At 39.9% G+C, this 252,882-nt stretch overlaps 4 protein-coding genes across 11 annotated transcripts; 2 read left to right on the top strand and 2 right to left on the bottom strand.

The window, feature by feature from the left end:
• Positions 1–40,431: 40,431 nt before the first annotated feature.
• On the top strand, positions 40,432–42,758 carry ccka (cholecystokinin a). The gene is made up of 3 exons (XM_072678784.1): positions 40,432–40,514; positions 41,391–41,639; positions 42,268–42,758. The coding sequence occupies exons 2-3, from the start codon at positions 41,393–41,395 to the stop codon at positions 42,390–42,392; spliced, it is 372 nt and encodes a 123-aa protein (XP_072534885.1). The 5' UTR covers positions 40,432–40,514; positions 41,391–41,392; the 3' UTR covers positions 42,393–42,758.
• Positions 42,759–48,910: 6,152 nt separating this feature from the next.
• Positions 48,911–92,309, bottom strand: trak1a (trafficking protein, kinesin binding 1a). 4 transcript variants are annotated; one of them, XM_072679662.1, is made up of 16 exons: positions 92,100–92,309; positions 79,271–79,465; positions 65,672–65,748; positions 64,813–64,929; positions 64,129–64,229; positions 63,684–63,792; positions 62,858–62,936; positions 62,071–62,201; positions 61,904–61,978; positions 61,594–61,731; positions 61,077–61,153; positions 60,706–60,939; positions 59,728–60,059; positions 57,289–57,624; positions 54,433–54,535; positions 48,911–52,187 (listed from the first exon to the last, which is right to left on the bottom strand). In XM_072679662.1, exons 3-16 carry the CDS (start codon positions 65,720–65,722, stop codon positions 51,416–51,418), a joined length of 2,655 nt encoding a protein of 884 aa, XP_072535763.1. In that variant the 5' UTR covers positions 65,723–65,748; positions 79,271–79,465; positions 92,100–92,309; the 3' UTR covers positions 48,911–51,415. The 4 variants fall into 4 exon arrangements, with proteins under 4 accessions (XP_072535763.1, XP_072535760.1, XP_072535762.1 ...); XM_072679659.1 differs by lacking the exon at positions 92,100–92,309 and adding an exon at positions 84,925–84,985; XM_072679661.1 differs by lacking the exons at positions 79,271–79,465; positions 92,100–92,309 and adding an exon at positions 75,283–75,578.
• A 17,156-nt stretch (positions 92,310–109,465) lies between these two features.
• ulk4 (unc-51 like kinase 4) lies at positions 109,466–201,336 on the top strand. Of its 3 annotated transcripts, none has more exons than XM_072679612.1 (37): positions 109,466–109,594; positions 110,340–110,489; positions 110,609–110,708; positions 110,839–110,978; positions 111,153–111,312; positions 111,566–111,667; positions 112,046–112,129; positions 112,232–112,307; positions 112,394–112,498; positions 113,368–113,465; positions 114,073–114,142; positions 114,338–114,401; positions 114,645–114,752; positions 114,853–114,913; positions 115,048–115,241; positions 116,268–116,314; positions 116,691–116,769; positions 120,000–120,107; positions 124,816–124,899; positions 131,210–131,371; positions 131,527–131,709; positions 135,002–135,129; positions 146,250–146,383; positions 146,915–147,036; positions 149,599–149,655; positions 149,813–149,864; positions 150,047–150,141; positions 152,941–152,992; positions 153,379–153,547; positions 154,078–154,170; positions 161,948–161,996; positions 167,721–167,826; positions 174,491–174,657; positions 177,630–177,719; positions 185,937–186,122; positions 199,123–199,208; positions 200,197–201,336. In XM_072679612.1, exons 2-37 carry the CDS (start codon positions 110,352–110,354, stop codon positions 200,258–200,260), a joined length of 3,813 nt encoding a protein of 1,270 aa, XP_072535713.1. In that variant the 5' UTR covers positions 109,466–109,594; positions 110,340–110,351; the 3' UTR covers positions 200,261–201,336. The 3 variants fall into 3 exon arrangements, with proteins under 3 accessions (XP_072535713.1, XP_072535715.1, XP_072535714.1); XM_072679613.1 differs by lacking the exon at positions 109,466–109,594 and adding an exon at positions 109,765–109,915; XM_072679614.1 differs by lacking the exons at positions 161,948–161,996; positions 167,721–167,826; positions 174,491–174,657; ... (2 more) ...; positions 199,123–199,208; positions 200,197–201,336 and adding an exon at positions 159,315–159,474.
• Positions 200,997–211,860, bottom strand: ctnnb1 (catenin (cadherin-associated protein), beta 1). Of its 3 annotated transcripts, none has more exons than XM_072679615.1 (17): positions 211,682–211,860; positions 207,753–207,803; positions 207,095–207,319; positions 206,580–206,833; positions 206,198–206,436; positions 205,833–206,034; positions 205,566–205,710; positions 205,273–205,376; positions 205,136–205,165; positions 204,440–204,778; positions 204,064–204,222; positions 203,835–203,954; positions 203,441–203,591; positions 202,723–202,844; positions 202,409–202,469; positions 201,944–202,165; positions 200,997–201,751 (listed from the first exon to the last, which is right to left on the bottom strand). In XM_072679615.1, exons 2-16 carry the CDS (start codon positions 207,763–207,765, stop codon positions 201,960–201,962), a joined length of 2,370 nt encoding a protein of 789 aa, XP_072535716.1. In that variant the 5' UTR covers positions 207,766–207,803; positions 211,682–211,860; the 3' UTR covers positions 200,997–201,751; positions 201,944–201,959. The 3 variants fall into 3 exon arrangements, with proteins under 3 accessions (XP_072535716.1, XP_072535718.1, XP_072535719.1); XM_072679617.1 differs by lacking the exon at positions 211,682–211,860 and adding an exon at positions 210,531–210,592; XM_072679618.1 differs by lacking the exon at positions 205,136–205,165.
• Positions 211,861–252,882: the final 41,022 nt, after the last annotated feature.

Raw genomic sequence — 252,882 nt, 5'->3', positions numbered from 1 at the left:
ATTTTTAGAAAAAAAGTTTGCCTGGCCATGGCAGAAATCAGACAGACCAAAAGATTCTAAACTACCAAAAGACCAAACAGATGATTGCTTGGCTTGTTTACTCGCTTTGATAACAGGACGCCTGAAATGCCTCTGGTGGTGCAATAAACACTTCCAGTATAATTAAGGGAAGCTTGCGTTTATTTCTGTTGAGATTTTGTAAGGTAGCAAAATGTGAGGTGGGGATTTGGGTTTTTGGGGGATTTGGGTGGAAAGCTCTGCATGTGAAGTGTATATGTACACTGTATGTATATGTATTAAAAAGAGGTGTTATTCTCCATGAGAAACCAAAAAGCCACCTGATTGCTTCAGTTGATGCTTCCTGGTTGAACAGTTCTTTTCCATGGTAAAATACTTCTTGTAGATGGTTCTTTATTAGACCTTTAAAAATTGTTTTATATAGCTTCAAAAAGGGTTCATGAACCCTTTCCAGTACTGCACTCAGCATACAAGTCTTTACCCTGCAGAAAATAAAGCAACCTGGCCGACTTATGCAGGTGAAGCTGGTTGAGCTGGTTGACCAGCTAAGCTCTTGGTCAGCAGAGAAAATGTATGTTTGTTTTGGGTTTGAGGGTTTAGCTGGTCTAGAAGCATGATCAAATTGACCAAGCAAGACAACAAGAATGACCAATAATGACCAGGCTAGTGGACCAGCATGACCAGCATGGCTGCGGTGTTTCACCAGCATGACCTCCATGACCAAGCTTAATTTAAATCATATGCAGTTTTTCATATGACCAGTATAAACAATCATATGACCAGTTTTAACCACCTTGACCATCAAAGACCAGCTTAGACCATCCAATACCAGCTACCAGTTTACCAATTTCTTTCAGATTCTGTATCATGTTGGCAGATTTGCACACTGTGAATCTCCTCTTCTTCCGCATCCCAAAGGTTTTTGTGCTGGGTAATTTATATACCCTTTAGCAATAAACCAAATACCTCCTATAACTGGAGAATAGTCTTCCTCCTCAACCTGGAGGTGTCATGAATTGATGACCAAATGTTCTCTTGCAGGATTTTCTGGTAGAGAGCAGAATTCTCCTGAAGCAGCAAATTATCCCCACACAACCATCATGATGTTCTTATTGTGGGATGCTGTGTTGGCTTTATACCAGATGTGCCAGGACCCCTGTCTTTCAAAAAGTTCCACTTTTGACCTGTCAGTCCACAGAATGTTATTCCAAAAGGCTTGCAAAGATATTTTTGGCAATTGAGCTGGTTATCAGTATTTTTATTACCTTGTGACTCTTCCATTAGTTCATCCAGAGTTCATTTTTCCTTTCAAGCATGAACTCTGACCTTATCTGAGTTTAGCAAGGCTTACAGTTCCTTGGATGTTCATGTGGAGGACAAACAAAAGAAAACTTTTGTCAGAAACACAAATTTACTTTAATAAACTCTTGTTACATTAAAGCAGCGGTATGCAAGAATTGGTATTCCTTGCACATGGGCTCCCCCTACAGTCAGGACATGTAATTTGTTCTTTAAAGTATCTCTAAAGGACATGCTTTGTACATTCATTTATAGAAAAACAGAAGCAGCATCTGATGTAAAAATAGCATGTGGACTGAGGAGGAAGAGGAATATCACAGGATTTTACACAAATATGTCTGTGTTGCACAGTTCTCACAAGAGGTGTCCTGCCCGCTTTACCAAATTTACATTGCAATTATCAGCGAAGAGCGCCATTCTCAATATTACAAATAAGCGGGGCATCAAAATGGTTCTGAAACTATTTTCAAGGAACACTATGCAGCTTCAAAACATGCTTCAACATGCTGCTAACTGCAATACTGCTGCATAGCCCAATCATATTTGCTTAAAATCTTGTACTGTCTCTTTCAGTGATGATTCTGTATCAGCTGGTCCAGAAAAATGTGTCCTTTAGTGGTGACTCAAAGCCTTAATTAAGAATTACTCTTCCTGTGCAAGAAATACAATTTTCCATAGTGTTGCTTTAATGGAAAATACATACTGTTGCTTTGACTTTCAATTAACTTTGAATGAAGAATGCCTCTTGAGCTCCTGAGAAGTGATTTATTCCAAAGATATTTGTTTTGTTCCACCAGTAACAAAATAATAGTACAGAAGTGGAGTTATTGAGCATAATGTAACAGTCTTCCCTGGCTTGTTATTGTCTGTTTTCCCTCCTTTTTTATTCTGCCCTTTTTTATCATGTCCCTTTGTCCATGTGCTTTTTTATCTCCACTGGTTCAAGTTCCATACCTGGTTCTCAGTGGTAGCTCCACCTTCTTACCTCCCTCTGGCTTAGCCTATTCAATCTCTGTATACATACCCCATGGTTGGCTTTGTTCTTTGCCCTGCGTTTGTAATGTTCCGGTTGTAATACGAACTCCTGGTATTACCTGGTCTCTGTTTGGTTTCATGCTTTTGGTCTTGCTTTAGTCTAGGTTTGTTTTCTAGTTCTCTGTAGATTTGGGATTCTTAGCTTCAGTGTTTGTTAGTTTTCTTTGTTCTTTTCTGTTTATCTCTTATGGAGTCAGTCAAGTCTGCTTAAGATAAACATGGCTCGCACCTGCATCCTACCTTGACTCACTCAATGTTACACAAATATAGAGATGCTATTCTTTACACATATAATGGAGTTATTGTATGTGGGGGTTATGAGTTATTATTGCAGCTCCAATGCCACTTCTGCAGCTGAAGAGGTCAGGTCTAGTGTCATTTTCTGTAGGGTGTAGGTGGAGGACTGTATAGTACAACGTAGAATCTGTTTAAATACACTCAAATCAAATCAAGGCTTAATTTGATGAATACATTAGTACTTCATAGGGTCACTGTGCCACTGTCCTCAGTGACTTCTTGTATGCTTTTAATCCAAGGAAGACTAAGCTTAAATATATCTGACATTCTACATTTCATGAACATATTTTCAATAGCTTTGAGTTTTAAATGTATTTCAATCATTCTCCCCAGATTACATAATGGCAGGCAACTGTCTTACCTAGTTCCCATATTGATGAGGCATGTTTGGGGGGGGTGGGCGGGGGGGGGGCTATGTCTCTACTGCTTGTAATATACAATCAAGGCAATTAGGCTGAACGCTTGTTATTTGTAGACTAGGAAGCCGTAATGGAGTCAATGGGAGGCTTTTATTGGGCTCAGAGGGCACCGAGACAGAGCAGAAACAAATGAGGGCATAGAGCTGAGCCCTGGCCTTTAGCAGAGAGTGTTCTATTAAATACATGGCTGCTTGGAGACGAACACCATCACTCAACTGCCACAGCTACTGTCTGTGTGTAAATCACTGATTGCCTAAAGTGTAGGAGCAGTTGAGTGATTTAATAAATCAGAAAGAGAATGTGGTTCAGTGTTACTGAGTAATTTGATGATAAAGGTCCCTGTCTGTTCGTTATTCTCTGATTAGAAAATAAGAATTGTAGCATTTAAAACATGTATTGAATCTTCTCATAGTTTATTTTCTGCTCCTCAGATGTAATCAGTAGTAGCAACCTGATCTAATGAAACACCTGAAACAATTACAATAACTGAAGGTTGATTTCAGTTAAAAATGTAAGACAGATTTATAAGAAAAGCTACAACCTTTAAAATGGGCTTAGCCCTAACTTTTAAGGGCCCATATAATGAAAAATTGCATTTTTCTAGAGACTGATGTCATGTAAATATTGCGAGTGTAAAAGCACTCCAGTCCACAGTCCATACCATATGGAAATTGTGCTGAGAAAAAAGATTGAAATCATTATTGCTGTGATGTCATAAAGACCTATTAACACATATCTGCAAATTCAGCCCACAGCAGTTTACTTCCTCCATTCATGTTGTAGCTCTAAGCATTTCAGCCTGGATAGGCAAATACAAAACAGAGGTGATTTACATATGCATTATATACATAATAAATCATATTTTGAAATTAAAATAAGTAGTAAGACACAGGATGTTTTGAATTTTTTCACCTATCTACAATACAATCTCTGCAGCACACCAAGAGAGGCTGTTACTGCTTTTATAATATAGCAACTAAATATAACATCATTTATAAATATAAAAACTGTGTAATAAAATAGACAACACAAAAAGTCAAAAAGACATGAGAGAAACACACGGAAAATACACTGCGTCCACAGCAAGATATTAGCATAGAAACATGGTGCCAGAGGTACTCATAAATTAAAAATAGAGCTAAGATCTATGGTTATGCCCATAAATGATTTTTTTAGGAAAGGCTTAGACTGCTGTTTACACACATTTTATTAATAAAATGGTCCAAAATCATTTACATGAAATCTCGTTCTAATACTACAGTAAAGGTTTACACTGAATTTTTTAACTATTTTAAACATCAGTCCAGCTTCTCATCCATATCCTTCTAGTTCACAGGGTGAGTGGTGGGTCCAGAGTTTACATGGAATCATTGGGCTCAAAAAAGAAAACCCCACTGGACAGGTCACTAGCCCATTACAGGGTCTATTTTAAACACAAAAGTGCTTTTCCATTTGACATACATTGCTTGCAATTAGGTCTTGACTTGTTGAAGTTCTTGTTTGACTAATGAATGAGTTTGTCTCAGGATTGACCTCTCTCCTCCTTAAGAAGCCTGGAGTCGTGAGGGGCTCAGCACTGTTTAAGCCTCCTTCAACAGCTCCTCCATTCAGCTGCTTCATTCTCTAGGAAACATTTCAAAGACAATTGATGCGAGCTATAAAGCTGATCATCCATGATGATTCACTGCAGTAATGCCCATGAGTAATGACATGAATTTTATACTGGTCACAGTAAAAAACAAGACCACTTTTTACTGAAATGTCAAGGTGATATTGTCAGTGAGGGTTGAGATATGCCCAATCATCCAAACATACGGAATCAGAGGGGGAAATGTTCTGTTACTGAGATTAGAAATCGAGGTGCTCTGTTCAGAGTTGGTAAATGGTCAGAGGAAGAAAGTAGTCTATTAGGGTTTAAAAAATAAGTAAATAAATAAATAAATTATAAATTAGGTATATATATATATATATATATATATATATATATATATATATATATATTGACCCCAGGCAGGCAACCTGAATAATGCAAGATGCCAGCAACACTCTCTGCAGGAAAGATATACATCCTCTGCATCCGTTTCGGTTGTGCTCTTGTCCCTTGTGACAACCTGACCAGAGTGTCAGAGATGGAAACCCACGTCACTGGTCCCAATTCCCTCTTTTCTTCCCTTGCTCTCTCTCTGATACTCATGCAGTGCTCTGTGTCCCTCTTCACCTCCTCATCTTCCTGATGTCTCACTGATGCTAAACCAGACAACAAGACTCTCAAGAGGGATTATGCTGCCGCTGACCTAGCAATGCTGATATCATCATTAATCATGGATGTAGTTAGTGAACAACCTATTAAGGTTAACAAGCACAGGGCAGTATAAAGTGCTGTAAACATCTCTTAACTTGCTTACCGTGGATGGCTCTGAAAGGAGAAAAAAAACTATTATACAATGCTGTTGTTTATTGATGATCCAAAGTTATGAGTGAGTAAGCAATTTAACAGTCTCACCGGACTTATTACAATAAGTGATACAAGTACCGAATCGACAGGAGCAGTTGTATAAAAAGCCCGGTAGCAGGCTCACAATATGAATTCCACCCACTGGTAATGACACGACATGAATTATGTATGGAGCACTGTCTCATGAATTGTAAAAGGTATGAAAACTCACTCTAGGTGCAATACTCTAAGTATTCAGAAAGGCTGAAGCCACTCACGTGTACACAAACGGAGTCAAGCACTGGTGAAATGTCAGTGTGTGTTGCAGCACCACATACCCCTCTAGACGTTGACAGTGTTTTAGCAGTGTTACAATCGAATCAACCTCATCAATAAACACGCAATTTTGTTTCCCTCTGTGCACTACAATTTGACCTTTGGTCTCTTGTGAATTGCTGCTCATTTGGCCATGCAAGGCAGTGAATCACTCTTGCCTCTTTGCCCTCGCCTCCAGGCCAGCTGATGAGTTTCTTTCTAGCTTGTTGAATGTTAATAAAGACAACCTGCACCTCAGTCTAATCCCAGAATAATTCTGCCATGCTAATAGCCTCATCTTGTCTACTACATAACAAGGCCTAATTCAGGGTAGATGTAGGCTACTGGATAATGGGTAATTACTCTGCCTTCCTCACCATTATCATGGAATAATTTTTGCTATATTTCCCTGACATTTTAATAACAGCTTTTCCACTTTAATTGCTTTCTCATTGGACAGTATTCTCTCATGTCAAATGTCAGAACAGAAGGTGAAGAATAACTTTCTGAACACGTAATCACATGAAGTTTCATATGATTTAGGACTGACTTATATAATAGTCCCCCCCCCCCAACAAAAACAATAATTCCAAAATGATCAAAATAAACTGAATTATTTATGACATTGATCCGTTCAGGACCAGCGTGCTCTACTGGTCCCAGTGCGTCAATATTTACACTGGCTTTCCCAGCTGGAAGGGAAGAGAGCAAGAAGTGGGTGTTAAGAAAGAGCACAGACTCTGTCAATGGGAGGTGAGAAAACAGCCTTTTGTATGATACAGATTTTGCATATTTCTGCCAAGTAGGCTTTAGAAACTGTACTATTGCTTCAAAATCCCTCAAACTTCTTTGTTCAAGTTACAAAACTATTGGGTTATAAACTGTATAAAACTATTGGGTATAAACTGTGAAAAGCAGTAAAGCTAAAACCATCATTACAGAATGTTTCATATTGTGATCCTTTGACTCAAGGAACCAAAGTTCCCCACTAACTCATCACAAATGTTACATCGCTGTTCATCAAGCACTGAATTCTCAGAAAATGATAAGTAGTTTATTTTGTTTTATATTAATAATTATTTATTTAAAGATAAAGAATAGAATACATGTATTTAGTAATTTAGTAGTTTTGTAATGAATAACTAGTAAGTGTATGGCTGATTGGGGTGAAAATGCTCACAAAACCCTGTTATTTTGCCTTAAAATGAATCATGCTGATTTTCCTATGGTGGGCTTTAATTGGCTGATTTACACCACAGTGGCTCACATAGCATAGCATATGGAGGAAAGGTTAGGGCCAGTTAATGACAGGAGCCCTAAATGTATTACTTGAGTAATTTCTTAAGAACTGTTAAGAGTTGTGAGGCCCAGTGTAATATCTTTTCATGGTGCTCAAAATGAATATACTGAATAGCATAGCATTGTTTTTAACATTGTGTGAAGAACATTTGTAATTATTTTTGGTTATTATTCACTAGTCTTACTAGATAGTGTTGCTGTCTGAGCAGTGTGTGTTTAGCTACCTGAAGAGATTGTAGCCAATCTGCTAGGGTTATATTTTAGCCCAGCACAGATACCCACTCATACCCCTGAATTTAGCTTCCTTAAATACCACCTTTGAGTTTCCTTTTTGATGTATGGTTAGGTCTAGTCTGAGGTAGTCCAGTTTGTTTTTGAGGAAGCAAACATTAAAGAAAAGTGATGGCAAAAGCTGGTCTGCCAGGGTTAGCTTTTAACCTAGCATGCATGCCAGATCACTTTCCTGGCTATGGCTTATTCCTCCAGGAAACTACCTGACTGCTGGTGATGTACAACACCATATTCTCACGAAGTGGTCATTGCGTTTTTACTGCCTCACAGCTTTAGATGTTGAAAGGCTTTCGCTAGTGATGGGTGTATGTAAATTTTAGATGCAACAGTTTTGGGGATTTGAAATCCATGCATTTTAACAATGGGTTTTGTGTATGGGGTTTTCTTGTGAAGGAGAACACAGCAATGTTTGAGATTCATGGTTTGTCACTTCCATGTACCAAACACTCATTATTCAACTGTGCCAAGGTAAACACGTTTTCATTCTAGGGCACCTTTAAGCAATTGAAAGAGATTCATTAGAGTAAAGGAACAGTCATTTTGCAAGAAACGATTAAAACCAAAAATGTGAGCACCCTCGGCTCTTCTGGAAGACACACATTCATTTAAATCTCTGTTACTGGTTGACATAATTTTATCTTTACTTTAGCAAAAAGTTGCATTTTCTGCTACCTGTGAAAATACAACAATTCCTTTTGGTGGGAAGAACGCCTGCTGTACAGTGCTAACATGCCTTAGACAGAATTAGTTAAACAGAGCAAATAAAGACTAAAGTTCACAATTGGTCTTCATTTACAAGTTGTATTGTATGTTTTGGTTTGCAGCAAACACAAAATAATTGCAACAGCATAGGTGTTGATTGTGCCTAGAGAAAGGGTGGAATTGCTTTTTGGAAATTAATTTATCCTTGTTCATAGAGGGCAATTCAAGATATAATAGCTAACACTATTGAAGGAAACTGTGTGTTCATCCAAGCTTTGGTTTGTGTGACCCACAGCTAATGTCCCTGCAGTTTTGTCAAGACTGCTCATCTTTATTTTATTTAGAGCAATATGCGTGAATTGATTTCAGAGCATGGGTATTTGTGAAACAAAAAAACCCATAACAGTAGTTTTATGGTGCTGAGCTTTTCCCCCACAGCAACATTATTGCTCATGGTTTGTGGACATGTTTTATTGCAAAGTTCTGTCTTTGCACTATCATTTCCAAGTTCTTTAAATATGTCATCCACTAAATACTCTATTTTAGAGGGAAAACTTGAGATAAGATAAGTTATGCAATTCAGATTAGTCATATATTGAATGATCTTTTTAATCATGTTACAATAAGGCCTGATCAGCCTGTTTTTTTTTTCCAGGACACTGGCTACTCTCTGCGATCTGTAATTCCAGCGTAACAGGACATATTCCCAGTTGGAACCATCAGCAACTTTTTACAGGAATATAATTTTCTGTAGATAAAGGTGAATCATGTATAAATGTAATTCCATAAACAAAAGTCTTGGCAAGCAAGACGTAAAGACCCTGGAACAGTCCAATGTCAGAAGTGTAGCCTTTCCCTCATCCCAGTGGAGCCATTCCTGACATACAGTGGCACTGGATAAGATGAATGCTATTGTGTATGCCCTCATAACCCTATGACAGATGAGCCTCATAAACAAACAGCTTTATTTGCTTTGAATCTGTCATAACCCATAATGAGGTCGGTCATCATCCATGAATCATAAAGTAAATATGTAACTTTAGGTCTTGCAGCAGAGAATCACTCATCTCTGAGAGCTGTTGTTGGAAGCATGTGATGATTGAGACGGCACGGCTCCAAACAGTCCAGGGCTGCAACGATGCAGATCTCAGTTTGACGCCATGCCATAAACTCTAAGGAACAATTTATGTAATTGTACTGAAACAAAATTTATAATGTAGGTGTTAAGGGGGACCTTTGGAGCAATGCCATAGAAGATCCACTTTTGAAACCTTTTAGTAGAAAGTTCAATTTATGTTTTTTCCTAGAACCACATGTCCAACCTATAGTTTTTAGAGTAGACTAATTAAAGTAATTAAAGTGTATATTGCCAATCAGTAGTTCACCGTTATTAATCAATTAATTTATTTAATAATTTAAACTGGAGTGCATTTAGGGTGATCCTCATTTACAATGTAGCCAAGCATTTACAGAAACCAGGGATTTAAAATAGAACTAAAACTAAACAAAACCATATATAATAACAATAATAATAATAATAATAATAATAATATGAAGAAGAAGAAGAAGAAGAAATACAAAGAAAATAAGAATAACTTAAACATATAAATAATAAATAATGATAAATGCAATCATAGTTATTAAAATGTACCAGAGTCAAATAAAAGCTGACTAAGGTAAAATAAAGCAATTGCAAGCTGTGGGTGGTTAGAGACTAAAGGTTTAAAGTAATGATGTGTCACCAGCGAGAAAAGCTTCAGCGATTCCTGTGAATTCCAGCTCACTTGTGCTGCTAAAAGCAAATTTTCACCGTTCAGGTAGAACTCTCTGTACCTGAAGAGTAATCCAATCACTGCAACAAATCTGATGATCATTTTATTTGCATTGAGAATCATGTATGTTGGCATAAAGCCAACATGTTTCTCATGTTACTTATAGCCAGAGATGACCAGCCAACTTTTTTATAGAGTAGGTGGTGGTGGGTGTTACAGGGCTCACCAGCAATGTTTGTGAAAGCAGGGTGGTGAATAAAATTGAATCATTTAAAAGTACATGTATTCCTACACTGATCAGCCATAACATTAAATATTGTGTCTTCTAGGGTATCTGACATCAAGATGTTAGCAGTAGATCCTTTAAGTTCTGTAAGTTGTGAGGTAGGTGCCCATGACCCTGTCACCAGTTCACTGGCTGTCCTTTCTTTAAGCACTTTTGGTAGGTACTGACTGCTGCATACTGGGAAAACCCAATGAGACCTGTCTCATTGTTTTGGAAATGTTCTGACCCAGTCATCTTGCCACCACAGTCTGACCCTTGTTAGAGTAGTTCAGATTCTTACGCTTGTCCATTTTTTCTGCATCCAACACAATATCTGAGAAAAAATGACTGTTCACTTGCTGCCTAGAATGTATTTCCTACCCCTTGACAGGTGTCATTTCACTATGACTGAAAAACTTAATATGAATAATACTATTAATAAGAACTTTATACATCACCTTTCCCATTGTTCTCATTGATGGAAGAACCACCAGAAGAAACCCCATCCTCACCACCTTCAAATATTTGTATGTGGCCTAAAGGGCCTGAGATCTTTTAGCTGTAGTTTAGTTTACAGAGAGTTAAGCTCAGTGTTTTAAGCTGCTCCCTCACTTGTTTGTACATGTGAAACACTTGTATGTGGCAGAATGCTGTCAGTTCTGTTCTGCCTTTCTTTTGGGTGAGTTTGTTTAGAGAGTTAACTGAAGACTCCATGTACATGTACTCTGTCTTTTACAGTCCAATACTTGTACTTTTACTTTCAGTACTGAAGTTGTACATTTTAGAATAAACTACTTGCAATATTTAAGTACAAACAACGTTGAATACTTTAGTTCTTCCATTTAAGTGTGGTGCTTAAAAAACACTTCTACTTCTACTCAAGTCACTTTTTTAATAGAGCACTTGTACTTTTACTTGATAAATTATTTTTTACTGAAGTCTGGGTCTCTAGTACGTCTGCATAGCTGTGGTGATGGCAGCCAAAATCAGACAAGCAAAGCAAGCGCTTTCTCATTCCTAATACTGGACCCCAGGTGTTCCTGTCTCAGGGAAGCCTCAGAAGATCTGTTTGACACTGTCAACTTTATTAGGCTATTTAACATCAAATTCGTATGCCTGTCTAGGGAAGGTGAGCATGTGTAAGCATACAGAAGCATATTGACCTGAGCAGATTCACACGTGGGTGTAAATCCACCTTGGCCTATATGCCTCTGCCGGCTTTCACTCTTATTAACCAAGGGTTAACCACTCTGCATCACATCCACATTAGCCACATAGACTCTTTCTCTGTAGGAAGGGCCACTTAGGCATTCTCACTGCTACCCACTGGACAACAATTACAATTTATGGCATCTTTTTCAGTATATTTTTTCATTTTAGTATCGTAATTACATTAAATAATGGGTTGAAAAATAGAGTATGTCATTGTTATTAACATTGAGTGACCTGTATTCATTTAACTCCATTTTGCTCCTTGATGTTAATCCAGGCACTTGCATTTGTAATCCTGAACATCAAAGTCTACACACACATCTCCCTGTGCTTTGCGATACACCATGGGCATTTTAATTGGCTTTGCAGTGCAGCCACATTTGATTCTTCCCATTCACTTAAGATAGTACTTTGAGGTTTCTGAATAAAGCCTCTAATGAAAAAAAACATGAAATCTATAGTCTGGTAGAAGAGCTACATTTAACAAAGGGTTCTTCAAAGGCATGGGTTCTATACGAAATTATGACAATATTGACTGCTTTGTTTATTTTATTTTTTTATGCCTCAATAGAGGCTTCTTCGGATTGGTGGGAAATCTTTTTAACAGGGTTCTATCTGTCATTTTTTCTATATAGAAAAGGTTCACTACTGGTGTAAGTATATATAGTTCAGTGACAGTAGAAAATGTGGATGCTGTGGTTCTGTTCCCGTCTCTTCTATAGAAATGAAGCCAACACTGTCTACTTTATCAAATTTTCAACCAGCCTGTGTAGTAGAGAACAGAGGCAGAACCAGACTCTCCTACTCATTTGGTAGGCCAAGTTTGTCTCAGACCACGTTAATTGAGCTTGCAACACTGAAGCACAGTGGATTTTTTCCCCTGAATACCCAGTTTTTCTGGTGCGCTTAATGTTTCAACAGAGGACAAGTCTCTTTCAGCCAAGTGTAACCCCACAGTCTTACAATATAGCAAAATAGGATTTTAAAAACTGATCTCTGGGAGAAAATAGTAGCACAGGGAAAACTTACTGATGGAATTGGACACTGGAGATGGAAAGACAGTTTAGAGGAGGAACATGAGATGGAAAATGGGCTGTTTTGTCATTAAAACATACGGGGATGGGAGCTACACATCACAACCAGCCAGCAGAGGCGATCAAGGTTATTTTTTTTGTGCTGTGCTTAGGTGCAAATGTCTTTTCTCATAGTTTGCTAATTAAGGAAATTTCACCTTACAAAATATGGTTGTCCTCCTTTTAACCCTGTAACGCAGCAGGGAGGTCTGTACAAACTGGTGGGGCTATTCTTTGATATTAGAAGTTTGTTATAACCCTTTCTTTTTTAACCTTTTTAAGGTGTATAAAACTGGATATTAGGAGGACAGCATTGTAACTGTACATGGTATAAGAACCAGTTCACTGGTTAAGATATGAGAACTTTGAACTAAGAAATATTATGGAAAGTGGCATCCTTCAATAAAAGAGCTTACTTGTTAGTATATTCAAAGCTCAGTAAAAGTCAGAATGCTTTAACTCTGATGAGAGACTGTGAGTCTGATGAGAGTGAGTGTGAGTGATCACTTACTGCTAGTGCTTTCCATAAAAAGTAATGTGATGCTTCCAATATAAATAAACAAATCCCTAAATAAATGAATTTATAAAAAATCCTCAAACATCTATTAGATGTGTCAATAAGAATGTACTCCATTAAAGGTTTTGAACATCTAATTCATTTAATTTATTAGGCTCTGGGCCAGCATAACCTGAAACTGACATGAAAATTGTAGACACAGGTGTAGCAGTAACTGTGGGCCATGTGCATGCACTACATGTAGGAGTAGGTAAATTCTGACACATCAGAGAAATGACGTCAACTGCCTCTCTCTCTGCCTTCTCACTCTCTCTGTCCCTCACTAGCCCTCTCTACTTTAAAAAAAGTCCCATCTTCATGTTCACCCTCTCTGATCATTGATGTCATCAGCAGTGACCTGTGGACTAATCTTGTGGTCTAGCATCATCTGGCTGAGTGATTCAGCCAGTTATTTACGTCTCTTCACCGTTCTGCTCCTTTCCAATAAACATCTCCATTATGCCTAAAAATTCCATTAACTAAACAACTTGTTTTGTATATGGTTAGTTAATATATAAAAACACTAAAATACTGAGAGCAGGACAACCAAGACTGGGAGAACATATTTGATTTGGGCTACTGCCTAGACAAAGACAGTCAAGCTGGCATACGCTTTAATTCTTCACCTTCATAACTGCATATCACTCTCATAATTAACATCTGTTTTATAGACCCTTAAAGCTAAACTGTAACCAAGTTTTTGCATTAGTAACAGAATTATTAAACAGAATAATAATCTCTGTAAAAATTCCTAATGTTTTAGATTTGAACACTTGGTTCCGGGGGAAAGATTTTGTAGAATCTGTAGAAACCATTCTGAAGAGGGTTTTTACACTTTAAACACTTTCACAATCACAAAGTGTCTGTATAGACGTTCTTCTGCAGAATCAGTCTAACCCTTTGTGGCATTGTTTCTAAGAGTGTATGCCTTGTGGCAAGAACAAAAATGTCATCAAGTGCACTATTGTAAGGCAGGACCCGAGAGGACAGGGACTCGAAACGCTAGAGATACCTCCTTTACCAGCGGAATCAAGGGCATCTGTGATAGCCCGCCTCCAGACACCATATGGAGAAGCAGAACTGTTCATAGGTAATGTGGTGCAAAAGCTGCTAACTGTATCCCTCCATACTTAAGCTGAGCATTTTTACTGCTCTGTTCTCAGATGTCGATTTCATATTGCTATGTGTCCTGGACTTAGCCGGTAAAGGTAGAATGTCTCTTGAGTTTAGAGTCCCTGTCCTTTCGTGTTTCCCCACTGACCTCAGGCACTTTAACAAAATAAATTAAAGAAAAGATCAACAAAAGAGAAAGTGACATTTGACCACCACATCTGTAATTCCTCTTTTTGACATTTTTTACACCTTTTCCATTGTTTCCTTCCCCCCTGCTATTCTGAGCCAAGCAGCATTTCCTCTGGCAGACCTTTTTGTTCTCTGTTCATCTGCCTCTACAGGTGGAACACTAATAGTGCATTTGCCTGCCACCTTGCTATTCAACGGTTTGACCCCTGTTCAGTCCTTCTCTTATTCTTAACACATTCAAGGAGGCCTGGGTTGGATTGGACATTACATCTATCAAACAAGAAAATGATTCACACTGTCTTTCCAATTCACATCTGACTTTGAATGAAAAGCAGATAGAGACAGTAATCCATATGGAATACATATTTAAAAAAAACCCTAAAGTTACTCTGGTGACTGATGGCTCTGTGCCAACTTTGTGTGTGTATGTATGTGTGTGTATGTGTTGCAGGCTTTTCTGCTGTGGCAATTGTTAAGCTGTAGGTGAGGCATAGGGAGAGTTACACTGGAGGGAGCTAAGCAGTTTGTTTCACTTCACAGCCAATCAGACTCACTCTTGTCATCCTCAGCCCCATTAAGGTGACAAAGTGCTCTTACAACCAATATATCAGGAAGAACTGGTGTATATGAAGCCAATTTGCTCAATTTATGCAAATCCTAGACTGTGAGGCAAAAAGCAATTTTTTGTTTGTCCACACCACTGGAGAATCTGTCTAAATGTGCTAAAGCCACACAAAACAATTTGCATCCGGGATAAAGCAGGGTAAACTGATGTTAAGCTGAACAAAATCTTTACATGAACAACTGAACACCGTTCTCTAAACCAAATCTCAGAAGTAATTGTTTGGTCTTATTTATTGTGAACACAGCCTTTATAGCTAATCAAACTTAAACCAGTATTTTTAACATATTCTAATGCACATTTACTTCTTTTATGTCTTTTATGACATAATAAAGTAATATCTTATCTTAAAAGGTTGTGCACCTTACAGAGTCAGGACTTACAGAAATAACAGTTCGTAAATGTTTTCTGTTCTTGTAGTTGGAATTGTTTTTCCACACTTCTTTTCAGAAGGCCTCTAGTTCTGCGATATTCTTTTTTAAGGTCCACACATTTTCTATGATATTTAGGTCAGGGTATTGTGAGGGCCATTTCAAAGGTTTGTGTGTCATCAGCTTGTGGTGGATTTTGAACTATGTTTCAGATCATTATCATGTTGTGGAAGACACCCTCTTTTCAGCTTCAGCCTTTAACAGATGGTTTAACGTTTAAATCCAAGACTTGCTGTTTTTTTATTTTTGTGGAATCCGTTCTTCTCTCCACCTTTGCAGTATTCCCAAAGCCACTGGTAGCAACAATCCCCAAGCATGAGAGATCCACTCATATGATTTACAGTGGACAAGTTGTATTCTTTTCATTAAATGCCATTCCTTTTTTACTCCAAACTTGATGATTAAGTTCATAGTTCTTGTTTCCAAAACATGTCACCTGGCTTTTCAAGATGTCCTGTGGCATATTTCAAATGACAGGAGTTTTGTAATGAGGTCATGCGTAAGGTTTCCTTCTTATGACTCTTCAATGAACATTACATGTTTGCAAGCAATGCAGCACAGTTTAATGATGCACCACATTCTTTACTCTACCAAATGTCAAGGCAGGGTCTTGTCAGTCGTATGGGCATTTTGACATAATGTTCTGCACTGTAGAAACCACAAGCTGAAAATACACTCCTTTCTTTGATTCTAAACCAGCTTTGAAAGGCACACTTATATCCGAGGAGGAGGCTAATGCACAAACACTAAGTGATTTGAATGCAGAGTTTAAAAAGTTGCTACCAAATAGTAAATAAGTTTTGAATTTTGTCTAATTATTGAAGCTGTTAACTACAATAGTGTTTTTACTGGTGTTTACTATTGTGTATTAAGACATCTTACCTAAGTTGTGGGGCTGTATTATTTATAGAAACACAAAGATTGGATTGGTATCGGCCGTTAGTCAGCATTTTTAGAAATTTAGATTGGATTGGGGTTAAAACACATTGTAACATCCAAACAGTGTACATTTTTTATTTGGTTCTAACTACCATTATGTAAAGCCTTTATTAACATGAACAACCTAAAGTATACAAAAAATAAAAAATACTAAATAAATTCACATATCACATTTATAACTGCATTACTTGAAGCTGTGCCATATCTGACTACGGGAGCTTTTACTTGGGTTATCATCTTCCAGCTCTGAGTTGAGCTCTACCACTGCAAGGTGCAGCCTGATTACACAACCCGGCTCCTCTCGCAGCACTACACAGACCTACCTCTGCTCCCTCGCAGAGGAGCACCTGGCTAAGACCCAGTTCTCTCTCTGAGCACTATGCAGACTTCTGCTCAGCTCACTTGCTAATTAGACTTTGGGAAAACATAAGTAAGAAATACTTTGTACATTTGGGGCCCTGAGGGCCAGATGATCTTAATTGCAAGGAAATTCTGATTAAGGTTCCCATTATATATTAGTTCATCCTTATTAATAATATAATGTGTTGTTCATGTTAATAAACTGTAGTTTCAAATGTCAGGTAATCAACATTGTGACTACTGTGTGTAAAGTGTAAAGTGTTGCCAGGTTTTCAATGGTGCAAAACACGCAATAAATCTACTATTATTAAATGCACCCTTTGTAGAATTAGTGACCCCTGACTGAATCTGGTAAATGAAAAAAAAGCTTTCCTCAATTATGCCTATAACACGCAAGTAGTGTACACATCAACTAGATCCTGTTTGCAGTAGGTATGGACTGTGATCAACATTTTATGTTATATTTACACACCTATTTACTCTCATTTGCTACCTCTCACTGCTGATGTGATCGCTTTACGACATACGTCTTATCGAGATCATATCTCACGTGTAGTCAGATATTCAGCTGCACAGAGCCAATTATAGCCTACTATCCTAGTGTATATTGATCTTTTGATTGATTTTAGATTAGTGACGGTCATATGCGTTCACTTGCTGTTTATGTTATTTGAGGAGGAATGTAATAGCCAATACACACACGGACAGTGTGTGCTGCCTAGTGTAAGACTTATGTCACAGGATGGACAAATTACAAAGAATTCACTGATTTCTAATACATAGAATGAACCTTTAAGATTTGTTTGTAAGTATGCTTAATCAATTATTAATGAGTAATACTGCCTATTAAATTATGCATTAAATTACATATTCCTCATCATTATTAAATACACACAAATGCACAAAATAGTGAATCTGATTTTCTGTATGTCTTTTGTCCACAGCATTTGTTGTTGCCATTGTTTCTTCTACATGGCGACACTGCATACAGTATGTAGAATAGAAACTTCAGTCGTTCATTCTTTTCACTGTCTGCTGGTTCATGACAGATTAGGCTGCAGTGATATAATTCTTACAGACGCTGTGGTGAGGGCACTGTGACGCATCTGTTCTTTTGCATCACTTGCAGGACCCTATTCTGGGCTCCCAGTCATGTGAACCTTACAAATCAGTGAAGCTGCATGCATCTAATACTGAAGCACAGGCTTTGAAAAAGGAGACACAACCGGCAAAGGAGACTGATAAGGCTGCCCACAATGTATTATAAACATAAATCTAAGAATCTCAGAATCTAAAATTACACCAAGTTATCACTCTTTGGATTTCGTATACAACGCCAAAGGGCCTTGTTTCTCACAAAGCATCTGTATTTTACTACCAGGAATCAGTACTAGTATGAGTACTAAAGAATGGGACACAAAACATTTGATAAACCACTGGTTAATCTGTAAACTGAGAATCTCATGTCTTGTATTTTCTGATGATATTACCTAGAAGGAGCATGTACGGAAAGAAAAGCAATAGCTCTAAAATTGAACCTTGTGGGACTCCACTGGGAATGCTGTCATTTCTATGAATAATTCCCAACAATATAAAGAATGGAGTTATGATATAACTTGGTTTGGGAGAAGAACAGTACCCAAAACTGCTTTTTTCTCCAATTACACACCCTGTAAAGTCTTTATATTCCTCCTGCTTCTGGTGACAACACCAGAAGCTCCATACTCTCATGGTTCCTTCCCCTGTTTCACACTCACTTGGGGCATGGCCATTTTGGAATACAAAAACATCTGATGTGAAAGTTTTATAATGGCAGGGGAAGGTCAAAAAGTTAATGGGTGAAGGTTAATCAAAATTGTTAGTAGCACCACTCTGACGTAGAAAAAAAAAACCCAAATCATTAAATATAGCTGTAGAGGTCCTAAACGTTTCATGGTTATTTAATGAAAAGCACATATGATCTGTAGCCTACGCACTTTTATAATTATCACATCCATATCTGTAAATGAAAACAGCAGTATTGCTAATGTGACTATTATTACATTATTGCCAAATAAAGACTTGGCATTTCAGACCTGAGGGTAAACACATATTACCCAACACTATTTCCTCTTGCTGACAGCTGCTGCTTATCTAAGTCGACAATGAATTAATAAATATTCTCATCACCCCTAATAATCCTTGTGCTCTATTGATTACAGCAAAAGGCTGCTGTGGCAGCTCCCATATTATTATCTAACTAATTACTTCCTGGATGTGTTGTAGGATCAGCCTGAGGGGTTTGTAATAAATCACACAGCTGACAGAGAACATGATCTTCTTGAGATTAAGGCGGAAGTTTGCACTCAGATCAGAATGACTTTTGGCCACTGAGCCTCTGCTAGATCTCGGTAAGCGCTGCAAGATCTGCATATTATTGGAGGTTCGAAGGTTACAAAAAAAAGTCAAACTAAACCCATCTGGACAAAATACATTATTTATTTTTTGCTTGATTTATTTTCAGAATATTTGTATGTGAGCAAGCATCCGCACAGTGGAATGAAACTTTCTTTCCTATCTGCTTTCCTTGATTTAGTCTGACCTGTAACTCATTAATTTACTAAATGTGTAAGCAGAGCTAACTTAGCATATGGATCCATGTTGCTACGAGATCAGCCAAAGTCATTAAAAGCGGATTGCAAAAGAGGCTTTAGCTATTCGGACACAGCCACTAAAATATGCCTATGAGTGTATGTTACAACCTGGTCTATAGTCAGACAGGAACAGGAAAGTGAGGTGAGGCTAGTAAATAATTCGAAACCAACATTCATAAGCTCTAATTGATTGCTGGATTTTTTTCCAATTTTTAAATACTGTTAGTACTTTCCTCACTTTGTTCATATAGTGTCTTCTTAAAACCATACTACTATGTGTGTGCAGTCATGTGACTCTGCCCCACCCAGTCCGCAAAATGGAAGCAATGGAGGACATGGAAAAGAACACAAACACTGAGCCAGCTATGCAACTCGGGCAGCTTATAGAATTGCTCATTAATCAAATGTTCTGTTAGTTGTAACTTGAGATGATTTGAGGTCATATCAGCCAGCACAAAGTGAGGCCACTGCTTCTTATTTTTTAAGGCCATAACTTCAGGAGCTACACTCTTAAAAATAAGTGCTTCAAATGGTTCTTTGAGCGATGCATTTGGAGCTACTCATTTTGGTTACATGAAGAACCATGTGCATCATTCACTAGTACCTTCCTAAGAATTTGTGTCTTAGATTTGTTGTGGAGAAAAGTCCTAACAAAAAGTCCATGTCAGATGCATTGTTTTTTATTAATTTTAAAATAGCAGGACTGTTTGGAGCCATCCTCTTATAATAATGGATCCCACTGTTCCTGTCAATTGACAAATCCCAAAAATGAAAACATTGGTGAATGTAGGAACCTTTATGAAAACTGCGTAGTTGGGTTTTAAGAAGAAATAGTAATATGGATGAAGAACCTTTAAGTAAAATCGTTTCTTCACACTCACATCTGTATCACAAACATGGATCATTATGGAATCAACAGTGGGTCGTCTATTGTCTCGCTCAAAGAACCATCTAAATCACCTTTTTAAAACAGTCTTATAAGGCCAAAATAACATAAACGCACCACTGAAGAGAGATATAGAGAGAGAGCAAGAGAGAGATTTATTTCCGTTTCCCAGTAATGAAAGCCAGTATCAAAAAGGTAAATGCTAACTACTTGCTTCTCCAAAACACCCACCTTGTGCACTACTTACAAGACTTGTTAAAGTGTAAACTCCATGAATTAAAGAGCAGGCAGACTTCCACCACTTGGATTCTAACCGAAAAGAGCAGTATGTCATTAAAGGGCATTGTAGTGGCACAAGATCTTTCCTGTTTTAATGCTCTTTGTGCCTTTGGCTGTGACTGGAGTCTCTCATACCATTAGAGAGGCGTCTGCTGAAGCACACACAGTGCACGACCCCATTACAGAGGAGGGATTGGTTTTGCTTTTGAAGAAGCCTGATTAAAACCATGTGACACACGTCAGCCTGAGCTAGCAGAGATCGCTGTCGTCTCGCACGGCACACTCTGATACTTGCTGACATTTTGACATCTGGATTCCAACACACGTACTTGTGCTTACGCTGGCTGAAGCTGCTCAGTGACGTGCCGGCTGCTCAGCCACAGCTTTGCAGAAAGGGCTCTGCTCTCCAGGCCCAAACAGACGTGAGAAAATACACAGCCTTGCGTGACAGTTTTCCAGAGCAGCTGTTTGTCTCTGTGCTTCACACATCTCCTCATATCTGCTGAAAAATGTTTCTTCAGCAAAATATCATCACACAGTCAGAAGGGCTTATGATGCTTATTTTTAACTGTTAATCCATTGAGCTTGTTCCTGCTCCCAGTCATTCAGTTCTATAGTGAGTCATCCTACAGAGGGGGTATCAATCTTCTTCATGCTGAATTGTTCACAGCTGTATGTTATGAGATTCCACCCATGTGATTCGAACGTACTGCTTTGAACATGACACAATACTCAGCTTTATTTCCACTGATTTATCAAATGTGTTCACTGAAATGTCTTCCCACAACATACAGTGCATCCCAAGAAATTTCTATTCCACATTAAATGGAGCAGCAGTGCTCACACTAAAATAACTCACTCTAAATGGACTGTAACAGGTAGCCAGAACTTCCCTGCAAAAAGTAGTCTGCAATCCTAGAACTTTTCTAGTTACACATACCGTACTGTGTATTAACCCTTCTAATTATTTCCTGTCTAAAAGGCAATTCAGTATATCTAATTCATTTTTCAGTGTTTGGGGCAAAAGCAAAAAAATACCCAGAAGCTTTAGCAACTAAACATTGTATTAGATTTTCTGTCCATTATTTTTAGGAGACTTGCATTCAATCTTTTTTAGGAGACTTTCAAGCTGGAGCATTTTCTGCTTCCAACTACACCCAAACACATTCAGTGATGTGAAGGTCCAGACTGTGGAGTGGTTGATCCATTGTTCTGAGAACATCAGCAGCTTCAGCAAATTCCTCTGCACATGTTCCTCTTTAAAGTCTGCTTCCTTTTCTCAGTAGGAGCTTCTTGATCAGCTCTGCGTCCCTTCAGACCCACAGTGTTGTCGTCTTCTCCCAGTGGAAGGATGTACAGAAACACCTGTGGATACTTTCTGAGCTGAAGTGAGAGTGAGGCTTGATTTCTTTTCCCTCTCTCTAAAAGCTAAAAGCTTTAAGCACTATTCATCTGACCGAGACAGATTTGGTGGTCTAGCAGGAATTGCATGGGAATTGAGCTCCAATTTTGTCTATATCCTTTCCTATCCTATCATTTGTTAAAATTGAATTTTGGAAACTTCTGTTTTAGTTGAACCACTATTTCTTTTCATATATATAAAAAAAATCCTTTGTGTGAAGTCAGGAATTATTTAATTAACGACAGCAGGGTATTATTTGTCAATTACTGAATCAGAAATGATGCCTACATACATGTATACTCACCTGTAAATAATAAAAAAAAATCTGCAGTTATATTATATAGAAATATTTGAGAAATAAGTGTGTATTTCTATCAATAAATTGTCCTAAAATCATGATAAAATGGTTATACGCTGTATTTGTAGGATGTAGCAAATGAAATGTAATGATTAATAGCCAGGAAGCCTATGATAAACATTTAGATATTACAATATAACAGTACTGACGCTTAAATCAGACTTTAATTATTGCAAGTAATTCCATCTAAAAACATTTAAAGATCGCTAGAGGCACTGATGACATCAGTCGGTTCTGAGGTTCTGCCAGTAAACGCGGGCTGAATAATGAAGGCTGAAAAGGGCTGCAGGAATCTCTGACCTCACTCCTTCAAACTGCGGTTGATGTAAATCATATAAGGATGTCCTCATTAATTTCAAGTGATCTCAATAGCCAGCTTCTGTGTGTCCTAACCGCAGATATGTTTGCCGCATAATAATGACACTCACAGCAGTTTATACAAGATTGCTCTCTCCAATTATGGTTCAAATGAATGTTATTGTTAATTAGAGTGTCAGAGCACATCAGATATCAGATTGTTGGCTTTGGGACATGATTAAAGTCAGAATGAGACACACATTTGTACATAAACGCACATAGTGTCTGAATGTGTCACCACTTGACGATCATTTAAGGACATATTTTCCCTAGCAAGAAACAACACTTAGCTTCCTTCTGACAGAGCAGTGATCAAAACATTGCCTGAATCACAGTGCATGGGCAATTATGTTTTGTTGTGTGGCTTTATCACCCAAACTTCACTGTAACACCTCAGTCCAGTAAATGACTAGGTTCTTTCAATGGTCCTAAACTGAATGCAGAAGCTTTTAAACCCAGGTTTACAGAGCACCAACTCTGCTAGCACTGAGTTTCCCCAACATCGAGCCACAAAAGTCCTGATTATCCCCGCTGTAGCCCCCTTGACCTCTGCATTCCCCTCTCTAACACCCACTCTGCTACTCATAGGTAAAAACCATGCAAGGATTGTATTAGTCATAAATATCTCTCATAAAGCTGTGCTCCATCTCACTGTGAATGCCCTGATGCAAAAGGCTAAACACACAATGATCATGCCGGCAAACATGTGGGTATTCATGATGATTGATTTGTACAAAACAAAACCAGTGGAGCCAGGGACCAGGGAAACTAACCCACCCACGTCCTGTATTTACACCCCTGACCATGGCAAACACACTCTGGTTGTGTAACAAAATGAGGTCCGTTTGGAGTCAAGGGTAAAGTATGGAAGGAAGCAGAAACAGAATTCTTCTACTGCCAAAGTGAGGCAAGTTTCACTGTTTTCTTCTAAATTTGCATAAGATGGTTTTCACAGATATTATAGTAACGAGTTTCTCCATACAGCCTCCATCTAGAGTCCAGTGTTTAAACCACTACAATGTTCTAGAATGTTTCCCTTTATTCACACTGTTCTAGAATGTCCTCCCTCATTCACACTGTTCTAGAATGTGCTCCTTTATTCACACTGTTCTAGAATGTCCTCCCTCATTCACACTGTTCTAGAATGTGCTCCTTTATTCACACTGTTCTAGAATGTCCTCCCTCATTCACACTGTTGTAGAATGTGCTCGATTAATTCACTCTGTTCTAGAATGTCCTCTCTCATTCACACTGTTCTAGAATGCCCTCCCTCATTCACACTGTGCTAGAATGTGCTCCATTAATTCATTCTTTTCTAGAATGTCGTCCCTCATTCGCACTGTTCTAGTATGTTTCCCTTATTTGCACTGTTCTAGAATGTTTCCCTTTATTCACACTGTTCTAGAATGTTTCTCTTTATTTACACTGTTCTAGAATGTTTCCCTTTATTCACACTGTTCTAGAATGTTCTCCCTCATTCGCACTGTTCTAGAATGTGCTCCTTTATTTACACTGTTCTAGAATGCCCTCCCTCATTCACACTGTTCTAGAATGTGCTCCTTTATTCACACTGTTCTAGAATGTCCTCCCTCATTCACACTGTTCTAGAATGTTCTCCCTCATTCGCACTGTTCTAGAATGTGCTCCTTTATTCACACTGTTCTAGAATGTGCTCCTTTATTCACACTGTTCTAGAATGCCCTCCCTCATTCACACTGTTCTAGAATGTGCTCCATAATTCACTCTGTTCTAGAATGTTTCTCTTTATTTACACTGTTCTAAAATGTCCTCCCTCATTCGCACTGTTCTAGAATGTTTCCCTTTATTCACACTGTTCTAAAATGTCCTCCTTCATCCACACTGTTCTAGAATGTTTACCTCATTCACACTGTTCTAGAATGTCCTCCTTTATTCACTGTTCTAGAATGTTTCCCTTTATTCACACTGTTCTAGAATGTTTCCCTTTATTCACACTGTTCTAGAATGTCCTCTCGTATTCACACTGTTGTAGAATGTGCTCCATTAATTCACTCTGTTCTAGAATGTCCTCTCTCATTCACACTGTTCTAAAATGTCCTCCCTCATTCACACTGTTCTAGAATGTGCTCCTTTATTCACACTGTTCTAGAATGCCCTCCCTCATTCACTGTGATGAACAGTTGTTTACAGGAAGTAAAATGGAAATGATGTATGTGTTGGTGTTGTTTTTTACATGGGAAGGTACAATCAGATCTCATCTGGTCACACTGGGGTTGTGTTTTAAATGACAAGTGTTAACAGAATCCGGACAAAGTTTATCCAGATACAACAGATAAACTGACCCTCACACTGTTCTTAAATGCTCTTCCTTGTTTACTGTTCTAGAATGCTTTCTCTTATTTACTCCATTCTTCAATAGTTTTCCCCAATCAGCACGACTTTTACTTTCCCATTTTCTGTAATGATTACTTTGCTTGATTGACCCTCATGTTTATTTTGCCAGCGGGTAAATTAAATGACTAAATATCCATGTCTAAAAAAAGTTGCATTTTGATGCGCCAGTCATGAACAAACAATGAACAGAACTGCCACTCTGAAGCGCTGTTTGAGTAGCATAAACAGAAGCCAGAAACAAAGCAGCCATGTGCTGATTAACCATTAATGTCTATCTTCGTTATTTTGATTCCTAGTTTGGTTGAAAATTTCCTTTGCAAAAACATATACAAGTTGGAAAACAGCCAATGCAGACAGAAACTGCAAAACAAATGTATCACTGAGAACAGAAGTTGATCTAACCACCCCTGCTTTTAACTGCCTCTCTGGAAGTGGAAAAGGATTTGGTGTTTTAGTTGAAAACATTAAACCCACATCTTATTTTGTTTGTTTCCAGTGGTTGTCCAGACCAGCACAAAACTGCAAACTGGGCTTTTCCATACCAGTCCACCACTCTTTCTAAGTTTGTAGAGATTTTGTAAGGCTTGACTCCATACCTTATTTGGGTTTCAACCACCCTCACACAAAAGAAACAAGATCTCCATGAATCTCCAAAAACTGCCCACGACAACTAATTAATACATGAAGTGTGCTACTTAGAGCACACACAGACCAATTCCCATAAAAATGAATTGATTCACGCTTTTGTCAGACAGCAGCTTAACCTCAGTTACCAAAAATGAATAATACGCCTGATGATGGAAAGGCCAGTTAACAAAGTCAATTACCAAAAAAAATTGATTGATTTTAGCTTTATGAGAAGACTTTTCTCGTAGTCAAGTATGAAAACTCTTGTCTCTGGTGCTATTACATTTCTACCATCAATCAAAGCTTTCCGTCTGCAGTACGGCTCTATAGCAGTAATAGGCATAGCTCTAAACATCACTCTCTTGCCCTCTTTAGTGTCTGCTCCATCATGACAGACTTTCTGCTTGGTACACCTGTAATTGGCCTCATTGAGCGCCAGAGACTATCATGGATGAGGGATTGCACTGCTGTCCGTTCTCTATTAGACCTCCTACTCTTCTGACTGTTCATTCAGGTGTGCTCTGTCTTTCCCGCTCTCTTTCTCACTCTAGCTTTCTCTCTCTTTCTTGGTGGGTATGCTCCTGTCAACTCAAAGATGACTGATCAGCTGTTTAGGGTAGAAACACTGAAACAAACACATGGATACAGAAATAAATAAATGCGTAGATGAGCAGATGATGACTCTCTTTTCCAATTTCTTATGTTTTTGTTCTCATTGTCATTTTCTTTATGCTTTTATCTGTAGTTGATTAAATGTATCAAATTGATGGGCTTTTCTACCTTCTGCATAATTCAGTGGTTGAGCCATTCAGAATAGTTTAGTTCAGAATAATGCATTATATTTGTTTATTAATATTTCCTCACAGTGGTGGCAATAAAACACAATCTTCACAACCTAAAATGTTACATTAAGGGGTTTCACGCAGTAGTGTCAGGTAGCACTTAAGATACTTGACTAACCTGCACTAAAGTTACATTACAAAAGTGATCTGTAAATTCTGAAAACTGGACCAGTTGATATATTACTCCTGCACTCAGCTGGGTCTTTGAATTTTTCATTCCGTCTGAAATATTGCTGAATAAAAACTATATTAATATGAATAGAGGAATATGAATAGAGATCATAATATCTGATGTATGCCTTACTGCACACCTTTCTTTTTTCATAAGTGAGTGGTCTTGGAGGAGAGTCAGATTGGATTTTAAGATATTAAACACACTATAAACCAGTCATTTTAAGAAAAGTCTCTACTCAACGTCTCTAAAGTAAATAACTCAGTCCAAAATGTCTCATTATAGAAACTGTTACTGTTACTACTTCAGTATTAATAATCAAAAAATAAAAAAACAACACATACCCATATAAATAATATACATTAAGTAAGATGAAGAGTAAGAGACAACATTGAAGTCCTCAGGGGAGCCAAGATTAAAAGTTTCTAAATTCTGCTCTCTATCTGCACTGCTGCATAAATCAGGATACAGCAGAATAATTACTCAAAATATACCCTGCCCTAAATATTATATGAGGGGGTTGATTTGCCTGTCTTGCCAGCTTACGAGCAGTTCTCTCTGAGAGTTTTCTCGGCCTTGACCTTCACAGTTCCCCTGAACTGCCATTTCTTATTAACAGTCCACACTGTGGAAATCGCAAGTTGAAATGTCCAGCCACCTTTGTATAGTTTTCTCCAGCCTTGTGGTCATTGACGCCTCTCGTTTTCAGATCAGTAGACGGTTGCTTAGAGGAGCTTATGTTTGATTAGTGTTAGTACAAGGTTTGAAAAGTCAAAGAATTTAAAATACCTTAAAATGTTAGCTGACAGTTTCCAATTACAACTAGTGACATGTCTCAAATGTGATTTGCTAATTAAGTCTGAAACCTTTTTTAAAGAAGATATGAATTTCTGCCACCTTGATTTTTCTTTTTGTTTTGAAAGACATGCATTAAGATTTCTTTAAAATATTGTGTTTTATTTTTTTAAGGCTACAGGCACTGGGTTTACTATTTTATACATATAAAACATGTAATTTCACATTTGTATTTCATGCTGTTATTGGCATTGATATTTGCTACCATCTTATCAATAGCTTATTTTGTAAGTATCACATCAGTGGACAGTGGGCAGTGATGAGAGACATGATCCAGTGTCTCTGACTTTGCTGTTGTGGTGGGCATGAATAGAGTCAATAAAGCAGCTCACAATAGACATGACAAATAATTCCTGACCACTCAACACTTGTACATAGTGACCACTTGTCTGGATAGCACAAACAAGGTTTTGTCCACATGGTCAAAGTGTTGGGGACACCAGTCACCAGGACTGTTAAGCAGGTGATGATTAGATGAACAGTTGCTTAGATAAGTGGTGACTCAGTGTTCACATAATACAGCAGTGTTCACTTAATCTGGCAGTGAAACAACTTTACAAAAAATGTTGATTTTATTACAAAGCAATATTGAATAAGTTATGTTACATTAGCTGCAGATGTTGCAGTTATCAGCACTGAAACAGTCTTTCAGTGGTCCAGTTTTAGCACATTTCCAGCCATCATTTGTAATGTCAACTCATGAACAAAGGATAGGTTACACCTCCCTTCTCAAACAGGGCAAGACTGAAGAAGCTATTAAAGGTGTTACAGCAGATTATTGGTCTTTCTATGCCTGAGGCACAGAGATCTATCATTTGTCTGGTAGCTCTGTAAGGTTTGCTGGTGGCCAGTACTGTAAACGCCAAACCTATCAAAGTGGAAAATTAGGTGAAGAAAACAGCTGAAAGTCTATTGATCAGAGATCTGGAACCATAAAGCCATGCTTGCAGTTTGCAGTTAATAAATAACTTCCATATTTCACATAGGCGTGCTTTAAATAGGTAACATGGTATCACTACTGTACACTGTAACTTTAGTGAAATACAGCATGCTTTAGTGCAGAGCCCTGAAGCCAGTCATTTGGTCATGAGAAGGCTGTACTAAAGCATTTACATTTTATTGCTCTCCTGTGGTTCTTCCCTTCAATACACTGTTATTCGTCCTAGGGCCAGAACTATTCGGTGCATGCATTGAACATGTTTGCAGACAAACATTCCCCACTTTCATCTGAAATCAGATTTTAAATGGCCACCAGAGATGGGTAGAAATGCTCTAAACCAGTACTTAGAAAATATTTTGGCTGTGTGCCACTTATACTCTCTCTCTCTCTCTCTCTCTCTCTCTAAAGTCGAAACTGCATCATTTTTTTCCCCAATTTTTGAGTAGCTCCTCCCTTTTTGTTTCACATTGCAATATGGACCCATAGTGCCCATCGTAACCACACTCCAAAATTTACTGGTTCTAAGTATGCATCATGGATTTTTGAGTGTGCTAAACTTTATTACATCTACATCTATATTTATTAATCTATATTACATACTATATATTCAAAGACTAGTTACTATTAGCAATTGGAATGCGTAATGAAATTGGGATGTTTAATGGAATACTAATGCAAGTATAAAAGTACGTCATGCACCAAGTATAATAACAGTCAGGCATTCAGCCCCAAGAACACTGTGCCAGGTGTTAAGCATGGTGGTGGTTGTATCATGCTCTCAATATGTTTTGCTGTCAGTGGCACTGATACATTGCACAAAGTAGATGAAACTGCCTGTTAATGGCAGGTGTAAACAGACCCTGACTCCACTTTTACCTTGCTGGAGGACTAGAAGATGGTGGAGATGCAGACAGAACAGAGCGTTGACCATGCTATCAGGCCAATGTTGAGGTGACTCGAGGAGCAGAGTTGGCCTGATGAAGTTATTTTGCTCACCCACACAGACAATGCTGAGCAGCTGTTGGAAATGTAAGAAACTCTTGAGCTGTCTAAGAGAGATTGCGGATTGTATAGGTAGTTTGTTTAATGGGGGTAAAGACCGGTGGCCACTGGGGGTCCCTGCATCCCATCGTTGGCTGTCACAGATCACCAAGAATCATGATGTTGGATATCCAGTAGCTTCTTTATGCACTGATGCAGAACAAAGAAAAGGAGGAATGGAGATAAACCTGTTTAATATCTTCGATTTTGTTTGATGAATGAGTTTCAATACTCCTTGAATATGACAACACTGTATTAAAGACTCTATTAAAGTAGATTGATTATATAGAAATGCATTACCAATGATGCTTAAGGACTTTATAGCTCTTCTTATTTGTGTCCTGTCTTAATGATACCGTAGATCCAAGAAAAACAGTCACATTAAAGCACTTCACAATGTGACGCAGTTCAGCCTTTGCCTTTTGCGGCTTTGAAGAGCAGGAAATGTGGCAGTGATTGTATGTGTGTGTTCCGTGTCTGGGGGATGCTGAGAGAGTGCAATATGAAGGCAGTGATGTCTCTGGGGAGGGCTCACAGGGAACTGACAAGCTGACAGTGAATCTTCCAATCAGGCAGGAAGGAGATAGGCCATGGTGAGCAGAAAGTCCAGCAGTCCTCCGTTGGAGTAAGGAAAGAGCCTCAGGCTTACTTTATTGAAATACACATGGCTGTCCTGAGAGACTCTCAGAATAACTACTGCTTAAGACTGCATTTGAATTGAGAATACGCTGCTTAAAATCAGATTAGTAAAACTGTAGCGTGAGTGTGCACCAGCATGTGTGTTTATAGGAGTCAGAATAATGATGAGTACTAGAATTTGACACTAATGTGAGTTGAAATATATCTATACATACATTAAACTCTCAATTTGTAACTACGCAAACATTCAGCAATAATAGAAGAAGAAGACTCTTTTTTCCATTCCTAATCTTAGTTGGCCATTTTAATCTAATAGTCTGTAACAGTTGACTCAGTGGCATAATTATTTCAAGCAGAAAGAACTTTGCCATGCATTGTCTTTAATTGTGTTACGCCTGTTATTGCAGATGCGCAGATGCGCAGATGCGCTGGCCTTGGTCCTGAAATGTCTTGCAGCCACCAGCACAGAAGTGCTAGGAATCCAGGAAAATGACAGATTTTAAATGGTTTGGAACTGCCTTATCCAGCATTAGTCCCCATAAACAGATATTTTAGATATGGAAGGAATGAGTAACTTCTCTGTAATAGAAATACAGGTATAACGCTGAATGAACTGTCTCCAGCATCACAACTTACCCAGGGCACAAACTGGAGATTAGCTAAGCAGCTGTGGTTAAACTTCTTTAGAAATCTGTTGGATCAATACTGCTCTACTCCGTCATTAGCATCTTGTTCGTTACTCTGTGGGTGGGTGTGTGTATGTCATCTGCTTTCTGTCTCATCTATGAACCACTGCAGTCTTAAATGACTTAATGTTGTTAGAGAATGCATTCTTCCCACTTCTAGAAGCATTATATAAGCAACCAAGCAGTAATGCAATCCATATCCATTCACCAATTATGGTATTTGCTTTGTGCATTTGTGTTTCCAATGTCTACAAGAGGCATGGCTTTCTGTTCCATGATGGTGCACTCAGACGCATGCTGTTCAGCAGCGCTGTGGAAAGGGTTTGATTGCCAGCTGTGCCACCTGCCTGCTCAGGGGTTTCCAAAGGATGCAACCAGGCTCGGTCTTACTGCAAAGGGAGGACAGCCGAGTCTCAGCTGTTGCTATGCAACGCAGCAGTCAGTCAGGCATCTGCATGGCTGCATACTAGAGCTCAATGCTTGAAATGCTCAACAGCTGAGCTTTAGTGAATTAGAAATGTTTACATGAATAAAAATAAGAAATTAAATTTGCCTTTTAGTTTCAGTTTGGTCTTTAGATTGTTAATGCAAAAACAACAAGTAGGTATTTACTTCTGTTTGAAGATTAAACTAGCATGTCTTAAGTTCAATAAAAAATAAAAGAAATCTTTGGATGATCAGTGGGAATGAAAGAGTATTGATAGAACTGCTTAATAAACTGAAGAATGTGCTGTTCTTTCAGTTTGTGTGTGCTGTGTGTACTGCGTGGTTCTATCCTCGATTATTGAGTCGCCTACTGTTTTTGGGAATCAGCAACAAAAGCCTCAGGTTGGAAGCAAATTGGTGCGCATTCGATGCTGGTTCGATTGCTGTGTGTGAACTGCTGAAAGATGCTATTCAAGAGCTTGCTGAGTGATCGCTGATGCCTTGCAAGCCCCCAACAAATATCTAGCAGGTTAAATTTCCACACCTGTTGACGACTATACATCCGGTTGTGTAAAAAAAGTGTTGTGATTGGACGTTAGTGCAGCAACTAGCTGCAGCCAATGAGAGAACAAAACAGGAGAAAGTGAGGAGAAAGGGTGTAGGTATCCATGGGTATCAACAGGCATTTTTTTCTTTTATGTTATCAAAAACAGCTGATTGGTAAACCAAACCAAAATGGCCTAATAATAAACTGTCGATTTCAAGTACAAATCACTTATAAATTAGGAAGACTTTTTTAATTGTTTTATTAATTATAAAAACTAAATTACACAACTCAGTATAATTTTTAATGATAGGACAGATGACCCTATGCATTCAGAAAAATTCAGATATAAGAACTTCAAAGTCTCATCAAAGTCACATCAAAGTCTTAATACTTAAGCAATGAGACTTGTGTTTGCTCGTTGCATAGTGATCTTTCAAGTCCTAATAAAGGGCCCTTTATGTTGCGAAATCCGCCGTATTTGAAGAGAAACTGCCCAATCTGGCAACACTGGTTGCATAAACATTCTGAACGTCAGTCTTCCTCAGAGAAGCTGCACATGAATCTTCAAACAATGCGATGGATTATGGGTATTCCATGTTCGCTTAGTGTACATAATTTGTGCACTAGATATTGCGGTGCATTATGGGATTGTTACAGTGCACTGAAACATCAGCACTACGTTTTTGAACACCACTACAAAATGGCTGAACCATGAAGTAGTGCACTATATAGTGAATAGGGCACAGTTTCAGGCACAGCTTTTGTAATTCGGGACCTTTTCAGTCATATAGTGTGCAAGACCCTGACGATCTGGCGACTTGTGTAAAGTTATGTAACGTGAAACTGGCATGATGTGTAATAAACATCTTCATGGATTCTGTCATCATTTACAATTGGACGTTCACCCATCCATCTACAAATGCAGATTTCCAGTCCTCACCACAAAGTAATACCCCAATAATTTAGCCTTTTTTCCCAATCAAGTCTCGACTCAGGTTAAATCACTGATGTGTAACATCAAAAACTGTTGAGTTAATTAACTTCTAATATTAAGGTAATACAAATGTGTTTTTCCAGTAACCTCAGATATTTCATTTATTATGTTAAACCTTCAAATATGTTGTGTTTAATTATAATAAACCATCATTTTGTTTTGCAGCGTAGTGCGAATAAGAATAAACTACCTGTCACACCCCCTACAGCAGCACCTCCCTGCTCTGCCTTCTTGAATATTTTTCACAGCTGTTTCTAATCAAGTCAATTACTCAGACTACACAAGCACCCAGCCGATTATCACTCGCTCCTGATGAAGTTGTGCAGCTCTGCGCTACACACTGCATTGTTTCTTCAGTGTTCTTTATACTCTGTTTACTTACATTGTCATCTTCCACTATTTCCACTGTTTCATCTACTAAACATCTAAAGCATTAGTGTCACTTTCAACCACACTTTGTTATAACTGAATTGTCTATTTCTAAAAAAAGCCATTATCAGACAAGAAACATGTGCAGAGATCAGCCATAGCATTAGTACCATCTGGCTAACATTAAGTAGGTCACTCTTGTGCTGCCACAACAGATCTGAGCATTCGAGGCATACCACACCTCTGGTATCTGGCACCATGACGTTAGCAGCAGATCCTTTAGGTCCTGTGAACTGTGATGCTGAGTCTTCTTGGATCTCATCTGTGAGCCTTAGGTGCCCATAAACCTGTTTGAATTTCACATACCACTTCAGTGTTTAGTGGTGGGGTGCGTTTAAAGCCAATCCAATTATTGATTCATTCATGTAACCATTCTCAACTGACATTTCTACACTTAGTAGAAAAGTGCATTACTAAATGGATGGTATGTTCTATGACACTAAGCACATTTTTAGAAATGGAAGACACTGGAAGCATCTCCAGAGTTACCAGAGCCACAAACCTCTTGTTAAACTTGTTCATGGTGGCCTGTCACAGTTGTAGTGTAATGTTTGGGAAAATGCTCTGCCACTTCACTGTGTCTCCTTTTGACAACATTGTGAGATTTGGCCTCCCAAATTGAGCTGACGATTGACTGCATCTATGAGTGCAGAAGTATCCATGTGGCACAAGGAGCGAGCGAGTGCTGGCGAAAGGGCTGTCTCTCCTCTGACTCACACACTCTAAGTAATTGCCACTCTCGTGTGCCAGCGTTTTGTGCCCACTCCAAACGATGGGTTCTGCGACTGGGTTATTTAATGAATCATGTTGTCTTTTTCTCCTCAAACAGACTGTGTTGGAGTGTGGATGGGTGGTTTGCTCTCGGTAGGATCTATCCTCATTGCTATTCATATAGCTCCTATTGTTCTGATAAGAGATCTTGCCTGGCTTGGGAGGGCTGTGACCTTGACCACAAGTTTAATTGCCCTTGTGAGACTCTTGCTCTTTGGAAAGCAGAGAGAAATGTAAAAAAAGGGGGGAAATTATATTTCAGAATCAGTACAAACCGGCTGAAGTCCATTTAGTTTTACATTGTTTAATGAGGACTTTCACACATAAGGACAGGAGAACATGGCTGACCAGAGATGACCCATCCATTTGGAAATGCGTGAAGAGCTTCTCCAATGGTATGGTAGCACCATGCTATCACTGTTGGACATTTTTCATTCCACACTAGATTGAATGATACTTACAGCAGCATTTGCATGAACATTAACATTTGAAGTTTGTTAGGCATGGATCATCACTGTAAAGAAACACCCCGTATGCTGTTTTCACTCTTTGACATAATGTGAACCTGGTTCTTTATATTGCAACAAAATTTCATGATTGATGGACCAATAGAAATGCTTCAAAATGACTTGGATTTAAATCTCTTTAGCTGACTTCCATTGAAGGTTTAGACGTTTTTTTCCCCATCTTCTGTAAAGCTTCCATTTTGGAGGTTTGGAGGGTTCTGTAAGACACTGACTGTTAAATCGCACAACGCACTACAACATAAGTCTGACTGTAAGTATTTTAAAGGAACCAGTTAAACTAATTGTACAGTGGGTGTTTTGTTAATGTAATTGTACTTCACATAGGTCATACTGCTTGCCATCAGCAGCCAGAGTCAGGCAGTTAATAGCTGACCTTGTTCTCTCAGGGGTGAATAGATGGCACTTCCTCTCCACATCACTCCTCGTGTGATGTTGGTCAGCACAGACTTTGGTTAGCTGTTGTATCGGAGCTGGGAAGCCATGCTTTCCTCTGAGCTGGCTGGCTACCTAGTGATGCTACACCAGCAGCAGCTCGAAAAAGAGGCATGTGTCGGAGGAGATGTGAGTGAGTCTTCATCCTCCTAGTGTTGGGGGCATTGCTAGTAAACACGGATTGGGTAATTGGCCTTTCAATTTGGGTAGAAAATGGAGTAAAACTAGAAATAAATGATTAAATAAAACTGCACACACATTTTGCTACAGTAATGTTCCACCCAATTGACTGAATTGGAGATTTTGATTGGTTCTGCCACTGAGGTTGACTGACTGGCTGCCTGCTTTCCTAGCTCTAATTGAAATGGAGATTTTAATCGGTTTTCTTTTCTGAGACATTATGTACCTGTTTTTTTAGCTGTGGGTCAGAATTCTGTTAATTAATATTAATATTAATTAATATTAATATTTTGTATTGATATAAGGTTTAAAAACTGGTAAGACATCACCCTAGTACTTGAAAAGGTGTTTGCTCAAATGGTGGGCCACTTGCTCCTATTATTCTGGCTACCATTATTTATATAAAGCTCTGTTAGCTGACACAAATGTAGCACTGTATGTATTTTTAGTTTAGTTGACTCATGGCTTTATCTGTTTTTTTGTTAGGACCTTTGGTCTGATAAGTGTTACATAATAAATGACACATCACAGCAGTGAGAATTAGATCCTTTTGATAGTAGGATGAGCAGTGTTATGATCATTATGTTAATTGTGTAATATCTGACTTAGTAACTGTTGTCTTTTAGTGAAATAATGTTGTTCCACAGAAAATAGGCCATATCTTCACAGTTCACATAAGGGTTTTCCAAATGCTGTTAATGACATCCTTGATCTGATCACCAGCTACTTTTATTTAAATTGTCGTACAAAACCGCTACATTGGAAATGAATGGAAACGTTCTATTACAATGGCCACTGTTATGCTGTTTTTGTTGACGTCTGGCATAGCACATATTTGGCATAAACAGCGATCATTGTTAGCTTCATTTGTGAAGAGTGGGGGCACTCAAACATGAGTGCAGGTTTGCACACTCATCTTGGAGAGGTGTGGGTGAGCCAGCGGGTTTGTTTCAAAGAGAAAGGAAATCCATTATGAAGAGCAAGCTCTTGTACTAGACCGCATGACAACATGAAACACAGTGTGGCCATTGTTTTATTCTGGACCGAAAGCAGTTTTTGTCTTTCAGTTGGTAATTCATGTATGAATTTATTGAATGTGAATAATCATCATAAATGCTAATCTTGAATAGTATGTGTAAAAAGTCAGATTTACTGTCTCGTAACTGTTTACTGAACAATTTTAATTCCAATAGATGAGACCTGGATGGAAATACATTTGGGATGAGCTGGAAAGGCATCTGTGATCCACAATTAATCATCTTGTGGCTAAATGCAGTCAGGTCTTCGCAGCAATACAGCAATACACTCCTTATTGATAAACAGTGGAAGAATAGGTGTCTACAAACTTTTGGACTGTGCAAAAGCGTGATGTATTTGTGAAAATTATACGAAAAGCTGTTCATCTGAGCAAAGCATACATTGTGGTTGTGTGTGTGTGTGTTAGCTCTAGTATTTACAGCCTAGTTTATCTAATCCAATTTACTGGTGGAATTTACAGTGTCTGAAGTTCACATAAAAGTCAGGAACCAAATCTGTGATCTTCTAACCATCTTATTTATTCATTTTGCTGAAAGCACCACATTCTGATTCCTATATTTATGTTTGTATGTATTAGTCTAAAAGTATGTGGTGTTTCTACTATAGGACACATATGATGTACCTCCTAAGACCCTCGGTCACCCACAATCCTTCAGGAGCAGTGCAATATTATTTAAGAAAAAGGGGAGGAGAGGGCAAACTCCCACCCCACCAAACACTGAGTAACCCCAATTCTTTTAGGTGCTTAAATAAGGAGGAGAGAAGCTACATTATTTAAACAGTAAAAAGCTTCAGCTTTAATCATTTCCCAAACCAATATTAAAGTTTATTGGTAACATTAAGCGTGGGGCAGTGGTGGCTCAGCGGTTAGAGCTCCGGGCTGTCGATAACAGGGTTGTGGGTTCGATTCCCGGACTCGGCAAGCTGCCACTGTTGGGCCCTTGAGCAAGGCCCTTTACCCTCTCTGCTCCCCGGGCGCTGGAGTTGGCTGCCCACCACTCTGGGTGTGTGTGTGTGTGTGTGTGTGTGTGTGTGTGTGTGTGTGTACTCACTGCCCCTAACACATGTGTGTGTGTGAGTGTGTGTTAAATGCGGAGGACACATTTTGCTGTACACTGTACAGTGACAAATACGTGCACCTTTACCTTTAAAAATATAAATGAGCCTTTATAAAAATCAATAAGAGGTCAAGTCTCCCAAGTTTCCCCTTCTAGCATCAGTCAGGGCAAGGTGGCTACCTGCAAAAGAGAACAAAAGATACTGGTACCTCTGATATCTTAGTGCCCCTTTAGTGCCCATGTTCTCTTTAAACTCATTACAATCATACTACAGGTATAAAAAAGAGAGGGAACACACAGGTTAAAAACACAAGAAAGCCCTACACAATGGAGTAAAGCAATCACCAAACAGCCAACACTAGAAGCACTGCAAAAATACAGTTAGATTAGGCAAACGGCTCATCTAATATCAAATAAAAACCTCCCTTTACCATGGCTAAAAACACTTGACCAAAAGGGAAATGCAAGAGCAGTCAATCTCTACTCCTAGTGGCTGCCAGCAGTATTATTACAAAGATGCTGCCACCAATTAACCACCTTCACCTGCTTAATGAGAGAGAGCTACAGTGAGCCAGAAAGGACAGTACAACGAATCAGAAGGAACGCTCTACTTTTCTATGGGGAAGAACAGCTTCCTGCTGCAATCATAGATCATTTAATGTCTGAAATGTATTTCAAATGTATAAAAATACATTTATCACATTTTTCATATGTGGTGCAACAGAAGAGTTATAAGTTTAGTGCTAGCAGGTTGTGTCCTACCTAGGCTGCAGCCTTCAATCTTTGTCCCACTTATTGTGCATTACTTCATTTTCAGTCTCTGAACTCTTTGTTCTTCTATGTGTGGCTTCTCTCACATCCTCCAGCTTCCAGCTTCCTGATTATTGATCCAACAGTGCTTACGTTTAATGGCTTTATTTTTATAACTTCGGGCTGCAACATTGTTGTGTCTTTCCTTCAGATCTTAACATGTAAGTGATCCTTAATGTGACTTTTTAAAAACAATTCTGCCCAATTAAGCCATAATGGTGTCCTTATAAAGAACAAGAAGCATGTTCATTCTATGTTTCCTCCTGAAATTCAGTAGTAACTGTCTCTACTGTCCAGGAATGGCTTTCTGCTAGATTTTGAAGCATTGCTGGAAGGATTTGATTGCAATTAGCAATGCAAGAGCACACACAGCAAGAGTGTTAGTGAGGTCAGGATGTTGGATGATCATCACCCCACATCTGCAACTATCCCCAACAATATTGGACAGAGCACCATCATCATCATCACCATCATATGGCATGTCCTACATTGACTGGATATACTGTGTATATCATTTGTAACAGAAGAAAATCCTGACAACTTTTACGCTGATAAGTATTTCATACTTTTGACAGTGTGGCATAAATAATAACATATTTTCTCTAGGTTCTCTATGTTGGGATTTAAGTGCTCAACTTATTTTACAAGGCTCTATATTGATTATTTTGTAAGTTATTTAGTGATGACAGCGATAAATGGGGCCCTTTTTAGGGCTTAAAGGAACAGGAATTTCATCTTGCACACTTCTATAAAACGCTCACTTCTATAAAAGTCACACAAGCACATATTTGTATATTATAACAACAAAACATTGATGAAGGCCATACCACTCACTGAACAGAGCTTTCCCAACCCAGCTGACTTGGAAATTCCCTAGGGGCTGCTCGACCAATCAGAATGTGATAGCAGGAGCTTTGGGCCCAGCCCGGCGCGTGTGAAAGCTGGTCCACAGGAGCTGTAATCACCTCAGAACCTCAGAGTGTGTAAAATCCTGTTCTCTGCAGATGGAACACTATTGGTCTCCTCAAAGCACAGGAGAGAATGTACAGAATGTAATGAGATATAAAAGAAGACTATGGAATCTCTTTATCCGCTCCACTCCCCACTGACCTTCCTTTCAATAACACTACTCTCTCTCTCGCTCTCCCTCTCCTCATCTCTCTGTCTCTTTCCTCATCCTGCGGTTTCCTCCACAGCATACACAAATGAGTGCCTCCTACTGGCACTAACAGAATCAAGTATTTCCTTTTGCTCGGTTCTGTGAGTGGTTGTTGCTAATTATTGCAACACATATCCCACAGCCTCGGGACATGATGGAGTTATTACTCTATTATACTCTAAAGGTCTTCTTGTGGACCCACTCTTTGATTCTTCATTCTCATAACTGCATAACTCAGATATTTGTTTCACAGTGTGTTACTGAAAGATTTACAGCTGTTACTCCTTCTGTGCCAGCTGGTTTCCATTCCTTACTTCTGTAAGTAAAGAATAACTGAGCGTTGCTTTACAATTTCTGTTGTCAAGCATTAACTAGAAGATTATAAAGCTACCATCACGGTGATGGAGCCGGAAAACTGGAGTGATGTCAGTTAGCATTGTTTCAGTTGTTTCACTGTTACTGAATCATAAGTATGAGGCTGTAACAAGCCTGGGGATTTAAGGAGTTAAGCACACTTTTACCACAGTGACTGTCAAACATGGTCTGATATTGGATATCCAGACAATCCTTCTAATTAAAGATTTCAGCTCTTCAGGTGTTCATTTGTGCTTATGTAACCTCCAAAGAAAAGCAATGCCAATAGAATGAGAGATGTAATTGCTTAAGTGTTACTGAATAAAGTCTTAGTATGTAACAAGTCTGGGAATTTAGGGGGGTTAGCACATTTTACCACAGTAACTCTCAAGCATGGTCTGAAATCTTTTTATTTATTATGAAAATCATTTATTATGTCATTTATGGCTTTTATTCTTATTTCATATCTGTATGGCTGTCTATCCATCCATCCACTCATCCATCCACTCACCCATCCGTTCATCTACTCACCCATCCACTCACCCATCCACACATCCACTCACCCATCCACTCACCCATCCATCCCCCCTCTCACCCATCCATCCCCCCCTCTCACCCATCCATTCACCCATCCATCTATCCATCCATCCATCCACTCACCCACCCACCCACATTCAGACAAAAATATCCCAAAAGTGAGAGCTGGTGTAGAAGCAGTTAAGATGGAGGTCCTGTGAAGTGTGTGTGTTCAGAACAGGGCCCCTATTCCCTTGAGTGACAATGTCATAGAGTGTATCCTGTGAAAACAGAGTACTCTGTTCTGCGTCAGCCTTGCGCAAACACACGCATACATGCATATACACAGGCAAGGCAGTAGTGGGGCTGCTGCTACGCAGGCCACACAGAGCCAGCCCACTCCAGAGGGGTATTTAAGGGCGGCCACTGCACTGTGTGCAGAAGTTTCTGATCAGCTCTGGTTCAGCACAGCGTGTGTTCTGACTCTCTCTCCTCTCTGCCATCCTGCTCTTCTCTGCCATCAGCCTCACTCTCAGCTCAAGGTACTGCTTTTTTCTTCTTCTTTTTTTCCTTTTTTCTTTTTGACTTCAGTCAGTTTATGTTAAAGGAAATGAATTTGTATATTCCGTAATTCAGTAATGTGTCATTTAAAAGAGATGGCTGGATTATTGTAATTTATTATTGCAATTTAACCTAATATCAGTTAGATAATGGAATATATTGAATATGTTATTGTATTTGTTAAAACATATGTACACACTTCTTCAGACGGTACTGCTCAAGTGCTCTTGCATGTGTTGTGATGTGCTTGTCATTTATTTACACATTTATGTTTTTTTTTATGTTTGTCTCTCTAAAAACTTGTTGTCCTGTAATGCTGTGTAACTGCACTGGCAAAGACACACATGGTTTTCATGGATATTGGACCAGACTAGACTCTCACAGTAAACATAGAGCAGTCAATCATATGATCATATGATGGGTGCAAACACTGTAATATAATATAAATGTAAACATCTGTCAGAAAATAACAATATCTAATAGGATTGTGAAAGGCAAGCCAGACACTGAGTATATAGTTGGAATAGCTCTCACACAGCTTACATTAGAGAGCAGATCAATCAATCCACTTAATTAATATTTCATGCCTTTGTATTGATGTTAAAGAAAATGACTCTGCTTGTTATGTCTATTGAGTGCATCCAGTTGTTACAACCGTAAAATTGACTTAATTATTTTGTCTCTCTTCTGAGTGACATTTCTGCCAAATCACCATCCCACAAACATTAACAATTAATTAATTACTTATTAATGTTCTATATTCTTTATTAAATGCATTTAGTCTCAATTGTACAACCATTTGACTATTAATGACCTCTGTATGTGCATATGTGTGTGTGTGTGTATGTCCTCTTTAGACATGAACGCTGGAATCTGTGCGTGTGTGCTGCTGGCGGCTCTCTACAGCAGCGGGTGCCTTGCTCTCCCTACACACTCACTGGATGAGGGGCAGTTGGAGGGAGCTGTAGCCGAACACACGCGACACACCCGTGCAGCGCCACTTAGTGGTCAGATCGCTTTGCTGTCTAAGGTACAGGAGAAGGACATGGAAGAGGACCCTACCCGCAGGCTGAATGAACTCCTGGCCACACTCATTTCCAGAAAAGGTAAGACATGCCCTCTTTGAGCGTTCATCTGCTGTCGCATTCAGAAGCAGAATCTTGATAGGGTCTTCTGAAATACTAAAGACACTGGATTAGTAAAAGCGATTGACAAGCCATGCGAATCTCTCATGCACCTGCAAGCTTACCCTGCCATTCTGTCTACACTTTGCTTAGATGCTTAGTGTAGCTGTTATACTTTTCATTGAAATTACACTTTGAGATCCTGTAGCCATTATATTTCTCTATAAAGAACATTTAGATGTTCCATAGCCAATATATTTCTTTATAAATAACATTAAGACATTCTATAGCCAGTATTTGTCTCCAAATATTACAATTAACTGTTGTATGTACATTATGTTTCATTTTAACATTAAGCTCTTTAGTTCTACAGCAAAATTAAAGCATTCTAATGCACACCTAAGCCAAATATTTCCCCCATAGATGTTTTTAAATAAAATAATAAAATAATAATAATTTTCTCCCTAAATATTACCACCTTTCTTAATTTTACAGCTGTCTTCATTCTATACCTTTAAATCTACATCTATTTTATCGCTTTAAATACCAACACTCTTAGTGTGTTTTTGTCCTGTAATCTGTAACTCAAGGACTTCCCCCTGTCTCTCAGGTTCATATCGCAGGAGCCCCGCCAGCAGGTCAGCAAACGTCAACCACAGAATAAAGGACAGAGATTACCTGGGCTGGATGGATTTTGGGCGGCGGAGTGCAGAGGAGTATGAATACTCTTCATAATATCCAATCAAACCGTCCATCTCCAATCATTCGACCAATCAACCAACCAACCAACGTATCTGTACAGAGAGAGCCATCTTAGTCTTTCTCCCTGCCAAAAATCAAGTCATTGTCGGAGAGCTCTTTCTCCACCATACTTCTGATGTAAATTAGTTTGTACAATGAAGATGCAATATATGAAAATATATGTTTAACTCATACACATTGAACATACACCCACATTTTTTGCAGAAAAGAAAAAAAAATGACTGGGAATGTGGTCTGTTTTATTTATTTTCTTATATTTGTGTACATATGATTTTGTCCTCTCGTTCAAAATAATGTTAAAAAAAAATATGTTTGGGAATAAATCATTGCCTTAACTCATTCACCCAGAGTTCAGCCCCTGTGAAATTTGTTGAAATGAGATGAGGTTGTTATTGTTTGTATTGGACAGTATCCCGTACCGGGATGATGGGCCTGATGCCATTACATTCATTCAAAAATGAATCACAATCCAAACATAATGAATTAGACAAAACAGTAGGTGGGGGCAGTGAGAAACCGGGCCTTTATTCAAAAGCAGATGGGATGCCATGGAAACACTGATCAGATTAGTTAGCGTTAGCATGGGTACTCAAAGCCAAAGCCTTACTAGCTTTCTTTTACTGCTTCACAGAGAATGACAGACACTCAGGAATTCTTGATTGTGGCTTTAATAATAACATCTGAAGCAATGCACCACAGAATGGCGTGGAAAAACGATAACGGAGCAACTGGCACAAATTAGCCCAGCCCTTCCCACAGAAAGCACTGGGGCCCAGATCAGCCATTTGTTCAGTGCTCAGGGAGAGCGCTTACAGTTAATGGCCTTATTATGAACACATTCTCTTATTGACCCCCTGAAGCAGCAGTGCTAGTGTGAGTGTAAGCAGCCGTCTTTGCTCCTGTTTCTCTACTAACAGCCTCAGGGACAGATCAGTGTACAGACAATAAAAGACTTGCTTTTACTCGTGCAGTACCAGAGCATGAAGGTAGAAAGGGGGAGAGAGAGGAAGAGAAAAAAACAGAACTAGAGAGAAAAAAAAAAGGGGGGGGGGCAGAGAAACAGAAAAGAAAGAGACAGACAGAGAGAGAGAAAGATAGAAAATGGAGAGAGAGAGAGACAGAGGGAAGAGTTAGACAGACAGAAAGTGAGAGGAAAGCAGACAGAGCAATAGGGAGAGAGAGAGAGAGAGAGAGAGAGAGAGAGAGAGAGAAAGAGAGAGAGAGAGAGAGAGAGAGAGAGAGAGAATGGAGAAAGAAACAGCAAAAGGAAAAAAGGAAAACAAATGGGAAGAGAGAGACAAAGATGCAGAGTGCAAAAGAGATAGAGAAACAGAAAAGACAGAGAGCGAAACGAAGCAGAGAGCATGAAAGAGAAACAGAGAGGGAGAGACAGAAACTGGGAGAGAGGGAGAGAGAGGGGGAAGAGAGAGGGACAGATAGAGAAGGACAGATAGAAACACAGAGAGACAGAGACAGAGAGGAAGAGATAGAAACAGAGACAGACAGAGAGGACGAGACAGACAGAGAGAGGGGGAGAGATAGAAACAGAGAGACAGACAGAGAGGAAGAGGGAGAGACAGAAACAGAGAGGGAGAGATAGAAACAGAGAGACAGAGAGGGGGAGATAGAAACAGAGAGACAGAGAGGGAGAGACAGAAACAGAGAGACAGAGAGGGAGAGATAGAAACAGGGACAGAGAGGGAGAGACAGAGCAGGAGAGATATAAACAGAGAGAGACATATAGAGAGACAGAAACAGAGAGACAGTGGGGGAGAGATAGAAACAGAGACAGAGAGACAGGGACAGAGCAGGAGAGATAAACAGAGAGAGACATATAGAGAGATAGAGGGAGAAGGAGAGATAGAAACAGAGAGAGAGAGAGACAGAGAGAGGGAGGGAGAGGGAAAGATAGAAACACAGAGAGAGACAGAGAGGGAGAGACAGAAACAGAGAGAGAGACAGAGAGGGAGAGACAGAAACACAGAGAGAGACAGAGAGGGAGAGACAGAAACAGAGAGAGAGACAGAGAGGGAGAGATAGAAACACGTAGAGAGACAGAGAGGGAGAGATAGAAACACAGAGAGAGACAGAGAGGGAGAGATAGAAACACATAGAGAGACAGAGAGGGAGAGATAGAAACACATAGAGAGACAGAGAGGGAGAGACAGAAACACAGAGAGAGACAGAGAGGGAGAGATAGAAACACGTAGAGAGACAGAGAGGGAGAGACAGAAACAGAAAGAGAGACAGAGAGGGAGAGACAGAAACAGAGAGGGAGAGATAGAAACACAGAGAGAGACAGAGAGGGAGAGATAGAAACATGTAGAGAGACAGAGAGGGAGAGACAGAAACAGAGAGAGAGACAGAGAGGGAGAGATAGAAACACGTAGAGAGACAGAGAGGGAGAGATAGAAACACGTAGAGAAAGACAGAGAGGGAGAGATAGAAACACAGAGAGACAGAGAGGGAGAGATAGAAACACAGAGAGAGACAGAGAGGGAGAGATAGAAACACATAGAGAGACAGAGAGGGAGAGACAGAAACAGAGAGGGAGAGATAGAAACAGAGAGAGAGACAGAGAGGGAGAGATAGAAACACGTAGAGAGAGACAGAGAGGGAGAGATAGAAACACGTAGAGAGAGACAGAGAGGGAGAGATAGAAACACAGAGAGAGACAGAGAGGGAGAGATAGAAACACATAGAGAGACAGAGAGGGAGAGACAGAAACAGAGAGGGAGAGATAGAAACAGAGAGAGAGACAGAGAGGGAGAAATAGAAACAGAGAGGGAGAGATAGAAACACATAGAGAGACAGAGAGGGAGAGACAGAAACAGAGAGGGAGAGATAGAAACAGAGAGAGAGACAGAGAGGGAGAGATAGAAACACGTAGAGAGAGACAGAGAGGGAGAGATAGAAACACGTAGAGAGAGACAGAGAGGGAGAGATAGAAACACAGAGAGAGACAGAGAGGGAGAGATAGAAACACATAGAGAGACAGAGAGGGAGAGACAGAAACAGAGAGGGAGAGATAGAAACAGAGAGAGAGACAGAGAGGGAGAAATAGAAACAGAGAGGGAGAGATAGAAACAGAGAGGGAGATATAGAAACAGAGAGAGAGACAGAGAGGGAGATATAGAAACAGAGAGGGAGAATATAGAAACAGAGAGGGAAATATAGAAACAGAGAGGGAGATATAGAAACAGAGAGAGAGACAGAGAGGGAGATATAGAAACAGAGAGGGAGAATATAGAAACAGAGAGGGAAATATAGAAACAGAGAGGGAGATATAGAAACAGAGAGAGAGACAGAGAGGGAGATATAGAAACAGAGAGGGAGAATATAGAAACAGAGAGGGAAATATAGAAACAGAGAGGGAGATATAGAAACAGAGAGGGGGAGATAGAAACACAGAGAGACAGAGAGGGAGAGATAGAAACAGAGAGAGACAGAGAGGGAGAGGGATGAAGAGGGAAAAATAGAAACACAAGGAGAGACAGAGAGGAAGAGATAGAAACATAGAGAGGGAGAGATAGAAACACAGAGACAAAGGGGGAGAGACAGAGACAAAAGGGGGAGAGACAGAGACAGAGAGAGAGGGAGAGAGAGGGAAAGATAGAAACATAGAGAGAGACAGAGAGGGAGCAGGAGAGATATAAACTGAGAAAGACAGAAACAGAGAGAGAAAGAGAGAGAGAGAGAGGGGGGGGGGGGGGGGGGACAGAGGGGAAGAGAGGGAGCCTGCGCTGTCTTTTGTGTAAACCACTCGAGTTAGCACATAATGGATGGATTGTAGGTTGGCAAATGAGAGAGCAATGGTTTATAGTGAACAAAAAGCACCATTATGCCACAGGTGTGCCTCAATGAGAGCCGTTTCTTTCTGTCAGACAATAAAAAGTGATCCCATAAACACAGGCCAGCTCATGCACACCCACACTGACTCTCTCTCTCTCTCTCTCTCTCTCTCTCTCTCTCTCACACACACACACACACACACACACACACACACACATACACACACACACACACACACACACACACACACACAGCATGGTACAAAAAATGATGTTTTGACTTATAAGCTTAAGAAATGTTCTTTGTCTGTCACACATTATAATACGCTGTTATTAGAAGTTCAGTGTTTATTATTATTATTATTTATTCTCATTTTGCACCACAACAGGTTGTTTATCTAAGCTGCTCTTGAAACTGCGACATCGAAACCCAGTGAACGGTTTTACGCACTGCTACAGCGACAGCAGAAAATGAGCAGTTATGAAAGAGCGGAGAGTTGATTATGGAAGAAAAACTAAACTAAATCAAATCCAAAGCTATTCCTTCCACCATACCATCTTCAGTATTCCCCAAATCTATCCATCCCACCAGAGGAGAGATAAATAAGGCTGGAAAAATAATCTAAGTAATCTGCAGCAGTTTGAGCACCCTAGAGCCACCTGCATGTTCCTCAAACCCTCTCCTGTAGTGATAAAAGCTTCATCTGGATGCCCCTTTCACCTCCCTGATTCGATTGACAGCCTTAACCACTGTATATCATCTTGTCCTTTATTTACTCATCACTCACGTGTTACTGTTGCAGTTGCTTTCCCAGGTCAACTAGAGGAGGAGGGGTTTCCATGTAGTGTCTTGGTTTCTCTCAATGTTTCTTTCTTTCTTTTTTACCCAATTTTCTCCACAATTTAGCTGAGCAAACTAACCCACCCACTCACTTGGAGGGTAAGGACAAGCATATGCCTCCTCTGATACATGTGAAGTCAGTCACTGTAGCCAATGCAGCATCACTAGGCAGTAATGAGGGGAGAGAGTGGGGGTCATCAAGTAGGCCTAAGATATAGGACCATGGTGTTTGCGTGAGGCTGGGAGTGAATTAAACACCCTAAACACCTGCACAACCATGTTAATGAACTTTACTACATAAACATTTACTCGTTTACACTAATAAACAGCCTTAAAAACCACAGGGGTATTTTGTACTTATAAGTGGTGGAGCGAAGGCCAGGATGCACAGAGAGGTTTAATACTGTATAAATACGTACACACAATACGTACACACAATGCAGAACCAAGCCCTGACGTCAAAGCCCAGCAGGACACACTTTTAGATCCTAAAAAGAGGACCTCCCAGGGGAGGACATCTCGTCACCATAAGCAATGGGCTACAACTGCCTGCCTGTCCACACAAACTCTCTTCGCTTAAAGAACACAGAATAACAGCACAGTGGCAATGTGTGAATAGCTGATTCTCACCACTCACTTAACAGGAAATCAGGGACAAGGCTAAGGAACAGCACTAAGACCTTTAGCACCACACAAAGAGCAGGAATGACTTCCCTTACTGGTGTATTTTTGTCTTCTTAATTGACCGGTGTTCTCTTTATTAATTCATGTTAGGGTCATTAAGCAGTCACTGCCCTTTACTAGGATATGTATGTGTGTGTGTGTGAGGGGGAGGCGGAGGCGTCTGAGACTGGTTCTTTTATGCTCTACCGGAAAAAGTACACTGCCTCAAGGTGTCCCATCTTTCATTTTGGGAGGTTATGCGCTATATGGACAAAAGTATTGGAACACATGCTTTAAAATCAAGGAAATATGAAAAAGAATATCCTGCTTTTGTTGGAGTAACTGTCTCTACTGTCCAATTTGATTGCATTCAGCGGCAACAGCATTAGTGAGGTCAAGATGTTGTATGACCACAAGCCTAACATCATCCCAAAAGTACTGGATGAAGCACCATCATTTCAGAGTGGGGGGGGGGGTATCATTTATAGACTGTTTACAGTTGACCTTGTCGTTGAACTACATTGTGCTTGTATATCATGTAAAGCTGTTAGAGTTGTAGAAGCAGGGACCGTTAGTATGTGACTTTACTCATTTGTTTATTGCACTTTGATTGAATTTTTTGGCCTCTGTAATAAAGATTTTTTTTTCTGAAAAGATAGTACAAGGGATGGGGCTTGTTAAAATGCACCCTCTTGTGGTACGAAATTGTGACACAATTGTGAATCTGAAACTAAACCAACTGGAACTAAGATTTTAATATCCATATTCATATAAAGAGTTTGAGGTTTATCAAGCCTAGTAACATTAAATGTTGTATACTACATTTGTTTTAATTATTTTTTTGCTTTTTGTTTTTTTTCAGAAGCTGTTTTTTTGGAAAATAATCTAGAATAGACTAAAAATTCAAAGATGCCTCAAAGTTTAGACACTACTGAACACAAGTCAATAGGGTGAATTCTGCTATTCACAGTTTTTTATTTTAGGAAGAGGTGGGTCTTCAGTCTGGGTTTGAAGTGAGTGATTCAGCCGTTCGGACACCCAGGGGAAGCTCGTTCCACCACTTTGGTGCAGGACAGAAAAAAGCATGGATGCTTGTCTTCCGTGGATTTTGAGGGATGGCAGGTCGAGCCGAGCTGTACTTGAAGCTCAAAGGGCTCTTTCATTGATTCATTTGAAGGAAAAAGAAGGTGACCATGTTTGAATCAACTGGTTTATTGATGTATTTTCTGCCAGTAGGAGCATCTGAAGTTCCTGAATGCATAAGTCCACTTAGTTTTTTTGACTTAGCTCTTGCCACAAGTTCCAATTTTTGTTGACATATTTTTGTCTTTTTGTATAAAAAGTTTTCGCATATTTACCATTTACAGTGTACAGGTGGCAAAACGTCCCTTTTGTGATCTGAGGAAATAAAAACCATAAATGAAATGAACATACAGTCATGTAGGACACCTCTGTGGTTCTGCAATACATTCAAGAAGAACATGTTCAAGTCATGATTAAGTGCACACACACAACTTCAACAGACAATCCTCTTTTGCTGTGACAAAAACAAAAACAAACAAACAGAGGATTCTAAATACAGGCATCTTTCAGAACACAGTTATGGCTCCATGTGCTTTCTGGACAACATCATTTGCTATCAAATACCCTTCAGATATTATAACCGATAACGGCATTTCCAGCTCGGTTAAAACGCTTTCGGTAGAGTCAACCCAAACCCATAGCTGCAGTGCTAACTCCAGTGTATACTGAGGCAGGCAAACTCAACAAAACGGAAGTCAGTATAGGATTAAATAATGGATCATTAACATCAGGCACCATGATATTCGTAGATATTCATACCACTAACTCAGTTACCATAATTCATTTAAAGCTTACAGTTCAGTCTTCAGAGAGTTCAAAATAATCTCTCACCAAAAATACTTTACACTTTACAATGTTTAAATATGCATAAAATGAGCCAGAGGTTTTAAAAGTCTCTGCAGTTCTGTTGCTTGTGTTGGGAGAATTGGACACTGCCTTGAAAACATGATGGATTTTGATGGACTCTCCTTTACTCATGTATTTCATACCTAGTTTGCATGGATTACTTATTCAACTGCATTTACTTTACACACATATGCACGCATACACTTATAAATAACATTGGTCTATCAACAAAGCACAAGAAATCAGTCAGTCAGTCATATTCAGTGAGGTTAAACCACCGCTACGTTCATCCACACATCAGTCAAATAATCCTCTCATTCTCAAAATTCATTACCGCTATTTTTCATAACTTTGGACTGAGGGAGGTCTTACAGTACAGCGAGTGACATTGCTTGTGCTAGTTAGTACAAATTTTGTAATAAAACCCTCTATTAAGGGCCATATACATGTTTATTACATTGTAATAAGCACTATATTACACCTTATTAGCACTCAAGAATTGCATATGCTGTCAACATAGAATAAAGGATATGGGGGTGGTCTACTCAAATATTTTCAGGGGTATTCATTTGGGCATTACAAACTAACTGAGATAACTTGGCATTAGCACAGCTCCACTGCCTTTCATTGTTAAATTTTGCAATAGCATAGACGTGTTGAGGGTGCCTCAGTCAACTGCACTGAAAAAGACAACCAGACTCGAAGCACACAGTGCTCTGGGCTCAGGAAGACCAGATTAGTTGCACATTGGAATACACAGATATGGTCTAATAGTACAGTTATTCAAAATCAAAAAGTGCTTACAGTGGGCTTTTAACCAGGGCATGGGCAATTAAGGTTCTCTCTTCGAAAATATGCTACATTTTCTTGCAGCCCTCAAGTGCAAAAAACTTTTTATACAACAGCACAGGGTTTCTTGCTCTCGTTACTGGGAATCCACTGTCCTGCACATTTCAGCACACCTGAAGCAGCTCAGGTGTCTTCATCATCAATTGACGAGCTGCATCAGATGGAATTGTGAAGGTAGGGGGACCCCGGAACAGAATTAAATAAACAATTCACTGAAAAATTACATTTACACAATTTTCTCTTTGCTTTAAACATACACTCTTAAAAAAAGGGTTCTTAACAGTGAATGGTTCTATAAAAAAACCCTATGGCATCTCAAAAAACCCTTTAGTTTGCTTGAGTGGGTAAAGGGCTCTTTCCAGTGATGGTCTTTTGTAGGTGGTTCTATATAGAACCTTTTAAAATGGCTTAATTTAGCATCAAAAAGGTTATTAATCATCATCACTGAGTCAAAGGATCAGGTTTTCAGTCTTCTATAGAACCCTTGATGTTAAAAGTGTAGCTGATCAGCGTCTGAGATTTGCTACTTTCGTTGTGGGTGATAGACTTTTCTTAAGCAACATGAGCCTCACAGCTATAGCGCAAAACTCAAGAAACTTCTAAAACCATTCTGGTCTTGGCTTGGCATAAGAGAAAAAAATGTAAATATGGATTTTCAATAAACCGCTCTCAAGAAACCATGAAATAAAGGGCAAGGGCACAGATTGGACACGCTGGATGAACTGTACCATTACATGTGACAGACAACAAAACAAAAAACAATGGTAATACAGTCACAGCTGCTATACAAAATAATCTATACAAATCTCTTACAGGCACAGTCGATCTGTCGTAGGAGTAATGTACTTGAAGCATGTATATAGTACAGACACGGAGGGGCTGCAACAGAGAGTAATGGAGAACGAGAGAAAGAAAGGCAACATTCACTCCTCATTGAGGCTAGTTTTTCTGGAAGGTTTAGGGGCCAAGAGTAAATCATCTGTTGGAGGCCCTGGACCCTTCATTGCCATGCTGGCCCCTACCATAACTGGGTAACTTCGGTTTCTTCGCATCCCTGGCAGTGGCAGTCCTCCTATAGGGCTGGTAACCCCAGGATGAGTCCCGAAAGGTGGTCCGCCCAGTCCCAGCACAGGTCCTGGGGTCACGGCCCTTGGGCCTAGGCTGAAACGCTTCACCTTGTCTACCAGGCGGAGGTTCTGCACGCTTACTTCAGTCTGGCACTGCGAGTCCGAGTGGGCCTTTGCCCCCCGCATCTCCTTCAGGATGGAACTGGCCGGCCGCGAGGCCAGAAAGTTCTCGTAGGGCGGGTCAGAAGGGCTGAAGTCCAGAGGCAGCACTGGGCTGGTGGGTTTGGATTTGATGGGGGAATTAGGAGGGGTGGAGGGCAGTGTTTCTGGGCCCTGAGTAAAGGGGCTGGCTGTACCTGAGGCAGAGCAGGACGTGGACTCTGGGACAGATGCGGTCTGGGCCCGGTCCCAACTGTGAGGGTTGTAGACAGCCGCAGAGATGCCTCGCTCCTGCAGGAGGCGCACCAGTCCGAGAGAGGTGCTGGTGGTCTTGGTGTGGTCACGCAAGTTGGTGAAGCTTTCGGCCAGGCTGAGGCGGCGCGGAGTGCAAGGGGTGGAGACCGGAGTGGAGCGCATGCTACTGCTGGACATAACACAGGACACCAACGAGGGAGCTGCAGACATCAGGCTGAAAAGAAAAATGTTTGTTATTATAAAGTAGATGGAGATGTTTAAAAGGCATGAAAAATTCTCTGTTAATTACTTAACACTTTTTGATTAAATAAAATATTTTATTATTTGAGTTTTCACTGTGACTTCGACACAGTTTGGAATCTTTGGCTCAGCATAGCACGCTACTATTTTGCCTATTAGTACCTGTTTGAACGCTCAATTACTGATGTAGTCAATTCATGACAGCCCTGTACAATTTACACATGACTGAACTCTGCATTATGCACCAAGTTATTAAAAATCATTGTGGTGTTCATGGAACTATTACAGAGAGCCACATGGGATTTAGTCCATGTGCAGAGATTTCTACTGGACTGTTGGGTAGAATCCATGTACTCCTGTATTAGAAAGCAGGAAGCTATTTGGGATTTAGCTTTACTTTGATGTTTGTGATGCATGTGGGACATTACAGATTTGAACGTGAGCTTTCAAGTCGCTTTAGAGCACAGGTGTGTTCACATTAACTACTTATAGACCGCTTAGCCACACAAATGTCCACCATGATGTCTGAGATTGGAGCTAAGCAAAAAGAAATCTGAACTGAACAGTAGGGCTAGTAACGTAAATGCAGCCTTAAATAAATAGCCTTAAAAAAATAGATGCAGTCAATCAACTTCTAGGCTAATATTGCTAACTAAACTTTTCACTAATCTGCCTCAAATCTCGATTGAAAATCTACCTAAACATGTAGTAAACATCTGTGAAACGTACTGGTTTGTAGTAAAAAATGTGCGTAAGGTAAAAGTGGTTCTGATCACTGAAATGTATGACTGGAGTAGGTCATACTATGTTCTTAACTACAACAGTTTGTCTGCATGAAACAAATGAGGATCTGGATGCATTCTGAATGCACTGCGAGCTGGTTAAGAGACATATTTGGAAATGGTGAGGAGATGAAATTGGTGACAGCCTAAGCCCAGTTAGCAATTGTTAGTTAGCATTGTAAGACTAGACCCTCCTGTTCTAAACTAAAGAATCAAGCGCAAAACACATGTCTTGGCTGATAGACTGCATCTGGGGTAAGTGATGAATCATGTTAATTAGATTTTTCTTCAAACTATTCTTTTAACCTCATTAAACCATATAAAAAACACTATTTCAACATGCATTTTACCATGTTCTATTCTGCTACAATGGCAATATGCCATTTGAGGCTGTGTTACAGTGACCTTACCACAGTTACTAAAATATTAACACCCCTTTGACTGCAGAAGGGGCAGCTCCCAGGATTTTAACTTGACCTCGGTCTCCATGATGCTTATAAAACACAAATCCAAATTCTGTAATCCTGTGTACATAACATGTAACCTGGCTTCATGTTCCTCACACAAAAACACATTTTTTAAATGGACACACGCTTCCAGTGATTATTAAATAACACAGAACACTTTCTCTCTCTCTCTCTCTCACACACACACACACACACACACACATGCATCATTCTTCTATACCCTGCAGACTCTACAACACTGCTTACAACTTCAAACACATTTGCGATTAGTCAGAATACTGTAAGTATACTGGCACTCATAGATGTTAACCTTCTGTTTGCTCAAAGACCTCAGTGTTAGGTTGGAGACTCCTTCTCCAGGACAGTTAGAATGTTAGGGAGGTACAGGTTTGGTTAGAAAGGCATGCGCACACGCCTGTAACCAATCATGCTGGGGTCATGTGACCACTTCTCACCCTGAGTGGGGGTGGCTCACAGAGCCTGCTCTAAGCTCGACCTCAGAACAACATGGTACAGTGCCTCCTCCTCCTCATCATCATCATCATTATCCTCCTCCTCCCCATCATCATCATCCTCATCACATAATCTGCAGAGAGCCAATCATATTGTGTGTGGCTACCCAAACACCAGACAAGTAATTCTCTGTGCTTAAACTGAGCACCTACATTTACTGATCTTGTTGTTGAATTTAGGGGTGTAGAAGGGGGCTTGGTTAACCATAAAGATTAGCCATAGCCAAGGAGACACAAGACAACAAAAAGCACGAGAATAATTATCAATTCAGATAAAAGCTATAAAAATACATAGTCACTGTGAAGATCACATGTTCATAACCCTGAAAGACTAGGAGCACTGGAACACTAACTTGCAGGATCAGGGTTGAGAACCTGTGTTGGTATGGTATATGTAAGTAAGATAGCTGAGTGTTCTGTGCCCTCTAGTGGTGAGAGAAAAGTAGTGCAAGACTTACCTGGGTGTGACACTGGTCAGCTCATCTGAGGGGTGGAGTATCCGGCAGGTAGTGAAGGTGTAGGTGGAGTTAGTGTGAGACATACATTTTCCAGGGAAATGCACTGGGGGCAGCAAGGGAGGAGAGGAACAGATTAGAACAAGTAGAAACACCAACATTAAAACATGCTCACACACCCAAACACACCAGAGAATCGAAGAGTTCAAACTGCAGTAGGAACTGGAAGCCTGAGGTCACACGGTTACATGCCCTTAAAATACTCTTAAAAATACCTTTTATTATGCATGCTTCAAAAATGTTCATAAATATTTTGATTCAAAAAAGATTTTGCTTCAAGGTGTAGCTTCCAGTTTCCTGATGCAATTTTAAAAAGACGCACACAATAGGACAGAATGAAAGGCAAGAAGGATGATTACATTATTAGACAGCCACGTATTGATAAGGCATTCAAAAACAATAATTACATAAACAAGAGCAGTGCTTGTATGTATGTGTGTCAGAGTGACACTATGCACACGTCTGTTTATTACAGGGTGCACACTGCAGTGCTGACAGGCCTGGCACCAGTCTTTGAGAGAATGTGTTCAAGTGCTGGTGTGGTGCATCTGGTTGCAAATGTGACCTGCATGATGCCCTCACTGCTCTCACAGTCATGTGAGTGAGTACACCAAGATCACACTCAGTTTTTAATAGAACCCTTGACACTTGAGCCTGTAACATACACACACACACACAAACATACACTTCACTCCATGACCTCTTACTGGACCCTAGTCAAGTGTCGAGGCTCACTTGTTGGGAGGGTGTATGCATTCTTGCCCACACACAGACTGACTGACTTCATTCTCTAGCACTTGACTCAACTAATCAGACAGTAAACAAGTCCCTTCTAATCTGATATGGGTGTGTCACAGCAGAACACTAGCACATGCAGAAGGGGGGTACCCCAGTACCAGAGTTGAAATCCTGTGCTCTAGCTCATCACTAGTTTGTGATCTATAAATCTAGCATGAGGGTGAGATACTGTACCTTTTATCAATCTACATAGAGTAAAACAGTTATATGAAGAGCACTGAAGGAAGTTGTGAGTAAATGATGATTGGAATGATTGGGCAAAAACAGGTGCAAAGATTCCCCTGAGCAATGAGAAATTTAGGACTAAAAGACAAATGAATCAGATATGAATCTGAGAGGTGCAAGACATGAGAATATGGTCTATGGTAGCTGTATCTAATCTTAACAGATTGAGAAATATGACCTTTCTAAACTCTATCATCAAAATCTAGAATACACAGTACAATGTTGAGAACAACTGTTCCTCATATTGACCACAAATCAGGCCCACAAAGCATTATCCTGAGTGAAGTAGAATTCAAACATACTCTGCCAATGCAGATGACCTCTATATTCATCAGTGTTAGACTATATTCTCATTGCACAGCACAAAGAATGGAGCCCGGACAGCAAACTGACTGATCCATGCTCTGCCCACAAGACATTCTTTTGAAGCAACTGCTGCAAGGTTTACAGACCAGCAATCAGTCAAACAGTGGTAGTGCATAGCTCTAGAGAAGTAATATTTATTCTGACAAAGTATTAAGACTATTCAGATTGAGTAGTTAAAATGGTCATCATCAGTGACTACAAAACTGCTTGTTTCAAACCTGCCAAGGTTTTGATTAGATGCATACAGTATATAGAGAAAAGTATAGGGACACCTGCTCATTAATTTGTTAAAAAAAAAAAAAAAAAAAAAAAAAAATTCCTGCTTTTGTTGAAGTAATTGTCTGTGCTGTCCTGGGAAGGTTTTCTACTAGCACTGCTGTGAGGACTTGATTGCATTCAGTGATAAAAGCATTAGTGAGGTCAGCATGTTGTATAAATCACAATTCTACCTCACCCCAAAAACATTAGATGGAGTGCCATCGTTACAAAAAACACAGTTTCACTGCTCCACAACTCAATGCACGACATGTGCAACAGAAGGCTGCAAGTAGAGACGGGTGTGTCTGTAGGTCCTGCATGACCTGGCTTATTAAACCACATAGTTTTGATAACAGTATTAAATTATGATATGATTCTGATAATGTAAATAAATGAGGACATTAAATAATAATGACGTACATTAAAGCTGTAAAAAAGTAACATTACTGTGGCAGCAACTCACACACGTTTTTACTTTACTGAGCCAACTGCACTAATGAATGCAATTTTAATGGTGTCTAGTTCTGAAACACTGCAGTGTGCTAGTGTGTGGTTTGGGACACAGCCCGCTACACTAAAGCATCAGGCAGAAAAAGCCCAGAAATGTGGGTTGGTCTGGAGTAGACCTGTGCCTGTGCACAACTCTGTATTTGGTTGGTATAGATGTGTATTCACTACAAGGGAGGATGACAAACACTTGGACATTAATCCAGTGTAGCACATCTGCACTCCAACCTTAAATCATTAGAATGAAAGGAATTTGTGTCACCATTCTATAAAGCTTGCCCGACATAGACAGTTGCTACAATAGAATGCATCTGTGGACTGTGCATAGATCAGTCAACTGGACAGAGACGGCCTGAAAAAAAAGACAAGTAAATGAAGGGGAAAAAAAAAAAAAGTCACTATACTCAAAATGACCACGGCAGCACGCATCAGGTGGAGATGAGGTAGTGGTGGGCGTGCTGTGGATGTGTGCCAGCCTGTTCCAGGCCACAGCATGAGGTACTCTATGTGACATGGAGTTGTGTAAGGATGGATGACACGTGTGACAAACAGGCAAACGTCCCCAGCGCTCCTGTGGGGCTTTGGCTGTGTGGGCAGTGCACGGTTTATGATGGCCCCCAGGCCGGCGTCAGGATGCTCCCTCACCAGATGTCCGCTCCTCGTCCTCTGGGGCCTTCTGAACCTCCAGCTCTGTCCCAGAGACCCCCACCTCTCCTCGATCTGCCCCATCATGCTCCTCGTGGCCAATGAGGTTGGTAATGGGCGAGCAGGGCAGAGAACCCAGACCTGAGGTAGAGAGAGTGGGGTGAGAGCGTTGATGCTCAGCTGGATCGTCTTCTTCCAAATCTGCGAACTGATACACCTCCTCCAGGTCCAGCTGTAGCGGCCTGAACCCCTTGGTCACTACGCCTGGCCGAGCGTCCAAAATGCCACCCAAGTTGGGCTGGGCCAGCTGCTGCCATGCATGCAGGGTGGCTGAGCCTGAGAGAGCAGAGAGAAATAGCAGAGATTAGACATGACTCAAATCTTCACTTACCTGTAACAAGAAATGGCACTTTAAAGTGTGGCAATGCTTAGGGTGCGAGGTAGAATGAAGGGAGTTTGATTGGATATACAGAAATATACATATATAGTAAACTGAATGCCTGCTAGACTTTTGGTGTGGGTAGTTTGTTGTTAATACTGTTGACAAGATGTTTGACATTTTTGTACACTGAGCATTTGCTCAGAAACTAGCATACACTTGAAAATATTATTAAATTAAAGTAATTAAATATGGCTGTATATATATATATATATATATATATATATATATATATATATATATATATATATATATATATATATATATATACACATACATACACACACACACACACACACACACACACACACACACACACATATATATATATACACACACTTCATAACTGTGAAGTTATAGTACTGTGTATTGCCCTTGTTCTGGATATTAATGCACCTGACTGCAGAAAACTCTCTACTCTAAAATACACTGCTGCCTTTAGAGGTGTCTGTGTGGTATACCCAGCCAAATCACTAAATGTTTAATGGATAGGTCAGTTCAGGTCAGCTGGGACAGCCTGGAGGGCTGAAATAAAATTGGTATAGTCCACAGAAAACTGCTTCTCGTTCTTGTTCCAAGAACAAAAATATTTTTGACCAAAAGATGTCCATCCCAACATTATATTTTGGAGTTTAGATTAAGAAAGATTAGACGTTAGATCTTTCTGTACAGTTAGGATCAGCACACTAGTGGTTTTATTGTGCATGTATTGCTCTGACGGTTAGGAACAGACATTGAGCAGAAAGAAAGAAAGGAAGAGAAAGAAAAAGAGGGATGCAAGAAAATGAATGAAGAATTTATTGAAGACTTGAGTGACAGGAAAAGAAAAAAAGAAGGTGGTTAAAACTGAAAAGTGACATTGAAGAATGCAGGATTAAACATGTACAGAAGAAAAAAATAAACAGGGAAAGAGGAAAAAAAAAAGAAAAGAAACAAAACGTACTGGACCTAACCAACCCGAGAGCAAAATCATGCTTACGTATATAATTTAAAAATGTAAAAAAAAATTCACACAGCAATTAAACCAGCCTAGATACTCACTATCCCACCTCTGAGGTCCACCCTTACTGCTGTTGTGCAATTTTCCCTCTCCTCTGATTTTCAGTTGGATGAATTCCTATCTGGCTGTTCAGACTAAATCACCAGATGTACCAGATTTCCATTGCACATATAAAAGGGATCGGAAATGAAATTCAGTGTGGTTTTGTTGTTCACACTACCACACATTTTTGTCAAATATAGCAAAAAAAAAATTGGGCCACTTTTACCTGCTGTGTGAACGTATTCTAAAAAAACACCCAAGCAATATACTCTACAAACTACAACTGGTTCTCTGAACAATGCCACAGAGGACTACTTCTGATTCCAAAAAGAACCACTGTTTGTAGATTTGAGAGCGTGAAGAACTTAGGTTAAGATTTTTTTTATCAATTAAAAAAAGGAGCTCATGTACATGGTATTTATGCATGATTTTAATGATGTATGATTATTTTTTGTTATTCAGCTAAATGTGCATATACTGCCAGCAGGTGGCAACAGAGAGCCAAACCAATTTTCTCTACTGTTTCAGTGGCAAATAGTTTATACTTGTAGCATTTATATAATAAAATAAACCTTAAGTGTGAACAGAGAGCACTTATTCAGTCACTCACCAAAACTTTACATATTCAAATACACGCTAAACTAGCTATCTATGCTAAAAAACCTTAATAAAGCCATAAAGTGCTTTAGTGGTTAGCTCCATGTTTACCAGACAGTTCTGTAACAGAAATCTACGAGAAATGTCTACGAAAAGGGCTTATTATATGTAGCTCAATATGTATATGTAATATGTAATATATGGCTATATGTGTGTGCCTAAATCTCAAACCAACAGCGTGGCTGTGTGTGTCTGAAGTAGAAGGAGTGAGGTGTGGAGAAGTCATCAGAGTGGTGGTGAATGAGAGCCCACAAGGAATCTAAAAACAGCAGGGCTAGAGGCCTGCTTCTGGCTTGGTCACCTTCCAGAGGCTTGACTATCTGCAGCTTCTCAGGTAGGTAGGAGCGGCTGCTGTAGACCGAATAGACAGAGTGCAGCGTGCCCAAGGACATGATGCTGTCAGCGGGTGTCAGAGAGCCTCCTCCATCACTGCCACTGCCCTGCTCCCGCTCTTCATACACTTCGCTCTTCTCCTCGGCCAGAGCATTGAGCTTTCGTTCTCTCTCCTCCTCGAAGAAGCGCCGCTCACTTAGGTAATTATCGCGGCGGAGAGAAAGCCGTCGCAGCGCCGCCTCCAGATCATGAGAACCAGGTGTGCCTGGAGTGCCAGGCTTCTTGTTCGAGTCATCTGAACTGGAGAAACAAATGACAGAAGGAAGAAAACAATCATTCAAAAGTTCAGAATTACTACAGACATCCAACCCTGCAAAACCTCATTTCAGGGAGGCAGCACCAACACTACTTAACATAAAATTGACAGTGCTCTCAGCCACTCTGTCTCCCCCTCTCTCAGTCTTCCTCTAAAAAAGGAAGACCCCTGGTACTTCCAGAAGAGGTGGGACGTCTGTTACTATTTTCAATAATATAAAACCACTCCTAATGAAGGTGTTCAGCTACTTTAAGCTGCACCCATTGCTGACACAGATGTGCAAATGCACACACACAGCTTGTCTAGTCTCTGTAGAGAAGTACTGCTAGTAGAATAGGACTGGAGCAGATAAACATGAACCTACTGAAACCATGCCTAATGCAAGGTGTGGGCTAGAGGAGTAAAATACCCCACAACACTTTTAGGATGATGTGGGGTGGTGATCATCTAACATTATGACCCCACTAATGCTCTTGTTGCAAAATGCAATCAAATCCTCACAGCAATGCTCATGAAAGCTAGTAGAAAGGCCTCCCAGGACGGTAGAGACGGGTACTTTTGTCCACATATTATACACTTTTAAAGTAACGCAATTCTGTGAAACATATCTCCCAACGCTTTGCCACTCACCCGTCCTGTGGAGAGTGGCTCTCCAGCATCATGCTGTTGGTGCGATTGTCCGTCATGATCCCCTCTCCCCCGTACACACTGGACCTGGGTGTGCTCAGACAGCTGGAACGCCTAGAGTTAACACATGATGTCTGATTGGACCCTGGGATGTTCATGGGAGAGGGCCCCATGGAGCGCTGACGAACTGTCTGATTAATATTTCGCACGGTCTGGAAGACTCGCTTTGGATGAAGCCTGGCAACACAAACATAAATAGGTCAGAGAATTTCTTTGTGTATATTAAAGTACGACAACAAAGAGACATCAGATCTAGCCTCAAAATAACAAGACAGCTGTATTTTGGACAGTCACGCTAAAAGGGATAGGCTTACCTCTGCTCTTCAACTTCTGGGTCAGCCATTTGAATCTCTTTCCGCATTGTCCCTTCAATTTCAGCAGCTAAGGAGTCCTGTCAAAAACACAGACACACAAACAGCACCAATAATGTGTAGTGTGTTGTAAACAGCCAAGAAGAGTGTGGAATACAATTACAGCTGTCTTTTTCTCTTCTCTTTCTGCCAACCTCCTCGTCAAGTTTTGCATAAAACCACAGAAATGTTAATTTGAATGCCATGCAGGTCTATGCAAAGACCTGTGCAAGGATGTATAGCTTCCTAAATAAAATAACACAAATCAGAGCTTAAGGGCAAGAAATGAGCACAAACATAATGCAGGCGAACTGCACTAAACTAGAGCCTTAGTATTGAAAAGTAGTGGCACTACAGAGAGACTAGTATACCCTTTAAGCTTATTCAAGTGAGTTATCTAAATTTTCCACTCCTTCTCTTAATGCCCATAAGGCTGTTTCTTACTCTTGTTGCTCTATATTTATTACATAAGTGGTCTCACCATGGGGAAGAGGCCCAGTGAGTGAAAGCGGCGTGGGGTGCTCAGCGGCATCGTCTTATTCCTGAAGTTCTTCAGCTCCTCCTGAGCTTCATGCAACATCTCCATACACTCTGCATACTTATCCTCCAACTCTCGGAGCTACACACAGAAAAAGCGACAAGTGTCTCAGTTATAAACATTCAAGTATGGTGGAATCCATGCATTCAGTGCAGTATATGCCAGTGTCCTGAGCCTGGGTGTTTTTTTTTGTTTTTGTTTAATTGCCATGACTGGATTGCTGGAACTGCTGTATATCTTAACCTGCTGTTACCTCTGCCGTAAGTTGTCGCTGGGCATCTTTAGCAGCTCCCAGGTGCTGGGTGAGCTCTTCATTTTCTACTGCATACTGCAAAGAACAAACAAACAAAAAAAAAACACAATCTCACTGTGAACTCAACAGCATGAAATAGGTAGAAGCCCCCAAAAAGGAGCACTCACAGATTTGGCTTTTTTCTGTAGGTCCACAATCTGAGAGAGCAGGTGTGTGATCTCCTCTTGCTGCCTGGAGGCGTCTTCAGTCTTCTTTGCCAGCTCCTCAGCAAGGGACGAAATCTGCAGGTTAGCATCTCCTACACGAAAACAAAAATAGCACAGATCGAGAGGTAAGAGGAAAGTTGAAATTCAGGTTCAATGACCAAAAAAAAATCTCTCTATGCCAACATAAACCAGAAGTCCTGTCCAAAATAGACCTCCAAGACAGTAGAGCTTTCAAGTGCCTCAATACTTTAGTGGATCATTCTTGGAAATTCTGCAACATAAAAGCCCCAGATATTCAGCATCACGGCCAGTTGGTCACCCTCAGGTCAGAGTTTCCTAGCTTGCATCCTGCTGTCTAGCTACAACTGCAATTTGTGTCTTTCCTGCTGAGTTTGGAGACTCCCTGCCCTTAACCTCAGAAGAACTCTTGGATGAGCAGGTGTCTACAAACTGCTCCTTTAAAGCACCTTTATTTTTAAAGAGTGTAAAACCAGATAAAGCCTAAGCCTAGACTAAATAGGACTTATAACTAGTCAAACATCACTACCAATGCTACTTTGTCCAATACCTGTTTTTTAATCCATGTGCAACAACGAAGCCACTTATGGTCTTGATTTGAGAAGATACTAAACAGATGTATGAATGTGGATGTAGCTTTGTATCGACTGGACTGAGTTCACAACCTTCTATTGTGCTTTATGGGCCTCATTGCAAGCATTCTGTCTGACCGGTATACAGGCATACTCACTAAGCTCTTTTACACAGTCGTTCACCAGCTGCTGCTCCTTCTCCTCGTACGAGATGGTCTCCGTCTCCAGGTGGCAAGCCTAAACACACACACACACACACACACACACACACACACACACACACACACACACACACACACACAGATGAGAAACTCACAAAAGAAAGATGAGGTCTCACCTACAATACAGACATCATGTTACAGGAAACAGATCTACATGTGGAACATCACTTTCTTTGTAGTTTGTAATTTCATCAATATCTTTCAGTTCCTGTTTTTCCAAAGACCACAATCCTGTTGCCAGTACTGTAATTATGCACCAGTGTACCCTACCAGTCTAGACTTCTCAAACAATTCAGAGCCACAGCAACACGACCTTCAGTACTACACAAAGATCAACCTGTTTATCAGTATAATGTGTTAAAGTCCAATCTAAATATGAATAACAACTTTCTTCCAATTATTTGTGTGCGTGTAGGTACGTGTATGTCGTGTAGGTCTGTGTGTCTGCATGAGAATCCAGTAAAGCATGAAATTCTACCCGGATGGAGGTCAGATGGTTGGGACGTCATCTGCAGAGTAAAGTTACAGTAGGAAGACTCCATGCTGAGAGAAACAGAGCTGGCCCCATATCAAACATTACGGAAGATACGTCTAGGCAAATGTACTGGTCATTGCATGTCTGTTTATTTACATAGAGCAAATATACATATATATATCCCCGTTTTTCATTTCATTTCTCTGTTATATTAACTATGCAAATCCCGCTCATCTCGAGATGGGTGCTGATTAAGCCTGTAAAGACCAACACAAGTCTTCATCTCACCTCAGAGCGGAGCACGATGTTCTCCTCCTCCAGGTCCTTGAGCTTCTTTTGCAGTGAGTCCAGGGGGAAATAATTTGGCACTGACAGCGAGGAGTCATTCCGCCGGATCCTAATGCGCACGCACGCACACGCACACACACACACACACACACACACACACACACACACCCCGCTTCGGTCAGCCACATCTCCATGAAATTGCCATGTTTTAACCAAGCTGGGGCTTTAATATAGGCCAATGGTTAAAATATATGGGTAAAGTAAAGTGAAATGTAATTAGCAATTTAAGGAGTCCAATCAACAGGGAGCCAGTTACCAGTTGTTGACCCCGGTGCAATCGTTTGCCTGCACTGCTAGATGAAAAGAGTGAGAGAGAGAGAGAGAGAGAGAGAGAGAGAGAAGCAGTGAAAGGGTTGAGAAAAAGAGGAGTTGGGGGATGACTCACGGGGTAGAAGTGGTAGACTCCCCTTCGCTCTCCTCAGCAGCACTGGTGTAGAATTGGAGCAACTCATCCTTCATAGAGAGCTCGTGACGCAGCTGAGACACCTGCAGGTGTGCAACACAGCAGCAAAACACTCAGGGCCTACTTCAGGTCACCACAAATCATAACTGCTTCACTCCACATTACACCACTATTTATGGTTTTTGGAAATTGACACTAGTCAGCAGTCTGTAAAATAATGTTCAAAATGATCAGCAAACAGTGCCAAGTAAAACTCAATGGGTACACAGATATAGAAACTGGCATTTGATATTTTGCATGTACGCCAAGGCTAACAGATAAAAGTTTAGAAAAAGCAGACATTGGGATCTACATCTACCCTTATCATTACAGAGGCACTTTTGTAAAATTAAGAACTCTTATTTTTAGTTAAGTACTTTAGTGACATTATACACAGAGTGTTCAGTCACCCCAAAGCGGTCCTGGAGCAGAGCAGCTTGGCAAACAGATTATCGAACCTACGACCTTGTGGTCAATATCTCAGGACACTAAAACATTAATTAATTAAATGTCAAATATGATTGTGAATTACTGTGTGTCCTGTAAATTTGTGCTTTCAACTAAAACCAATCTATGCTTTTAGTACTTTTTTCCCCCTCCGCTTCTTTCCTTCTACCCATCTCTCACCTCCTCCCGTATGTGCTCCACCTGCTCCTCCAGAAACTCATTGCGCTCACTCAGCGTTTTATTTTTCTTCAGCAGGGACTGACCTATACGTGCTGCTAGCTCCAAATCCCGTTCTTTCTGCAAAGTGAGAGAGTGAGAGAGATTGAGAGAGAGAGCAAGAAAGAAAGTGCAATGGGGGAAGGGCGAGAAAGATACAGAGGATGAGAAAGAGAGAAAACAACAGCAATATAGAGAGGGGGAGAGAGGGAGGAGGAGGGAGAGAGAGCCCGAGAAAGAAAGAGAGTGTGAATATTTAACATTATTTTATTCAATTAAGTAATAAAAAATGAAAATGTATAAAATAATCTATTGAGAAATGAACCTATAAACACATCATAGTATACTGGGCAGCGTATATTAACTCATTTTACTCAGTAACGAAGAACATTACATGCAAATCCCCTTCACCATAGAGCAAAAGAACAAGTCAAACACATCCTTGTTCTGGAGCTCTGTTTGCCCGGGCTGTGAAATGTGTCTCATGTCAACACTGTAGGTCAGCAAGTACTTTACTGACTGTACAGTACTGTCCTCAGCATTAGAGGTAGGACAAACGCACTAACACGCACCTGAAGTTCATTCCATTGGAACATAAAGTAAATGACAAAAACAACACAAACAATAATTATGGCAATGTATAGTTGTCAGCCCTCAGTCAGTGCTCACGCATCAATAAACACCTTGCAGTGTTGAGAGATGGAGAACACTTCATATGATGCTGCTGCTGCTGCTACTACTTCCTCGCCCCTGTCACAGCTCAAAATAACCTCTCCACCCTCTTACACCCACCTAAATACAACCAGAACTGGGACTGACTTACCTCTTCAAGCAAACGTGTAACAGCATCTATGTCATTGTACGTCTTAGTCATCTGGCCCACTCTGTCAGCACACAGAACTGCAGGGAAATAAGAAACAGAAATATTGGCATTAGGATGGAATTTATTATTAAATCAAGATTTAAATTTACATAAAACAATGACAGTCACTTTAAACGCCTTTTTTTTTTTTTTAAATACAAATGCTGTGAATGACCAGAAGGAAAGTTAAGGAAAATTATTGAAAGCAAAGCTTTATTTTTCTTGCATTAAATACTTTCCTTGCACTACTTTTGATATTTTGATCTCTCTCTCCAGCTATACATGCATACATACATACACACGATAACAAAACTATGCCATCACAACACTTAGCTAGAGTGAGGATCATCCAACATCCTGACCTCAGGAACACTCTTGTCACTGAATGCAAACAAATCTTTACAGCAATTCTCCAAAATCTCATTGAAACCATAGATTGGACAACAGAGACAGTTACTCCAACAAAAGCAGGACAAAGTTATTTTTTAAATACCCCTGATGTAGGACGAAATAAATGCATGAGCAGGGGTCTTTCAAAAATGTTGAAGTGGATAACACTGGAGCAAAGGCTGAGGAGATAATCACTGTACTTACTTTTCAACATTTGCAAACAAATGATTTAAGAAAAAAAAAAACAGGGAGATTAAATCAAACAATTGAACCGAATTAAGTGAATAAAATAAAAATGGAACATTGGATTGATATCTAACCAGCTATGCAGCTAATACACACGGGTTGCTTGCAGGCTCTTGATTATAGGTCTAAATGGGTCTTCATGAAAAGTGCAGTTGTTCAGAAAAGCTTATTGTAAAAAACAGAAAATAAGTTATATCCTCTTATTAACCAAGCTTACGTGAAAGGCTCCGTGCTGAACAGGTATACTAATGTAGGCACACCAGCTAGCATACTCAATATACACACACACACACACACACACACACACACACACACACACACACACACACACACACACACACACACACAGAGCAGTGCAGTACTATAAGAGCACCACCCACACGCTGCGGTGTCTGTGACATAAGAGTAGCTTAAGTCTCTGATCAGGCAATATGGCAGATATGTGCAGGTCTCTTGGAAATAACTGTTCTGTGTAGCATCCTGGAGTGTAGATATCTCAGCAGAGGAAGAACTGTAATATTCTCTGAATCCTCACACATTTACATATTTCAGGATTTGTCTATTTGAGGTCATAAATAACCTCAGTAGAATGGAGCAATTTGCTTGGAGCAATTCTCGTACCTGCTGAAATCTCTTCAGGCCTTTTATCTTCAGTATTCTGTAAGTATCACTACAGGGTGAGCTGTTGCTATGTCCTACTGGGCAAAATGGCCATGTACAGGGTCTTTGACATAACCTTTTGGAGTCTGTCAAACATTACACAAAGTCCACGGCTTACAGCTTCAGGATCAAATAGCTAGTAACTAGTTCTGAGCATATGAATGTGGAATGGCTCACATACAGTAACTAAATATCTTTATTTGCATCATCCCATTGTCTACAGAAAGGAGCCGCCCTGATTTTCTATCTCTGCTGACCGTGACAATGAAGGATCGGCAAATAGTTCTCACGCAATCCTGCATAACACAAACCTGCCCCACCTTTTAGAGTGCTAAAGAACGGTCTCCACTGTTACATTTAACACATTACAACAACAGCCTCCCCAGTAAAGCCACACTGGAATGACCTTTGCTTATCTGTGTAGGACTACAAAATAGGATACTCAAGCTCCCAATAACCAAATTTGAGGTCAGTGGGGAAAAAAAGGACACGTTTACCCAATAACTGTCCATGCCATACTAGAACGTCATGTTGGCAGTCCTAAAGAAGCATTTCAAACGCAAGGGCCAAGGTGTTCCTGTATTCAGCAGCAGCGGGATAAAGCCCTTATCAAAAGGGAAACACTGTTGATAAGAGGGGAGAGTGAAAAGTGGCTCCAGTATTTTGGATCATTATGGTAAATGCAGGTATAAGGCAGGCATGCACCGCGGCTCTCTTGATCTGCACGACGGGGAGGCAGTAAATGCAAAGCAGATATTTCTATTTGCGTCATACACTGAAGGGACAACAGGCGGCCTGTCAATTATCCGACTATCATCCAATGACTAATAAGGCGCAGTCAGCAACACACAGGGCTCACACTATTTTTCATTCAAGTCTCAGAAAAAGGGGACTAAGGGAGAAACGGGGGGAGGGGGGGTGACCTAAAACAACACATCCTAAAAACATCTTGGTGTTTCAGGTGGTACAGGGAGAGCGTTCAGTGTGATGCTCGTTGGAACATTTAAGAATCAGCTTTGTGCGGAGGTGCCCTCAGGAAACAATGACAATATGATAAATGTTAAAAAGAAAACTGAAATCAGAGATAAAGAGTTACCACAAGCGGTTTCCAAAGCATCCACAAGAATTACACTAGTGTTCTCAGGAACCAACAGCTAAGTTAAAGTGATAAAAAAGCTGTGCCTAATCCATGACTCATTATGAAACACTGCTGACAAATACAACATTGAAAGATAACCTTCTTGAGTAAATCTCAAAGACTTCCACCCAACTCAAACACGGATGTTTCTCACTGAGCTTCTCATATCTTTTGGGAGTGGGGCACAGTCAGTTCAGAGGCAAATGAAACTGATATTGAACTCATCAACAGATAACAGGGGTCTTAACATACAGCAGAAACTGCAGCTATAACAGCATTGAAACACAACCAGGTGTAATACAATTTCTGACATGGGCAGCACCCGACAGGCAGCACCCGACAGGCAGCACCCGACAGGCAGCACCCGACAGGCAGAATATGGGCACAAATATTCTTAAATTCATTTTGACTTCTTCAGAAGAACCATGGTCTGATTTTTGAGTTAGTGATTTGTGTGTTTAATAGTCTTTTTAAGAAGCCTTAATGAGAAAATGTTTGTTAAATTCACCATAATTCTGCTTTAGCCACCTACAAACTTTACCTTAAACCAACAGGTAAACCAAACCTTGGCCCTAATCCTATTTCTAACCCTCTCCCCAACACAAAACATAATCCTAACCTTAACCATAACAATGTTTCACCAGATTGCTTGATAATCATTTTATAGGCAATTTGTAGTGCTTATGCAATTAAAGGGGCTGTATTATGATACAAATATCATAACTGAGTAACATTTTTAAACACATAGTCTTGAATAATCACTTTGAGATTCTAATGACAAAAACAACACATTCAGACAATGTATCATGATGCATTTTTATACTCCTGGTACAGGAACTCCTGCCTCAAAGTGAGCCAAAGTCATGGATTTACCAGTAGAAGGAGACATACACATACTTGCAATCAATCCCACACAACCAGACCAGCCTGCACGTCCCATGGTACACAATACAGTCACAATGTAAACTTGAGTTTTGTCAACAAGAAGAATCCTGAGGCTCTGAGTGTTATGAAGGGCTCAGTAATATTGCATGTACAAATAGAAGTGTTCCAGATCAGGCACAAACCTGTAGCAACAGACTGCTGTTCAAAGACTGTCACTTTGCAGTATTTAAGGGCATGATGTAGAACATGATGTAGAGCTCAAGCTACCAGTACCTTGTGCAGTGCTGTTGTGCGTGATAGCACTGCACACTTTGGTGACGTGAGGCAGGAAGACAAACGTATCATCATGCTGCTACGTTACAGATGGTATCTGCTTCATGCATTTTTCCATGTTTATCCTGCTTGCAGTCAGAACACTGTGCTCTCATTCAGTCAAACACACATACAAACATACCACAAACACATTCCCTCTATACAGCATGCTACAGGCTGATCCTGAAAGTGCATGTTCATAGTCATGTGCTCTACTCTTTTTTCACTGCTCACTTTAACCAGACATTCAAATCCTTCATTGCATAAATTAGCAAATGATTATATGCTTATATTTGGTATAAAAAGGTTAGTGCTGCTCACGTTCATACTGTATAAACTGTATCAATTTTGTATTGAAGCTATATTGTAGAATCTTACATCTGTAAAAACCCATGTAACTTGAAGTGCCTTGTGTACACTACTCTCTCTGGGATCAATAAAGTACAATCTAATCTAATCTCATCTAATCTAATCTAATCCACTGACCCAAACATGAACTGTACTTGTAATAAGTGTTAAGTGTTACATACATCAAGGTATGTATCTCCTAAAAAACACAGTCTTTCAAAGCTGACAAACTGGAATCTTACAGTATAGATTTTTGTAGGATTATGCTGCATTGTTAAGTAACCTTAATGTGACCAAAGGAAGCCAAACCTGTTCCAGTATGTGTTTTTAGATGCCAAAATTGATGAAAATACCGTTGAGGGCATTGCTACCTTGAGTATGCTTGAGTAGAATAGCAGGAAAAGGCAAGACCTTAAAAAAAAAAAAAAAAGCTACCTTCTTCCAGTGTGTAAGGTTCAACTTCTTCATGCTCATCATCGGCATAGCCTGAGCTGGTGAAGCTAGACAGAGCTGAGGAATCCAGCAGTTCAGAAGAGAAGTCATACTCAAAGTTCTCCTCAGCCGAACCATGCGTAGGTAATTCCATGGTCATAATGGACTAGTGATACCAAGGCAGGTAACTTTGCCTCAAGTTCCCAGCCATTACCAAGTCCGTCACAATCGTCCATATGGTCTTCTCAAACTAACAAACCACATCCAAGACGACCTTTTCAGATAGATACATACATACACACACACACACACACAAACACAGAACTGCCCAATGCCCACACCTGCCAACAGTCTGTGACTCAAAGCGCTGCCACTACCATTTACCTAACTACAAATGGATAGAGGGAGTATTACATACAATCATCGCATGATTTTATTAAAATCATATTTCAGTGGCTAAGAATGAATGATCATTATTAAAAAGCTTTTTTCAATTGAACAACTGCACTATTTTCTTGTTTTAGTAAAAAGATAGCATTTTAACTAAGCTAAATGCAGACCTGAACACCCCTCTCTTCAGATAGCAGAATGGTTTCTTCCTTTAAAGCACCATAGCAACCTCTCACGGCATAGCAGAGTTGTGTTTGGCTACACCTGTTGAGTAGGTGTGGCCACCTGATAGCCCGTTTCCCTATAGCCATGCGAAATGCAAACTCTGCAGGACTGAGGAGGACTTTCCATTATGCCAGACAGATAAACAACATCCTTTTACAAGTTCAAGCGAATACAACTGATCAAATCAAAATAATGAAGTGCAAATAAAGGCTTTACAAACTGCTAAAACAGCAGTGGAATAAAAAATATTTAAACAATAAATTATTCCACATAGTTCCAGCTGATTAAAATGAGTAAATTTTGTAATTATTTCATTTATAAACGTATGAATAGTTTATTTTATGTATTTATTTTCATTGGAACTGAACTGTCAAAAACATTTCCTTCATTAAAATGTCTCTTCATTAATTTCTGACTATCATATAAGCAGTGGCACACACAAGTCTAGACACCCTGGGTCAAAATTTCTATCAGAGTACTGTGAATAAGTGAGTAAAAGATAAACTGACCTCCAAAAAGCATAAAGTTAACGATGATTTAGAATGATAAAGGGAAAAAAGTACCATGCAAAGGTTTGTCACCCCAAGAGATTTGAGCTCTAATCATTTTTACCAAGGTCTCAGCACCAACATCACTAACACTGCATTCACATACTACAACTTCACATCACATTCAAGTGGAAGCTAATGTAACATTAATAATTTGCATATCTAGCAGGTTGGTCAGTTTTCTATGGATAAAACGATAAACAGCATTGTTCTAGATGAAGTTAAATGCACATAGATTAAAATAATGTACATAACAGCCATTAACAGTGGTGAACTGTTAAAAATAAAGAAGTATGTATCATGCAGTACTGATTCAGTCTTCTTTGCCATGTTAAAAGGTTGAAGGTTACCTCAACTCTGGTATCAAAATGATCTGTGAATTTCCCAGCGGAAATGAGAAACTTGAGGGGGTTCCAAGTCAGGAACTCATATTTACCATAATTCCAATAGCATGCAAACACAGTATTAACGCTTGTTAGGGCTATGGCTCAATCATTGTTAAAAAAAGCGTGTGATGCAAATTATATATCTTTATAAACACAATAAAGCCATGGACTCCTCTAAGCAGCTGCCTAGCACTTTGGAAATTAAAATTATTTATGCCCACGAAGCAGAAGACAGTTATAAATTATAGCAAAGTGTATTCATTTCCTTGGTTCATAATTGTAATTAAGAAATGGCAATAAGAAATGGCAATTACAGGAGGTCAAGTTGAACTCTGGAAGACCTGGAAAACTATCATAAAGAACTGCTGGTAGGGTTCCTAGAAATTCCTTTGGAATTTTAGCCCTTCAGAAAGATTTAGCAAAGTTATGGAGCACTGTTCTACTGTGCAGCGACACTTGTACAAATATGATCGTAATAGAAGAGTCATCAGAAGAAACCTTTCCTGGGAGCAAGCATAGGGGTACACTTGCTATAAAGGGTGTTACGAAGAACGAAGGGGATGTCCAAACCTTTACTTCAGGCCCTTTTCCTTTTTTGACATTTTAAAACTTCAAATAATAAGCAGTCCCCCCTGAAGTGTTTCTTTTTTTTTTTGCTTTTGCAGGAGCATTAATGGCAGTAATGGCAGTAACTGCACAACCTGGATCACTTCCACCCATGGCTTGTCCCATTATCACTCATCACCCTCTAAAACCTCTACTTGCTGCACAGTGTTTGTGATTGGGTCATTGAGATGCTGTTTGAACTGTTCTGCAGGAGCTGGCCTATTGGTAAGCATTCAGTGGTCTCACATTCCTATGGAGGCACAAAGGCAGTTCCCACCCAGAAAAGCCATGGCGATGAATGAGTGTGCCTCTGTTTTGTGTTCCCCTATAGGGAAAGGGGAACAAAAACCCTATTCCCTTCCACCCCCCCCCCCCCCCCCAAAAAAAAAAACCCCACAAAAAACCCAAAATAAAACAAAACATAAAAAACAAAAAAAGGCCTGAGAGAGGGGAGGTGACTACTGGGAAAGAGCCCATGTGAATCATGTGTGAGGGAGTCTGTGTGTGGAGGGGGGCACACCTCGCTTCTTGCTGTGGTGATCAATATGCTGAGCAGTGCTCTGCAGCAGAGTGAGGGTAGTCAGAGCCCCAAATGGACTGCAGAAGATCAAAAACAGCTCCCAAATGTGGGTCAGGGGTTCCATACAGTAACTCACTGATGAATGAATAGGGCACTCCACACATACACACATACATCAGTCACGTGGACAAAGACCCGCTCGTGCAAAAACATGACTGCAATAAAACTGGAACACGTGCTGTAGAAAGTTCAGACTCAAGTGGAGTGAAAAGAATCCTATTACTATTTTATGATGAAGCAGACAATAAATCTTAAATAAATAAATAAATAAATTAATTAAAATACAATAAATACAAACATTCTCCACTGCTTTACTAAATTACGCTCTTTAAGTTGAACTGTGGTACATACATGCATTTTATTTGCTCCAAACTTGTATTATTTCATATTATTAACTAAACATTTCAATGATTCAATGGATTATGGGGTAGCATAACTCAAATACTGAAATAAATTGCTAAAGATACTATGAATTTACCTTAGTTAAAGGGGTGTGAGGTTTCTTTCCATTTATCCTGATATTTGAGACAGTTTAAACTGAACTCACTGGACTAGGAAACTTCTTTTGAAAAGTTTTTCCTTTACATTCATTACACAATCACACAGGTGGCAAACATGCAATTAACTGGACTGCCAAGCAGACACCAAGGAGATCCAGATTTATTTTCCTGAAGCTTTAGTCACAGCGCACCAGTGAGCTGGAATTCACTAAAGAAAACACTGATTTAAATAATTTTTATATTTTAGTTATTTTGCGTCTCCTTTTTTACCATGTTTACTTATTACTGTTTATATTCTTCTTCTTAGGATTCTAGTTGCACTTCACTTTTGTTTTATTATTATTATTATTATTATTATTATTACTACTGTGATTTTAGTTTTGTTTGGTTGGAAATTTTAGAACTGTTTTAAGGTTAATTTTACATTTGCATCTTTTAAGGTCATTATGTCTTATTCATTCCTATTTTGTTCTGTATTTATTTTATTTCTTTCGCATACTATTATTATTATTGTAATTTGATCTTTTTATTTTGTCTTGCTTTTCTCTTAAATGTTTTTAATTGGCTCCTTTACCTGCCTTTAGTTTATTACAAATGCTTGGCTACACAAAATGAGGGTCACCCTCAAATGTACTTGAGAGTGAAAAAATGTTTAATTAAATGATTGAAATGGAATAAAACCAAGAAATGCTAATTTAACTTGGGGCTAACACTACTTACTCTACTAACACCATTCAGGGACTAATACTGTTTTGTTGGTAAGTCCTACAGTATATGAGCTAAAACATTAAATTCAGCATATAATAAAACTAGTGAACCTACATGACGGTCCTGAGTATCAGCACACGTATGTGAGGCTTTATGTGGAGTGTTGCATAAGATTCCAATCAAAGTACAGCCGTCTACTGAAGGAAGCCATGATGTCACACTGAGTTATCAGTGAACTGCCACAATCAGTCACCAATCAGACTGAAGCCCTAGTCTAAGGCCTACTGCTGTTAAACAGGCACACAATTAATCAACAGCAAAATATGAGCACCTGGAATGTTAATGAAAGTTAATGGATGTTAATGGAAGCCAAGTTCACTGTTAAACTGTACGTGTACAGATGTCAAAATGACTTCTTAACACAAGAGCACAAATTGTAACACCAAATTGGTTTGGTTTCCTCATATCTACTTATATATGTCTTGATTCTACTGCTTAATTGTAACCCTGCTATAAGAAACCCCAAGTCATTCTGAGTAAGCTGCTAATTTGCATTGCAGCTCTTCTCTTCTGGCAAAGCATCAGTTCACCCAGGTTACAGTCAACATTACAAGATCGGTCCACAAAGTAGTTCTCATTTCACTGAAATGGCACTGAAGACTTAGCATGGCTATTAACAGAGGCTGTAGGGGCTGCACTGTGTCTGATGCAATAGAACCCTATGAGAGAAGTAAGTTTATCACCTGCTGTAGTGAGGCTCCTATGTGCATCTTTGGCCTGCTAGTTCCTAATGTCCTCTTATTCTTCATATACTGAATCATTTTCTCAATGATCTGCTTCACTCTGAATCAATCATTCTCACCTCCTGTCTATTTTTATCACTTCATTACAAGCACAGATAATCTCTCGCTTACTCATCACCATACTGGTCTAATTATCACCCTTTTTCTTGCAGTCTCCGTTTTAGCTCATCTCTACCCAGTTCTAGAAGTGCATCACTGCACAAGAAACACTGTAGAATGCATATCACCGCAAATATACCTTCTATAGAATATGATTTATAGTTTATGTAATTTACAGTATTTAATCTGAATGCCTTATTGATCCAAGTGTGTAAAAGGGTGATGAAACTATGTAAAGAACTCCTCTCTATATGATTAAAAATATGGTACAAATTAAAATAGCTAAAGGCAAGTAGAACGACCCCTCTGGTCTTACCATCAGCGCATTCCTCGTAATACCAGTCCAGCTCATAGTAGTCAGCCTCCACAAATCTCTGCATGCTCAGTCTCCTTCAGCTATGAGTCGCTGCTTCTGCTGTCCACTGCCCGAGGTCACACACACACACTCATGCACACTCTCCCAGTCGCCCATTCTCTCCGTTGCCAGTCAGCCAAGGCCCAGCTAGCAACTGCAGCTATGTGGAGCATCCCATCCACAGTGGGACGGAAGCAGAGATAGAGGGGCGAATTTTTAGGGGGTGCAGTGAATAATCAGCAGTGTTGCGCAGGAACACTTCTCACACAGCACTGCTGTAGTCAAGGTTGTATCAGACACACCGGGAGGCGGGGACTTCCTAGATGAGCTGCCAATTAGCTTGCACTGCATCAGGAGTCAGCCCCTCCTTTACCAAGTCGTCACAAGTTGACGTCCTGCCCCCTCCCCTCTTCCCAACGCTCCCCACTGCTACAACACCTCCCTCTAGAGGGGTTGCCATAGCAACTGGCTCCGACTCCAGCCTGAGGTGGCGTCTGCATGTGTGTGCGTGCATGTGCTGTTGCCTAACTTGCCTCAGCTATTCTGTCTGCTTTGCATCTCTCACCCTATTTAAGCTCTCTCTCACCATCTCTCTCTCTCTCTCTTTTAAGCACCCTTTTCCAATACAGGCTAGTCTGGCCTGTATGCTGATGAATGATTGAATGATTCTGCATGAATGGCATCTATGGAGTTGGCCAATGTGTGAACAATAGCAGCCATGGCTGGTGCTCCGGAGCTGTCCTCTTGCCAAAAGACACAGCTGACTATTTCTAATCCTTGCTGCCAAATAGGGCTGAAAGTAGGACAGAAGCAGAGCAGAATAGCGTCAGTGCCGTATCCAGACCAGACATTCGTCCTGAATGCATGCATGACACAGAAAGCCTTATCTGAGCTTTCTTCTTAATCATGTTCAGAACTAAACATACTGCATTTACCAGTTCAAACTCCAAACCATTTAATCCAGATATCTACTGAACACTATTCTTCCAAGGGTCCCCATAAATCCTCCACAATGAATCACCATCACAAGATGACTGCCGCTGTGCTCAGTAGTGATGCAATTTTCCTGAGCCCGGAGTGGCTGTGTAGATGACTTGCCTCCTGCCACCTCACCAGCTGACTGCCTTTTGGCTTACACTGATGACATCATGGAGGTTGGGAAATGTAGGGTAGGCTTCAGAAATGTGGGGGAAATGATACCCTGTTGCAATATCAGATGGCATGTATGAGCAAGCACATACTTTTACATAAACTGTGACCCCACTTCTCAACCATACTGTAACTAGCTACTTTTATTCAATATGACTATTGCAGAAATACTGTAGCTGTGCAGTAGAAGCTGAAACTCAGAGAGGCTTGGCTTAGCCTTACCAAATAAAAATCAATAAATGGTGCACTCTATTCCCTCTGCTACAGGGGCCTGTCTCAGTGTGGACTATTTTAAGATGAGATGTGAAACACTATCAGAGAGAAAAACAGAGAGAGGGAGGGAGAATGAGAGTAAAATGCACATCTCATATCTCAAGTGCACAAGAAATACTGTACAGTACTAAATCAATCAAAAGTTATTCCAAAAAAGCCCATACACAGCCTTTAAAATTTTTAAAAATATGTTACTGTGAAAAGATAAACTATGAAAGCTATATATGGTCTGGGTCACACGGGTCACACTAGTCCACTATGGTGTAAAAATCCACACTAGTCCATTTTTATCATAAAACACAAGACACAACTAAACATTGCAGATTTACTGAGGTTGATTTAGTGGTCATTTTGTGTTGTGACTAAACCCAGACTCCTCGAACCCCACTGTTTTTTAATGGAGAGTTTTTGCATAGGATGGTGTGTGTGTGTGTGTTTAATTATAACAGTTTTCCTAAATTCTAAGTAAAATTAATGAATAAATAAAAAAAAAATTACAATATATTGTATTGCTTACAATATTGCAATATATTGAATTGTAACCCCTATATTGTGATTCACATTATATCAACAGGTTCTTGCCAACACACAGCCCCGAATAACAAACAAAATACTTGTCTTTATATGTATCATATTTTATCATATATTGTATCATATTTTACCCCATTTATCATATATCATATGGTAAATGGGGAATAAAATACACCAAAACACAAAAAACTATCAGAATATATGGGTACTGCACACCTGACAACACACTGCCCTGCACTAAATAACCCTTCTTTCTCTCTGTAAGGACAAATGTAGTTGATTGGTGATGTGGAAGTACTAACAATGTCCATCCATCTTAGACTCACAATAACAGACTGGCATATTCCCCAGTCTCAATTTCAACTCAGCCCAACTCTTTACTGCAACATAGATGGTTGCTAGAAATGTATTGTAGTGAGCTCAAGCATCGTGATAACCAACTTCATTTTAAAACAAAGAGCATTAAGTGCACTAACCAACTGACATTATGCACTTTAAAAGTCTTTATTCTGCATTGCAGCTTTTCTTAACTGTAATATCTTAAAGACATCCTGGAGCCGGCTAAAATGCAGTGATTTACTCAGAACCCAGACAATGGTCTCACACTCACACTCACACTCACACTCACACTCACACTCACACTCACACTCACACTCACACTCACACACACACACACACTCACACACACTCACACACACTCACACACACTCACACACACACTCACACTCACACTCACACTCACACTCACACTCACACACACACTCACACACACACTCACACTCACACTCACACTCACACACACACTCACACACACACTCACACACACACTCACACACACACTCACACACACACTCACACACACACACACACACACACACTCACACACACACACACACACACACACACACACACACTCACACACACACACACACACACACACACACACACACACACACACACACCCTAAACCTGGAAGTCCTGTTCCATATTGATCGGATGTTTTGCCAGAGGGGAAAGGTTCAAACAAAGGGTGGGCTGGGTGTGTTTTGTTAAACTCCTGTATGTTAATAAAATTCTCCTAACCTGCAGACTTGGCGGGTCAGCAGGAGCGCGGCCCTGATAATTTGAGTGTGGGCTAAAAGGTTATAAAACTAAATAAAGAGGTGGGATAGAATGGAAACAATTTCTTAAGGTCATGTAAGAGAGAATTCTCTTAGAGAAGACTTATAAAGACATGGTGGAGAATCACAGTGGCTTCACCATGCCCGGATTTCTCAAAGACGGGTAATGGTTCAAAGAAATTAGAAGACAAGACAGAACAGATCCATTATACACTAGGACACCTCTTCAGTGTTCCGACTGACCACAAACAAGAGGGTGGAGGTTCTGCTTGGTGTCCAGTCTCAGTGGGAGTGTTTGCTGTGGCAACTGAGCCCAGCTGTCACCGAGTTCACACACATATACAGCCATCCGGCTGAAAAAGTCATAAGCCAAAAGTAGAAGAAAAAACAGGCTTTAACTGAACTCACTGTATTCCAGTAGTAAAATATAAGCATTGGTGGTTCAATTATGCTCAATAAAGCAGAAAGAGTGACAGCATGGTGTTCTTTTTTTGTCTGTTTTTTTTTCTGTATCACTCATGAAACTGTGGCCGAACATTAGTGCCAAGGTCTGCAAACGGAAGGAGTTACAACTGTCCTCTAGCAGAACACAGTGAAAGTAGCTGAAGAAAGTACAGGATTCTCTAAATAGAAATCTGGACCCCTGGGCTCTTCAATCCCCACTATTCCAGATGAGAGAGAATAATTAAACCATGCTTGTTTTGAGTGTTATATCAGACATTAATTCAGCGTCTACTGAACTGAATCTACTCAGTCTCTGTATGTAAAAGCAGTAATAGCAATAACAGAGTGAGCGAGCAAGAGAGCGAAAGAGAATCAATTACTAAATCTAAAAATAAAGCAGGTCTGTATACTTGTATGAGTGAAGGACTTACGGAAGTATTTGAGGGTCTCCTCAATCTGCTCAGTGGTCAGGTCAATAGTAGTGTCAGGGGAGATGAGGGGTGTGTGAAGCCAGTCGTCGTGGTCATAGCCATATATGGTGTCCGCTCTCAGCTGATAATGAGGGAGCTGCTCCTCCAGCAAACTGATGATTTCCACCTCTGGAAGATCAGTGCTGTTACACACATCTGGCACACAAAAGGACACAAAGAGAGAGAGAGAAGGGTCAAGAAGAGGGGAGAGATACAAAGTGAACTAAAAGTGAAACCATCGTACATCGACTGGAGAATTCAGATGTGGGGTATGTTGGGATCCACACTAGTATTGGCAATTCCACCTAAAATAGTATGCAGCAAAAGAACTATTTTTATTAATTTCAAATACATCCTTAGATTGATCCAATACCTGTTACCACATATATTAGTGTTTTTTTTAGTGTACACTTTCAGCAAAAGGGTTCTGTATAATTCTGAGAATGGGCTCTTTGATGATTGTGGAACCTTTTATTCGGTGCTATGTAGAACACTTTATGAAACTAGTTCTATAAAGAACCATCTACAAAAGGTTTTCCCTCAAATAAAGAACCATTTAAGCATTCAAACAGGTTTATAAATTGGAATGGTTCCATTTACAACCAAGATATGACAGAACATAACACACACCTACGAGAACTGAACAATTTTAGCTGCAGCATAAAGTGTTTAGAAGCTGTGGTTTGTAAAGTGTAAAGTGTCTAAACTTTTGCACAGGCCACACTGATGTTTTTTTTTTACACAGTACTGTATGTTTGATTAGCTACAGAGGCTGTGTTTACTACTTCTCAATGAAAAACAAACAGCAAAATGTGTCATTTGGCTGAGGGTGTATGAACTTTTGCATACAACTGTACATCTCAATCAGTCATCTATAAAATAAATAAATAGCTTAATGATAAATACTTGTTTGTTTAAGTACATACATACTGATAACTCTTCCCTCTAAAAGCAAACATTACATAAGCAATTGTACAAACAGCACTTTATCATTGTTTGGGCCTACTGACACATCTGACCTATAGAACAGTCCTATACAATATGAAGCTTTAACCAGTGAACCACTACTAGACTCACCTGTTATGGCAGCCTCTACCATATTAACACAAGTAATCGCTTAGTCCTCCTGAACGTACTGTACATTTCTTATTAACTACAATCTGAAAATTCTGGAGTTGGCCACAAGACATACACTTGGACTGACAATAGATTTGAGACTAGCAGCCTCTAGTGGCTTGTTTGCTAAATGCAGTCTCCAATCTCCTCACAGTCACAGGAACAAGAAGGCAAAGAGCTTCAAGACAGTTCACACCAACGAATAACTAACTCCAAATTTTAATTCAGTGGCAAGAATGGTTGATAAAAGTTGCTGTTGCCATCACTCATTGCTCTTACGGATGTTGTTCACTGCCATGACCGACACTCAAGCTTTCAACACTTACGTTACATAACCGCACTGCAAAAAGCCTCCACACAACCATACATACACACAACCACTCTACCACAGCCCGACATTCCCAGCACATCCCGCTCCTCAATCAGACAGCCAGATCTTGTTCCTTCCAATAATCTTCCCCTTGTAAACAAGCATCCCTTGTTCCTTGTGTCAAGCAGCAATAAGCTATTATGTTCAAGCGAAAACTCTTGTGCACAAGCATGCTGTGGAGTCCCACACACGTGCATCTGAAAGGTCAGTACAGGTGTAGTGCTACAGAGAACCACCCAGAAAACTACAGAGAGAGCGCAACACAATGTAGACGAAGGACAGGGTAATAGAGCAAAGTAGGACTAAAAGATTATGGAACTCCTTGCTTGGGATGACCAACTGTTCTCTGTTGTTGGGAATGCTTGATTTCTTTTGTTTCATTCTGTATATGGGATTTAATTCTGTAGACACTGAAAGCGCACCAGCGCTAGCTTTTACCATATCTTCTGTCTAATGCCTGCTGCCTCGAAAAGAAACTGGACTACCTCAGCTGGACACCAAACTTGAGCTAAACACATATCAGAAGGGATATGTACTGGGTTATTTTATTTATACTGGTAAGGCTTGAGAAAGCCAAACAAGGCTCCAATCTCCTCAGCTCTTCAGTCTTCAGTAAACCTGGTAAGAGTTGGTAATAATTACCCAAAACACATAAATAAATTAATAAAATATGTTGTATACCAGCCAATACAATACAATCCAGAATGACTTGAAATAAAACAGCATTTAAATACTCAGTAAACGCTTTCCTGGCGTCCAAGACAACAAAACGGAAACAGTATCATTCTCCAGTCACATTAAGGCTTCCCTACGAAAAAAGCATATCCACTTTTAACTTACAGGCTTTTGTGTTGCTTTTTCTTTTTTTGGTTGGTGGCATTCCCCAGTGTAAAAGATTTGTTTGTTAGTGCAACTAACTCACTTTCTAATGCACCACCTATACAGTTTATATGTAGTCACTGGGTTCAAGAGAACAGTCATCTGGACAAAAGTACTAGCTCCTCTCAGACAGAATGCTTCAAGATTGTGGACTTTATGTTGGGTAACATCTGTTTTCAGTAAAAAAAAAAAAAAGAAAAAAAAAGGGACAATTCACAGCGATCAGCTGGTGATGCACCAACAATGGAATGCACCAGAGAGAAAGAAAAAACATAAATAAGTAGGAAACACTTCAGTAGAATGCAACTAATGACAGACCTCTACAAGCTCAGCTGTGAAGTTGTTAGCAGGTTGCTGAACGGGTCTCACAAGGACCATCCACTGCATTCTAGTCAGAGGTCCCTGGGAAGTGTTCACTGTGCTGTGTATTTTAAAACAATGTGCCATGCCATGATTCACAATCACAGCGTATAATGTAAATGGTTTTCTGCCTCCACAATGTTAGTCTGCATCTGTGCTATCTGAAACTCTCTTACTGTACAGATCTGAAAGCAAGCCAAGGACAAACGTCAGTAGAGATCGGTAGTTTTCTGATGGTAGGCCGCAAGGTGGAGGCTTGTGGGTTGCTGGAAGGCTAAATTAATCCATGTGTATACTCAATTACAAAGGAGTGATTTTAAATACAGTAATTTTCAACAAACAAGTGACACAATCTCTAGAAGTTCCACTATCAAGTTCCACTAATGTTTTCTTTTTTAGAAAATGATACAACTACACATACTGAACTATGCTGTTCAAGCTAAACTCTTCTTTTCACAAGGACAAAAAGCACATGTGCACGCATACTGTTGAGTACCACCAACATGCATCTGAAAGGTCAGTACAGGTGTAGGACTGCAGGGAACCATCTGGGGGAAAAATAGAGATGCAAAGTATGATTAAAAGATAACGAAATTCATTGCTTTGGATGACCAACTGTTCTCCGCTGCTGGGAATGCTGGATTTCTTTCATTCAGTTCTGTACATAATGTAAGTGCACCAATGCTAGCTTTTACCATCTCTTCTCTTGAAGCTCTGCTGCCTCTAAATCAAACTGGACTACCTCAGCTGACCACCAAACTGGAGCTAAACACACATCAAATGGAAAAGTACTGGCTTATTTTTATTGTTTTATTTTTTACTGATGACTGATGACACTCGAGAAAGCCAAACAAGGCTAAAAGCTGACCTGGCTACAGGCTCTTTAGCTGGTTAGCAAACTGCACCAGGTCAGTGACACGGACACATCTGCCAACCAGACAATAAAATAAGAGCCTTGTTTTTTTTATGATAATTTTTTTCCCCCCATGAGCCCACATTTTATGAGTGGTTAGAGCTCCAGGCTATAGGGTTGTGGGTTCGAAACCCGGGCTCGGCAAGCTGCCACTGTTGGGCGCCCGGTCACCGCTGCAATGGCGGCCCACCGCTCTGGGCATGTGTGCTTACTGCCCATTGTAGGGGTTTCACTGGTGTGTATGGATGTGTTAACTGCACGGATGGGATAAGCAGAAGCCAAATTCCATCTGTGTCCGCCACAAATGGTAAATACGATTTGTATTTACAATGTTAGTCCTCACCAGTTCCTATAACCAGTGCTAACTGAAACTTATTACTGTACAGATCTGAGGGTGTCAAGGCAAGCCAGGGCCTAAAGTTAGTACAGATCAGTGGTTTTCTGATGGTAGGCCGCAAGGTGGGGGCGAGTGGGTTGCTGGAAGGCTAAATGAATGCATGTGCATACTCAATTACAAAGAAGTGATTTTAAATACAGTTTTTAAGCTTTAAAAAAAAAAAAAACTATACTATGTTTTTACTGAAGTACTTTCATTAAGACAAGTCTTTAAAAGTAGATCTCGTGCTCAAACTACTCAAACACTCCACAACCGCACAGGAAGAAATGCAGAGCAAACAGTGTGAGTGTGTGCCGTTTCAGGCTAGGTGAATTTTTTCCCCCCCCTTATGAAATATTTTTTCTGCTGACACAGGCCCCATACTGATATCTATAATGTAAAACAACAAACAATGAACCTCTAATGAAAAGTAATGAACTGAATTTACTTCATGCAAATATGTAGAACACTTCATAATCAGAAAGATAAAACTGTAACTGATGTGGAAATGATGTACACATTAGAATCACTAATTCATCAGTCATTCTTTTTTTCAGTAAACAGAACCCAGTAGAAAGTTCCAGTGACAGGCCACAACATGCCAGTTGGCACATCTGAAAAGAGTACAAACAAAACAGTCTAGGAAAATCACAACACTCAAACCTTGCTCAAGCAGTAAAATGTAAGTGCATACAGTTACAAGTTTTCGATCTCCAAAATCATTCTCCATAACTCTAGCTGTGAGAGGTGCTTCTAAATGTCACACCAACATGCCCATGTTGATTGAAGGTTACGGAGTACCCTAGAGAGTTTGAGGAGAGTGTTAGTGAGTGCATTTGTCTTGGCTGACCTGGGATTATTTTGGGGTTGTGTTTTTGTGTGTGCGTGTATGTGTGTGCGCGCGCGCAACAGCAAGACCAGCCAAAGTGTACTGTCCTTCCAGTACCCTCGACCTCTTCAGCATGGCATCAAACCAGACAAGTCCTGTAAACCAGAGCAGTCACACTGAGCAGCTGAATGGCAGCTGAGTGAAAATTCTTGATAAGAAACAGCTGCTCGGCCGGCATTTACAGTGCCGACACACTTTCTGTTTTAAAGCAACGCTGCACTTAATAAACTTGTAATGTTAAAAAAAAAAAAAAAAAAAAAAACTAATGCAAAAAGGCTGTTGTCTGAATACAGCAGTTTATCAGTGAGCATGGATTCGTTTATTTGTGGGCTGCTATATTGATTTAAAGGGAAAACACATCCGTTAGCTAACACTCCAGGGTACAGAACACAGAACAAAAAGATAGCATTTCTCTGTCTAGACAAAAATCAATATGGCTTCAAACAGGAGAGAGTTTTACAGAAAAGTTGCAGAGGGGCTGTTCTGAGTTAAGGTGAAGCAAAACAACGTATAATACGCCAAACTCCAAAAACTTTAGGAGCTGTCTTAGCTGCTGGCCTTGGAGAAGAAGTGAAGAGGGTCAAGAACACCTACAAGTTGACCTTAGTGGAATCACATGGCCATACGTCAACACTCAGCCAACACCTCCACACTGTCTACAGCGTCTCTGTCCAGTCTCAAAGTTTCTGATTTGTCTGATCTAAGTACTTACTCATGTTGCTGCCGCCACAGGCTCAGTCCTCTCTCGACCAACTTACATTTTCCTCTCCTTCGGGGAAGGGCACAGTGTCGAGAGAACAAGTTAGGGTGGGAGAGAGTGCGAGAGAGAAAAAGACTAAGGCGACGGAGGGAGGGAGCGAGGGAGAAGGAGAGAAAACGAGTGGGAGGGAGTGAGAGGAGTGAACGCCCAGCCATGTCTGGCATGCTGATGACACCAGTCACATGCCCCCACACTAAACATAGACTGGATTACTCTGCAGCCACTGGCCCACTGCTGTCATTGTCCTCTTTCTACTGAACACTGGACAAGTCTGAGCTTTCTACACACAGAGGATCATAATGGCAGGGTTTATAAACAGAGGGGGTAAGTGTGCGAGGAGAGACAGGAAGTTGGAAAGGCTCTGGGAATCTGCAAACAGATAAAGTGCGTTCACAGACCGGGCCACTAGCGTGTTAATGGGTGTACTTTTACTTTTTTACTTGTGATTTACACTCACCAATTAAACAAGGATATATTAATACTGGCCAGAGTCCCCCCCTCCCCTCTGGACTCAAAACAGCTTCAATTCTTTGTGGAATGGTCTTATCATATCAACATATCAGAGACACTCCTTTGAGATTCTGGTCCACATTGACATGGTTGAGTCAGCAATTCTGCAGATTTTTCAGGAACACTTTCATGCTGCCAATCTCATGTTCTACCAGATTCAGTGAATGGGAAGACCACTGAAGAACGCTGAACTCACTGTCATGTTTAAACTACTTTGAGAGGAGCGTTTGCTTTCTGACATGGTGCATTATCATGCTGGAAGTGGCTATTATGTGTGGCTACATGGTCAAAGGCAATTCTCAAATAGACTGAGGCATTCTGGTGATGACAGAATTAGATTAACAGGCACAAAGTGTGGCAAAAAACACCCCCACTCCATCACACCACCTCCACCACCTTGGTCTTTTTCTGGGTCCATGAAACCTCAGCAGAAATCGAAATTCATCAGGCCAGGCTACATGCTTGCAGTTTTGGTGAGCCTGTGCCCACTGCAGCCTCAGCTTTCTGTTCTTGGCTGACAGAAGTGGAACCTGGTGTGGTCTTCTGCTGTTGTAGTCTATCTGGCTCAAAAATTGCTATACTGCATCACTTCCAAGCCACTGAACAGTAACATAGTTGATTGGACGTTACCTCTGTATTATGCCATTATTGATTGTTATGATCATTGACTGACTGACTATGATTTTTTGTATGCATTATCTTTTCCTTTTCCACACACACACACACACACACACACACACACACACACACACACACACACACACACACACACACACACGACCCAACAACTGGATTTTGTTCATGAATCTGCAACATATAACCTAAAAAGGACAGGCAGATGCACACAGGTACAGTCCACATTAGTCGTGTTGGGCTAGACTAGTTTCATGTTAGATATGTAAACATGCGTTTCCTCACGTCAACAGGCAGTGTAACCAGATGCGTGACCACCCTTGGTACTGAGCTGGTCAGAAGGAGGAGATGTAAGATGGGCTCTGGAATGGAAGTGTGCACTCTACAGCGAAATGTGTCCTCCGCATTTAACCCATCTGGTAGTGAACACACACTCACACACACACGTGTTAGGGGCAGTGAGTACACACACACCCAGAGCAGGTGAGCAGCCAACTCCAGCGCCCGGGGTAGAGAGGGTAAAGGGCCTTGCTCAAGGACCCAACAGTGGCAGCTTGCCGAGCCCGGGAATCGAACCCACAACCCTGTTATCGATATCCCGGCGCTCTAACCGCTGAGCCACCACTGCCCTAGATATGGCACAGATATGAGCAGTAGTTTTAAATCATTGAGCTCAAACTAAACTTTCAACAGGCCTTTGAGTCACACCACACCAGTCCCCCTTTAAACCTTGAGATCTTGTTGGTTAAAGGCTGCCAATGATCTTGAGTAATGCCTCAGTTACGTTTCCAAAGATTAGAACTGCCTGGACATGTTGTACCACCACAGTGGAGCTAAGCCTTCTCTTTTGGACCTGGGAATACAAGGCTCTCCTGTTTTTTTCCCTTCATAATATAATCACAGGCTTGATTTAGTACTGATATATATATATATATATATATATATATATATATATATATATATATATATATATAATTAACATAATTCCTTCTTTTCTGAAATAAAACAATGAGTGAGCTTAATAAGATCACAAGCAGGCTTAAGAGGTACAATGGGCTCCTTACAGTCCAGCCCAGACAGGTTTTCTCTGTTCTTAAATTTACGATTAACATAAATCATATTAAATGTCCTTGACTATGTTTTGTTGTTTTTCCACTTTTTTTTGTAAATCTGACTGTTACTCTTTACACGGTTTCAAACATTCAGGATGATCCGACCAATAGAAATGCTCCAAAATTACTTGCAATACAATTGTTTTATTCAGACATCTATTGAAAAATAATAGTGTTTTTCCCCCTTTTCCTGAAAAACTGCCATGTAAGGTTTTTCAAAGATTTTTGCTATTAGATTTACACCCCAAATCACACAGAATCCAGACATCAAAGGACTCGGAAAGGCCGAAATCAGAACTGCAAGTTTAACCAGGACCCTCTGCAGCAGTGTTAAAAGCTGGTCTAGGCCCATCAGCCGTGGTAAGTATAAAATGTCTAGCTGTGTTTATTCCATTCAGGTCTGCTGAAGTGTTTCAATGAAGTCAGATTTGGCAAGCATCCACCAGTCTGTCCTGGCAGACCATAACAGCACTTCTCTATCACCATGGTAATGACGGTTAAACAGGGACTCGGCCCTGGAAACACTGAACAGACCTTTTCCTTCAAGTGAGTCAGAACAAGCTGAATATGGAACTAACCACTGCAGATGAAAAAGATTCAGGCTCCAGCAATACCAGTGCTGATGCAGTAATTCAGCTTCACACCCACACCCACACCGCCAAAGAAACAATGAGCTGCACTGATACAAAGCGGCATTATACAATGGACAGACAGGGGACAAGTGAGCATATTCAGAGAATGAAGTAGAGCCTTATGCCTTCAGAGATATAATACACTTACAAAGACTTCCCTGCCAGCATAATATAGTGATGATACAAAAACATTGTATTATTACAGTGATAAACAGGTTTAAAGGAACAGTTTGATAAAAAAAAAAAAGATAATGTTGCTCTTAGAATATTAAAATGAACAGCCAAATGACATCACACTACTTGGTAGGTACAAAGTGCCATTCACATACATACATAAGCATATGTGTTTCCTCTAAAATCAAGAACCTACACTGAAACCACATTCTTTTGAATAATTACTATTAACAACTCCCTGAACATCCACAAGAGGGTAGCATTCCCAAATAATCCTGAAATCAAATAACCCTGCTGCAAATTCCCACCACCAGCTATTTTAACACAATTCAGCTGGATTGCCAAAAGAGACAATGTCTAGTTCAAATTACCGGGGCTGTGTTATTTTTAAGGGGACATCTAGCTACAGTCAGTCAAACTCCACAATGTGAAACGTCTTGATATTTAAAATAAAAAGAAAGTCTTTTATTTAATGTGGCTGTAACCAGTCACTATTTGGCTCTCCATTTACATTTATGGCATTTAGCAGACGCTCTTATCCAGAGCGACTTACAAAGTGCTTTGCTATTTACCCAAGAAAGCCTTAGCTAGTTAGAATAGACTAATAGTTCAAAGGTACCTTTAAGCTTAGACACTAGTAAACACAAGACACTAAGGTGACCATAGTACTCTATTCGTCCAAGTATTGTCTGAAGAGGTGGGTCTTCAGTCTGCGTTGAGCAATTGTATTTCAAGTAATTTTGGAGCATTTCTATTGGTCTGATCATCATGAATGTTTGAAACCGTGTAAGGAAACCGTGTAAAGAGTAACTCTTCAGTCTCCACAGTGACACTGTACTGAATCCAGACAGAATTGCAGAACTAATGACTGCTTAGAGTTGTATTAGGGATATGTATGCCATGCCAACTACCATGTGTACAACTGGCTGAGATATTCTTTATAAGAACAGAGAGGCAATTACTGTTAATGGAAACGCATTGTTAGTCAGTGCGGTCTAATACAAATAGACCCTGATCTTGGGCAGTGTTTACAATATGAAAGCACTGTAGGCAGTGAAGTGTGCAAGCCACAGGAAGCAGCCCATATGCAAATTAACCAATGACTGACATTTCTATGATGCAAATCTCAATGTGTCCAGAATAAATCATGTGAGACACAATAGCAGACATTTAATTGTAGTCCACAGGCTGCACTGTCTGTGTTTATAGTGCAGTCTGAGTGGACATTTAACTGTATTGTACAGTTGTACAGTACTCTACCCTTTTTCAGTGGATATGACTGAATTAATGACTAAAGTTTAAAGTAAATACTGTCTGCTTTAAAAGTGTGTATACATCCACCTACAACCCATTTCAGAAGCCACTTGAATATTCCTCCAGTTATGTTTTTCATTTCAAATAAAACTTGGTTTAATCTCTGTGAGGAAGACTGGACCATTTTGGGGGCACAGAAAGCCTGCTAGGTGAACCAGCTGGGCTGTGGGAGTAGCTATTTCTAGTGCTGAGCAGTACTGATGAATGTCACTGCCTTTACTAAATACAGATTAATAAAGTTATTGAACTTATGCTCCCTGACTGCTGGAACATCAACACCAGTGTACAGGTGTAGAGTCTGCAGCACGATCATAAAGGAGTGACTGATGCTGATGCTGATGAGAAATCTCCATTTCTCTCCATTTCTCTTTCCCTCTGGGGGCCTCTTCAACAAAGGAAGTGACCCACAACACATAACCTCATGGCTGCGTTCTCATCAACTCACACACACAGTTCCATGACAAAGTTACATAACCATAGTACCCCAAGAGACAAGCAGACAACAGACCAATGATAATCCTTAAGAGAAACGTACAATGCCTGACGCTCAATACTAAAACACACATTAACTATTACTGTGATGCAGTGTGAGGCTATTTATCTTCAAAATTTTATGTAATGCCTGACCAGGGATGACTTTGAGGCCGAATAGCTCCTCCCGACAATCGCAAGTCTCCCTATTTTAGGGTGCTCGTAAACTATGATGTTCCCAGAGTATCCTGCAGTGTGTGGTATCTACAATCCAATCTTTCGCCCTTCGACCAACATTTTTTGGCTTTATTGGCTTTATTAAGTACTACTATATGGTTTCTAACATAATTGTTTCCTGAGCCAAATACTGCCCAGACAAACAGCTTAAAACAGCTAAAAGTTTTTTTCTGTGCAATATATTTTTCTAGAAAATCCAGCAAAGGTTCACTGACTCCTTTTCATGTGCATTATCTGAAAGTGTGTTGTGTATCATTCCTGTAGTGAGACTTTAATGAATGACAATGATCAAGGACAGAAGGATCTGTGAATAATGTCATAATGTGTCTCTTATGTTTTAAAGGTAAGGTAAATGTAGTGTCCTCCACATTTGACCCATCTGTGGTAGTAAACACACCCATTACTGAACTTGGGGCATTGAGCACACAAACCCAGATTGGTGGGCAGCCAACTCCAGCACCCGGGGTGCAGAAAGGGTAAAGGGCCTTGCTAAAGGGCCCAATAGTGGCAGCTTGCCGAGCCTGGGTATCGAACCTACAACCCAGTTATCAATAGTCCGGAGCTCTAACCGCTGAGCCACCACTGCTCACAGGTAAGGATTTTTATAGGATTTTTCCTATAGTGGGGACCAGGCATAACAAAGCAACAAAAGACAATATCAGCAGCAAAAGGAAACAGTTGCAACACTGTAATGTAGATTACACAGCATTTTCCTGTCAGCAAGAAGACTGGTCACTAGACACTAAATGTCTGATTCACCATAACACAAACACATCCAAGCTGAATGAGGCAGAACTTTTTTGACCAGATCATAACAGTCTAATCTTGATCAACTGAGCTTTAAAGTCTTTGTAAAGTAAATGCTCATTTAGACTGAATTCATTTTTAAAATAGGACTCTAAAATTGAGCCTACACTCTAAAAAAAATAAGGTACTCCAAATGGTTCTTTAAGTGATGCAATAGAATAAATACTTTTGGTTTCACAAAGAACCATGTTTGCAATAGAGATGTGCAAGTATGAGAAACCATCACCTGATGTAAAGGTTTATCATCAATTTAATGTTCCCCCCTTTCACATTTTTCTTGGCTTTTTGATGGCCTTGCTCAACCAACCATCTGAAGCACCTTTATTTTTTTAAGAGTGTAGGCCACTGCTGAAAACTGGAACATAATGGGGGTAATGTCCAGAGATGCCCTAGGTCAGCAACAGCAGTAGCCACCAACTTTCTGGACCTGGACATCATTGTAAGTTTATGGTTGGCACAGTGCAGAAAATAAACTATATCAGGAACCTAGTTGTAGTACAACAGGATTCCATTAGTGTACATTAGCACAGATCCTAAAACATATTAGTGCAGCTCAGCACATAAAGGCAATGAGAGGTCTCATCAAAAAAGGTCTATAATTGTTTCATGAGACAATGAATGCAGTAGCTCTGTTTCACAGAAACCCCAACACCCCTCAAAAAAGTAATAGAACATGGCATACCGTAAGTGAGATGGGTAAGACCATCATATGGGATCAATCTGCAACACATTACTCATGATCCTTCACATTATTTGATTAGTTCGAGAAGTTTGTGTATTTATTTCATGTTGTCATGTTTGTGCTGTACTGTTACTGTATAAACTGCTATTTTAACCACCAGTGAAACTTCTTAGTAAACCCTCTACTGCATCTACTGCAGCAGGCTCCTCACTTTTTGATGCATACAAGATGTAAAATAAAAAGAATACACCTCAACCACCAGAGATGTAACCATTTACAAAGCAGTACAAGTGCTGTCATCAGTGTCTTGTCAATAGATACCTTCATTTGAAAGCATCCAGGAGAGTAAACATACCTTAAAACTCCACTTGAGTACATGTAAATGTAACCAGTTCCTATACATGTCCCAAACTAATAAACACTAATGACATCAAATATGACACAAAACAGGATATGGCCAAACCAATAAAGGAAATCATAAATTTAAGTCCATACTGTCCAAACAGCAAAGGTAACAAATCAGACATACAGTCTACGATCAGTATACACCCTTACCTGTAATGGTTTCGGCATCTCTGTAGAGTGTGTTGGCCTGATTGGCTGCATCCTTACTTACATACTGGTCCTCGTCGTTGTCAGGGGTGATGGGTGGTAAGGTTTGTGAATGCTGTCTCTGAGGCAGCAGGTTCTGAGGGTTGGCTAAGGGGGGCAGGGCTGAGGCAGAAGCAGTGGGGGACGAAACTGTGGCGTCCAGCTTGGCTGATTTTCACACGTTAGCTGCGCGAGCCATAGGGCAAAGCCCAGACACGGCTGAACAAACCCGGTGAGCAATGGGACTCCCGGACCACACCACAAAGGCGTTAGCGGTCAGTCAGTATTGAGCCTAGAAATGAAAGAGACAAGAAAGAGAATACAGTAAGCTAAGTGACGGTAAGACTACGGGCAGTTATAACAAGTTACAAACAAAGTCTGAAAAATGCTTGTCAGCAACATACACAACATTGAAGAGAGCGACCAAGTCCAAATGAAGCTTTGTAGCAGTTCACACCCACAATGCTAGAATATATTATAGTCACCAAACAAGAGGACACAATCTCAGACACTAAACAATGATTCCATAAAGGCCTGATTATAAAAGCGCTATATCCATTACAGTACTAGTTTAGGACTTGGCTAATCAATTCAGCAATTAACTTTAGAGGTAGTGGATTAACTCCAAGCTGTCATGTATTTAACCTCAGTCTGTCTACACACAGTCCCACTCACTGCCTTCTGTCAGAGTGATCAATCCTGGACAAGAGCAAGAATGTTTAGTGCCGTCCTCAGTCCAAATACTGTTAATTCAGTCGTCAACTTGAGTTTGACAATGTAAGAATCCTTGATAAACTGAAAGCTGGAAAAGTGTCTGTTTTCAACTGTGGCAGAGGAAACGCTATACTTTGCAAGTAATATGTGGCTTATGATTATCAAAATGACAAAAATTCAAACTTAAGTAAAATCAAAACTGACTGTTCCAGCTTATTTTCAGTACAGTGGATCTGGGTTCCAACTCAATTCATTAGACAAGTAAAAGCTAAATTTATTACCAAGTAGATCAGCAAATTCTACAGCCCGGCGCAGCTGTTCCAGGAGAACAAGTGCACGGATCTAAAGGACGCACACACTTGCAGTGTAATGTGTGATCATTGCAATGTGGCATTACAACTGAAATGTCATATTCTGTCCATAGCATGGGGCAGAACACTGCAACCAAAGGGGTTCTTGGTTTTCCAAGTTATCCAGGGCTTCTTCTGAGACCAAAAGTATTTTTGTGCAGCCTCTATTCTTCTGGGGAGACTGGATGTTGGTGAGCACTGCTGTATTGATTTGACTACATCAGCCATCAAATCATGGTTTGGTGTTGGATGGTTAGTTCTAAATCACAAACAGCACCAAATGCTTCATTTCTCCAGAGAACGTTAATTCCAGTTATTTCCCAATGCTGCTATAAAGCTTTATACTCCACTAGCCAACGCTTAGTATTGGGCTCCAGAAATGAATAAGAAATTAATAAGAAATGAAACAGGCAGTATTACGATGTATACGAGCAGAGTGTGTGCAGTTGAATTTGTGTGCTTTAAAAGTATCCAAAGGGGTATAAGGATACACTTAAACAAACGGTGTCTCCTTAAGACTTGTGCACAGGCCCTATTATTTGAAGGTTTCTAACAAACCTACTCAGCAGAGTCTTGCTGCTGTAGAAGTATTACTGGAACAGTTGGTACCCGACTATCAATAGCCTCAGCCTCAGGTCAAATAATGCAACTGCGGGGTCTGATTCTCCAGGCATTCATGTCACTGCCTCTACTCCATCTTTCTTGTAAAGGATGACACTCTGAGTTTCAGTGAAAAACATTAGTAAATGTTACTGTTCACTTCAGCAATACTGAAAAAATAGGTTCACACATACACACACATATCCCAGGGTGGGAATGATGCGAGATCAGCTGGGTCACAGGTTTGTGCACGTTTATTTACTCAGGCCAGAGGCCTCTTCAGCCAGGATCTAATCTACTTCAAGGATCTCAACATACTGCAGTCCTCCAGCTCACAAAAAAGAAAAAAGCAACACTGCTGCTACACTGTACACACACACTAAACAATGCACTGAGATTGTGGGTCTATAAATAGACACTTCTTAAAAATAAGCAGTGACATGGTTTAATACAGGGATGCCTTTAGGTCCTAGTCCCTCTTGCTCACAGCTTTAAAAAGGAAGGAAAACAAGTCACAAATGGAAGGCGAACGCAGGGCCTTGTTGTGGAACATTCCCCACAAATGGAGACAGACATAACTCAACACTTTCTCCAACGCACTTGTCTTATTAGGAGGTCTCCTTTTCACTTAGTGCAGAGGCTGTGTCCAGACATTTAGTCTTTCTCAGTCATAAACTAGTCATTCAGCCTCCCCCAAAGTGATGCATACTATTTTAAAACCTCTCCCTATGCATTTGATGCTGTAATTTACACAAGTGTGCATCTGTCTGCTCAGGCGGAAGGTCTCAGTGGTGACCATTTAGACTGACTTATTACTCAAAACCTACACTGACCTATAGATACAAACAGGGAGAGTCTCGAACTACACAGCAGAACCAATCAAAAACCTCTATTTCAGCTGGGGGCAAGACAACAGAGTCAAACTTAGAGAAAGACCAATCAGAATCTTCATTTCAGAAATGGGTGGCAGTGACACCAGCAAAAGTTATGATTTAACAAGAGAACTAGCGCAGCTCATTAATCCTTCAGTAAATATTTAACTGCTATTCACAAATTAATATTTATACACACATGTTCACAGTTTGTGTTTCACTTTGTGAACTAAATGAATAGCAGTGACATTTTATTTTTAATCCGTTCTCTAGCGCTGTTCGAGCTTTGTGTGAACCTGCAGGGTTAAAGCAAACACTGACACTTTTCATAATTATTTGGATTATTAAAGCAGATTATTTTCTAGTTCTGACAGAAGCTGGATGTAGAGCTGGAGGTTAGTGTTAGTCAGCCAGTCAGTGGTGTAGTTGTCAATTAAATTAATTAATTTTCTATCAGCAAATAAAGAACTTTATGCACACATAGTTTTTAGTGCACACTTTTAGTGCACACAGTGTCAGGTTTTCCAATAAAAGCTGGTTAGGACACCTGGACATTGGACTGTGTGTAATGCTGCCCGTTATCACAAATGAGTTTGCCACCACTAGTCTAAACACAAAGAAAATGATGATGGAAGTCCCTGTGCTGTCATATTTTGCACAGTAACCTGGAAACTGTGTGTTTTGGTTTGCTAAACCTTAGGGTTAAGGGGGTTTCCCACTTGGAAATGACTTATTCACAGTCTTATGACCCTGGACAAGACTTTAAAAATATTTTCATGTCATTACAAAGAACTGCTTTCCTGTTTCTTTGATGGAAAAGTTAGGTCAAAAAGGCCAGTAATAACCAAATGAGTATGTAACAGCATAAATGTACTGTGGAACATTCTGATCACCCAAGTTGCACTAAAGGATTCAAATATTTGGAATTTGTGATGTAAATGGGCTGGTCTTAGAAGTGAAAATTGTCTAAAACTGTTATTTTATTGCATCTTCACCCAATAAAAACATGTATCTCTTCTGGCTGGTCTCTCTCTGCTCACCATCAGGCCCCTGCAACTTATCCAGAATGCAGCGGCACGGGTCGTCTTCAACGGTCCTAAATTCAGCCATGTCACTCCACTGCTGCGTTCTCTTCATTGGCTTCCTGTAGCTGCTGCCCAGGTCATCAGATTCAAAACCCTGATGCTGACCTACAAAGCCAAGAACGGACCAGCCCCTCCGTACTTGATGGCAAAAGCCGATCCGCACCAAGAGCCCTTCGAGCTTCAAGTACGGCTTGGCTCGACCCGCCAACCCCTTAAAATCCACGGAAGACAAGCGTCCAGGCTTTTTTCTGTCCTGGCACCGAAGTGGAAACTTAGAGGTAGCTTTGAATTATTAGCCTATTCAAACTAGCTGAGGTTATTATTGGGTAAATAGCACAGCACTTTGGATAAGAGTCACTCTGGATAAGAGTGTCTGCTAAATGCCTTAAATGTAAATGTATTTGCCTAAAACATACAGCAAATGTATTCTTGACCACAAAATAAAACATGAAATATCAGCACCAGAAAATATATATACACACACACACACACACACACACACACACACACACACACACACACACACACTTTGTGCATAAACACCTGACAAGGTGCAATACTGCAGTTAACAAAAGGAACAATAAAGTAACATAGTGGATAATTCTGGAACTTATACACTTCAGGGTGAATCTCAAGAAATATCTGACTGAATATGTTCAAAAATGACATCCCTACGAGAATATATGATAATGACAAAATGTTCTTATTATACCTGTTTAACTACATTACAAATCCCTGTTACATTTTACCCAATGTCAGTCTCTGTCAATCTGTACCTGGAACTGTACTGTAAATACTGGGTTTGGGATGGGTTTGAAAATGGTTTAGCTAAGACACTTACACAGATCTGATCATCTGCACTGAAAAAGGCTTCCTTTTGTATGAAGAATATATTAATAAAAATATATTCTTATACTAATATATTATAAAATCATGTTTTTTAACCATACTTCTTAATTGGGTACTCTTAAGTAATACGTATTTGAATTTACCCAAGAACACCAGGCCAATGGACGCTCTGAAGGTACATACAGTACACAGAAGAAGTAGAACAGGGTTTTTTACGTGGGCCATCATTGTTCTTTCCATCAGCACATACCATATCTGCCCTCTGTGTCTCTGACAGAAACCGACTGAGCCATCAAAGGTGTCAGAGGCTCCAAAGCCACCAGTTCCTCTTTTGTCCTCATGTGCCCTGTGGCTGAACCTCACTGACACATGATATTCACCCAGCAAAGAGATTTAAAAGCTGAGCTAAGCTGTAATGCAATATTTACTACAGCACAGCAGACTTCAAGCAACTGAAAATGATCAACTTACCGGTATTAAAGGAACACAAGTCCACTGACCTGTCGGATAAGTCTCTCCTTTGCATCATTCGTCCTAGTCTTGGATAAGCCGCAGTGCTCACACGACATGAGTTTCAGTTATATCAGAAACATTTCAAATCACAATTAATTTCTAATCATAATTCATCATAATTTTTCAGATACCACATAATTGTCCTTAGATCAATGTTACACAAGAGAAAAATGCATTTCTATTCCTGCCATGGCACATCCCCTTTTTCCCCAGTGAAATGCCCGCAGCATGGGCATCCACGTGGGTGAAGTCATGCGTATGCACTCAGCATCAGCAGTCTGCCAGGCCAGAGGGTCCTACGCAGCACGTGTGCCCACTACTGACAATACACACACAAGAGAGCGCCTGGCTATCAAAACAATGCCTTTAGACAGTGCCTATATGAAAATGTACAGAGACAAATACACCAAACAGCCATGACACTAAAATCACTCTCATAATATTCTATAGATGACTTTTGCGCCATCAAAACAGCTCCACAAGACCTCTGAAGGTGTCCAGCAGCATCTGGCACACAGACATTAGCAGTAGATCCTTCATGTCCGGTTCAGACAGGCTGGCCTTTGCTCCCCACGTGGATCAATGAGCCTTAGGTGCCCATGACCTTCTCACCACTGCATCGGTTCTTAGTCCTTAGTACTCTTTAGTTCTGACCACTGCATACCAGGAACTGCTGATTTGGAGATGCCCTGACCCATTCGTATAGCCATCACAATTTGGCCTAGGGGCAATAAACATGCAAAATGAATCAGTAGCCACAGATTCTTAAAAATTACTACTCAAATACTCTCCCAGACTTAATATAGTGATTTTTATTCAAATGTGCTGCATGTAATTACACTGTTTGTAATGAAATGTGCAGTTAATCAGCGTTCTTCAAGCACTGTCGATACCCTCAATAAGCTTAGAAAAGCATACTGTGTGTCACAGCTTTTACCACGATACATCAAAATAACAACAGCAGACCACCCCTAGATTGGCCTTTGTGAAATTCACTCATGATCTTACACTAACCCAATTTTTCCTGCTTGCAATACCTCAACCTTAAATACTGACTGACCCCATTGACAGGTGCTTTCACCACAAAGAAATCAATGTTATTCACTTCACCTGTCAGTGTTATGGCTGATTGCTGCAAGTAAAATACATAAATGCATAAGAATAAAGAGACACGTTCACACCCACATGACATAGAAGACAAGAAGAAAACAACCCAGATTAAGCACCATTTCGTGTTTCTCAACCTTATTCTCTTTTTAGCGGCCGCTCTTTATCAAGACAGCTTAATGAGCCGGTTTAACTCAGAAAAAGGGAAAGCCTAATAGCTACATGCAGCAGGAGCAGCTTCGCTGCATCAGAGATAAGTTTAGAAAGAAGCATTAGCTGGACATAACAGACAGTGATATCTGTGAACTCAAAAAGCAAAATGTGCCAAGTAATAAAACTGTGTGGGGTTCATCAGAAGTGTTTACTATTCAACTGCTCCCTCATATAAAGCCGAATAACATAAGAATCTGCCACTAAAGAAACAGGCTAACAGCACCTGATGAGAATCCAGTGAGATTCCAGCACTGCATGGGAATACATACAAACCTAGATCACACACACAGCCTAGAAGCAAGGGATGCGCCATTATGGGAAACAAACATGGGCCGATGCCAGTCGATCTGAATTAGCAATACGGAGATATATACCATTTATTTCTGTTGAGACTTGCGGCACAGCAGCCCAGAGTCACCTTCAACATTCTGATCTTCCAGAGTACAATAAATGTCAACGGACATCAGTTTGAAAGATCATTCAAATTTACAGACCTGATCAAAACATATACATCTGTCTAATACTGTTTTTGCAAGCAATTATATTGAGTAAATATACTGAGACACTAATACGATTCCAAAATCACTGTACGTCTGAAATCATGTTACTTCTCTATACACATATCGGCCATAACATTAGGACGTTAGCAATAGACCCTTTGGGACCTCCATGAGCATGATCTGTCTGGTTCAGAGGTTGTTCTTTCCTGGCCCATTTTTGGTAGGTACTAACCACTGCATAGCAGAAAACTACCCCACAAGACCTGCCTGATGTTTTGGAGATGTTCTGACCCAGTAGTCTGGCCACCTTGTCAAAGTAGCCCAGATTCTTACACTTTTGACATATCACCTTCAACAACTGCCCGTTAACTTGCTGCTTAATATATCCCAGCCCTTGACAGATAACACCGTAGATGAAGATAATCAGTATTTTGCACCTCACTGGTCAGTGATGTTAATAATTGTTGATTAGGCATTTGATACTTAAAACATCAACACTAAAATGTATCACCAAAACATTGAAATGTTAACACTAGGACTGCTGCATGATCTACTGGTCTAATACAAAAGCATCCAACATATCCTGTTAAAAGTCCACATCAAAGCATGTCAGCTGTCCCATTGCAACACTAATCTGGCATTAAAAAAGATCTTGGCCTACTAACCTTAAAACTGGCACATCATAATAGACTTAAACAGAGGTATGTGTGTAACAGTTCATTCACTGATTCCATGTATTAAATAGATTTTCTGTCAGGTCAGCAAACTGATTATTTTGCAACTAGTTCACTGAACTACATTAAATTTTCACGCTTCTATTTCATAGATGAATTTAGGGTAGGAAATGTCTGAGCTCAACAGCAGTCAATGGACACAAAAACAGTGAGGCAAAACTGACCTTGAATCAAATCACTAATCAAATAAATACACAATGTCTCTAATTTAATTAAGGGTATTTTTACGCCTTTTACTTCCAGTGTTGTCCAATAAGGCATTTTTTTCTGATCTTGAGTTAATAAGATGTTTATGCACACCCTTACAAATCATTTTTCTACTGAGATCAGCAGTTACATCAACCCTGAAGAAGAGTGAGCCAGCATCTGTGGCAGCTATACAGGCCCAGGCCATAGCACCCCCAGCACCATGTTTTACAGATGAGGTGGCAGGCGTTGGATGCTTTGGATCGTGAGCAGTTCCTTTTTGTCTCCACACTTTGGTCTCACCATTGCTCTGATACTCAAACTAATTTTGGTCTCATTTGTCCACAAGACCTCCAAAACCCTGCCAGTCTTTCCCAAAACCTATCTTATACCTTTGTAGAAGGCCTTTGTCCCAAACATTATGGCGACTTAAGATCTTAAAATCTGAAAAATCAGACAAATTGCACTTTAATTACATACACCTTATCTGGTTAGAACTTTAAAATGATACTACAGAGCAAAATGAGCTAAATATGACCTTATTTTGAAGGTCTTTACCCCCTGCCCTCTCCTTTTTCTGAATCATATTAAATGAAGTGGGCCTTTCAAAAATGAATCCCCTGATCAGATCAGTGTCCTGCCACACTGACTTCATTATAACTGGATGTTGATGTTATAGCTGGCTGCTAATGCAGCACTCACATCTAACTCACTCAGACTCTGGATTTGGGAAAACATTCCTAGGAGTCACATGATCACTGTTCTGTCTAAACAAGGGTCAGGTTATGGATCTATTTCTCCACAGGGACATTCAGAACACTCATTGGCTTCATGAGCAGCATTTGTCTATTTGTCTAGAAGTATTTTTCTCTTTTTTACTTTTGCCCTGTAAATTACATGGATTCTTATTTGTCTTTAGGCAGATGAAAAGTGACCTTCACCAAAGTATGGCCATTAACCTTCTATACTCTGCAAGGTCTTCTGAACTGAGATCAATAATGTGCCCCAACAGCATTTAACCAAGCACAAAGTGCAGTGCATGGGAGTAAAAAGGCCTGAATAACACAACAACCATGTGCCAAATTATGCGTATTAAATATTAATGTATAAAGCACCATATGTAGCTCCTGCTGCGCTGTTTTGTTCTACACCACGTTGTTTTGTAGACTCCCACTCTGTGCTTTACTGGCTGAAATAATTGTTTGTTGTGAATTGCAATTGTATTGAAAAACTAGAAAAATGTCTAGTGAAGGAAGGAAGGAAACACAATATGGTTGTGCAGCTAAAGAGGTTCCTATGTGGTCGCTATGAAGTTCCTAAGTGGTTGCTATGGTGTTCCTAAGTGGTTGCTGAATAGGTGCTATAGTGTTGCAAGATGATTATTATGGTATTTCAGGTGGTTGATATGATATTGATCAGTGGTTGCTAGATGGTTGCTGGGCGGTTGCTGGGGCAAAAGGTTGCTGTAGTACCCCATGTGATTGGTTGAGTGTTATAAGTGCATGTGGCAAGTGACATTAGAATTCCCATTCATTCCCATGGGAAAGCTTTCTGCAAAAATCTGTTGCTATGACAGAAACTGAGCATCTGATCAAAAAGATGTACACAAGGCTGACAATACAGCTTTACAACCATAATTATACAGAATACAGAAAAATGTGATGTAGCATTAGTCCCTCCCCATATCATCATAGTGTCTACAGACTGTGCATACGGACTCTTCCAATTGTCTTGCAAAACACGTCTCTTTGACAGCTTTAATTTAGGTTGACGCCAGGCCTTTGAGAGGCCTAGCAGAGGCCTGCTCTATAGCAAGTTCTGCAAAGAGCCAAACAGCTGCTTAATTCATTAGACAAATATGATGCATTGTTTGCACTGTCCTTTAGGCTTTGCTCTTTTTGCCAGTCACTTGGCCACTCAGTTTCACAAGCATGGCAGTTAAGCAAGAGTGCAGGGGGAAGGGGGTGTAACACGGAAAACATTTCTGTTGAAGTCTCAGCTGATGCCTTTTCCCCCTGTGCTCTCTGACGCCTGCAGTGCTCTGCCAAAAAGAGGGGTTGTGAATATATCACGTCACTCAGGCTCATTTTTGAAAGACTCAGGCTACACAGGGGGGCAGAGTAGGAGGGCAGAAGGAGGGACAGCAACAGGATAAAGACACTACTGACCAATTAAACTCAAAAACCTAAACCAAGAGCAACAACCTCAGTCTAGCCATACCAGACAGACAAAGACCTAACTTCTATTACAAACATGCCTTTATATTTGGAAAGCGAAGACACGTAGGAGAAAATCTAAAGATGTTCACCCTATAACACTATAACTGGAAAGGCAATACTCAGTGAATCATGGTTGCTAGGAGACTAGACAAGACCTCAGCTAGGTGTTTTGCTGAAATGCAAAAGTGGTTGTACTTTTAGTGTGAAGCGTCCTGTATGCTTCTCATACAGTACCTCCCTACGAATACCTCAAGCCGTAAAACTGTTAACACCTCTAAGGATTGTGAAACCTGTAAGAAAGTTCTCTTGATTCTTCATGCAGGAGACAGAACACTATACCCTAGTTTAACACAGTGCACAGTTCCCTGGCTATATTTAATCATTTGCAAATAGATGCCAGCTGGTACAATGGAGCACAAAGGTACCACCATATAGATAATCTAGCATTTGTGCTTAATCACATTATGCAACCTTTAGCCAGGTCTCTTTTTTATCACAATGTTAGCTTCCTGCCTGGGCAGAGCAATCAAGATAGTATCAGGTATGCATTAGGAATTCAGTTCGACCACAGTAAGCAAACGTGAGGACACCACACACGTCTTCACACAAACAGCTCAAATACAAAGTGAAGCTTTAAGAAAGAAGAACAGGAAGTGAGCTCTATTAATAGAACACAGTGCAATACACAGACTTGAACAGGGTGGGCTGTCTAACAGCTCTAAAACAGAGCCAGTTGCACAGTTGCATGATAACTACATCAGTCATGCTGATAAAAGGGGAGGCAGTTTAACACATCAGTTTAGAAATACATGCCAGAAACACACAATATTTAAGAGGCCACAAATTTAATAAGACAAAGTGTACACGCCCACAAAGCAATCCAATATTCTGCTTCTTATCATATGCCCCTGTCAATACAGCACAGATGGCAGAGGGAGGCCCATTTCCCAGTGGATAGTGGAAGAGTCAATATGTGCACTCAAGATCCCTTCTGGTTTCCCCAGAGTCAAAACTGAGACAAGGTCAACAAAAAGAGGGCACCAATAAGAAAGGCAGAGTTTGACCTGAGAGAATGAAATGGCAGCAGACAACGGAGAACATCAAGACGAATATTTCTCTAATATCAACAGGGGCTTGATATATGATATGATGATGATATATGCTGCGAGGGGACGATAAGTAATGTGCCTCCTTTTGCTGTGGTAACAGCCTCTAATGCTTTACACTAGCTGTTGGAACACTGCTATAAGGATTTGCCACAAAAGCATCATTGTTATCATTAAACACGAACATTTACTTATGACGCTACAACTCATCCCAAAGGGATTTCACTCCATAAAAAGCAGACAAGAGGGGGGATATCCCAGTGGTTGACACTGGCTGTTGAGCACAGTGTTTTAGGCACAGTGTTTGGCAGTTCTTTTCTATAGAGATTGTAAACCAAACAACTGAACACCTGCATAAGCAACAGATTTATCTTAAAGCTTTGGTTAAAATCACTAATTAGCAGGCAAGACAGTTACATCTGAACATCAGTGTATGTGTGAGGGGAAAATGACCAAGCCTGGTCATTAAGCCAGAGGAGTTAAATATGCTGAACAAAGCCGAAATGCCATTAGGATGCCTAAGAAGCAGGAATACATTGAGCAGATGGGATTACCAGGAATGCATTTACACTTGGATATGGTGTGTCAGCAAAATGTATACACAAAATAAATAAACAAACCACCTAAGCACAGGATAAACTGAGTACCCTACTGCTTCACAAAATGAAGGAGTTAAGAGAGCACTCGATAGCGTCAGACTCAGTCCATTATGATTGTCTATGTCTCATATGCAGACATGCAAAGGTCACTTAAGCTTACTGAAGGCCAGTGCAGTCAATTGAATACTCTTTACAAGTAATGGGAATGATGGTCTGAGTACATGCAGTCACAACACTGAAGACGCAATGGTACCTAATTATGGAGAGTGATCTATGGACAGTGAGCCTCAAACGAGGGGTGATAAAGTGGTCTGAGAGTCAGGCAGGCTGAACGTGATATGCTCTCCCAGCTGTCACAGCATACGCTATGACACACGTGTCTCTGCAGAGAAAGGCACATATGCAGAAACAAACAACCCTGAAGGGCTTTCAATATCCCACTTTTCTGTGATCTCTAGAGAGGACACAGCTGACTGTCCTGTCACAAAGCAAAAACACAGTATGTTTTGTAGGCTCAGACATGATGTGTGATTTGGTGGCAAATTGTGCTCTCTTTGACTCTGGTCGCCGATGGCAAAATGACCATTGGGCTGTAGTTGTAGCACATTAGACCACTGAGCTACTTAATATCACAATATATAATATTAAATTCTAAAACAAAAAATTAGTCACATGCATCATTTCTGCTTTAATAATACTTGGTTACATGTTCTCAATGACAGCATGGGTTCTGTCAAGTAAGGATTATATGAGTCTCATGAGGATCAAATTGAAAACAGGGATTGTGCCCTGCTGATTTTGCTGGACAGCATCCCAGACAGTGTCCCAGGGTTCCATCATGTTGTACCTGGGCTCCCTACAGTTGTAATCCTAGAATGTGAGAATGTCAAAGTTGTGGTCAGCTTGAAAGTAAAAGCACAAAGTTAGTAGCACATGATCTTTCTCAAGAGACTGGGTTAATACGAACCTGACAGGATCAGCACTTTTATTAAGGCAGGGGGACGCATAACCATTGCAGAAAAATATAATGCAGTGTTGACTAATATTTGTGCGGGACGGTTACATCATGCCACGGTATCAGATTGTATCAAAGTTTACATCAATAAAAATCTGCAATAATACAGTTAATGAACACCTGCTTCCTCAACACTGAAAACACATGATATATGAATGCCTTACACACCTGCCAGCATATTGTGACTGGACTGCTGATGATGAACCGTGCTATAAACCAGACAGATAGCACATTCCCAAAAAGGAAACGGACTATTCATTTATATACACAATATTTTAAACCATTCTATTAAAACTACAACTTTCCTATTACTGTATTCCAAGTGTTAATAGAAAATATAGTATACCAACAACAACAACAAAAAAAAGAGTAAACAACAGGGCAGCAGGAACACCACTATTTTATGGCCATTACATGATGGATATATAGTGCCCATTAACAATCAAATATATCACTAAAAGCAACATTACATTAACCTGGTATACACCTAGTACTGTGATTATGGGATTCATACATTATTAGACACAGACGTACGTCAGTAAAGCATGAAAATGCACAGCACCTCAGTTGTAAGCACCTCATTCATTATGAATGAGGCATAACCTGCCACTGAATAGATTACTACTCACAAAATCTACCAACAGTCAGCCCTAATTCAGATGCATATATTAGAAGTAACTGGCAATTGACAAGCTCTAAAAACACATTTTGTTGCAAATCATGCCCTTCTCTTAACTCTCTTAACTCAATACTACTGTGGATTTCAGGACATTGGGCCATGCACTCTGGTTCATTAATGGGGACACTGAGCATGGAGGAATTATGCAACTTTCCAAGCCCCACCGTAGCATTCACTCACTAAGCCTGCACTACACAACACTTCCTTCATAGCACAACCAGTGTAAACAACTTCAAAGTTGTACCTGCTTTAGCTAGAGCGGTTTAGACTCACATAGGAGTGTTCTAGTGCATTTATTTTAAGGTTTCAGTAGAGTAGAGCTGGGCAATATGACAATATTTTTATTGTATCGTGATAAATGTTGTTATCGTGGTAGTCAATATTTGTGTATCGTGGATATCGTCAGTGCTTAAAGAACACGTTTTATAACAAAGACTGTTATTGAATTAAATGAAGTGAAGCATATTTTGAGTAAAAACTCAGTACTCAGTATTAATGAGTATTTGGACAGCAGTTTTTACATTGTTTTACATGTTACACTGCTGGTGCATTTTGTCTACATGACGAGATATTGCACTAAATATCACACATCGTAAACAATGTCTTTAAATATCGTGATATAATTTTTTCCATATCGCCCAGCTCTATTTCAGAGTCTGAGGTTGAAATTCAGTGCAATTGAATGTGTATTTAGGTGGTATGATAAACAAATGACCAATTTGAGCTTGGGTGGTCACAGCATAAGGCCCTTCTCTTTCTCTCTGACTGAACACCCATTTGGTTAGTTTCCACAAAAGACAGCAAATGAAAATCGCCAGGAATGACTGAGGGAGCAATCAAAGATATCACTTTCAAGTTTCATACATCCCTTTTTGTACCGTCTTTTTTAACTTTGAAAAGGGTAATCATTGCTGCTATTCTCCTAATACACCTGCCGGTCCATGACAGCTTGTTCAGCCAGCACTGTTTTCATTCAAATATTTTTAAGACAATCACAACCATCAACAACAACATCATCATCATCATCATCATCTTTACTTAGTAGACTAACACCACACTTGCCAATGTCCAGATTGAACTAACAGAAACAATCAGAAAGTTTTAGTGCTTGTATGCGTGGAGTGTGTGTGACTTATACACAGGCCTAAATTATACTCATGCTTATTTGTTTTGGAAGACAGATTCTTAGCAAGGATTTTGCATGGCAATAGATTTCAGATTCAGATAATTATTTGCAGTGGTGCTATGCAAATAGGAATCCAACCATGGTTACTGGACACGATGCTAAAAAAAAAAAAAAAATTAGATGTACCCAAAACATTGTGTAAAATGTTTTTGTCTGTATATGATCTCTGCATCTATAAACGTATACTATTCTACTTGTACATTACCTGTAGTGATGCACCGATATGAGAAGTCTGGGCTGATACTAATATCCGATCATTCTTAAGCATATGCAGTATCTGGTAATGCCAAACATAGATGTTAGGACTACATTAATCAGGATTACTATTAGACACAACTGCAAAACAACAAACTCCAAAATGAGAACTTTACAGAAGGGGAAAAGACTTCTTAACTTTTAATGGAAGTGAATATAAAGACATTTTATTCCAAGCCATTTTGGGGCATTTTCCAAATAGTCAAAGAGTGAAAAACAGCAATGGAGATCAAATGGGGTTCAATAAACACATCATCCACTTTGAAATATCAGTCAAATCTAACCATCTGTCTGATGCTGATATGTCTTCAAACAATTATCTACCCATACCAATATGATTGCGATATCATCATGCATCCCTGATAATCAGTCCGATTTCTGATTCTGTTTTTCCTCTGAGCAAGGTTACATACCATACAGCCACCCGTCAAGAGCGGCACATGACATGCATGATATCATGACAAAAATAGAAATACCAGGGGTCACTTTATCTAACTTGATCTTGCAGAGGGACAGTTAGGTGCAACTGTTATATTACTCTATGGTACTCTATGATCAGACTAAACTGAGTTTCAGTACTCACTGTAAAACAATACAAAAGTGTCATATGATCATACATTAAGACCAGTGAACTAATCAGTCATTTCTAAATGATTTTAAGAGGGGAAAGCTTCTCAGCTCCAGTAAGTATAACAGAATTTAAAGGTGAAAGGAGATCTGCCTGTAAGCAGATCCTGCTAATCTGCTAGAGATCTACTGAGCTTATTAAAAGTTGCTGACTGATGGTGACCCTCAGCATGGATCAAGTCAAAGTTAAACGCCAGCAAGAAACAATGTATGAGGGCAAAACTCACACACGTCGTCTACCAGAGTGCTCCTGGCACTAAGACAAGAGTGGAGGCTGAGCTGAGCAGGCTCAGAGAAACTAAACAGCAATAGCAGCGCTCATCAGAGGAACACCAACTTACCCAAGGATGAGGGTGTTTCTGTAGGACTGTTCAGACGGGCTTCCTCCTCCCTCTATTATTCACACGACCACCGCCCGCGAGTCCACCGTTTTCGAAAACTAAGGAATAAATTATTAAACTAGACTACTTCCCAAACAACAACTTCCTCAAAAGAAGTCCGCTGCTGGCCCTGAGATGTGCGGAGATCAGTAGCTTAAAGTCTTCCCTCACCCAGGAAACAGGTCTTCTTTCGCAATGAAACGCGAGGCGTGAAAAGTGACCGTAGCCGGTGAGTTTTCAGTGACCATTCATCTGTTTCTGTCCTCCCTGCATGTGACCTGCCCGCGTTGCTCTTTATGCCAAAAGAGAAATGAGGAAAGTTATCTGTTTTGTCGTAAAGACATTGTGGGGGGAGCTGGGTGCCCTAAACCGTATCCTCATCAAAAAGCCGGTGTGTGTTAATCAGATCGCGCACCTCGCCATAACCCTCCCAGCAGCTCCAGCCTTCCCTTCTCTCTCTCTCTCTCTCTCTCTCTCTCTCACACACTATCCAGCAGCGTTTACAGGCCGTGACGTCACCCAACCGACCCCCCTTCTCACATCACCACCACCACCACCATGCCCTCCCACAGCTAGGGGCGCTGTTTTTACAGCTACAATTTTGAATTTGGGTCTAAAACTATAAAACAAACTGTCTAATAGGGTATAATGCAAATATTCAGTGTATTTAAATAGTATTTTTAATACATTACATATTTGAGTGCTCAACAGTATTTTTTACTAAAAGTTGTCAATACTTCAATACTGCAAAAATAATCATAATATTAATAATAATAATAATACGAAGAAGCTTTTATTTGTAGTACTACTACTAATGCTATTTTTTTATTATTATTTGATAAAATTGTAATCATATCCAAGTTTATTGGTCACACACAAAGTCATACAGGGTACAGCTTGTAGTGAAATACATTGACAACTGTCCGATCACATAAAACAAGATAGAAGACAAGATAAAAAATAAAAGTTCAAATAGTAATGTAAAGACAAGAAATAAAATAAATAGGAATAAAAAGTATATGCAAAAATAGAAACTGAAATATATAAAAAAATAGTTGGGAATCAGTTCTAGTTTTAATTTGCAATGTAAGAAGAGTGAGGATACGGTAAGATGCTAAATATAATGTGCAGATGTGCAAAATAAGCAGGAGAGCAGTGAGTTGATTAGACAGTAGTGTAATAGATGAAAGATGGAAAAGACAGAATTAAGTCTTTTAGATTTAATAAATAAATAAAACATGGGTCATTTAAATTGTTACAAGGACGCGAGGGACTCAGAGGGACTTCACTGGATAGCACGGGCAGCCAGTGTAGTGTAGATGAGTCTCACGCCCATGTGCTACATAACTGAATGAATGGGCAGACATACTGTAGCTACTAAGACCATTACTATAATTAACCATTTCTCAATAGCGTGACACTGCGGATTTATTGGAGACTTGTAAAGTAATATTCCCAAGCAAAATGATGCCTCCACTATGAACAGTGACTAGCGTCGCCTTCTCTTTCTCTCTCTCTGTAGAAACAGGATCCTTTCACCGTTGGAAACGCGCATGCTCACTGCACTGCGAGTTGTAGGCGCGTGCTGTCTGCATCTTAGCAACGGAGGAACGGCTCAATAGTGGGAGTGGAGGGACACGCGACCGAAATCCAACCAAGACCCTCAAAATGTTTGTTGCATTTGGAAACTATATTTGTGTCCGTTTACGCGTTTGTTGTTAACGTTAGCACAAAGAGCTACGTTTCAGGTGTCCTGAAGCAAACGAGTGTAGTCACGGCAGGCGCTGAGCCCCTATTTCGAAAGTTAAAGCGCTCCAACCTTGTTTCCGTCTGACAGCTGTTTCTCGCTTTCGCGGTTTATTAAGAAGTTATTTCGGATATAAGAGTATTACTGCAGCGCCATGCTGGAAAACACATGCTCAGAAAACATTTGGTGAAACATTCAGTTATTTTATTTCACTGTGGGAAATTTACATGAACTTTTAAGCACAGTAAGTATTCGTTAGCTAGCACTAACTGGCTAGCTAGTTATCTAGCTAGCTACGTTGTAGGTAAGAGGGTAGTGCTAGCGTATTTTGCATCGTCTGCACAGCACCACTATTATTAAAGTTCATTTTGTATGTAGCTAGCTACGTGCCAGACGATCACGTTACAACCAACACGAGAAAACTCGTTTAGTTCAGTTAGCTAGCTAGTTTTTACTGTGACTGTAGGCACAGGTCACACTCGACTGATGGATATAGCCAGCACTGTATTTGTTCTCACACTGTAGCTGCTGAATATGCAATGGACGTAGCTAATTGCTCTTATACAGTATATAATATTTTATACATTCGTTGCTGTGTGAGAACAACTAGCAAGGTAGCTATAGCTAGCTGTATCTCCACCAGTCTGATTACTTTCGTCTCTTTGCAGCGAGTGTCTCAGATGGAAAACTTCATTTTGTATGAAGAAATTGGACGAGGAAGCAAGTCCCTTGTTTACAAGGGCAGGAGGAAAGGCAGCATACATTTTGTGGCAATTATCTGCAGCGAGAAATCCAAGAGGCCTGAATTAACCAACCATGTGAGTAAGACAGAAACTGCTAGCGCTTTGAATCAGTCAGAAATCTGTGTGCTTTTCTTGTGATCCAGTGTTTTAGTTCAAATGAGAGTATTTCTCTATTGCTTCTCTGATCCTAACAGGTGCGACTTACACATGATATCAAGCATGAAAATGTGGTCTCCTTCTATGAGTGGTATGAGACAAGTAACCATCTGTGGCTGGTGGAGGAGTTATGCACAGGTAACTTCTCGAGACACAGATATTATTTGGTCTTGTTGGCTAAAACCACAACATTGAAGCATTGCGTATAAACTGGAATGCGTTTAAATGTAAAATATATATGAGTTCAATCCAGTTGTTCTTTCTATAGGAGGAAATTTGGAGGCGGTTATTTCCCAGGACGAATGTTTATCTGATGATATTGTGCGTGAATTTGCCAAGGACTTAATTAAAGGACTCAAGTACATCCATGACTCTGGCATAGTGTTCTCTGACCTCACTCCTGCTAAGGTATGCCACCAGATACCAGCTCAAAGTAACAAAGTATCTTTGTAAGGAATTTAAATACATTTTGTTTGCTTTTTTGGTTTTGCTGGTAAATAATTAGTTGTGTGTCTTAAGAATGAGTTAATGGCTCTTGTTACCAGTAATCTCCGAAATCTGACCATGTATATTTGTGTTTAGATTTTGCTGGATGGTCCAGGTACTCTGAAGTACTCTAATTTTGGCCTGGCTAAAGCACAAGGGGAGAACCTAGAAGATTTCTTTGCTCTTGTATTGACAGAAGATGGTGGAGACAAAGACAACACAACACCTAGAAAAAATATCAAGAACCGAACCCAAGGTCCTCACTTATCAACATTTTGCACATGTATATGGAGTATGATTTCTTATTCTTACACTTAAACAAAGCGTGAATGCAAATCTGTTTGTTGTTCAGGTGTGCCTCATTTTGGTGATCTACCATCCTGAAGAAAATTTAGTTACTTTTTTGTGGCCTGTCAATCATTAACTACTTACCTGATGATTTTGTCAATTAATTTTGCTTTGTGACTGAACAGGCCATTCTCATGCTTCTTTCACCTGGTCTTCTTCAGGCTCCCCACTGTACTGTGCTCCAGAGGTGCTGAGAGGGGGCACCACTAGCATCTCCAGTGATCTGTGGGCATTAGGCTGCATTCTCTATGAGATGTTCACAGGTCAGAACATTTTTTCACCATAAAAGCTGCACAGATAAATATTGTGATGGGAAGATTTACTATTCTTTTACTGATTTTAACTTTGTCATATAACTAACTTTGAGTCATATAGAGAGCAAGGTCTCCATGTACTCTGAGACTGTAGTTGCAGTTTGGTATTTTCTTGGAGGAAACAGCCCTTTTGGTTATTGATTTAGTGGTATCTGAATTGTGGATTACAACATAAAATGAGTTGTAAAAGGCAGCTGATGCATTTAAAAAAAAACCTTGTCTGTCTTGTACTGCAACCGGGCAGTACAGGAAAACTAGCCACAGCGGGATACTACAGTATAACAGTACATGAAAATCATGTCAAGCTTTGGCTTTTTATTTCTGCAGGAAAACCACCATTCATCTCTGAGAGCTTCACTGACTTGGTTGATCGTATTTTAAATGCAGATCCCCCATCGGCAGTGCAAAAAGGTTTATTACCAACTGTTGTTAACTATTGTGTAATTAGGTTTTGATTTAAGTTGTAATGATCAAATGTGCTTTCCTTTTTCTTTTTTTTTTAATAAATGGAAGGTCCCACTTGTTCACAGCCCAGTCCAGAGTTTCAAAGCTTACTACAGGGTCTACTGCAGAAGGACCCTGTAAATAGGTACATAATTCATCTTAATTGTGCAATGAAATAAATGTGTTAAATACGATACTAATACTGCTGTATGTTACTGTACGTTCATACAGGTTAAACTGGGAACAGTTGTTACTGCATCCATTTTGGAGGGGAGCATTTTTAGTGGAGGCCTCATCGGAGGGTGTTAAGGATGAGGATTCTTCTCTTGGCTATAGGTAATTTTCATTGCTGTGACAGTATGTCAGCAAAGATCCCATCCATATTATAGTTATTTTGTTCGTTTACAACTGTGTTGAAATGCATATTTTATGTTATAAGCACAAATAAGCACACATTTAAATCACAATGTCACATTTTGCATTAAATATCTAATTACATTTTATAGTATTCATAGAATTAAACATGGTTTTGTGGTTTGTGAGAAAATCTGTGGTTTTAAGGCCTTTTGCAGAATATCCTTCAGATTACTAGGAGCGATGGGACAAACAGACCTATGCTACATTTTATTCAGTGTGTATATCCTGTCCTTCCGTCCTGAACAATAGGTCTTTGTGACACCCTGCAGGGACTGGAGTTCAGCTCTCTAGGTAGAGCTGGGCTACTCATACATTGTTGGAGGACTAGAATTGAGCACCACTAAAGGACACATTAAAGCTATTGAAACAAGGCACATAATTTAAATAAAATAATAATTTAATCCAGACTTGTAGAGGGGAATAAGCTGTCTCTGCTTGTGTGCCGACGGCAAGGATTATTTTAGCACTGCCAGCAGTAAATGTGAGTAGGCCATAACAAAGGCTATTGTGAGTCACTGAGGGGCCTTACAGGCGAAAAGAGGGGTATTTTTCATGATAGATTATGATAATGCCTCTCAGTTTCTAATGCTGCCAATGAACTGTGACGACAGCAGTGTTCACTGCATGTGCCCTACACAAAAGTAATATTCAGAATCAAACTTTGTGATGTTTTATTATTTTTTTAATGATCAGCAATGAAAAGGAAGGCACATAAATGCCAGTATTTGTCAGGAGTGAAATGAACCCAATGTCTGCTTGCATTTTGTGTGTGGGTTTGTGTATTTCAGTGTACAGTTGGAGTCTGTGTCCTCTCAGGCATCAGTAGAGGCTCGGGCAACCGCAGCTGCTCTAACTAACCCACAGCTCAGCAAGTCTTTCACATTAGGTAATGTAGCAGGCATTATAATAAACACGTAAGATTTATCTGCAGTTATACAGATACTGTTCTACAGTACAAGACTACAAATGCACAATATTCCTATATTGTATTCCTATACATGAGTCCACACACGTGTTCACATGCTCCCGGATTAGACCACAGTTGTTTAATACCACAAAAGAGATCATAGGGCAGTATTATAAAGACACACAGCAAGGCGGAAGAGGGAGATTATGTGAATGTGTACCTTTTTAAATGATGTATTATTATACACAGCACAGTACATTCTGCTGCTGTGTTTAGCACAATCTGCTCCAGCTTTCTAGGCATGTCGCACTAAATCTCCACTAGTCCATATCCATTTGATGTGAGTCTCAGTAGTCTTACAGTCTATATAGTTTATTGATTATTGAGCTCTGCTTATAGTTTGTGTGGGTCTATGGATTAGAAGCAGTGATTGTTCATTTTTACATTACCAGTGCCTGACACCTTTTTAGTGAGGAAAGCCTCATGCCCTTAAACTTGACAATTTCAGATATTTTTCTGTAGATAATTGTGAATCATTTCCCACTATGTTGCATTACATGTAGAGTTTTTACTCCATTTTTTACAGACCGTATGACTGAGTTTAGACCCAAGTCTGTGTTGGAAACAGATGCCAAAGAATCTATTTTTCTCTTAAGGTATACCTGCCCATGCTCACTTCATATTTATGCAGATGTTTAGCAGGTATGATGTTAGAATGCAAAATATATTTGTCATGGTTACATGTTTTTATTTTTGTGTGTGACTATATGTGTAAGGGACTATGTGGAACAAACTCGCAAAATTGCCTACTATACTTTATTTCTTCCCTTTTATTATATATTTGATAATAGTTCATGTCCAACTCCCAGAACAAGCAATGCTCACAAAGAGAGAGACGAGGAAGTCAAGGAACAAGTAAGCAAGCATCTCACTCTACTTTTTTTTTTTCTTTTTAATATGGAGTCAGGAAAGAGACCTCTGTAGATGTTATTGTTGTCTGTCTAATAGGGGACATTGATTTATTTGGTGGTGCCACACCACCACCTACTGGATAATAAAAGAATTAGTATTTGTTGTAAACCCAATAATGACCCAATATAAATGTTCACTCCACTGTAATGGTTGTATAATGCTTCTTGGGTGTTTTGTGTATTCCAGGACAGCACCCTATTGGAGGATTTTCAGAGTGATAAATGTGCACACATTAAGGCACTTATATACACAGACTCAGATCTGACTGTGACTCCTATCATGGATAACCCAAAGGTAAATCTGCTCGGATTTCTCTACAATGTTTAGAACTGTGATGCACGTAAACTTGGAGAGGCAAGGATGTTTCCCATTTATATATTTTAATGTTTCACAGATTCTGAAAACTGCTCCTGTCCGATTTGACTCTAAAACACTGTGTGTCTCAGCATATTCAGGTAAAATATACTGCCGTAGTATTTGCTCAACATGGAGCACAAAATAAATTTACTTCATTTATAAAGCTTATGTTTACAAAGATTGTCCCTCTTTCCCCTGTCTTTGTGTCTCTCTCCTCTCTCTCCATACCTAGCTGAGCGTTTGGCATGTCTCAGCTCAAGTGACTGGTCTGCGTTCCTCCAGCAGATATGTGTCGTCCTAGAGTCTGTTGAACGACAGGGATCTGGAACCACCACATCACCACGCGCTAAACTCAACTTACTCTGTTATCTCTGCTGCGTCAGTGGCCACAGAGACACAGCCACTCGTCTTATGCACTCGCAGCTGGTAAGACTGCCTCCACATATTGTACACCCCAAATATCTGCTTTGAATCTTAAAGCCGAAAGCTCCTTCTCTGACTTCATATAACATAAAGCAATATATTGTAATTCTAAACACCTACCCTGTTTGATAAAAAATATACCTATAATAAATAAATGTATGTGGAAGTGTAGATGCTATGTAGTGTTATGTATAATAATGTAACAGATCCTTTACAGGCAATGTAATAATAGATTAACACATAAAAAAAACTTTCACATTTAATTGTTACAGCACAATTCCTATGTATTTGCAGAATTAACAACATTTAAACATGCCACATTTTATGGTTGTTTTTTTTATAGTATCTTAGGCATTTTTATAGTATACATTTTTTTTTTTTAGATAAATCTAGGTCTTAATAGTTCGTAAATATAAGCTGGATGTCAAATTTAGAGTATAATTATTATAACTATAAAGCCATTGTGTGCTCACTGAAACTTTGAACCAAAGGAATCAGTGCAATGTCAGAGAACCGAGAGGAAGGTGAGGTATGCCTCTTGGAGTGGGTGTGTATTTAGTTGGATGGGAAATGTAACAATAGACTATTAGGAGGGGACTACAAGGCTGCCGCCTCCTTTCAAACTGAAAATGAGCTTCCTTTTCCTCTGCTTTTATGGGGAATGCCAGTAATTGCTGTCTGCACTAGTGTTTTATTTATATATATATATATATACATATATATATATATATATATATATATATATATATATATATATATATATATATATATATATATATATATATATATATATATATATATATATTCTGCATTTGACCACCAGGTGGCCTCCAACAACAATGTAACAGTCACCAGTTTGCCTCCATTTGCTCCTGCTGAAGGCCAATAGAGTTATGAAGGAAAAGACAAATTACAATGAATGCTACCTTATAGTAATAAAAAAAAAAAAGAAATTGGAGTATGTTTTTAGAACTCTCTTTCTCTCTCTCTCTCTCTCTCTCTCTCTCTCTCTTGCTCTCCCTCTCTCAGTTTCCAGTGTTGACTCAGCAACTAAAGCATGCCCCAAACTGGGATGTGTGAGTATGAACATTTGCAGAAATGGTTTGCCATTGAATCACACTAACCTACATTACACATTACACAGAACCTACACAACTTACAGTACAATTGTTTTAATAATTACATTTGCACTGCATATTTAAATCTCTTTTGTTTTCGTTATGTTGTACATGCAGAATAAAAATGTTTAACTGTGTTCAGCACATTCACAACCAATTCACCTTTTTCCCCGATTTATCTGTCACTAAGACAAATTTCACTAGCATATATCATAATGTGCTGAAATGTAGTATATATTTATTGATTTATTTATTTATTTATTTTACACACACTTTATTAAAAAACACAAGAGAATGCATTGTTAATGGTGAATATTACCTCCATATGTTTTAGTAAAAACAAAGTGATGAGAGTCATCGGCCTGTTGGCCTCTCATTGCACAGAGCTCAGAAAGGATGTTTCTGTAACAGAGGTGAGTGTGGTTGTATACATGTAATTCTGTTTGTATGTTATCTGAAAGCCTGGTCTTCAAACAAAGTGCATGAGCATCTAAACAAAAGAGTAAGGCATAATACATTTGCCTGGAAAGAAACACTGAAGGGGGGGTGGATTTTTAGGGGGTAGAATGTGTTGTTGGTTAGTAATAAAATGTAGCTTGTAATTTGAACTCATAGGGGCTTAAGATATATTTGGCTGTGTATGCAGCAAAGGTTTTAGCTGTTTAGCATCATCATGAATTCCGTGTCCACTCTGATGCAGGCCTTCAGGTACTCACGGCAGCATAGTGAGTTGTGAATTAAAGAACTGCCAGCAGGTGTCACTGTAGCATCAGCACAACCTGTTTCTCTAAAATAGAAAAAAAAAAACTAAAAGAAAAAACAAACATAACTCAAATTATTCCTTAGTACAGAACATGTGAATCCAGAGCAGGTAAAGTCTTATACTGCCTTTTAGGTTTTCCAGGGCTGATTCGCATCATGTTCAGACATGCTTTTAAAAGCATTAGTAAATCATCAAAGGCTGCACACAGGCATTGTAGTAAATGATTTAAAAAAAAGAGCATTTTTATTTGATGTTGGCATGGAACCCTCCCATCTTGATCCTGAGTTTACAGGGGTTTACCATGAGTTCATGTACCGACGCGCCTTCCTTTTTGTTCCTGGAAAAGGAATAAAAATAAAGCAGCGTCTCCATAACCTGCGAAGGGTCCATGCCACAGTTGCCGGCAGCCGCATTCTACCAAGGCTTAAGTGTTTGGGAGCAAGCAACAGAGACTCATGCATGCGCATTACCTCTCCCCTCATTCTTCCCAAAGCTCGCTCGAAACGTTCTGCTCCAGCCACCCGCCATTTTAGGCACAGCGGGCTGGTGCTGAGAAAAGCTGGGGATCTTGAGCCTGTGTATGGCTCTCTACAGGGATCCTGCATCTGAACGGCCGCTCCTGTCATGGCGATTTTTGTCTCGGGGTTTCTCTTTGTTCACAGTGAGAAAGGCAGCGCTGCTTTCTCTCCAATCTCCATGTCACTGCAGTCGGGCATATGCTTCTCTAAGGATGGTTTTGGGGGCTAAGTTTAAGTTTTATCAGGGGTTCATAGCTCTGGGATGGTGGAGAGTGTGGTGGGGATAGGGTGTGGTGTTCTTCTCTAGTGTAGGCAGTGTCTAGAGTAAGCTGTCTCTACCATGAAAGATTAGAGTCAGCTGACTTTCACCTATTGGGCATCAAGCAACAGCTGAAGGAAACTTTGGACTAATTTGTTGTCATGGCAACGATAAAAGCCTCTATAAATAGATGTGTCACACAGGCTTTACTTCAGGGGAGTGGAAATTGCAGAATTAAAGGTAAAGCAAAGTCCCACTCCCTCTCTTTTTTCTCTCCCTCGCTTGCTCTTTCTCTGTTACAGGCTTATAATTCTCTTTGAGAATTCCTCACTGTGTTCTCCATGAATACTTGAGCACTAGTCTAATGAACTGGTAAATTAATCATTGTTCCCGGCTCAGACTGCCCTTCCCTAGTGCCACTACCCTAAATTCACATCTCTCAAAGGAGGCTGATAACACTGCCCTTAACCAGTCTCCTTCAGCCTCAGCCGTTATGAGAGGACGGATGTTTTAAAGAGGCTGTGAGTGTGCCTTTTCATGGTGCTCACTTATTTAGAAAGTGTCTCAAAAAGTGCTGCTTGTCCACCTATATTTTGCATCTAATCTAATGTAAATCTATAGTTTGTTAGTGTGTGGAGGCTCTGCAGTCGCTGCTGCCTGAGGGAGTGAATATTTCATCGTTAAGTTCTGTGCTATTGGCGAGCAGTCAGAAAGCATCAAGGTTATGATGTGTTTCTCCTGCGGTCTGGAGTTCAGCAGTGAGTTTGAGAGAAATAGATTGGCTTGGTGAACAGCAGTGAGAAACGTTGCTTTGCCGAATTATGTCCTTGTCGCTGTGGTCTTCAGTAGAACACTCAATCTGGCTTTTTTTTTTTCTTCTACAGAACAGTGGATTGTATTTGTTGGTACCTTACACATACAGTGTAAATGATATTTGGTTTCAGTACTGTTCATGAAGAGCACATCTTGAAATGTATTAATTAAAATGCATAGCCTTAAAAAAAACACCCACACACACATATTTGAATATCCATCTGATCACAAACAGAGTGCAAATATGTCCTCTGCTATAATACTGCTATTATTACTGCCTCAGGAGACGATTACTGTGCACCTCATGATTAGAAAGACATGATTATCTATTTCTAAAATATTTTGAGCAAAGCTGGGCAGATCGTTCCGTCCCAACCAGATCTTCCCTAAAGATAGATTTTAGATTTTTTTTTTAATTCATTAATTCATTCATTTATCTGTTTATTTCTGAGAAATAAATAGTGCCCAGATACTGTTCACAGCATCAGCCAGGGTAAATCCTCAACCATGCAGGTGTGAGGATTCAACAGTCTAGAGCTGATCCTGGATCAGCCTCCCTACTCCCACCCATGATCTCCAGCACTATCAGCTGCAGCCCAGAGCTCATCCAAGGCAGCCTTATGAGCCAGTTTTCCACCCACAGCTGTGGAGCAGAGAGAGCCCTGCGGTGCTGCTTAGCGCTGCCCGGGCTTCTGCAGCCTGCAGCCGTTCTGCTCTTTAAACCAGTGCTACAGGGTGTGTGGTGCGTGCACGTGTGTGTGTGTCTGTGTGTTGATGATGATAATAATGTGTTAAAGGGGAGGTGTGTGGGTATTGGGAAGAATAAGACAGCTTAGCCTTGTTTGTTTTCCCTCTGTAACGGGGAATCATCAGCGTGCGCCTCTCGCTGCCAAGGCGCATCAAACACAGTCACCAACATCTGTTCCCTGCAAAGTCATCATTTATGGGACTTTACCAGCACGACACTACAGAGGCCCTATTTGCATAGCACCCTGCTGTGAGAGCTGCCGCAGTGAGAGAAAGAGAGCACATCCACCAGCAGCCCACATCCGAGTACTGAGACAGATAGAGGGAGGAAGAAATGCTAATGCCAAAGGCAGCTGGAGGGAGTGTTTAGCATCTGCTATTATTAAGAATATGTTTTAATACACCCCCCCCCCCCCTTTTTGACTTGGACCAACCTCCCTTTAATTTTTGCCCATATTACTTTCACTTTTGGTTTATTCTTTAATATTAAGAAAAAAATAATTTTAGCTTGACTTATTATTATTTTTATGTTTTACTCTACAGGCAGTTGTCATGTTCACTGAGCTTATTCGGGAGAACTTCAGAAACAGCAAGCTGAAGCAATGTCTTTTACCACCATTAGGGGAGCTACTCTACCTCATTGCTACCCAGGTAACATGAAGCATAGATCCCAGGTGTTCACCTGAAAAACTTAACCCTTCAACTATTCATGCTGTTTTACATGTTTTGCTGCAGTCTAAGCTAAGGTGGTTACAGTCTAAGCTATGGTTACATAAGCCTTTCATGGCAGCTAAGATAAACCTACACAAACATTTATAAAGATTATAAAAACGTATTCCAACAAGAAGTAATCAAAATGTAGGTTTATTTCAGTTGTCATTGAAGGTTTAGTGATGAGTTATTAAAGCCACACTTTAATAAGGTCTTACCTGGCTTTTTATTGAGTTAATGCAGATGGACATAACCAAAGAGAGGTCATGTTGTGTAGGACAAAGCTCAAGAAATGTTGAGGTCATGACATTTGCCAAGTTTATGTGTTAAGTTTATGTGATCCAAGATGACTGCAAGTTTTTCCTTTTTCTCTTACCTTAAGGGTTATTATCCTGTAGCAGCTGGTGCACCCGTAAGGAATTTGAAAACTGCTGATTGTACTTTGAAGTGTATTTACAAAGTCTTTAAACTTCATCAGCTCCTTCTGAAAACAAATTATGTGAATCCATTAATCTTACCTTGAGACCATACATTTTTGCTAACATGGTTGTTCTTCCACCAATTATTTTTGGTCAAATCATGACCTGCAGTTCTTTTAGTTTTAATATGAAATATTTAATATTAATATTAAATGATAATGTTACGATGCTTGAGCTGTAGTATTTGTTTTACAACAATGAAAGTTAAAAAGAAAAAAATTATTTTTAGGTTGTAGACACCATACAAATGTAGTGGGCAATGACTATCAGGGTGTCAGAATGCTGTCGACACAGGTGTGGAAACCTATGCTTGGGTAATGGTACACTCTTGTTATTTCTACCCCTGTTTTAGCATTGCTGTATGCCAGGATCAAGAAGTACATCGCACACACAGCACTTATTGACAATATTGGCTCAGAGGACTCTGAGGCCTGGGGACTCAAGTGCCCTTGATTGGTTTTAGTTAATGATTTTTCTTTGTTCCCTTTGTTCCCATCTTTCTGTTAAATTGGGGATATTGGTTTGAATATCAATACCAGGCCTCTGTATGTTGGAAATCCCAGTCAATCTTCATACGTCCTGATAAATGATGGGTTTATCTTTATAATTACGAGAAAACAATGCACACTTCCATATATTCACCCTGTTACATATTGGTACATATTGGTACATATTGCTAGTAGAGGAGATATTCTATATAATTATACAAGTACAAGTATAACATAGCTTTGACATGCAAATGTTGATGCGGATTTGACTGGTGTGTGCTTTTTCATATAGTGAGATTAGTTTTACAACTGTTACAACTAAGCCTTCCAGTGAACAGTCAGAAATGTCTAAACATCCTCATAAAATTTGTTTAAATGTAATTACAAAAACGTTTAAATGCCCAGATTCATTCAAAAATAAGATTTTTTTAGGTTAAGGTGCACATATTTGTCACTGTACTATGTACAGTGAAACGTGTCCTCTGCATTTTACCCATCTGTGGCAGTGAACACACTAGTGAACTAGGGGCAGTGAGCACACACACACCAGAGCGGTGGGCAGCCAACTCCAGCGCCCAGGGAGCAAAGAGGGTGATTGGCCTTGCTCAAGGGCCCAACAGTGGCAGCTTGCCAAGCCTGGGTATCGAACCTGGATGCTTGTTACTCAAATTCCCAAAATCTTTTAGCAAAAAAAGCCAAACTGCATACACGTTTTTTTGAAAATGTTTAATTGTAAGTGATTACTTTGTTGATGTCTATAAAAAATATGAGATGTCATTTGGAAATGGCAGTTTATCAAGGTGATTTAGAAGACTAATAAAATATTCAGAACGTCTCGCATACTGGCCAAAAAGACAAAGCAAACCCCGCTCTTCAAAGCCCCACTCACCAAGCCCCACTCACCAAACCCCACTCCCTGCAATCACCAAAGCAAGAGCATTTAATGAAAAGAACACCATGCCAACAGTTGAGCATGGAAGTATATGTATTGTGCTTTGTTGTGCGGAAGCTAGTGGCACAGGAAATTGGCCCTGTAAACCTAGTGTAAATTCAGATGATAATATGCATTGTTTTAATCTAATTTAAATTTAGTTGTAGAAGTTCCCTTATGTTTAGGTTAAATGTAGATAAGGTGCTAAACACTGTATGTTAGATTCATTGAAAGTTAATAAGTTAAAAAAAAAAAAACTTTTTTAAGTTGTAATATTTAATACACTTAAGTTATTATTATCTAAATCCAAAAACTCCAACATTTACTAATTAAGTGTTAAGTGAAATGTTAAGCTAAGATCTTTTACACAATTAGATGCATCAAACTTTGTGGGACAGTTTGGAGAAGGCTCTTTCTTGTTCCAGCATGACTTTGCCTCTAAGCACTAAGGGAAGTCCATGAAGACATTGTTTGACAAGCTTGGTGTGGAGGAATGCCAGTGACCTGCACAGAGGCCAGACCTCAACCCCACTAAAGACCTGTGGGATGAATTGGAACATTGATTGTGAACCAGACCATTTTTGTCCAACATCAATGCTCAACCTCACAAATGAGCTTTTGACTGAATGGGCACAAATTCCCAAAGACAAACTTTAAATCTTGTGGAAAACATTCCAGAAGAGTAGAAGTTGTTATAGCCGGTTTGTTATTTATGTTATCACTGTGACACAAATACATTGTATCTCCAAAGTGCAGATTTTTCAGGAGAAGGAAAAAACCTTCCAAACTTCCAGTAAAAGTAAATCTAAAAATATTTTTGACTTAAAGTGAATCTGACAGTTCTTTATGCTGTAATGACAAAATTTAAAATTATGATACATGGAGATACAAGTAGTTGTTCTGACAATAACTACATTTAAAGTGATAATGGCTTCTGTACAGTATTCTAACAAAAAATACTAAATGAAAAATGCTTTTGCCACAATTATTCAACCATGCTGTAGGTGGTCCAGATGAAAGTTGTTACCTTAACAAGAAACAAATTGACCTCTGTCTGTAAATGGTTAACAAACTTTATCAACAGAGAGGCTGTAAAAATGAAGACCGCATTTGGGGGAAAGAGATAAAGTTGTAGACATGCACAAAATAGGAAAATGTTGTGTTTGAATACCTTGGTGAACACCGGTTGAGTTAATTTTGAGGAAATAGTTGCTACATCATACTACCCTGGCACTGCCTACACAAGGTCCCTTAAAAGAAGGGGAATTCTGGGGGAAGCCACTAAGAGGAGCTACAGAGTTCAGTAAAGGTGCACCAGTCAACAGTATGAAGAGCTCTGCATGTCACTGACCTGTATGGTGTGGGTAGCTAGAAAGAAGCCATTACCGAAGGAAAAATACATCAAAGCATGTCTAGAGTTTTCTAGAAAACTTCAGAGTGACCCAGCTAAAATGTGGGATGAGGTTAAACGGTGAGATAAGACAAAAAGTTCCAGAGCTAAAAATAAGAACGCCATGTGTGGCACTACAAACACCATCCTAACAGTGGAGCGCAAGTGTGGCATCATGTTGTGGGGATGCTTTTCCTCAGGGGGGGCTGGGAATCTTGTTAAAGGATGGATGGGTGGTGCAAAATACAGGGACCTGTGAGGCAGCTGGAAGTACAGCTGAGTACAGCTGGAAAACTGTGGCACAAGCATCATCACCACCCTGAATTTCCTGGAGCAGATCTTTGCTGAAGCTTTGAGCAAAGCTGATGAGTCCTAACAAATATGAAGCTGCTGCTGTTGTACAAAACGTAGTTCTGCCAAATACTAATCTGAAGTGCCTGAATCCTTAATGTAAGCAACCGTTTTAACATATACTGAGCTTGAATAATGTGATGTCTTTTAGGGGATTGGATACTTTGCACTATGTATGGTGACATAAAAAAAAAAAATAGTGTTATTATTTGTGCTAACTCTCACTGAACAAATTAATCAGGGGGTCAGTCTGAGTGTCAGCATGTCGCTTGAATCAGAAAACATACATTTTTATGGGCCATTATTTTTTTTTTCTAGCTATAACAGTCTGCACTCTGCATTTCTTAGCAAGTTAACACATTTTGCATGTTCATTAAATGGTAGATCAGCTTTTTTTGCTGGGTTATTAATGCCTTTGTAAAGTGTTCGTCAGTTTAAAAGGTCAAACCTTGAAGTAACTTGTGTCCTTTTTGTAGTAGGAGTTTTTAACCTTAACATTATTACTGATAAAGTAGGAACATTGTTTTATTTACAGATTATTTATTTTATTTTATTCAGATGTACAGAATGCATTGTATCAAAAGCATGTAACTATGGTAGATATATGCTAGTAATGCTATGTCAGTCAACGTATTTGTAGTCAAAGGTGAAGGTGCTTTGGGTTCTGCTTGGTTTGCAGTGGTTTATGCTGCTTTCCTCTCTAATTGACATGCTCCTTTTTTAGAGCATCTGCATCTAGTCCGCTTCGTTTACCTGTAGCAGAGCTGGCAGTGTTGATTTATTTTGTCCAATTATGATGGCTGTTTTACACCACCCTTAATTGTTCCCCCAATGAAATGAGTCGCTTTTTTCACTTACTGTTAATATCTCTCTCTCTCTGTCTCTCTGTCTGTCTCTCTCTCTCTCTCTCTCTCTCTCTCTCTCTCTTGCGCGCTCTCTGGCTCTCTCTCTCTCGCTCTCTGTCTGCCTCTCTCTGTCTCTCTCGCTCGCTCTTGCTTTCTCCCCGTAGGAGGAGAAGAAAGAGCACCCAGGAGGATTGTGGGTCGTTCCTTCTGCCGCCTACACCGTGTTAATGAGGTGCCTTCGGGAAGGGGTAAGACTGCTGCTGCGTCCTCAACATGGTGTGTGTGTGTGTTTAGGGGGCTGGAGTGGAGGGGGTATCTGCGTGATAATGAACCCTCTGCAGCCCCTACAGGCATTGTTTGCTAGCCGCAAGTCAAGGGCGCATGGCAGACTCAGTCGTCAGTCAGCCTTGTCATGCACACACACGCACACACAGAAACATGCACACAACACACCTGCAGCAGAATTTTCCAGTAATGCTTCTGCTTATCACCACAGCAGCAGTTAACACAGCCTGTGATGGGTAAGGGTGGAACCCATTGTAGTCTGGTTTCAGCAGGGCAGCTGTGTTTCTGCTGCTCCTCTGCCCTACCTACATCATACAACACAGCTGACTGCAGTGAATCAATCTCTCTCTTTCTCTTTCTCTCTCGTCTCTCTTTCATTCTCTCTCTTTCTCTCTCTTTGGTTTGGTTGAATATTTGATTACTAGCAAGGGACGACTCATCTGCTATGAAGGAGATTGACGAAGAGGTCCTTTATGAAGGGAAATATGGATGGAATTCACATTCATATTTCAGTAAGGACTAAAATTGTAGACTTTGTGTCACTTGATTGATGGCCTCCAGCACTGGCTTAACAGCTGCCAATTTCTGACTGGTAGACTGCCAATAATTGGCAAAAGTTGTGCCCTCTAGCACATTGTGAAAGTGCCCAACTTTAGTCATCTGCTGTGCCTTTTTAGTGTTGTAGTTGAGGCTGTTTGAGGAGCATCGCTTATGGGCAGGTACATCTAAAGCCATAGCATAAACAACATTGCATTCTTATTACAGTCCCAGAAATGCTCAAAGGTTGTGAAACCTTTAACTGATGAAACCTTCATAGAAAACCTCAAGCCTAGCTTATTTCACACTTTTGGTTCCACTCAGGAACCATCCATATGTGCAGAACTGGTCACCATGGGTGAAGAGAAACATGTTAGCCTGCTAGTTTTCTCAAACTGAACTGTTGTACAGCTCAAGGCTTTTGCATATGGCTCCTCAAATGCTTTATTTAGTGCATTATTTTTAGTATTACCTCTCGTGCTTGGCGTCCGGGTGCATGCAAGAGGCCCAGGGGAGGTGCCCTGCTTAATGAGGGGATTTGTTGGCTGCGTATCCAGCACGCTGTAATGAGAACACAAGCCGTGGAGTGCACTGGCAGGACGCATGCCTCTGTGCACTGCGCCCTAACACCTTGACTAACAACTGCTTCTGCTCTCCGTGGAGAGACGGAGAGCTTACTTCCATTCTAGGACATGCGGCTGATAAGCACGTTCGGCTCACTGCATTAATAGACTCAGTAATCAGGAAGCGATCCGCCGTTCCACCACCCCCTTCCTCCTCTCCCTCCTGTTTAACTTAGTACACTGAAATTGTAGCAACACAGCACATTGACGCTCTAAAGCAGTGACATTTTGCCTGTTATAATGCTCTGTAAATAACTTTTGAAACATTTTATTTGCAAGGAACCAGCTATTATACAATATGATTAAATTGGTATTTGTTTAAAACTTAAAGAGCAATGTGAAGATGTGAAGGAAATGAGAGAGACAGTGTGTCTGTGTTGTGTGGAGAACTATTCAAGGGTGTTTGGTGTGTGTACAAGTGCATATGTTAATTTTTATTTTAAAATTGTTTTGCTATAGTCGGATTCATGACGTTTTTCTGTAAAAACATGGAATTACAAAAAAAAAAAAAAACAGAACTTTACAATATTCAAATGTGTTGTGTAACTTAAAATTGATCCTAATAAGATATGTGGTGAAAAACGTTAATGATTAAATATAAAGTTCAATACAATACTTGAACCTGCATATATCAGTATCAGTCTTAAAACCCCAAAACATTTTTTTGTGCCATGGGTGTCCATACCACTCTCTGCTCTTCAAGACGAGTTTGAAGTGAGTGGTTTTAATTCGTTCTGGAAATCTAACAAATGCACATTTTTGTATAAAATAATGCAGACAACATCCCGCAATAGCAGTATAACCCCAGTGTGATATTCTGACTGTGCAGATGTAACATGTACATGTTTGTTTGTGTGTATACTTTGTGTGTGTGTGAGGGTGTAGGTGTGCAATGAGGCTGAAGTAGGCAGTAATTGTTATGCCTAAGAGTGCTGATCTGTTACAGAACCTCTGCTGATTCAGAGCCGGCCTAGCTCAGGAAATAAGACATCAAGGTCTGAGAGAGAGAGAGGGAGAGATGCAGGAGAAGAACTTTTTAGAATGTGTAGGGGGTGCATACTAATATGTACAACATGTATCAGAGAGATAGAGTTCAAGTACATTGTGTGATTGAGAGAAGGCAAAAAACATGTACTCAATTTGCAGTGAGAATGCTCTTAATTCAGGGAGAGCAGAAGAGCACCATACAGACTGCATTCCAGGTCAGGCTGCAGCTGGAGGAGGTGTGTGTGTGTGTGTGTGTGTGTGTGTGTGTGTGTGTGTGTGTGTGTGTGTGTGTGTGTGTGTGTGTGTGTGTGTATGTTTGTGTGTGTATGTTTGTGTTTGCAGCAGGGATGATGAAAGGTCTATATGCACTCATCCCTTAAGTTGCGTGTATTTGAGCCCTAGGCTGAAACTGGGCATCACAGTATTCCTCCATTAAATATTTATAACACACACGCACACTCACACATGCAGACACTCGGAATATTCCATCTCCTTCGATCAGTCCTCCACCATAATTCGCACCCATATGCTGTATATCATTATCACTTTTGGGCTGTGGTATGGCCCACTGTGTTTGTGCTCACATCTGCTGTAGCCTGTATCACTTCACTCTGTGCCATGAACCTCCTCATCACAAGTTTAGTGAAGAAATGCTGCTAAATCAGTCATGAGCCAGCCATGCAATAAACATAGCTTTAGGGCTTTTGAATCAGGAACATAGACACTTCTGATTTCGAGAGCTACGCTTGCTGCGTTACTACAGTCTGCAGGTGATCTTGTTGTACACTTCTTGCTTTCATTCCTTTCATACTTTCTACTCCACCAAACGCTGATAACAACACCAGTAAATCTCATTCAATCTGTGCTATTTCCATCACATTCCGTTCAAAACAATACAGTCCAAATGAACATATGCCAGCCCATGTCCCTGACAGACTTTAGAGTGTGATGTTCTGAAGCCACATTAGTGCTAATGAAAGTGTGTTTGCCTGTGTGATAGGCTGTGAGGGATGATTAATAGAGTTGAGAGAGAGAGAGAAGGGCAGATGAAACAGTGAGAGCAGTGTAATGAAAGCCCTGGCTGGCAGGACTCATTTACATAGTTCTTTATGCAGGGCCAGGTGTGCTGCTTCTTCAAATGGACACAATTACAGCCTCTCACTCATACCCCCCCCCCCAAACCACCACACCACACATTAACACAAACCTTCCCAGAACACCCAACACACACATGCATCCTACAGAGACCCATAATAGCAGCCTTTTAGGTTCTGGGTAATCTCATACACACACAAACACGCTGGTATGAGAGGTAGTGGGGTCTTAAATGGACCTACTTAGCCACTGCCGTATCTCCAACACCCTCTTAGCCAAACAATTTGCCTAATCTTCTTAATATTAACCCACTACCACACAGTTAATGTGTGGATTAAGGTTTGTATGCAAGTAAGGTACTCTGACAGCAGACACTTTTTGTGGTATTGCTCGAGTGAAAATTATCCGCCATGACCTTCTTTTTCAGCTGGGAATAAAATATTTATAACTTATAGTAATCTTATCAATTGTGTATCAGTGCATTTAATAGTTTTTGTGATATTGTGACGAGTGATCAGTGATCTGCAGACCTTCTGTCTGGCCATACTGCCGACTTTTATGGCCGACTGGCCATAAAACTGATCATCACTTAATTGTCAGATTACTTTTGAGTCTGTGAAAATGGATAGACTCTTAAAAAAATGGCTGTAAATCAAACGCTGATTTGTCACACCTGACTGTATTTGACCTCTCAATGTGGAGTGGCAGCACACATTGATGCTGATTCTGCAGTTGCGAATTTAGTGGAAAAATAGATAATTCTGGTAAAGTTTGGCTTGAGCATGGCCCCAGGCTTGTGTGTGTGTGTGTGTGTGTGTGTGAAGGAGAGAGAGAGAGCGACAGAGAGAGAGAAACTGAGAAGTAGTAAGAGAGAGGGAGAGAAGTAGTACTCGGGGGGATTAGCTGTCCTCACCTTTTCTCTCTTACTGTATACTGTGTAACCCCATACTTTGACATAGTGTGGGTTTGGGCAGCTGACTCACACGAGAGCTACTGTATAAATAAACATATAGGCTACTCTCTGCAGCTGTATGGTGCTCATGTTAAACTGGTCAGATGTGTGTAGATGTGCACAAGGCCTGTTGTGTGGTCATGGTCTTTGGAATTGTATCGTATCTTACTGTTTACTCATTCAGGGGTCTCATCAAGTCTGTTATAGCATCAGTGTGTTGATTGTGGTTGGATAGTTTACTTTAATGCCTTAATGAATATACTTGACAGTATATATGAAAGAAAGGGGAGAGTATCCTACATCAGCATTCCTACCCAGAGTTGATAGCCGACAGGCAAGATCATTCACAGGGCTCTGTATCAGTGCACTAAGCTGAGCACTGAGATAAGTATCTGTGGGTTGTTGGCTGTAATGCGTGCTGTTCTGGTCAGGTCAGACTACAGAGATCCCCATTACTCCAGTGAGAAGATCCTTAAAGCAGCTCATGCAGGCCACAGTGGAGAGGCACTTACAGTGGCTACAAGAAAAAGCCTAGACCTCCCTTACATTCAGAATACATTTTGTTATGGAGGAACCTCAGGTTGTAGAGTGGAGTTTTATTTTCTCTAGGTTCCAGGGTTGTTTTTTTTTTTTTTGTTTTTTTTTTTGGAAAAGACTGCAGTACCAAGGAAAAAAGTGCCTGCTCCACATCCCTTCTCCTGACTTGCCCTCCAGCAGGCTGTCAATCATTTCCCCCTGTCCTCCTCCTCAGTTTCTGCTCCAAACCACCACCCTAAACTCTCCACAGAACCACTGAGAGGACCAGCATTAAACCAGCCACTCAGGACACAGCATTCTTAGACTTAAACACATTAGTATTGCGTTCGTGTGGTTGACTATACATCTGTGTCTTCAGGATGCAGTGTGTCTTTTGGGGCATTTTTTTCTTGAGCTGAGCTGAACCTGTTTTTACCACTGAAAGAAGGGTTGCTAGTGTTATTGCAGTGAAAACATGGCTATTGCGTCGGAACAGTGCACAGAATGACTCAAAGATATGCCCTACCTTGCCTTTTGGTATTTTCCTGAATCTGTGTTCTCGCTGCTTACTGAATACTGTTAAATGTTTAATTTTCACTTGTTTCAGCCATGGAGAGATATGCTCAAGGACAAGAGGCCTAGAGACAAAAATACCCAAATGAGTTTTTGTGTTTTGGCCTTCACTTTGCTTAGAAGAGGTTGTTTATGGCATGGAAATTCAGGAATTTATTCACTGGGAACTGCTGTCTGTTGAGGGAGTGTATTCCCATGATGTAATTGCATGAAATCAGGAAAACACTGTATCTCCTGCTTTTATGTTTTCATATTACAATAGACAGTTATGAAATCCTGCTTATTTGAATGTAATATCCATCATTTGCTTTTATTTTGAAATATGTGAAAAAAACAAAAATGTGTATGACACAGAATTAATTTTTGACAGCAACAGTACTCTTAATTATAGTACTGAAGAAATTACTTTAACAGTGGTTACTGAAGGTCCTGCTTTGTAAAATGTATATTAGCTTATGAAATTGTCAGTGAGTTATATTTTAGGTGGTAATTTGTTGTTCCAGTTAGATTTTTTGTTTGTTTATGCATTGTTGAAGTAAAAGGACACTATAGAAGGATGCGTGCTTGTGCCACACAGCTCCAAAAGACTAGGTTTGTAGGTTTGATCGTTGCTCCAGTCTCTGTCTTTTTGGAGTTTGGTGTGTTTCCTTTGGTTGCTTCCACTTCCATGCTCAATTGACCATGCAAATTGCCCCTGGGGGTGGGTGTAAGTGTGAGTGTTTTACCCATGCACCAAAGGATTCAGCCAAAGTTGCTATAGTAATAGGGACTTAAAGCATTGACCTCTGTCCTAACAGTGATGACAGAAAATAAAATCTGCATTAGAGTTCATTTAAGAAATGGTATTTCCTTTTGTAAATGGAAATGTAGCTGCACAGCCTATGGTAGACAGAAGCAGTGAGTCAAACTGGCATTGCTCACAACACAGCATCCTTTTTTTCCAGCCTTCTTAACCCCCTCACCACTTAAAGTCAGTACGTCTCTCTGCAGGAGGAGTTGGTGGTGAACCACATGGCAGCAAAGATCATAGAGAATGTGTGCAGCAGAGAGTGTCAGTGTGCTCAGGGCTTTATCACAGCAGAGGTGGGACCTGCTCTCTGGTACCTGTTCACACACTCCACTGTGGACGCGCTGAGGGTCAGCGCAATGTCGGTAAGTAAGACTTAAATTCTTCTCAAATCATATCCTTGAGTTACTTTATGGATCCATTGCATTCTATTCTAAATATCCTCAGATTAATGATAAAAAAAATCTGTCATTGTACAGGTTGATTAACCTGTGTCTGTCTGTCTTTTCCCATTTCCAAGGCTCTTTGCAGAATAACCCGTCACTCAGCGGGAGCATTCCAGAGTGTAATCGACAAGGTTGGATTACCCAGCATCCTCAGCTGCTTAGTGTCAGGCATCAGCCGTGTGCAGCAGCATATGCTCACCATGTTTGCAGCCATGCTGGCCTCTGGAGCACACTTGCATAGACTGGTACAGGACAGGGTATGTACATATACAAGGAGGAAAAGTGATTGAATGAGGGATGGGGGTCATGTGGTGTGGTGTGGTGTGGTGTGGTGTGTGTGTGTGTGTGTGTGTGTGTGTGTACTCACTGCCCCTAGCTCACTAGTGTGTGTACCACAGATGGGTTAAATGCGGGGGACCCATTTCGCTGTACAGTGCACACTGTACAGTGACAAATACGTGCACCTTTACCTTTATTCCTCAATCCTGGTAGCTTTGCAGTGCAGCGTGTGGTATGAATGTTGGGGAGAAGACAAAAAAAAGGATCTCCACTATCCTCACTATCTGCTGTAGGGTCTTCTGGTCAGAGATAATGCAATTTCCAAACTAGACTGATTCAGCTGCTCAGAATAGGTAAGTTCTCTATAGTCCTTATAGTCCCTGATGATAGGTGAAAGAAGTGAGCTCTCCTTAGTTTCTGCAGGAAGTAGAGTCGTGGCTGGGCTTTCCTGGTTATAAAACTGGTGTTGTGGAACTTGGTGCTCTTAACAATCTTCAGAGCCATTGATGTTCAGTTGCTTTCCTAAAATCGACAACCATCTCTTTAGTTTTGTACACATCAAGATATAGGTTTTTAGTTCTGCCCTAGTCAATTAGCTCCTGCACTTCCTCACTTTATGCTGACTCGTCATTCCTGCTAATAAAACCCACCGCAGTTGTCATCAGCAAACTTGATGTGATTTGAGCTTTACTTTGCGGCACAATCATGAGTCAGCTTGTGTAGGACAATAAAGACTATTCGGCACAGGGATAATAGTGGTGGCCTTGAAGCACATTGGCATGTTAGCATGAGATGGCTGTCCGGTCCAGCAGCAATCCGTGACATAACTTTTGTGTTACTGTGTGTCCTCCTCACATAATCTGTGCTCTTTCTGGTGGTCTTTCTCACTTTCCCATGCTGTAAACCCAGCATTCAAATCGTTCAGCATGTTTAGAAGGGAGCCATCACTGTCCCAGGCAGGTAAGTAGGTGTAGGTGGTGATGGCACCTGAAACCCTGCATCATGTCCCATGTGTTGGCAGTGTCTTTTAAGTGGCTTTTACCTGAAAGTAGTGTATTAGTGTAGTAGTGTATCAAAATATTAAACAATGTAAACATGTGTTAACAGTAAAATGAGTGCTGTATGTATTGCTTTAATACATCAGAAACTGACAGCCCTACTGTTTATGTATTTCTTCAAAATATTTCTTTCTGTTGTCCCTTCTCTTTCTTCCTTTCTTCCTTCCTTTCATCTTTTCTTTCTTTCTTTCTTTTTCTTTACACATTATTTGACATGAAACAACCCAAAACAAAGATTACTAGATGTATTAATGTTTGCAGCTCCTATTCTCTTATCAGAAAGAAAATTTGCAAATGCACCTTTTTGGGTTTGTTGGTTTGTTTGTTTTTTTCAACAGAGGAGTGTAATAGAAGTAAGCCCAATGACCATATTGTTCATCAATCCACAGCGATTTTTAGGCGGGGGAAACCACACACACACTCCTATCGGTCTTCTGTAAGCCACCCTCTCTCACCTCTTCTGACAGATAATTGGCCATTAGTGCTGACACTGCTGCTGCTTGGCCAGCTTGGGAGATGAATGCTGTTCGCTGCAGCAAGATGCAGATATGAATGAACTAAAATACCTGTCTTCTCAGTGTAGCTGTTCTCTCTCTCTTTCTCTCTCTTCTGGCACTTATTTGTGTTTTCACTACATCTCACTATACAGTAATCACAGTTAATTTTGGGTTTTTTTGTTTTTTTAATTATTACTTTTAAGGTGCTACGTAGTGGACTCCCCTTAGGCAGGATTCAGTTTAATTTCCCAGTTATGCCGTTTGTCTTCTGTAACAAAAGGTCCAAAGGGTACAGTTGCAATATTCCCATTGGCAAAGAAGTACTGCAGGTTGAGCTTGACCTTTTCACCCAATGTCTTCAATGGATTATCAAGATCAATAGCATGACTTTTAACATACTGTAGGAAGCATGTGTTTTGTCCCAGTATGTCTTTTTTAAGTATATTTTAAGTTATTGTCAGTATGTCCACATTAGTCAACTGCATACTTGATTAATAAGATTATGTGATTGTTCCTGGATAACTGGAGTCAGTGCAGTGCATAAAATGTTGAATTATCATTATCATTATTTGTATTCACAGATTTAGAGGATTTTATTTTGGTCTTTAAACATGCCACTACTTTTTTGTACATGTTTAGCTTATCAGACTAAACATGAAAAGGTCTAGACGAATCAAGATGTCAGAATTGTCATATTGCCTACCTCAAATACATTATAGAAATGATCAGAAAACTAAAAAAATACAAATAAAATAAAAATACTCCGCTTTGGGCATACAGGGTGTGTATGTAGAGGTGTTTGTGTGTGTTTCTTGTGTTGCCCCTTGTGTTGTCATATGTTTCTGCTGCTTACCCAGTAGTAGATTAAAACTTAAGGACAGATTGTCAGGAATGAAACCTTATACGTTTATAACCCAGTTCTGTTTCGTGTGTTATCTGAAGAGGTAATCAATTGGAAAATGGGCTGTGGACATTGATTTAAATGCTACTATATACTGCTTTCAAGGATATCCATGATTACCAATGGTAATTTTATTTGACTTGCATTCATTTGCATGTAAATTTCCAGTTTGACTCAGGATTAAACGCAAGGAAGAACATGTATTTTGAGTGCATGAACGTTATGGCATCACCTCTGCACCAATTATGAACCGCTATAGATTTCTATCCCTAATTCCCCTGACAAATAGAAGTCCAGAGCACCACGTGTTTATTCATGCATTGTCTCGCATAGAATTTAAATTTCAATGAAGCACTGGGCAACACAGCTAATTGGGGAAGGATGTGCAACAGTCTCAGAGTGTAGCTTGGAAATACTGTTGATGTAATTACAATTCGTGCAGGGAGTTGATGCTTTTGAAATTAATTAACTCCCGTTCTTATGCTGTATTTAATCGCAATGTTTCGGATTGTTTTTCCTTTGACCATTCTCCCCAATTATGCAGATAGAGGAAGTTAATCAATTCCTCCTAATTCACTGCCCACTAAATGCTGTGGAACTCATTAGCTTATTAACCTCTGTTTTATGTCAAGTGCAGTTTGGGGGACTTTTCAATCCCCTCCAGCACCTTACAGTGTAAGTGATAGCACCTGTCAAATTACTGTCAAACAATGGGAGATTTACACTAGCCTAAGTGTCCAGAGACTCCCAGCCTTTTCAAATGGCAGTGTGTTCTAATGAAGCTGAGCTAACAGTTGAATGGCTCTCTTTGCAGGACTTTGTTGTGAAGATAATCCGTTCTCTGGAGAGTCCTTCCTCAGTCATTCGAGCCAAGGCCTTCCTGGTGCTGCTGCAGGTTCTCATGAATAATAGGGAGATGCTACTGCTGTGCTGTAACTCCAGGTAAACAACACTAATCCAACCATTTTCTCTTGCACATCATAGAGAAATTGTGCATAGAAAGCAATGGGGAAGTTCTTTGTGAATATTGTGTGCTGCACACAAATGCAAAGGGTAAGCATTGTGTTTCTACTATACATAATTTCTAGCACATACTTTGCTCATTAAATTAATATACAGTTGTGGTCGGACGTTTATATAAACTCTTCATGGACATGAACTTCTTGTTGATTTCTGTAAACTGTTCTTTTTCTAGGGCACAAGCATACATCTTTTAGGGAATTTAAAATATACATAAACATTAATTTAGTGGTGCTCAAAGTTTCAAAATGTATTTTACCTTTTTTTTTTTAAGGCCAATGACCTTTAACTTCCAGTTAATGAGCATGATTGACTGCAGCTGGTAGCTTCGCTGTGCCCAACTATAAAGGGTTAGTTAAATGAGTGACTGCACTCATTGAATTGACTAACACACAGTTTAATGGGAAAGTCCAAAGAGCTCAGTGCAGATCTGAGAAAATGATCCTGGAATATGGTCAGGAATATCTCTTGGAACTATTTCTGAACAGCGACAGTTTGCAAGATCATCAGTTCAAAGAGGTTATTGTGAGGTGTAGCTACTGTGCTGAGAGAAAACTGATTCCAGTAGTCAAGAACAACCCAATAACCACAGGTCTGCATGATGCACTTGCTGCTGGAACACCAGTGGCAACCTCTATAGACAATTTATATTTCCATTGCCATGGACTGAGATGCTACTGTCCCAGAAAGAAGCCACTGCTCCAAAATCAACATTTTCAGGCTCATCTAAATTTGAAAGCAGACCACTTGAACAAAAAAGCCTCCTTGAGGAAGGTGGACCAGAGGTATGTTTGGATGCAATAGTGTGTTTCAGCAGGTCAGCGAACCCCAAACCTATCAAAGGTTGTTGCGGAACGGATAAAGCTGGCTAACATTAAGCTTTTAGAATGGCCTAAAGTCTTATATGGCCTAAAGCTATTATTGTGCTGTGTGTATATTTTTTACCCTGTGTTTGACCCATATTTAAAATATACCTAGTCACTAGATGTAGGCTGTTCAAAAAAGTATAATATCTTTTTTTGTAAAAGGATGTTTTAAGAATGCTGTATAATCACATTTGGAGAGCTTGAACCAGCTAGAAACCATGATGTTCTGCCTTAGTGCTTGGTCTGTGGGCTAGTACAGCAAGAGTGTAGATACTATATGTCCTATCATAAAAAAAACTATTTTTGCACATCACTACCTTCTTGCAACAGATATGGTGCTTTCCCCACTGAGTGCTGCAATATATACGAAGTAGTGATCCCCAGTTTGGAATCATTTCCACCGGAAAGTGACCCGTACCAGTGTGTCGTCTAGGATTTTTCTCAGCAACTGCGTTACTAGCATGACGTTAGCTAGTTTAATTTACCTTTCTCTCTTCTCTCTGTGTCGTTATTTCTCTCTGCCTCTTGTCGGGCCATAGAGATAGGATGACTTGGGTTAATCATCATGTATCTGCTTCCTATATCCATTGTATCAAATTAAAATTGCCAGTATTAATTGTTCAGCAGTGGTTTACAGCAAAAAAAAACAACAACAGATAACCCCACTTCCTGCCAGTAAACTACCATGCCATGTGGGAGACTGCGGTTTGATTTCCAGTATGGTTGACTATGCTGCACTACACCTTAGGCGAGTAATACGAGTAACCTTGTTAGTCACTTTGGTCAGCTAAATGTCGTAAATGTTAAAAATAAATAAATAAATGCAAACATAAAACAGCTGCAGCATTAAGGCAGGGGCTGAGTATTGCAGCACACATGGTCTTAGATTTAGTATCAGTGATTACAAATATATTTTAGTTTGGATCCATCAGAACAAGATTTTTCTGTTCCTGAGCCAATAGATGCTGCAGTTTCTCACTTATTAATCCTCACGTCAAGCGTGCTGCTTTTTGGTGATTCTAACAATGGTTTACATTTTGTAGAAAGCTTGTTGTATTCATCATCATTATTATTATTATTATTATTATTATGTTATTTATGTTTTTTCTTTTCTCATACTGGACAAAAGAGTGCCCTTTTAATACTTATGGGTCACTTTAACCCCTTTCAGACTGCTTTATATGACTCATGCAAAACCAAGATCCCATGCTATTTCTGCAGTGTACTTTTTGCCCCATGCCTTCTGTATGCACAACATTATTTATTATTGTGGAGATCTTTATTCTGCTGTCACTGTGGAGGTAGTTTCTTGAATCAGATATGACCTCACTGATTATTAGCTCTGTTGATTTTTCTATTCGTGTCTTGTAATCTACAGATAAACGCATTCATTTTCAGTAGATCAGCAGTACACCGATTTTTCACATGAGCAAAGCCCAAAATACACACACACACACACACACACACACACACACACACACACACACACACACACACATCAGTGTGAACAAATGAAGAGTATGAATAATGAATGAACCGGAGAGGACAATTCTGCTTTAGTGAGAATTAAAAAAATTATCTCCTTAACTGTTTAGGATGTCTTCCCTTTATCACAGGTTTTGCACAACATTATCAAGCCCCCTGAGGAAAAAATGTATTAAACTTGAATATGCTGTTTTGACAAAGTGATTGCTACATTTTGGGAATCGATGATCATTTGTACCATAAGGTAAATAGGTTTTTGGAAAAACTTAGAATAGATGAAAAACTGCAAAAGATTAAGTTTTCAAATAATTTCTCAACCTTTAAACAATTTAAAACAAGTTTAAATTGTTTTCAGAAAACCTTGCTATACTGCTTGGTATGGACTCAAAAAACATATTTTCAGTGTTTCATTTTTGAGTAGTAGGAACGGTCATTCAGAGAGTTTTTATTACCAGTCTTAGGAAACCAAGATTGAATTCATTTCCAAAATTAAACCAGGCTACAGAGCACATCATGAAAATTAAACCTACTCTCCCTTAAGCTCTTTTTGCCAAGATTGCAAACCTCTGTCATGATTGCATGAAACGTCTGTATGAAAATAATCTCATTGTTTCAACACCATTTAAATAATTATAAACAGCTTCTTTTTGTAATTCATGCATCATTCATTTGTAGACCCTAATTGGCCTCAGTCCTGTCTTATATAATTATATAAAACAATATGTCATTACTTCCAGCCATGATGTTCAAACAATCATGGAGTCCACAGCAATCTACTTACATCTCTCTATTGGATGCCCCTTGATGTTATCATCTCTTGCTTCCATTCTCTCCTTGCCTCTCTGTCTTTCTCTGTCTCTCTCTCTCTCTGTCTATATATATGTCTATATATCTATCTGTTTTTCTCTTTTTCTCTTCTCTTTCTGTATCTGTCTCTCTTTCCTCCTTTCTCTCTTTCTCTTGCTCTCTTCTCTCACTCTCTCTCTCTCTCTCTCACACACACACACACACACACACACACACACACACACACACACACACACACACACACACACTCTTACAAGTGTTCCCCTGGTGCAGTGTGTCAGAGCTGACCCTACTCTCTATCTCCCACAGTGAGAGCAGCTTCCTTGCCGCTCTCATAAACACTTCCCTAATTAGCTCTGCAGTGGCGGCCGTATAAAGCTGCCGCTGACAGGCACCACAGCCCTTCTGCAGACGCGTCAATCCGGACGCACTCCGCTGAGCGCCTTGCTGCTCCAAGCAAACACAAGGAGTGTACTTAAAACCGAATGAGGAGATTCTTTTAACTTGTACACAGTCTGGGAAAATAGAAGTAGTGCTGTCTGTGCCGTCTGGGCTTTTAGAAGAGAGCCTAGAAGAAAGTTGTTGTTTATGGACTTGTATTTTTATCTTTCAAGATTTTGAAAATATTCTTTATTGAGTGTTATTTCTTAAATAATAATGGAATCATTTCAGACCAAAACTGGTGGAAGTAAGTCCCAATCATCTCACCAAAGACTCCGTATTGGCTTAGGTTTATATTCAACTTGAACTGTTGTCTGTAGTGCAAAGTAGCTAGCCGGAACATTAACCCATAAGTCTGTAAACTACTATAAGTGCTTATTATTATTATTATTATTATTATTATGCATTTAATGTAAGTACTATACATATCTGCAGTTACTGATAACATTCCTCTTTATCATGATTTAGCCTAGATTAAAGAATTCCCTGCTGTTTCAGTGGTCACTCCTTCAATCATCTGAATATGTGTGGAATGAGAACCCTTCTGTCTGCCCTGTAGATACAGAAACATCAGTCAGACCTTAACATCATTCATAGCTGTTCCATCAGTAGCTGAACACCTTTAGGACTGCAGTTACAGCTGTAAGGTCTGCCTACACGTTGTCTGGCGCAGAGTGATAGTAATTTAATGTGAAAGTCACTGTTTTCTTTCCTCAGGTGACATAGCAGCCTTCTGGCTACGTAAGACTAGTAAAGCCCTGCTTGATCTCAACATGTCGGAATAAATGGATTTAAAAGAACCGGAGTATCTATGGATTTTATGCTCTGACATTCCCCTTATATGATACTAGGAGTGGCAAAACGATGGCCTGCATTCTGTGAGATAAATACCTTAGGGTGTGAGGAGTTCAGTACGCCTTTGGCATGGCTTTGAGTCCGTAGCTACATTTCCATTGCCTTTCTGTGCAAGTTGCAATAAAAAGACAATGTGTAAAAAAAAATTAACAATTTTGCTGGCAAGCAGCTCATTTTCATCTGGTTTTTAATTACGTCATGCAAAAGATGAGTTGTGACAGACGTTTTAGATCAGGTAGGTTTGAGGGATAAAAAAAAAACAAAATTTTTTGTCTTAAAAAAAAGACAAAAGCTTAATTCCACACTCACCTTTGTGTTTGGGATAATTGAAATCTGGACACAACTGGGAGTTCCAAAAGAACAACCATTTAGCTGACAGTTTGAGGTTATGCTGACGAACTCTGAACTAGTTCTTTTTCTTTATTATTCCATCCATTTTTTTGCAATGTACCAGTTCTGCTGGCAGTAAAACAGCCCTTAGAGCATGTTGCGTTTACATGGCACTAAATTTATGCGTAAATGCGCTTATTATCCTATAGGGGGATTCCTTTGCAGGCTCACAATATTTCTGGCATCAACAAGCCATTTATTACGTGTATGAGTGGAAAAAAAACATTTGTCAATATTCGTTAAATGTTGTTTTCACAGCTTACACCAGCAAATCTTTTAAGGTTGTTTGTTTGTTTGTTTGTTTGTTTGTTTGTTTTTAAATCATTTAGGTGAAAACTAGCTACTAGCTAATTGTTAGCTTCATAGGGCAGTGGTGCAGTGGGCAGTGGGCAGTGGTGGCTCAGCGGTTAGAGCGCCGGGATATCGATAACAGGGTTGTGGGTTCGATTCCCGGGCTCGGCAAGCTGCCACTGTTGGGCCCTTGAGCAAGGCCCTTTACCCTCTCTGCTCCCCGGGCGCTGGAGTTGGCTGCCCACCGCTCTGGGTGTGTGTGTGTACTCACTGCCCCTAACACGTGTGTGTGTGTGTGAGTGTGTGTTCACTACCAGATGGGTTAAATGCGGAGGACACATTTCGCTGTACAGTCCACACTGTACAGTGACGAATACGTGCACCTTTATCCTTTATCCTTACCTAAGTCACTATGAGAAGGACAGCAGTGTTTACTGTTAAACAATAATGACATGATACTGCTATGTACTTGTCAGTTTTAATTATATGCAGCTATACTATATACTTATTATTATACTTATTCATGATTATCATTATTCATACTCATACTAATTATGATTAGTGTTTCACTGATACCAATACCATATCAGTATGATGTCGATATTGTCGCTTTGACACAGTAGCGGTATCGGCAATAGAGAGCACTGATACGATGAAGCCTCCCTGCATGTTTTTTTGGTTTGTTTGTTTTGCGGGGGGTAAAAGGTGTAAAAGCTGTTTGGTCAAGCCTAGCAAGATTATTCTTCCCTACTTGCACGTTACTACATTGACGATTGTTTCCTTTTTTGTTATAGCTCTGAAACCTTTTAAATGTATAGTTACTGAACCAGTAAATGCTGATTCAAGCTTATTATATCGTACCTGGGTTCAGTACAGCCTATAAAGGTTTTCTATCTATCTAGTATTTAAGTCTTTGTTAAGTCTTTGTAAGTTTTTGTACCTGTATCTGTACTTTATATCACCAGATACTTGAAAATCTGTTATCGAAAAGTGAAAAAGTAGTATTGGCTCCTCCTTGCTTATTAAAATTGTATCAATCCAGGTTCATTGTAGGATTATTGCAGGTTATCTTGCAAAACACTGAATAATCTGATTAGTCAGAAAAGCCCATCTGGGACTTTTTACTGTTTTTCTTGAGCATCTGGATTAATTGCCACAATTTATTCTTTTTCCCAACTACAAAAATTGGAAAGCAGAGTCTGACTATTTCTTTTAATAAGAACCATGGTGACAATTTTAGAGTGACAAATACTTTTACATTTCTGTGTTGTTGATTGACATCTGTCGAAGTAAGATTAGACATGGGCATTGTTTTACTTGCCCTGATAGGCTGTAGAAATGACACTCCAGTAATTTCATGAGCACTTGGAAAGTGCCAGAACTATTCCTTTGAACTTGACTCAATCAGGTGAATTACACACCTAAGCACACTTTCTCCTTGGATTGCACCCTAGATTATAAAAGAAGAGCATTACTTTAAAGAAGCTTTTAAATTAGGCAGTAGCACTGCTCTGCCTGACCCCTGGAGAACAGTTCTGCTGAAGAAGAAATGAAAATTAGAAGACTGTGATTTTCCATCTTACAGCCAAGTTGATCATCAAAGTAAAGCATTATATGTTTGGTTTTTTATTTTCACCACATTCCTTTTATAATGGAAAAGTGTCCGCATGCTATTTTGTTTTAGGGCTGTATGAATGACTGATTCGTCCTTTTGTTGAACCTTTTATAAGTTAAACATGATGTTCAGTTAACCTATTAATCTCTCTTCATTTAAGCTGCTACTTATAAGCGTGATGCATACATGGAATGCATACATCGAATGGACAAATAGAAATTCTCAAAAATGACTTGGAATACAATTGCCTTTCATAATGTTTTGGACAAAGACAAGTTTTTTTTTTTTTTTCTTGATATGCCTCTCTGCTCCAAAGTTCAAACTAATCAGATGTGATTAAGGTCAATCTAATTTAAGGGTATATGCATACATTATGATTTTGCTTTTTTATACTGTAATGTTTGATCAGTTCAGGCATCACCGTCACGCAAGAGCCCCTTGTATATAGTCTTATGCAAAAAATTTATGTAGCACGTCTGGTCAAATAGCAAAGCGTAAAAAATAACTGAACAAAGCCTACCACATTGAACTTCTGCACATTTCAGTGAACAATTACTGTTCGTTTACTTAGCAAAATCTCATAGAAATTTAAGCTTGAAAGCTTCAAAATCATGTCAATGGTACAATGACTTAAAATAGGGAGAATGGTGTCTCTGTTATTGCCTCTCCAGGCCCTGGATGCCAGCAAATGTTCTTTGTTACTTTGTTGGAGATGAATATAACATCTCAAAGGAACTTTGAGTGCAATGCTGCATACAAATCATGTAATGTTACTCTACTGTATCATTCCACATGCTTCTTTCATATCAGACCTGTATCTCTTAGCTTGTCAACAAATGCACATTTAGAGTCTCTCAATTAGGCCATATGGCTTTTAGTCCGATTTGTATTTACGGCAGTGATGTAAAAGTGAATTACACTCCCCAAAATGGCAATTCTCACAGAATGCTGCTTTAACGTTACACACTGGGGGGGGAAATTAAATGTGGCATGTGCAAAGATTCTGGCATGTTTATTTCCTCAATACGATAAAGTCAACAAATAAATAGATGTGCTCTTAAATTAACAGACAAATGTCATTTAGGTTTGTTTCCTAAAGAGGATTTCTTCACTTATTCTCAGCAAGAAAATGAAAACAAAAAACATATTTTGAACAGAAGTGTCCTATATAATTGTCACAGTGCTCTTAAGGCTTTGTCTGTCTTCACTCAGTGATTGTGATTTTAATCCCAGTTGTTTGAACACTTTTCCCGGCATTCATTTTGACTCTGTGTGCCGGTTAAGTGCTTAATTCCTCAGTCACAGCTCTGCTAATCTTGCCCGCTCTGCTTAGTCCCTCCAGTCCTCCTGTTCTAATGCAGCTTTACTTTCAGCTCTTGTATTAGTGCTGGCTGCACTTCCCTACGATGCTGCAGTTGCTCTGTGCAATTTTCTCCCTGTTTGCTTCTTCATCTGTGTCTAATTTGAGAGCAGCGCCTCAACAGAACACTTTGGGTGTGGATGTGTGCATACACGTGTGAGAGCGAGAGAAAGAGAGAGAATTTGAAGTGTGTATCTGTGACTTGCCTGGCAGGGAAAAGTTGAGGCACTGATTGCGTTGAACTGCACTGTTATGGTTGGGAAACAAGCTAATTAACAGTGCCTCTTAATAAGCACAAGCCCCAAGGCTGCAGCAGACTGTCAGCTGTGGAGCTGTGATTCTCCCAGTTTCACTCTGCACACTCTCGCCCTCTGACACTCTCACCTTCCTACAGTAAAGTGAGAGAGGCAGAGCAGTCAGTCAGCAGCAGATTGCTTTTGACTTTCCCTTCTCCCTGGTACCCAGCACCCCTGGTAGGACTACACAAATGAAGAAAAACAATTATTTCAAGCATGTGAGCATTTGAAAGTATTCAGCTGTGTATGTATGTGACTATGATAGTAATACGGGTGAATATTTATACCTTTTAGAAAGTTTTGAAAACCATACCTTTTTGTTTATATAATTTCAAATAAATAAAGCTATGCTTTACTGATTTTTGGTTATAGCTGTTATTATAGTGTCTGTGTGTGTACAAATAATAGTTAGTTAGATAGATGGTGCTTAGATCTCCTTTTTCCCTTTCATTGTGTTGAGTGCTCATCTAGTGGTAACAGAAGACGTGTCCAATACCTGCTCCTTGTCTGAAGGGATTGCCAATTTTTTTTGTTTAGCGTTATGCCTGTATCAATTAATTATATAAGTACAGTGAAGTACTTGGATACATATGATTGCGCATTGTCCTGTATAAAGATCATGGCTTTTTTGAAATGCTGCTGACTTCATCCTGTGCCACTACAGTTAGTTTGAAAGTTTTTGCAGGCTTTTCCCAGTTCCGATCTTGATGCTTGTGAATATTATTTAGTAGTGGTGGCTGTTCGGCCTTCTGCATCTTGGCCATGTCTCTTACACTCAAGTGCTTGTTCAAGGTAGGTTGCAGCTCTGGAATATGCTGGCACTGGAGGATAGTGTGTTCCAGGTAGCCTCATGTTTAGTTCATCTCAAGTATTTTGCAGTTAACTTTTCTTCTACAGTGCATCCTTTCTCAACAAAACGCTTGACTGTTCTGGGGTCATGCCTTAGTAGTTTAGCTGTTTAACATTGTTGCATCCATCTATGGTTGCAAAGGGGTGGAAAAATTCTAGTAAATTGCTGGTCTTTCCATGGGAACTTTAGCTCAGGGACTTTCCAAAAATATACCAAAATGTAAACTATGTATGTGAATTTATTTGAATTAATAGGAAATATTGGATAATTTAAAGGAACTATGTCATACACTATCATCAATGTACTTGTTTGTTTTGTCAACAGCAGACATGAAGGCATAATAATACAAATACATTTACCATTGGAATAAACAGGTAATTATGGGAATTTACTAGAATTAATGGGAATAAAATGGGACTATTCGAAGCTATAGTTGAGAAACTTACATATAGTTGGTAGTTGATGGTGATAGTTGATAGTTGATACCAAAACAGTTTAATAACAATGCTGCTCCTCAATCCCAGGCACATGGCACATTACACACTAAAGGGCTATTGAGACCATACCCCCTGCATTCACTGTTCATTCCTCCATGACATGTACAGCATATGTCCGAAACCTGACACTCACCACTACTAAAAGCACACATTTAGACCAAATGACAAGGTGTATATTTTTATTGACAGTAATAGCATTGAAACAGCTTTTTCACTTATCTCACAGTTGCCTGCTATCTGGTAAATCAGAAAAGCTTAATGAGCAAATGACCAAGAGGTTAGCTTACCTAGGCTAGCTACCTATATTTTTGCCTATTATTTGGGTTTCTATAACCAAGAATTAATAATTATTATTCACTTATTATTAACATCAAATCAAATAAAGTGATGGTGATCTCTAAAAATCATCTAGACATGTGCTGTACATGTGATGGAGGAATGAACCGTAAATGCAAGGGGTGTGGTCTCAAAAGCAAATGTGCAAATGTTATTCCTTTTAAATCCCATTGTAAATTTCCTAACTTTTGAAAATTCCCAGAATATTGCAACCCTACACCCATCTGCGATCTTATATTTTTGACTTTTAAAATTAATTTTTTGTTTGGCCCATGTCACCTGAGATAATGAAGCTGCCTGATAATTTCGCATGCCTTCATGTAAGGTGTTAATAATTACATAAGCGCCTATCAACTGAATACAGTCAAATTAGCAATCAGGTTTAGATGACTTGGATTTGGAAAATGTCCAACTTCTCTAATAATTGTGCTTGCAGTGTAGTTTACACATTTCCAGGACAGAGCCACAGGGTGCTACATGGCACAACTCCACCATGTTTTATTGATGTGGTCTTACATTTTGAATTGTCTCTTATTTTTCTTCTTTCTGTTTTCTACCTTCCTTTGGTCAGTGGTTTATTTAGATACTTTCTTTTTCAGTTTTATTTTTGTTTTTAGATTAGTTTGTGTGCGAAAATGTTATTCTAAACTCCAGTGTACCAAGAAACTAGAACTATTAATTGTAGGTAATGTGACATTTTCCCAGCTGTGTTGAAATAAAATATTTGCATAGCACTTTTTGTCTGGTAACTTTACAAAGTACAGAAAACCAAATGCAATGTTTGCTACTAGACATTGCTGTGAAATCAACACTATTTCATTTCAATCCCATACCCTCTCCAGACATGGAGTGTAATTGATGAAATGCATCTTCTCTGTGTTTGCTAGCATCATTCCAGGTCTGTGTGTCTCCGGGCTGAATAATAATGTCTTTCTGGCCTCTCTTTCGCTCAGGCTGGTGATGTACATTGAGAGAGACATCCGAAAGGCCACGCCAGGGAAGGAGCAACAAAGCGGCAATGAATACCTGTCAAAATGCCTGGCCCTATTCATCCGTCACACCGTGCGAGAGCTGCCAGCCATCCTGGGTAAATCAATCACATTACACCCAAAAAGAGAGAGAAAGAGGGGAGGTAGGTAGGGATGGTGTATATGGGGGTTGGGGTGGAGGGTTGAAGGCATAGGAATGGAAGGAGAAGAAGAAGAAAAGAAGAGAAAGATGGAGGGGGAATGAAAATGAGATGTTTGAGAGGAAGGCAGAGAGAAGACAAGAAAACAAGTCAAGGAGGATGGAGCAAGGGTGATGAGAGTGAGCATCAGTGGCTTCATTTTCTAATTTGATCTGCCTCTTCTTTTAATTACCTTTCTGATTGAATCTGGGCACGGTGAGGGCCCATGTATCGACCTGTTCCTGCAATTTCATTTGTAGATGAGTGCTGGTGTCCCTTGTTTCAGACAGGTTCATGTCCTTCCACAGAGAAATTGTCCTGTCCCACACATCAGTGAGGCGTGTGACAACTGCAGGACTTTATTTTAATGTGTGTCTTTCAGTTTTTATTTATACTGTTACTTTATTATCAATCTCTCTTTCTTTTTCTTTCACTCTGGGTATTTTGTAGATGACATCCTCTCAGCTTTAGGAAATATTGTGGGAAGGAAGCACCCCTCCACTGTCCAGACTCGCCAGCTCAAACAAAGCCTCCCTATGATGGCTGTGGTGCTGCACTTACTTACCTCACAGGTGGGTGTTGGTGCGTTCCTTTTGTTGGTCCATTGGTCATGAATAGGTGAAAGTGTGTTCACATACAGGCTGTCTGGCGTTTTCATTTGCCAGTGGGTAGGTGTGAATGCGTGGGTGAGCTCCCATGCATATGCTTGTGAACAAAGGACTTCTATTATAAATACTGCATAAAACAGCTTGATAGATGAACTTGAGTTTCTATTTCACATCTTCTATTTCACATCTTCATCAGCAGAGCCGATAAAAAAGAGCTCTTTAATATCCGGCTCCTTTTCATTGCCTGTAATCATGGGGTGTGGTGTCAAGGAGAGACGTGTGAGCATGTCAAGAGTGAAATGATGCATTAAAGGTTGATCTTTTCTCAAATTGCTCTATCCCACCAGCCACACACACACACACACAGATTATTGTCAGTTACCCAGTGGTGCAAAATTGGATTTAGTGTTGACACACTCTGTCGTGCTGAAATTAATATGAAGGGATCTTTCGTTCACCCTCTGAGATGTTTGTCGCTAAGCTGAGTCGATGAGACCTAGCTGCTGATTAAATACCCTTCTCCATTAGACCACGATTTGCCATGGAGACTCAACCTCCATCAGCAGTGGCAAATTGAGTGGTCTCATTTTGGGGGTAATAGCTTGTCGCCCTGATGGTTCCACTGCCATTAGCTCATTTGAGGAGGTTACGTTGAGACGTCCACTATTAAGAATGCTACAGTGGGTCATAGTAGTTGGTTCTTTGAGTGTTCTCTGTGTACATATGAACATGTATAAGCGCACACATGGCCTGTGTGCATTGGGCCTGAATTAATGTGTGCCTATGCATGTGTTGATTGACTGATATTATTGCTGGAGGGCATGGCTGCTAGTGCCAACAGGAGTTTTGTGCAGCTCTTTATCTCGAAGGCTTTACTGGCCTCATATGCCCTGAAGCTGAGCTTGTAGCTTCTGTGGAATCGTGTGTGTGTATGTGTGTGGTTTAAACTGTAAATTTAGATTTACAGTTTGTGATTACATGTAAGCACATTATGCAACTATATTCTTCCATTTATTGCCTGTGTTTGCTGATTAGGTTTCTGTCAAAAGTAACATATAATTTAATATATCTCTAACTGACAGGTTATAAAGTAAATATTGCAGTTGAATAATTAAAAAAATTACCAAATAACATCGGACATAGGTTTATCTGGCCTTTTCCAGACCCACACCATACTTACAATTTTCAGTTTTATTTATATTGCACATTTCACAACAGATGTTGTCACAAAGCAGCTTTACAGAGGACTGAGCCTCCTGTGAGCAAGCCAGTGGCAACAGTAGCAAGAAAAAACTCCCTCAGAGTGCAAGGAATAAACCTTGAGAGGAACCAAGACTCAAAAGGAGAATCCATCCTCCTCTGGTCAACACTGAATAGCACAGCAAATAGAAGAACAGCAGTAGAATAACTGGTCAGGGAAAGTAATCTGTGGAAGAACTGTGGTTAATATGAAAGCAAGTCATGTGAGTGAGAGCAGGACATGGTGTAAATGAATGAACGCAGGGATTCAGAGCAGGACAGCATTGAAGCGTGCAGCATGGTGGTGGAAAACTGGGTTTGGGGTTTTGGCAGCACCGAGGCAGAACAGCAAAAACAAGGAATATCATTACATTGAACAGAGACAGGAGAACGAAAAGCAAAAAAGAAGAAAAAACAAAGGGGTGATTATCATTGTGCAATGTGGATCCTAATTTTTAATGTGTGTGTGTGTGTGTGTGTGTGTGTGTGTGTGTGTGTGTGTGAGAGTGAATGTGCGTGCACACATTTCGATACATACATTCATGTCAAGGGCCCTCAGTTCAGTCTCATCCGGCTCCCATCATCTCTGTGGTCTGTTGTAGTGTTGACAGCACACACTCTGAGCATTCATCAGTCACTGAGGTCATCCCACAGGTCAGCTGCACTGTGACTTGCACAGCACAAAGCTTCAATCTCTTACTGACGAGCTTGACCCCTTACTCCCCTCAGCGGCCATGACCATTCTCGCTCTATCATGGTCATGCTACTGAAAGTACAAGCTTGAGCTGCCTCGTCTCTACCTCTCAGAGCAGGCCTCCAACTCTGACACACTCCATCCATCCCTCACCAGAGCCTTCTGCTGCACACAGCTGGGAAGCTGGGAAAAAAAGTGCTGACTGTTAGCTGACAGCACCATGAGACTTAATTAAGACCATTCTTGACTCCTTTTAACTGTTAGACAAGTGTTCCCATCGAGCAAACAAACATAGGCACAGCCAAAGAATGAGGATAAGTAGAATCGCTGCTATTCAAATCGGTTGGCTCTATCAACAGCTAATGAAACAGACTGAGTCTAGAATCCTTGTCAGGGAGCAGTAAATATACACATCCTTATACACATCCTTATCTAATAGATTCTAGATTTATCACAAATGAAACTTTCCTTATATTCTAATAGTTGTAAACATGCTCCATCACTGCTGTGCCAGGATGGAAATCCTGTGACACTAGTAATAGACAGTCATTTAAAGTAGCCCAATGTCTAATCTCATTCAATTGGTTTGGCAGATCTTCAGGCCTCAGGTGGTGAATGAGGAGTTTCTCATTAAATTTGGAGCACTGCTGGTGAGTGTCACTATCAGTTCAGTTCAAATAATCTTGTTGAAACTGACACTTTAAAGAGATGTCATCTGAATGTTCTCACTTGCTCTTGTGTAACTTAGTGTTAGAGAGTGTGCTGATTGTCACACTTAAACATTTCTCTCTTTTACTTTTGGGGAAGAATCACATTACGTCGATTGACTCTAATGAGACTAGTTTGGGAAGTGCTGTAGGTAAGTTTGTTTTTCTCTGAAATATAACTATTAAACATTAACAGTGTAATGTGTAATTTTGTCTGTAAAATCTGATCTTTTTTTTTTTACTGTATTCAATTGTTTTTAAGAAATTATTCTTGTTATTGTTGAGTATTGTTAAGTCTTTGACTCACCCAAAGCTCCTCTGTCCTCATAAATAGGGCAGGCAGCATCTGAGGAATTGATCAGGAACACACTGTCTGCAGTGGAGGCCATCTCTCAGCACCCATCGCTTTTGAGCACCCATCGCTGCACTGTGAGTACTCACCTTCTTTTTCTTTAGCTGCAGCGAACAAACCAGTTACTGTAAGATATGTAGGTAGGCACAAACAGCACAACTTTTTATTAATATGCTGATTTTGTCAAGAAATGCACACTGGGGAAAAAGCAGAAATGGACTGAAATAAATCTTACAAAAATAACAGGTTATAGAGTCGCTACACTATGGCACTCTTTTACTATTTTTGTAAATGCCATAGAAGAACCACTTTTGATTATTTAAAGAATCAAAGATTCAAGTGTGCAAGTGTGAAGAACCTTTTAAAATTCTAATAAATACTTACTTGATACAAAGGTTCTTTACCAATGATAAAGGGTCTTCCCACCCACATATCTCTATATCGCTACAAAAATGGAAGATTTGCAGTTGCTGATTTCTTTGTGAACTCCAGACACGATATATTTGTTCAGTTCCACCAGCAGCTCACAATTTTTACTGTATTTTAGGGTGGTTTTGAAAAAGTAGACAAGTATATCCTGAGTATCTTTGAGGAGGTCTGGTAATGCTTAAGTGAACATGCACATAGAATCATAATCTTCTGTTTATATATTTGCATATATTTTAATGATTGTGGGGGGGGGGGGGGATTTACACCAAAATGGATACATTTAACATTTAAAATGTACTTGCAAATTGTTTAAATTGTCTAACCAGGTTTGACTAATGTTTGCATTAATAAGATTTTTCATTGTGTTTGTATAACTCCACATCTGCTTTACGGTGTGACCGGAGTGCATTTGCTGCCATGTTGTAATTCTTATGTTGTGTGCCTTCCCTCAATGTCTGAATACTTTATTTTTTACAAAGCAAGCACTACATTGTGCTGTATAGCAGTGTTCTATACATTCAGCATGTAACAATAGTCTGTTACATTAGCATGAAGCAAAATAATGCCTGTTTAGACTCAGTGTACTGTACTTGTTCCTGTTTGAGTGTCTATATGCTACATACTTGACTGCTTGGTACATCTGAAATGCAATTATTGTGGCCTTTTGGAAGGGAAATTATGCTTTGTTGATCTGCTTACACGGGAAACTGGTTTCTTTTTGTTATGTTCAGTGTTGGGGTAGCACAGCTTTGCCACATGACAGCAGGAGTTCCTTGGCTTGGATACAACAAGGAATACTTACTCAGTCCACAGCATAGGGTTAAGAACCTGTCGTGTTCAAGTGTTTTCTGAAGACTTTGGTCACATGTTTTACATTCATGTCTTGTGGACATGTTATTTTAGTCCATGACTAGGACTAGTTGTCTACCTTGCAGTCGTCTTAATATTCCTGATGAGCAGTAGTTCTGATTTAGCACCAGGACAAAGACACAAATTGAATCTGTTTGAGGCCTATTGGAGTGCAGTAAGGGGCAGTGTCCATATCTAGGCAGGCAGCACATCTTCACGGCTGAGAGAGCCCAAACTGAGGCCAAGCTTTCACACTGCCTGCTGCTATTATTCTCACTAACTCTTTGCAACAGGAAATCACTCGCTGCACTGCAAGGCCAACAGTGTGTGTGTGTGTCTGATAGTATGTGCGTTTGTGTGTCTGTCTGAGGCTTTTTTTTAATGAGTATTGACGTGCTTTAGGTAGCAGCAATGCATCAGGAAGCTTTGAGAGGAGGCAGCCCTCTGATACTCTGTAATAGGAGAAGGCACCTTAATTACAGTTTGCCAGAAGTCATTAGATCCTATTCCTCATTGTCACTGCTGGCTCTCCCTGAATGGGTGCACACACACAGGCACCTGCACAAAAAAGTGTGTCTGATTTGGGACACGGTAAATACACAAATAAGCATGAAGGTTAAAGACAAAAGTTTGCTAAATGCAAACTCAAAATATTGTATAGCAAGGTTTAATAAATGTCGGCGTCACGTCACTCTTGTATCTACATTTTTGCTGTTTTCACTTTTTGACACGGTTTCTGGTAGTTGTTCTTTACATTGTATTAAAATTTCAGAATGAATGGACGAATAGAAATGCTCCAAAATAATTTAGGATAAAGTATTTTTACACTGACATCCATTGAAAGTTAAGAAGGTTTTTCATTCTTCTGTAAAGTCACAATTTTGGAGATGAGTGTTTTTGCGGGACAGTGATTGAACATACCTTAGAACTACTGTGCCTACATGATGGCTTACTGAGATTACATGGCACACATTGTTTAACATTTCCCTACAAAAAAAAGAGATTTAAAATTTTTACTACAGACCAAAGTCACACTCCCATTACATACAGCAGGCCCTTATGCATACAGAGAGAGATGAAAGACATACTTCAGGTGCAGTGTATGTATTCTGTTTGAATAACATAACATAAGCGACAGACAATAGGCGTAAAAACATAAAAAGATAACCTTTGTAATGTATTTTCCTTGCATTCGTCTCACTTTTGAGTCTCAGAATGAAATCCTTTGTTGGAAAGATGCCCGTAGCTATCCACATTAAGCCACCTGTGTGCAACATTTGTTTCTATGGAGATGATTCTACTTGGTAATAATCATAAAACCCAATTGTAATTTTCAAAAGAGCTGGCGTAAGGCCTTTTGTTGTAATGGACTCTCCATGATCAAAGTGGCAGAGCTGACATCACATTTCCATGCAAATTGGAGCTCTCCTGAGTTCTCTCACTTTTGAGAGTGTGTGCGCATGTATTTCCAAGTGTGTGTGTGTGTGTGTGTGTGTGTGTGTGTGTTGGGTAGATGCCTGAGAATATGAATTCTGTTTGCCTATATAGATGAGCTTCTCTTGGTTTGTGAATAATGTGCTGCTTTTTCACTCTCCAAGGTTGTGGATACGATCCTGCCGTCGTTGGCATCTTTGGCATTCAGTAAGAATGGTGAGTTGCTTTGCCGCTAGCTTAGCAGACAGGCTGAAGGGTAACTCATAATGCATACAGGCCTGATTCTGCAGTGCTCTATCCATCTTTGGCAAAGAATGTTTGACATAATTTGCTTCAAATGAGTTTAGGTTTGCACACATCTTTGTTTAACTGTATGGATGCTGTAAATGCATTATGTAAATCTTAGCGTTGGGCCTTTCGTCTGCTGACATGCCAGTTTACAGACACATGCACACTGTTACTGGTAGAATGTGTGCTTTTGGATGCTGAATGTTTGTTTACTTGTCTGTAACATCTGCTTGCAAAAATGAACTTCATCTCACTGTGTGTGTGTGTGTGTGTGTGTGTGTGTGTGTGTGTGTGTGTGTGTGTGCGCACACCAGTGGAATGGCGTATTGTGAGTTTGCGGGGACTGTCAGAGATAACCTTGCTGTTGCTGAGCCAGGAGGCTGTGGAGGAAGGAGAGAGAGAAAAACGACGAGCGTGGGATGGAGAGGGCAGCTCCTCATACACACGCCTGCTGACTCTCATTACACAGGACCTCCTGCCACAGTGAGACATATCTGCTTCATCAATTTCATGGATTCATAATAATAATAATTATTCATAGTAGTAGCGGTACTACATCACTGCTGTGCAATTTAAATTAATTATTTAAAAAAAATTTACAAACACTACAGTGATGACACCGTACAAAACAGTTTTGATACAGCAATAATTCAAAGACAGTGTGCCTTATGTTTATATTTTAAAATGATAATGTTTGGACAATACACATAGCTTACAGGAATGTTTTCAGGTTCAATACAGGTTTTAAGGTCAAGATTCGATTTGACTTTTGATGTTTTGTATGTTTAAAATGAGCTCCAATTTTATACAGTTGAATAAAAAAATGTAAATACTACTTACTACAACAAAATAAATAACTTGATTTATTAAAATATATAATTTGTCAAATTTGATTCACTGTTTTAAATTAAAATTATAACACCTTTATTATTATTATCATATCATTATTTTAAATAAGTGACTTTACTGTTGTCTGCATTATTAAGTAAGTTTATTCTCACCCTGGTCATCAGGTATGAGTCTCTACTTCTGGAACCAGATCCAGTACCTGTTTATGCCCTCAAACTTTTGGGATCCCTCACTGAACACAGCACACCTGTCAACAGGTAAACCAGTTATGAAAAATGGATTTTAAAAATGTGTAATAATTTTGTCTAATTTCTTTTTTTCTCCCAATTTGGAACATTTAATTACCCCAACCCATTCGTAACATCACCACACATCACCACAATCTAGTAGTTTTAGGAATGCTGGTTGCTAGCTCTGAAAAGTACCACTTGGAAAACTGTCCCTCTTAGAAGAAGCTGCAGGTATCGGCTAAAACCTAACCATAGCTGACTGGGTTTAACATCTCCACCTCTCGCCACACTGAGAGGACACCAACACTATCTATTATTCTCAATTATAGTAAGAATTGAGAATAATTGCACAAAAAATTACAATGTTCTTGTTATAGTGCTAAAAATAATACAGTGCTATGCCATATGGCTTTTGGGAGAGCCCCTGTAGCAAAGTAAACGAGCCAATAAAAGCAGCTCATATTTTTATTAGCCCACATTGTTAAATTCTGGGTGAAAACATAAGGTTGAAAATTAATGTGTAAAACTGCATGTGAGCATTTTTCACATTCTTAGTCACATGCTTTCTGTATCATCCCTCCTGTTTCAGAAAGCCCAAAGTTTATTCTACATTTGAAGTGCTTGATAATTAGTAATTAGCTATGTCAGGTGTTTTGGAGCAGGACAAATTTGGCACTGTGTTTTGCTTTAGCTCTACAGGGATTACACTGGAGATATATGCCGTAGACATGGTGGAATGTTCGCGGCTAATGGAAAGATATGAAAACCCAGCTACATCACATCTGCTGATATTATGCAGAGAACATTACATATTAATTATTTACTGAAATTGTTGTAGGGGAAGTTGTTCAACATTACCATTTATTAGAGACGTTGAGTGAGCTTCGTACTGGGGGCATTTTTCATGTAGCCAATCCTCCCTCGTGTCTGTGGATGGGGTTTTATTAGATTATTGATCCAGTCGTTTTGGAAGTAGGTCAGGCAGGAAATGCAGTAATGTTCTAGCTTTAGTGCGGCTGCACAGGACTACAGATAAAACGCATCTTACTGCCGTTGCTTTGACAACAGATACTTATCTGAAGCAGAAAGAACATTAAAATATGAGAAGTAGTTATTATAGTTACATGATAGCTAAAAGGTATTTTTATCAGTATGCATGTCGACGGCCTGTTTGGTTGCGTAGTCTGCATATTGTTTTATCTTGCATATCAATATAAATATTGTGCTATCAAATGTTATGTTGAGTCTTCGCTTTCCTCTGCATAGTAGGGCCTTCCCTCTACTGCTATGTTTACACAGTCACAGTCTCTCACTCACTCTGTCATAGCCTGTCTTATATTATTGTCATTGTTTGCCTTGACCCCCTCCGCAACCCACTTTTTTTTTTCCTCCACCTCCTTCTCTGTGAGCTGAAAAAGTGATGGGCAGTCTCTGTGTGAATGTGGGCATGGTGTGTGTGTGTGTGTGTGTGTGTGTGTGTGTGTGTGTGTGTGTGTGTGTGTGTGTGTGTGTGTGTGTGTGTGTGTGTGTGTGTGTGTGTGTGTGCGCGTGTGTGCGCGCGTGTGTGTGCATGTTTCCCTTATCTACTCCTTATCCCCCTGCTGTTTCACTAATGGCTCCTCCCGGCCTCTCTACACATTGTCTTTCTTGGTGCTGATAGAGCACGCCGCACAGCTGAACTATTCAAATTGATGTCAGCAATCGGAGAACGTTCGTCTGTTGCCACCATCTACACCCCCATCCCCCAACCCCAGCGCCTGTGAGGAGCTATTACGCTCACAATGGTGAAATTAAATTGGGTTTGCCACCGCTTGATAAAGTCCTAAAAAAGCGCAGACCTTCGCTTGATGGGTTCCGGGCAAAATGAGATTGCAAATTGGGGACATTAGCAGGTTCAGCGCGCAAGCATCGTCTTTCCTTCATTATCGGTTCTGTTAGCAGTTCAAACTTTCCAATTATCGCAAACCTTTGGCCACTTTTGCCTTTATGCAAGCTGTGGTGAATGTTTCCTCTTAAGTAAGTGAAGCTGAACCACTGCTCTGTGTGTTAATGCCATTATGTTAGCATTGTGCATGGTAAAGCCACCACCTATTATACTAGGTGGGGAGGCAAGTTTGCAAATGAATTTTTAAAATATTTTTAGATTAGGCTGCTTTGGTGGTCTCTGTTGATGGATAAATCAAATTTGCAACACTGTTTCTAACTTTTTGGAAACAGGTTTTGTTATTGTTTTGTTTTTTATTTTTAGGCAGGGTTTTTTTTATAAAGGCAACAGTTTTGAATAGACTCATGAAATCTTTACCTGGGGCCTTTACCTTTATTTTCTTTACCTGGAAAAATCGTGAAAAAAGGGTTCCACTATTGTTAGTCAGAGAACCATTTTTCATTACTATATTGAACTATATCTTTTTTATTATTATTTATTTATTTATTTATTTTATTATTATTTTTGCTAAGAATGTACAGCAACATGTTCCACTGCATAGTTAGTGTGTGTAATGCCCTAGTGTTTTCCGAGACAATGTCCTGGGCACACTGCCCTGCAGTTCTGTTAAAGCCAGAGTTTTATTGGACTGGACAAGGTGTGTGTGGGAGCAGACTATGTCCACAGTGAGCAAGCTGAGGTGTCACTAAATGTGTGTGTGACAGAGAGAATGAGAGTCTGTGGGATGATTGGGACTGAGGACTTTCAGTGTGTGGGTTTGGCATGGCAGCTCCACCTGCCAGCCTCTGACAGCAATACACAGGCTCTCGGCTCCTGGGTGAGTTGAAATGGACAATGCAAAATGTAGTGGGTAGAAACAGGCAGGTAACCATGGACATAGGGTGGGCTAGTTGATTGATTGGTAGATTGAAATGGTGGATGGTAGGTTATAAAATGCAGCAGTGCATCACAACACATTGATCTGAAAGTGTAAATTCATCAAATATGTTTAGATTCATGTTTAGAGAACACTACTAGTTGGGAGTTGAAGAGAGCATAATTGGGTAGAATGAATGACCTCAGCCTCATGATGTTAGCCCTTACCCTTCTAAGTTGGTAGGTGCTCTGCAATGAAGGACGTCCTAATTGAACTGGAATGGAATTGGGAGAAAACTGGGACAAACGGGGCAGTGGTGGCTCAGCGGTTAGAGTGCTGGGCTATCGATAACAAGGTTGTGGGTTCGATTCCCGGGCTCGGCAAGCTGCCGCTGTTGGGCCCTTGAGCAAGGCCCTTTACCCTCTCTGCTCCCCCATTTAAATATGTATAGTTTCAGTAAAATTAAGAGATGAAGCACTGGCTCATTCATTCATTCATTTTTTTTTCAAGTGAATCAAAGAGGAATTTGTAATGTTGTTATAAGAATAGACAGAATGTATTTAGATGTTACAGTTTTACTGGTTGGGACATCCTACACTCTACACATCCACCTTTTTTTCTGACAATGTGTCAGTCTGATAAGATACACCACTGCCACTAAATGCCGTAGTTGTTGTGTGCCATTACGAGCGTTAAAGGGAGAAATGAGAGCCATATGCCATCGGCATCCCCTCCCATCTGATTACAGATCCCATCAAAAGGTTCCCTGGAGCCATGGAGATTGTGTGCATTCTCTCTCTTATTAAAAGCTTCAGAGTCTTTGGGTTGACATTTACCTGTGTAAATGCCAATCTTTGCACTCCGCATTTCCATAAAAATACTACTTTTCCACTTGGCACAGAAAAAGCCAGGGCTACACCAAGATGGGATTGCAATACGGGAGAGCAGAGAGATGGCAGTTAAGCCGTGGGTCCAGTATTAAAAGAATGTGGTCTACACCATATAACTTTTTATTCCACTCTTATTCGTAAAGAGTGATCTGTTGTCGGTATTGGCACCTATTATCAATGATAAGGTGTGAAAGTAAAAAAATAAAATCAAATAATAATAATAATTTTTATTATTAATATTTAATAAATATATTTAATAAAAATAATGCTTTTGAACAGTCTTGCAATATTTTGGCTGGAAGAAAAATATCAACACTCAATGGTCCAAGTATCAGTATTTTACTACTTAAATATTTCATAATATTTTATGTATAATATGGCCCACCAGTAGGTTATTAAAATCCAGTGTTTTGTAGTCTGTTAGATGAAAACATTTTTTTATTTAATTATTTTTTTCTAGTGAGAGCAAGGCTGTAGTGATTCTACTGGTAGCAGTGTTTGAAAAGCATAGTGGATAACACTATTGCCCTGCACACCAAAGTTTTGATTCCTTGTCCAGAAAGGAACACCACCAGAGCAACAGCCTTTACACGATGACAGTAAATGACAACATACCTGATGTTCTTTGTTCTATTGAATGGCGCACCAATGGAAAAATGTCACCGTTAACACCAATAAATCCATAACATTTAAAAGTTTAATATTTCCCATTGTTTGTTGTCGGCTGTGGTGGTAGAATTATCCAAAGTGGGTTTTTCTAGTAGAATGGACACTCGCAACTAAAGACCCCCTGGTCATGCACTAGAGAGAACCCCAGCTTTACACCAACAGAAATACTACTTTCTTATCAGTTATGAAGTCACCACTGCAACAGTTTTGCAGAGCTGCATGCCACCATCATTCACAATTTGTTTCCAACACCATGTATAAGCATTAGAATCTACAGTTCGGCTCTTAATGCTCTGGATAACGATCTGCTAAACACACTCATGCAGGAGTTTATTTTGTGTATTGCTTTGTCCACTTCACATTTCAGTTTAGCTTACATACAATTAAAAAAATATTTTAAAAAGGAATGAGATCACCAAAATCTTTACAAGTTGAAGCATAGTTTGTACTCAAAAGTCATTGCAGTATATTATAGTACTAGTCACAAATCACTATAGAATAATAGTAATAATATAATGGCTGAGGTGTTGTGTCATGGGTCCTGTAGTGATTCCCACCACTGGTTTCCAATTACTAAAAATGGGTGTTAATATTTCATGAATTAAGCTAAGCATTTCTCTGACAGTCTTCACACTAGATACACTGCTATACAGTATTCTGTATAGTGCCTAGTCTACCAGTGTATCACTTGGGCTGACAAAGTAGATGTAATAGGAGGATCAGTAAGCAACATGGGCTGCTGGCTGTACACACAGATGACCCTGCTCTGTCTCTCTTCCACTTGACCCCGTTTGCTTCTGTAAACATGCAGCCGCTGAAAGAGATGGATGGACGACCCGGGTCTGTGTGCCTCTTAAAGAGCTAATGGAGCACGATCAGACTACAGACAGACATACAGTGGGGCGTACCGAGCGGTGGCTGCCATCAACCCTCCCATTGCCAAACTGACAGGAAGATAAAGTGTTCCCATTCATCAGGTCTGCTTACTCCGCTGTCTCCTGTGTGTGGAGGGGGTGGGGGGGGTGCAGGGGGAATGAGTGATTGTGATTGTGGCCCTCGGTGTAAGCCAGCATTGGTAAATGATGGTGCAGAGCACGTTATGGAATGGATGACAGATAGAGGAGTTCATTGGTTGAAAAGGCAAGGAGAAGGAGCAGAAAGGTCCTCTCCAATATGAATCAATGTAGTGATTTCAGTATAGTGAGTTATAGTAATTATAGTAGCTTTTAGGTGCTTGAACTTTGATGTAGAGAGAGTCACTATTTTTATACTGTCACACTGTCTCAAAATATTAAAGCGGTATTACCAAGGGTGAGAAGTAGCAAATGCTGCACAAGGAGCATAGATGGTCCTGTGTTTACATGGCTTGCACATTTTTAAATCTGTCATTTAATAAATGTTAAACTGTCTGACAATTGCAAAGGTTAAACTGCTGTGAATCAGTTTTTCCCCCATAGTGTTTGTTCAGTAGCCCACTCATTAAGCTAGTCTTTGCTTTGTGTAGCAAGCTTGACTAGAGATGAGCATCAGGCAGTTCTGTGCAACTACTGTTGACTGACTGACACAATAATTGGTGATAAACTTTTTAGCAGTTTTACACATCAGTAATTCTGAAAACAATTAGCAGACACAATCGAGCGTTATACAGTGTTACCTTTATATACAGCCCAACCCTAAGCATGGCTCAGTCAATCAGATCTTAGAGCCAGATCATTCCATTTTATAAATAAATAATAACTGGTGCTGACTCCTATAAGCTCAACACCAGGGTAAGCATTACATAATCAGGGTTGCAGTAATTTGGTAATGGTCACAGCCCTATAGTGTGCTAGAGGTACTGGAAATGATGTGTTCTGAGAAAAGCACAAAATCCCCAGGTCATGCTAAAAATGTTCTTATGTTAAATTTGTTAATATTGCTGGTAATCCTTAGAAGGCAGTAGTGTTCAACTCTATATCAGCTTGAATGGGCATTATCTCAGTTGCTGATCTCACCCCAGCCATTGTGTGGAGTTCTGCAGTGGCTCTTCCTCTAGTCTCTGAGCAGTACCTCACCTGGTCGACAAACCAGTAGCTAGTAGCCAGAGTTTATGCTTAAACGGCAGATGCTAGTGGGCTGGATGTATGCAATTTATTAGGGCAAAATATTATTCTGTTATTGAACAGTTTAAGAATTGCTGATCTGTTTCACTTCAGTAAAACAACAGTTTTACACAACAGTGTTTGAGGTTCATGAAATGTCACTACCATGTACCAAACTCTCATTATTTACCAATGCCAAGGTAAATACAGTGAACCTGGCAGTGAACCAGGAGCAAAATGCCAAAATGCCTTTGAGCCTTTAAAATGAAAAATACTGACCAAAGAAATATCCTTTAATCCATCTGATTTAGCTTCTGTCCTGTTGAAGTAAATCTCACACAGAGATAAAGTGTAGTCCTAGACTGCAGGGCATTCTGAATGGAGTAGAAAAAGTACAGTCCAGGACTAGGCTTACACCTTTGTCACGAACAATAGGCTATAAGCAGGCATATTTTAATTTTTTAAAAGCTACCTGTGGCTTTACATTACAGAATAAGAATGCAGAAATCAAATAGCATCGGATTTCAAACTTTCTATCAGTAAACTGCATGTTTAGCTACTGTGACTTCTATGTGACTTTCAAACACAAAAAGGATAACCCTCTCTTTACCTCAAGCTTTTGTGCTCCTGCAGCAATTTACAGCGAGATTTACTCCTAAAGGCCTCCGTGCCAGCCTTATCTCAGGTGCTGAGCAGCACGCCCTCTCTTTCTCTGTTGCACCTCACACACGCATTAGCCAGCCTCCCCCACAGAGGACACGTCCTGGAGAGAATGGACAAATGCTTTCCAGCCATGCAATACATCATTGTTTAGTGCACGGCAAGCATCATAATTAATATTCAGAGTGTGACCCTTCAGCTAATTTCATTCAATCTAGCTCTCATTTTCTCCCAGCATGGTGACGTTCTCCTTTGAGCACCTTTGCATACATACGGTAATTGGTTGTGAATCAAAGGGCTTAATCAATAAAAGAGTGAGGCAAGTCATTTTCAATAAAGGCTTGCATTACTCCTTGGTGCCAAGCCTATTAGAATGCTTTCCTCTCCATCTTTCTCTCGTTCTTTCCTTTCTCACACTTAACCTCTTTCTCTCTTTAAACTGCTCTCTCTCACCTTGTCACTGCTTTTTCTTCTCTCCTTCTTCACTTTCACCAATGTATGTTCTTTTGTCTCATTAGTCAAATGTTATTTTCTCACATGACTGAACTTGCCATTGTTACACCTCGGCACTCCTGTACAGTACCGAAGACCAAGTGCACGCACAGTGTCGCAGTAATGAAGATGAAATATAGGCCTGGTGCCATGTGGTGTATGTACGTGTCGCACATTAACTTTGTGTGTGTGTTTGTCTCTTCTGGTACAGGCTTGTCAGAGAGAGTCGTCTACTGCCGGTCATCTTTCAAGTCGTGGCGGTAAGTGCATAAGTGCTCTCTGGGCTGCTAGGCTGGATTCTCTCTCTGTCTGTTGGGGTGATTCATTTATTGACTTGGGGTTCCCACACCAGCTTTAATAAAAAATAAAGCATCTAGAAATGTATAATAAACTTTATGGAAATCTGAACACACTACTCTACTCCACTCTAGAGAATGAAAAATACTTGCCTTTTTATGAGGATCTAAGGATGTCCGGCTCTCCCTGGGGCATAAAAAAAGGAATTTTTTAATGGTTCAGGTAAAAAGCCCAGGTGTTACAACTTGTAATTTGTAATTGGTGTATTTATTTAGAGCCCATCCCTGTTATTGTTTCTGCATGACACTTTAGAATATAGTAATGTGAGTATGTGTGTTTGGGTTCAGATTGACACTGTTGCTTGTTTTCTGGTTAATATGATGACTATGATAAGTCGCTCTGGATGAGAGTGTCTGCTAAATGCCATAAATGTAAATGTAAATGTAATGATAAAGTACTTAAGAAGTACATTCCAACTGTTGAGCGATACATCAATATCAAATTAAAACTGATGTCTTAAGAATATTTTCAAAAATTGTTTTTTGGACATTATGTTTGGAGTGTTGCTGCATTAAAGGGTCCTTCATCAGGCATGAGAAATCCTTCAGCAGTGCTTCAGCAATCTGATTAAGACATAGTCATGTGTATGTTCAGATGTTACCTCAAATGTGTTGACATTTTCAGATAGATGATATGCTATCTGAGTGGCCACAATATTGTGTGAACGGCATGCACCGTCTCAATCTGCCTTTTTATTATCGGTTTTGAATTTTTTTTTATTACCTACATGCTGCAAGGGCATTTCTCATTCCCTGGCAAAATGACATGAAATAATATATTAGTCCTATTAAACCATATGTGCACCAGCCAACCTTCTTCCTTTAGAGTGGGTCCGCGAAGCTGGTTCCCCATCTTCCATTGAGTTATTATGTAAATGAAGCAGTCAGGGGGCTGACCTATCAGAGCGTTATGTGTAATTGGGTTGCGGAGTTAATGGAGTAGAGATGTGAGGCCCCTCTTCTACAGCAGGTTCCATTCTCATTAGAGAGGAACTTGCGTTGCCTGTCAACAGTCACCCTCCCCTGCCCTCAATCCACCAAGTTAGCAGTGCACACTTTATGAGTGCACTGCCCGAGCTGCTCCTTATCCAATATGTCACTGTGAGAAAGACACTTCAGTAAATGTGCGTAGCTCTGAGAAAGACAGCTTTTATTGCTGCCTCACGTTTTGGCAGGCATCATATTGGAATTTGATTGATGATCATTGCCAAACTAACCAACAGCATGGCAGTTCTAATGAATTTCAGCTGAGTTCTTGACATGGAGTCATTACTTGAACTGAAAATTTACCATTACATAAAAACCACTTTGCAAGATTAATATAATCTAAAATTCTAGGACTTATTTTCGTCTCACTGAAATTTAATTTTCTCAGCATATACATCACTAAATTGCCACTAGCTGCAAAGACCAAATGAATATTTCTGAAGTATTTCATTACTGAGTCCTTGATGTGCAGTCATTACTTGAAATGCAGAAATGAACACAGACTAAAACGTAAAACTCAATTTTCCCCAAAAACTCATTCCTGCAACTAATACTTTAAATGCCTATACAAAATAAATAAATATATAAGTAAAGATAATATAAACATGCTATCATGTTTAAAACTACTAGCTCGTTTTAGGCCCAAGACACCTCACTTTGCAGTTGCAGTTTCTCTGGAGCATTGTGATATTAAGTCCTTAGCTTGAGGGCTTTAGCAATCAGTTATTATTGAACCTGTGACCTCTACTATCTTGGGTGTTTGACTGCTACAGTTTGCTACTGAGATTGCCAGTAAGAAATCTACTACTACTACCAAACTACCCTCCAATCTGAAAGCATATGTACACTTTCATTGGTACACATATTATTCACATATGCTATGATGAAAACAATACTAATACTAACATGTCTATTGCGATTACCCTAGCACTTTCTCACACACAATATGATGTGTTCAAACGTCACCCCAGCTAATTCTGTGACAATGCACCTATTGATGGCACAGGTTTTACATAAAGTGAACATCTCATCCATCCAAAAAAACATTTGCACCATTGGCATTGGGCAGCATTAGGCTAGGAAACAGTGGAATTACTTTCTCTGGAGGGATGGAGTTCTACTAAATATTTCTGGATTTTAAATGCTGCTCTTGCTCATTCCACAGGTAAACATCAATATGTGTCTGACTTTAATAATATTCTAGTGTAGAATCGCCCCACTAGAGTAGACACAAATTTCCTATTAATGCCCATGATCTCAGAAAAACTGTTGGCTGATTGGATGTTTACAAACATTTGAACATATGTGTATTTGAATCAGTTAAATGCAGGACACTCAGATGTTGAAATGGTCCACCAATTCTGATGCTGTGAGAGAGGTCTCACAAGATCAAAGAACTCTTGTAATTTGGGAAATGGAATCGTGTATTGTCCACTTGTTGTCCACTTCCCACCATGTCTTACTTTTCTTCATTGAATGCACCTTTGACTCTGAGGATAAATTGAATCAAATAGAATTGGTATTTGTTTCATTAAATGGGCTGCACCAGTCAGTCTCTTCCTTTGAATCTCATTTCAACCAAGAAGCTCTGTGCCGCTGCCGATTCTCTTTCCCAAGCTCTGAGAAAACATGAAAGCAATCTGAAGATCGTAGGGAATGGCTGATCGTTAATGAGAGAGAGTGTGTGATTGGCATTGACTCTCTAGGCCATCTCAGCAAATGAAGAAGCTCATTTAGACTCTCCCTTTAGGCACAGTGTATCCATACTGCTTGCCCTAACAGTTTACGGTCATACGTTTACTAGGCTTTAGAGCATGTTTACTCTTCTTTAAGGTGAATTCTTACCAGACATTTCAATTTATCGGAGTGTGCTTGGGGGATTCCCACTGGTATAGCTAAAACTGTGCATTAGTAACTAAAGGTTCTACATACTGGATATCATTATTTCACTGCAGTTTAACTGAAACTATGGGGATTTAGCTTGCATATACAGTATGTCCCCATTATTACACTTGTGGTAAATGTGTTTTTATTACCATGTTATCAGATCATTCTAACCCAGGTGTCATAAGATTCATGCCGAAAGCAGATGTGTAATCAGATCTGTCACTTCTTTGGCTTTGGCTAAGGGCATTGCCTGCTAAGCCTATGCACTGATGCTAGATCAGTCTTCCTTTGCACGGTCTGTGCTCTCCAGACGGTTTACTGTAACATAAGCCTGCCTCTGTCTCTGTGTGCCTAGGGCTTTTATTGAATGTGATGTCACCTGACAGTATGGATCATTCTGAAGAGATAGGCCACTGATGTTCCGGTGAGCTGAGAGGGAGAGTGGAGCCGCTTGCACGCGTTCCCTGAGAAAGGAATAAAAGTGCTCCGACTGCTTTTAGCTGTAGCTGTCAATATGAGGAGAGTGTGCATTCAGCACTGGCTGTGAGCACAGAGCTCAAGACCAGACTACTGTATTTATTTAGGAGCAGAATAAAGCAGTGTCATGTATTTCATACAGTCCTCTCAATTTTAGTACAGTGCCGTACACCTACACCATGTGAAAGCGGACTTGTCAGACTACAGAGTGATGAAATGTACGGTACAGTACATCGAGATGAAGCAAGAGTCAAATGTAATCTTATATCAAATACCTCAGTGTTCTTATCTGACACTGGTATTTCACAGCTGGCTGCTGTGAGCACAGCATGGCTGCCTTTGAGAATAAGCTTAGGTGTGGAAGTGATGTGTTTGTGATGTGATTTTTATCTTTCTTGTTGGATCAGTGGTCTAACAAATAATAATGGACTGTACGTTGCATTATTTAGAGGATGAATGTTCTGTTTGTGTGTGTGTTTGTGTTTTTTTTCTTTTCTCCGTACCTATGTATGTGACATGTAGGCTGCTGGTTTGTGTTAAACAAGCGGTTTAGCAGGCTGGATGCTGAGTTCCTCCTCCTCCTCATCTTGCTGTCTGTGTATGTGATTTATTTATGTAAGGACTGAAGGTTTGGTTACTCATGCATGCATGACCCTTCCACCCCACCCGTCACCAGGCTCCAGGCGCAAATAACGCTGAAAAAGAAATGATTTCTGGGCATTGGACGTTCCTCTGCTGCTTGCGGTTGCGGCCCTTCGGCAGGAAAATCCCCTGAGACCATGGTGCTTCTCTGCATCTGTCTTTCAGAGCCACTATCTCTCTTGCTCTATTTCTCCCTCTCCCTGTCCAGACGTACATAGACCTCTAATTAAAGCTTTCATTGATTTTTCTCGATCCTTTTCCTGCCCTCTTGCCTAGCAGCGTTGTCTGCTTATTTTTCTTCTAATCGTCCTCTGAACCCAAGCCCACTGCATGATTAGACTGTCTCCACAACCCCAGCATCAGGACACAAGTCTTGAGTGATACTTTAACCGTCTCCACCTTCAGCCTTTACCAGTGTTCCTGACCCTTTCCTCACACACTCTGGGCAAAGGTGATGTACAGTATAGCAAAGAATCAGGTCCAAGACCATTACTGCTGACAGCAACCCTGATTCCCTACCGATCAACCAGTAACCTCTGTATAATCCAAGACTGATAGCACTGGAGTACTGGTGAATGCAATATAGTAAAGATTGCATATCTGTATTAAAGGTTATTGTGTGTTTGGGCGATATCAGTAGGAAATTACAAGAGGAAAAAGAATGAATCTGGTTCAGTCCTGCAACACATCTAGTCTAAAAGAGCACATGCAGACTTTTATATTTCTATTTTAATATTTCTAAACTGACTGCATAAGCATATTACCACTGCTTCTAAAGACCTCAATGCCCACGTCTTGACAAACAAGAAAAAACAGGCATTTAAACAATGCAGACCAAAATATATGCTCTTTATTTTTGAAAAGGGTGCTGTGGCATAAAATTACATCTGTTATGTTTCATGTACCATCTTATGTGACCCTGTCTGGTGAAGGACTCAGAGCCTTGGCCTTAGAGCCTTAAGATATAAACCACATATCTACTAGTTTTAGATGTAAAGGGCTCAGAACCTTATGAACGTGGCTGGTGACAAACGCCTCGGCAGTCCAGTGGCTGGCGCGTTAGTGATGCTAAGGGCTGTGATAGCGATGGTAACAGCACGGTAGCAATGCTGATGCCATAGTAGCGATGCTGGGAAAGGCTGACGCTCTCCACGATAACAGTGCTAATGCCGAGGTAGAGATAATGATGCTAACACCATAGTGATCCTGATCGAGACTGGCAGTCTACAGACTTTGACACACACATTAATGCCACACCTTTACAAGAGAATGTCAAGCAAAGAGACACAACCTCAGCTAACTTACAATCCTACATCTCCTCTCTGCAACACATAGCTTTGTAGCAACATTTGGTCCCTGGCCCATCAGTATGTAAAAATTCGTCTTCTAGGCCGCCCCCCTAAGCAGTACGGCCACTTGAAAACTTGATTGAGAAGGGGTTCAAATATTCACAAACTTTTACTTTTACTGTATTGTTAGTATCTGGGAAGTAGACTATAAAGAGGGCAGTAGAATAGAGAATGTTTTAGAAACAGCTACATTGTGATTAAAATTGTGTATATATGGCACAAGGAGACTGCACCTTCAGTACCTTGACTGCACTTTATTCCTAATTGTGCTTGTTTGTTCCCTTAGGAGCACCAGAACAACATCCTAGGTGGCACCATGCAGAATGCCATGGCTCTTCTCACCAATCTGATCGGACAGAAGGACACTGATCTTCAACCCTTCTACCAGCTAGGTGCTTTGAACCACTACAGCCACTCTCCATGATGAAATTGAGCCGCATGGTTCATGGTTTGCTGTGGAGCAGATGTGCGCCTATTCTGTTCACCCAGACTCACTCAGACAAAGACGCACGGAAACACACGCGCACACGCACATAAAAAGGCCCTGTATTCATTGGGCTGCTCTTGTTTTGCTTGCTTGAGTGTGTTTTCATTCCATTAGCAGACCCTTATTGCTCTCATCTCACTGTCTGAGTGCATGGTCTATATATGTGTGTGTATGTGTGTGTGTTTGTGTGTGTGCAGCGTGGGCAGCCTGGCTGACTCTCAGTGAGTGATAGTAAAGGGGAAAGGGTGAGGGCGTTCAGCTGGCTTTTTGAGGGCTTCCGTCAGTCAGGAGTCCTTTTATCAGTGCGCTTGTGTGTGTGGGCTTGGCCCTGCAGCCCGCATCTGCTCAGCTCAACTCTCCCCCTCGTCCTCTAGCATGGCTACAGACAGCCTTAGACATGCTCTTTCTCTCTGTCTCTTTCTCCTTCTCTCTCTCTCTTTTTCACTCACTGTACCTCCCTGCCTCTCTCTCTGCTCTCATCTGATGCAATCTAGCCAACCACGGGGTAGCTCTCTCGCGCTCTCTCTTTCTCTTGCGCTCTCTCTCATCTATAAACATTGGAATCTGATTTCTCTCCTTTTTTCACAGTTGTATTGTTGTTTTTCGACCAGCGAATACCCAGCCCGCTCGCCCTCCTGCTCCCTGCTTCCCGCTCTTTGCTCCCTGTGCTGAATTATTGAATAATGGATTCCTTTAGCCATGCTCATGTTGACAGTTTTAGGCCTGTGTGTTAGCAGCAGCGCTCCACTGGTTCTCCATTAGCCCGTTAGCGCTGCATGCTAGAACAGGTCTGACGCTGAGGTGTGCGCGCGTGTGTTCTGGGTTTGTTTGGAGTGAGGAGAGATGAGTCAGAGATTCTCACACACACACTCCACATTCAACATGCTGCAGAACGAGAGGGGCACCTTAGACACACAAACACAAACGCAGGGGATTCACACAAACACTCGCACAGGCTAAGAGAGGCAGGGTTAAGTCACGCAAACCCAGTATTACTCCGCCGAGACATACGCAGACATTGAGACATTCTGAAAAATGGGTATGAAGTCATTGGGAAAACATTTCGCCTCCAGGTGTGATTAGGTCATTGGAAAGGAAGAGGAATGGAGGTTTAGGACTATTTTAAGATGTCCCTAAACATCAAACACAAGTCTAAGACATGCGTGAGACAGATCATAAAGTCATTGATTAAATATTAAAAACAAAGTAAAAGGACAATGTACATAAACATGGCTTGAATAAGGTGTTGTTTTGCTTACCAGTGAAACATTTTTGCAGTTGTAGTTATCACCAACAGAAATGTTGGTAGTTTTATTTCCCATAGTTCATTGAAACATAGAAGCAATCAAAGCATGTTGAATTGTCCAGAGACAGTCTATGCAAGAGTTTGGGTATCCAAGAGAAGAGTTCCAAAAGGAATGAGGTGAATGAAGTGACAAAATACTTTAATATTTAAATATCTTTCATTTCTGCATTTTATGGTTTCCACATTTAAATAAAAAGAAAGGACCTGAAGCTAGAATTTGGGCATCCTGCATGATTAGTACTCACACCCCCTTGAGTAGGTAATCACGTCTTTTAAAAGCTTTTGTAGCCATCTTTCAATTATTGTTTGTTAGATTTATCCATTGTTCCTGGAAAAAGGCTTCTAGTTCCATGTCTGCTCTGCTCTAGATTTTCCAAAATGTTAATGTCTGGGGACTATTAGGGCCTTGGCTTAATGGATTTGGAGGTGATTCAGATCATTGTCCTGCTGTAGAAACCATCTTTTCATCTAATTGAAACCATTATTTCCTCTACCAGTGAAATGTTCCCTGTGCCACTGGCTGCAGCACAAACCCAAAGCATGATGGATCCACTCCCATGCTTAACAGTTGAGGCGATGTTCTTTTCATGAGCATTTTTTTTCTACAAACATGCCTTTGCTCATTGAAACCAAAGGTTCTATTTTCACTTCATCAGTTAACAGGCCTTGTTTCCAAAATCAATCAGGCTTGTTTAGACGTTCCATTGAAAATCTTTGAGCTGAATTTGGTGGTGAGGATGCAGGATAAGACAAGGTTTTATTCTAATGACTTCTATAAAGGTGGATCACAACTTCAGGATCTGCTAAATCTTCCTGAAAGTCTTTTGCAGTCTAAATGTGCTCACTGGGTTGAACAGAGCAGAAATTGCATCAAGGGATAGAAAGTGCTGTAAACTGGTCCAAAAGCAGCATGAATCTGTCATGCACGTCCTTTCACTGTAAGTGCCTGTTTTCTTGTGTTGGCCTGTTCTCATCAGTTGCCGTGCTTCAGTCCTCTTCCCCCACGAGTGCTCCAGTAAAGGGGGTGGAGGGGTACTAAGCTGCAGGCCGGCATTAGACCAAGCTCCACTCATTACAGCGCAGGGTCACACACAGGCCTCACCAGCCTCAACCAGCCACCGTCATTATGCACCTTATCAGCTCCCCCTCTCAGGAAGGCCTGACCCAGCACTAAATATAACCCTGACAATTAGCGCTATCTCACTAGCGCTGGCTAGCACTCTGCACTCCCCGCTCGAGAAGGGGAGTGAGGAGAGGAAGCATGCTATAATTGGCCCTTTTAGGTGTGACTAGAAAGCCGTGGATGTGGGACGCAGGATTGCGGGAGGGTGGAGTGGAGGGAGCAAGCGAGCGAAAGAGTGAGGGAGAGGCAGAGAGGTACAAAAAAAAGAAAAGGAAGAAAGGGTGTGAAAGGAGGAGAGGAGGGCTGGGAGAGACTGAGGAGGAAGAAGGGAGGGAGACGGACAGAAAAGAATATGAATTTTATAATTGGTGAGATTTGCCGGAGTGAAAGATAAGATCCCTGAGGGAGCAAGAGACTGAGAGACAGACAGACAGAGAGAGAAAGAGAGTGAGTGAGAAGAGGATACAGGCTCCACGAGAGCCTGTCTGCTTCTTCCCTCTCCCCCTCTTCTACAGCAGGAAGGGAAAGTGCCTCCTGAAGTTCTGCTGCTTCATTTAGAAACGATGACTCCGTGGCTCCAGCCCTTTGATTTCCTAATGAAAAATGGGCCTGCGCCATGCCCTCTGAGCTACTAATCAGACATTTATATATAAGGTGCCTGAGTTCACTTTTGTAGCCTGCGTTCTGTTGTCACATTTTTGCTCCCTGACTGCGGTACTGAGGATGTGAAAAATGTTTTCCGGGGAATCGCAAACTGCTGACGTGTTTGTTTTGCATAGCTCACGAAGCGTCTCCGTCCTAAAGTATTATTTGCATGATTCATTTGACTGGAAGTAATGGCAGTAAATTCCCCTCAAAAATTGCTCTCGAATGCAAGCGCACAGCTGTAAGCATAAATATTCAGTGTCTTGCACCAGCCTCTTTATACTTCAGGTTTAGTGAAGTCTTGCTCACTCATAGCTCAGTTAACATGTCTGTATATGCTAACACCAGCAACTACTTGTTTGTGAACTGCATATATTTTTTCGTATACATATGGAGTCTTCTGGCACTTTCACACTGAGTGTATTTTTTTTTGCATTGTAATTGTGGCTCCTCTTGGCTGCAGTCTCTATTGTACTGTAGCTTTCTGGTTCTACTTTGTATTGGGAAGGACAGATCGTTATGCATGCTACAAAAGGGACAGCTAATATTATATAATCAGAAAAATGGTTACTAATTGGACTGTAAATGGTGTTTCTCTACCCATTTGATCTGCAACTCACTGTATGTAGACTCTCCTTGAAACAGGACAGAACATTCTTCTTCACATTATCTCCTAATAGACTACATTATTAAACATAATGGCTACCACCAGAACTCACCAAAGCAGGACATTACAGTTTAGTGTAGTTTGTTAATAGTTACAAAATGTTGAAACATATATTAGGGTTTTTTTTTTTTTTCTAACAAAAACAGATATGGTAACATTATGTGAGATGTAAGATGAGGTGTCATATGTTTTTACACAATTATTTATTGGGTTAATTCTACAGATGATGATAATCATTTGTCTACATTTGTTATTGCCAATTGTGCCCTTTTGCTTTCTGATTTTTCACAGCTACACTACATTTATTCCTTTTGCTCCAGCCTACCCGCCAACCCTTCCTGTCATGCTTCCTGTCAACTCCCTAATAATGAATGTGACTACACACCATCACAGCCCAGCATATATGCAAATCCCAATTAAACACCCTCTAAGATATGCAGGCATGCAGTACACACAGCAGAACCCATGGTGTGAAACCATGCACATCCCACATTCTCAGGTGTTCTGTGAGCTTGCATGCACCGTTTCATAGCCCCTATACGGTGCATGGTATACTGGGAGCATTCTCTCAGTAGGATCTCTATTTTATTGATTGTTTAGTTTAATAGTGTGAATTGATGGTCCTCTTTTTTGTGACTGTTCGCTTTCCGAATTCCTTCGCCTGAATCCAGTTTAACCTCTGGAGAGTCAGCTAGTCAAGTGTATAGTTAATAGCTTAGCTTGTATGGTTGCATACCATTTTCAGATACCTCAACTTTTAACATATCAGCATAATAAACGTATAAAATAAGAAATAAGATATAGCCATAAGCTGAAGTTCCTTGCTAGTTACTTGTTACCATGACATTCATGCTGTTACTATGCACATTGTTATTTACAGGCACTCTATAATTGCTCTATATCTGTTTTTGATCCATGCAGGTGCTCCGGGTTTAGACGTACTGTCAAGACCCACAGTGTACTCAGAACTCGCAAATTATCACGTTAACAATAATATTTCATCACATTGCCCATCCCTACTTGAACATAATTCTGTTTATTTGCCTAGAGCGTCTTGTCTGATGTAGCATTGCGCTCTACCATCTGCCCTTTCATTGAGTGGATAAAGACTCTTCAGAAAACTGTTCCCAGCCTGTGGTCATGGAAATATTTCAGCTTTGCTTTTCTGGATGTGAAGAGAGTCTGTTTCATGTGGGCCGTGCATGCATTCAGATACCATCCTGCAGTTCAAGTGCCTCCCGTGATCCGAGGTGACGGGCTGGACCTAGCAGAGCAGGGAGACTAGAAAGGTTATTATTTTAACATGAAGAGATTATTCAGTACGGCCTTAATATTTCAACAATACCAGCAGAAGAAATAATAAAAAAACTAGAGGGGAGAGAAGGCAGCAAAGGTTCCATGTTCTATGATGATAGATTATATCTTCCAGGCGTTTTATAATTGGTTTGGAATGAGAGAAAAAGGCATTTTTGTGATTTGTATCTCAATTTTATTGTATATATGAATATTGAGCAAAATTCATAGCCACAAGATGGTGAATTTCTTTTCCTCAGAATTTTTTCGCAGGTCAACATAGTGAGTATGTGCGGTTGTCTGCTGAGATCAGAGCGAGGTCCAGGATTGTGCTGAATTAGTCCATAAAACTCAAGGTCTAATGTTTGCACTCCTCTTTTGAATGAATAAAGACTATTGCAGTGCCAGATCTTCAGTACTTAGATGTCCTTGAGGTCTGCAGATGAGAAATGAATGTTTGATTCAATACAAACTGAACCCTCTCCTGCCTGTTGAGTGTCGCATCTTTCTGATGGCTGCATGGTTAAAGGGATAGTTTAGCAGAATATCTTTAAACTAAGACATGTGCTGTGTTTGAGCTTTTGAAGTTTTGCTCTGGAACCATAAGGATAACAGGACTAATAACTAACTCAAGTGTATTTCCAGATTTTATACACACCTCAGTTCTTTGTGGCATGTATTCCACAAAATACTGGAAATCCACTTTTCCACTACACCCCAAAGAGGTTCATGCTAGAGGTAACCTTTACAAAATGGATAAATTGTGGCCATGTAAGGAAGTCATAGTCAGCAGGAATACTCAAATAAGCTATGACATTGAAGTAATGATTGGTTTGGTGTTAACAGGCTCAAGAGTGTCAAAAAACATGTGCTTGTTGGGTTAATGGGTTCATGTTGTTGGTTCCAAATTCTGCACCTGCTATCTGTGTGGATCTGTTCAGTCGAAGATTCATCAGACCAGGCTATAATTGTTCCATCTTTAACTGTCTGTCTATTGCAACTCTGTGCCCACTGTCTATTGCAACTCTGTGCCCACTGCAGCCTCAGCTTTCTGCTCTTGGCTGATAGAAGTGGAACTTGGTGGTCCCCTGCTATCCACCTCGAGTTTCTGCATGTTGTGCATACCGAGATGCTTTGCTGCTCACCACAGTTGTACAGAATGGTTGTCTAAGTTACTGTAGCCTTTCTGTCAGCTCGGAACCCGCTGTTCTGATAACCTGTTTATTGTACCATTCTGAGTAAAATAAAAATAAATAAAATAAAATAAATAAAAATCCCATTACATCAGTTCTAGAAGTACTCAAACCAGCCTGGCATATCAATCGTGCTACAGTGAAAATGATAGCATTTTTCTCGTTCTAATGGTTAAATGTGAACATTGCCTGAAGCTGCTGGCCTCTATGAAAACAAGTCCCCCCCAGTCATATTGCAAAATGTGGATGTTCAGGTGTTTGCATACATTTGGCCATGTAGCGCATGTTTAGATAAATGTCATTGTTCAGGTCTAATAGATGTCTGTGTTTGTGTCTCTGTAGGTATAATCGAGCTGGTATGTGGTGTGTTTGTGGAGGCTGCAGTGTTGTATGTGGAGAAAGAGGAGCAGTCAGGAGTAAAAAGCTGCAGCACCATTCTCCTTTCCTTGCTGGACATCATTCACTGCCTGCTCAAACACCTCTCCTCCGTGGTCCGACTGGCTCTACAGGTAACTACTCTCCAGTCCTTTCTCTCTTTAACACGTTTCTCACTCTCTTCCTCCCTCTAACTTCTCCCACCCTTATGCTATTCTTTCACTCCGTTTCTACAACATTCCCTTCCCCCTTACTTTCCATTGCTCTGATCAGTAAACATCCCTCACTCTGTTGCTGTCTAGTGTCAGCCCCACCTCGCGCTCTCTCTCACTCTCTTTTTCTCTCTTTCTCCATCTATCTTTCTCTATCTCTCTCTCTCACACACTCTCACACCCTTGGGGAGTCTCTCCCTGCCTCTGTCGCCCCAGGCGTGCTGTTAGGGGGTTCATGTCTGGGTCCTCTCCTAACTGACGATTACATTGTTATGCAATGACAACTGGCATGCAGATAAGACCAGAATAGAATCATCACTGTGGTTGTCACACTTCCACTCTGAGTTGCTGCTGCAGCAAACCTCTCCAGCTGTGAGGATTACATACTGCAGCTAGTCACTGAACTAAATTTACTCAGTAATGAGTGTTAATGCTCATTAACTCAAGTACAAACATTTTTATAAATGTCTGTTCTTAAATGTCCGTTTCTCGGCCCATTGGTAGGAGATTGTGTTGTTCAATCCCCCGCGATGACACAGCCATCTGTGGCCGGCAGCGCAAGTGGGCATGATTGACCTCTTTCTCTTTGTGGTCAGTCAGATGGTTCTTTTTCACCCCTCATCACTCAGCATGATGCTAGCCAACACGGGCATCTGTTAACTGACAGGACAGAACTGACAGTTAGTGTTCTCCTCCTAGCACAATGAGCTGTCCAGTGACATTGCATTAGTGGCAGTATGAAAAGATATGAGCCCTAGCATACCAACACTGCAATGCGGACATTGACCCACCTCCCAAATAATACCTCATTAAAGAACTACAGAGTGCTCCTATATGGAAAGTGGAGCTGATATAATGGGCATCTTGAGTTCATTCGAAACCAGGGCTGGTTAATATTCAGATATGGCTGTGCATTTCTACAGCCATGGCAACAGGGGCACTGCTATTTTATAGAATATAATGTTCATTATCTGCTAATACTGCTCAGAGTGAAAAACAATAGTGTTAAGTGTCGCCAGTACCGTTAGGTGATATATTGCTGAGCTGTACAATCAGGTTGATCTTTATAGCTCAGTTACTCTATAGTGTGTGTGGTGCCTCCACTAGGCCCATGGGAAAGAGAACAGTGAAGTTGGACTTCTAACATGGTGGATTCACAAGGTCCCCCTCCCCTCTGAGCACCACCCTGCCTCTCCCATTGGCCCTCATTACCCTGCTCCAGCTCTTTGTCTTCTGTCCCACTTCCATACATATTTATGCACGGACATTGCAAAGAAGAATACGTAATGGAAATCAATTTTCTCTGAAAATGCAAAGCTCATTAAAAAGCATCTGCAAAACCCAAATTCATTTGGGTGATAATGATAAGAGTCCTCGCTAACACTTTTCCTATTACTCACCTCTCTCTCTCTCTCTACCTCCCTTTTTCTCTCTCTCACACACACTCTTACTCTTCCTTCTCCTCTCTGTCTTGCTATCTCCTTCTCCTTCTCTATCCCTCTTCTAGGGCCTATTTAGTGTCTCAGGCTGTCGTTTAAATGTGAAATAGTAAAGTTTAATTGTGTAGCGTTCCATATGACCACAACGGCTGGGAATAATCATGTTGCCCCAGACTGTCAGTCCCTGTGACATTCTCCAGAAGCCTGGCAGAAATATGAGCGGGAGTAGAGCTCAGAAATCAGGCACGAGAGAGGAGAAAGCTGAACTCTGCTGAACCAGATGCTTCACTCTCAGTTTAGCACAGCTCTCGCTGACTGCTGCCATATACAAAGTTTCAGTGTTTTGTGTTGTTTGTGTCTATTTTAAACCTCCCTCTCTCTCTCTCTCTCTCTCTCTCTCTCTCTCTCTCTCTCTCTCTCTCTCTCTCTCTCTCTCTCTCTCTCTCTCTCTCTCTCTCTCTCTCTCTCTCTCTTTTTCTCTCTCTCTTTTTCCTCTTCCCTCCCTCTCTGTCTCCCTTTCTCTCCCCTGTTGGTGGAACTAAGTGTCTCCTGCTGACAGCTCTGCTAATAGAGTAGGAGGTTGTTATTGTTATTGAGGTGGTTGTAGACACTGTGCTGCATGCATTTTGGCATAACAGTGGCACCGCTGGGCAGTGCAGACTCCAAGAAGCATTTCAGTTAAAAATAGCATTTACTGAAGCCACTCAACTTCCTTGGACTACACGAGTGGTATTCTTTCAGAGAGTGTACACATGTAATCATTGTGACTCAGAACAAGTCGTTATGCGCTAACCTTTACCCCAGTGAGTGACTCTACCCGTTGTCTGTGTTTATCCATTCTGCCCTGCCTTTGCCTTGCTGCTTGCCTGGGCATGGAGCTGTGTTAACCTGGAATCCCCCATTTTTAAAATCAGGCCTCATCATCATTTTGCTAATCAAATAGATAAAACACAGGTTACTGGCAATGCACAGCAGTACAGCGGAAATCACAGCGGAACCCCCCCCACCCCCCACCCCCCACCCCACCCCCACACACACACACACACATACACACACACATTTAACCCATCTATGGAAATGAACACACACTAGTGATTAGGGCAGTGAGAACATCTGCCCAGAGCAGTGGGCAGCCACCTCAGCGCCCAAGGTGCAGCTAGGGGTTAGGTACCATGCTCAAGGGCACCTCAGCTGTGTATGCTCGTCCTGGGAATCGAGCCAGCATCCTTCTGGTCTTAAGTTTGCTTCTCTAACCTTTAGGCCATGGTTGCCCCCAATTATCAAATCAAATATGAAATAGCTAATAGCTAAATAGCTAGAGTTAATTGTTACACATCAAATGTATTGCATTTTCTAGTTTATAATCAGTAACTGGTTGTTTTAACTTTGTTTAGTCCGTTTAGACTAAAATCTCTTACCCTTTCTGCCTATCTCTCTCTTTCTCTCTCACTAAAGTCTGATAGTGATGGAGACACGGAAGCAGCTGAAGAGCTCCTGCTTGTCAACAAGCCGCTCACAGATCTCAACAGCCTCCTAATTCAAATGGTCAGTGTGTCTGAGAATGTGTCTGTGTTTGTGCATATAAAACAAAGGAGTGTGTATTATTTAAGAGTTGGCAAGCAATATGAGCCATATATTAGATCAAGTAACTCTTTGGATCAGTAAGACCTGGCCCCTGTTGGTCAGCACCTTTTAATAGCCTTTAAATGAATTTCTACTACTAATCAATACAAAAACATATTCTATATTATTTTGAGAATTGGAAGAAAGTGGTTAGGTCAGTCTGGAAAAAAAAAGAAAACAAATATTTGATTGACATGAATTAAGAGTTTATGAAAGGTAAGTTGTGTTCAAGATCATCAACATCCTACCACTTACTTATTTGGACTGATATTACGTCTACTGAGACAACATTTACCAGTTGGAACAGGGGCTTAGGTGCAAATATTACTTTTACTTACCCAATTGATGGAAATAATTGTAACAAACTGAGGGGCTAGTTGTAACAGTCTGTGAAACATCTGGTGAAATGTTGCAAATACACTGGATTCACTGGATACACTGGATTTCAGTCAGATGGACTTTCCAAACCCAAATATATAACAATATAAACATCAAAATGCAGTAATTGTCAGCAGATACAAAATAAATATAACCTTTCAAATAGCCTCATGAGCCTTTTGGCATTAAAGCTAGAGGAAGAATCCTTGGAAGGAACCTAGACTCACAAGGTGGACCCATCCTCTTCTGGTCAGAACTATTTATAAATGATTGATCACCAAACCACCACCAAGAATGTTCTACTGCTCAGGTGTGCAACATAAACATAATATCATAATATGATAATAACATTTAGATATAAAAATTTAGAATAAAAAAAAAAAGTTTGGAAATTTGATTCCGTTGAACTTTTGATGATTTTGTAAATCACATGCATCATGGTACCCAAATTCTTGGATAGAGCGGGTACAGTTTGAATTTGCAGGTAGTATCATCTTAACATAAAGAGTGTAGAAAATATTCTGTGGTTTATCTTAAAACTAAGGCGGAACATTTTTGGAGGTGGTGTTTATATTAGACCATTCAGTTTCCCAATCAGTTTTCAGACCTTTATCCTTTAACCTTTAGTTCTCTGTCTCATTCTTTCTACTCCATGTGCCTTATTAGAGTGATCAATCTATGAATTATATAGTGCTAGCCCTTTCATCCATAGAGTTTTTAGGTAGTGGCTCCCCCCAGGGTACCTCCTATGCCTTAATTGCTGTTAATTAATTTATGACTGTGTTGTATTAGGTATTCTAACTGCATTAGGATTTCTTGCCAGTATTAATAATAATGCCAGTTTAGGACTGCACATTTATTCTCCATCTAATTCATGGAAGGTGCCAGTACACAGTGGAATTGATTGAATTCCATTGCCAATAGAAACTGGTAAATGCCTTTTGTATAGCTTTTAGTAGCTACCAGCATTCTTTCTTTTTCTTAACAGTGTTCCCCACTTTTGCAAGTGAGGACTGGATGTTTGTACAAATCCACCTAATTTTAAAAGCAGCTCAGGTGCAGAGCGAACGGTGCCATATAGTCAGTCTTTGTGAGTTGTGTTTAAGATCCTTTAGTAGACAAATCAGAAAAAGGCAGCATCTTACCTGCATGTCTTTTTTATATTTGTGTGAATGTCAGTGTAGGACGTTGAAGAGCAAGAAAAAGTGTTTTTCAGAAGAAAAAATGAGAGCCACTCTGGTGCCTGCATGGCAATGCACTGTGCTGTGTAAATCTCACAGATGGCATGGAGGAACAGGCCCAGAGGGCAGCTGCTCTAAAGCTTTATGTGGGGGATGGCACTGCCACCCGCCCAGGGCCATGCATCGTGGGCTCTCTGTTTACTCTCACTGCGTGTGTGTGCGCGAAAACACATACTTACTCCTACTGCCAAACTGCTCTGTTGGCAGAGGTGTGGCAGAAAAAAAGTCAGTTTTCATACATACTTAGCTCAGTACTGAGCTCAGCACATCAAAATGACAACGTTATCCTGCTCCCACAGAATCATCGAGTTTAGCCAGTGGACAAATACGGTCAAGTGCAGATTAAAAAAGGTCAATGGATACCATGACATTTTTATTATGATTTATATTTCATGAAAAGTTTTTTTACATTGTGCCACGTTTCTTTAAGCGACATTATGTATTAATTTTCCTTCTGACTTGTAATAGGAAGAATGGTGTCTGTCATTACCACTCCGGCTAGAACACTGTTACTGCACTTTGTAACTTTGGTGAAGCTGTATGAGACCTCACCCAAGAACTGCGAAATGCTGCATAACCCAGGTCCAGTCCTGTAATATTACTCTTACATTACAGCTACATAATGCTCCTTTCCCTTTACAGTCCTTCAGCTTTTCAACAATTGTGCATGTGTAGCTGTCCATGAGTAGGAGTTCACTCGTATTTGCCATGGTGAAGTAAAATGAATTACACTCCCCAACTGTAGGGGGAGCCCAGAAACAAAAAATACAGATTGTATTACACTGCATTAATATTCACATATACACACTTGTTCATATATAATTGAATTTAAACACAAACTTAATTATCTGTTGAATATTTAATGTATATAGCATAGTATATATAATGCATAGTTTTATTAGTGCTATTACCACAAAATAGCCCCACCAGTTAGCACAGAAGTCCCTGTAATTACTGAATTATATGCCTTAGTGAATAATTAGCCTGAGTGTGTTAAGGGGTTAACACACCTATCTCAGTGCTCTTCCTATGGAGTCTGCCCTGGAGTCCAGCCACTACATGTTTGCTGAAAGAGAGAGAGCATGAACGCAGGACTGTTTGTGACTTTGGCTCGATCTGGTCATTGTTGTGACACCTGAAAGGGATAATGCAGGACACCAGTGTGTCTGTGTGTGGGTGTGAGTGTTCAAGGGTGGCTAGCGCCCTAGGAGCAGTTGAACAGACTGTCTCTCCAGGGTTCTTTTATAGAGATGGATTTTTTTTTTATGAGGGGTGGATGGGGGGGGATACCGACAGATTGCATTTTAGATTCCATGCCTAGTACAGAACCACGTCCTCAAGCACTTCACTTTGGTAAATTGCCATTATAATTTATTTCCATAAATTATGCTAACATTTTATTTTCTGATATTTTGAAGGGAAGTGAAAACAATTAATCATTAGTCTACAGCTAGAAAGGCTGTAGTGTTTGCAAAATAGAAATCATGAACAAGTTTCGTCATCCCAGATGCTTACTGACCTGTATCTTTTATATATATCTTTGGCCCCTCTTGAAATGCTGTTGCACAGTAAGGGAACTACAACAGCAACAAGAAACAAGCAGGTACTAAAGATTTTGTCATTACAGGTTTCACATAGCATCCTTAGGAAAGATACCCACCATTCTTATGGCTCATATACATCAGCAAGTAATCTTCTGTCTTGAACTGCTAAAGGTGCTGATTTTCTAAAAGATTAGTGTCATGCAGGCGTTGATCAAAATTTCTGTTCTTGTGAATGTGAAAGTGAGTAAAAGATGACCAGATTTCCAACAAGCATGATGAAATAGATGACCCATTTCTTTTATATTTTAAGCAATATTACAAAAGCAGAAGTTTGGGCACCATGCTGTTACGTATGTCAATATTTAACAACACTCCTTTTGGCAATTGTTACATTCTGTAGTGTTTTTTGTAACCAAGTAATAGTATTTCAGTTCTTCTTTTGGCCATTTGTCATTGGGAAAGAGAGTTGTAATTTTAATTGTGATTTCTGGGTGGTATTGTTTCATCCACAGATTTTAAATGGTGTTTAGATCCAGTGAGGCCCATGACAAATTCTTTAGCTTGCGTCTCTTAAGATTGTGGGTTTTGTGGAATGTTTAGGATCATTGACGTATGAAAGTGGTCCTTTTTTCATCTTCAGCGTTTTCTGTTTTACAGAAACATGATGTTTTCTCCCAGAATTTGCTGGTATTTATTGAATTCAATCTTCCCTTTACCGGTGGTATGTTCACTGTGCCACTGGCTGTAACACAAGTCGAAGGCAACCCCCATGCTTAACAGTTGGGCAGTGGTTAGAGCACCGAGCTTATCGATAACAGGGTTTTGTGATGGATACCCAGGCTTGGCCAGTGTTGGGCCTTTGATCAAGGCCCATGTGCTCACTGTCACTGTGTGTGTTAAAGGCAGAGGCCAAATTCCATCTGTGTCCAACACAAGTGGAGAACATGTCTAGTCTAGTCTAGTCGTGTGTCTCAGGTCAACATGCATTTGCTCATTGCAGAAAGTTCTATTTTAACCTCATCAGTCCACAGGACTTGTTTTCAAAATATGTCAAACTTGTTTAGATGTTTCTTTGAAAACCTCTAATGATGAATTTTGTGGCGATGATCCAGGAGAGTTTTTTTCTGATGACTCTTTCATGAAGGTCATGTTAGTGCAGGTGTTGCTGCACAGTAAAACATTGCACCACTTTACTTCAAAAGGTCATTTGCAGTCAAACAGGAACATTTTTAGCTTTTTTTTTCTTTTGGAAAGTTTTCTTTTGACTTCCACTACACCATTTCTGTTAACTGGCTTTTCTTAATTACATTATGAACTGGGAAACAGCTACTTGAGAATGTTAGGCAGCTGCTTAGAGAAGCCCATGACTGCAAATTGTTGGTAGTTTTTATAAAGCTTTGAAATTTGCTTTCCTAATGATGATTGTGAACAAGCCATAATTCTTAATAGCTAATTAAACTCCAATCTCTTGTGGTTCCCAAACGTTTGCATGCCACTGTAAATGTACTGATGCTTTCATTGGCTTATGATGCCCCGAAATGTGAGGACTATAAATTAAAAAGGTTGTCCTACATTCTTACGGATGTCATCCAATATTAAAACTTTCTGAACTGTAATTCCACACCAGTCTAATGTTTGAAGCATTGGTGTAATTTGTCATTTGAACATGATTGTATTTGAGCAAATCAAATAATAGCAAGCAAATTAAGGTGCTATTATTGCCTTTGGCTTTGTGCATGATACGCATGTTTAATTGTAAACTTATAATATGTCTGCATTGAAATGTGGAGGTCAAATGTGGGTCAATTCACAATTCAGACAAAGAATGAAGAACAAAGTAAAAGCTGGACTGAGCTCTATAGAGCACACAGAGAGATTTGTCTTTTCTTTTGTTTCTAAAAGGAAGAGATTAAACTTGACTTGAACTCAGCTTGGGATCACAGTTTGCTGAGGAGTTCCAAAACTTTATTCGAGCACTAGACTTTAAAGACTGACTACATTTTCAGTGATGTTAAAAGTACTAAAATTGCCTACTTGAATCCTAGCACACACATTGTGATGCTCCTTTAGATTAGGAGTGCAACTCTATCTAAAATAGGGTAGTTTCTTAGGAAGTAGGTATGCTACTGAACTCACTGGCTAAACACATTTTGTAAGCATTGCAGAATCACAAAAAGTGTCTCCCCACCTTAGAAAAGTGGCAGTTTAACCAAAGCATCAGCCAGTGTTTTAATAAATTTCTCTACTATTGTGACTTGGGCATGATTGAGTGTTCTGTAGGTTTTGTTTGTGGAGCATTCAGGGGTACATGGGCTGACAACACATCTTACTCATTAGCTGTAGTGTACAAAGGGCTTAAGCCCCTTTGCTCATCACAATACTTTATTAACCCTTTGTTAACCCTGTACACATATCGTTTCCTATCCTCACTATTGGCTAGTTTACATAGATTTTCACTTAATTAATGACTAGTTCATTAATTAAAACCTGGAAGTTTAAGGTGCTAAGCATAAACAGATGTCTGATGCAGCAAATTACTTTTTAAGTACAAACATGATGAACATTAGGTATTAAAGGGTTTAAAAGATTTGGATAATTTCAGGGTCTTAAGTGCACTTAAATTGTTTATTCCTATAAACAGTATAAAATTGTACGTGTGTGAATGAGAGAGAGGACAAAGTAGTGTGAAGTGTCTGTTGCCTGTCATGGAGCACATGTGGAGGTCATAAGAGGGCAGCAGTGCTACACGTCCCCGTAGGCCTTGGCTCTCCTCTTTCTCTTTTTCTCCCGCAATCAGCCTTTTCAGCACACACAGTGGCATTAGCACACCCTAATCTCTCTGATTCCTGCCTGCTTTTCAGCCACCCACTCCCATTAGGCTCCTCTGCCCTATTTCCCTGGTGCATCCACTAGCCGTGCTAAGTAAACAAGGTGGTTTTATGAGCCTGGCTAAGCAGGTGTTAACTCTTGTTCTGCGCTGACTCTGTGTTGGCATGTGAACAATACTGGGCCAGTGAGCCCGTGCGCAGACACCAAAGGCCTTTCAGCCCGCGGCTCTCTCTCCTCTCCGCCCCTCGTCAAGCCGCCGGGCCAGAGAGAGGCGGTGCTCTTTGGGGTCCATTGTTTAGGCTTTAAGCATTCCTCCCATTCTGGAGTGGCCGGCGGCATCACAAAGAAGGGCGGGATTAGGCGCGGCTGGCCCTTGCCCCATGGCCTCATGGGATTAGGCTTCTATGGAAGGGGGCAGCAACGGATCAGCACTGAAAAAGAGGCTGGAATCCCAGAGCTCACTCCGCCAGCTTTGAGAGGAACCGCAGAGTGGGAGAGAAAATCCCCATGGCCCCATGACTCTGTCTCTCTCTGCCTGTCTGCGGGGGCATTGACGAGTGCTGCTTTCAGAGGGCTCACTCCCTGCCCCTGTAACCGTTCCCCTGATGGACATATTTGCCTCATAACTATGAATGTGTCAGTCTCAGAGGATCACTGGCGCACTCCCCCAATTATAGCTGTTTTAGGACTAATGTCTGTATTACTGATAGCACTGCCTGTATTGCTGCATCACACTGTTTTGTACCTTCTTCCTCCAGTATACTTATTTGGGAATAAGGCCAACTCAAGGTATATTATTTCAGAGAGTGTTTTTGCCCTATCTTTCATAGCCCTATCTGAACCTACTTCTTCTTTTGAGAACTGCTTTAAATCAAATAAATTGCTTTTAGGTATGAACTGCTCATTTGAAGCATTGCCACAGCTTCTATATTGGGTTCAATATTCCAAAATGTTGATTTTTTTTTTGTTGATTTGGATGTGTTTTTCTGTTTTTGGATCATTGTCTTGCTGCATAACCTGTTTCAGCTTCAGGTCCTACATGTCTACAGGTCATACGGAGTCTGCATAAAAATTCAGCAAAACAGAACGAAATTCATGGTTACATCAATAATAGCAACCTATCTAGCTCCTGAAGCAGCAAAACATCCCCACATAGTACCACTACCTTCGGAGTTTTGATATGTTGATATGGTGTTTTAACCTCCATTGTACAAATAGTTTAGACTTTCCGGGAGTCCTAACTATTAGCAAAGAAGAAATTGGGAATGAGTAACACTATGGAGAACATAACTACTAAATAGCAACTAGCTCAACATAAACATTGGCAGCGTGGACTGTATAAATGAACTAAGGAGTTAAGTGTCAGCGGTCCAGGGGTGCTGTCTCCTCCCTTTATGCAGAACAGCAGATGGAGAGGGCCTTCGCAGTATGAGGAGATGTTTTGATTTTCATACATGGATGCATTAACACATCTGGTTAAAATATGTCATAATAAGTCTGTCATTTTACACCTTTTAGAACTGTGAATTAACTGATTAAATATAATCCTGATATACATAAACCAATCAGGTGTAAACAGGGTCTTGGACACAAACATCACTCTCGTCTGTAACAGTGAGCTTTTTAGGAGCTGTTTATGTATTAAAGTACATGTGATTTACTCAAGTCAAGTTAAGTCATATTTGTTTGTATAGCACTTTTTACAACTGTTGTCGTCACAAAGCAACTTTACATAATTAGTAATTAGTAAAAGACAGAGACAAAAAAGAAATAACGTGAGAAGACATGAACAGTCACAGTACTGGAGCCAATTGCAAAGTCAATTAAAATGTGGTTATTTCATAAGTAATGACTCACTTAAGCAATTAGCAAATTTAAATTTTGCTTTTATCACTGTAGGTGTATATTTACTTTTGTGTAGGACAGCATTGCAGATTTGCCCCTTTATGTACATGGAGATTAACAAAGCTAATGAATCTATATTAAGTGCAATAGGTCATGTTTTATCAGTTTTGTTAAAATGTGTTTCTGGGGAAAAGACATCTTTGTCTTATTTAGAGTTGTGTTTTAGGCCACAGAATGCAGTTTATCTAAACTATTTAGAATTGGAATTGGAATTGGTTTCTCTTGCTCTCTTTTCTCCCTAGCTGCCATGTGGTGATGGAGAGGTGTATGAGGAGGCCAGTCAGTGTGTGTCACTGCTGGCTCAGCTGTATGGAGGGGATGGAGCTGACCATCTGCACCCTGAAGATCTGCTCAGCCTTGCACACACGCTGCAGATACATCCTGAGCCAAGACAGCAGAGATTACTGCTCCGTGTCCTCAAACGACTGGTGAGTGATGGTCCTATGTGTTGATACACTGCCAGTGTCAATTATATGTTTTTTAATAGGGATGTACAGATATGACTTTTTCCTTTCCGATACTGATACTGATACCTGTTCCTCAACTATCTGCCAATTCTGAATACCGATACCAACTCTTAAAAGGTGCCTATAAATGTTAGCTATGAATTGCCACAGTGTATAAACAAGCATGCAGTAATTTCATTCCAGTACATGTCTCTGCGTATGAAGGTGCTGAGCTTCAATTTGTGGCTTGTTGTTTAAAACAAATTATTTTTGTTCAAGCAAACTTTCAACCATGCAAGATACCGTTCCAGGTTTGTACAGGTTTTTGCAGTCATTTAACATACATTTTCCTTTAGCATTACAGATTGTTCAGCAAACATTGTTAATGATCTTTTAATTCAATTAGAGAAGTAGGTAGTAAGAGCTGTACGGTGAGACATACAGTGATTACATAGCTGTAATATGTTGAGTCAGACCAACAAATCTACGTCACAACTGAACAGTGTACAGTGTGTATCAACAATCTCTAGTTAGAATTAAGTCTCTAATTCTAGTTCATTACTGGAACTAAACATGTCTTACACTGTTGCTTTAGTGATATAAACATGTATTATATGTCCAGAGGTTTCCAGACACTCCTTGTAATTCAGCTATTTGAAGGTGCCCCCAATGCTGACACATGCGTTCAGTTATGCACTCACAGTTTATACAATCTGCACAGAAAAGCATTATAGACTGAAAAAGCCAGTAGACCTTTGAACCTAAAGTCACCATGCCTAATGCCAAGCAGCAGCTCAAGGACAAGAAAGCCCTCCAGCATTGGTCTAAGGTCCAGTGGAACTCTGGAGTAAAGAAGCTTCATTCAGTACCACTGGGATTACTGCAGGAATACTAATACCAAAGGGAATTACTACAGGAAACTACTAATTAATACCCTTTGTTGGAGTAACAGACGCTACACTTCTGGGAAGGCTAGACGGTAAATGTTTGGGTTTGATTGCATTATGGATTAACAGAAAAAACAGATAAAATAATACAGAATTGATCATGAGCTGTTTAATCCTTTTTCTCTTTCCACCACTATTACACAGGCTAATCTTTTCGAAATGTGAAGATCATTTCTAGTTGTAAACTCCAACATAAAGACAAGAATACACCAGCATTAACGTAGTCATTTACATATAAATGATAACATGCTACAGAGCATTCTTAGTGTGCTAATTCTTTTTAAGGTTGTAAATAGTATTCAGTTTGCCACCTCATCTGCTAGATTGTTTGAAATTGATGAATTCAAAAGTGTGTTAAAAAAGGCACCAGTTTTGGTTGAGCTTCTGATAGTTACCTTGTTTCCTCTTGATGGTTTGCTTTACTGGCATTGGCACTTCTGTAGTTTTCAGGCTGAGATACAACAGTAACAGAGTTAACTCCAACCGTCCAATTATTTACCATCCCCTAAAATGAGGAGTCTGTGTATATCAAAGAGTTGGGTGTCCCTATAATTTGTGCAGTATACATGTAAACATCCTCAATTTAAAGGAGCCAACTTTGCTGTTTCTTTACATGAAGACTGCACTGTATGTTTTAGGTGCATCATTTTTGACACAAACTGCCACCCTGCCTTTACTAAACAAATTGAATGCCAACTGCCTCCTTCAAATCACTCTTACATCAGATGAAGCCAAAGTGTCAGCCCAGTGGGGTTAGCACATATAAGCTTCTCTTCAATATTGGATAAGTTGTGGGGCATGAGGGGATGAACTGTGCTGTTTGTGAAGTGTGCTAGTTTGGAAAAGAGAGAGATTGGGCTCAGCCCTGCAGGGGGAGGAGATGATCTAAAACTCAAGGCTATGTGTGTTCCTCCTTTTTCACACATATGCGCACACACAGGGGTACAGTCAAAAATCAGCAAGGACAAAAACTGCTCATAACTGCAGAGAAAATAACAAACACAAGGTTGTTTGCACTTGCCATGTTTGCATTTATTTTGGCTGATTATTGATTATTTCAGGCTGTTTGTTTATTCTCTTTTCGAAACAGGGTAGTGTTGAACATTTGCTCATGTTTTGCTGCAAATGATGAGCTTTCAGTTGTGATCAGTGTTATAAACTATATATATAAAGATGTCTGCTGACGGGACTCTAATTATCGTATGACTACATAAGATGGGCCTGCCAGTGGAACACAGCAACCAACAAACTAGTGTATACTGTGTATGGTGCATAATGTTACCACAGGGGTAAACACAAACCACATGTTCCTTTTAAATTGATGTGTGTGTGTGTGTGTGTGTGTGTGTGTGTGTGTGTGTGTGTGTGTGTGTGTGTGTGTGTGTGTGTGTGTGTGTGTGTGTGTGTGTGAATATGTGCCTTGAAGAGGTAAGTCTGGATTAGGAGTTCCTTGGGGAAACTCAGAATCTTGAAGAATTTACCTGTGTGCAAAAATATGGTGTGTGGGAGGGTGGGTGTGTTTGCGTGTGAGAGTTGAAAATGTGGCTGCCCTCTTTGCCGAGGGGGAGGATTGAGTCATGGTTCTGATGACTTCATCTTTGCTGAGGCACTGCAGGTATTTGGAGACATGCTGTTGTCTTCCAGACCAGACTCTCCACAAGCTGACACACAGCTTATACGTTCTGCCCAGCCCTGTGGATGCCTTCGGATCAGGATAACAGAGGATAAGTTAATAAATTCTGTCATTTATTAGGCGTTTTAGAATAATTCAGGAAATGATTCTCCTTGTAAAAAAGGTTTGGTGGTAAACATGTTTGTAAGGTGAGAATCTCTCAAGGTGAATTCTTATTGCTGTAATCCTCAGTACAGTTATATTGTCACAGTCACGCAAAAACCCTCAACTTCAAGCTAGAAACAACAATCCTTAAAAAAACTTTATTCAATCTCTGAGTGGCTTAGCAGTGTCATGCACTGCCACTATGGCCCAGGGGTTGCAAGTTTGAAAACTAAAACTATGCCACTTTGCCATCAGCGACCAAAATCTGAGAAAGCACAATTGGCCGTGTTCTCTGCGGGTGGGTGGGCTACAGTTCAAAAGGAGGGGCGGCTGGCTTCGCATGTATTGAAGGAGACGTGTGTTAAGTCCTTACCCTCCTAGTGTCTGGAGAATTCCTAGTGCTAGGGGAAACTATGAACGGGCGAGTTAATTGGCAGTAACAAATGGGGAGAAAAAAGGTTTTGACAAAACATTTGTTGAAGTCCTTCCTGTTGGTCCATTCATCATGAACTTTCGACACAATATAAAGACCACTGTCAGATGTCAAAAAGTGAAACGATGCGACTATGTTTTCATACCTTAGGAACTAAGAAATGCAGTAATACATCATGCTTAGTTTTAATTGTCACACTTTAAAGTCATTAAACCTTATATCCGTTACGTTGTTGTTGGCATCAGTAAGGAGAGAAGGCTGTTTCTAATGTGTTTTCCCTGATATTGTTGCTTTTGCATTGATGTGCATGTTGCACATCACATATTGCAGAAACAGTGCCTTACAAATACCATAGTATCAAACAGATCACAATAACTCCTGCTTCATAGCTTGACAGTGTTATTGTCTGCTCAGCACTCCAGTCAAACTAAAGATGTAAAGATTAAGCAATGCTAATTCATCCATTTGATCATATGTGTATAGTATATTCATTAGATTCTAATATTTCTGACTCTATTGCACCTTAATGAATCACAGTCCTAAACATACTACTGAAAATATATCACCGTAGTCTTAATTCAAAAAGCTGGATATGCCTATTGTTGTTGCAGTAATATAGTTCATACTTGCTATGTGTGTGTATGCAGCTGCAGACCTTGTAGTATGGCACTGACTTTAATATTTGAGCAGGAGCCATGGGCTAATATCCTATCACACTAGGTCTCTGCTCCCATGTTCTCCTCACGTTCAATCAAATGATGTTAACAATTTAAAGGCCTCCCAACACTCTTCCTGAGAAGACTGATCTGAGGTCCTCTCCTGCTAGCTCCTCCTTGCACACAACTCTAATGACTCATGTGTGACTATGCATGCATATTCATGCTCTGAAAGGGAGTTGAAATGAATATGCCGGTCTAAAAGATCATATTTGTGCAAGTATAAGATTGTTCTTTGAGTCTATATGAAGCTTTGGTGGCTACCTTGGAATGTTAATATTCTCTTGCTGTGCCCGTGTACAATAATAGGACAGCTGTAATGTGTCCTCGTCTTATTAAAATGGCAGAAAAATGCAGTGAAAAATAGAAGCACTACAGGTTGAATGCCGCAAACCATCAGTAAAATTGTAATAGCTGTGGTAGCAGGAGATAGGGAATGTAGTTACATTGTGGATGTCTGGCTAGCTGTCTCCCTCTTCTTTACAACACCCTTAATTTAACCGATTCCCCTGTGCTTGTGTTTAGAATGAATGTATATCTGCATTTCAATCCTCAGCAAATTCTTCCATTTTTTTCTTTCAGTTGTCTGATCATACAGCACTGCTTCAGCATCCTCACACTACCACCACGGCTCTTCTCTCCAATGCGGGCTCTAATTGGCCTCATTAGACTCTCCTGAGCAGTATCACAATACTCCTGTCATTTAGCAGTGCTACCTTTTATTTCTTATCATTTAGCTGTAGTTATGGTGCTGCTATCAAGGTTGGCACAGAAGTAATTAATTTGTTAGCTCTGAACGCTGTTCTCTCTCTCTCTCTCTCTTTCTCTCGCACTCTTTCTCTCGCACTCTTTCTCTCGCTCTCTCTCTCTCTCTCTCTCTCGCTCTCTCTCTCTCTGTGTACTAAATCCATTAGTCGAACAGGACAACAATAGCGCAGTCTGTCTGTCAAGCCCTGTATTTCACACAGTGGCTGAGTAAGTATTGATCTGGAATTTGTTGAGAATGAGAACTGGTAGAAGTGGGATGTGTGTGTCTGTAGGTGTGTAGATCACAGCCATGTGTGTAAGCATACACTTGGATGATGCATGTGTTTAACAAGGTGGAAGATTGACTGGCACTATTTTATTGATCTAGTGCACTCTGTGGCAGAGGTTTAATCATTTTTGTTCAGGTCAAGTCATGAACTGGGTAACTAGCCAGTTTTGGAATGATTGTAGAGGATTATTTCAAAATGATGGGAAAATGATTGAGAGGTCTTCCTACAACACCTTAAGGTGTGTCTGTGTTTGTGTGTATGCTTGATATGTTTATATCTTGTATTTTTAACTGTCCTTCTTTGATCGTTTATTGACCCTGTCCTTGCTAAACTGACTTCCGTCCACTTCTGAGCTAATGGAATGAGATGAGACCAGGTAAATTCATTCTCTTTGCTCCTGTTTGCTGTCTCAGACACACACAGATTAATGTCACTATCACACACTCTTTCACATTTCACACTGTCAGGTGTGTTGGGAGCAAAGAGAATGCTCATTTTTCAACCCACCAGAATCAGGGTTGAGAAATACTGAATTAAATTACACCAACCTTTCCAGGATAAACTAATCCATCTGAAATAGCACTTAATAGGATGAAAATGACTAACAATTTCGTATAGATAGTTGGAGCAATATCTGTTACTAACATGGTAAACCAACATAAACACATATGACACTATGCCCTACCCAATTTTACCATAATATTCTTAATAAAGTTCAGTATGTGACCAATTATTACATACTATTTACATCAAGTTAAAAATAGGGGTTCTTCAAAGGTTTATTATGAACATTTTAAACTAAAGAATTCAGCTAGTTTAAGATGTACCCATGGCTTTCAAATGCACATATAATTGCATCACCAGTAGATTGGAACACACTGGACCTGGAATCAGAGGTCACCATCTTCAGTGACAAGCATTCATTGCTTTGAATGGCCAGCCATTCTCTGTTGAAAGAGCTGGATTTTGTAAGCTCATTCTATAGTAACATTATAATAATTTAAGTTAATTTATTTATTTAAAATGAATGTATTTCTTTTTTCAATTTTGAGCTTAGTTCTTCCTACTGAAGACCATTGTGCTTTGTCTGTATTCTCTTGTAGTTTTAATGTAAAATAATGCTCATTCGTTTTAAGGCACCGCTGATTTCTTAATGATACACTGATCAAGTTGCTTGTGACCTTTTATGATTTCAGAGTTTTTATACCCCTACTATTAAAATGAATAGAGCTCACTATCATTGGGCCCTTTTGTATATGTCACATTACCTAGTTGTACAGGATTCTAGTTTTACTAATTTCCATTTTTTTGCGTCTGTTCATGAAAATCGTTTAATGCTGTTTTAAGCCACTCTGTTTATCTCATGTAATATCTTTTGATTGTATGTCCCCTTTTGTAGGCAACATAGTTTTCTCACCCAAATCAGGATACTGTTGTTGCGGTTACTGTTCAATCTTAATCAGGCCTGGTACTGTCATGTGAGTGCTAACGAGAGAGAAGAGGGAGAGACAGTCACAGTGAGGGTGAAAAGAGTGAAAAGTGATTGAAGGAGAGAGACATTCACACTTATGGTGAGACACACATGCACACACATATAGTGCTCCCAGGACAGGGGTGAGTGGCTGCCTGTATTGAGTGTATGAATAATGCAGAGGTAGGAGCAGGACAGCGGTTCTCACAGACATACACATGCGCGCGCGCACACACACACGCTATGTGCTCGCACTCCTGGGATTGAGAGCTGTGCTCATTAGCTCGGCTCTGGCCACCCCTACAGATTGCACCCCCTCACAGCACGACAGCAGCAACAGTGGCCTTCCTCCTGGCTGCTGCATGAAAGAGTATTGACCCAGGTACGGTGCCCTGGGCCAGCAGACGGGGTTCACAGCCACGGATTTGCAGACTGTTCCACCAGCAGGAGATAGGAGCTTGTTTTTGAAAGAGGAGTCTACATAGTTGAATAGTGTGCTGCTGGCCATGGATAGGGACTGATGCGGTATGAGTTGAATGTCTGAATGAGTTTGTCACAAGATTTTCTTGAGTAACTTTGTCCTGATTGGATAGAGTAAAGTGCTAATATAGCCAACTTTTTCTATTCCAGAGGAAAGGTTAAGAAATCTCTACAGCAGTTCCTGTTCCCATTTAGGCTTCCAGCACATCAAGTGTGTCCGTTGGTGTCATTAGTCTACATATGTGGTATTTATTGTTTGTGAAAGAAAGTAAACCTTTAAAGTAAAGCAAGTCATTATAATGACTTAATCACATGATCAAACTATTCAAAGAGTCATCAGCTGATGATGAGAGCAATTTCAGGACCACAAATACGTTTTGGGGGTTTCTTTGGATATTTTTAGCAAATGGAAAAGGAGACCCTTTTTAATATAGTATGCCTAAATGTGACCAGTCAATAAATATAATTTACACCATGTTAAAATTAAGGTTCTTCAAAGGTTCAGTACCAACACTAGTGAATTTAGTTAGTTTAGTTGGCTGACAGGCATTCAAAGGCACATATAATTGCTTTTTCAGAAGAATGGGACAAACTGGAGCTTTAACACAAGAACCTGAGATCACCATGTTCAATGCATTACTTGAATGCATTACATATTTACATATGAATGTAAAGCCCCCCACTCAGCATTTGGCTGTGTAAAAACCCAGTGTCATAACTGGGTTCTCCAAAATGATGGAGCACCAATACCTTTGGGATGCACTACTTGTCATCAAACATCTGTATCTGACCACATTTGGGCCCTTGTGTCTGATTACACTAAAATGCTGGAACATTGCCAGTTTTTTGACAGTAAAGTCTTCCCAGAAGAGTAGTGACTGTCACTGCAGCAATGAGAGATATACAATCTATTTATATACCCTTGATTTCAGAGGAACAATTTGAGTAAGCAGGTGTCTGCAAACTTTTAGACATGTCATGTATTGGTGGATCTGAAGAACACCTGAGCTCTGTTAAATGTACATATTTGAAATATTCACCAACTGTGCTGTTATTGCAGCTGGTTTCTTACTCTGACCTTGTACATGTTACATTTTTGTGCACTTCAGTCTTCGCACTGTTGCTTTTTCTACCTCAAGAGCTAATGCAACACTCTTCTTCCCACCTCTCTCCAGTCTTATCTCTCCTCCATCCCATCATCCTGATCTGCATTGTGTTAGGGGGGGAAAACAAAGCTATCTCCACATATCTGCATTAGTGTTCAAGCCAACTGCTTATCTGTACTCAGAAACAGCACACCCACTCAGATTCTGGCACTAACTCCCTCAGCTCTTCATAGAAGAAAATTACTACTAAATGCTGGCTCAGGTAGGAGTAGGCCCCAAATTGGAAGCGATTGTATCATCTGGACTAAATGCACAGTCAAACTGGCATCAGGTCTCCTCGTTGAGAGTGGAGAGAGGTCGTTTCAACACAAATGTAATGAGTTGATGACTGTTAATACAGAAAAGTTTGCGTTTTATAGGTAGATTGATGCTGATCTACAAGAAAAAGTGATTTATGGAGCCCTACTTACATGTAGAGTGTTGGCTGGCTAGTCACGTTATTTGTCATTTTCAAGTAGGGGTATGTTTTCTTATTCACAATCACATTCTCATGCCTAAAACTAAGGAGTTGTGGTATATTTGTGGCTGTCCACATACACCATACTGTAGTGCACCGATGTCAGCTTTGGCCTGTGAGTCTACTGGAGGTTGTATCCATATGCAGCATAACTCCCTCCCTTAAGCAGTTTCAGTTCTCATTATCTATTGCTCTGCTGTCATCGGAACATGAAACAGACTAGTGCAAATGAAATTACCTTTTCATTCTGCTTTACTTTTACCTATGATTTGAGTATCTCTGTCTGTTAATAGCTGGACACTTCCAGACTGTATTATACTAATAAATGGACATTCATTGACTGATTGTGTGTAAATTAGAAGCACAAGATTGCTGGTTCTGCATGTAGGTTAAAGGATTTCTGGGCAAAGCACATTTAATTGGGATTATAAGAAACAGACAGTTTTTGAGTGATGGTTTTTTTTGGACTTCTGAGAGGTGATTCATTGGGGTGTATAGATCTGTCCACTATCACAGGCTATGCAAATCAGCATTACATTTATGCAAATCATGCAAATCAATTTATATTTTCTTCCCTTTTTCTAAATGACATGGAGCACTTATCCACACGCGAGTGGGCAAGTGACAAAGGGTTTCAATTAAGCGATGGAAAACCAGACTCACTCATCTTCCTCTCAACCCAGCCATCAACAAAGCCCTTTTAATTAGTATTCATTAATTGCTGCGCTGTAAAATCTATGTATGCCCGTTTTTATCAAGCCATCAAAGAGCTCACTAATTGCCTCATAATATCAGAAATAGATCCAGCACGTGTTGAAGCTATTTTCAAACAGCAGTTCAAAGCGAGCAGAGGGAGTGGGTTCGATTTCAAGTCCAGGCCGCAACAAAACCTTCATTTAGGATGGGAGCAGCATGCTGTGACTAAGCCTTGTGGTTTTATTTTAAATGGTGAGATGCTGCGTGGTGTTCTTAAGCGCACTCCGCAGACCAGCACTGTTCCTTTCAATCGTCCATGATTCCCAGAGGGTTTTAGCGTTTTACATTTACCATTGTGACTTTAAAATGTTTACTAGCAGGAGCCTGGAGATATGGCTAAACATGTTGCAGTCAGGCTTATAGACCTGGCCAAGACTATTACTGCTGCCCTAGCATTATTTCTCAAGTACACATGTTCAGCCTCTAGAGGACCTTTCTGACAGGTTTTGTATGCTGGTGAAAATACAGTATTTACTATTACAGCAAAGCCCAGTATTTGTGCACCTGTTGAATGGTCTGGAGTTGTGTTTGTACCCATGCCATTCTGTTTTTGTAAACAACAACATAAATGTCAGCAAGTTAATTAAATGTCATCAGCCCTCATGCAAAAGCAGATGGAACAAGCTTCAACAATACACTGTTTGCCACGTTTCAGACCACCTCTACTGTGCCTCCTTTATTCAGTGGTGTTTACTGGGATTTCCCTCTGAATTGGCACAAAAGGCTTTCATTAGTTTCTATTATTTCTGTTAAATTGGAGCCTCTATTCCATACGTGGAGCTCAGCAATAATTATGTGCTGCATCCAAAGTCCTTATTCTATGTTCACTACACTTGCTTCCAATTAGTCTCAAACCCATCTGAGAAGACCTTTTTTGGTTCCTGATTAGAGATGAGGTCACCAATGGCCAAAGAAAAGAGTCTTTGTGTAATTGAATGTTCAGAATCTTTAAGAGATTCATTTATATGTACTCCTCTGTAGTGTTCCATTCTGGAATGAGGAAAAACTGTAATTACTATTTAGAAGTGTTGAGAGAAAATTTCCATCTACATTCTGTAGGACTTCAGTAGTTACTTCAAGATTTTCTAAACCCAATTCAGTTTGCCCGTTTCAGTTTAGTCCTCTATCTGTCAAACCTGGGGTAATGCCTTTGCTGCTGTTGTTGTTTTCCACTAAAGCTATTTTTTTTAATTATATTTCTATTGTACACCATATGGAAAAAAGTATTAGGACATCTGCACATTACACCTCCATTAATATGAAGTTGGCACAATGCAGTCAGACATGTGTAACATTCTCTTGGCATTTGCCAAACCCAGATTTTTTTAACCAAATAGAGAAGCGTGATGCATCACTCCACAGAACAGAACCGGAGTCCAGTGCTGAAGTACTTTACACCAATTCATATGCCGCTTGCCATTGTGTTTGGTGATTTAAGGCATGCATGCAGTTACTTGGCCATGAAAAAACAATGCCTGGAAGGTCCTCTCACACTGATCAGGTGTTGATTTAAATGTGTGTGTGTGTGTGTGTGTGTGTGTGTGTGTGTGTGTGTGTGTGTGTGTATATATATATATATATATATATATATATATATATATATATATATATATATATATATATATATATATATATATATATTCATATTCTATTACTGATGGTTGTTCAAAGAAAGCATTAAAAAAAACGCAGTATTTGTATGACAGTTTATATGCCTATGTAAACATCACAACTGTAAATTGCACACTTCTTCAGCATCAATATTGCCTAGACTGGTCAGAGCAACAGCAACTCTAAAACAGTATCTGAGCATCTAATGGTAATATGCAAATAGGCATGTTTATTTAACTGGTTAATTTCTAGTACATAGATGGACCCATACCATTTCTGCCTTTGAAGTAGAGAAACAGGGAAACTGAACTTGCATATTAAATGTATTCCAGGCCTTGTTTGTGTGCAGAACAGGACACTGGGAAAGATTTATTTTCTTCCCCCTCTATTTTCCTCCACTAATGAAGTCTTTCTCTAGTAGAAAGGGCTAGTCCTGAGCACAGGCTCTGATGGGCTCCAGAGAAGATTAGCCCAGATTCACTACTCATTCACTTCAGTTCCATTTGATTAGATACTGCCAATACAGCACCTAACCCCTTTACTCTCTCTCCCCTCCCCACTTTATTGGGTCTCCATCCATACAAGCAAAAGTGATCTGTAATTCACCTTTCCTCCTCATGTTGCCTTGTTGCCTGACTGTCCTTGGTCAGTCTTTTAGGTTGGTGTATCGTAAACATAGTGAGCCGGGACTGTAAGCCTGTCAGGTGCTGCAGAGCTGTCTTTTAACACCTCTGTTCCACCTACTATTTTTAGCACCCTTGTGTTTTTCATGCTAACAGTATCTAGAGCTCTAGAGAAGAAACAAAATGTTGTTTTTTGTTTGTTTGTTTTTGTTGTTTTTTGTATTCAATGAGTTTGCTGTATGTAATGGTTGCCTAGTTTTTAGCCCTGTATGCTCACTGTATCTTACCGTTTTTATACTGCAAGTATAAACATAGTGGATTTATAGTTATGTACAGTATATTTAAAATGTTTCAGTTTTAAAAGCATTGTCATATTTAAAAAGCTGATAAATAGCTGTTTTGGAAGTGTCTGCAACAATGCATATCCCTGTGGTATAAAGACAAAACAACAAAAAAAAAAGGTAGTGTGGCCTCTGCCAGATGAGCAAATCCACAAAGGGTTGTTCACTGTATTAGAAAAGGAGGGATTTCAGGAGTGGTATTGAGGACAGGAAGAAGTCGAAGCTGTGCATCTCCCCAGGTACATAACACTGTTGCCTAGTAACAGGCGCTTCGTGAGGCAGGCGGGCGGACGATGGAGCAGCAGGATAGAAGGGATGACATCAGAGATTGCCATAAAGTGCAATCATATGCTCTTGTGCCCCAGTGATTACAATCCCTACTTATCAGTGCACACAAAAAAAAACCTTTCCATAATCTGTATCTTGCGTTTTGATAATGATCAGGTATTTGTTTAACTACTGGACATATTAATGACTGGACCCTGAGAAATGGCCTGATCATTGTCTCTTTTGAGCTGATCACACTGCCATTCTTTTATGCACTTGGTTTGATATTTGCTGAGCCTGACCATTATCATTCTTGTAAATCAGGATATTCTAATGTGGGGATAATGAACTGAATACTTTACAAGGCTAAGCTGACACACTGGAAATACCTATGGATAAATGTTCATTCTTTGTTTGATATTTAAGGTTGACATTGCTAAACCTTGCATGCACACTCCTCTCAGTGTGGTAAAACAATCAGAGGTGGTTCCACTAAAGGTGCTTGTGAAGACACAGCATCTTACCCTGAAAATGTGTGTGTCATAATCTGATTTGATTGGTTAGAGATTAAAATGAATGAAATTGCAGTTTGATTTGGTACCCCCCCCCCCCCCCCTTATTTTTTTCTAAATAAAATTTGAGTTGAATTATTTAAAGTAAATTACATACTATTCAAAGTATAAGTTTAAGAATTAACATTATCACATAACCCTAACCATAAGGACCTGTATCTCCATCTACCTGCTGAGCAAATATGCAACACCTGTCAATCAACATACTTTAACTAGGCCATATTACTGATCAGATTCATCCTTGTACATTGTGTTTTGTTTTTTTACTGTCAGACATAAGCTAGAATTTGTGATTCATAATGCGCTCATTTTTTCTCTTCCTGCACAGATGGGTGCAGTAGACACATCTTGCTGGGGTTCAGGAGAAGGTCAGAGCCTGGTGCACGTGCTTCGCAAACTGGCCCAAGATACCAGGTGAGCTATCCCAGAAAGAGGAGCTCTTTTCAGCTTCCAGTGCAGCCCTCAGACCCTTCTAAGGCCCCTGCTTCAGTTTCTCAATGGCACCCTATGCTTTGATCCATTTTGTCAAAGGGCAAGGCGCAGTCGTGTGATGAGAGCTTCCCTGAGCTGTTGCCTCTCCCAGAGATTGATACAGGCCTATTGTTGGGCTGCTCATGCCGCTGCCCCCCCCCCCCCCCCCACACCTCTCAATCCCCTTTCCTTTCCTCTACTAAAATGAGAAGGCATCCCTTTGAAGTTGCCCAACCATGCCTTGGAAGCAGCGCCTCAACATTATTGCATTTTTGGTAAAGTGGTGGTAACCTGCACTGCAGAAAATGCACTATATCTAAGCTTTGTCACCACCGGTCAACTTAATGACCAGCTTTTATGCATAAGGAAACATGTAAAAAAAAAAAATGTGTACCTTAGTCTTAACCAAATTAGTAGTGGTCAGTAGTAAGACAAGTTCATTCTCAGTGTTGGGGTACTGGAGTAGTGAATGCAAATGCCATTCAGTTCACACAAGTAGCTCAACTCTAGCATTGTCCAGAAGGGAAAAGGGAGGGGGAGAGGAGAGACCCATGCACAACCCTCAATTTTTAATTAGTAATTAAAGTTCACTCTGTGTGGAGAGCATCAGTAATACATATGGACGAAGCAGTTATCTTTTTCAAGCAGGTCTGTACTTGGCACGGTGTTCCAATTAACATATTCATGAGTAAACAACTATTGTAAATAACTTCACCCGATAGCATTCATGCAGAATTGGCGCTTAACAATGTTGGTTTTATCAGCAAGTTGGTGTAAAGGTAATCTGCGTCTACAATGCATGAGCATGTAAGACATTTGTAATCTTATTGCATGAGCTTAAACTGACCCTGCATTTTGCTAAACCAAAAGTTATGATCTACAAAGACTTTGGATCAGCTACAAATCATTTTCCCTTTTGCTGTGTTCCCAGGTCCTACCCAGATACTGCAGTGGCATCACTTGCTGCTGACATTCTGAAAGGGGCTGGATACTAATCAACCTGAAAAGTTCAATTCTGTTCTGTACATAATGTAACAAATTAGCTTTTTGAATACTGTCTAGATACAATGTTTATACTATTTAATGTGTAAATAAATTTCAGACTCTGCCCACATTACTGTCCATGCAATACCAAGCCCTAAAAGTTAACCCATTAATATCCAGTTTGTCTGAAACCATTTTTGGTCACATGGTATTGGTGATTTAAGCCAGTTTAAAAATGTTTGTAAGATTACATGTAATTAAAATAAGGCACTGATCCCAGATATTGCTATCCAATTTCCACTTTACTCCAAATTGACACCCTAAAGTTAAAATGAGAGCTATACAGGGAGTATACACATTCACATGAGTATTTTTTAACATTAACAGTAAGGGGATAAAGATTCAGATCTAATATCACATTCAGCATGCATCAGATCATGTTTGCTTCATTACTGTGTAAAAAAGAACCCAAACATTTCCTTAACAAAAGCTAAGAAATGACAGCATAACTCTTTCCTTCAGCTTTGTGGTGACTTAATTAACCAGGTCTAAATCAAAGCATGTTTTATAGGTTTAAATTCAATGATTTGTACAGCAAGTGATCAATCATTCCAAACCACAGCACACTGTGCTGTAAAGTGTCAAGTGCAAAAATATTCAAAGTATCTGGGAAACAATTGTAAATCTAAAAAAAATGAATGAAACATCCTTTAGTATCAACACTGCACAGATACCCTGAAACAGAGGAAGTTTGTCCATTATTTTATTGTTTAGCCATGTCATAACCATGTCTCCAATAAACACAGCAGGCTACAATAATTAGGGGTTCTTTTCAAAACCTTCTATAGCTACCATCAAAAAACGGAGGGAAAAACAAAAGAACTGGCCCCCTCTGATTGCAGACCCTTTGGAACATTTGTGACACTGGGAACAGTGATCTTAAAGCAAGAAAGCCGATATTTGGACCATTTCTCCCATTCTTGGTTTTATACAAAAGCTACACAATGTTACACTTGATCAGAATACAATTCAACTGATTAATTAGTGTTCTACACCATAAACTTGATCATTTTAATTGATGGAGCATTACCACTATAATTTAACACTATGAGAGATCTGAAAAGAATACAAATTACTGCAAAATAAAAGACAAGTATCAAAGCAAGCTAAATAAGTACCATTAGACTGAAGAATCCTTTTAAAAAAGAAAAATAAAAATGTAAAAAGAAAATTACAGGCAAGGCTAAGGTTGAAAATTCCATCTTATGATCCACTTCTTGAGCTTTCTTTGAGTCACTCACCCAACCGAAACTCGTTTGCGGTTAAAACTCTGACCAATGAGGACCAGAACAAAAAGTTTTACTTGCTCGTGTTCCCATAGGAAACTCAGCTTGTATTAGTGTGTCAGGCACTTCCAGAGAAACTAGCCCACTCTCTTGAGACCGCTCAGCAACTCTACAGGCCAAATCACAATGCAGGTTCATTCAAATCAGACGATACAGCTGTGGAAAAGGGGGGGAAAGTTTTAGAATTAGAAACCATACACAGATCACTTCACTTGCATTCAAAATGCACAACTGATTAGTTCTGCTACCAGCATGCTAACCATCTGCTATTAACTTCAACACCACACTGTTCAAAAATCCAAATTGCCATTCACGTTGTGAGCAAGTCCAGCTGCCCTAGTGCCTCACCTAAAAAGTAGTTTATTTACAGATCAGTATCAAACCAAGCCAGCTGATTACTGTCGCCTGGCGGGAGGCCATCTATCAGGTCCTGGGTGTGACCAAGGTCGGGCAAGCCATCCACGGGGTAGTCCGGTCCTGGGTGGTGCCCACCCATATCATGCTCCATCATGGGGTCCATGCCCATGGCATCTTGCCCATACCCTGCAGCGTGGTAGCGGTAGCTGGGGTCTGTGGATTGGGGGGTGGAGAGGGAGTGGAGGAAGGAGGGGGGGCGCACACGTACATTAGAAGAAGCACATTACACAAGCAGCTCTCAACAGCAGGCATTCCGTTTCTCTGCCACACAGCATGTGAAGGGAATGCTTAGTTGTACTAATCAAACATTCAACAAATGCAAGCTGCCACACTCAAGGCAGTGAGTTAGAGCATGCTGAACACTGGTTATCTATAAGAAAATGCATGTAAACTCACCATCCTGCCTGTAGCCAAGAGGCTCGCCCTGAGCACCAATATCCAGACCCAAGTCTCCAGTCTAGTGGGGATACGCAAAAAAAATATTCATTATGCATAACCCCTCAGACCAGTAATGTCCGTCAACTTTAAAAAAGTGTTTTTGTAAACTTTAAATTATTTACTTTTTTGCCAAAATGCCAAGTTTAATGCACCCCTCCCTCCCAATCAGAACCTATGGCAAGTTAGCGTTGGGCTTTGACCCAGGATTCATTTTATGGTAATAATCTTGCATGGGGATTTGGGCAGGGTTTAGCTGGGATGAGCTGCTCTACCTCGTTCCAGGTCATGGGCTCAGTTCTGAAAAGAGAGCTGGTAAGCTCCACAGACAGCCTCTTCTTGTAGTCCTGGGGTTTATCCTCCGACATGCGGAACAGCACTGCTGCAGCATACGTGGCTGTGGGGGAGAGATAGCACCATCAGTACAGCCAGGCAAGTGCACAACTCAACCCAACCTAGCCAGTTTCTACTTTGAGGACTCAGTGAAACATATAGAAAGAGAAGTGCTTGCTAAAATAAGATGCAGTGCATGTTAAATACTTCACAGCTACAGTATTGTCTTAAATCTCAATTTAAAAAAGTCAGCTGTCCTACACTGTCAATTTCACTAATTTCAGGTAACAATAGAGCAATAAAAATGGGTCACAATTTCTTGAAATGAACTCTTCAAAAACAATTAAAGATTTACTTCTAATGTAAAATTTCTATTGTGAAGGTTTTATTCCAACAGTAACCATATGCTGTTATTATGGTTGGTTTCATTAAAATGTTTTTTGAGCCCACAGCTGGTACCATATATAAAAATAAATAAATAAATAAATAAAATAAAAAAAACACAGAACAGCATCCTTGCTAGCACCAGCAAGCAACTAGACATTTAAGCCCTTGGAACATGAACTTTTTGCATTTTAACTTTCATTCCCAATTGTTGTTTTTACGTAGATTCTTCATAGTCCTCATTTTATGCATAAGAACTTTAAAACAACAACTTACCAACGCCTTCATTTCTGGAGTGAAGCAGTTCTGTGAGGGGAGCTGTGGCTCCCTCTGCCTCAATGGCCTCGGCCGCCTCCTTATCCTGGGCTAACTCGCACAGGACGCCTGCAGCTACACGTTGAATGTTCTCAATGGGGGAGTATAGCAGCTAGTGAGAGAAGAAAAAGCAAGAGGAGAGGTCAGGATCACTGCTGCAGATGCCAAATTCAGCAGAGGCTTGGGTTCAGCTTCTGTTTTACTGAATTCCAAGCTTTCAAAAATCACCAGCCATGTTTGGGGAAAACAAAGCTAGTCAAAATTTAAGTTTACACGTAGATTGATTGCAACAGTTCAAAATCAAACCGAGGTAAAATGTGGGCTTACAATTGTTAGAACATGAAGCTAGACTGACCTGGACGAAGAGTGGAATGGTGTTGAGTCCTCTGATGACAATCCTGTTGTGAATGTCTCTAGCAAGAATGTGTAATGCTCCAGTGCAGCCCTCCACAATCTCCTCCATGCGAACTCCCTCCTGCAAGACAAATCAGATCATGATCAGAATAAATCCGAAAAAGGCATTACGCCAGTACGGCCTAGCACCATCAGAACTTTTACTTTAGTGGTCATAAAACAGGACCTACCACAAACTGTTGCTGGGTGCCACCCATGGAGGTACGTCTTTGGGTGTCTTGGTGGGCTCTGACAAGCAGCTGGACCAGTCGTGGGATGGCACCCTGTTCCCTAAGAGGTGCATGGTTGGCAGGGCACAGAGCCAGATTGCGGATCAACCCAACAGTTGCCTGGGAGAGAGAACATTTCCAAACATTAGCTCTTAACAGAAATACAAACATTCAAAGCATAGCTACAGACCACCTTAAACCTCAAGCACATGGACTGCACCCAACGTTTGATGCTCATCAAATAAGATTGACATGGATAAAATCCTCCTGAATTTGAGACCATGTAAAAGGGCACTGTAAAGAAAACTGCAACTGACCGCAGTCTGGCATTACTTACCTTAATAAGAGGCCAATGTGAAGGGGGATGTAGGAGTTTGACCACCACTGGCAGACCATAGTGAAGTCGCACTGCATTCTGAGCCATCTCTGCATCCTGATGTCTGGAGGTGAGGTGACGAAGGGCACAGATAGCCGGCTCAGTGATGTCCTCTCTGTCACCGGCACGCAGGACTGTACGCACCAGAGCCTCAATGCCACCCACCTGGCATACCATCATCTTGTTCTTGTAGTTGTTGCAAGTGAGGTTGGACAGGATGCCAGCAGCACAGGTAACTACATTGATGTCATCAGAACCAAGAAGCTGAACCAGTGTGCCCAACAGACCCTCCATGCCCTCCTGCAAAGGAAAGGAATAAAATGTAATCCACTGTAAACCAATCTATGCAAAACAGACGCAAATGTTATGAACAGGCCAATTCACATCAATCAAAATGTCAATGAGAGTTGTGATTTTTTAATGCTGCATGAGGTTTAATCCTACCACGACAACCACAAGATAAAGGACAATTACGCCACAACATTCTGCCACCATGCCAATGGGTAAAATATGCTTGTGGCATTACAATTATATGTAGCATTTATTCATGCTTCATTTTATGGCTTTTCTTCAATGGTCAACGTCCTAACTGTTGATAGGGCAGGTGCTGGCGACAGCCCCCTGCCCTTCACAGATAAAGGCAGGAATGACCGTTACCTGCAGCACATCTACTTCAGCTAAGGACGTCTTCTCCATGGAAAAAGTGGGGAGACAGAAAGAGAGCGCTCATGTAGGAAGAACAGAGTAAAGTGTAAAAGAGGTGGAAGAACGGAATGATGCAGATAGGCATTTACCTGTTTGGTGGCAGCATCTGATAGATTCCTGAGAGTCCACAGACAGTTCTGAACCAGTCGCTGACTGGGGTCTGTGAGGTGGAGACCCAGTGCCTGCATACCACCTTAAGACATAAGCAAACAGTCATTTGTCTGCCCCTTTGCCTCAGTGTAAGCTTAATCTTGATCTGGACCATTAAGAGTACACTCTAGAAGTGTGTGCATATAGTAAAAATGGAAAATGTGTGCACTCCAGACCAGGCACTCAAGTGTAAAGCTGAAAAGCATGTTTATGTTGGAAAAGCTTGACTCACCAGCCTCAACAATGGCAGGCTTGTTACTGGAACATACAGACAACACTTTTAGCACACGGCTCGTGGTCCACAGCAATTTCTCATATGTGTACGTTCTCATGATGTTGACCAGAGCCTGGGGGCCTCCACTAGCCAGGATGATGAGCTAAAAAGTCAAAGAAAAACAGACCAAAAAGCATAAGATAAACAAATGCATAACAGACTAAAACATGCCTAAAGTGCTACTCGAATTGTCAACCTATTTGCTTTTAGCACTACACTTCTTACTTTGCTCTCCTGATTGCCATAAGCCAGAATCTGAAGGCAGTCTGTTGTGATGGCAAGGAATTTGACGTTTGTTTTGTTCAACAAGGCTACCATCTTCTGCAAGCCTCCAGCCAGACGGACAGCCATCTTTGCTCCCTCCTGGTGTAGCAGCAGGTTGTGAAGAGTTGTGATGGCGTAAAACAGTACAGAGTCCACTGGAGAACTGAGGGAACCACAGTAACCATAATCAGACAACAACAAAAAAAAGGACAAAACTTAAGACAAAAGAACAGTCTGGATACGCAGAGAAAGACTGTGAATGAATCAAGTAATATACACATTTTTATAGAATGTTTCTCATGTATTAGGCAGCAAATAAGACCAACCCAAGCATTTTGACAAGAGCAGGGATGCCTCCTGATTTGAAGATAGCAAGTAGTCCCTCTCTGTGGTGGGAGAGGTTGTGGAGGGTGCCAGCTGTGCATCTGGCGGTCTCCACATCATTGGTGTTCTGCATGGTCCTCACAATGGCTGAAACCATCTGAGGAGAGCGCATGATGGCATGGCGCGAAGCTTCTTTCTTAGAGAGCTGATGCACCATGACTGCTGCCTTATTTACCACAACCTGGAAGACAAGGGAATATTCAGCGCTTGTATTTGGTCCTCAGGCCACATGTTTACCGCAGCAATAAGTAGCAACTGGAAGCAAAAGGTAAAAATGATCCCAGACACTCACTAATTTATATACATGTAAAAAAAAAAAACTACCTGATCCTCATCATTAAGCAGCTTTGTGAGTTCTGGGATGGCACGTGTGGCCAGTTCTGCATCATCCTGGTAGTTGATTAAATTGACCACTGCGTGTTTGAGCATCTGAGACGGTTCAGCCAGGCGCTGCACATTGGTAGGGTGTGCACCATCAAACTGTGTGGAGGGAATCTGCATGCCCTCATCCAGTGTTTCTGGAAACATTGCTGCCCTCACTCTCTGGGCTCTGGTCATGGCATACTGGCCATCAATGTCTAAAGAGATGCACAAAGCAATAAAACCACCTCAGTACCCTTAATACCAGCATGGTTCACAAGCTGTACTTCTTTTTAAGGAGACCGGTTACTTCAAACATTTGTCACTTAGATCATAGGATCAATCTAGCCATTTGAAAAAAGGACTAATACTTAACTGAGCAACGATTATACAAACACCAATCCTGAATGATTTACTGGATTCAACTTCAATATGTTAGACATTCATTTAGCCCTAAATAACATTAGAAAGACGCCTACCTGCCACTTGGTCCTGGTTGAAGTTTTGGTTGAATCCCTGTTCCCACTCATACAGCACTTGGTTATCCACGTCGTCATCCTCTGGATTGCCCTTGCCGCTGAGGGAAGGAGCAGTGGTGGTGGCCCCAGAGTGGATACCGGAGTCCAGATAAGATTGCTGTTGCCAGTTGCTGACTGCAGCTTTGCGGTCTGGCTCCATTGCCATGTCCAGCTCCATCAGATCAGCTGTGCATTGAGAGAAATGGAAGGGTCAAGTGCCATCAACACTAACAATTACACTTTCACTAGCAAATACTATTACTACAAAAGTGGGTGAGGGTTATATTGGATATTTAAACTTACATTATATAAAACACAATGACAACTTGTCATTGTTCCTAATATAATTCAATATGTTCCTAATATAATTCAATATACACTTTAAAAATCTTAAACAAAATTGTCCATTCAAAATGAGATGAGATACGCTAATCATGAGACCCATTTAGAGAACACTTCTGTTGGTCCACACCTAGAACTGCCAAAAAACATGGTAAATATTCACAAATAATCAAATGTACATAAAGCTAATGGGACTTTACAGGAAAAGACTGATGTTAGAATAACCAGACAAGACTGAATATGTCTAAATGTGCAAAAACAATATACAAAAACTTACACTGGGTCGCCATGTTACTCGCTCAGCCTGCTGCCAGCACAGCTTCCTAATCTGAAATAAACACAGGCATGGTTAATTTCACACTCACGGCGGATACACTAGGGCCCTGTCATGAACATTATTGCTAGTTCAGCTCACAGTAAGCATCAGCATGTCTGCATATTTTCAGGGAAGGTTTAAAGAGATCAATAATTAAAGACTGGGCTGAACCAAATGGCCAAATCCACTGTCCATCCAGCATAAACAGTTGCCAAACTTTATTCTGCCTGAAAAAGAAATTCATTACAATATGTAGGGGCTGAAAATAATCACCCAGCTCATTTCAAACATTTATAGCACAAGTCATTGTCGTTTGCATACAACCACCATTGTGAGCCTGTTAGAACATTACATTTCAACCATCCGCAAACACGGTCAATGTGTTCTAGCCATTTGCAAGCCCATTGCCCATAAACAGCAGTTAAAACCTACTAGAGCACAATGGCATTCAGTTACTTACTCTGTGGGGGCCCAATTTTGTCCCCTCCTCCTGCTATTCACAATTGCAATTACCATAACACAAGCCCTGAGTCTACCTTCTCTATGCAAATGCACAACACCCCTTTCTATATCAGGGAGCAACACTAAATATACCAACATTCACAGGAAGGCCAACTATGCTGTTCGTATTTAAGCTTTAACTATGGAGAATCAAATATAATATCCTCCAGAGTCACGCAACTATTACTTCCGAGTTAATTCTAAAATGACCCAGCATTCAATTATGGAAATGATTTCTGGCAAGTTAGTAAAGTCTAATCTACAAGAGGAAACGCAGCACAGACTGTTTAAGCATGCTTTCGACACAAAGGTCCAATGCTTGACTCCATCAGAGCATAAATATCTATTCTTATCTTCAAGAATCACAGCAGAAACCCAGAAATAGCACGACCCAATTTAGAAATGTGTTGTACAACAGCACTATGAAAGCACATTCCACACTGATTTGACCAATTTGTAAAATAACTCATTCAATTTAAAACATGAGGGGGAAAAGACACTAACACTTTTGAACACCTAAAAAAAATATATAAAAAGGACAGAGACTACCCTATTGTCTAATGCATCCCAACTACACCAACCCTCAGACTCAGTACCACACTAAAGATGAATGAAGCTAAATAATGAAGGTTTTCATGGACTGCAGAGTACATGTACCAAGTCTGATAGAGCGCAGAGTATAACAGGACTGTTGTGAGGCCTCAGCAGCCAGCAAGTGGCTCAGCCTTCTGGTTCCAGCATCTGGAATCAATCGTGGTAATAAACCGAGCAGCACAGAAGTCTTTTCCATTATGTGGCATAACGGCTCTAAGATAATATGGAAAATTCCTGCGTCTTATCCAGTACCTACACTTAAAAAAGGCAAGTCGCAATTTCTCAAATGGTTATTTTAGTAAGAAAAACAAGTTATTGTTGCCACCTGGTTTTCTGAAAGCATCTCAGCATAAATATTAGTTAAATGGTAGCATGAACATCATACAACCGATTAAGATGGTCCTAGTATTATACTAAAAACTGAAAAAACTAATAAAAGCCCTAATAAATGCACATGGTGATGCATGTGTTTTTTATATAAGACACTGGCCAGTGGAAAGAAAACAACTGAATACAACTACAGCTATCAGGAAATATAGCTCGATCTTCATGTTTATCTCTCATTGTTTGGTAAACAGGGACACTAAACGTACCATAGCCTTCGTTCACTACCGCAGCTCTCATTCTGCCTGCACCCCATACGCCTAAAAAACTAGGTAGGCGCACAGACATGGTCACCAAGATTAAAATAAGGACAGAAACAAGAAAACGCTCTTATTTAAAAAAAATGATTCACGTCTCTCAGTGAAGACCACAAGTTAGAGCAAGGCCTCCCTCACACCAGAGGAATGTTGAAGCCGGAATTCCAAAGCCTGGCTGGCCTGGCTGGCCTTAAGCTCAGCGGGGAGCCTGAAAACAAAAGAGCTTAATGTAGTGGTGGGCAGTTACCTGGCTAATCTTGAATTTCAGACTGATTGCATTCAAGCTGACAACACATCAGCAACGTGGCAGGAAAGGGGGGGAGGGATAACAAGCCTAAAGAAAATGTTCAGCTGATTTCAAAGAATTTCAACACTACCCAGTTAAAGACACCCCATGAGCTCTGAGTAGAGCAATGAGTAAAGGGGCAGACCAACGACCAGACACCCAAACACGCTTTAGTACTACACCTTAAAGCCTTACTGCACAGGCTGCAGTGTTTCCCACCGTGTGGATCCACTAGTATAAGTCAGTAGTACCTCCAGCGGCTGTACAAGGGGAAAAGGACGACGGGCCTTCGTGTGCCTCGTACTGAACTGCATACCAGTAGCTAGCTGAGTATTTAGGCGATGCCAACTCTCAAACGGAAGTGCAGCCAGCATCTAGCGGCCTTTAAACTGCGGAGGAGCCAAGATTCAGCACTGAACCAAGGGAAAACATTACCCTGTTTTCTAACATTTTGAAAACCATAACTGATGTTTTAAAGATTTTTACAGTGACTTTTCTGCTACAATAAGAAGACAGCAATAATTAGCCAAGTTACACCAAATCAGACGCGCTCAACGCCTCCTGCTTTTAAGAGTACAGGTTCAACAACCGTGAACTCGCTCAAACCGATTTAGCTACTATTTACCTTTAAATTAATGGACCAGGAAGGTATGTGAAATATATAATAGCTAGCAGCTAACCCCCATCAACAAAGACGAAGAGAGGCAAGCGACTTACTCAAACCGCTCCGCTAACACCCACCACGGAGAGGACTTTCCGACTAACCCCGCCGTGACTGAGAAACTAAAAAAAAAGCCCGTACTTAAACATGCAGCGCTAGCAGCGGTATTTCCCAGCAAAAGGTCGGTGCACCGCCGGCCGAAAGGACTGCAAATCTACCCAAGAGCGCAGATTTCAGCCGCCCCCCACCCCCATCAGCCAGACCCCATCACAACCTCGGCTCCTCGGGTTTCACTCAAGCTCCTCCTCGACTTCCTCTCAACTCGCAGCGGCCAAACTACATTTTTAAAAGCCTTTGTTTGGCGACTGAGAGACGACTCGAAAAAGTATGGCTTTATTAGCTAGCATTTCTCGTATGATTATCACACCTCTAAAAGCACGGTGGGAGGATATCTCTAGCTATCCATCTTCTCAGGATGGATTGAACCCTGGCTAGTTCAATCACAGCACCCAGACAATATGAACAGCAACAACATGAGAAGCAACATATTTCACCAGCAACCAGCTGTTATTTATAACCAGCAAAGTTTCCCTAGCTGGATAGATTAGCTAAAGCCAACCCAGGAAACCCACCTAAAACCTGCAGCCATTGGTGTTCGCTAAATTCATACAGGTTCGGGGGAAACATCCAGAAACTGCCCGTCACCTAACGCCGGATTACACGAACACATCCCTAAACTTTGGAAACCTAATTTATTAACTTATTAGCTATGGCTAAACAGCTACACGACCACGTAAACGGAGTGTGTTGACCTATCTATCTAGCTACACAACACGGAGCACACCGCCAAGACCGCCACCCAACCTGCATCGCCGTTAACGGAGCAGCTCCACGCTAGCAGGAGCAGCAGGGAGGCTCATGTCGACTTTGTAAGAGTAGGAGCTACTAAAGCTACCATAGCCGGCTCACATAGCGTCGAAGCTCGCTCCTAAAACAGCTCATCGAAATGGTTAGACATGTACACGGCCTTAAAAGAAGGTTACGTTAACGTCTTGGTGAAAAGCACCGTGTGTTCAACCGTAAACCTAAAAGACTTCAGCCAACTGGTGCAAGAATACACTCAGGATTCACCCAACAGCTCCTTCACCGAGAACGGATTCCTGGAAAAATCTCCAGCACCACCTCACATCTGGAACACGACACGTACCTGCGTGAAACGGCTGGATACTCCTTTATCCGTCAACAGTCAGACGACAAGAATTTGGAAGACAATCCGTATACAAAACGTGGAGAAATCACCCGCAGTACACTCCACCTCCTCGATAAATCGGGGGTGTTTCTGCTCCCTCTCTCCTCCAGGAGCGAAGTAAGATGGCGTCAAACCATTAGAGCAAAGCCATTATAAAAACTCCTGCGGCCACTGTATCCTGGCGCCTTGCTTAAAGTAGATCCCAGTCGTGTGTGATTTAGACGAACGAAAGAAAGCTCAAATGTCGAAGAGAGCACAGATAATAAAAGCTAGTTATTGTTTGTGGAAGATATGAGTCCTTAAAGAGGCATTAGGGTATTAAAAAGAGCACTAGGTTGACCTTATTGCTGCTTCACGACTGCGTAAGAATACATCGTCTGCAGTGTGGCACACGGACGCACCTACTCGTTAAGTTTAGCGGCCGTTGCAGCGGTGAGTCCGAGCGAACCTGGGAGGCTTGGTAGGTTAGTGCAGCGAGTAAAATACGGTTTTACGGCACACAAAATCATTTATATAGCTAGATATTATGATTTTCAGTACTTAGTTGAAACGGCAAAACGGCAGACTTGGTTTTTGGGAGTGGTGAGGAAGTTTTTACATTCCTTAATTCACCTCAACAATACTGCAGCCAGTATTTAACACTGGCAGAGGGTTTAACGTTAACTGGAAACTATTTCGCGATAAGTGTTGAAATAAATGTTTTTATTATAGCTTAGATAACCTAACCGAGTGACAGATTCAAACTGTTTATTTTTTCCCTTTGCTAAAATGTTATTCAGATTACACGTAAAATTATTTGGTCAGATAATTTGCATAACCACGCCCCCTGCTAGCCTGAAGCAGCTAGATTGCCACTATTGTTGTAACAGTATCAGAACAGAGCTTCTCTGCCAGCATCCTTACCAGGTTTTAGAAAGTTATATAGTTTTAGAAAGTTTTAGAGTTTAAGGTGCTGCCTGTTGACCTAGACAGAATTATCTCTCACTTATTGCTGGCCATCCCGGTATACCATATCCACTTTTCAGTTTTCAGTTTTTTTATCTGATAAATAATGGATATTATGTAATGAGGTCATTTAAAACAATGGTGTAATGTTACCTGTTGCCAAAGAGGCTGTTTTAGTATTGTATAATGATATTTTGCAACCTTTGCTGAAAGTGCAGTATATCGTCCTTACCTGTACAAAACCTCGTATCTCCAAAATGGCAGCTTTACCAGAGAAAGAATGCAGCTTTTTTAACTTTCAATTGAAATCAGTGTAAAACAAGATTTTATTAAGTCATTTTGGACTGTTTCTATTGGTTCATTTAACAAGAACGTTGACATGCAGTACAACAAGGACAACTGGTGATTTTAAGCTGTGAATAAATTACAACATGTAATTTTGTTTAACTGCAACACTATGTAGTTTATTTCTTATTGTTTTGAAAGAACACATTCAAAGTTAAACAAAGAGTACATTTAAATAATTGAATCAATCAAGGTTTGTAATAATGGTAAGGTATAGACCAGCACTGGAAAAGCAGGTGGCAGGTGATATGTAATTAATTAAGTAGGCAAGTAATTCAGTAAACAGGAAGTAATGAATTAACTGGTAAACATGTACATCACCAACAAATGTAGCCTAGCAATTTATGTAGGGTGGTCTTGATGGCTGCATGATCCTGGAAAAAACATTGAGAGTATGTAATGTATACATTTATACATACAATATATATATTATGTATTAACAATACATGAATTTTCAGAGTCAGTAATCCAAAATGTGATGATATTAATAATCCAAGATTGGAGTAAAATAAATTATATTGGACAGATACAGTCTGCCTCTGGTAAATATATGACAGCAGAGCAAATTTGTCTTTTGTATCCTTTTTTATCAAGTAGCAAAAAAGTCTGATCTATTTTGCCTAATGTAATATTGCACGTCCTGCGTTGCGAATGTTGCGCATTGCGATGCTGAAAAGACGATATATTGTGCAGCCCTAACTCAGATCACTTCTGACTCTATTGTGCTATTGTGGTCTATTGTGCTGTAGTATTTAGAAACATTTACAATCTCTCCTCAAAAAACAAGGGTTTACTGTATAGTAGATATGCGTCTTGTGATAGGTCAGCTTACCTGAATGAATAAAGGGGTAACTGAATGAAAGAGCTGCAGCAATGATTTTGAGATATTAGTAAATAAATGCTAATACAGGTATCTTACATAGATATGGTGGTTCCCTTTTTGCATTCGTTTTATTCAGCTAGTTTAGATCAGTCTAACTTACATAAATTGTTGCTGTCATGCAAAAACATTGTATCTACATTTTTGCGTAACTTACTTTGAATATTAAGAATCTGTCAGTTAACCTCGTCATTCTGCAGTCAGAGTTTCATGATGAATTGACCAATAGAAATGCTTGAATAAAATAGAAAAAAAATCTTCCATTGAATGTTAAGAATGGTTTTTTTTGTTTGTTTGTTTGTTTTTTTTTCCTCCTGAAAAGTCAACATTTAGGTTTTGATCAGACAGCAAGGGTAGCCTATATACTTGCCTTTTGTTTGTACACGTTACCATTTATTCCCTCCATTTGAATCACAGAGCATTACATTCGTCCCCTTGTTTTTAGTGTGCTGAATGTTTAGGCTCATATCTTCTGTAGACTTCACCTACTGCCTGGTGATTGTAATCTCAGTGCTGTGCTTAAAACCTTAAGATCTTGTCTTTAAGGAGGCCTCCACGTTTCCCAGACAATTTACAAACATCAGTCCTCCTCGGTATTATGTAAACTGCTAATATCTAACTTTTTTGTATTAATATAAACATCACGGATATACTAATTACAAATATATGTGATGGATTAAAAGATTCTCACATATAATTCTCACAATAGACCATAAAGTTCAAATCAGTGTTTCACTGTTAACGTTCACTGCTTTGGACTGCAATACGTAATATTAGCACCATGCTTTTCTCTTTTCTTTTATACCGTGGTTTCTCCTTCTCTGTAGTTGAGCATGACACAACAAATACATTAAGCATTAATAATGATGTGACAAGCATTTTTCCCTCAGTGTACTGTAGTATAACAAAATAAACAAGTGCAAATTATGCAGCAACAATAACCATACAATCAGCACAACTAATGACACGCATCAGTAATGTGTTTTCTCTCTGTTTTATTGTGGAAATAGACATGCCGTTACAGTTTGACGGGCGGTTATCCTTTGAATGCTTAGTAATCATCAAAAAATCGTTAACTTTGCCTGTTTATTCGGGTCAGGATGATGTATGGTCTGTATATGTTTGTCATACTAGGACTCTGATAAAGCTTTCAGGTGCATTTTCCACAAAATAAAAAAATAAGGAACCCTGTTTTCCGAAAAAAGTGATCTGATACTGTTTAAAAACCTATTTGTAATCTTTACAGGGTACCTAGTTCCGTGTGCTGATCACGCCTTGCTTTTATTGGTGGCTTCAAAAATATATATTTTTTTGATTGGTGATGAACCAATCTTCTTGGTCCCTAATTATAGGGTATCTTCAGCCCTTTGCTATTGTATCCTTTTCCAAAAGCAAAATACAACAAAATCCAAAAATATAAACTGGATAGTTCTTAATAAAGTGGTATCAGTGCATCTACAGCTCTAGCAATGTTTACCTCCTTGCTCCAAATGGCATGTATTTGTTCCAAATAACCTTTTTCGGATGGTGGTGCATAATTAATATTAAACCTTATAAGAATACAGTAATAACTGTTGATGATTGTGAAAGCTTGGCAGCATGGTTCGAACATTCAGCTCATGAATTGAGAAAACAAAAATACAAGCACTCACAGATATGCACATATACAAACACACACACACACACACATGCACAAAACAGGATTACATATGCATCGCCCACTTTCTCCCAGTAGGCTCAGGATGAGTTTAGAAGGCACAGGTCTTGCGCATAGCCAGGAGTGCTAGTTCACCTAAAGGAGAGCCGAGGTCACATCCCACAAGGCAGCCACGGGATGCATCAAGCTCCTTGCTTGTGTTTGAGCAAGCGAAATGGAAAGTGAGATAGTGGTGGTGGTGGTGTTTTTTTGTGAGAAAAGCAGACTTTTCCCCTGGGAAGCCAGTGGAATTGATGCAGTGTACAGAGGGGAGGGGCACCTTTCTCTACGCGTGAAAGGAGGGGGCGAGCTAAAACCCACTTGTGTGCTCACACGATTGTGTACCCTGACCCCAACTTAGCTAAAGGTCCCGAACCTACATCCTGGCATGCACAGTAATGTTGGGCAAGACCCAGACTCTTCAGGGCTCCATTGTTCCAGCGCATGGCACAAACTGGCACACGCACTGTTGTCTTTGTGCAGTGCAAGGATGGGCTGGAAAAATTGGTCAGGTTATTGCATTTTTAACTGAAATGAGGATGTTGGTAAATAAATGGCATTAATGTAGTGTGTGATTGATGTTGCAGCACACTGTGGGGAGGGTGACTGGACCTCCTTCTCATGGCAGTACGTGGCAGTCCGAATAAGATGCAGAAGCAACATACTGAGGTAGGGAAAACAAAAACTAAGTGCTGAAACGGATAATTGTTATATTAACCAAAAAACGTATTAGCAGTAAAACAGTTAAAATAGTGGATTAGTAGAATAGTAAAATAAATAATAGTTGCTGAAATGAATAGATGGAGAAATCTGACATGTATACATACAAATTCTGTAATGTTTGGTCATTTGGTGGCTAGTGAGTTCGTGTGAATGAGGCAATTCACTGAGCTGAATAGAGAGAATAGGGATGTGCACAGAGATGCATTAGCAACCTTATTTAACAGTTAGTGCACACTTCATCATAACTATAAAAATGTATTGTCACCGTCACGCAAAAACTCTGTATCTCCATGTTTTTCACTTTTAGTCTTAAATCGTTTGTTCTTTACATTGTGTCGGGATTCATGATAAATGGACTAATAGAAATTATCCAGAAATAAACATTGACTTCCTCATCCTGTAAGTAATAATGTTGGAGATACAAGGTTTTTGTGACTATATATTAACCATAAATCACAGTAAACTCGTGTAATGGTAAATTACAATCCCTGTTAGGAAAAAAAAAAACGCCAAAACCCACACTGTTGTTGCTTATCATGAAAAACATTTGTACTACATTTAAATAATTTCTTATTTGCATTTTGCATTTCAATAAAATACAAATTGATGAAAAAAAATATGTACACAACCATGTAACTCATTATTAAAAAAATTCCAAATATTAGCTGAAGGTCTAATGTGAAAAATAAAACAGTAAACAGAAAAAAGGCTTTCATCAGAATTGATTAAACTGCCATGTTTTACAACTTCTTCAGAGTATAAGAGGCTTTGCTGTTTAACTCTTACATCAGAGTACTCCAAACACCGAGCCATTCTCAGACACTGAAGCGTAATCTCACTCGCATAAACAAACAGAAAACCCTCTTTTGAGCACCTCGGCTCAAAATTCTCTTCAAAGTTCCCCTGCTTTGTAAGGCTGCACAGGCAACAATATCCGACCGCAGGTCAGCCCCTTTTGTGTTCCATTTCATTGTAGGGTTCAAAAACACAGATTAAAGAGTTGGTCAGCCACCCCCTCCACATTCATCGGCTCTGCTGTTATCCCAATTGATGCCATAGAAATCCCTAATACCGAATAAAAGTTTGGGCTTGCCGTCTCAATGCAGCGCTGGGCATCGTTACTCTAAAAGAGAAAGCACCTCTTAAAGACAACATTAGGGCATTTACAATCATGCCAGAAATTCTAAAGAAATATTTCTGTATATGATCAAATTAGGTTTAAATCATTAAAATGATTAAAAAATGATTTGAATTAAATATTTTTTCTTTTTAGTATACGAAAAGAAGTTATTTAATTAAAAAATAAAAAAATGCTGTTAGTTTTTGCATTCTCTATATTGTAAAAATTATTCTGTCCACCATAAAGAAAGAAATGTTTTTAATCTGATAAACACAATTAGCTGATGTACATTTGTATTTAATATTTTTAATTAATCATTCAACATTATTATATTAATACTCTTAATATTACTACTATTGTTGCTGCTGTTCTTGTTTGAATAATAATTTTTTTCTAAGGAAATGAATACAAATGAAAAGGTGTATGATTTTCTTAAAGTGGCAGCGGATACAAGCGACATGGATCATTTAATATAATGGTGTACATTTTGATTATTTGATCATAAACATATAATGCAGCTTTACAGTGCTATACACACTAAAGTTATGAAACCATAGAATTTATGAAATGTTCACTTTATATAATGCTGATATTTAAAATTCCCAGTGATTAAGAACAAGAATGCAGTTGGTCAGAAGCTTGGTCACAATTGAACTAAATCTTCTAAAATTACAAAACAGTTTTATGAAATTTTTTTTGCTGCATGTGAGGACGCACCCCAAACAATAAATGTGAATGCACAGTGACTGCACAGTAATTTCTATAACAGAACAGAAGATCAACATTAACCATAATAAAGAGACGGCTCAGAAATATTTCAGTTGTATGTGTTATCAATCATTTTAATCGCCATAATTACTGCAGTCCTGTTTCCTATTTAAAGAAAAAAGATGTTCAGTGGAGAATTGCTGTGACAAGACCTGTTCTGTTGTCAAATCAAATTCTTGAATGCCTATATTGTTAGAATGACCCATTATTGGAAATGCGCAGTTGGAGACAGACACATATTAAAATGATTGTCTTAAAGTTTGAGGTTGCTGCTGTGCTGCTTGTATTACAGTACGATAAGCTGGTAGTCAGACACTGACTGGCAGGCACTTAGATTGTCTACAAACAATAAGTATCCTTCGTCTGCGCTGTAACATCCAAAACACATTACACGTCTATTCAGTCCAGGGAAACACTTGCCATGCGCGGGAACCGAAAAAAGAGACGAATCAAAGCTAGCAAAAAGACTATAATGGTGGTGAAAAAAACTGTGCTCTTTTTTGAGGGAGGGTGAGAGAAAGAAGAGAAAGGGAAAAGGAGAGAAAGAGCAGAAACGGGAGGAATATAATCTCATCACACAGCGTCCACGGTCCCTATTTACATCGAATGCAAAGAGGGCACGTCCTCCTGAACATCCCTGCTGCGCGGAGTGAAAAGCATGAACAAATCAAAGACACAGCTCATCTGTGTTTATATTTTCACACAATGAAAAACCTTCTCTTTGTATGGCATCAGTCCCCCCACCCCCCACCCCTCTTTCCCCCTCCCTATCCCTCAATATTTAGGATAATTAACATCTTTCAGCAGCATTTCCAGATGCGTTTTTTTCTTCTTCAAAATACTAATTTGTTTATTCGCACCGTATCTGTATTTCCCGAGCACTGCTGCCTGAACCGAGGGTCTCTCACCCTGTTTGACTCGCTATGTAGAGCTGCACTGAACTGTGCCTCTTTATTATTGCCGCACATCGTAGGCGGTTTTAGATTTGCAGGGGTCAAATAAAAATGGTCTTCACCACACTTTTGTCACCTGCCTGCCTGTCTGCCTCTCTGTCTATCTGTTTTCCTGTCTGTGTTTCTATGTTGTCTGTCTGGCTGCTCCTATGTCTGTCTAAGAAAGAAAAAAAAGAAAAGAATAGCGTGAGCTGATTGAACAATACGCAGTGATCAACCCCCGTTCTTTCCACCTACACCCGTCCCCCCCTCCCCCTCCATATACATACGCTTTTCTTCATTCTCTCAACCAAACTTAGCTGATCTGTTAACTTTACAGCATCTGCATCATTAGCAGACATTTGCATTCTGCCCAATAGCATCTTGCCTGGATGTCCTGAATTTTTCAGCGGAGCATCGCATGCATTTTTCAGAGAGACTGACAGAGTGCAGAGAGTATAGGCTGACTGACGGCTGCTCACCCTTCAGTGTGTTTTCTCGTCTTTGTGTGTGTGTGTGTATGTGTGTTTGGGTTGGATGCAGCCCAGTCTGAACCATTCGCATTGTTCTCACCACAGTCCTCACCATAATTCTGCCTATATGAGGACACACACACACACACGCATACACATACACAGAGGGACTGGCGGCTCTGAAAAAACGCTTGCGCTTGTAATTTTGGAACAGGGCGACATTGTGCTCTGGTTAGAATTGCAAATGTTGGCTGCTGTTTGACACCTCCGCTTTGATGGAGCTAGCAACATATGAAAAGGTACTGAGTGGAGAACACCAAATTCTTATGCTTCAGCGTGCACCTACAAACAATACCTGGAACCAGTGCTGTCCCCAGTAACCTGCCAATTGAATCCAAATCTATCATGTGTACTAACTGAGATTTCAGCCATTTTGAATTAGCAACACACTGCAGTGGAATTCATTGTACTTGTTAGCTTGCTGTAGTAATGGGTCATACTGCAGAAGACAGCCTGTCATATCAACAGTGTAATTACGCCTTTCGTACAGTTCAGTAATATAATGAATATGGTAGCTCACCTCTCTTGGACTGCTAAGGACCATTAGCATGTCACATCGACTTACTGTTAGCAGTAGACGACGTGTAGCCACGCACCGCTGCTTTCCCATCGTATTCCTTGTAATGTTCCTCTGACCAGCTGAAAATAATAAACATCTCTACAGAAATAAACCCTAACCCAAATAAACGCTGCCGCTTTTAATATGAAATAACATCGACTGAACACTGATGTGAATGCTGTCCCTTGTGAGCTCAACTTTCATGTATGCCGGCGACAGATGCAGCTTTTGGGTTTTTCGGGGGCCGCTCCCTGATATTTTAAGTCCAATTTTCTATGGTTTGATTTGGGCACGATGGGCTTGATGCCGGGAAGCGGTGGGAGCAAGACTGCGGACTCAGCGGGGGCCATTAGACATGGTGTGGTGGCCGACTTAAAAAGAGTTCAAGAGCTCCCGCAAGAGAGGGGAGGGGGAAGAGGCCCCAAAACTTTCACTCCTGTAAGCTGCTATTGATGCTGTTGCTGCTGCTAGTTTTGTAGTAACTGTTAGCAATCTAGTCACTAATCTTTTGCAAAAAAAAAAAGCCACTGCTAGTGTGTATGTGATGCAGTCTGAAAACATCAAAACTACTACCTCCATGTAAGTGGGCATTTCAAAACTGAACTAAAAGAATCAGGTTTTTGTTCTTCCACCACAAGTGCAAACAGCTATTGTGTTTGTAATCGTTAATGCTGAATATTATATTTAGTAGCAATATGATTCACTGGGATTTTCTACTATTCTAAATACAACTAGAAATGTGCAGTAATATTGGAATCATATCTTTATTTACAGGTTTGCTGTAATAAATGTATGAGATATTTCAAAGTGCTATTTATTGATGTATTTACTATTATTTAGTATTCCAGTAGGACAGAATGATTAGGTACACTGTCTGTACTTTATTAATTCTAATGCATTTGTAACCCAATATAAATAACTGCTATGTTTCTGATGTTAATCCAAGTACATCTCAGTCCAAGTTGTCAACCACAGTAGTCTCAAACTCTATATCTATAAATATATATGTCCTAAAATCTCCATTGTCCATCAACCTCCATTTATCAGGAACCAGCATCCCCAATCCCCAGTCCCATATCATTGCATCCCTAAAACCCACTGTAATGTATATTACAGGTATTAAGCATTTGCTACATCTTTTGTGTCTACAGGAAACACCCAATACACAAGTCACCACATTTCCATCTATCTTGGAGTCATACTACTGGGTGATTTATTCTGTTGTTGAGGCGGTACACTTTTTCAAGTCTTTGTATTTGGTTATTTATGCATTGTAAAATGTATCAAATACATGTAGTAGCTCAGGCACTGTAGAACACACCCCATTCTTGAAGCATAAATGTGCATCAAATATATCTGAAGATGTGTTCCCCACTGGAAAACATTTGATCATCTTACCTTTTATTTGTAAACAGCCAAACAGAGTACAATCTTGGGGAACCTCCTTAATCTCTGTAGAGGCTTCTCTTACAAATGCATCTCTGTTATAGGATTGTACATAAGTCATACGAATGATCTAACGGCTGGGTTTACAGTGTGCTGTAGACCAGTGGTTTTCAATTTTAGTCCTAGGAACCCACTGACCTGAGGTATTCTGTAGCCCCAACACACCTGATTCAGCTCACAAAGACCTTGATAATTACCTAAAGCGCTAGATCAGGTGTGTTGGGGCAGTGAATAGTGTTCCGGGCTGTGGTTCTCCAGCACTGCTGTGGACCATTGATGCGGCATTCAGAGCTCTGTCGATCGATTTTAAAGGGCACGCCGCTTCGTTCATTCTTATAGAAAATTCAGTGCTGGAGCTGCTACTCTCTTCTTCTGAAGGCATTGATTGTGGAATTCACCCTTTAAATATACGCAAAAGGTGTACACAACAGACGGACAAGGTCATTGATATGAAAGGCGTATTCTGAGGTGAAATCAGCATTGATAAGCCAAATCAGTGTTTGGTCTGGATAATATTGTAATATTTATTACTGTGTTAATAAATAAATGAGTGTAACCTTTATTTAACTAGGAGGTCCCTTGAATTTTTTTAAAGGAGTCTGGGCCAAGACACCACACCATTTGCTGTTAGTGATTATAAAATCAAACATAACAAGTGGACATCAGACAATATACATGATCATATTGAAACCAAATACAGAACAGAATAACATAATACAAACATAAAAATCCAGGGAAAACAATTACAGAATTCAAATTATACATTTATTTAACAAAACTTTGAACTCATTCATGGAGACAAAATTATTAGTTTTGAAGGTTGTTCCATGACCATGGTGCAAACGATTTTCTATAAAGATTTACAATTCTAAATTAATCTTGGGTACCTCATAATGAAACCTTTTAGTGAGAATCATTGCCGTTATTGATGCGTAATAGAAAATTAGTAAGCAGTGTGAGTAGGAAAGTAATGTGGATATTGTCATCACTTAGGCCTATAGTACACTGACCAACAACACACTATTGTATACAGCATAATTAGTCCTGGTCAACTGGATTTAGGCCATTGCAGTGTGTGAAATGTTGAATAGCAAAATGTACAAAATGTAGGTTTTGGCATCATTGTTTTAATCATTTGGCAAAAGTGTTTTAAATGTTTCTTTGAGAAAAGCCACAGAAGAACAACTTTTAGAACCATGTAGAACCATGTTTGTATAATAGATGTGTGAGTGTGAAGAACCTGTAAATTGGTGAAGAACCTTTGCATCAAGTGAAGCACCTTTATGTTTAAGAGTGTGAAAGTGAAATGACAAAAATGGTGACACATATTAGGATGCTTAAAATTACAGGTAAACATGAGGCAACTGAAATTGTGAATAAGTTGTTGAGTAAGGTCTGAGGAGTGAACTGCTTTTCACCTGACAGTGAAATGCTGACCTTTCAGACAGACAGACACAAGCAAACAGTGACTTCACAACAGTGAAGTGACTAAACCTTTACCTTAACTAGAACTGTCCACTTATCGATGCCGATGATAATAAAGACTGCAGTTTGGAAATCTACTACACTGAGCTCACCACCACCACCTAAAAATATCCAGCCCTTCCCCACGCGGCTCATTACGTACACATTTTAATGATGCCAGGTTACTCTGACTCTCACTGTTGGTTTAGCCAAGCAGTGAGTTAATTGTTTATAAAGTTGTGTTTTTTTCTTCTTCTTTTTTTGACATGAGGGGTTTGAAGCTCAATATGGCTGTGTATGTGTTGGTTTGGACCCTGTGCTGTCCCCAGCCGCAGTCTCAGCAGGGGGCTCCCAATTATGCTACTGATTAAGATACTCTCACGCGGAAAAACCTAATTGGCTTCTCGCTGAAGAGAACTGCTCATTTTTTTTCTCCCTCCACTGCTGACATAAAAAGAGAGTTACGGAGAACGAAAAACAAGACCATCACTATCCCTCGGTCCGTTTTTTCCCCAGTGGCGCTGGTTATTTTGAAGAATCTCACACCGAGAACAGCTTTGCCAGACAGACTTCTCTACCTGTTGCCACCGTCTTGTTTTGAGATAACAAGAAGGCAATAGGAGAGAGAGTGGAGCACAGTTCTAGATAAACACGGCAACTGCATCATCTCTTATCGCCTTCAAATTAATTTTTAATCTCACACTTATCTACTTGACAGCTGCTAAGAAATACACATGCTCTCCTCGATCTCATTTGTTTCTCCTGCTGGCTGTGCTGCCTCTGTTACTCTCCGGTCCCCAGCCCCTGATAAGAGTCTTTGTGAAGGCCAGTTGTGTGTGCGTATGTGTGTGTATGTGAGTGAGAGAGAGAGAGAGAGAGAGAGAGAGCGAGAGCAGGGGAGGATGGGTAGGCTGCTGATGGTGGTGGTGGTGGTGGTGGTGGTGGTGTGGGGTGGATGGTGACATTTGTTCCTGGGTTTTGTAGAGGACTCCCTGCTGTTTTCTGCTGGGCTAAGCGAGAGCCTCAAAGTGAGCTGGCCAGCCAGCCCTCCAGGAGCTCTAACTAGCTACCCTTCCCCCATCCCCTCACATATACACACAAACACACACAGTGTGGCATGCATATGTGATGACACATACACACGTTTTCTAAGTTAAAAATGTTAAATAAATGAGTAGGCTATAAACAAAAGAGCATTTCGCCCAGCCCACTTGTAGCATTCAAGCTTCATTAATTAAGGCAGACTGATGTCTGGAAAACTGACCTGACCGAACTTTTTGACCAATCATATTTAAGGAGTGAGCAAGTTATGAGTAAGTAGTATTTTTTTTTTATTGATGATGATAATGAAGGTCACTGATTTACTGCCAGTTCATTAGTAGTTAAACCAGAGGAAGAATTGCGACAGATATTCCTATCGCTTCCATGCATTGGGATTTGAAAGTGAGTGCTTTTACTATATGCTCATTTATCTATCTGAAGCATCTCCAACCTGAAGCAATCATTCTCCACTTGAATTTGAAGTGAGACCATGTGCGCTCTTACACCTCAGGTGCTTGGTTTTTATGCATTAGTGGTTTATGTGATAGTCCGTGATGGTTATCAAGGTAATAATTTCTATATCGTTAGAGAATCGACTCATCCGTGTGGTCACGTAGGGTGTAGCAGGGACTTCAGAGTGCTAGGATAGTATAGTATTATACATTTATCTTTGCACCTAAAGAATTACTTATGCTGGACCACGCAGGAGCTTGTCTCACATTTGCCTAAAATGTTTTTCATGTTTTTACTTGATTGACTACATTCCCAGATCATCTTCTGCTCTTTTTCATGTTAGTTTCCACCAGTGTTACCTGAAGTAATTATAAATATGAAAGTGAAGGTACCAATTTAACAATTAGTTTGAAGCAAATACGATAACACAGACCAAATAACCAAAGGCAATGAGACAGAAAATTAAAATTCAGGGTAAATAAACCTTCCAACATAATTTCTATCAGAGACCTGCAGGCCAATTTCGAGAGGTATTTTAACAGCATCCGTAAATAGGATTTGGTGTGTCCTTCCATGTGTGTATGTGTGTGTGTGGTGTGTGTGTATTTGACTTTATACTGAGGTGAGGAATATCTCATGCTTTCAGCCTCTGGACCCCTGCTGTTTTTAATCATTAATATTAGTATGCTTGAGACTGGTCACCCTCTCTGTAATTTTCTTTCCGTGTTAGTCCCTTTGCGCTTGTGTGTGTATTAACACTTTCTCAGTTTTATCAGTTTCATTGCAAAAAAGCAGTAATGTTTTTATTATTATTATTATTATTATTATTATTATATAGATGTTTAATGTTCCTTCCAGATTATATATATTTGAGTTTGCAGCCTAAAAATACTGCTGAAATCATTACAACAAAAAATAAAGAGATGTGTGTGAAGTCTAATATTGATGGTGTGTACAGTCAATAACAATACAAGCATGTCATTTTATTTAACATTCTGCATACTGTGATTGTGCAGTTGTTCTTTTTAAACGAATTCCTGTTGTGTCAGTGCTGTTCATGCCAACTTCAGCCACAGCCACAAAAATGAAAAACTCATGCCTGCCTGGAAATTGTATTTCATAATTAACATACCAAAGAGCTGTTATTGCTCTTTTTTTAAAACCATTAATCCTTCCCCATGATTTGTGGCTCTATTAGTATAGCCTTTCATGTCCTTATGAATTCTGACCATTATATTTGAGTCTTCTGTCCTTACAAATTAAAAAGATGTATTTTTACATCATGCTGGATCATAATCTACATTTATAAACAAACTATATATAGTAAAACTGATTTACAGACTACAGATACATACAGTAATCGGTGTTGTAGTTATACTTTAAGTAGTAACTATATTTACAAAGAGTGACCTTGAAATGAAATTTAGAGATGAGTAAGTTAGAGTATCCTGACAGTAGTTTCAGAGGGACGAAATACCACCAATTTCCCTTTGAACTATATCACTTCCCAGATAGGTACACTTCATGTGATTTAAGAGCACCAACAAGCAAACATGGAGGTAGATCATGTGCTATCTGTCACGCCCCTTGATATCATCCAACTCACAGCTGGAGGAGTGAAATGGGCCTGCAGTCCCAACATGAGTAAAAACAAGAAGCAAAAAAAAAAAACTCACAAGTGAATTTAGTCCTTGGAATACTGTGGAAGTATGAAAATGTGCATATCTTCCTTTTTCACACCAAACAAAACTTAATGAAGTGGAATTTTTAAGCTGCGTTTATCAAGGCAAAGAAAAGCAGTTGAAAGAGTTTTGAAAAGTCTCACTGACTACAATGTATTTTAACATTGCTTTTGAAGATATAATTACAAAAGCCCATTAATAATCCAGCTTTAACTACCAAACTGGTTTTTTTCACTTACTCTAAGCGGCTGCAAAACCTCCACTATTCTCAGTCCTGCTGTAGCTTATCGAAATAGTAAATAAATTAGCAATGCCATGTTGTTATTACCTTCTCTACCTGTTCTTCTCTAGGCTACATACAGTCTTCTGCAATAAATAATCTGAGAAAATGCTACACAATAATGGCGGTTGTTTGAATCAGCACTAGAAATTAAATATAAATTCTTCACCAATTTTCCTCTGATCTCCCAAATAATTTCAAATGGTTGTAAAAATGTAATGTGAAGGTGAGACATGCACATTACTGTCTGACTGCTTGGATGGCAGACAAAACCTAATCTAAAATCATAAAACAGATATACTTTAAATTATTACCATGATATATGATATGTCTGTAACATTAATATACTTATAATATTAACCCTTTAAATCCTAAAGGCCTCATCCCCTCAATTCCTCATCCAGAAATGACTCAAATACTTTATAGCTTTGTAGCTAAAATAATTCTTAATAGCTACTGAATAATAAAATTAAAACTACAAAAAGCCTAGCATTCAAGGGGTTAACCCTGATAGATGTTCAAAACTCATTCTGCATTTCTAAGCTATAGTTTGAAGCACATTAAAAATACTTTTTACTACTAATTTCCACACATTTATCCTCTATTTGTCTTGACATTTTTGACCTGTGTATATATTTTTTTATTATTATATCTTGATATTAGTTTATTTGTAGTACACTACACTACATGACTGTCATGCTTGGATTGCTGGTACTGTACAATCTCTTATTAATGGTTTAGTGGATCAGTCATTCTCAACGACAGATAGTTCTGGAGTTTAATGCTGTGATGGAATGACAGTAAGTGTAGTATAGTGGGAGATAAATAAAGCATAAATAAGTTTACTGTCCTGCCATAGCATGGCAAAACAAATTCATCATATTAGATCATTGAATATGCACCGATTAACATTGTTTTTTTATACCAATGACAGTTGCCTTATTCTATATTCACTGTAATTAATATTTAGTTTACAACATACACACAAATATGTTTTATTCTTATTATTAATGCTCTCTATAGTTATTTAAGAATTTTGGATGTACAGTGTATGTAAAATAATTTTTTTTTTTCTTGGCAACATTAGCACCCCTATCCCGCTACTACATGTTAAAATATTTTTTAAAATATGTAAAAAACTAATTGTATTCTGAATACCCATTAAAAATGTATTCTATGTCTAAGTAGAAAATTTGACATATATGTATTCGCTTAAATCTGAATCCTATCTCTGCTGTCACTTTCTGCAGAATATAATATTAGCACAAGTGACACAACTAATTAGACTGTTGATAATTAAACCATTATTTTAAAATCTGTCAAATAATTTACAGACAACTGTAGGTATGGCTGTTTAGTTGCAATGTAAGTTTGGTTAAAACAGGGGGCAAATTGCATTTTAACCTTAGGTGCAGATTACAGAATCAGCATTAGTTCTCATGGCTTATCATATGATTACTGTGTCTAATTTAGTCAATTCAATCTAAACTACCTGCCCGTGTGTAATTTAGTGAACATTGAATAGGGAAACTAAACTATCGCTACACTCATTATGGAAACTGTGAATAAAGGATACCGTATCGCAGTGCATGAAGTGCTGCTTTAATTTGACAGTAGTTGGGAGCCAAATCGGGGTTAAATGCATTTTCTGTGGATATGAAAAAGGGAGTGATGTGTCCGTGTAGTATGGAGTGAGGGGAATTTATACACCTAATATCACAGCAGAATGGAATAGAATGTTTAAAATAGCCTATTACAATGATTATATGTAAATAATAATTATATATATATATATATATATATATATATATATATATATATATATATATATATATATATATATATATAATTTAATAAAGCTCTTTTTGAAAGCTTGCTTTACATGTGTGCTTATTTTGGAATATCACAAAACTTGACTGATTTTGTGGTATTTGTTATTAGTATTTGACATATTATTTTTGTACATTTATATATTTTATTTTTCTGTGTTTTGAAAAGTGTGCATTGTTTCCCTAAAGATTTTCCCTTTCTTTTCTTCACAAAGAGCTATGGGATTCCAATGGCATTTCACTTTTGCGGGGACACGGTGGCGGCCCCTTTAGCCGCAGATGTTAAGGAGATTTCTACGCCTGTTCTGTGCTCAAGGGTCCAGAATGGCCACGGAATGCACAACTGGCTGGACAAATACGCAGAGTGTTGAGTAGTATGTCAGAGCTAATCATACAATGAATACAAATGCATAGCATAAAAAAACACATCTATAATATATTTATGAGCATAGAGATCAGGACTGCTTTCTGACTTATATGCAGGAATATTGAAATTGAACCCAGTGACCATAGAGATATAGATAACTCATTTAAAATGCACAGAGTTGGTGATGATGTCAAATGTCAGAATACACAATAATATTATTATGGAGTAATTCTGGAGGAACTCTTGAGTGTGTGTATGTATACGCTGTTGAAATCCACCACTAATGTAGAAATCTGTTGGTAGAATAAAACATGAACCAAGATCATTTGGACGCTCACCTAAACATTTTCTGCGAATGTAATTTTTTTTTACGTTTCTTTCTGCTGAAGTACCTCATATCATAAACTTACCAGTAATTAAGGTATGTGGAGCGAATTGCAGTGTGACATACAGTCATAGATTTAATACGTGGCATTTACCACCTCTTTGAATCAGTAAATTAATGTGTGGTCCAGTACTTTATTATCTGCAAGTGCTCCTGAAAGACACTCCACAATAAGAATCAACAATGAGACTGAAAAAAACAATGCATATGAGAATCATGGAGCATTATAATCTAATTCTATTTTATTGTAGGTATATTTCTGTATAAAGCTGACAGACAGCTGTTCAGTTTAAAACATTAGTTGTAATTATTCGTCCTTCTAATTGTGACTTGTGACATAAATTTCTGCAGTTTCTGGATTTTCATTCCAACAGTGTTTATAAACATAAATTACTCACATTTGATCGAACCAATATTTATTTACCCCCCCCCCCCATCTGTTTCTTTGTGCATTCACTTATTCCCGAGCAGGTTCGTCAGGGGCTCATCTTCTTCTTGATTAAGATTCTGCTCAGTTAATGCAGAGTCTAGCTCTGACTAAAATAAAAACTGAGTAAGAGTGGGGGGAAGAGTAATGAGGTACCATTAGCATTAGGCAGTGTGTCACCTTGGCAGGTAAAATTGTCATGACGTTGATATAATTGGGTGGTGGAGCGGCTCTGTATGAGTGCTCCATCACACGGTGCGCACACATATTGCATTATTTAGGAGAGAAAGACACGACACAGCCAGGTAGCAATCCCCTTTCACACCCCATTAGCTAGCACTGATCCGGTGCTGGCAAAGAGCGGCCCGATCCATGGCGCACTAATTATTTTACATCAGTCACAGTATTTTTCCCCCTACAAATGTGACCAGCGATGCATAATTATGAGCACTGGGGATACAGGGCTGGGCAAGGACGTAGAAGCTGTTACTGCAGCTATTTTTTGAGGGAACTAAGTGAACAGTCATCTCCACGCCCAGCCTTAGCTTGTGCACTGACAACGGCTGAGAGTCAAAACAATGCTGAGAAAAGGTCAGTGTCACTAACTAGCTAGTACTGAGAATTTGACGAGAAGTTCATACAGCTAGACCTTACGGAAAACAAAGGCATTTGCTGCAGTCTAGCAGTTCAAATTCAGATCACACTTTCAGCCACAACTCTGCAGAACTGAACAGCCATAGCTTATTATCACCAATATTCTCTCCATGGACTGCCAGCATTTTCTCCAGTCACAGTAACAAACTCAAACAGCACTCAAACCTTTAAAGCGTCACAATGACACTGGCTTTCCAGTGTTAAGAGTTATGACGTAAAGACAAAAATACAAGGAAAATGAAATATTGACAAATAACACAAAACAGTCTCGTCATCCAACTTACCTAGAGATGCTTGAATCTCATCTCACTGAGAATACAACGGGTAGCAAATGCAGAGGCCGTCTGCCCGTGTCCAAAATTTTCCACCTTTTGATGTCATCCTAAGCAGGTAACAGTGTCCAGAGCTTCAGCATGGATGTTGTACTGACAGGTAAAACACACCACTCTTCTTGTGAGGCATTCAGGGAAGGAAAGTTTGGTTTTCTAGTTGCTTGCCTTGTGATATTTCTGAGCCCTGAGCATTGAAGAAGCCGCTTTTCTCTTCCCTAATTCTGTGGACTTGGAGCTTTGAAGCCCCCCAACTGTGCACAGTATGGTCTTTGAACCAGGGAAGAAATTCACAGATTTAAAAAAAAAAAATGGATAAAAAGCAGTGGGAACCTAGTGCTCGACACATATTCCATTGTCTGTATTCATCTTTTTTGGGTGCCTTGTTCCATTTTGGATGCACCGAGCATGATAGATTTTGATGGGTCTTTCATTCCACTCCCAAGCATAATACAGAGCTGTGTCACAGAAGCAGTGGTTAGTAGTGTTATTTCCATTCATTATTTTATTTAAAATACATTTTCAGATAATACAAATACAGTTCCAGACTGAAATATGTAGAATACACAACATCTTGATTGCACTTTAATAGTAAAAAAATGTCTGATGAAAAAATGTGCACACTGACTGGACGCACACATTATGTAACCAATATGTTAGGAGTAATATTTGGAATCCAAGATAGGCATCAAGCACAATGATGACAACAATTTGCAAATAGAGTCACTTTAACACATTTGTGTAAAACACAAAAATCAGCTGTAAAATGTTTATTTGGATAAGCAATTAAAATAAACTACATAGAATACACAGCAATATGCAGACTCTAAGAACAGGGATTGTTTTTATCTAAATCTATCTGGTCTATTTCATGCCTAATAGGAAATGAAAGCTTAATTTAAATTGCTACGTGTGGACTGTTTAACTCTGCTGCAGTCATTAATGGGTGCTAAAAATCGCCACACAACACACAACTCTTCCTTACTTTAATGCCCTTGTAGAGATTGTTCAGTCTCTCAGAAGACAAAAACCAACAAGCACATTGACATTTTGGTGTTTTTTCCCACTGAATGCTAGCAAAGCACCACAAGACCTTGTGAGAACCTAAACCAATACAAGCATAATGCACATTGTTGAGCAGCCGTAATGTTATGCAAATGGCCTTTAGTTGAGGGGCCGGCTGCAGTAGTTCTGGGCTTGTGGCTTTGATAACCTCCATTACCAGAGGATTAGGCAAATGCTGATGCGCTCTGTCTCCTTGGACACTAGTCCAGAACCAGGCCTGCTTTTCTTTAAAGGCGTAAGACACTTAAGCTGTTGTCTGGATATATACATAATGGTAAAATTCACAATTAAAGCAGTCTTAAAGCACTTTAAGTGTATCTTTGAGTATCCTTAAGGAAAGTTGGGAGCCTTTGCTCAGATTTTCAGCTTTTTATATCAAAGATGTTTTGGTTTGCGCCGTTGAAATATTCAATCAATATTGCCTGTGTTTTTTCTTCTTTTTTGTCTTTTTAATATAAATTGATTTAAAAGGCAGAAGAAACAGATTGGCTGCGGAGTTTACGCTTTCTTTTACCTCCTGACCTACTGGTCATTTCTTTCTCCATTGATTTTTTTCTATACATGTATGTATACACATTCTCGGCTGCCAGATCGATTTTTTGCAGTGCCAGAGATCTGTTCTCCATTTACCCGTGTCTTTAGATCACATCCCATTTTCAGAACTTCAAATACACTTAGTTCTTCTGTTTGCAAGCATGATAATCAATGGAATAGAAACTGTCTTGCTGGGGTTTTATTTATTTATTTATTGGGGAGGTTTTTAACCTGGAAATCCACATTTAGGGAGATTTGAGTATTGAATGTTTTTGACTAATAATGATGTTTTGGTTCATTACTGCACAAGATAATAACTGTTGTGTCATACTGGGCTAGTTTTCTATCAGTTTTCCATCACCTATTGTTTTGAATTATAATAAGGAAAAATAGTTTTTTTTAATGATTGTTGTTGAGTTCATGTAGGTTTGTTATGAGCAGTATTTTTCATTAAATATGCTATTTAACTTTCAATTCCAAAAACTGAAAGCATTTGTCAGCTCCAAGGTTTGTGTGACACATGTTTTTTGTATTGTCAGTCACCATTATTGTCATCTTACGTACTGGTTGCTGGTTTCCATCATAAGCTCTTACTGAAACCCATTTAAGGTTATAGAGGAGTTGATTCCTCTTAGGTTCTTATTCTTGTCCTCAGGTTGCTGAAGACCACTGCTTTTGGCTATGCACATGTGAAGTGAAAAGCAGTAATGGTCTTCTTTAAAATCTTGCTGGCTGGCATGCATTTCCAGCTCAATAATTTGATCAGTAAGAATGCTCCCAGTCTTTTAGTGATTCTGTCAGCACTTTGGCTTTCACTTTCCCTCTTCCTATTGTTTTCATCTGCTGCTGCTTTCCAGAATAGCCTAGAAAAAGCCAAGGGAATGTTATTTTGGGCTAATATATCGCTGTTCATCTACTTTTTTGATTGCACAACATATGTGTATAGAATAGAGTTGCAGCTGTATACCAGGTTTAGGTAAACTATTGTATTTAAAAAATGCAACAAAGTCCAGAATGCAAAAGAATTCCATTCATTTCTTTCTGTTTTCAGAATTTAGAAAACAAATCAATCGATTTACTTCAATTAATAAATTGTTAACATTAGTAAATGTTTTGTTTAACAAATTAAGGGTCAGTGTATAATAATAAAAAAGAAGAAGAAGAAGAAGAAAAAGAAGAAGAAGAAGAAGATCTACTACAAGATAAATTGTGAAATATAGTATACTGTGATACTGTAAAACCAAGATTTTTTTCAAAGATGGTTATCATACCATGAAAATCTCATACTGATGCAACCCTAGTGTGGAGTATAGTTCAGTGGAATTATCACTGACAAACTACTCTTTGTTTAATGGGGTTTCTATCTGCTGTAATCAGCGCTTGATATACTTGACATTATCTATTTTGATTATGTGATAGAGCTGTTAGAAACACCAAGAGAAAGAACCCTGCAATCGCACTACTATTAGAAATGCACCACATTTATTATTTAGAGCACTGATATATTCTTTGTCTTCTACACAAGTAGCAAAAAGCTTAATATTGATCTTCATTAGGGTTAATATGCTGACCATACTCATTAGCTATCGGTTCAGGAAACTCACAAATTACTGACCAAGCTGATTAATAGAAAATTCTCTAAACTGTGTTTCTCCAAGCTACATTATAACACTATTGATTTTTTTTTGGCTAAAGCTGTTGTAGCACCAGCTGGACTGTAGATACCAGAAACACTGGCTAATAACTCTGATTATTAAGAAGTTTTTATTCTAAAGACAAAACCTAGATTCTTTGACTTGGCTACGCAGGCGTTAACTGGCTGGAAGAAGACACTACTCATTTATTTTGCAAACCTCATATTAAAAAAAATCATTCATCAGGGTTGGAGGGCACTAAGACCCAAAACACAATTTAAAACAATTGGATGTCCCCTCTGAGCTCAATGCTGAGAGCAGGAGGCTGCTTCTTATCCAGGCACACCATTCCTATTGAGAGGACCTCTTAGCCAAAAGGTCTCAGTTACTCTGGTGTATCAGCTGATTGGCTCCTTCCAAAATACCAGTGGATTTTAGGGTTATGATATCATTGAGCTGGAACTTGGGCTGTGATAAACCAAAGAAGGTTTAGAAATGTCAGTATGGAGATTATCTTTGTAGTACTATTAGTAAAATAAATGCTGGTTAAAATATTTCTAGTAATTCTTAATTATACATAATAATGCAAATAAGAGTCAGAGGATCCTCTATAGGAACTCAATAGCAAGTTTATCAAGATGACGAGCAACAGTTTCTCTAAAACTGTTTAACTTGCAGAACACAAACATGTTCTTGCTAAATTGAGAGACTGCAGCCAGTGCTAGCTCTGGCAGTCTGTTGGATACACAGAACACACTCTATATTCAGAAACCCAGTGTTACCCACCACAGGGACCAATTTGAAGCCTCCCTCACACCTTGCCACTGCATACCACACATGCGCACACGCTCACACACACACACACAAACTCTGCAGCTCATCTCTGACAGGTGGGACTCTGACTATTGGCTCTTTCAGTGGGCCTCTCTAGGGACCGTCTCTGGTGTCTCCCCCACACCTCACACACTCAGCCACTGTGCGATTATGACAGGCTCAGGCTCTGTGGTTTAGCTTTGGAAAAAACTGACCTTAGTTCGTTAAGCCTCAGCATTGTGGTTTGCCAGCCTTCTTCCAAATGTAAGCTGATCTGTTTACGCCATTGTTTATAGGCATCGTGATTCAAACAGACACAGGCTGTTTACATCCATTTAAGAGAAATTAGCATAGCCAAGGAAGTAAGGAGTAGTGTCGTTAGTGGGTCAATACAGTGATATTTTTCTCCTCATTATTCGCTCCACTCTGAATCTCCATCTGAACAAATAAATATCAACCTGCCTAGAATTGTAGCTTGTGTCTGCAACTGTTTGTGGACTGTAATAATGGAAGAATTATGTTGACCTTAAATATAAGTTTGTAAGTTGGGTACATTTGCAAGAGTTACAGTAAGATACGATAAGTGAATGAAGGACAGATGTACAGAGGCTTTATTTTAACCCCTTAATGCAGAAAGGCCTTTTTACACACTAAGGTGTATTATTCAGAAACTACAGGGACTTCTGTACGAACTGGTGGGACTATTCTTTCCAAGTTTGTACTTATACTTTATACTATTTTTAATAAATAGTTCATTGGTTAATTGGCAAGTGTGTTAGCGTAATTGTCCTACTAAGCAATGTGTGTGTCGGTATGTGAGCACCAGTATTAACTATAAATGATGATTCCCTTTGTAATCAATTCGAACAAATAGAATGTAAATACTTCATATTACTTTTATTGGAGTGATGGAGAACAATGGTGCTAATCTTGCTTTGAATAGGAGTGTAATATAACTTAGACTTTTGCATAATGTATTTCATTCTCCATCCTGACAGAAGCCAGTTTATTTCAGGTGGAATAACCTGCTCCTTAATAATTAAAAAACACATTAATATCTCTAAGATAATGTGGAAATGACAGGTTACCTCTCATTCTTACAAATGCAGGGTTCAATACAAAGTAATATTTGACTAATGAGAATCATGTTTATAATGGAGGTATGTGGGTGTGAGTAAGCTTATCTTGATGTAAAGATTCTTTACCATTTTAATGTTCTTCACACTCTCACATCACTATTACAGACATGGTTTCTCATGGAACCAAAATTGGTTCTTCTGTGGCCTCAAATAACCCTTTGTAGCACCTTTTTTTATTTTACAGCATGTCCATGTTTACCATGGTAAAATGTATAGGTTTGTGAAAACAGAGCCTTGTATGTGCTGCTGTGTTCTTTTAGTATATTAAAGGCATGCCTTTAATAATCAACCTTTATCTGTTTTTATTATTCATTTTGTTTAATCAAACAATACAAATAAAACACAACAGGTCTGTGATTGTTCCTATTCACATCTTGTTCGAATTGATAGTTTCTAAATGACTTTTAAACAGTAGTTGCTTATCAGTAGTAGTTAATCATAAAATTGGAAATCTCTTGTAGGAATGCCCTGCCCAAGATCAGCAGCAGAACAAACAATGCTTTGTTCCAACATAGAAGAATAAGACAGTACAGAATAACAGTACACATAGAACAACAAAGGTCAGCCATCATAAAACCATAATGAAATTATCATCCAACCATCAAAGAATACCTTTGAAAGAGTTACCTGCAATTGTGAGTCTTTCTGTAGTTCCAATCAGATACAGCAAGCTGTAAAAGCTTTTCTTCTGTTAATTACAGTACGTTTTGAACACAGTTTTTTGATGGATGAAATGACCTACATAAGAAGATAATTAATAAAGTGCAGCTGTATAAATTATCACAGACAAATGACTATATTTGTGTGGAGTTAATGTAGGAAAAGAACACAGTAGTGAGAAATAAACTTACAATTAGTAACAAATCTTACAGCACCTTGAAAGTGTTTCATAAACCAGTGTACATAGGTATGTGCATGTAACCCACATCACTGTAATCAGTTACTCGTAAAAATATCAGAAACTACATACTTAGCCCCAAAACACTTATTCCCTTACTAAAACCTTTGTTCAATATCAAGTGTTGCACCAAAGAGTTACAAAGATTTGCTATTACTGTAACTACAATGTCACAATATGAGTACATTTCTAACCACATTTAAGTGTGAGGCTGAAATCCTTAACTGGCATTTTAGTTTCGTCAGCATTTGTAACCTTTATTGGACAATATGTATCTGTATTGTACAATATTACCAGCATCTTATGAATTGTGCAGGCCTTGATTATGAGTGGGAGCAGAGCGGTTTCTTTTAAAATTTCCAGGATAAATAAATAACTAATAGTTATTATATAGTAACAAAAGTTGGATTAAAAATTGGAAAGCATGGCTAAGAGATGAAATCCATAACCAGTAATTCAAATTGTTCATTGATAGAAGTGGGGAGCCACATATTTAACTACTTTTTATATCAATTACTCTGCTTTAAAGATTTTGAAAGATTATTCTTAAATGATCTATACCAATTTAAGGTCACAAGCTCGGAAACAGTGTGTTACCTTAAATGTTCATACAGTACACATCTGAGTAACCTGTTTTATAAGACACCATTTTTTGTATGTGCCTTCAAACAGAAGGCACATCCTACTTTGTCTTAAAAATTAAATACTGACAGTATGATTTCAATAAGGCATTATTTGATATCAGAATCCTCTTATTGATGTCTTTAACAAGAGAATTGTGAGTCTTACTGGTGAGATTAATAGCTAGTAATGTATGTAAATAATACACAGAATTATACAATAGTCCTATTTAGTGATACACACACAAATGGTGAGAATCAAATTCCCAAGGCTCAAACTCAAACATCACTTTTTTCATGTGTGACAAAGCAGTTTATTTTTATACAAATTCAGTTTTCTTATTTACAAAAACATTTGTGCTCATTCCTCTATGAGTTACTTAAAAAGATATACAGTGGTGCATTGTCACTTCCATCTGTTTCACTAAATAAACAGAAAACAGAAAGGACTGAGATGCACTGGGTTAAACTGAGCCATGTATAGATCCAAACACATTTCCCATTGAACTTTTTCCACTACACCTACCCTTAATAATACATGTTTTGCTGAATGGCTGACTATTATGTGTAATCCAAGAATAAACTGTACAAGTATTCAGAATTGAAATGTGAAATTAGAATGTATTGAACTATATTATGCATCACCTCTGATACACACAAAATGGTTTAATGTGGACCTCAAAATAACTGTTAAACTCACTATGTAGACCTAGGATATAAATCTGTCTGGCTGTACAGACTGATAGGGATCTCTGGGAGGAGGCCATTTGTTATTCACAGTAATGGCAACTCAGTCCTGGTTAACTTATTATTCACAATTCAGTCCACTGATCCTGAAATAATGTGGAGCAGCGATATACACAAACCAATGACGTGTGATCAACGACCCTGAAACAGCATGATCCATTTATACTCAAACCAGTGAGGTGTGATGATCTGAGATTGTACATCATTCTGTAAAATAGTTCCACATGGGAGCTGTGAGAAGATCTGTTTAATTGCCTATATGCCAGCAGCAGTCCAGTAACTAATGTGGTTTGCAAATTGCTAATACAACACATTACAAGTGGGAAAAACATGGAATATCTGGTAACAGCTAATGGTTTTACGCCACACTAAATCCAAACTTGATTGGCATGCCTTTTTATGACTGATACATTTAATTGATATGATAACTAAATTCATATGCTGAGAGGAATCCAAATCTTATGAATTATAATGGAAGCTGTTTAAATTGAGATTGTAGATGAAAAGCCCATGATTAGGTTTATTTGGGTCCAAGATGCAGGGCCTTTGTGTTTCAATGCTATTTTCTATTTGCTCTTTCTCTTCTGTAAGAGGGAAAGAGGGAAAGTGATGCAGTCTTTATTTGGACTGGTTTCCTTATCAATCTCTTCCCTCCTGTATGTAAATTATATTGTGCAAATGAGCTGACCTGCGTGCCCTCCCTTTACTGATGTCCTGATTTTACCCCTCTGGCACCCTCTCAGACATATATGAACTCCATGTTCTTGAACTTTCTGAGCAAGAGACCACATTTGAATAGTTCCTGACTGTTGCCAACTTTTGCTTCTTTTTGTGAATAAAATCTAGTCCAGTATTATACAGTGTTGTTTGGCAGCGACTTACAGTTGAATTATGTCACAGAAGTAAGCGACTATATTGTTAGCAGTGTCCACTATGCTATGCAACCATATAATAATTATAGTGGCGAGTAAAGTTGAATAATTTCCAGTCTAAAGCTTTTTTTCACCTGCATTGGTTCCTACCCTTGTGTGATCTAGTAGATTGTGAGTCTTTTTTAATGTTATGTATTATATGTAATTTTTTTCATCTGTGCACTGTGTCTAAATATAATTTATCAAATAAAATCTAAATATGTATGTTTGCTGTTTAAATCACACAAGACTTGCCACCACTCCACTTCCATTGATTCATTCCCTCCCTCACTATATGACTTTCTGAGGATCACCAGCCTCTGTAACCTGGGAGTCTACAAAAGCGTAGTTGCTTTAATTAGTTTAGGAGCAAATTCTAATTTATGAATGCACTGTTTTGTTGTATGTGTGTGTGTGTGTGGGGGGGGGGGGGGTATAAGGGTGTGTGGTTGGAATAGGCCGATAAATCAGGGACATGGGGAACAGAGGCTCTTAATTGAATAGCTGCTCAGAGAACTGGAACGGCGCTAAAAACTTCTGCAGAGTGAACGGGTTGGTGGTCATGTATGAGACCGTATAGAGGAGGAGGAGGGTGTAAATCTAAACCGCCCTTAAGGGACAGATGCCTGTACAGTGGGGAATACAGAGAATGTATGGTATTTCTTTGCTGAATGCTTCACTTGTGATATTAAACCACCGAAAAAATATACAGATTTGATAAAAAAGAAACAGTTCTTATTTGATTTGTAACCAAGATCAATTTGACTGTAATCAAATTTTAAACAAGTTGTGGATAAGGGTAGACCTTAGAAAGGGGTTGCATTTAAAATGAGTTATAAAATTATTTATTATTTATTTATATTATTTATTTATTTTTATTTACCCAAATGCTGGGTTAAGCCGGTTGGGTTTAATTCATTTTTGTGTAGCCCATTCGCTGGATTACTGACTATAATATCCCACCTAATAGGTTCATTATTAGCATTAATAAACAGCACCTGAGGATGCAGATCAGAATAGAGCCTATTAAACAGCTTCTCTTCAGGCAGCTGCACTTAGTCATGACTGACAGAAATTGAGGAGTAAACTTCCACAAAATATGTTTAGTTTATTACTTACCGTTAGTAAATCAAACAATATGTGTTTTATTTCGAGTAAAAACATGGATGGATGGAAGGATGACTGATATTTGTAGCCCATTATTTGTCAAAATGTATAACTAAAAATTAAATCTTTATCAGTGTAATAATTTTATTGCAGGTGGCTAACACTAGCCTACCATGTGAGCTACTGAGCAACCAACTAAACTTGGTTAGACTATAGCTGCGTTCCAAAGCCAAGGCTGCAGCCAAAGTAGGTCAGGTACTCGGTAGGACTGTCTTATGAAAACTCCTGCTTAGTAGTCTGTTGGTCACACAAATAGAACAGTCTAACCAGGCTATGTAGTGCCGTCACCAGAAAAGGCAGCACCTTTTGCAATTGCGGCTGGAAAATTCACTGAAATTAAGTAAAATAATAAAAACGAACAGTTTTAAACAAACTCTGCTCTAAAGGTTTTCTACCATTTTTGTGGAGCCGTTTTTTTCTCCACTTTATTTCCCCCACCCGCGTTGTATGTGCACAGAGAACTGTGGGTAACCGAGGGCCGGGAAGGATACATCAGCTGTGTCCTCCAAATTGAATATTGAAAAAAAAAATTAAGTTTTTTGACCAGTATGTAATTTTTAAGTGGTTTCCTGTTAGGCATCCTAAAATAAGTTAAAGAAAGTTCAAGAAAAAATCATGATTAATAAATATGTAAATAAATAAAGTGCTGGGTCAGAGTAACCATATATTTGGGAACCTCTTATGACCAGTCGGTTGGGTTATTCATACATCCCAGCAATACTTGATCAGTTCAAACATGTGTTCTGGTACATAGTAACCCAGCACTGGATTGTGGAGGTGACTCAGATTCACAGATTTGGTTCTTTGACACTAGCATTTTTAAAGTGTAGTAAATAAACCAAACACTGGCTTATGAAAATCTACCCACTGGGTAAAAATGGGTTATTGTCTATGGTCCACATTTTGTTAAATGAAATCAGCATTTCATTTTGATTTAACAATGCTATTCAGTTTAGTTGTACTTTTGAAACAACATTTCATTACCATACAGTCTAACACATAATTGGAAATTGTGAATTGATAACAGTGTCATTTGTTTTTTTCACTAACATGGGAGGAATATATATATAGTAAGCTTTAATGTAAAAGGAAGAATTTGCTCAAAAACTCCAGTCATTATGGAAAAATAGAAGTTGCACTGCTCATTATATTAATAATTCAATGTTTCAAACATGAGATCTCCCCAACTGCCAGAGCTCTAAAGGCTGGAACAAAGCAGACGGAATGGCAGGCTTGCAGCTTTACACAACACCCAATTTACTCGATTTAGGTGACTAAAAGAAAACGCAAGTCATCGGTCGAACCAATATTCAGTGTATAAGCCAACCACACATACTGAAATTAGGTTATGTGCCCAGTGGAGGGAGATTTTTCTCAAAATCTTTTCTCAAAGTGAATTTTCATACCCGTAGCTCACATAGCTTCTGTGAATACATTGGTCTCCGTTACTCAGTAGCTCCTGTTGTGCTATTTATCTGCAGTGACTGCCACCATTTCCCCCGTAATTACTGAGCAGTCGGTGCACTGTTGTGGAATTTTCTTCCGCAAACACTTGAAGAAATGATGGAGCTCCATGACCTTTGTGGCCTTTTTTTGCTGCTGAAACATGCTTCTTCAGTAATGGCAAATTGCCCAGGTTCTTGTCCAATAAAGCATCTATAGGTCATTGTGTCAGATGTGATGTTGAGCAAGGTACAGGTTAGCTGTGTTTGTAAAGGCTAATGGTGGTTAACCACCTAAACTGAATTGCAATTGCATGTTAATAACTATGTTTGAGGTCCTTTCACGCCAATAAAAAAAACAGAGGCACAGCTTATGGGCTCTACCCAGTAATTTAGAAAAAAATTCTACAGTCTGCAATTTAGCTGAAATTCAGGGCTTTTGCTCTCTAGTCTTCTTCTAACTTCTAACTTCTAACTATCTGCTTAAGTGGAGTTACTTGAGTATAGTATGAAGCTGCAGTCCTGCAGTTCTCTTTGCTTTGTTCTGACCTTTAGAGCTCTGGCAGTTATGTGACATCTTGGAGAGATCTCATGTTTGAAACATTGAATTATTATTATGCATAATGATATCCAGTGCTGTTTTTCCATACTTATTTAAATGGCCTGGCACATGTTTTCTTCTCTAATTCATTCATAATTCGTTTCTGAAATATATAGACTTCCAGACTTCTGTTACTCACTTCTTTAACTTTAGAATAATTCAGCCGGTTTGTGGTGTTTAGTTACTAGATAATATGCCTCAGGATGCAGTCAACCTGGGACCATGTTAATATTTAATGACATTATCAATAAAGAGTGTGCTAGTCAGTCAACTGAAACATCTAAAACCCTTAAAAGTATTTTTAAATGTTGTATCCTCAAAGCATTATTCATTGTCGAAACAATGCAAACATGTCATACCAATGTGAATCTTTGGCCAAATCATTCTGTTGTTTGTTGGCATGCCTTGAAGAACCTGTGGCAACATCTCAGCATTTCAGAGAGGAGAAGAAGGAGAGGGAGGAACCCATCAGGATCCCATAAAGACCAGCTTGACATGATCTAAAAATGGGCCACTTATGAAGACAGTGCACTTTTACTTCGAACTGTAATAGATTGGGACTTGACTCACTGGTTTTCCTGGTGTTTCCTTTATGGCTTCATCTGTGCTGTGATTTCCCAGAAACCCAGGCTGGGCCCTGGAGCCTTGGCCTAGTCTGTAATTACGAGAGTTTGGTTAGCCACACACCATCCGTCACTGCCACGACTCCTCACAAACCCATCATTTACTGCAAGTCCTTTATGCCGGCCTAGCAACCACAACTCAGCAGCAGAGGGGGCACAGATGTCAGGGTTGGTTTGGGCCAGGCCCCTGGTGATGGTGCTCCAATCAGGGTGGAACATACAGTGGCCCTGGAGAAGATCCTGCTGGCAGCTCGCCTGTTGAAGCACAAGCTTCCCCTGACCCTGTGGAAAAAATAAACAAGCACCGGACCGCATGATTCCACTGGAGAGCCTGGTTCAGAACTAGAGGCTGATAAAGAGAAAGTAGCTAGGAGTTCTCCTAGCTCCCAGCAGAGCAAAAGCATCTGTAAATCAGCAAGAAATGCATCAGGAGCTCAGGGGTAAGATCATTCTTCTGTCTCTGGTTGTATTGTGTTCTTTCAAAATATCACAAATTGCTAGATTGAGCAGATTGAGCCACATATTACTGGGGTAAGTATCTTAATATGACCTAAACCAGATGTGGGGTTCAGTTATTGAGGCATTATAAACTGGATTGCTTTAAGTTTTCTTTAAATTGTCTGCCCCATTAGTCTGATACTTTTGTTTTTTTCTGTTGTGTATTTATATATGTATATATTTTTATTATTATGAAAAAAGACAAAAAACACATTCCATGTCAGAGGCCTTGAGTCATTGCATGCCAACAAGGGAATCTTGTAAAAACTAACGAAGTAAATGTGGAAAGCACTTGCATAAAGAACAATTACGTGATTACATTAAAATAATAATAATAATAATAATAATGAGAATAATTCAAGCCACTGGACACAACTTCAAACCCTCACAGGCATCAACAGTTACATAGGGTCTGTGATGAAGTGTGGTCCCACATTAAATACTTCCCTTACATGCATCCCTTTTTATTGTTTATGTCGTCTGTCATATCACAATGCCAGCTGAGGAAAAGAAAGGATGGAGGAACATGCCCCTTGTTTCCCATGTCTCCTGCTCATGGCCAGATTATGTGTTTGTGTTTGTGCGTGTGTGTTGAGGGCCAGGTGGGGGCAGCCTGTTGGCTCCAGCACCATGTCTGCGTTGAGGGACCTGCCCTGTCATCTCAGCAGATGGGTCACAAGCCGGACACGCTCTACTAACACATGGCTGCTGACAACACTTCAACCCCAGCCTCTCCCTCCACTGCTGCTCCCGGTCTAACTAATGGAAGCTGGCCATATTCAGCCAGGCCCTCCCAGGCTACTTCCAGATCAGTTGATGGAATCTTGCCATGGTTAGACTCGGGTGTAGCATCTGAGCCAGGGCTAAAGGCCCCTGTGTCTCAGCCGGGCCTAGTCTCTTATTTGGAGGGGGGACATTGTTTAAGCTGTGGGCACTGAAGTGGGCAAAACAAGGTAAATCAGGAAAAAGCTTGGGCATGGGATGTGATCAGGTGTGTTGAGGCAAAAAAGGTGACATTTTGATGAGTCCAGGAGAACTATAAGGACAAGAGGATGCTCGTAATTGACATAAATAGCACACGTTTGTGGTTTTTGAGTCTTATTTCTTATAGTATTGGTTAATTGAAATTCAGTTGGCATTATTGAACATTTAAACAATTGGCTTCATTATCTTGGTGTTTTAGAACATTTGCCAAAATTAAATACAAGACATTCTTAAAACATTTAGTTATGAAATTGCTAGTTTGGATGTGTTGACGGAAGGAAATCCTGAACTCGACTCTTAAAAATACAGGTGCTACAAAGGGTTCCTTTGAGCAAAGAGTTATTAGAGTGTGAAGAATGTTTTAAAGGTCACTTTATGTAAAGGTTCTTTACCAATTTAAAGGTTGTTCAGTCTCCATACCTCTCTCCCGCAACCATGATTCTTTAAAACGTTTGGCTTGCTACTTCACAAGTAATATTTCGTTGTCATTTCTGCAGCTTTAATCCGTTATTACATTTCATTTATAATGTTTATTGTTTCGTGGCTAATGTCAAAGTTGGAAAAGTTTTGTGACTCAGACTGAAACTGGTGGTACATATGAAGCGATACTGAGAGGCTTATCTGTGCCAGGAATATAGTGCCTACATACTGACGTCACCACTGCTGATTAGGGAACCTGGCGACGTGAGGCAGGCTGATATGCGGGCCGATTAACCAGAAATCAAAAACTAACACATGCTGCAGGTACTTTTGTTATGCCTTACCTTTCCAAATCCAAAGATCACTTTACACCCTTCCATCTAATATGTGTGTGTCCTGAGAGTGCAATTTACTTCAAACCAGTCAGGACAGGCTGTCTGCACATAGCACCCACAGTTAGTGCCCAACCTCTTCTGTGGAAAACAGTAGGATAACAATCAGTGTTGCTCTTCCTCTGGCCTCTGTTTGGCTGCATGGTTTGCACGCAAGTCTGCAGTCTTCGTCTACAGAGTATCAGATGGAAAAGCCTGATTAGAAATAGCAGAGATCACATGTTCCAGGCTCAAAGCAAATGTTGCTGTTATTGTATGTGGGTGAGATACTGATTTGCTTAAACTATGAGCAAAGGGTGTTTAGCTGATTATTTTGCTTCATATTGTACTGTGAGTTTTATAAGCACTTTATAAGTGATGTGAATGTTTCACATTGAGTCTTGCTTGTGGAGCCATATTTAGTAACACAAAGATCCATCAAATGCTTCCTAAGGACAGTACAACATTATGCTGTAGTTGATCAAAATTCTCGACATAGTTTATGGACAATGAAAATGTAAGCGAAACGCACAGCCTACAGCTTTAAAAATTGAATGACTAATGCTTTTGGCGGTAACCTTGAAGAAAGCAGTTTACCTAAAGCCAAACCTCTACCTGTAACTTTACACATGATTGTATGCCTTCAAAATCATCTTCAGATTTTTTAGCACAAAAGCAACTCAACAGCATTCATTGTAGTTGTATATTGGCCACAATAGTATAAAGGAACTACTGTACTAATGTAATTGAAAGTGCACAGTTGTATTTATGGTGAACTGACTATATTTTGCCCCCCCCCCCCTTTCATAGATTCTGGACAGCTTTAAATCTCATCTGAGCCCATGACAGGAGTCCAAAGATGTCGCTATTTAGGTCTTTTACATTCATCTACCACAGGAGTTACATTTTAAATGAGACCACATGGTGTAAATGTGTCTGTCCACTGGCAGCGACCTGCATGATACAACATTCTGGCATGCAAGAGGAACTTCTCCCCCCTATCTGACACATATTAATATTTTAATTGATATTTAAGCCTGTTAAAAACCACACATATGTGCAAACCACATAACTGAAAGGAAATCTTTGATCACCAACTGTCCCTCTGGAGATCTGCCTATCTGCAGGTTTTACATCCAATCCCAATCTAACATGACTGACCAAACCTACCTGCCGAGTTTAGCTCGAATCTACCAGACCTAATTCATCCAGTTGTCTTCACAATTGAGATTGGTGACCACTTTCTAAAGACTTTCACTTACATTTAAGTGTGAAGCATCATGTAAATATTCTCCCTGTTCACAGCGATTGACTTGATTTGGTGTCAATTGGTGTCAATTTCCAAACAAATTGCCAAATGTATATATATTTGATTAGACATTATACAGATATTATTATTGGACCTGAGTGTCAAGGGGCTAAAGATGCAGACCAGTGTCCTGGTTGGCATTCAATGTGCAAATGAACAAGATGATAATAATAGTGTGGAACTTTGTAGATCTACACTCACACACTGAGACTATCATTTAACATTTCTCAGGAGAAATCATTGTTTGATACAATAGCCACTTGATGTTTGTCCTGTGAATCAATCCATAGGTCACAGAGTATGTTAGATTGTATCTGCAGACCTCTGTGTGTTATCGGAGTAATGCATTGCTCATGGGCATTTTCATAGTGTGTAAATTCATCAAGTCGTCATTCAATAAGGTCACCATTAATCCCTTGTGCTCTGTCTCTGTGCTTTGTACCGTCCTCAGAATGATAATGCGCCACGACGCATTCGAAAAAAGATAAACACATATAGGCCACACTGGAATCACACTTGATTCACTCTTGATTCCAGTGGGTCAGTACTACTGAGGATTGTTTGCCCTTCTTGTCTAACAATCTCCATGCCTCAGTGGATAACAGAGCTGACAAACCACTGCAGTCTTTTCTTTTACAAGAAAAAAAAGTTTGTAAACACGTCAAAACGGCACTCTGAATCTAACGTCAATCTCATAGCTTTGAACTACAGAGAAAAACCTGATACTTGAGAAACCCGATCACTTTCAGCATCCGTTGAAATGTCATCATAAAAGCCATCATCTTTCAAGCAGTGCTTTAAACAGAGCTCTTTTGCATACTTACAGGCTGAGCACTGTATACAACTCCATATTCTAAACATTATACAATCTGACAAGGGCAATTCAGTAAATACCAAGTAAGGCACACTTGTTACAGTTGCTATTTTCGTACTGAAATTAGGCTAGTGTCACATCACATTCTGTTCAGGTATTGCAAATGAGTCATTTCCAACTTTGACTTTGATAAACACTGAGCAAATCTAGAGCAAACATTCCAGTGCTGTGACCATGCGTGTGTATGAGATGAAGTTCAGGGAGGTTCTGTGGGGTTGTTTTGCAGGGTTATGACAAGGTTGTTGTTGATGATGATCGTAAGTTGGATCAGTGACAGCTTTGGGGTGTACAGGGGGTAGCTGGGCTGGAGCTTCTCTCAGGCACAGGTGTGGGCTGGGGCCGGAGAGGCTGGAGGCAGCCGCTTGGGGAAGGAGCACAGGTGGCAGAGAGCAGGCAGAGGAGCGTAGGGCAGCAGGCTAGCATGTGGCACTGATCCAGACTCATACAGCATATGCCAGGGTGTGGGAAGAGCGAGGCACAGAAATCACGGGCTGAAGAGGCAGTGTATGTGTAATTGAAAGAGAGAGAATGTGTGTTTAGAAGGTCTGGCTGATAGCATGACAGGGGAGACCTGGACACCTTTGTGTTGACTACATGCAATACTAGGGGGGAAAGGGTCATGTTTTTGGAATAGGTATTGCAGTGTTTGGAAAATGTAAACATAATACATTTTTAAAGAAAGCTTACTGTAAGGATATTTAAGGCAGTAATTCAAGACTTGGTTCCTTAAGGTTTCTTCCTGATCTGAGGGAGTTTTTTCTTGCCACGGTTGCCTTTATCTTCCTCTAAACCAGATGTAAAGCTGCTTTGTGACAATAGCCATCATGAAAAACACTATATTAAATGTGAACTAAATATTTTGGTTTGGGCAGCATTATATAAACAATTGCAATTATAACAGACCTTCCTTTATATTAGAAACAGAAATTGTGAGGTGATGTGGTTAAGAATGGGCTGTTGGTTTGATGAATCAGTAAGTGATTCATTACTGTAACTGGTTATAATGGTCACCACAAATAGGGGCAGATCTACTAATGTTACTACTAATGTATAAAAACTTTTTTTGGGATACAAAAGGGCCTGTCATGATTTAAACAAGTGCATTGGCCTTTTAGCATCCATAAGAAAAAGGGAGGTGGCAGTTGTTGCATGTTTGCCACATTGGATTTGCATTTATGAGAGTTTCAAAGAGCAAAATAGGGAGGAGATAACGCCACCTCCATTTACTAATGCTGATATTAAATACTGCCTACACACAGTTGATCACCTGTAAAGCTTATTTTTGGTGCCCGTTCCTAATACTGCAACACTAACTGTTAAAAGAAAATTCTTTCCCAAACCACAGAGTATTTTTTAACTGTGCAATCCCTGCATTACTGTTGTTTGTGCATGCTGTGGCCACTGTAGCAGAAATGTCAGTCATGCTTTAAAAGTACAATTGTGGTCAAAGGTTTACATACTCTGCTGAAAGTTCCAAGTTCTGGCCCATTAATTGATCCTTAGGTTATGTTTATAGAGACACACATGAGCCAGAGAGCAACGCTTCATGTCTTGCTGTGGCCACGGGCATCCATTTCTTTAAAAATATCTTAAAACTTCAAAATTGTTTGAACAGACACATAACCCCAAATATTTATGAGGTCAGTTACCTTGCTATCCCACAACTGAAACCCTCCCTCCCTCACTGCGGCCGTCCATTTTCATTTCTTCTCAGCACATTTATGATGAATGCAGCCAACATGCTCATGTGATGCTCATGTGGGTGGAATGTAGGCTAGGTGGGTTCCAGGTGGGCAAGGGCTCTGAGTAGGTTTGTACATACATTTTTTCTGGAATTTAGTTGAGCTTCCCAAATGGGCCCCATCGTTACAGCTCACCTTAATCTCACATGGGTCCCATCTAAGCCCCACATGAAGCGTATACCCCAGATGAGGCCCATGTTTAACCCCTCCTGGTCCCATAACTAACCCTGGTGGGCATACATATGTGGGGCCAATATGGAACCCAAGGACAGAACATTCTGTTTCCCTGTTGAGCTACCCATACAGGCCCCACATGGACTTGTTAGCTAGTATGGTCCAAACAAGCAAAATGAAAGCATTCAATGCCCACAAGGCAGGAGGAAGGGTTTTTTTCAGCTCACAGTTTCTATAGTTCAGACTGTTATCTAGAAATGGCAGTTCAGGGGAACGTTGGAGCTTAAGATAAGGAGACCAAGAAAGCCTTCATATGAGAGAACTGCTTGTGAGGAAGGGGAATCAAAAGAAAAATCATAACAGGGTTCCACAGTTCCACTGTGCAGCATTGCTTGAATAATTGTAATGTTTATAGAAGAGTTCTAATAAGGAAACCTTGCCTATAGTCTCATCACAAAACTCAATGTTTGGAGAATTGTGCAGAACACCTAGAGAATTTTCCAAACAAATGTTGTAGACTGATGAAGTCAAAATAGAATTCTGTGACCACAGACTGCATTTAGAGGGACAACAGGAAATGTATGTCATGAAAGGACCACCTTGCTAACTGTATTATAGGAATATAGTGGATCTATCATGAAGTTGTGTTGCTGCCGGTGGCACTGACAATATTGCAGTGGTGTCTGTACACTATAATTAAACATAGGGACTGTTTAGTTATTTGAAACTTGTGCTGTAACAGTACTGAAAGCACTGATGTCTACATAACAATAAACAAACCAATGTTGTGTACTTGGGAAAAAAATGGAAAGGTTTAAACTATCAGCTTGTTTAATTTGTGAGTGTATGCATATGTCCACTTTGCCAGTGATGTAAAAAATGCATATTTAAAAAATAATATTGCATATTTTAAAAATTGGATGCTTGTAGATCTTTAAAAAATATATATATTTAATATTTTCATATAATATTAGACAAAGAGAACCTTATCAAAAACAAAAAATCACAATACATGCTCCTTATGTCCTGCACAAATGTCTTGACATGCTCCCTTGGCTTGTAGCTTATGGATAGCTCATAACAGTATATAATCACATACTGCTTCATCTGTTCCATATTCATGATACTAACCACATAAAGCCAAGTACGCCACTACTGGAGCTGCCACTGCTGTCTATGGAGGAATGTCAATCTAAGAAAAGAAGCCTTTCTGTCAAACTGTGCTCCAGGCCGTACCCCCCCATCTCTCCCTCTCTCTGTCTTTTTCTCTCTCTCTCTCTCTCTCTCTCTCTCTCTCTCTCTCTCTCTCTCTCTCTCTATCTCTGCCTGCCAAAGTTGTGAGGTTCGTCTGGGCCCAGCTCCCAGGGTGCTGCTTCAGCCCAGCAAGCCAACGCCAGCTTGCATTATTATCATATTTCATCAATTATGTAAACGATGTCCTGCTGAGCATGCCTGCAACACAGCACCATCAGGTCCCGCCCCTAAACGCATGCAAATGAGCATGCCTGCAGGCGCGTGCTGACCTCCGCTTGGCCTCGTCTCTGGCTCTCGCCGTGATTCGTTCCTGCGTATGTCAGACAGCCCTGAACCTCGGCCCCACACAGTCCGACAGCGCACAGTCCTGAGGGGAGACCCTGGCAGTATCTGTAGACACACACAAGTGTTTCTGGGCAAGGATGTTGATCCTTGCAACATTTTGAAAAATTTCAATTCCCCGACATGGACTTGATCTTGAAGTCAGTAAGCCAATCTCCAAGCAGCCTTATGAATTTCATACGGCTGAAGTTTGAGAAGGGCTAATGTTTTAAGCAGTCATTATTATTATTGGAGAGGGAGATACTTACAGTCTTTGCATTGAAAAACACAACAAAAACAGCTGGCCACCTTCACAGTTCGGATCATCTGAAACTCTAGGAGAGTCTGCTGAAAGTTAAATGTTAAATATTTGAATGTTATGGACTTCTGAATTCACGTCTTGAATCTTGAACTCATATCATGTGGATATTTTATTTCTATTATTTTTTTTTCTCTATTATGTTAAGTCAAATGAAGTCAAGGACATGTATGCACTGAAATGCTTTCCACCCAGCAAAAACTAATTGAAAAGACTTTGAAAAGATTAATTTGTACGACGTCTAAAACTTTACAGATGAAGGGAAAACCCTTCTTACCTTTCAGTGGAGGTCAATGTAAAAAGTCATCTTTCAAGGCATTTTTTGGAGCATTTCTATTGGTCCATTCAGCAATGTAAAGATCAACTACCAGATTTACATTATGTCAAAAAGAAAAAGACGAAAATTAAGATGCAAGATTTCAAGATTTGCAGGACATACTAAATTCACAATATTATTAAGGCAGTTCTGGTCAGGTATTGGGACACCTGCTTATTCACTTGTTCTTGGGTTATTAAAAGGAGTTACTGCCTTTGGAGTAATTGTCTCTACTGCCCAGGGAAGACTTTCTACTAGAGGATTTGATTGCATTCAGTGACAAGAGTGTTAGTAAGGTCATGATGTTGGATGATCACCACCCCACCTCATCCCCAACTCTCCAACTCATCCCAAAAGCATTTAATGGCGCACCATCATTAAAAAGAACACAGTTCCACTCAGCTCAGTGCTGAAAGGGGGCTTTATACCCCTCTAGCCCAAGCCTGGTATTAGGCATAGTGCCAGCAGGTTCATGTTTATCTGCTCCAGAGAGTCCTATTGTGTTGATAGTACTTCTCTAAGTGTGCATTTGCATATCTGTGTAATTTAAATGGATGCAACTTGAAGTAGCTGGATGCATTGATTAGCACAGTGTCCACAAACATTTAGTTACATTTAGTTACAAACATATAGTTTATTTGCATTTGCTTTCATTCTCCTACAACCCACAGACATTCTCAGTCTTTGGGGTTAAAGCAGAGGACACAAGCTGCCCCCCAGGTCTGAAGGTCAGATTAGCCAATGAGCTCATGCTGAACATGTGTGAGTCCCATTAAGAAGAGACCATAGAGCAGTGAGCGCTCTAAAAGGAACAGAGGAGTCAGTTCTTTCGCTCAATGCACCCTTAGATCTGCCGCAGCTCTTTCCCCTGTGTCAGCTTCCTGATGCATATCAGGACCTGATAAAGATCACTGAGGCTGCTGAGAAGCTTTCGAGATTTCTTTTTTAAACACAGTGCTCCTGTGGATAATGATGTTTGGCAAAATTTCAAGACCATCTTTTTACTCCTGCAGTTTAGAGACGGAGCAGTGCTGATGAGGATGGTGTGATGAGCTCTGCGCAGTGAACTCATCACCAGACTAAATTCTGAATGTCAATTATCAGCTGCTTTTGTCTGCTCTAATTTTCTAACTGAGAAATTGAACTGCCTCCTCTCTATAAGTTAGGCTATTATGGTGCACAGAAAGTGACAGCTCAAGATTCTGGATCCCGGCAAAACCACAATCTAATGGTTCATCAGTGAAAGATGACCAGTGCGATGCGGGATATTTGCAGCTCAGTCAAACGAGAGCTGTCAGACAGTGACATGTTCATCAGCAGACTCTCTTATCTATGCAAAAGCGAGACAGCTCTCTGCTTCCTGTCCCTGTAATACGTGTATGTGTGTGTGGAATAGGGAGAGAGAGAGAGTAGCTGTTATCTGTGCAGGAGAGAACAGACACCAAGGTCCTGGCTCACAGCACTGGCTCTCAGCAGGGTGCTCCTGTGACTGTCTGATTGCCTGAGATAGCTGCAAATTACTGTT

The sequence above is a fragment of the Salminus brasiliensis genome, chromosome 5, assembly GCF_030463535.1.
Source record: "Salminus brasiliensis chromosome 5, fSalBra1.hap2, whole genome shotgun sequence".
Lineage (NCBI taxonomy): Eukaryota > Metazoa > Chordata > Actinopteri > Characiformes > Bryconidae > Salminus > Salminus brasiliensis.
This window is presented reverse-complemented; position numbering and strand designations above follow the sequence as displayed.

Coding starts and splice junctions, on each gene's coding strand:
- ccka (XM_072678784.1), top strand. CDS start 41,393: ATGAACGCTGGAATCTGTGCGTGTGTGCTGCTGGCGGCTCTCTACAGC. Junction 41,640..42,267: donor CACACTCATTTCCAGAAAAG/GTAAGACATGCC, acceptor CCTGTCTCTCAG/GTTCATATCGCAGGAGCCCC.
- ulk4 (XM_072679612.1), top strand. CDS start 110,352: ATGGAAAACTTCATTTTGTATGAAGAAATTGGACGAGGAAGCAAGTCC. Junction 116,315..116,690: donor CATGCCCCAAACTGGGATGT/GTGAGTATGAAC, acceptor CATATGTTTTAG/TAAAAACAAAGTGATGAGAG. Junction 152,993..153,378: donor TTTGGCATTCAGTAAGAATG/GTGAGTTGCTTT, acceptor TGCGCACACCAG/TGGAATGGCGTATTGTGAGT.
- ctnnb1 (XM_072679615.1), bottom strand. Junction 203,955..204,063: donor GCACCCAGCAACAGTTTGTG/GTAGGTCCTGTT, acceptor TTTGTCTTGCAG/GAGGGAGTTCGCATGGAGGA. Junction 202,166..202,408: donor TCTTGGCTACAGGCAGGATG/GTGAGTTTACAT, acceptor CCCAATCCACAG/ACCCCAGCTACCGCTACCAC.
- trak1a (XM_072679659.1), bottom strand. Junction 62,937..63,683: donor ACATCGTGCTCCGCTCTGAG/GTGAGATGAAGA, acceptor GTGTGTGTTTAG/GCTTGCCACCTGGAGACGGA. Junction 54,536..57,288: donor GGACGAGGAGCGGACATCTG/GTGAGGGAGCAT, acceptor TGCTGCCCCCAG/TGCATTTCCCTGGAAAATGT.